The 242,236-nt window shown below is 46.7% G+C and overlaps 1 protein-coding gene across 26 annotated transcripts; it reads right to left on the bottom strand.

Annotated features, from left to right (window-relative positions):
• Positions 1 to 5,481: 5,481 nt before the first annotated feature.
• Positions 5,482 to 195,308, bottom strand: Mical2 (microtubule associated monooxygenase, calponin and LIM domain containing 2). 26 transcript variants are annotated; one of them, XM_034505078.2, is made up of 37 exons: positions 195,139 to 195,308; positions 185,693 to 185,773; positions 174,851 to 174,996; positions 150,889 to 151,228; positions 118,187 to 118,394; positions 114,769 to 114,885; positions 112,432 to 112,533; positions 110,519 to 110,674; positions 106,806 to 106,906; positions 103,263 to 103,520; positions 102,112 to 102,227; positions 101,184 to 101,310; positions 100,483 to 100,573; positions 99,266 to 99,413; positions 98,214 to 98,413; positions 97,814 to 97,920; positions 91,255 to 91,323; positions 87,948 to 88,091; positions 86,321 to 86,446; positions 85,103 to 85,321; positions 84,802 to 84,903; positions 83,249 to 83,374; positions 74,540 to 74,647; positions 73,042 to 73,231; positions 70,913 to 71,001; positions 69,697 to 69,799; positions 56,300 to 56,498; positions 52,823 to 53,007; positions 44,051 to 44,125; positions 39,590 to 39,741; positions 37,756 to 39,055; positions 29,583 to 29,674; positions 26,170 to 26,250; positions 23,554 to 23,647; positions 12,517 to 12,619; positions 8,657 to 8,730; positions 5,482 to 5,777 (listed from the first exon to the last, which is right to left on the bottom strand). In XM_034505078.2, exons 4-37 carry the CDS (start codon positions 151,150 to 151,152, stop codon positions 5,593 to 5,595), a joined length of 5,811 nt encoding a protein of 1,936 aa, XP_034360969.2. In that variant the 5' UTR covers positions 151,153 to 151,228; positions 174,851 to 174,996; positions 185,693 to 185,773; positions 195,139 to 195,308; the 3' UTR covers positions 5,482 to 5,592. The 26 variants fall into 26 exon arrangements, 25 of the variants coding, with proteins under 25 accessions (XP_034360969.2, XP_076797081.1, XP_076797079.1 ...); XM_076940966.1 differs by having other exon boundaries at positions 150,889 to 151,162; XM_076940964.1 differs by lacking the exon at positions 174,851 to 174,996.
• Between the last annotated feature and the right edge of the window lie 46,928 nt (positions 195,309 to 242,236).

Genomic DNA, 242,236 nt, shown 5'->3' with positions numbered 1-242,236 from the left:
TTCCATCTCCCAGGTATTGGGACTAGAGGTATGGGCCACCATGCCAGGTTAGGACTGGGGTATGATTCCATGACACCTGCATCCTAACCCAGGTTCATAGCTCCATCAGCATTTGAGATAAACAAGAATCATCTCCCTAGCCTAAGAGAGGGACATAGTAACGTGACATTCCCCTCTACAAAGTTCACACTAGAGAGCAGCACAGTTCAGTTACAAACAAAACAACAATAAATAATGGCATCATATTTTAAAGTGAGTTCATGATTTATGTAGTACCCCAGGGAGCATGCTGGGCTGAGGGAAGTATAAAACACTAGGTTCAAGTGTCAGCTCGCTCTGTGTTCCCAGATTTACCTTGACAGAATGTGTGCTAGAATGTTGTTTGTGAGGGCTGGTGATGGATTCCCACCCCAACCAGGGAAGGTGCAGGTAACAAGAGGTGGGAGGCAGGGTGGGTTGCAGAGTAGGACTGTGCAGACTGCAGGTCTAGGCCTCAGACTCCCAAGGCCACAGCTGGGTGTGTGTTGTTTAGACCTGAACAATGGCAATTAGTTGTGAGCCCGAGCTTCTTTGTGTCTCAGGCTCTTCCTCTGAAAAGTCACTCAATGCTTACCTTAAGCACTGCATTTTTTGGGGGGGGAATGGACAGGATGAAACCCAGGTAGAGCTTATAGCATCCAACAGGTGGAACAGCTGGATTCGCTGGCTAAATGATTGGCTGTCATGATAGTGGGGGTGGTCCAGGGGCTCCTCTGGTGAGCTCTGTTGCCATGGCTTTTGTTTCTCTCTCCCCACTTCTCCTCCTCTTCTTCCTCCTCCTCCTTCTCCTCTTCCCCCTACTTTTCCATCTTCTGCAAAAAATGAGCTGGGAGAGGAAGTGAGCCCAATTACCCAACCTGCCTCCGAAGGCTCAGGATGCTAGTTCAGGATCTGTAGTTAAAGAATATAGAAAGGCAGAGTCTGTCTGCAACCCCGGACCATTGAGAAGGCAGCTGAGTCTCTGCAGATTTCCTAACAATGCCAGCCAAACTCCTCCAAGGTGACTGTCTGCCTGTTCACCTTACAGGTCAGTGCCTACAAAGCACTGATGACAGCGTGCATTGCCACTGACAGCCAATGAGAGAAGCAAATCCTTTCAAACAGTGGAACAGACAAAGCTTTCCCATGAAGCAGGGGGCTTGAGTGGAATCAGGAGTGCCTCCCAGGACTGGATGGTGGGTTTCCTGCTGTGGCCACTCAGGTGCAGTATAACTGACATTCTATACATTTACATGTGCTGAGGTGAAGAATGGGAGCACAACAAACTTGATCCTCAAAGACTGAATGGAAAGAAGCAGCCAGCTCCGTGCAGAAGGGTGTGTCCCTGGTGAATAAGTGGAATTCAAAACCAGCCTTCCCTGGGCAAAAAGATGAGAAGACCAGGCAGGCTGGGTAAGGATTGGGCTCACCCTTCCCCTACAATGGCATTAAAAATAGCTTCCTTTGTTGTGAGAACACACCTGAGCTGAGCTCCCTCCACTTCTCCCACTGGAATCCAATGAGAGGCCCAGCGGCCCAGCAGGTAAATCCCTCCAGGTGCCTAGTGTAATGAGAGGTCCCATGCTAATTCCCAGACTCCTACACGAAATCAGGGCTTTGTCCAGGCTCTTTCACTGAGAAGAAAGAGATGAAATGAACGCTGCCCTCAGAAGGGCCAGGAAAGCCCACATGAATATGTTTTGATTCCTGAGACACAAAACCACTTATCTGAGGGTTCATTTCGGTATTTAGAGCCCTGCACATATAACACGTTTCCATCTACTTGAATAGCCACCAATTGTCGCAGCAGATTAATCATTTACGAGCGTGTCAGCTTTGAGGTGAGATGATCAAGAGCAGGTGAAACAGGAGACTGCCCCACATGAAACTCCTGAGGACAATCAGTCCCCACATCGCACCTGCCCCTCACTAGGCCGCCTGCCACTCTCTCCATCTGAGCGGTGGGGTGGAGCCAGCTGGCCCCTGCCACCTCTGCCCTGCTGAGGTGGTTTCTCTGATTAGCCACCTGGGTGGGGCATGCTGCCATTTTCAGTTTGGAAGAAGCCTATCAGTCTGATGCTTGGGAAGAGAGACATCACTGAATTGTCATTCCCCCACCACCACCCCGCCCCCAAATGCGGAAAACATCAATTGCATTGCAGCTCCTCAGAGCTGGCACCACCTGCCACTTCCTTTCTCAGTGGTAACTAACACACTGTAGCTCAACATTGATTGATTCCAAGCAGCCTGATGCTGCCAACAAGGAGGTCTAAGGAAAACGCTACAACCTGACAGGATTTGTCTCAGCTTTAATAATACGAGTTTATTTTTATTTTCAGACTATAGTAGTTAGAGAGAGAAGTCCTTATACTGAGGAGAGTAGATGAAATATTCTTTAAAAAATTATTTCTTTATGCTTTTCCTTGGGGATAACAGTGGTTTCCTGACTCGTGCATCTCTTTGGAGATGGAGAAGATGGCAAACCTCTTTTCTGCAGCCTAGCATTCGTACCCCACCAGCGTTCAGAGAATGTTGAGTAAGTGGACAGTTGGGGAGACCACACTTAAGAACAATTCAGCTTGGGTAAAATTCTAAGCTTATGACTATCAAAACCTGTCTGGCTTGATTTTGAAGCTGTGAGAGTCTGTGAAATATGACCCAAGGCTGCAGCGTGACATCAGTTCTTCTTGACTTTCTACCCTACAGTTCTTCTGTAGTACAGAATCCTTTCACAATCCTGCTTTGTTGCACACACACGTGTACACACACACACACACACACACACACACAAAACGCAACACAACAAACAAAAAAAATGTCTTCAAGATGTGCTCTGTACATTTTGAGGTCTAGAACATTCTCTATTGTAAGGAGGCAAGTTCTCTTAAGTAGCTCAGCAGCCACAGTACAACAAGACCAACAATAGGACCAACAGTCACCCACTTCTGGCCATCTTGAGAGGATCCTTTTCATAACTAGTTAAACGTGCCAATTCTTTTTTACAGGGACAACCTAGGCACCATAAACTTAAACATCCTCAGTTAAATACATACAGACATCAAGCAGTACACTTTCATCTAATTGGGTGAATGGAAACTGTATACATCTTTTCCAGAACATATATCCCTCTGCATCCAATATTCTCAACGACTAGAGGATGAAAAAATTTTTTTAAGACACTGTCTATGTAACCCTGGCTGACATGGAATTCATTATGTAAATCAGGCTATCCTTAAGACTCAAAGAGATCCACCTGTCTCTGCTACCTGAGTGCTGGGCTCAAAGGTGTGTGCCACCAGACCAAAAATATTATTTTAATGATCTCCATACATGTTTGTTACTTTGCAAATCACTGCCTCAAACATTGAGGCATAATGTTGGCTACATGGTCATATCTTTGTTTTGAAAGCTGCTCTCCAAATGATAACCTAGGAGAATCAGAATGATGGGAAATCACATGACCCATGTCCACTAAACAGGAAAATAAAAATAACCAAAAGCGTCAGGTTTTGTAGTTAAGTAAATAAGTAAGAAAATGCCACCACTGTCCTCTGATAGTTGATATGAATGCACTAGAAGACTTGATTCTAGAAAATAAAAATAAAGAGGAAAAAAAGAAAGAGAAAGAAATAAAGGCAGCCGGGCAGTGGTGGCACACACCTTTAATCCCAGCGCTTGGGAGGCAGAGGCAGGCAGATTTCTGAGGCCAGCCTGGTCTACCGAGTGAGTTCCAGGACAGCCAAGGCTATACAGAGAAACCCTGTCTTGAAAAACCAAAAAAAAAAAAAAAAAGAAAGAAAGAAAGAAAGAAAGAAAGAAAGAAAGAAAGAAAGGCAGCCATTAGGGCCTTAGTGTCCTTTAGTGTTAGTGGTTGTACCTAACTATTACTCAAAACACGGGGTAACTGGGGTCAGACAAGATCTATATGCATCTAGATCTGGCTTATCACCAGCCAGGTTGACCATACAGACAGCATTTCAAATGGAAGTGGTTAACAGGTCAACCTAGATTGAGAAAAAAAATCCACTCATCATTTACAGCCAACAGCTACAAAGCACCTTTGGCTGATGAAACATTTAAACAGTCATGGAGATGAGTGGCCAGACACACACTTAAGAATCCTCTAGGCTCATCACTAGCAGCTTAAATCTCCTAAGGATTCCCATAAAAGGAGAACAGTCAAATATTTTACAACAAGATATATCACCACTCTTAATCTTGTCATCTTTCATCCCTGCGTGCACTGTCCAAAGTCTCAAGGAAGCCCAACATGTCGGCATGCTCAAGCCATCCATAACTGTGTTTTGCACATTTTAAATCTCTGTCTCTATGTCTTTGTGTTTCTGTCTCTCTGTCTCTCTGTCTCTCTGTCTCAGCCTCTCTCTCTCTCTCTCTCTCTCTCTCTCTCTCTCTCTCTCTCTCTCACACACACAGAATTCAATTTGGAGTTAGATAAATGGGGAACCACTGTCTGCACTGGGAATCAGAAGTGGTTTGTGTTTGTCTCACAGGGATCGTGCACACTTTTAAGATGAGCACAGGTGAGCATGGTGAAGCACCTTCCCCTGGTGCCACTCTGTTTGTTTTTAGTAGACATGTCATGTTTTATCAACAAGTGAAAGCTTCCCTTCTGCCACCACCACCTCCTCACTCAAAAAGCACTTCAAGGCCATTCATTTCCTAAAAGCACTTATTATGGTCCAGGATTGGAAGCAGAGCACTGTGGGAATAACAGGCTTCTCTAAGGCAGCGGATTTGGTGAAAACCAAGAATCCTGCTGGCATGAATTTAAAGTTTTATTTCCTTTTATTCTTTTTCAAAAAAAATTAAATTAAGGCTCAAATGTTTTTTGTTCAACCTTCATTGCTTATGTATATTATATTAAGGCTTATAAATATACCTGGTAAATTAAATTCACCCTGGATTGAATTAACACCTGCTATATGAGTTATTGGCTTTATTTAATCAGTAATCTCAGGGTTTTTCTGCTTTCTCTGGAAACACAATTTAAATATTAAGCTAATCTTTAAACTGCTGCTGCTGTGCCCTGACATTTGGAAACTGGTCAGCCATGCAAAAAAAGACAAATACGGTCGTATTAATGAAAAGGCGTTTCTTAAAAGTCTTAAAACATGTAACTCAATGAACAAAGAGAATGACTTTCTAGGGAGAAGACAATGCTGTCGTCTGCCTAGAACACACATTGTCAGGGCTGTCTCTTGGGCACTGCCAAGTTCGAGGGCCTTTCTCATGGTTCCATTATAGTCTTTTGGAAAAAAAATCTTGAGAATCTTCAACAGATATAAGGCCTAAAACTGATGTTTGTTTGTTTGCTTGTTTGCTTGTTTTTTGAGACAGGGTCTCTTTGTATGACCCAGGCTATCCTAGAACTCAGGCCGCACTCCTCCTGCCTCAGTTTTTCTCAGCAGGGATTACAAATGTGAACTACCATTACAGCTCATATGAGAGACATTGTTATTTTTATTATTTTTTAAGCAGTGGGGTCTAAATTCAGTGTCTGGGTGGGAAAGTAGGATGTTCTTGGCTCTCTGGCTTCAGCAGGGAAGGGTACCCTTAAGTCCTGCTGAGCTGACAGCCTCTGGAGAGAACAAAGTTTTCAAAGTGTTGGTCTTGGGTTCTTTCTTTGATGCGCTGTTCCTCTAGGGAATCCACAAGCTTGTTTCTTTGCTCAATCACCTGCATCATCTCCTTGAATATTTCTTGCTCCTCCTTTAGATCATTCTCATCTTTCTGGCCCTCTAAAGAAAAGAAGAATAAGGAAAAAAAAAATCAATGCTTGGACAAGATTGGGGCCAAGGGAGTTCTTAGCACAGGAGTTCACAATGGTTCTGGGCTTGTTGTGTCGTATGATTACAAGGAAGTGAATTTAACACCAAGGAGCTAGCTACCCACAAAACCACAGAGATAAGTAGGTGCTTTGTGTGGGAGGTCAGCTCGGGTTTCACCTTGAAAATGTGTGTGGACACGCTTGTATATGTGTGTATAGGGAGTAAACACTTGAGAGAACAAGAACCTAATATAGCCATTCTCTGTCAAGCCTCAACCTTCCTCCATTCCAAGAAACTGAACATGAGAAGGCTGTTCTCCTAAGCACATCTGAGCCACAGCAAAGCCAACTGCCATCAGGGGCTCCTATGCCAATGAGAGCAACACTTCTGTCATTTGTATATAATGATAAACGGCGCCTTTTGTTTTAAACATTCTGTGTATGTGTGCACGATTTCCTGTATCCCAGGCTGGCCTCGAACTTGGCAAATAGCTAAGACTGGTTTTGAACTCTGGATTCTCCTGCCTCTCCCTCCAATGATCTGGGATTATAGGCATGCACCACTATGACATGCATGTGGAGGTCTAACGCTATCTTGCAGGAGTTGGCTCTCACTTTCCACCATGTTCTGGGCAAGGTCTCTCTTGCTCTTTGCTGCCGGGATTACAGGCATGCACCACGATGGCTGGCTTGAATACCATTCTTAATAGTGCTGAATGGCGTGGCCTTATAGGGTTTCTTAGAAATAGAAATGGCTCAGCAGATAAAAGTGCTTGCTACCAAGCCTAATGACCTGAATTCAATTCCTAGGACCCACATAGTGGAAGGAGAGAAATGACTCCTACAAACTGTTCTCTGAACTCCACATGTGCGTTATGGTGTGCATATTCCCTACCCCCATGCATAAATAAATAAAAATGTAATTAAAAAGAAGAAATAGTCTGAGCCAGGTATGGTGGTACATGCCTGTAATCTCAGTACCTGGGAGGCTGAGGAGGGCTGCAGTTTAAGGCCAGCCTCAGCTATAGAAAGAAAATTTGAATTTGAGGGGAGGGGCCACTATACATCACTTCCATGGGTGGGAGATGATTTAGGAGACCATCAGAGCCCAGTCTTCACCTCGAGTTCATTATTTCTGTTCATTGCGACTTGGTTTTCAAATCTTAAACTGGGAATAAAATATATAACCCAAAATGATGATATCTGATATGTAATGGGCATGCCCAGTACTGAACCCACCCAGGAAGGCTGGGGTGATGCTGGGTTTGTGAGATCTAGAACTATCCTTGCTCCTTTAGACACAAAAGAGTCAGTGTAAGGAAGTCATTATTAGCAGTGTGGTGAGAGTGCACACCTTTAATCCCAGCTTTCTGGGGACAGGCATGTGAATCTCTAAGTTTGAGGCCAGCCTGTTCTACAAATGAGTTCAGGACAGCCAGGGCTACAGAGAAATCCTGTCTCAAAAAACAAAAAAAGGGGAGAAAGAGAGAGGGAGGGAGGGAAAGAAGAAAGGAGGGAAGGAGGGAGAAAGGGAGGGAGAAAAGGAGGGAGAGAGAGAAAGAGACAGACAGAGAGACAGACAGACAGAGACAGACAGACAGACAGAGACAGACAGACTGACAGACACAGAGAGAGAGAGAGAGAGAGAGAGAGAGAGAGAGAGAGAGAGAGAGAGAGAGAGGGAGAGAGGGACAGGGACAGAGACAGAGACAGAGACAGAGACAGGGACAGGGACAGGGACAGGGACAGGGACAGAGACAGAGACAGAGACAGAGAGAGACAGAGATTATAGACCTGGCCCATAAACCCACAGATACATCACAGAGTGACTGCTCTTCTCACTAGAGTCAATGAATTCATAAAGCTCTGGTGGGACAGCTGTCTCATACACAACTCCCTGTCACAGTCTCAGCCCACCACAGCAGGGAACATTCTTATTACCATTTCTAGTGTCCAGCAAAGGCAGGCCTGCCTTCCTCTTTTGCCCTCACAACTTTTCTGTCATCCTGTACTGTGATGACTGAGGCAGCTTCCTGCTGAGATCACAAACACCCAGTGAGGAAGGGCTGGCCTTTGCCGTGTGCCAACCTGCACTACCTTCTCAGTAAATGTTTGCTAACTGAAGGGTTAACTAAGTACATACATAGATACTGTGCTTGCTGGGTATGGTGGTGAATGCCTAGAGTCCAGCAGGTGGGAGGCTGAGTGGTATGGTTTTAATATGAGAATTTCTCTCACAGGCTCACATGTTTTAACATTTGTTCTCTACCTGGTGGCATTGTTTTGGAAGGTTTTCTGATCTTCCAGGAGGCAGGGCCTTAACGAGATGCTGGGTCACTGTCAGGAGAGGTAAGGTTTACAGCTCTGCCCTGCTTTTCAGATCTCTGCTTCCTGGTGTGCTAAAAGTAGATATGTGTTGCATGTTCCTCCCACTACAGATCCAGCCACCATGCCTTCCCACCATGATGGATTGTATCCCCTCAAACTGTGAGACAGAAGACACTTCAGGCATTTGGTCCTAACCATGAGAAAGGTAATAAATATACAGAGGCAAGAAGGCCAGCTCAGGATACACAAGACTTCGCCTTAAATAAAAATAAATTCCAAAATTAAATTGCTTTATTCCTATCAACACATGGGATGAAGGAAATGTGACCCTCACAAGTGAGTGATGGCGACTGGGGGCCCTGCTGGACAAAGAACAGGCTGGCTTTTCGTCCACCTCTGGTTCTCAGGCTGGTAGTTGTGCAAGGTGGGATGGGTTCTTTGCTTCTCTCTGTAGCATGACTTGCTCAATTGTGAGGTGTGTGTGTGTCTTCAGCAGGGGCCCCAAACGTACCCCATACTCACCATCCTTGAGCATTTTCTGTCGTAGTGTCTGCTCCAGTCTGCTCTGATGATCTTCTAGTTCTAGTTCTTGGGCCCTGAGTATAAGAAAATGTTTCAGCCATTAACAGGGAAACATGAATGGTGGCACCCAGAGACAGTGGCCAGTACAGTCTTTTTTTTTTTCCTGTTAAAATTGGCATCTTTTAGTATATCTAAATAGAGGGTATTGCCACTGTTGGGACCACCAGAGGTGCCCAGAAAGATGGCTGAAATGCGCTGGATTTGAGAGATGGTCAGACAAATGGAGAGGGGTTGAAGGCCTCCAAACTGCGCTTTAGGGTTTGCCTCTATGGGGAACAGCAGAGCACAGAATGGAGCTGAGTCCTCTTGGAAGGTCAGCTGCAGACTTAACTTTGGAGCCTGGGGATGCCCCAGCCATTTTGTACTATGTCCAATGTCCAATACCAGATGCTGGCCCATGCATTGTTGGGGGAACTCCCAATGCTACTCTGAAGTTCATCAGAGAAATGAAGGTTTAGACAGATGTGCTATGTCAAGAGGTAATAGCTTGGGTCACGTGATCCTCAAGCCTAGGGAAAGTACAGGGGAAAAGCACTGAGTGTCCCCAAGGGGTCAATGGGCACAGTAGCACATGTGCTCTCACCGAAACTAGAGGGTGAGAGAGAAGAGGGGGCTAGGGCCACTGCCCCTAGGCCACAATGAGGCCAAGGATCAGGGATGGCCCCCTCCATTCCTCCTGTCGGGACTTTCTCTTCCAGACCCAACCTGTGTTTCCATGTGTCCTGTGACAGTGTTGAGGTCACTCTACTCTACCCTGTTGTTGCCATGCTTTCTTATTTCGCTTCTTTGGTTTTGAGATGGGGCTTCTTGTAGTGCAGGCTAGCCTCAGACTTGCTGTGTCACCAAGAATGACCTTGAACTTCTGTTCTTTTGTTCTTCCCCCCACATATACACACCTTTACCCCTGCATACAGTGCTGGTGGTTTGGATGTCTGCCACTACACCTGTGGTGCTGGGGGTTGAACCCAGGGCTTCGTGCGCACTAGGCAAGCACCCTGCCAGCTAAGCTGCGTTCCCAGCCCTGATATTACTTTTACTTCTGTTTGGGCTAAAGTCCTGCTTTATTACTGACACTGACCATCTCTGGGCCCTCTGTAGGAGCTCAGAGGTGGTGGCAGCTCAGACGTCAGGGAGAATTCTCTGGACAAAGCTTAGTGACATGGAGGCCGCTATAGAATCAGCTTCAGTGTCATGTTGAAGCCCTGTCGTTCCTGGGTGGCTCGCAGCCAATGGCTGGGCATCATAGAGATATGAGAGCTGCCATGGTTGCCAGCCCTCGGATGGGTTGTCTCTAATGTTCCTGTGCCTTGGCTAAGACCCAGAACCACATTACTTACGCCTGGAACTACTCCTGCCCAAGTCTCTTTCCTTCCTCTTCTGTTTTTGTTTTTTGTTTTTGTTTGTTTTTTTAAAATAAAGAATCAGAACTGGGGAAGGGGCCCAAGACTCTACCTCTACCCATATCCTGCTCTTTATCCTTCACAGGTGTCATCTTCAAGGAATCCCATGTACCACTCGTTCTGTTTTAACTTCCCATCCCAAAGAGTCTGACTGGACACATCAATCTAAGACATCTCTCCTTGTTCATACAGGTCTTTCTCCAACCAGAACCTTTCCTCCAATATGTCTCTGTCTAGCACACATACCCTGGTTGTCCTGTTTGACTTCTTATGGAGGCGTACTCTCCTTGGCCAGTGTACTCTCTAGGGAAGCTGCTGGCTCTGGCCTGTAGCCATAGCAATCCCCCCTACTCCCCAAGACGGACTCTTGTATCCATCATGGAACCCTTGATGGGCTTTCTTATTGCCATCATTTCTTGTGTTCACTTCTCTGCATATCTCCCAACCTCCAAAGTGCTTGGATTCTAGGCTTGCATCTCCATGCCCGGCTATGACCTACTTCTATAGAAATCAGATGAGTTCCTGGTATAAAGATGATGTTCTTAATACATCTGTTGGAAGGGTTTTATAATTTAGATCTAGTCCCAACGCAGATGATATGGCTGCACATAAGGACTTTGTAGTTAGGCAGATATGGACACACTACTTAGGTCCTCTGAGGCTATTACACTCGTCAGACAACAACAGTCTAGAGGCAAGTGATTGCTAGAGACGGTCCTCATTGCCCACACTTGGCATTCCCTTCCGTGTGGATGGAGAGCAGTGACTGTAACTCTGGCCTCCTCCTCTAACACTTCCATCTTAGGATCAGGCATGTTCACTTCAATTTTCCCTTCTCTCCCAGGCTCATCCTATCTTCAGCAAGCATGTGTCCTCATGTGTGGGCTTTGCCTTGGATCTTGGTAAGATTTCATAGTGCTGATACCATTAATTCTTTAGGCTGCTGGTTCCTTGTTTGGTGGGAGGCAGGGGCTGGCCTGTATATTACAGGGAGAAAGCTTAGCATCCTTGGCTAGTATTCACTAGTTTTCAATCAGAGCCCCACGTGTGACAACCAAACACATCTTCCTGGTCATTGCTAAATAGCCTCTGGGGATATCTCCCCCCCACCCCCACCCAAGGTCTAGGAAAAAGCCTTTCCCCTAAGGATCAAGTAGGTCTACTTCCTTTTTTCATTAGGTAGACAAATCCAGTTCTGAGATTTGGCTATTGTAATGGGTTGAATAGGAAAGGCTTGTCCCTGGAAATAGTAAATGTGATGTTACTTAAAAGGCCATCTTTGTGGACACCGTTAGGGACCGTGAGATGGTCACATTCAGATTATATTATTGAGCTGAAAGCCCAATGAGAGAAGACTTTCTAAGAGACAGACATGGCAGAGACACAGACACACAGAAGGCTGGGTGGAGACAGAAGATGCTGTAATGACAGAGCTATCGCCAAAGAATGGCTGGAGCCACAAGAAGTGAAAGAGGCAAGGAAAAAGTTCCTGTGAGAGCATCTGGGAGAATGAGGCTCCCTCAGCATCTTCAAGTGGACTTCTCACTTCCAGACTAAGAGAAGACATTCCTATTGTTGTGAATCATATCACTAAGAAACCAGTTAGTCAGCCTGCCTGAAGTCAAGTCTTATCCTCAGCCCTTAGTCACTATTAACAATGACTGCAATATTTGGATGGCTTGCCTACTCCTCACCTGGCTCAGAACCTGGACAGGGAAGAGTGAACCACCTCTAAAGTCCCCAGATGACCTCTCAGGGGTGGGGTAAAAATGAAAATGCCGAGCATAATTCTAGAGCTTAGTGGTTTATACCCAATGCTATTTTCTTTCTCCAGAATGATGGTGGATATGGTGCCCTATGTCTGGTGCATAACTGTGTGATGAGCCGTGATCTTTTTTCTGACCATCTGACCAGGTCACCAGCCCTTTCTCCAAGAAGACACAAAGGCAGATCGAAGACAGCCAGGGTTCAGCCTTTCTTTTGTTAAAACCATCAGGAAGTGGTCAGGCAGATTCCCCATGGTCCACACAGAGGGGCCAAGCATAACTTCCCCACTGATGGTGTGTGTGTGTGTGTATTTGTGTGTGTGTGTGTGTGTGTGTGTGTGTGTGTGTGTGTGTGTGTGTGACTGGGGCCCAGGAATAGACTGGCCGCCTTCTAGCTCCTGACCTGCTACTGAAATCTATTTTAGCCACTGAACTCTGCAGAGAGAGCAGACAACTAAAGAGTCTTTCCACTAATGCCAACATGATATGCAAGACACAAAATACCAATTTGCTTCAATCACTGTTCCGTATGCACAAAGAGGAAAAACCCTGGGACTCCAGCCAAGGACGGTGAGCCACCCGCTCCTGCCACCAGGCTCTTAGTGCTCACTGTTATCTGTGTTGCCTTACTTACATGATCAGTAGCTCCGACTCATATCGCATTAATTTATTCTTCTCCAGAACCAGCTTAAACCATTCCTGCAAAAGCTGGGCTTCGTCCTGTGTCCCTGAATCTGCTTAAGAAATCAATGGCAAATGGGTTAGATTGGCATTTCTCGCCCCATGATCAAACTGCTTCCGAGCCACTTTAGCGGCCCATGTTTACGGCAAGCAGGGCCCAGCAGGGAAGCAGTTCCTGGCACCCTGTGGGTACCTCAAGGTCATAGGCATCACAAATGAAACCCACCTGTGCCTGCTCTGGGGGAGTCCTTCTGGGCATGGAGGACATGACTGCTTCAATTCCAAGGTCGCATGCCCATGACAACTAATGTCCTTACTACAATAGACTCATCTCCTGCCTACTTGTGTGACCATGAAACTGATGTATGTTTTTGCATCAGAGAAGCCCTAGCTGCCTGCTGGTGACCTTTGCTCATCCTCTTCACCCCTCTACAAATCAAACTTATAACGAGTGCCCAGGTGGTGTGTGGTTCCTTCCTGGGCCAGGGATGCTCACACCACATTTGATCAAAGGTTGGTGATTGGCATTTTGATTTTTTTTCCCCTGAAGAAAAGCCAAATGATGAAAAAAAAAAATACAATTAGGATTGAATCTCATGAGAGATAAATTTGTATCCCTAAGTAATTACAGTATAGATACTCCCCTTTATTGAACAGAGGCATAATTGTGTACAATGTGCATGTCTGGTGCCCACAGAGGCCAGAAGAGGATAACAGATCCTCTGGAACTCGAGTTACAGACAATTGTGAGTTACTGTGTGGTACCAGGGGTCAAACTTGGGTTCTCTGGAAGAGTAGCCAGTGCTTTTAGTTACTGAGACCTCTCTCCAACCCTTGATTCAAGATTGCAAAAGTATTCTATTGAATTTAGTTTATACCAGTCAGGGGTTGAGATTGTTATATTAACTATCTCAAGACATTTGGAGAGAGTTCTGTGTATCTACTGAACGACAATACTGTCTGTTAATCTTTGTGACCAGATCAACTCAAATAACAACAAAATAACCTTCTGGAAATATAGAGGATGTAGGGAGACTGACTCACCTTTTTCTTGTGATCCAGAGTTATACACATGGTTTTAAAAAGCCCCGGTCATTGAAGTTCATATTCACTCACAAAGGAACTCTGTCTTTCCACAACAGTGATGTTGCATGGGCACTTTGTGTTTGGTTTAGATAGTGAGTCCTTTCCTTAACTCAGTTCAAGACTTCATATGCATCTCATTAAATACCACCTCACTAAACTGAGTGTGGAATGGACACCTGATGTCCCAGCACATGGAAGGCTAAGGCAGGAAGATTGCCATGAGTTCAAAGCCAACATGGTATATTCTAGGCCAGTCTGGACTATGTAGTAAAACCTTGTCTCAGAAAATTAGCAACTACCCTATTAACTAACTAAAAGAAATTAAATACCACCCTGTTTGTTTTTCTGTTATAGGGAAATCTTTTGACTACTTTACCCAACTGACAAATTTCTTCTTTAAAAAAGTCTCTGTGTGGGTGAGTACATATGAGTGTGGGTGCCCTAGGGGTCTAGAAGAGGGGCTTGAATGCCCTGTGGTTGGAGTTACAAGTAGTTATGATGTGCATTGGGAAATGAACGCCTGTCTTCTGCAATAGCAGTATATACTCTTAACCCTTCTTCTGTGGGGTACCCAAACACACACACACACACACACACACACACACACACACACACACACACACACACACAATGTAAAGATAGTAAATTCTTTTTTAAAAAAAAGAATCTAAATTTACAGGTCTTCCATTTTATTATCTATCTAGAGTCAATTTCTTCTAGATGTTTGATGTTTCTATATTAAGAACCATTTTCCACGATAGAGAAAACAGAAAAGCTGTGAGTTGGAAATGCTGTCTCTCCTTATCGGTTAACATGATACCATCTGCCACCAGCCCTGGGCTTTCCCTTCCTTGTCTCCAATCCAAAAGAAACAGCTTTAAAGCACTATTTTACTGTTTGCAGAGAATCTTTTGCTTTTGTATTTCAAATTCAGTCGCTCTGCTACACAGACCCGCCTGATCTAGTTAGATTTGTATCCTGCATGATGGGTTCCTGTGTCCCTGCTTCCATGTTATGTGTCCTTCTGAAACTCCTGTCATGGTGGAGACATTCCATAGATGTGTGGACATTCCCTCGACATGTGTGGAGCAAACACAAGATGAACTGAGCCACTTACTTTTCTTTTGTCAGCAGACTAGTTGGTGATCTTAGTGGCTTTGGTTCAATTTTTTAAAGCCCTGTGTTCTTTAGTAGACAAAGTCCCTTTGGGGCAATCTGTAGATACAGCTTCTTGTAAAGGTTTACAGGTGTTATGATTTGAACATAAAAATGTCCCTCAGAGGCTCATGTAGTTGAACATGTGATCTCTAGCTGTTTTGAGACTTTGTGAAACCTTTAGGAGGCCAAGGCTGGCTGGAAGAAATGGGTCACTTGGGGCAGGCCTTGAGGCTTTATAGCTGGCTTCACTTCCTGTTTATTCTCTGCTTCTTGAGTGCAGATTTGATGTGACCAGCCACCATGCCTTCCCCTTTCTGCCGTCATTCTTTATAAACCAGTGTGCCTTCCCCGCCATGATGCACTCAATCCCTCTGGAACTATAAACTCTTACATTTATCTTGTCAAAGTCTTTTATCACAGGAAAGTGACTAAGACACCAAAAAACCTGTTTTCTCAAAGTGTCAGATACAGGGAGATCTTGCTTTCTTAATTCCAATAGTGCACTGGAGTGTTTATCCCACAATTTCCACTTACCGATTGTCCCCCATCACATTCTGCCCTCGTGGGTCCTGTGAAGTTTAGAGAGTGTTACCTCTCACTGTGGGTAGAGTAGAGTGGAAAGGGCATGCTTCTGGGTCAATCAGGTTTGTGATGTCCTTCAAGTCACCCCTTAACTCTTTGCCTTGGTCTTCCCTATATTTTGAAATGAGGATGCTGATGGTGCTGCCTCATGGGTTGGTTAGAGATGCTAATTGAGAGAGTGTGGGGGACAGGCTCAGCACAGTGCTCTATACATAGTAGCACTTTAGTGAACTGTCCCTTCGCAATACTCCCCTGTCTGTCTCCCTGGTGTACAGCTTCATAAGGGTTAGTTTCTATTCATCTTTACAACTCAGCTAGGTGGTAAAAAAAAAAAAAAAAAAAAAAAAAAAAAAAACATAAAATGTTATCTTCTAACAACTTGAAACCACCACCAATGGCCCCTTAGTAATACTTTTATTTTTTTTTCCTGCTCACACAATAGAAATGCCTTTAGTAGCATAGACCATCTACAAAGACGTGACTGTATGGTGCCTACCCAGGTTCCTTGCTTCCCCATGTCTACCATTGTTCTAGTGGCTTCAGCTGTCACAGTCAACCCTTCCTCCACAGAGCAGTGACTCCTGACCTGGAGCCAGGCTCCAGCTAGAGGGCTGTGACCAGAAAGCAAGGTGGCTTCTGGCCATGACCATGACAGTTCAGTTATCTAACTCTTCCTCTTATCCTCCGCTTGGGTCTTCTGTCAAGGTTCTTTGCTCCTGAACTCTTATCATGGTTCATCTTAGACACAGAAGAAAGATCCCTCTTGCCATAGTGAAATCAACATAGTGTCTGGGCATGATGGCCCCGAGCACATGGGAGTTGGAAGCAAGAGAATAGTAGGTTCAAAGACTTTTGTCTGAAAAACCAACCAACCAATCAACCAAACTAAAGCTTAAGACAAACCAACTTGTTAATCGTTATTTATATTGACCTAATTTTGCCCAAGAGTGCTGCTCTCAAAACCACAAAGCAAATTATGTTAGTCTCTACTGAAATTCAGTGACCCTTCACATTAAATTCAAGTGACCAAGTCTGGTGTACCATAGTCTTTGCTTACCTGAGCAAGACTGGCATACAGTGTTCAGTTGTTTGTTTTCTGAATGTAAAAATAACCAAAAAAGTACAATCTGTTTAAAACCATGTTGGTTTTGTGCACATTTTTCTTTTGAGGCACTGCTATTCTCCTGAGTGTATACTAGTGTGTGGTTTTTCCAAGTCCAGTCTTGTTTGCTGTCAGGCTCAGAATTAATTCTTTAGATGTGATTTTTTTTTTTTTTTTTTTGCCTCCTTAGAATCTGTCCTAATTTACTGTTCATTGCAATTTTGGTAATGTGCTGGATATGCTCACTGGTGCTTGCTAATATTAGAGTGGAACCCTCTGCACTGTGTGGGTTTTGTTTATACATGGCAGGCAAGTGCTTTACCAATTGTGCTACATGTCAACCCACATCCTCTGACTTCTCATGAGCTCGCAGTTCACAGTTCACACCAGATGGCTTCACAGAAGTCTCTATCAGCCTCAGGCCCCAGAGCTTACAACACAACTGTCCCCACAGCTCCTTGTGTAGTACAATGATGATCTTCAGATGTTTGCTAAGTTTTATTGCTGAAAGACTTTTTTTTTTTTTTAAAAATCCTAAGTAGATATTGACATTTTTATTACATTTATTTATTTATTTATTTATTTATTTATTTATTTATTTATTATTGTGTGCATACACACTTGTGAGGGTCAGAGAACACCATGAGGGAGTCAGTTCCCTCCTTCCACCATGTGAGTCCTGGGGACAAAATCCAGATTGTCAGAACAAAACTTGGTGGCAAGTATCTTAAGTCCCCCGAGCCAGCTCACTTGGCCATGGGTATTAAGGTTTTTCAGATGATCTATGCTCATGTATTGAAAATATCATAAGGTTTTTCTTACTTAATTTTAGCTTGGTAGTTATAAAAAAACCACACTTGATTGTCTTATTTTTCAATCAATTGGATTCATGTTCACTGAATTATTTTATCTTTTTGTTTTGTTTTTGGTTTTGGTTTTTTTTCGAGACAGGGTTTCTCTGTGTAGTCCTGGCTGTCCCGGAACTCACTCTGTAGACCAGGCTGGCCTCAAACTCAGAAATCCGCCTGCCTCTGTCTCCCAGGTGCTGGGTTATTTTATCTTTTGAACCTCTGTCATATCTTTGTCTGCCCTGGTCATTTCTCCTGTACTTATTTATTTTATTTTAAACATTCAACTTAAGATTATCTCTAGTCTTTCAACACAGTCCTCAAAGAGGTCAGTGATCAACCTTTTGACATGGTGACAGGATGTTGCCATTTACAAAGTCTACCTCAGGTAACTACACATGGGAGAGACCCAACAAATGAACAACCTCACAGTTTAAGTTTATGATTTGTGCTGGGCTGCATTTCTAGCTGTCCTTGGGCTTGTGTGGCCCATGGGCCATAAACTGGATACCTGTGTCTTCAGGATAGGCACTGAAGCTGGGAATGGAGGGGACGTGTAACTCATGGTCACTGACATTTGTGAATGAGACTATCTTCTGTGCAGTGTGAGCATATGCATGTGCATGTCTTTGCCAAGTATGCAAAACACAAGGTTTAAGTGTCTTAAGCCTGGGCCTCTCCTGTGACTCTACAAGAAGAAAATCCTGTGCAGCCCAGAAGCCCACATGGCACTGACTGTACAACCCACTTATTTATTGCTTGGTATAAAGGCTGCTATGTTCTTCATCCTGGGTTCCATAGATATGGCACTTGCTTTGATGTGTTATTGGAACCTGTGTCACACCCTGGGACCTGGGGACAGGCCTCTTGTGCCACCATGATGCTGCTTACTGCTGTTTGCTGTATAAAGAAGCACAAGCTCTGGTTCTTAGAATCATTGGACTTCAGCAATGGCTTCTATATCTCTGGGGAAAATCAGGCCAAACTATTTGCTTGCTTCAGTAATTTTGGATTTGAGTGACTCTTGGAAAGCCTCTGTAAGGATCTGGTTCTTTTCTGACTATATTCTATTTGGATACAGGGTTAACATAACCTTTGGCTCCACCCCTATGGTCCACCTGTACTGGACAGTCATGGAGAGCTCATTCCTCCCTTGATCTGTTTCCTGGAAGCACTGAAATCGGCCACATGGGATGGCTGGCAAGGAGTGTAACATTGGACTTGCTGCTTTTTCCATTCAGAGACTTACAGAGATTATCTAAAGGGCATCTGCTCCCCAGACCCCATTCCCAAATGATGGCTGGCTGTCAAATAGGCAGCCCTCCACACCACAGGCTTTGTCTTCTTCGTTGATCTGTTTCTGTCGATTCCTGTTGTGCTGTGAGTGACAATAAGAATCTACACTGGGGGCTAGAGAGTTGGCTCTGTAAGTAAGAACACTTGATGTTTGGTGACCGGTAACTCACAACTGCCTGTGACTTTAGCGTCAGCAAATCTAATTCTCTCTTTTGGCTTCCATAGGTACCTGTACACACACACACACACACACACACACACACACACACACACACACATCTCTAAAACAACAACCACCACAACAACAAACAGGCCATTTAGTAAGATGTCACTTACCCTAAGCCTGACAATCTGATTTGATACTAAGAAGCTATATGGTAGAAGGAGAGAACCAAGTTCTGCAAGTCTCCCTCTGTGTGCTATGACATGACATGGCATGTGTGCCATGCATACACATGAATCATAAGTACATCAGTGTAATATAAAATTTCAGAATCTACATAGAAATTATTCTTCTTCTTCCCCTTCTCTCTCTCTTTCTTTCTTTCTTTCTTTCTTTCTTTCTTTCTTTCTTTTTTTTTTTTTGTGAGACAGGTTTACCATGTGGACCAGGCTGGCCTTGAACTTCTCAGCCTCCTGAGAGGATTACTTAGAGGCTTGGACCACTAAGCATGACTTCCTTCAAGGTTCATAGATAGACAAGCATGAGAAAACCATGGATTATATGTATGTGGGAATCAGCTTAACTTTGTCTGGAGGAGAGAGCTGTAAATGTATATGAGTGAATGAATGGGTAAACAAATGGACTCAGGCTGAGAGAAGACCGGCTGCCCGGCCTGACTGGGTTCTATAAGGATGGAGAGAAACTCAAAAGGAAAGAGAAGAATTCATCCTTGTGACGTTCTAAGATGTGACAGGACCATTTATCAAGTGCTTCACTCTCTCTCTGTGTGTGTGTGTGTGTGTGTGTGTGTGTGTGTGTGTGTGTGTGTGTGTATACTGGGACTTGGAGCTCACTAATATGGCTGAACTGACTGGTCAGCCAGCCCCAGGGTCCTCTTGTCTCTACTTCCTCAGCACTAGGATAGGGCTGCCACATCAAGAGTTTTACGAGAGTGTGGGGATTGAACTCTGGTCCTCATCTTCTCCCCCACCCCCACCCCCCATCCAGGCCTTATCATTTCCTCTTTCAACTACCTTTATCGTCTCTACAAGGAGGGTTTGTTTATTAGTCCCATTTTACAGATGGGAAAATTTGACAGAATAGAAACTGCAGAATGCTGGTGATGTCAAGATGCCTTCAGAGACACCTGACTTATCCTTGTGCTCATCCAGAATCCCTCACTGGCACAAAAGGCAGGAAACTGGCATCTCTTGGGTTCCTCAGCAGCAAAGATGAAAACCACAGAGTAGTAGACTAATTACTTCCCTCTTACTGGCTAGGAGGGCCATTAAATCATTCATAATGTATGTGCTGCTGCCCTCTGCTGGCAGCCTCCAGCATCTGCATTGTCTTTGCTATCCTTGTGCAGGAGAAACTCCTGGCTGAAGTGAGCAGGACTGTGGTAGATGTACCTTGCTCACCCACCTTCCCTGGGAATAAACCTTTCATCCATTGAGCCCCCCCCCCTTTTAAGTTTAATTTCGCCTGTCTCCAGACGTGGAAAGAAAGCTCAGACTCCACCAGACTACCTAGATCTGCATGGTGGTCTCTTGCAGGGGCATACTGTGATCCCAGCATTTAACACTGTTTAAATGTCTCAACCCAGACAAGTCTAAGTAGGTGACAAATTCAGGTCTGACTGTTCACAGGCGGCAGGACGCAGGGCATCCATGTCACTGAGTATGTGTGTGTGTGACTTGGGCGCAGGGGACCGTAGGAGTTCTGTGCTGCCTTTGCCAAGATACCCACCACATGCACAGACATCCTGTGTGTCTTGATTTGTCATCTGGGTGGATGGTTAGCTCTCTGCCTCACTTTGTTTCCTTTTCCTGAACAAATTGGGGTGGGGAGCAACTCATTTTTTGACTGTTGGGGAACAAAAAATTAAAAGAAAGCCAAGATTGTTGTCATGACAATGGAGAGCTCATTTCACTCAGACGTCAGAGTCCTTGGCCTGCACCCCCACCCTGCCCCCCTGCACAGTCCTCTAATTCAATGGTTCTGATGAATAACTCCTAGGCACAAAAGACCCTTTCAGGCTGTCCCCAGTCATTACAGAGGGGCCTCGCCTAACTGTCGCAGCCTACTCTCTGTTTGCAGGCCTGCCTCTAAATTTGGTTATTCACAACCTTGATCCTTCAATATTATTGCCTAACTGTGATCATTGTCTAATTATCCTAATAATACCTATTAAATAATTCTCGTTAAATCACTTGAATGGGAGCAGCAGAGGCCAGCTCAAATACAACTTAACTCAATAAAGCATTGGTCATTCACTGAGTGGCAGGGCAATCTCTTCAAGGGACTACATGACTATGGAACCACAGAGAGATATGACCATTGCACCAACAGTAAGTTAGCAAGTCTACATTTTGATGGCCTACATTTTGTCTATATTTTGAAGCTTCCTCTTGGTTTCCTCTGAGGCTGGTCTCTGTGACCTGACTTTTTTTTTTTTTTTTTTTTGTCGATAGCCCCTTGTTTGGTTTCCATCTGTCACCTTCACAAGGATATCCAGTGAGAAAAAGACCTATAAACCTAATAGAGTAATTAGTTTACTGGGGACAGAAAGGGAATGAACAGAATCCATCTTTTGGCTGGCCTGATCCACCTTTGACAACACTGAAAGCTGGCCTCGTTTCTGTAGGTATGGCTCCAGATAGCTTCCCTTTTGGAGACTGGAGGAGTTTAGAATAAGCTTTAAACATTTGCTGTTTATAATTTAAAGTTTCTTGCAGTGAAGATTGCAGAGATGGATATTTCCTTTAAAGTTTCTTGTGTGGACAAGAATGTTCTGTAGGATACTGGGTAGCATTTGCTGACTGTCTACATGTGTGAAAAACTTGGACAGATGCCACTGGCACTTGAATTCTCAAAATGACCTGGCACTGTGAGGGTTAGCTCACTTTTCTGGTGAGGGATCTAAGAGGTTGAGTGAGTGATTTTCCAAGGACCATGCCCACCCAAAGTAAGTAGCATGAAGCCCCAGTTCTCATCAAGAGCCCTAGGCAAGCACCAGCCCAACCAAGTCACATCCCTTCACTAGTCAGTCTTTATGAAGGGAAACAAATTTAAATACAGAGTTCATGTGTATGTGAGGGAGAAAAGGTGTGTGTGTGTGTGTGTGTGTGTGTGTGTGTGTGTGTGTGTGTAAGCCAGAAGTCAACACTGGACCTTGATCCTGTCTGTCTACCTTGATCATCCTGTGCTGTCTACCTTGGGTTTTGAGACTGGAGATTGACAGTTAAAGTAGGCTGGCTGGTAAGTGAGCCCCAGGGATTTGTCTCCATTTGCCTTGGTCTGAGATTGTGTGAGTCACCATGCCTGATAGTTCTGGGGACAAAACTCAGGTTCACACCTGTACCACAAGCACTTTACCAGCTGAGCGACCATCCTGGCCTAGCACAGGCTCCGTGACATCTGCAAGTCACGGTTCCCACTGTGCCCCATATCAGCAGTGTTTCAGTAACAGCACGGAAGACACACCCCCTTTGCTGCTGCTTCTTTTCATTTCCAGGCAGCTCACTACAGCACGAGGTTCCTGAAGATGAGTACTAGAGCTTCCTTGATTTAGAATATTATTATACAAAACACCAAACAAGGGCAGTTCACTCCACCAGAATTCCTAAGTGGGGCTGGAGAGACATCAGTGACTCCATCCAAGCAGTAAGGAACAGTCATCATTGTAGCAAAAGGAGTCTGCTCCAGTTGACCCATTGCAGGCTCTCTGCACAAGGAAATTTATGTGTGATCCAGTAAGAAAAGGAACACATTGTGTTCTGGCTTCTGCTATGCCATAAGCCCTGGCCTAGGGCTTTTGTTAAGAAATTGTGTGTGTGTGTGTGTGTGTGTGTGTGTGTGTGTGTGTGTGTGGTGTATGCTCCCGCACTCGTGTGCTCGTGCACATGGAAGCCAGAAGATGATGCTGTGTCTCTTTCTAGGTCACTTTCCACTTCATTTTTTGAGTCAAGGTCTCTCATTGAACCTGGAGCTTATTGTCTTAGCTACACTAGATGGCCAGCAAGTTCCTGGGAAAGTTCCTGGGATCGTCTCAGCCTCTCCAGGACGAGGATTATAGAGATGTGCTGTGGTGAACAGATTTTTACATGAATGCTGGGGACTTGAACCCAGGTCCTCATGCTTGCACAGCAAGTGCTTTACCCAATGAACCACCCCCTTAGAAACCAGGATTTGAACTCTGGGATTTACTTCATAACAAATATCGCTTGAACTTTATAACAAATATCCCTCCTGGATTTTTCTCAACCTCTGAGTTTCAAAGATGATTGATGCAGAGAGAAAGTGCCAGAGGATGCCTGGCGGGGAATCTCAGACCAAACCAGCAGTTTCATGTTTAAAGTGTGAGGCATGGGACTGGAGAACTGACTTATCAGTTAAGAGCAGTCACAGCTCTTCCAGAGGACAAGGGTTCAATTCTTAGCATCCACATGGCCCCTAGCAACCATCTGTAATTCCAGCTCCAGGGAATCTGAGGCCCTCTTCTGGCCTCTGTGATCATTGCATTCAATGGTGCACAGACATAGATGCAGGCAAAACACCCATACACATGAAATAAAAATAAATAAATCTTTTTTTTTTAAGCATAAGGTAGTAGATTTAGTGCCATCTGTTTGTGTTGGCCTATCCCCCCGCAGGTGATGCATGCCCTTGGTCTGCCCCACCATGCAAGGAAAGTGCTACTCTCAGACTCTAGACCCAGGCCTATACCCTGAGAGGTGGTGCTGCCAACTCTACCTGCTTCGCCTCTCAGCACCTTCTCCAGCTTCACGCCCTGGATCTCCGACATCCTCTGCTGCTCTTCCACCTCCTCCAGCTGTCTCTGGATGGCCTGTAAGACCAGGAACACATGTCATGAGGGAGTTGTGTAGATGCGGAAGCATGAGAAGGGGAGACTGAGCCTGCTACTGCTGTCACCTGAGTTGTTGTTGCCCTGGCAGAGACTCTGAAGCTCCCCAGCTCTGGAGCTTGTTGCTTTTGTCCTCAGGAGGATGAGCCACAGAGCACAGCATCTGTGTATGTGCAATTGACGTCCATAGAGGAGTCAAAACTGCCCACCATACTGAAGTCCTAGGTGAGAGGCTCCTGCTCTGGCTAGAGGTCCTCATGAGTCCTGAGTACAACCACGGGCTTGGTGGCCAGGGCCAGGCCATCTCCTCAGCACAGGCTAGGGGTCTCAGGTTCTATTTTGCAGGAAGAAGCAGCTGACATTCTGAAAAGGGAAACCTGTGCCCACTCGGGGACCAATGCTCCTTTTCAGATCATCCTGTATCCCACCTTAGCTACAAATGGCACCTGCCCTTGCCTTGTAACCACTGGTTGAGGCCCAGGGTGCTGCCATGATAGAAGTACCTATAGATCTGTTATCATACAGTTATGAAGGTGGGATACCAGGTGCTGGACTCAAGGTTCACAGCTCACACTCTATGGACCTTAAGCGCTTGCTAAGTTTGAGGTTAAGCTTGGGTTTGGGAAGGCACATTCACTTTCCCTCCGAGCTGTCACTCTCTTGGAGTCTCTTAGGAAGGAAAGTTGAGCAAGGTTATTATTTATTTATTTAGTAAACTTCGTTCATCTCCACCAACTTACTGTGCCTTCAAGCACTGGGCTACCAAGGCAGCACAGACCTTACACATAGCTGAAGAGGAACAGTGAAGAACCCACGAACCATCTGGGTAGGTAGAGCATCTCATGCTTCCCTTTCCTCCTAACTCCTGTCCTTCTGAATCTCCCCCTGGAATCATAGGCACCTCAGCACCAAGAGACCCATACAGGAATGTGAGCAGCCTTCCTGGGTCTTCCTGCCCCAGCTATGAGTATTTAAGCCTAAAAAAATAGATGGGAATTCTGTTGACAACAGAACTCTTCTCTGTTGTTTTTGAAAGAGGATTTTATCTTGATACAGTCATTTTTTTTTTGTAAGTCACAGAGTCACTAAGGAAGGGAGACAGATTTTATGACAGAGCACTGTGTAGTTATAACCATGAGGTTGTTCTGGAAAAAAAATTAATTGCTCCTAAATTCATAGGTTGAGAGTCTAACTCCCAGGGTGATTATTTTAGAGACAAGGTGTTTTAGGAGAGCATTGAGGTTCTAAGGGAAGAACCTCGCTCTAACTGGCCACCTATCCGTATGAGTAGGGGAAGCTCTCCCCAGTCCCCTCTCCTCACACTTCAAAAAGACCATGTGAGGGTGTAGTGGGTAGGTGCTGCTTCCCAGGCAGGAACAGAGGCCTTGGCAGACCGTCAGCCTCACCCACCTTGCTTGATTTGGGTTTTTCAACACCCAGAAAATAAACATCTGTTGTTTGAGCCACCCAGGCTGTTTCTGTGGAAGCTGGAGCAGGAAACACAGTGCTCGCTCCCCAGAAGCCCACTTATTAAAGCCTCGGTTCCCAGCTGAGGGTGCAACCCAGGGGCATGAAGCTTTTAGAAGGTGGGATCTGACAGAAGGAAGCTATGTCACTGGGCTGTGCCCTTGAAGGGATATGAGCAACTCCTCCTTTTCTCACGGTCTCTGTGTCTGGAGCCAGGAGATAAACTCTACTGCATACTGCCATGATATGGTTTCCCCACAGGCCCAAAGCTAAATCAGGCCAGCTGACCATGGACTAGTACGACTGACCCTATAAATCCAAACAAACCTCTCCCATTTTAAAGTCAACTGTCTTGTGTATTTTGTTACAGTAACAGAAAGCTGACTGGTATATAGGACTACATGGCCAGATAAAGGGCACAGTGGTGAAATAGAATGTTACATAGATTAACAGGCATGCTTGTTCTAAATCCTTATACGCTAAGGTGCAACTGTTCTTCAGACTGGACCCGGAGTCCCTAGCTGAGAAGGACAATGTTTACAGCGTCTGCTTCATTTTATTCATCTGGACAGAGTCAGACAGATCGGTGTGGGCAGAAACGCTTGGTGTAAATCATCAAGGTAGGAAGTTCTAGGTACTTAGGCTTTTAACTAATCCTGAAATAGAGTCAGACCCCAGCAGCTATCAGCTCAACAGAGACTCAGTCAAAGAGATGGCAGATGACTTCTGTCCTCACTGAGGACAAACTTAGGTCACTGCTTTGGGGAATAAGGGCTCATGAAGATGGCCAAGGCCATGCGCTAGCCTCACTTTGCAGAATACAAACCTGTGGATGAAAGGTGACGCAGATGGGCTCCTCATGACAGAGCCCTACTGAGGATTGGGCCAGGACTTTCAGAATGGTCACACGCTTGGTTCTCAGAGAAGGGAGGAGGCCTTCAGGGGTGCCAGATGACAACTGAAGGACTTTCCCACCCATACCCTGGGGCTCCTACCCACAGCCTGGGGCTCTCACCCTTCCATGTTTGCTTCCTGACCTGAGCCTTATGGAGTCTTTTCAATTCTTCTTGCTTAACTAACTGCTTCTCCAGCTTCCTCCTTGTTCTGGGTATTTTCTCCTATACAAACCAACAGAGAAGAAAAAAAATGACTAAGAAAAAAAGGGTTAAAGTTTACCACTTTCATCATAGCCTTCTGCCCTCTCCACACATGGCTCCTAGCCACTGCTGAGCTTCTAGCATTATGGCATCCAATGGGACTCTCTGTAGTGATGACAATGACCTGTGTCTATGCCATGTGAAACATGAATGCCACTATCCACATGTGGCATTGGAGTTAAGCTATGAATAAAAAATTGAAGTTAAAGCTTTATTTAACTTTTGCATCACTATTGCCAGCACCAGCACCAGCAGCAGCGCCAGCGGCAGCAGCCTTATCCTTATTGAGACACAGTTTCACAGTATAGCCCTGCCTGACCTGGAACTTGCTATATGGACCAGGGTATTTTTGAACTCAGAGATCTACTTGCCTTTGCCTCCTAAGTGCTCCATCTCAGGGATGGAATCTGTTCGTCTAGAATTTTTAGAATCCTTTAGATCTTTGGGAGGAAATCTTGGCTTTTAGGTCCCAATATGGCTCTCTCATCTTTGTTTCTGGAGACGACCCCCAGGTAGACTGCTCAGGTTCTGGACTTTAGCATGGGGGACCTGCTATTACTCATGGAGGATCTTTAGAGGCAGTCTGGACCAGGGTGAGAGGTGCTGGGTCTCATGGGTGCTTTCTGCCCTGAGCTGATCTCACTCAGACCACATGGAGATCCGGATTGTTTACTTCACAAGCATCTCAGCAGCGTCTGCCACATGACCTCACGCTGTAAATTCCAGCATTTGTGGAGTGTTGTGTGCAGACCATGAACTAATTACTTCATGGTGTCTCCTTTATTCCTCAGATGGTACATCTCTACAAATATGGACGTCAAAATTCAGAAAGACAACCTGCCCGAATTGAAACAATTAGTAATGGGCAGAGCTCTGAACTGAGCCCAGGTGAGTATTTCCCCGTAGGCAATATAGCCTTTCCTTATGCCATGTACTAGGTAATCAAGGACCCCCCACTCTGTGGTAGGACCTATACAAGTGCCATTTTCCTCTAAATGGAGACAATTGAATGTAAATCCTGAGGTTTTGATTAATTTTTGGTCAACTTGATGCATACTGGGACATCTGGGAAGAGGAACCTTCAGTTGAGGAAATGCTTCCAACAGATGCCCTGGAGGCGAGTCTGGAAGACATTTTCTTGATTGATGATTGGCATAGGATAGGGCCCAGATCACTGTGGGCAGTGCCACTCTTAGGCAGTTGGTACTGGATTACATAAGAAAACAGCTGATCAAGCCATAGAGAGCAAGTCAGTAAGCAGTGCTCCTCCATGGCCTCTGCTTCAGTTCCTGCCTCCAGGTCACTGCTTTTAGCTCTTGTCCCAACTGTCTTAAGCTATAAGTTGAAACAAACCCTTTCCTCCCCAAGTTGTTTTTGGTTATGGTGTCCATCATAGCAAACTGGGACATCTGGAGAGTGATAGACCACATCAGTGCCGTACAGACTTCCAGACGCATACCCCTCCCCACAGGGTTCGGCTCAGTGGCAGAGTGTTTGCTGAGCCTGTGTGAGGTCCTGGATTTGATCCTCAATGTACGTGTGTGTGTGTGTGTGTGTGTGTGTGTGTGTGTGTGTGTAGAACAGAACCCAAGGTTGGGGATAGAAAGTCATTATTATCCTCTATTTAAAGCATGTTCTAGCAAATACTCAGGTACCCTTATACATGGTCTCTTTAATCTATTCACTCCACAGTGATGTTGTAGAAAGTCAAGGAAAGAAGCTAAGGGCTGGGCAAGAAGAGCCAGCACAGGGGGTGGGGGGAAGAGCCAAGGATCCGCTGCCTTAAGTCTTCTATCTAAGGCATCCTGCCCCCAGCTTTCTGTGCACAGGTTCATCTGAACAGGCTCTGGTGACCCATGTCTGGGGACACATCTGAATGCAACCAAACAAACAGAGAACCCAGAGGCTATACACTTTCCTTCCCACTTGAAGGCTTTCTGGAAGAGCAGGGCCATCAGGAGGTGGCATGGGCATGCTTTACCACCTGGCACTACAAAGTGACAACTAGCCATGTGCTAGGCCAGCAAGATGGCAAGGGGCTGCTTATAAGGTTCTTTTGGGATATTATAGCCTTGCTATTTCCACAGACCAGTGGCCGCCTATTCTTTCTCCATAAAAGTAAAGAAAATGGAGGCTGGAATCTGCCTCATTTGAATATAGAATTAACCCAGTATCATTTGAGGGGATGAGGGACAGTAAGGAACCCTCAGAAATCAAGATAACATAATTCACACACAATTCATTTCTGGTGAGGATTCAATTAACTCGAGAAGCCCACATTTAAAAAAATTCTTGCCCTTCTCTCTGTGTGTGTGTGTGTGTGTGTGTGTGTGTGTGTGTGTGTATGTCTGTATGCAATCTCACTTGCTCACATGCACCTTAGGGAGTTGGAGAACCACCCTCTACCCCTTGACTTAAATTGAAGCCAAAGCTTCCCTTGCTAGCTATGGAAAAGTTGAGTATGGATGGATACATTTGGTTCTTCCCTTCCCTCACTACATCCTCTTTGCTCCAAAACTACAACAGCAGCAGAACAGTGAGCTGCTCCTCAGTCCACCAGAAGTGTGTGAGGACCAGCCATTCATCACTCCATCCTCTCTAGTCCAAGGGGACAAGCTCCAGTCCCATGCTTGATAAAACAACAGTGAGCTTCCATGGCTAACAAGTCTCTGTGTATTAGACATATAGATACATCTACAGACACATGACATTATGTTTTCTCTGCATTGGTATGCAAGATTTGGAAAGTGCTCTCCAGACATATTAACATCCACTAAGCAAGGGGGGTGGCTGCCTTCCCCGGGGCATGCACGTTGTTCTGTCCACAGTAGGTGTGTTGGTGCATCCAAGTCTCTGTGCCTCTGCATGCTTCGTTTCATAGCTCTGAATAGAACAAACATAACATTTTCCATGCAATCTGCCTCCAGTGCTTCTTAAATGAAGTTGTGCTTCCCTTGGGGAAATACACATCTGCTTGTTGAAATTTTTCAATGGTTTGCTTATTGGACCACATATTAAACCCACTTTAAGCACTGCATTTGCCAAATGGTTTCAAGTCAGTATGTCTTCTTTTTTTCCCTTCCTCCCATGTGAGAGTTTTTGTCTTTAAGACAACAAATCTTGGTTGGGGAGGGGGTGGGGGTTCCAGATATAAAGGAGGGTACTTGTCAGAGGCAATGTGGCCTGATCCTTATGAGGACTTCTGCAGCTGGAGCCCACATTGGCTTTGAAACCTGGATGAGTAAGAAGCCTCAGCCAGCTAAGGCACTGTATGATGTTGCAAATGATGTTACCTTTATCCTTGAGGAAAGCTGGGAGTCAGTGTCTTCCTCTGCAGAGGACGAGGTGGGAGAAGAGGTGGCCTCTGTCACTGGAGCTCCGAGGCCTGAAACAAGAACCAGAGAACTCACCAAACCGCTGGCTTCTTTTCCAGCGGCCTCTCTCCTCCCTCACCCCGTTTGCTTCCTGCTGCCCACCCCTCATTGCACCTGCCAGGAGCTTGGGAAAGCTGTACCTCAGGGCCACTGAAAAGTTGGCCCTCCACGTTAATTACATTTCTGGATTCCTGCCAAGAGCTCTGCAGTGCTCTTCTCACATTCAAAACAAAGCAAAGCAAAACAAAACAAAACAAAACAAGGTATTATGCAGAAATCAAGGAAGTCCTTAAACACCCTTTACTGGGGCAGGATCCTTGCTTCTATTGCTTTAGAATCTGAAATCTATTATGAAAATGCATATCTGAAGTTAGCTGAGTTACCTAACCGATTGGGGTAAGGTTTGTTCTACAGAGTAATTGAATGCAAAAAAAAAAAAAAAAAGTCAGAGCCGGCTCTTAAACAAATCGCCCTTCTGCGCGGCTCACAGCATCTGGCACCCATTTTAACTACACGACATCTGCTCAGTGTAAAAGAGCTGGCGTCAGAATGTCTGGTCATAGAAAAAAAAAATCCCAAATGTAATCAGAAGCAAAAGGACCCTAAGCCTAAGGATTTTATCACATAGCCTCATGCAACATAAATATTTCATTAATTATGGCTAAACAAATGCCACTTTTATTTTCCCAACTTGCAGATATTATCACATCATGGAAGGGATGATTCAAATGCCAGGAAAAAGCAGTTTAAGATAGGGACAGCCCAACAAAGCAGGGCCCATGGGGAAGCTAGAGCTGAGGAGACATGCCAAGCTCCAAACATGAACTGGATAGCCCAGCACTGTAACTTGCCCATGTTGACCAAACACCTTTTTGTGATCTGGCTGGGAACCAGGTGTGGTGGGGCTTCCAGGTGCCACAAGAGACTTTCGGTTTTTCCAGCAAGAACATCTGCCTCTTCATATACACCTGATGGAGTCTATGCTAATATCAGGATTAACCCGTGCCGCTCGCTGCACAGCAGAACCAGCTAGAACTTAGTCATGGGAAAGGATGCTACAGTGGCAGCTTGTGTCTGCATAGAACTGTGGAGTGGGTGGGGAGAAAGAAGGGAAGTAATTCCAAGTCAGCTAACATCGTCTCCAGCCTCCCTATAATTTTCAACTATTCACCCCAGTGGGAGCAACCAAGTGTTACAAAATAAGGGTAATTTTAACCTCCAGCAACACATTTACATACGCTGTTATTCAGAACAAAATAATACAAAACATGCATATAACAACCCAGCTCTCAGGGGAGGGAGTTTGCTGTTTTCCACTTTAATTTGCCAGATGGGAAAGCTCAGGTAAAGACAGAATCAGAGAGTGGCATCATTGCAGGAGGAGGCTGTGTTCTCTTTGGGCAGTTATGCATCTTTGCTTCCAGCCACTAAATTACTGGAAAGCGGGGGGGGGGGGGGGGGAAGCCACTGAGTACTCACTGAGTGTAGGAGCTGGAGGAACTGACTTTATACCGTACTGTCATGATCCCTACGTGCAGAATTGCTGTGGAAGAGAAAAGACAATCCAAGGCCTGGACAGTACCTGGTGTATGGGAGGCAGCTGTTGGGAATGGTTAGAATGTTTTGTTCACTAATTTTCTCATTGCTGTGACCAAAAATCTGATAAGGGGCAACTTAAAGGCTGGAGACCAGCTGACATAGCAGCTTGTTTAGCATGCAGGAGGCTCTGCATTAGATCCCCAGTACTGCCCTTGAGAGACTGGGGGGCAGGGAGTCCGGAGCAGGAGGACCACAAGTTCAAGGTCATTTTTGGCTATGTGGGGGTTTGAAGTCAGTTGAGCTGAGCCTGTAGAAAGAAAGAAAGAAAGAAAGAAAGAAAGAAAGAAAGAAAGAAAGAGAGAAAGGAGAAAGAGAGAAAGAAAGAGAGAAAGGGAAAGAAAGAGAGAGAAAGGAGAAAGAGAGAAAGAAAGAAAGGAAGGAAGGAAGGAAGAAAGAAAGAAAGAAAGGAAGGAAGGAAGGAAGGAAGGAAGAAAGAAAGAAAGAAAAAAGAGAAAAAGAAACAAAAGCAATTTGAGGGAAGAAGGGTTGTTTCGGCTCACAGCTTGAGCAAGGAAGGCATTTTGGTGGAAGGCTGCTCGCTCGCCTCTGAGTGTATTGGGGAACAGAGAGAGATGAACACTGTGCACTCTCCTCATTAGTCCTCGTCCCCTTTTTATTCAGCCGGCTAGTTCAACCCACTGATGGTCACCATTCAGGGTAGGTCTTCATTCCTCAGCTAACCCTCTCTAGAAACATTGTTGCAGGTGACCCAAAGGTGTGTCTCTTAGGTGGTTCTACGCCCAGTCAAGTTAACAATGAACATCATAATTGTCTTCGCCGCGTTTATTTTATCATCGACTCAATTTTCACAACACTTTCAGTAGGCAGTTACTAAAACTGCTGGCTTAACCTTTACTTATGGGAGACATGTAAGTGCAGAGTTGAAACTTGTTCTAATTTCAAAAAGTAAACGATGGATGCTAACCATAACGTATCTCTTCAAGCTTATAGCTTCACACCATCTAGTCTCTCCTCTGTCAGAGTGGCAACTATTCTGAAGTTCACTTTTCGTTTGTAATTTTAAAACGATTTGCAGCCTTGCTCCACTATGCTATATTAGAGTGACTGGCTTTGGAATTGCCCTCCCACCAGAAAGAAGGAGAATTCAGGACAAAATATGTAAAGCATCTTTTTCCAGATATTAACCAACAGGCAGTAGAGAAGCATGTAAAAGAGACGGGTAGAAACCCACATAGGAAGTCCAACAGCCACAGATGCTTTCTGCCCTGAGGTCCTTTCCTAACCACAGACAGAAATGAAAAACTCAAACAGCACATAGTAGGTTCACTGCGTTGAAAGGCAGTTCAGAGTTTGGTCAGGCAGAGACAGCAGCATTGTGTAGGTTGGAGCCCTGGAGAGGAGGAAATGCTGGGAAATAAAAACTTTAGAATTTATCATCATAAAAGTGCATCTACAACTTAATAGGACTCCAAAGATGCAGAAAAAGAACTGACAGCCGGGCATTGGTGGCACACGCCTTTAATCCCAGCACTTAGGAGACAGAGGCAGGCAGATTTCTGAGTTCGAGGCCAGCCTGGTCTACAGAGTGAGTTCCAGGACAGCCAGGGCTACACAGAGAAACCCTGTCTCGAAAAACCAAAACAAAAAACAAACAACAACAACAACAACAACCCGACCTGGTTGGGGATGTAACTGCAGAGACGTGGCAGGCTCAACAGTCTCTAGTGGCTCTCAACCTTCCTAACGCTGTGACCCTTCAGTACCATTCCTCATGTTGTGGTGACCTCAACTGTAAAATTATTTCATTGCTACTTCCTAACTGTAATTTTGCTACTGTTATGAATCACAATGTAAATATTTTTGGAGATAGAGGGCTGACAAGGGGGTCGTGACCCACAGGTTGAGAACCACTGCTCTAACGCTTTCACAGAGGGGCAATGTTCAGATTGTCCTTTGAGTAGCACAGACACCTGGGTGCTAGTAGACATCACAGGGAACTTTTACTTTAGTAACAGGACTAGGCTAGTGGCAGAGTAACACATATAGACACACCTAAGAAGAATAAAGATAAACCTTGGAAGGAACAGAGTGATTTTAACATTATTCCACTGCCTCTTAAACATTCTTTATTCTTCATTTAACATTAAAAATATAAAACCCAGACACTTTTCCATATAATATTCATGAAGTCTATCAGTTGGTAAACAATGACTAGGTACACACACACACACACACACACACACACACACACACACACACACACGGGGAAGGGAGGGAAGAGGGGGAGAGGGGACAGAGGGAAAGAAAGAGAGAGAGAGAGAAAGAGAGAGAGACAGGCACACAGACTACTCTGATAAACAAGAGAAAAATTCATCAATAAAAACAAACCAAGAAATGACTGATACAGTGAAATTAATAGTCAAGTATTTAAAATTATCACAAATGTGCTGAGTAACTTAGAAAGTACGCTACCAAACAACACTGGGAACTAATACATTTAATAAAGCAGTAGTATATAAACCTAACATTACTATGGTTAACTTCTTTCCTCCTTTTTCCTCCCATTTTTCTCTTCCTTCCTCTTCCCTTTCTTTACTTCCCCTTCCTTTCCCTCCCTCCTTCCTATACTGCCCTCCCTCCCTTCCTTTGGCTTGGTGCTGAGAATTAAGCCCAGGGAATTATACACATTCAGCTTGCATTCTATTGCAAGGCCACAGCCTTAGCTCCAGTCAGAAGCATTCTGTGTAGTCACACAGAACTATATAAAGGAAGTTACAGAAACACACTCATAGAAATGGAGAATCTAATCGAATGCAGGTCACCAGAACTAGCAGGTGACGATGGGGGCTGGGGAGATGTTCAAAGGATATGAAATTTCAGTTTGATAGAATCAATATTAAGAGATCTATTATATAGTACAGTGACTGTTAGTGTTTGAATGGAAAACATACCCCACAGGCCCGTGTGTTTGCACAGTTGATCCAAATGTGCTTTGGAATCTCTACGAGGTGGAGCTACTTGGATGAAGAGGGCCGTTGTGGGCATGGTTTCTGGCTCAGTTACTCTGTTTCTTGACTGTTGACATGATGAAGACGACAGCCTCTAGCCCTGCTACCTGGCTAGGCTCTGCTCTGACAACCATGTATTCCCTGCCATGAGAGCTCGGTGATGAGATAAAGCAAGTGTGAGAACCTGAGTTTGTATCTCCAGAACTCACAGAAAGCCAGGTATATACATCTGTAATCCCAGAGCTTCCACTGTGAGACGGCAGACAGAAACAGGAGAAGCCCTGGAGGTTTGAAGGCCAGCTAGCCTGGTGTACACAGTGTGAATAGCAACCACAAAACAGAGATCCGAGGGCTGGAGCAACAACTCAGCAGTTAAGGGCACTGGATGCTCTTCCAGAGGACTTGGGTTTAGTTATTAGGACCCATGTGGCAGCTCACAACTGTCTGTAATTGCAGTTCCACAGGATCTGACATCCTCTTTGAGTACTGCACTTGTATTATGTATGAGTACTCTGCTGCATGTACACCCAAATGCCAGAAGAGGGCATCAGATCCCTTTATAGATGGTCCATGAACCATCATGTGGGTGTGGAATTGAACTCAGAACCTCTGGAAGAACAGCCAGTGCTCTTAACCACTGAGCCATCTCTCCAGCCCGAGCATGACTGAACAACTGAAATGCAACACACTTCATGTTATAGACATGTCACTCAACCACAAAATCCCACAGAACAAAACCAACCTACACTCCATGGTGTATAGACACTACATTTTTTTATTCATCTGTTGTTTATTTGTTTGCTTAGTGTGTGTGTGTGTGTGTGTGTGTGTGTGTGTGTGTGTGTGTGTGTGTGTGTGGTTGCCTTGGTTTGGCTTTTGAGACAGGGTCTTAGTGTAGCCCAAGCTGGCTTTAACCTCTCAGTTCTCCAGCACAAGTGCAGACTGCAGGCATATGGCACCATGCTCGGATATCTCTGTCTGCTGATGGGCACCTAGGCTGACTCTAACCTGGCTGTTCTGAGTAACCCTGCAGTGTGCATGGGTCTGCAGGGCTACTAAGTGTTGACTTTGATTGTTTGGGGTGTGTAAGTAGGTGTGTATACCTGGATCTTATGGTAGCTCCCATTCTACTGTTTAAGGGACCTCCATATAGAGTCCCCCAGTATCTGAGTTAATTTATAATCCTGTTAATAGTACAGAAGGTGGCTCATGTTTGTCCCAACTCCATCCGCATTGGCCAGCATTTGCAGTTTCCTTGGTGGTTCTGATGACAGCCCTACTGACCAGGGAGAGAAGGAAACTTAGTTTGGATTGCATTTTCCCAATGGTTAAATAGGTGGAACATTTTAATGTATTTAGTGGACATTTATTTTTCTGTCCAGTTTATTTGCCCATTTATTGGTTAGATTATTTGTTGTTTGGGTGTTTAATGTTTTGAGTTCTTGATTCTGCTTATACATCTTCAATCAGATGAATAGTCGGCAAAGGTTTCTTTGCCTTTTTACTGTTAACAGGTTTTTTTTAGGTATGCAGAAGCTTTCTATTCAGATGGATACATTCATGTTTATGAAAATAGGTGAGTTCCCAGCTACTTTTTTTTTTTTTTTAAATAAAGTCTCACTATGTAGCCCAGGCTTGCCTCAAACTCATATTCTTTTTGCTTCAGACTTATGAATATTAGGATTACAGGCATGCATGGCCACACCCAACCACATGCCCTTTAGTTTTAAAGCAGATAAATGTATTATCTATTAAAAATCTATTATAGGGAGCTGGGGAGATGGACCAGTTAAGATCGTTTGTTGCTCTTTCAGAGGATCCAAGTTTGACTCCCAGCACCCATACAATGGCTCACAACCATTTGTAGCTCCAGTCCTAGGGGACCAGATAGCCTCTTCTGTCTTCTATTGGCATCAGGCATACACATGGTATACAGACATACATGTAGGTAAAACACGCATATGCATTAAATAAAGATAAATAAATCTAAAAATTAAATATATGTGTGTGATAAATGAAATTTTTTGGTGTGATTTTAAAAGAATCCTTATATCTCAATTTACCTAGGCTTACTCCAAACTCGGCTGCAAATAAGTTCTCTTGTTAATTTACGCAGATGTTTGATTAGGATACAAAGAAGATAAATAATTGCTCGGAAACTTATTTTCCCCTAAGAGTTAAAAAAAAATTTAAGAGGTAAAAATATAAAGAAAAACAAGAACTTTTGAAAACTAAAATTAATATTATCACAATTTGTCTAAAGCAATCAGATGAACATTCAACAACAAAAGAAGTCACTGTCTGGGAGACAGTTGGGGTAAGAAGGTTGTTTGCTGTGCAAGCATGAGCACCTGAGTTAAAATCCCCACATAAAAAGCTGCATTCACTCCTGTAGTCCTGCACTGTAGCGGGTAGAGAGGAGGATCACCGGGCTTACTGGCTTCCAGCCTAGATCTAGGTTCAGTGAGAGAGACTGTCTTACAGGAGTAAGAAGTCAGGGAGTCAGGACACCTAGCAGCCTCTTCTCGCCTAGATTGCACACGGATGCACACACTCACACACATACACACACATCACACATTCACATATCCATAATAACAAAATGAGAAATGCTATGTATGGGATTAAACTATTCTTAAAGAAATACACTAAATTTTGGCAAAGTGCAAAAGCATAACATGTTCTGCTTTTTGTTAGATATTTCCGTACTGTTTGATTACTCTGACTCTTTAACATATTAATCAAATAATTAACAACAACCAGATTTAAATATAAAACATCTCTATTTCCATTGGTAATCAAACATACAGAAAGGTGGTTAGTAATTCAAAGAAAACAAAAAGGTACATGTGTAAAAAAGTCCATCCAGCACCATCCATATGACATAAATACATTCACCTATAAATATTTACATATATAAAAATATTATATTGCATATATACTTATAAGTTAAACAGTCAATTAATAGTTCATTAAATGACAACATTTTCATAAAATAGAACATTCTTTCAAATCACATTTATATAGACTCTGGTTATTTATATAATACCTAGAATATAAAGTTGATTTTAAAAAATATATAATTGTATGTACATATCAATAAAAATGTTCACATAGTCACATGGAAGGTAACTGGTAGGATTATTAATTTAACTCTATATTTCAGTTTTTCTTTGGTTTCTCTTATAAAAATTTTCCTTAAACTTTCTTTCAATTGCATTCTTTTGTGTGTGTGTGTGTGTGTGTGTGTGTGTGTGTTTTGGGGGAGGGAGGCACATATGTCATGGTCACAGGACAACTTGCAGGAGTACGTTTTTCTCTCCATGCTGTGGGGTCCTGGGGATGGAACTCAGGTCGTCAGGCCTGGCAGCAAAAGCCTTGAGACCAGCTGAGCCATCTTCCCAGTACCAACCCTTCACACTTTTGTCAGAAAGTAAACCAAAGTGCACGGTGTCTGTTAATCCAGTGAGACCACCAACTGCTCAGCACGAACTCTTGACTAGACTACTAGGAAGGTCACTTACGTGCATCTTGCCCTGTGGAAGAAGGATGTGCCACCTGCCCCCTGGAGGTGCTGCCAGCAGGCTGTACCAGCTTCTCCAAGGATGGGACTCTCTTCCCCGGTGGCCCCTTCTCTTTGGAGCTATTAAAGAAGTCCCCAATGTCCTTTCTTTGTTTGCATTCCTGGAGAAAAGTCTCAAAGGATTTATCTTTGAGGCCAAGGGAGGAAATGTGTGAGGCTCCTTTCTTTGGACTGTGAGTGGCATCCTGCAAGCTCACTTTCTCCAGGAGGGTGGGGACATCTTCAATTTTGCTGTGGGGCAGTAGAGACGTGGTTGCAAAGAACATCTTGGATGGGCGACTGGGCAAACTCCGGCTGCGGAAGATGGGGTTGGGGGTGCTGAGGTCCGAAGCCTGGGCAGCCTTAGATGTTGGAGAAGCCAGAGAGAAGAAGGCTGAAGCCTTCTTGGCCATGTGTCTCCCTGGAGACTGCTGGTCCCCATCTTTACTGGAACCCAGTTTCCGGAGGCTAAAGGAACGAGTGAAACCATGTGGCTGGCCCCTAGGCAAAGTTTTGGACTCTGGTTTGGGGCTGGTCTTCTTTCCAGCTTCAGAATTGGGGAGCAGTGACCTAAAGATGGCATTTGCTATGAGCCTCAGGGGGGACTTGGGTGGAGGCACCTCTCGCTCCCGAGGTACCTTGACAGCTGGGGTTCGCATCTCCCCCAGGGCCCTTTTCTGAGATCGCAGCTTCTCTTCCACAGCCTGAGAGAGGGTAGAAGAGCAGATTGGCTTCAGGCTACCGCTATGCTCAGCACTTTCCCGAGAGAGCCACTCCTTAGCCTTGTGCTCCTGGGTGTGGTCACTCCAGTCTAGCAACATGGTCTTCTGCTCCTCAGTGAGGACTAATTTCTTCAAGCCCAACTTCCTTTCTTTGGACGGCTCTGGTCTGCCTGTCTGTCCAGTCCTGGATTCCTCACTCAAGTCTCCTGGATTCCCTGCAGCACCAAGAGCTAGGTTTTGATCGAGCAAGTACTGGTCCTTCCCTGCAATGGGGTGGGAGTCTTTGTGTATGCTTTCAGTGTTTCCAAGAGCCTGTGAGTCCTGGCAGCCCACTGAAGCCTCAATCTCCTCAGGGCTTCTGAGGCCTTCTCTACCGGGGTTCACCAGGCAGTGTTCTGTGCTCTCCAGCATGCGGCTGTGAGGCAGATAGAGGGGAATTTCCTTTGCAATCCCTTGAGCCCTGGCACGTCTGAGGTAGATTGGAGTGGGGCTGACATCACCTCTGGAGATCTGCAGGGAGTGGAGGTTGTAAGCTGGCACCTATGGGGGTGGGAAGAAATACTGGTTACCTAAAGCTTCTTGCATTTATTTCTATGGGGAAGGTGAGGGTCAATGCACATACCACCTGCCTTCCTTTCCCAGTCTGAGATACTCAAAGTGAGAGAAAAGCTTTAGAAAGGTCACTCTTTGGCTGAAGTGGCTAGAACTTGCTGGCATCTATCCACAGTCCCTTAATCAAATCATTCAAGGCTCTAATAAAAAATCATTCAAGGCTCCAAAACAGTGGTTCACAACCTGTGGGTCACAACCACTTGGGAGGATCAACTGACCCTTTCACAGGGGTCAGTTAAGACCATTAAAAAACACAGATGTTTATATTACAATCCATAACTAGCAAAATTACAGTTATGAAGTCGCAATGAAATAATTTTATACTTGGGGGGTCACTACAACATGAGGGACTGTATTGAAGGGTCACGGCATTAGGAAGGTTGAGAACCCCTGACATGGCCAGGGAGGCGTGTGGCCAGTTGGCTTTCCCATCTCCCATGCAGAGGCCTGGAGTGGACATACCTGAGGAGAGGAGGAATTGTCTGTAGTGTGCCCAGGTACACTGGCTGAAGAAAATGAAGATGGCAGAGAAGATGAAGAAGACAAAGATGGAGGAGGAGGAAGAAGAGGCTCCTTTGGAGGTGATGGTGCTGTTTGGTTCATGGGTGTTGAATCTATGAAGAAAACAACATACTCCATTGTTACCTTGTTTTTAGCATAAAAAGAGGAGACTGTGGATGGATCCTCAGTTTTAGGAAGAAAGATGCTGGGGATAGACTGAGGTTCCTCGTGGTCATAGCTTGGGACTCGGTGGCCCTGGAGAAGTCATGCAAGCTTTGGTTCAACCTTCTGTAAGTTTGTTCCCGGGAGATGAGAGCACAATCCACAGAGCGCTTCTTGGAGACCGACATTTACTGCTAATGCTTCCCTGAAGTCATGGTGGGCAGGAACTGGGAACGCACTAAATCTCTCTGTCAATAAACCATGTTAAGTGTCTTGCCACAAGATGTCAGACCATTAGCTGTGGTCATGGACAGGATAGATGGCTTGGTCCTAATGAAATGGACTCTTCCTCTCACATGAAGAAAGCCCCTAAAGGGCTCTCAGACAAGGTGGTTAGCCTGAGATTTTATGGGAACCCAAGGGAGGGAGGTTACACCCATATCAAAAGTTCGAATCACACAGAATTAATGGGCCCTTGCCAAACTTCTGTGGCTCAGGGAACAGGCAGGAAGTAATGTGTGTGAGAGGTGTGTGAGAAAGGATGGTGGCTGCCCTCCGGGGAGGAGCAGCGTTCTGAACTGTGGGCAGCTGAAATCATCTTGTCCTGCAAGAGCAGGATTCTGACAGAGCATCCTGGGAGGCCATTTAGGCCCACATATACTGACACTTCCTGTCCCTCTTCCCTTCCAACTTGATAACCTTAAATCTGAAATAGCAAATATTTTGTCTCCAGAATGGGGCATTTCAGATAACTTGTATTCAGCTAGATTCAGAAAAAGCACAGTCTTCATCTTCTGGTCACGACAAGCCTTTGTGACCCACAACAGCATTCCTTAGGCACATCCTGGGATTGTGTGTTTCACTGGATTATTCTCTCACCCAGTACCCAACTCCCTGCTTCGACTGGCTCAGGTGGCCCATTCAGATTTCCCTTTGGTATGTCCAACCAACAGGTTCTAGCTCACTTCTTAGTTCAATACAATTCCCAGGCCTCAGTTTTCCCCAAAGCTCTAGGTGATGGGCACCTGCTCAGGTACTCAAACTATGCTTTTGTTACTCTGAGAAAATTTGAGGGACTTAATGACACAGGGTCAGGGATCTCTGGGGACCCACATGTAAAAGGAAAGCCAAGCCTAAGATACCTCCACTCAAAAAGGGTTCTATACATCTTTCGGTGGACAGATGTTTCATACATCTTTCGGGGAGACACTGGCGGACTTCCAGTGTGCCTTTTGCTCTTTTTACACAAAGATTAGCATGTTAGGCCATGCATACCAGGCATGGGCTCTGCAAAGATGGCTGCTGTACACATATGGTCTGTGAGCTCCCATAGGGTACCCCACCCTTGCCCCAGGATGTTTCTGAGGGTAAAGATAACTGGGGAACATGGCTGCTGTGGAGGTGGGTAAGAGGGAGACCCTGGGAGAAAGGCCATCAGCTGCCAGGAACTGACTCAAGGGAGGTGCTGGCCTCCAGCCCATTACCCACACCCCACCCCAGCCCACAATGTAATGGTTCTAGCCTAAAAAGGCAAAACTTAGTGAGTGAGTCGTTGTCTCGCTTCCTGCCCCCAGTTACTAAATTCCTGCCAAATTCCTTCTCCTCCTCTTTCTCGCCCCCTCAATCTCCTCTCTCTGCCATCCGCTGAATCAGGCTCCTTAAGTAGCCTCCAAAGCCCCCTCAGCTCCACAGACTATCTCTTTGTTCCTCTGAGGAGTCACAGGGGACCTTGTGACACAGAGTCAGGGACACCTTGAGTTAGACACAAGCTAGACAGAGAAGTCTTGGGCTCTATAGATCATGATGCAGAAGCCGCTCCCCTCTCCTTCCTCTCATCCCAGGTTCCACCCTTGCTGGGAGGCCTCTGGTCACAAGGTCCTTATACATTATCTTAAACTCAGAAGTTGTGGGGGACTTGAGAAATGAGGCATGGAGACCCAGTCTCTCTCTTGATTTTGTCCTTGGGCCAATGCATTGCCCAAGGGCCAGGCACGACTCCAGAAGGGACAGAAAAGTCAGTGGCCTCTGAGAGATGGGAAATCTCTCCCATGAGATTAATCATGTCTTCAAGCTCCTCTAAAAGATGGGAAAGGGATCCCCAGGGTCCCACAAGCAAGTTACTCAATTCCAGTGTCCTTATCCAAAAGAACCCACCACCGTGCAGACACATGCTAGCTTGGCATGGTTTGCATCCACTTCCCTCCTCTTGCACATGAACTATCTGGCAAAGATGCCGATAGACCCTAGGTCTGCTTCAGAGGCAACGGGCCACCCACCCCAGCCAGGGTTTCTCTAACTCTTGGCTTAGGAGCTTGTTCTTTGTCTACCTCCACCCTCCTCCCTCCTTCATGGTTGCTGGGGAACTCTGAGATGGCCCAGCCAGGCTGCTTTGTCCTCTGTAGGGCATAGGGTCCGAGTGCTGCTGGCTCTCAGGTCCTTTTGTGCCAAAGGGGTTGAAAAGCAGGCCTGGGACGGGATTACAGTCTTTGTGCCCCCTGGGGCAATTTCTTGTACGACCTCCTCTTGTTTTTTTTTTTTTTTTGTTTGTTTGTTTGTTTGTTTGTTTGTTTTTGCAATGGTGGCCTTCCCCCCCCCCCCCCATGGTGATGTTCACTAAGCATGCTCAATTGGAAAGGGTGCATATGTTCTATATCCTAATGACTGATAAGCCTCCTTCTGGGGCATAGGGATTCTTGACTTTTAGGGTTGACATGATGACTGGGATTCTAGGTACCGCTGCTTCCTAGTACAAAGGACTCCATTTTCTCAAAGTCTTGGAGCGCCCTCTAGGGGCAGCATCCTGCAAGCCTGAACCCATATGCTGTTTCATTGGGTCCTAATTCAACCAGTTTCCACATTTCCTCCCTTTCTCTCTTCTTCCCTTTCTCCTGCTCTCTCTTTCTCCCTTTCTCCCCCTCTCTCTTCCTCCCTCTCTCCCCCCTCACATATAAACAAGAACTCCTTTGGACAGAACTTGCTAGGCCACAGAAACAGCAGGCTCAAGCCCGGTCTGCACCTAGCATTACTGTTGATTAAGACTTGTACCCTGTATTTATTAATAATGGAACGCTCAAGTCTCCAGGTCTGTCCCCAAAGCCCACCTCTGAGTAGTAGAAATCTGTCTTGTTTTTCTAGAAAACCTGTCCCTGCTGTTTGTTAACCTCCTATCTCATCCCATGCTGGGAGCATGCTGAGGATAGACTAACCCCCCCCCCCCCAACACTGGTGATTCTCAGAAACAGTGGGATAGCCTCAGCACCCAGGAGGGGTGGTCTGAGAGAAGGATCCCAGTGTTTCTGTAGTGGGGAGACTCCTGGAAACCTTAGTTCCCTCTGTCCTGTCATGTTTGCCACCTGGGGGAGCTCAGATGATTCAGTTGTCATCTTAGCTTGTTCCCAGGTATGCAGGTCTGGTCTAGCTCCAAAGGTGGCCCTTGGCCCAGGTAGACACATGAGAGGTGATGAGTTTGGGGGTCGGTAGGAAATGACTCATTGGCCAGGAATCAAGCTGACTCAGAAGGAGGGAGTCAGAGGGAGGAAGAACAGAAGCCCAAGGCCAGGCTGAGTCAGCCTGGGCAGACGGAGGCTGGAGAGGGAACATTCTGACTAGGGGAGGCAGAAGGGGGTGATGGGCTTGGAGCAGGATGGAGCCTCAGCTTCTCACTCAAGGGTCCTGGAGGAATTCTGTTTGCTGTGTGACTGTGTGCATGGCCACTATACCTCTTGTGGGAGCTTTGAAACTCACTGAGGGGCCAAGATCTGGAGAAAAAATAATCAAATTCTCTCTCTCTCTCTCTCTCTCTCTCTCTCTCTCTCTCTCTCTCTCTGTGTGTGTGTGTGTGTGTATATATACGTGTGCAGGTGTACATATATGTGTGGCTATTTACACTCATATTCTAGTGCAAGCTGCTACCTTATTGCCTTGGCCACATTGACATAGAACCAAAAGGGGGATCTAGTCCAGTTCCTGGGACAGAACCAAGCACCTGGCTCTCAGTTTCCCCTCTTTCTCATTTCACACTTGGAGCTCATGGCTGCTACTTCTCTGGTCTGGTGAAATTACAGAATCTTAAGGCACTGGGATTTCAGAGTAGAGAGAGAGAGGTTCCAAATCCCTTGGCAATGATTTGGTCAGCAGTAGAAATCAAGTCAAGCTAACAGTTTTTCTTGCCCTTGGATCCCAGGCTAGGCCAGAGAAGACACCATGTAAGGAATGAGTGCAACCGTCTCCCCCCACCCCTCTCCTCGGCCCATGACTCACTGGACTGGAATTTTCTTCTCCAGTTCTGGTGTTTGCTTGAAGTTGGAGACTGGAGGCTGTGGGCCCTCTGCAGAGCTGTGGAGGGAGAAGAGACTATTAACTGTGTAGGGGAGGAATTTGTCTTCCCTGGGTTACTCACCAAAAGTCAGCAGGCAAACGCTTAGGATGGACTGAGACACTTCTATCATAGTGTACTTCTCTGACCTTCTCATCATTCATTCATTCATTCATTCATTCTTCATCAAATAATTATACAGGAGGCTGGGGAGATGGTTCAGCAGGTAACCTAGGTTTGATCCCTGAAACCCAGATTAAATGCTAGGAGCAGGAAGGATACACGACTCTTCCACAGGGAAGAGCACACAAATCAGTTGTCCAGTGCTAACTGGTCAGGCCTGGAAACGCATACAAGTAACACTGTATAAACAAAACAGGTTGGAATATATATGTATAATACAAATACATATATGTATGCAATAACAATTAATGAAAACAGAGGCCATAGATTTGAAGGAGAGGAGAGAAGGCTGTATAGGGTTTGGAGGGTTTGGAGGGAGGAAAGGAAAAAAAGAAAGAAACATTGTAATTAGATTACAATTTCCAAAAAAATAAATAAATAAAAAAAATCTGGCTGTAGAGGCATGTGTCTGTAATGGCTGCAGTCCTAAGTGAGATACATGGAGATGGGAGGATGGTGGGGGAAGGTGGGGAGCTCACAGCCCACCCGGTCTGCAGTGCACTGCATAGAAGCATCAGGAGAGACTCTGCCTCAATAAAGTAGAAAGTGAGAACCGACTCCTGAAAGCTGGCTTCTGGCAGAAGCACTTTTGCAGGGCCCTGTGTGCTCTGCCTGGCTGGGCCACTCTGAACCTGAGAACAGATGTGGGATCCAGCTGCATCCTGTTCTCGTGCTGGGCTCTCATGCATGGGCCCTGTGTTTCCATCGTAGAGAAAGGAGGGGCATGGGTGCACATGTGAGGGGCAGAAGGTAGAACTGGGAGGTACAGAGGAGAAAAGAGACCCCAGGGAGGAGTCTGAGTGTGAGAGATGGAACAGGAAAGGTTTGAACACAGAAGTCTTTGGATCCAATGCCTCACCAGTGACTGTCTCTCACCTCACCTAGACATGCCCTTCCCCACCCCACCCCCACCCCCCGCCCCGCTCCTCCTGTGAGCTGGCCTTGAGCACTACCATGCCAGCCACTACCTGTGTTTCCTGTTTCAGGACAAGATCCTTCAGCTCCTTAGGAACTCTGCTTTAAACGCAGTGGGATAGTGGAACTGATGGCTCAGATGCCATACTGGTGGTAATAGGGTACATAGGCACAGTTTTACCATAGTGAGGTCATAATATAACTGGAATTCTATGTCAGAGGCCCGACCCCATGGGTTCTGTGATGCTTGGGTTGAGATGAGTCCCTATAGGCTCAGGTATTTGAATGTTCAGTTCCCAGTTAGTGGCCTGGCTCAAGGAAGCGTGTCACTGAGAGAGGTTGGATGCTGAGAGTGTATAGTCTCATCCTCTTTCCCGTTCATTTTCTGCTTTGTGTTTACCATTAAAGAGGTGAGCTCTCAGCTTCTTGCTCTGGCCGCCATGCCTGCCTGCTGCCTGCCCCTATGCCTTCCTGTCATCCTGGCCTCTCATCCTTCTGGAACTGTAAACAAACCCATCCTTTCCTAAGTTTGCCCTGGCCATGGTGTTTCACACAGATGTCAAGCTTGCCCCAAAGAAAGTGAACAGACGCCATGGTGAAAACACAGGGAAACATCACTAAGGAGATACAAAGCAGGCATTTGAGCACATCTTTGGAGTGCTGATGTGAGCTCTGGGTTTAATAGACAAAGATCTGGGTCAGGAGGCAAGAGGACAAAGTCCAGGTACAGTCTGGTTAATCGGTGCTCTGTTCTGGCTCTGCACAGTGACTAGAGGCATCTTAGTGCTTAAGAGGACAGGCCACACTAGGCAAGAATTGCCTCTCTCCATCTACAGACAAATTACTTTCCAGAAAAGGACACACTTGCAGAATAGTCGACTGATTATGTCTGCCTAGACAGAGTAATCAGCCCTTAATAATCCTGCATCACTAAGGTCTGTCAGATGATTCTGGGCCAGAAGGCTGAAGATTTGATGCTCCAACATTCGGTAGTATAGGGGCTTTTCAGGTGTTCAGCGGTCTCTATAAATTGGCTAAGTTTTAGAAGCTATGCTTAGTGCTTCCCATAACTTCAGTTAACTCAGTCATTCTGGATTTCTGATGGGGTTGAAGACCTATAGTCTCATAACCAATCCTGGCTATTTACTTTGAGAGGAAAGATCTGAGTAGATGGTTTTCAGCTGACATTCATTCTAAAGCCAAAAAGCCAGGATCAAAAGTAAGTGTTTTAGTTAGAAGAGATGACAGAGGTTCTGGTTAGTCAACAGAATGATGGACTGGGTATTAGGACTATCTTGTACCTCACTGGTACAATTAGGAATAAGTATGCTCTAATTGTATTTTGAGAGAAAAGTTCTACTTTAACAGGAAGAGTGATATGTAGAAGGAGCTAAGTGGGAAGGAGTACTGAGAGGAAGAGATGGAACAAGGAGAGAAGATGAAGAAGAGGAGAAGCTAGGTGATGAGAGAGAGAAAGAGAGAGGGAGCTTGGAGGCAGATGTTCACATGTCTCCACCAGTCAAAGATAGTTTTTATATCTAGGTTGGGTATTGGGTTACGCTTCTGATTGAGCATTACCAAACTTATAAATCCTTTGATTAACATTTTCAAAAAATCGTATAAAAGCAAAAAGGAAAGGGGGGACATGGGACAGGGGTGTTCTAGGGAGGGGAAATGTGGAAAGGGGATGGCATCTTAAATGTAAATAAAATATAAAATAAAAAAAAAATCATAAAAAAAGAGGACAGGCCACACCTTTCCAGTGATCATGGAAAGTGCCCACTGGGGGTGGGCAGTGTGTGATCAAGGTGACCTGTTTGCCATGCTCTGCTGCTCTGGAATCTAGGGGGTGACTGTAGGTTAGGACAGTGACTGGAAACTTGTAGACTAACTTTGGGGGCCTGGAACAGGATGTCATAAAGGCTAAAAGTAGGCCAGGGTCATTCTTTTCGTTATGCCTCCAGTCTTAGAGGGTGGGTGAGATGGGGCAGGTATCACTTAGTTTGACACAGACACTTCTGAAATGAAGGGGTCTGGCCTGAAGCTTGGACAAAGACAGAAGCAAATTCAGGCAGAAAGCCCAGGTTTACCCTGCTCTGTATCACCTGTGGGCCCAAGTGAGGAGCAGCATTTTTCTCTTAATTTTGAGATTATAATAAAATTACCCCCATTCTTCCCTTCCTTTTCCTCCCTCTGGAGCTTCCCATGTTCCATTCCTTGCTCGTTTTCAAATTCATGGACTTGGTTTTTCCCATTAATAATTGTTACATTCTCTCTCTCTCTCTCTCTCTCTCTCTCTCTCTCTCTCTCTCAAATATAACCTCTCTGTTTGAATGTTACTTGTATGTGTGTTTTCAGGGCTGACTGTTTGGTATTGGACAGTCATGTGTTCTTCCCAGGGGAACACTGTTTCTTTCCTCTTAGTATGCCTTAGTTGACTACAGTTCTTTGTGTAGGGTTGAAGCCACATGGGCTTTTCCCCATCTACTTTGGCAGGTTAGGTCATCTACTGAGCTAGGTTGATGTCCTAACTCAGCTTATGTTTAGGTAGTTGTGTTGGTGAGATTTCATGGGTGTAGCATTTGACATGACTAGGAGACATAATCTCATTGAAAACACCCTAGTCCTCTGGGTCTTACAATCTTCCTGCTCCCTCTGAATCCAGCACTTTTTAGCAAAAGAATCTGTCTGTCTGTCTGTCTGTCTGTCTGTCTGTCTATCTCTGTCTCTGCCTCTGTCTCTACCTCTCTCTTTTTTCTTTCTTTTCCTTTGTGTTCGATATGGATATGGTGTCACTATGTAGCACTGGCTGGCCCGTATCTTGCTGTGCAGACCAGGATGATCCCAGGCTAGCAGTAACCTTCCTCCCTCTGCTTCCCAAATGCTGGGATTACAGGTGTGCACGCCCATATCAGGCAAAAGAAATTTCTAAGTAGCTTTTAGAGCAGTGGTTTATTGAGCAGTGTCAAACGGCACGAAGCAGAGCTGGCTCCCTTCTCTCTCACTTGCACTTTATGTGGACTGATAAACTTTGCATGTAGGTTTTTTGTTTGTTTGTTTGTTTTTTAAACGTGTATGAGTATTTGCTTGTATGTGTGCCTGTGTACCATGTGCAAGCCTGGTGTCCTCAGAGGCCAGAAGATGTGTCATATTCCCTGGAGTTACAGGCAGTTGTGAGCCACTATGTGGAGGTTGGGTCCTCTGCAAGATTAGCAAGTGCTATTAACTTCTGAGCCATCTCTCTGGCCCCACTCTGTATTACTTTAAAGGAGCACTTTGGAGCTCACAGTGCACAGCCTGTTTTGGGGAAAGGTATAGAGGGTAGGCTTTTAGCTAGATGCCTTTGATCTGATTTCATTGTTACACGCTGCAATGTCCTTCCTTCTTTAGAGCTGCTGTCAAGTGACTGCTCAAAGATGAGGAAAACTGACTTGTTTAGACTGAAACAACCTGGGGACAGATTGCCCTCCTTAATTGTACCGATTTCTGTCCACAAACTTGAATTAGATATATCCGATTAGTTGCTTGAGCATGTGCTGGAGCAGCTTCATTCAAGCACACCAGGAAGTCGCCTTGCTGTGATGTGACAGCACAGGCATGCTGACCTGTATGGAAACACCTGGGACTCCTCTGCCAGTGCAGACACTTGATCTTGCTCTAGGCCCACAGAGCCTGGCTCGATGTAAGATTTGTATAAACCACTGAACTGGGTTCTCATGCTTTGGATTTTAAGTGTCCCCAAAGGGCTAGCATGTTAAAAGCTTGGTCCTTAGCCTGTGGTGTTGGGGGAGGTGGTGAGAGCTTTCGGAGGTGGGGTGTAGTGCAGGGAAGCTGGGTCACTGAACTTGGAGCTTTGAAGGAACGTGAGGATCCTTGCCCCTTTCTGGTTTTCTTTTCACTTCCGAGATGCCACCAGGTGAGCTGTTTTCTCTACTGTGGTATATTGCCCCACCATAGGCTCAAAGGCAACTGGGCCAAAAGACCAGAGACTGACACCCTGCCATGGCAAGCCAGAGTCTTGCCTGCTTATAAATTGTATATCTTGGCATTCTCCCCGCCCTTCCAGCTCCCCAGCAATGGAAACCTGATGAAGACACAGAAGATTTAAGGGAGTCTTTTCTAGTTTCTGTGACACAAGGGTTTAGGTTGCTTCACACCCTCATCTTGGGAAAGTTCTAGATTGAAGAACTTGGAGGAGATGGAAGGTTCCTTGGCATGCCAAGGCAGTCCTGGAAATCTGCTGTTAAGCTATGGTAAAATGTCCTAACAGGAGAAGGATCAGCAAAGCCATTATCATTTTACATTTACTCATGTGTTATAAAAGGATTGAACTTTGGACTTTTAACATTGTTGAGACTGTCATAGACTATGGGGACTTTTGAAGTTGGACTAAATGTATTTTTCATTATGGTATGGCCAGATATGGCCCCCACAGACTCATGTGTTTGAACAAGCCTATGGGGACCAGGGAGTGGAATATAGTGGTTTGAATATGTTTGGTCCATGGGAAGTGGCATTATTAGGAGGTGTGGCCTTGTTGGAGGAAGTGCATCACTGTGGGGGTGGGCTTTGAGGTCCTATACTCAAGCTTCACCCAGTGAGGAAGAGAAACCCTCCTCCTAGCTGCCTGTAGAAGAGAGTCTCCTGCTGCTGCCTGTGGAGCAAGATGTAGAATACTCGGCTCCTTCTAGAGCACCACGTCTGCCTGGACACTGCCATGTCTCCTGGCATGGTGATGACGGACTGAACCTCTGAGATTGGAAGCTAGCCCCAATTAAATGTTTTCTTTTATAAGAAAAAAAAAAGTGGAATAAAACTGGAGAGAACCAAATAAAAAAATATGCCTAGAAAGATAGAGAGAGGGGTTATCTTCCCTTGGGGTTGTTGTGAATAACACTGCTGTGATTGTAGCTATATAGATCAGGAGTCTTAAAAACAATACCTAGCTCTTACCTGGGTTCCTCTGAAAATCTGGAGGCAGTGATGCAGTAAGCATCTTAGCTGGTGGACCTCTATGAGGTGAGGTTTGCCCTGTGCTGTTTGGGAAAGCGAGGGGCTTATGTCTTCACTGTGATGCATGGCACTGCATACTGTCTAAAGGAGGAGAGTCTTACTAGCCATCAGGGTTTTAGAGAGTTCATTCTGTAGCCAGCTGGATCTATTGCTATTGGTGTGTGGTGCCACAGAGCATTATATAGTGGAGTGAAAAGTCCCACCAGGAAGTAGGGAGAGTGGGAGGAAGAATCTGGGGCTAAGATGAGCCTATGAGAGACACACTTACAGTGACCTACTTGCCCCAACCAGGCCCCACATTCTCATGGGCCATTCAGCTTCAGCTGCATTGACAAGTTAATCCACTAAAGTTAGCACCATTCATGATTTAACTAACTATCAGTAGCTAGGGACCAAGCCTGCAACACATGAGCATTTGACAGGAGTTGAGGGTAGAGGAGGGACATGTCATATTTACTCTGCAGCATCTATGTAAGAAATGTTACAGCTGCAATGGGGCTTGTGTGTCAGTCATCATCATGACTGCTAAAGACTGAATCAACAGACAGTTGGAAGTCAAACAATCTACCTATTTTTCTATCTGCTCAGTAATTCATTGCCAAATAAAGTTGACTTTATTCTATTGTCAAGACCAGACTTCTCTAGGTTCTGAGGGCCAACTCATGCTTCACAGAGCCAGATCTTGGCATGCCCTGTGCTGCCAGCACAAGATACCTAAAAAACCAGACATCGGCAGCTATTGTTAAGGACACGACATCTCTCAACATCATTTATTTGACAGAAACAGAAGCTTTCTGCAAAATTAAGCATTGTGCTGGTTAGGGTTTTGCAAACTTCACAGAAAGCTAGACATATCTAGAAAGAAGGAATCCCCTTCCTCAGATTGGCCTGTGGGGGAATTTTCTCAGTTGCTAATTGATGTAGGAGAGGCCAGCCCACTGTGGGTGGTGCCATCCTTAGGCAGGTAGGCTGATGTAGGAGAGGCCAGCCTACTGTGGGCGGTGCCATCCTTAGGCAGGTAGGCTTGGGCTGCATATGAAAGATAGCTGAGTAAACTAGGGGAAGAAGGCCAGTAAGCAGCGTTTCTGCATGGCCTCTGCTCCAGTTCCTGTCTCCAGGTTCCTGTCTTGGGTCTCTGCCTTGGCTTCTCTCAATTATAGACATAACCTGTAAGCCAAATAAACCCCTTCCTCCCCGTGCTGTTTTTGGTCAGTGTTTTATCATGGCAGTAAAGACACAAACTTAGACAATCATTGATAAAAGCTGTGTCAGCACATACCTACAAACCAATGTGTCTTTCTTCTTCGCCAGTGAGAATAACCATCTCTGGGTTTCCATTGTAACACTGGCTATTTAGAACATGGCCTGCCTCTCTGGAGTCTATCTCCTAAACTGGCTTTGTTATTCTGGATCTACAAACTTTATTTTTCATATAGACAAACTCATAATTCTGATTTACAGCTTCCTGGAAAGGTGCTTAAAGTCCCATTGAGGAGAGAGGAAAAGCAGAGAAAAGGGTGAACAGCAGGGAGACTTCTCTTCTGTCAGGGTTTGGATTGGGATTAGGATTAGTGGGGGTTTTTTGTTTTTGAGATAGGGTCTTGCTGTGAACCCCAGGTTGGTCTGGCTTCAAACACAATCCTCCTGGCTAACTCTCTGAGTTCTAGGATTACAGACATTAGCCACATACTGTGCCTGTCCACTTCCTAGTTCTTAAAAGCTCACACTGAAGGTTAAATTCAGAGTTTCCAAGTCTTGGAAATGTCTATACAAGTTTCGGTGTTTGTTTTGGCTCAGGGTTTCCCAGGCTTGGTCTTCTGGGAAACCCACACTGGTGAGAGGAAGAGCTGGAGCTTCTGCTCTTGGCCACCAGAGGGCAGTGCAGGACAAGCTGACCACCAGCTCTCACAGCCTACTTAGGGTGGCAGATTTCTATTGCCATGTTTTTCTCCGGGCCCTGCCAGGGTCCCCAGAAAGTCAGAGGACATTCTCATTTACTCACATGTTGCCAAGTCAAGATCTGGGCTACTAAAAGCAAGTTCTTAGGTGGCCTGAGCTTAGTGAGTAGGGTCACCAGCCCTGGTCACATTGCTCACTGGCTAGAGACCACATTATACCCCGCAGAATGAGCTGCGTGCTACTCACCTCTCAAGTCAGCCTAGAGATGGAAAGGAGTCATTTGTAGAGAAGGCCCAGATAGAAAAAAGTACCTTCACTACCTCACAGGTCAACTTTGGGTGCCTCTCACCTATGGCCCCCTCCCCTCTGATGCATGCTTAGGTGGTTTAGGAGACTGAGTTACTTAGGGTCACAATAGCAACCAGGCCCATGTTCCTACTCACAGAAACCATGAGATGCTGGCCAGGGCCTCTGAGATACAACATGGCTGTTCCAGGAAAAGGAAACTTGGATTTCCTTATCTACGACAGCCAATGACACCCAACAGTGGCCCAACACTACTAAATGTTTGTAAATTCAAAGCTTCTGGAGATGGAGTCCAGGTCTGGTCCTGACCACTTGCCTGTATGTACTTCTTTATTTAGCAAGGATTCCATCCCCTGAGATTTGAGGGTCCCTGAATGAAGCCTGGAGGGCCCTTCACTCACCAGGCATAGCTTGCGGCTCTTCACGGTGCCGTAGTAGAGAGACTGGTTGGGTCAGGGTCTCCCGCAGGGAGATGTGCCGGGTTAGGGGTTTTGATAGAGGTGGGGATTCTGGAAGCTGGGGTCTTTCTTCACAGGACTGTGCACAGGGGGCTGTGATGCTGCCATAGTCGGATTCTGTATCAGAGCTGGAAGAAGGGAGAGGAGGGTGGCCCAGAAGCTCTAGACATCCCCCCTGCCCCTCCACATCCCACACCCCACTCATTAACCCCTCTGACAGTCCTCAGGGCCTGGAGCAAAGATGTCAGTTCAGCTATCTCTGTGTCTGTGCCCAGACTCAGCTCTATCACGTCCTTAACCATGTTCCCTTAGGTTTCTATGTTAAAAGGGCCACCCCAATACTTCAGCATATGACTGCTTTTAGAGAAAAGACCACTAAAGAGGTGACTGAGTTAAAATGAGGTCATTATGGTGGGCTCTAATCCTATGACTGATGCCCTTCTAAGAAGAAACTGGGACATAAATGTACATAGAAGATGATTGTCATTGTAAACAGAAGGTGCCAACTATGGGCCTGGGAGAGGCTTGAGGCAGACCCTTTCCTAAGAGCTCCCAGGAGAATTCTCCTTTGCCACCCTTTAATCTCATACTTGAGTGACAGTTTTCTCCAATACTGAAATATTCCATCCTGCAAGGAAGCTCCTTAAGTAGGAAGGTTCTAACTCAAAGTAGCTACAGGAAGTCCCTGAATCTGACCAGACTAGACCCCTCCCTGCCAGAGTAAGCAATAAAAGCCCAGAGTCTCCTTCAGGTGAGACAGAGAGAGAGAGAGAGAGAGAGAGAGAGAGAGAGAGAGAGAGAGAGAGAGAGAGAGAGCCAAGACAACTCAGAAAAGCTGAGCTTCAAAAAAGGCTCTGAGACCAGTCCACTGAGAAGGGTCAGAAACCAGCCAAGCTGCCCAGGAGAGATTCAGACCAACCAGGGTACGTGGAAAGGACACTCTCCAGCCTGCTGAGCTGCCTGCAGGCTGTTTAGCATACTCCAGGCCCTAGCTTTGTGAGCTGTCACCCACACTGGGGTGAGCTGTCTTTGAGTCATTTCTGCTCCTAAAATTACCCCTCACCCATATTCCTGTAGGTAGCACCAATGAAACTCCTGCTTCACCAAGTTGGACTTTTGGGGTTTCCAACCTGGGGTGACTAGACATGTGTGTTGCATCTCCCCAGAAAAAGTCTTGTCATACAGCCTACCCCAGCCTCCAGAGTGTGAGAAGACATTTCCATGAGGCTCCCAGGCTGGGGCACTTTGCCTTGACAGTCCCAGCAGGTTATAGTGTTGGACAGAACAGAAGGAAGTTCCCAGCCCAGGCCTCCTGAGTCAACTTAATGAAGGCTATTCTGACCTTCCTTCCTCCCAAGCTACGCTCTAGGGCTGGGGATGTAGGTAAGTTGGAAGAGTGTCTTCCTAGCGTGCACAAAGCCCCGACTTCAGTCCTCAGCACTTCCTAAACTGAGTGTGGTGGCACACATCCATAATTTCAACACTTTGGAGGTAGAGCTAGGGGCATCAAGATTTGAAGACAAGCCTCAGCTATATAGTGAGTTCAAAGCCACTCTGGGCCATATGAGACTCTGCTCCAAACCAAATCAAAGCCACAACTGAAACAAAGGTCAACAAGAGCTCTGCTGCTTAGCTCTTGGGGCCAAAACAAACACATCTCTAGGGACCTAGTGCCTAAACCACAGAATGGACACGTGGCTTTCCTCAGTCAGCATGGCTGTGTTGACAGGCATGTAGGAAAGAAAAAGTGCAGGGATTCAAGTTGTAGAGAAGGGGGCTTCTCAGAAACTGCAGACTTAATGCCCATCTGTGGATTCAGTGTCAGTACAGAGACGCACCAGTCAAACTCAATGGGTTCAGCACAGAGTGAACAACTTTCACACTATTTGCATCTTCTTTGCCCTCAGATGCCTCTAGAAATGTTCATACCATCCATTCAGTAATTCAAGTCAAGACTGGGGAGGTGTTCTCTTTCTCTCATGTTTAACCTATCAGCAAATCCATCACTGTGGTTCTGACCTGTGTCCTCCCACATCCCCCCCCCCCCCCCCATCCAGGGGCCTGGGGCTCCCAGCAGGTCTGCTTGCCTTCACTCTCGCCCATCCTGTCTCCTCTGCTCTCCACACCAAAGCCTGTAGCTATCTAAAAATTGTTAATGCATCATTTAGAACTTAGCTCTCTGTCAATTATTCCCAGAATAAAATATAAATTTATCATCTTCATAACCATTCCACCAGCCTGCCCTCTTTCCCTCCCTCCTTCCCTCCCTTCCTCCTTCCCTCCTTCCCTCCTCCCTTTCCTCCCTCCCTCCTCCCCTTTCTCCCTCCCTCCTTCCCTTCCTCCCTGTCTTCCTTCTGGTGCTGGGGATTGAGCCTAGTCCTGGTATATGCTATGTAAGTGCTCTACCACTGAACTACACCACAGCTTCCCAGTATAACCCCACCTTCACCTTCTTATCTGCTTCTGGCCACCCCGACCTTCTGTTCTGTCTGTATACCATTCCCCCTGCTCTAGCTGACAGCCAGCTGGATCCAGCTAGACCCGTCTGGTGAGCCCAGCATGGCCAGCACTGTCTCACAGAGGCCCCTTAGCTCCGGCCCCCATGTGATAAAGGAGAGTAGCCCACTCGCTCTGGGGCTTCTGCCCTCCATCACTGTGGGACTCAGCAACTGACAGATACCTTTCCTGGCCATCCAGTCTAAGGTAGCCAACCCAACCCTGTTTATAACACACCTCCACTTTGTCTGTCTGACACATATGTCATATTTTTCTTGTTTATGTTTCCTTGTTTCCCTGGCTGTCTACCCAGGGATTGAAGTTGTCTGATAGCAAGGACCTCACCTGGTATATGAGTCACAGTTACACACTCAGAGTCTAGGCATTAATAAGCAGGTCATACTGTTGGTTGCTTTTCTGAATGCGCTCAGTGTAGGCGGGGGCTGAAGAGGCCCTGGGCTGCTCTTCTCATAGCCACAGTTGGTGTGGATCACATGCTGGGTGCATAAGAACTGTACTTTCTTCTCTGCCCTTCTTGGTCTCTCCATCACCATGTATCACATCTTAGCATAGGAGGGTCCCAGAGCCTGTGACAGGTGTCACTCATCTGCAGCCCTTAGTGCATGGTAGTGGACTCCAGGGAGAAGACAGTAGAGCCAGGGTCTTTCCCTGCTCTGGGAAAACAATGACTATACAGCCTTATAGGGTTAATTGTGCACCAACCAGAATTTGGCATAGGTCAATTCATTGAGTCTTAGAGCTCCTTCAGAGGCAAGCCACTATTACAGTCCCATCAACAGATGAGGAAACAGGCTCAGAGAGTCCCTTTTGCCAGGAGTTCCCAGTGGAGAGAAAAGCTGATGCCAGATGCAGCCTGCCCCATCCCCCTGTTGCTGCCTCCATCCTTCAGCAATCTGGACATACCTGCTGTCCTCACTGGTGACTAGGACACGTACAGCCAGCACGTCCTGCCCGACTGTATCCTCCCCAGGGCCGATCCTCACCGAAGTCCATTCAGATGGCCGAGGAGAGATGGGTTCAACTTCCATGACTCTGGGGTTGGGCTCAGGGACACTCTTTGGCTTCTTGGGAGAGATGGGCTCATCTGCCAAGAGAATAGGGCCTATAGAGATAGCAGAATAAATTGTCCCTTTTAGGGAACTGGCTCTTCCAGGTGTCTGGGAAGGATGCCGCTCTACTCACATGGTTCAAGGACAGACCTTCCCATCCTCTGTGCCATTGCTGAGGGCCACTTCTTGGTCCAGCAAATGGCCCAATGCTTAGGGCACTCCTGATGTGTGTAAGGGATAAATACATACACTATTCCATTTACTCTGGAGGGAGATGCTGAGCTGCTCCCAGGATCCATTGCAGGCTCACAAGCCTCTGGATTGCTTTGTTCAAACGGCCTCTGCCAAGGTGTTGTTAAACTCAGGGGTGACATCTTAGATTTCACCTTAAAAAATTGTTTCCACCAGGCATGGTAACACACACTTAATTCCAGCACTCAGGAGGCAGACACAGAGGATCTCTGTGAGTTTTGAGGCCAGCCTGATCCTTGCAGTGAGTTCCAGGTCAGCCAGAGCTACATAGTGAGACCCTGTCTCAAATCAAAACCAAAACCCAAACAAAAAAACCCTATCTCCAAATGTTTCCATCTTCGTGTGTGTGTGTGTGTGTGTATGTGTGTGTTGTATACACATGTATGTATAGATGTTTTTATATATGTATGGGTGCATATGTATGTGTGCATGTGTGCATTTGGAGGCCTGAGGTTAATCTAGCCTCATACTCGGTGTTCTTCACCGTATTCATTAAGGCAGGATCTCACCATTAAACGTAGAGCTCAGAGATATGGCTACTCTTGCTAGTCAGTGTACTCTGGAAGTAGCCTATCACCACCTTCTGAGGCTGTAATTACAGAGGGACCACCAATCTTACCTGGCATTTCTGTGGATTTCTGTGGACCTAAACTCAGGTCCTCATGCTTCTATGGCAAGCACTTTAACCATGGAGTCGTCTCTATAGCCCTTCAGCTCTCATCTTACTGACCTTGTGACCCAACCTGTCAAATCCTTCCAGAAAAGGATCATCTCAGCTCTCAGACAGCTTCTTGCTCCCTTGGGCCAGCTTCTTGCTCCCTTGGGCCAGTCCTGTCTATACTCAGCCTCTGGTTTCACCTGATCCCATGACTCCCCATGACCCTAGACAGAGAGGATTCCTTGCCGCTTGCCCTGCATCTAAATGTGTGTCTCCTGTTGTTGACTTGATGTCTCCATGTGGGTATCCAGCAGACAGCACATGCAACAAGTCCAAAGTGAACCCTTCATCTTCATTCTCCCCAACACCTGCTCCACCCATCACTGTGCCCAGTTCAGTCTGGAGCCTCCAGAAGCTAAGGTGGCTTAGGTTGACACCATAATGGCATCTTCAATACCATCCTCATCTTTCACAAAGCTTCCACAAGTATGGTTGACCCTTCCTTCAAATATGCCAGGAATGGAGTCTAGGTGGTTAGGTTGGCACTATAATGGCATCCTTGATACTACCTTTTCTTTCATCTTTCACAAAGCCCTCTACAAGTGCTGATGGCTCCTCTTTCAAATGCACCAGGAATGAAGTCTCCTCACTGCCACTTCCCTGGCTCCACCACATCTTGTTCAGATGATAAAAAAAGAAAATAGTCTCCACCTGGACCCTCAGCCCTCTGCTGAGCCCTACCTGTCAACAGAATTAACACATGAAAATCTAAGTTGGAGAATTCCATCGCTGCTCAAAATCCCTGAGAGGTCTCTCCTTTCACTCTGCAGTTAAGAGGAAGAGTCTCATCGAATTTAGCTCCATGGCCTCTGTGTCCTTATCTTCTCACGTTGTCCCTTGGCCTGATCTATTCCTGCTGTGTTACCTGTTCTGTTCCCTCGAGACTTCAGGGAGGCACCATCTCAGGCCTCTCATGTTGTCCTTGAGCCTGCTATATCTGACCTTGTGTCCAGTGCTTATCATGGTGAGTGCTGTTCCTGGACTTCACTGCCTGCAAGCTTTAGTCAGTTGTCATCTTCTCAGTGTTGAGTTGTTCTGCTAAATGTGGCTACACACTCAGCAGGCTCTGGTCCCCTTTATTATTCCTCATAGTGAATCTCACCTTCTAATAATCTGTTTAATTTCCTTTTTACTTTGTTTGGTGTCTCCTTCCAGGACTGGGATGTGGGCAGTGCTTTGGTTTGCTTGTTGTTGGAATCTTACCTTGTAAGGTGCGTGCTCGTGAGGAGCCTGTGGAGTGGATGAGCCCATGAGCCCAGCTCCAGCCCTGCTAGTGGCTGGTTGGTGAGCCTCCTCCTGTCACAGGGAGCAGCCATCCAATTCTCTCTAAAATTAAACCTCAGCTGGACTGGGCTCCCCCTCACTTATCACCCTCAATATGGCTCACCGTCATCTCTCTTTCCTGTGTTCTTGACTTTGCCTACTGGATTGGTTCCATCTGTACTTAATATACAGAAGGTTCTACCTCTAACCCATTCACTTGCCTCTCATTTCTGGCCAGTCTTGGAAGAGCTGGGCAAGCTTTCTCTGACCCTTTATGAATCTCCTACGAGTCTGATGAGACTTTTCTGCTACTATAACTGTGAAGGAAGGTGTTTGGGGGATGTCACTGGTCACTTTGCTAAAGATGATGGTGATGGTGGTTGTGGTGGTGGTAATAGTGATGGTTGTTGTGATGGTAGTGATGGTTTTGGTGATGTGGTAGTAGATGTGGTTTCAGTGATGGCAGTGATAATAGTGGTAGGTTTGGTGGTAGGGATGGTGGTTATGGTAACGGTAGTTATGGTTTGGGTGGTGGTTCTGGTGATGGTGGTAGTTCTGGTAATGATGGTGGCGGGTTTGCTGGTGCTTATAGTGATGGTTATAATAAGAGCATAATAATGGAAGCTTGCTTTTGTTGGGCCCCTAATATACACCAGGAATAGTTTGAGCACTGACTTGTACTAAGTCTGTTGTTACACTCATATAATCTTTCAAGCAAAGCATTTTGTGACCCCCACTTTCTTGCTGAGATAATGGAGACATGGAGAGGCTAAGACACCCACAGATGGCCACATGTTGGGAGGCTCTATGTCTGTGAACATGATAGAACCATTTGCTCGGTTGGACAGAGTCACACTCTGTCTTGAATTTTGTAGTCCTTCTGAGAGTTGGCAGAACACACCCCTGCCCCAGCAATGTGATGCTTGTCTGCCTCAGACCAGTGGATATTTGTGACCCAGGGCTCTGAGTGGCCTTGCCGGGTTGAGTTGTCACTCATGTTCCCATTGAAAAAGCTTGTTTCTGAAGGCTGCTGCCCTGTCAGCCTGGATCCTTGGTGGAGGCTATACAGACAGACAGACCTGGAGCCCATCCGTACACATTCAGCTTACAGAGTCATGCAGCAATCCCCAGACTCATGAAGAGAAAGCAGAAAAGACCACACACCACTGACATTTGAGAGATGCGTTCAAGGTTCTGACCACTGGAATGGCTTCTGGTTTGGGCCTTGAAGAAATTCCCCTGGGTACCACTCCCCACACCCCAATCACGGACAAAAGTTGACAATGAAGTATGTGGAGGGAACAGAAGGAATCAGGGTACAATTGAGAATATAGAATATCCAGCCAAAGAGCTCTGCAGAGGAAGGGCAGGGCAGGCAAGGGACACGATGGCACTGGGAAAAGTGAAGGGCCAGCCTCGCCAGCTCCCAGAAGCCAAGGCCACTGCTATGATACGAGGGGTTAGGGAATCAGGAACAATACCCTGGCTCCTCTCCTCATCCTATCTTACTCATCCACCACATCTCACACCTAGCGGGAAGCTAGTTCAAGGCACCCTGGGAAATGTAGTTTTCAGGGGTTATACCTCTATAGTACAGGGCAGCACAGGGGATGATAGAACACACAGGCTACCATAGATGGGCAGATGTCTATAGTGCTATGCAGAATGGCCTCCCAGTCATAGTCCCCAGGTAGACTATGATCAGTGATGGGGAGATGAGGCACAAGGCATCAGCAGGATGACAGAGAGTTTGAACAGGCAATCCTTCAGTACATTTCCAGGGGTGTTACAACTGCTTGGGGAGGAAGATTCATCCCTGGCACTGTTAGTCCTTAGCAGGACATGTGTTCAAAGACTGCAGCTACTCCAGGTGCTTTTGAGAGTGACTCATCTCAGTATTGTAATGGAAGCAGAGCATCCAGGGATGTTCACAGATAAAGGCATGGATGGGTAACCCTGAGCCTCTGGGTATACTCTCCACCATAAAGTCTAGTCTCCCTGCTTTGCTGTGTTTTTCCCAGGTGTCATAGACCCAGTGAGTATGTATGTGTGTGTACAGTTCTTCCCTCTGCTGAATGAAACCAGGACAGAGAGTGTTACTTACAGAGCCCTCTCTGTTCCCAGCCAAAGCCTAAGCAGAGAGATAGACACATTCAGCTAAATAAACAAGGAAGCATACCCTCCCAGATAGAAGGCATTCCTGTGCCCAGAGAGTAAGGGAACCAGGCCAAACTTTATCCTATGGTCCTCAGTGGAGTGTACCCATCCCCATTACAGATCCTCCATCCTAAATCTTGAGCCAAATACCAGGGAAATGCCAGCCTCATGTGCATCCCAAGATCAGACACCAGCCCGCAGAGCCCGCTCCTTCAGGACATCAGAGCTCTTTCATTGGGATGAGGGGTGGAGCCCAACGTTCTCCTTACGTCTGTGTGGGCTCCTCAGCAGCAAGCAAGCTGGGCAGTTGTGTACCGGCCACAGAGTAGGGGTCACAGTCTTGGACTATAGTTCTCTTTTTCCACTTCTGCCCTGTCACTAACAGGCACTGTGCCCAGCCAGTTCAGCCTCCAGGTTTGGGTTCAGCCAGGACCAATGTCTACATGTCTCTGAGAGTCTTCGTAATATCCTGGCAGAAATGAAGATATTCTAAAAGAGAGACATACGCTCCCTTCCCTTTGACTATGCTACTGAGACAACAGATCCCAAGAAGCTGGAATCTCCCCAGAATCTCATGCTGAGGGAAGGAAAAACTGGTGTTTTTCTCATGGAAAGAGACTCCACACAGTGCTGACACCTCGCAGATCACCATGCCAGAGAGACTGCCTCCTAGACAATCATAGGCAGGGCTGCTCCTCTGGCATTATTACTTAGTGTTCTATTTCTAGTTGCCCTCTATTGAAACCCTAATCTCCGTCAAAACCTCAAAGATGGACTTCAGTGTGTGTTGGCCATGGGGTGGGGTACAGGGTTGGGGGTGAGGTGGATGGTGATAGTTCACTAGATGTCTGTATTTTCTTCCTAATATAGTCACACTGAACATATCTTTCTCTGTTTTTCTTGAGTGTTTAATTGGCTTATTGAGGACAAGTGGCTGAGCCTGCTTTGTTAGGACTCCTAGAGTCCAGGCTTTGTCCCTATTCACTTTGGTAACAAGATGGGTAGGGGAGTCACTGGAATTTCCAGGAGGCAGTCCCCACCTCCTACAGCAATCTAGCAAGGCAGGGAGGGAGGCAGCCTTGGGGTGGTGATTTATCCTCCTTGTCAGGATAGTGCTAGGCAACAAAGAATCTCCTCCTAGCACCTGTGGGACAGAGGGTGTGGTAGGCATTGCCACAGGTCCATGATGGAGTCTTCACCTGGCTAGGCCTGATGTGAGTTGATGAGACAGATCTGACAGCTTCTGGGCTGCCACACAGTTGGGAGGCTGGCTGCTCCATCCAGGTGGGCCCTTTGTTATAGCCTCACATGGACTTAATGGATCAAAGACAGCAGTCAACTCCTTAGGTCACCCAGAGCCCAGATCATAATAGTGGGACATTCCCCACTCCACTTATTGTCTCCAAGTGCCACCTGGATTCCTATGCTAGAGACAGTGAGGAGAGGAGAAAGGATATGTGTGGCCTTGTGACACACTGCTGAACGTGACCTTGGTGTCAAAATTATCTCAGGAGCAGCTGTCAATTCAGGTGCATCCCTCTGGTGTTGGGGAGTGGGCACCCAAATTTGCCTGCTGCTATATGGACCTTGCTTTGCTACATGATTCATGTGAGTATGACAGTCCTCAGAAGGCAAGGAGGGCACAAAATGGAAGCATTGTGTAGGGATGGCAAACACTGTCTACATTCTGTTCCCTTAGGGCTCTGTCATGGACTACGGCTTGACCTTCCCAGTCTGAACAAACTCTTCCATACTCAGAACAGATTCTAGATGGACCAGGTGTGGGTCCAGGATAAAGCAGACTCAAGCATGGCTCCAAGCTTTTGAGATAAATAAGGAGTCAACTCTTTGCTGTCTTTTGCTGAGGGAGATGGTTAACAGGGGAGACTATTTGGTGAAAACATTGGTATTAGAGATTGACCTGCTGGAGATGCCTAAGGGATGTCCAGGAAGTCATGGGGGATTGCAGAGAGGCAGTTATCAACACAACCAGGGTCTGTGTTTCCTCTTAGTTGAAGCTCTGGCATTCTCCACACAATGCCTTTGACAGGACGCAGGAGGCAGGACTCTGGAGCTGAGACCTATATCTGAGGGGAAATAGCTGGAAGCCTTGAAGAGGCTGGGGATGAGAGTACAAGAGAGAAAAGAAGGTGCCTCTGGCATACTCGGGCCTCTGACCAGTGTCTACCCACCTTGTAGGGTATCCAGAGCCTCAGCTTATCTATGTCAGAAGGAAGTCTTTCCAGAAGCAATCCCTTCAGAGAGGTGCCATCTAGAGCTCAGCAGAGCACCTCTACACAGTCCCAGGATCTGACCTGGGTGGGCTAATGGATCCCACCTTTCCAAAACCTAGTGCCAGAGGTGTTGTTAGTTCCTGGTGTACAGAAGAACCTTACTGTGGGACACAGAGGGAATAAAATTACAGGGGTCAAAACTGGGATTTCAGTCAAGTCTGGGACCTTACCATACAGGGCCCCAGAATCTACTTTGGGCCCTGGTGCTCTCTGCTCCCTCACAGCGGAGGATATCACTGTAACTTGCCTGTCTAGCACCAGTGATCTTTCTTAGGATCCTCTTTCATATCTGGGCCAAAGGTCAGAGACACTTTTTGATACGAAACCTTGGTTGTTATATTGCCTTTCAAGAAATAAACTGTTCCTACGGTCAATCCTAAGCTGATATTTCCCCTTACAATTGACTAGGTAGGATAACGTGATTCGTTTACGTTCCTTTGAAAGACAAGGGAGGACATTTCCTCAAATGCTTCCTTTTTCTTTTACAGTATCTACTTCTTGAATTTGTCTAAGAGGGAACTATTTGTTCACAGCCTTTACTTATTTATCCTTGGGTCATTGCTCAGTAAAGATTAACTTCATCAGTGTTGCTGCCGGAGGTGCCCAGACACACCCACTTTAAGTGAACTCTTCAAATACCATGAATGAACTTCTGTGTTACTTCATTCAAGTCAGATTTTTTCTCTAGTCTGACTGCCTGGTTAATATTTTAATTCTTATAACTACATGATATTTACTTATTGATTTATTTATTGGTGTTTTGAGACAAGGTCTCTCTACATATCCCTGGATGTCTTGGAATTTACTGTGTAGACCAGATGGCCTAGAACTCACAGAGATCTGCCTGATTCTTCTTCCTGAGTGCTGGGATTAAAGACATGGACCACGATGCACAGCTTTCATTCTGCTTTAAAAATGTAGCTATTTGGAACTGGAGAGATGGGTCAGTCATTAAAAGTACCTATTTCTCTTCAGGAGGACCTGAGTTTGGATCCCTGTATTCACATCTGCTGTCTCACAACCACCTTTCGCTCCACCTCCAGGGGATCCAATACCCATTTCTGGAACCAGAGGGCACTGTACATATGCATATAAACCCATACTCTGACACACACACACACACACACACACACACACACACACACACACACAAATTAAAAAATATCTAAAATGCAAATGGTCAAATTTGTTTCATGAATTTGTTTTTTGTTAACAGTTCTACAACTCAGAATCACTACCTCATGATCTAACAAATATTTAATTGATATATATATATATATATATATGTATATATATATATATATATATATATATCACAAAATTTGCCATTAGGAACTTCTTTTGGGGTGGGGAGAGGTTATTTTCTTGAGACAGGGTCTCATGTAGGCAAGTTTTTCCTTGAACTTGTTGTGTAGCTGAGGCTGACTTTGAACTCCCGATCCTCCTGTCTGCACTTCCCTAGTACAGGCATCTCAGGGATAGCTGCCTTGCCTGACTAGTGTAGGAACTTCTATTTTTAATATTTAATTCTATTAGACAACCTTAGAACTGTTAAGTCTTAGGTAGCTCAGTGGTAGAGTGCTTACCTACCAAAGTCTCGGATTTGATCTCCCCATCACAAAAAGTTAGGTCTTCAGTGTTTTTGAATAAAAAAAAAATCTACCAATTATGTAGGACATAGTAGTCAAGCCAAATCAAACCAAGACACTCTCCAAGCAGATTCAGAAATCCAACCCAAACAGTTAATTACGCTTATTTACTTAGAGGACTTTACCAGAGACTTAACATGAGGATTTAAGATTTAGACTTTCAAGATTAGCTGTATCCCTAGCATCCAGTAAGTGATCAGCAAAGTGAGGTCAATGAGTGAATGAGCAAGAATGTAGATTAGATGTATCAGAATTGAAACACACTGAGGGACACACTTATTAAACATCAGGGAGGCGCAGGGGCCTTCTGGGGCTCTCTGCTATGTCTCTTGGACCTAGAATAATGCCATGGGCAGTAACTGACGACACAGGCAAAGGAATTGGTTGTTTGTCCATCCATCCACCTGATTTTTAGTCTCCAATAGGCTTCCTTGAATGGAATAGAAGGAGATAGGGACCCTGGGTCATAATCTGAGGTGGGCTCGAAGGCAGACTTGGGGCATCAGCAGCTGAGCTGGGAGCCTGGAATCCCAGAAACTCTGGGAGATGCTAGGACCCTCATAGCTCACAGCGGGTTTCTTCTGCCATTACTGGAAGCCCAATCACACCTGGTCTGGGAATGGCAGAAGCTCCTCCCTGGAGAGATCTGGCACTGTCCAGGGTAGTCAATGGGGACTCTAAATCCTTCCCCTAATCAGAGTGGAGTTGGGCAGAGCCTGCTGGGCACTACGCTCAGAGTGGCCAGGTGGGCAGAGCTTCATACCACAGGGCTCCCATGAGTACGCCTGCTGGTTCTCTGTCTTCCAGAGACTGACTCTACTCCTTTCTCCTTATTTTTCCCCCATCACTTGGGTGGACCAGGTGGGGCTTTTGGTAAAGCTCTCTGAGAGCCATGGCAACACAGCCTGTTCCTAAGGTCACACTGGCTCTCTCCTCCTCTGCCCAGAGTCTAGAACAGCAAAATACCACACATTTCAAGAAGAGACCCCAAAGCCTGGCACCGGAGTATTGGTGACATTTTTCCAAATATTACTCTTGGGTAATATTTCAGATTGCCCTGGCACAGCCCCAGAGAGTCCCGGGTCACCACAAGTGCAAGCCCCGCCAGCAGTTTAGGGGAGGATGGCTCCCCTAAACCGGTGCCTGTGTTTGAGATTTGAGAAGCTTCCACGGCAAAGAAGAGAGGAAACGATGAGCTTTATAAAGAACCATATTTATTTTCATTTACAGCATCAAATATCATAAATAAACCTAAACATCGTTTGCTGTGTGTGTAAAATACAGGGTTCCATATGGCACTGTAAATGAATTCTCTAGGGTCACAGACATGCCTTGCCATGAGATGGGGAGGAGACTGTCTAAAGAGGCTGAGAACGGGGATAGGGGGGTAGGGGGAGGCTCTCTTTGGTTGACATTTTAGAGAGGGGAATGCTGGAAGAGAAGAAAAGAGGAGAGGAGAGGACTTTGTACTGGCTGGGCTCTGCGCCAACACAGCAAGCAAGTGCGGCATGCAGGACTGGGCCGAAGCCTGAAGTGCAGGGCGGGCAGCTCTAGCTGATGGACTCTGGCTGCAGTCTCAAAGTGTGGGGTTGGACTCACATCTGCCCTCCATTGTGACGGCTTCTTGTAGTAGCACATGACTGTTCTGCCGCTCCAGGTAAATGAGCAGAGACGCTATGCCCTTTCTATAGTTTGACAGTGGCTGACCTGAGTTATTTCTGAAAGCCAGCCTTTCTTCTGTGACTGCTCCGATTAAAGCTTGTGAAACACTAGGGACTTAAGAGCCCAGAGGCACGTGAAAGGCATAGCAAGCCCCTAGGACTAACTATGCTGAACCAGGGGAAGGGCTTGCTATTATATCCACAGCACAGTCAAGCTGGCCCAGGAGTCTGGGAAAAAGTATACTTTTAAAACCTCACCAAACTGAGTCACTTATGGTCCCAATCAAAGGCATTAGTAATCTTTGTATTAGAATGGGTTGAAGAAGATATTCCTAGACGTGTTTTTTTCAGAGGTTACTAAGTAGAAATGTTTGTAAAGGTGACAAGAGCCCTCGGTGTTGTCTCACCATCATGGTGAACCCTCCCAAGAAGACAAAAGGTTTTGAAAGCACAACATGCAAAGAAGCAAGCCCATGGTCCAGAGGAGAAGGGGCATGGGGCATGCACTTGTTGTAGACCCAGGCTGCTGGCTGGGCTCCAAAAAGGGGGATGCAGAACATGGCTTTCAAGCTGACCCCGCCCCATGCTGTTTACCATTCATGCCTCTAGAGAGTCTGTTAGTAGGCAAGACACTCACAGTTAGCACAACCAGTACCACCGACGCAGAGGATGGGGTGCATAAAGCGGGTTAGGGGTTAGTACCTCTCTCTGAAAATTGCCAAGAAAATCAGTCACCTTAGAGCAGAAGTGTCAGCCAAGTAGTGGGTGTAGGACTGGAAGGCTGAACTGTACTGGCGGCCGCAAAGTGAGATTGGAAAGAGAAAGACATAAAAGGAGGACTTAGCGAGGGCCTAAAACAAATCCAAATCACAATAGGAAAGAACCTGGAGGTGGAGAACAGAGTAACCACTGCCCCTCACAAAGAACTGCTTGCTTAGGAGGGACAAACCTTCCTGGTGGTGGCCAGCAATTCATTTCCAAGAGTGGATGCCCAGGGTCTGCATAGTAACAGAACTCCACTCTTGTCTGCAAATGTTCCCAGGACCTTCTACCCCCCATGAGCCCTTCTGTCTCCAGTTTACTCTGGGGTCTCATCCTCGTCTGAGACAAATTCATCTCTAGAGTATCTGTCTCCCAGGACCTACCCCTGCTATTGCCCACCAGGAAGGTTCAAGGTCTCAGAATAAACAGATGTCTCGCCCTGCTTCAGACACACCCTGTCTACCAGAGTAATTCAAACCAGCCTCTGTATGGCTATAAATGAAATTTTTCTTTTTTTTGGAGAGTTCACTCTGGCTTCCCAGAGCATTCCACAAAGCATCCCAGCCCACCCTGGGCTAGAGAAAAATCACTATAATATGACCTCAAGAATTCATGTGACAATGAAACATAATAGGACTTAAGGGTCCTCCCACTGTGCTTGACCATTAACACCCCAGCTCTACTTGGGGCATGCACAGTGTACGTCACCACACTGGTGACAGTTCCCACAAGGTCAGAGGTGCTGGTTCCCACAGACTTGGTCACAGTCATGCCTGTCTTTCCCATGACTCTGGGCAGAGTCTAGAAAGGCACCCTTCTTTCCCCACCCTACAGAAAGCTTATGCCAAAGTTTTCAAGATGCCTTGTCTTTAACCAGACCTTCCTAATCTTGAGAGTGCAAGTTAGTGGCAGCAGCTCTAAATAGCTGTCTTGTACCCAGTGACTGGAGACATGTGAAGTACCTAGAAGGCCATTATCAGCCCTCCGGTTGCTCACCTGTTGCTGAAGCTGAGCATCACAGAGAGGGGTGGGGACAGCTGAAGGCTCTTTCCAGAGCAGAAAACACTATGGGCTTGGAGTTACCAGATTACCAGACACTATTATTTTTCTGGGGCACTGGGAAAGGGTTTCTGACTGTGTTGATGAAACACACAAGGTAGCCATGTGACTAAGCATCCAGGATGCCACCAGCACTGACCAGGGCCATGCTTCCCAGAGGCCAGCAAGTGCCTGGTTCAAAGAACATAAGGGAGAGACAGTTGAACCACGACAGACCTGAAGGGCTTTGGCTCAGCCTGCAGCCTGGGTTGGAGACTTAATAGGGGTGAAAATGATGCCATCTGAAGTAGTTTGTCCTCAGCATTGCATAAGCCTGACATAGCTACTCAGGGTCAAGTGCCAATTGGCTTTCACTGCATTACCCATTAATGGGGAGGAAAATGTCTGTTTGCAGTGTGGCAACTCTGTAGTTCTATGTCATTGGCTGTGATTTGGTGGGCAAGAGGGAAAGCCTCTAAGCTACTTTTTGATTTATGAGCAAGGTACCTCTCTCTCACCCTGAGGACAGATAGCACTGACGCCCGGCTGTGTGCTTGGATCAATTTTGGTTTATTCTATCCCTGTGCTTACTTCTGTCAATGTCATTATGTTTTTACATATCTGTGTTTTTGAAACAAACAAACCTAGCACTCACTGTGACCAGGTGGCATCTAGATGCATAAATCAAAAGGCACTGGTCACATGATGGTACCCTCTCTTTTGTGACTCTAGTCTCAGTTCATTAACTTTGCTGGCAGCCATGAATCTCAACTCACTGGCCTCCAAGGGCCTTGGAAAACTGGTGATAACAGTTGAAACAGTTAGAAATATTGATACTTGTAGAAAAATAGTGCTTTCTTTTTGGCTTATGAAAAGTTAAAAATTGAAATGTAAACCCAGAAATATGGCTCGTTTTTGTTTAAAAAAAAAAAACAATAAAAAGCTGTTAAAAAACAAACACATAAAAAAATCCTTCATGTTGTCCCTGGCCCTAGCACCATGAATAGATGCTCAACCCTGTCAAAGTCAGATGGAAGTGGCCCGTGTGGGACTCTTTGGCTTGGAGCTAATTGGTTACAGATGCTGGCCAGAGCCTGAGCAAACTACAAACATCGCAGTCTACACTTGGAAATGTTAGGGCACTGTGGGGCAGCATGCACCTCACTGCAGTTTCGCTGGAATGAACCTGAGCAGCCAGCTGCGGATACTCTCCAAGGATTCCTCGGACTCCCTGTACATGACAGCCAGGACCTCGGAGAAAGCCCAGAGCAGCAGCAGCCCCAGGCTTAGGAGCTCAAACATGAAGCAGTAGTTGTGAGTATTGTCCCTCACATGGTGGCCAGCAGCCTGCAGGAGTCCCTGCATCCACCTAAGCAGGCTCTGGGGCAGGTTGAGCAGGCCTCTTGTCAGCCTGAGAGGCCAGCTGAGTGCCTTCCTAAAGAAGGAGGTGGAGATACCTGGGGGACTGCCTTCTGGCGTGCTGATGGCCGCCACTGCACAAGAGCTTTCCGTGGGAACGTCTCTCCGAGGTGCTTCCTGCTCCTGCCATGTTTCTTCCTCCTGAGGAAGCCAGCAAAGCAAGGCCATTTAGTCAGTGAGTCAGTCTCAGGAGGCTGCCTCCAGCAAAGAACCCTGACTGAGCTCCTGTTCTTGGTGTTGAATGTGGGCACAACTTGGTTTTAAGGGGGGCAAACTCACCGTGCCATTCACTGGCCTTCAAAATATGCATGCCTATTGACTTGCATGTCTACTTGTACTGATTTATAGTATACAAATAATTATAAATCGCGATTAAGATTTGTATGCAAATATACTAATTGTAGAAATTTTTGCAAGATAAATTGTTAAGTGGCATAAAAGCTCAACAGGATGGAACTACTAAAATAGATTGCTGACTATATGTAAAATACAATCTTTTAATAGCATTAGAAATTACACTCCCAAGCAAGATGTGGTGGCACACACCTTTAATCACAGCATTCGGGAGGCAGAGGCATGTGGATCTCAGTGACTTTGAAGCCAGCCAGGGGCTAACTATTGAGTTCCAGGCCAGTCAGGGTTACATAGTTAGATCCTGTCTCAATTTAAAAAAAGTTTTACTCTTGAACTGTCAGCTCCCTATTTCTGCTCCCCAATTCCTCCCCTATTACACCCTCACCCCTTGTTTTATTTACTTTCTCATTTTCCTATATCAAGCCTAGGACTCTATCATTAGGAAAGCTCAGGTTATGAGTTTCTAATGGTGCTAGGTGATTCATCAAACTGGAGAGAAGGCATTCCCAAGAGCTGCCAGATGGGGGAGCTACCACAAACCATCTGCTTTAAAAGCCTAGGACGGGACCTGAAAACCTGTCCTTCCTCATGTAAGCAGTACCCTGTGGCTCCTGGGTACAGTTCAGCCAACAGCCTAGTCTTGACCCATGAGCAAGCATTTCTTGACTTCTCAGAGGAAGCCAGCCACCTATCAGGAAGCCGTTGTCTGAAACAGGGCTGCTGAAGAGACTAAGAAAAACCAGAACACTCTAGAAGGGAAATGGGACTATTACTTGTTTGGGAGCAGTCTCTGTCACTCTAGGGCTAGAGAAGTCTGTCTAACTCTGAGGTTGTCTTTAGAGACCTCATCAAGGGGGCGGGATCACCCCTGCCCTCCCAGCACAGTTGAGACCAATGTACCTCTCTTTGCTGATTCAGCTCTGCCCGTCTCTTCCGCTGTTTGCTGCTGGTTTTGCAGTGAACAAAGTGGGGCTTGCAGTAAAATTTGCCTGTGAGAAAAGACACATCACATGCAGATTTTCTCTGTAGACAGGCCATTGGAACAAATGTTCATCCTTGTCCAGACAGAATACAACAGCCATGGAAATAGGTCCAGCACAGTCCAGACATGAGCAGGGTCTTATCCCCCTGCCCTAAAGTGACTCCAAGATAGACAGAGCTGGCAACGGGAAAATCCCCGAGTAGGCTAAAAGTGTCAGGTAACTCACGATCCAAACAAAAGTCAGATTTCTTCACAAGGTCAGTTGTCAGGAAGATAAATAGGTAGCTCCTCAAGTATCAGACCCTCAGTATTTCTGGAATCTTGAGGGTCAGGACAACCAGCCAGGGATGAGAGAATAGACACAGGCAGAGTGCATGCTGGGTAAAAAAAAATGGCACTGCCCAGGACCACTGGGTAGCTTCTAGAAAAGCCTTGCTGTCTACTTCTACAATAGTAACAATGGTGATGGTAATAATAATAATAATAATAATAATAATAATAATAATAATAATAATAGAAAAACCTAATACATACTTCATAAAACTTAACTCATCAACCCCCGTATCCTTATGAGCTAAAATTGTTATTTCTTCGTTTTGTTCTGAGGCAGAGTTTCTATACAGGCCCCAGCCGGTCTGGAACTCAGAATCGTACTGTCTCTGCCTCTTGAGTGCTAGGATCACTAGTGCACAATGTCCATACTGGCCCTATCATTATCCTCATTTTGCACATGAGGAAGCTGAGGGACCAAGACTTCAACAGCCCCAAGGTTATGTGGTGAGTAGGTGCTACTGTCTGAATTCACCCCAGGAAGGATAGTCTTTGTTTGCTTGTTTTGTTTTGTTTTGTTTTGGTTTTTTTTTGAGACCCTCTGTGTATCCTTGGCTATCCTGGAGTTCACTCTATAGACCAGGTTCTCCTTGAACTCAGAGATCTGCCTGCCTCTGCCTCTGCCTCCTGAGTGCTGGGATGAAAGGCCTGTGCCACCATCTCCCCGTGGTAAGATAGTTTTAAGGCATGCAGTTAGAAGCACTGTGTCATATTGCCCTACATTCTATATGACAGTATAAAACCAAGAGCTGAAGGATTGAAAGTGATCTCTCAGGGCTGGAGAGATGGCTCATTATTGGCTGCTCTTCTAGAGGTCCTGAGTTCAATTCCCAGCAATCACACGGTGGCTCACAACCATCTGCAAAGGGATCTGATGCCCTCTTCTGGCATGCATGTGTACATGAAGAAAGGACACTCATATACATAAAATAAATAAATAAAATCTTTTAAAAAATGATCTCTCTGTACAGTGATTATAATTCTCTGCTGATGAGCTCTGGTAGGGAACTTACGCAAAGAGGTGCTAATATTAAGACCAATTTTATAATTCATATTTTGTATGTATGTGCAGATAAGTACATGCATGTGTGCATGTAGTTATGTGTGTGTGTAGATTAGATCATAACCTCAGCTATAGTTCTTCAGGTACCATTTACCTTGGTTTTCTGCTTTTGTTTTGAGACAAAATCTCACTATGTAACCTAGGCTGGCCTCAAACTTCAGAGACCAACCTGACTTTGCCTCTCCAGTACTGGGATTAAAGGTGTGCACCACTACACCTGGCCCCATTTAAACAAAACAAAACATGGGTTGTGGGGACTGGACTCAAGCCCTCATGGTTGCAAGACAAGCACTTAACTTACAGAGCCATCTCCCAGCCCCGCCTACTTTATTAGGAGACCATCATCTACTCAGTTCTTATTACACCATTAATGCTGAGCATGTCACATGATTTACCAGGTTTGAATAGCTTGGCCTCACAGGTGCCATGGGCAGTGGCAGGGCTGAATAAAACAGTAAGAGCCCTCAGCAGACAGCAGGTGTGTCTGGTGCACTGTAGGTGTCAAAGGCTTCTGCTCTCCACGGTAGCATCTCCCACTTTTCCTAAGCATCATTCCTGTTGGTAAGTGTTGGGTGTCCTAGAGCCTTCCCTCAGAACAAGGTCACATCTGAGACCAAGGCCAGAGGCCAGTGCTTTCCTGGCTCCCAGGATTACCTTCGTCGCAGTCAAAGGCATAGGCAGCCAGGCGCAGGGTGGCGGTGCAGACGCTGCATCGGAAGCATTCTCGGTGGAAAAAGTGGCCCTCGGCGCTTAGCCGCTCCATCATGTACACACGCTTCTTACAAAAGTAGCAGGTGTCCCTGCTGCCCAGGTTCAGGGGGAACGCCGCCTTCCGCAGGGATTCCTGCGGTCAGGAGAAAAGAGAAAAGTGCTGGGGCTGAATAAGTTTTCAAAGGACAGGCGTAGGCTTGTTAGAATTCTTAATCAAAGCACAGGGACTTCTGGGCTCTTGGCTGCAGCTTATGTCACTGCAAAGAGGAGCAGGGTGCAGTAAGACCCTCCCCACACAGCCTTCAGTCCTGCAGGGCCTCTTCCCGGGCTGATCTAAATGAGTGAACATCTTGCCCGAATACATCTACCTAGTGCTGCTTTCTTGAGTCCTAGAGGACACATGTCACTAGGCACTACAGTGGTGATGTGTGATGGTCAGTGCTTGATAGACTCTAGTATTAGCTGGGAGATGGGCCTTTCTATATGCTTGTGGTGGATTACCTGATTAGTTCCAGAGTGGGAAAAGCGGCCCACTGTGAGTAGTACCATTCTCTGGCTAGGAGCTCAGACTGTATAAACAGAACAGCAGTAAGCTTCAGTTGATCTCTCTCTACTTCCTGATTGTGGATGCAGCATGTCCAGCTGTTTCAAGTTCCTGTTTGACTGTGCCTTGAACTGTGAGCTATATAACTTCTCCCCACTCCCTGCCTCCCGAAGCTGTGTTTGTCAGGGTACTTCATCACAGCAACAGGAAAAGAAGCCAAGACATATGTGCTATATGCCTTTGCCTCCTGCAGTGATGGGGATCGAGTAAGGACTGGGTGTGACCTCAAATCTATTCAAAAGAGTGCAGAAAAGGGGTGCTTATGTCTTATAGTTCCCTCCTTTCTTGCAACAGGGAGGGAAGGGCTGGAGTAGACTGGTGCTAGGCCTCCCCAGCCTGTGCAAAGCCTCCATGACTTGACTTGCAAGCAGCAGCTGCCAGGTCAGTCCCCCCACCCCACCCCTGCCTGAAGGAGAGCAAAGCAACAGTAAGTACCCAGTGTTGCTGATGGCAGTATACCACCTAGATCAAGGAGGGAGAGAGCCAGAGGGAAGACACACTTGCCCTGCTACTCATGTCTCAGTTCCCGGGTCTGCTTAGGCTGACACTAAACACTGAAGGGAGGGACTTGTCCAACATCCCTGCAGAGCTTGGTGCTGGACGGGTTCTGAAAGCCATGGATAGCAGGGCACATGCCTCGCTTGGAAAATCAACCACAAGGACCCAAGTGAAGTTAGTTTTTGAGGAAATGTGGCTTCTCCCAACCTCTGCCAGATCCAGCCAACTTTCAAGACCCCTTTGTTGCCCTGAGAATGTTTCCCTTTCAATCTTCCCATACTCTTGCCAGGGAGGCTGGGCAAATATCTTCAGGTCGAGGCTGACAGTGCATTTCCTTACCAGGTCTGGAGAGGTGGCCTGTGTCTTAGGTCTGTGATCATTCAAGTACAGATTGACCAGAACTTCGGCTGCAGCCCCTATTCCGCTGGACACTTTCCCTACTGTCAGCTAGCCAAGAGCAGAGGTGAGAAGGCAAGGAAACAGATAAAAGGAAAGGCGGTTAGCACCGGGCAGGAACATAGGGCAAGGTGGAAAAGGGTTCCTGCCCATAGGAAAGTGGAACCCCAGAGACTCCAGAGGTAAACCAGACCACCACCGGGAGTAGATGCCAGAGTTACAGAAATGGACAGAAGGAAAGAAGCCAAAAGCTGGTGGGAGCAAAAGGAATAAAATGCCTATTTCTCCTCCTCTGAGTTATACAGGGATGTCAAATCACAGACACAGAGCCAGGTCACAGTGACACGTGTCTGGATTCCCAACACTCAGGAAGCTGAGGCAGGAGAGTTGCTGTGAATTTGAGGCCAGCCTGGGTGACACAGTACGATCTGGACTATAGAATGAGGTCCTACCACCAACTCAGAAAAACAAAACAAACAAACAAAACCACCACCAACAAAACCATAGACGATGGAATTATAGCCTGGGGTTGAAGGGTGGTGTTAACGGGTCTGTTCCCCTCCCCCCCCCCAAATGCAACAATCTACATTTTTCTAATGAATAAACCAAGTCTGGAAGATCATTGCTTTGTGTCACACCTTAGAACCAGTCTGAAGTGGAGCTGGATCTTAGCCCTGCCCCATAATCTGCTCAGCAGCCAATTGCAGCATCCAGGAAGACAGCTCTCTTGGAGGGATGGCTACAGACCAGCATCATTGAACAGCTCAAATAGGGGAAGGACTAATTCCACATCCAGGCCCAGCCAACCCCACTTCCTAAGCAGCTCTGATAGACCAGACTGGGAAGGCATTGTCTGGAGGTGAATCATGCATAGCCCAAGAGGCCAGAAGTACTGTTTGTGATCCCCAGGCTCTTGAGGGATGCCTCAAGACCTTGCTGCCTTTCAAATTCAACCTCTGAGAGGAGTGGCCAGAACTAGTAGCCACTTAGACTTCCAGGATTCTGGTAAAAGTTGTCTCAAGTAATGAGTCTTATGTGAGAAAACACTTGCCTTCCATCCAAACCCAAGCCTGCTCTTGGAAGCCATGTCTAATCTGGTTGTTACCAGACTTGAGAACAAGGCAGGAAGTCCAGGAACTACAATTAAGCATGGACCCCCCCCTCCCCAGCTCTTGGAGCAGAGCTACCGTACCCCAGCATCTGAAGCTAACTCTTCAGATCCCCGCCAAAGCAGGGATCATGGGTTGAACAGAAAGGAAGAAGAGACTACAGAGACCCTCACCCCTTTGGTCATTTTAGAAGCTATACCATTGAGAGCAGTTTGGGATAGTCACTCAATATGAGGAGGGTTTGTGTGTATGTGTGTGTGTGTGTGGGGGGACTATAAGGAACATGGCTTCTAGCTGCTGGCAGACAAGGTTTCTGATATGTCTAATGTCACTTGGAGTCTCTGAGGAGCCTGTACAAAGCCTACATGACTTGACCTGCAAGCAGCAGCTGTCAGACCAGGCACTTCCCTGTCCCACCCACCCCTGCCCACAGGTCTAGCCTGGGAAAAATAAGAATTTTGCTTTGATATAGTCTCTTCCTACTTTTAGGAACCTGCGAAAGCCAAGAAATCTGGCTTCTTCTTCTAGGAAGGTTCAGGTGTGTTGGCTCCAGACAATAAGCCATTGTTTGTCTGATGTTCCATCCCCTGTAGGACCCCCAACTCTGCCCCTTAGATAGACAAGACACAAGGTTTGCTTGAAAAATAAAGAGGGTAGGGAGGCTAGCTTTCCCCCTGAGTACTGCCCACCCAGACTCCTGTGATGTGAACTGGCTCCATATCATTTTCCCAGAAAGGAGATGAGGGGTGCTGCAACACCCACAGACTGTGCCTGCCTCCCCGATAGAGCCGAGATTCAGTCTGTCTTGTCTGAGACTAGAAATCTAAGTCTCTAATGAGACATCATTAACTACTTAGCTAATAAGCACTTTATGCCACTGAACTTCTAAGCAATCCCGTCTTAGGGAAAAATCACTGAAGCTTGCAGAGGATTTTGAGGGTGCTGGGAGTGTCCCCCAACCACACTGGAATAGTCACAGCCTGTTCAGGTGGTTCTAATCAGCTGTGCATGTCACCCGGCAGCTGGGTGGGGAGTTGGGAGACAGTAATGTCCAAAATGAAGACCACACCCAGGCTTTTCATTAGGAGCTAAGTGGGCAGTGGGTCTCCCTTCCTGTCTGCCCTTCCCACCTGCTGGGAACCATCCCAGATCACTGAGCTATAAAAGGGACTTACAGAGGTCACAAGGAACTCAAAGGATGGAGACTTGCCTCAAGGGATGAAAGGGCTCTTGAAATCTAGTCAGGACCAGCATGAAAGTGAGCATTACTCTGAAGATTGGGAGTTATCTACCTTCTAAAAAATCATTTTAGATTTATTTTATTATATGTGTATGAGGGTTTGCCTGCATATACATATGTGTACTGTGTATATGCCTGGTGCTCTCTGAGGCCAGAAGAAGGTATCAGATGCCCTGGAATTGGAGTTATAGATGGTTGTGAGCCACCAGGGTATTAAGAACTGAACCCAGGCCATCTTAACTGAGCCAGCCATCTCTCTAGTTCCTTCTCTCTGTTTCTTGACAGGAGATTATCTTGGCTCTGTGAGAGGAGACTATAACCCAGTCTCTGCCTCATTTTCACCAGCTAGGGAGTTACCAGGTAGCTTGTCTTCTGAGAAAGGATGAAATACATAGCTTGTGCAGAGACTTCGAGAGAATTCATCCTGGGAGTAAACACAGCATAAGAGCCACACATTCTTAGAAGGTTCACATACACTGAATAGCAAGCCACATGTGTTTGTGGGGGTGGAGGTTGGATGAGGGGAATGTTGGTGATCTGTCCTGGAAGAATTTATTTAAATGTAAAACTGGACAATCTGATGATTTAACAAAAAAAAAAAAAAAAAAAAAAAAAAAAAAAAAAAAACCATTAAAATTAGCAATTTTAGAATACCCTGGGGCCATTTTTGCAGTGCTTATATAACTTTCAATAGTCTTATAATTTTCAAGAATTTGAATATTTTTTACTATTTGCAGTTCCTTTTGAGTTCAAACTATTTTTCAGTGAATTCATTAGACTGAGTTAGAGAAAGTTGGGTATTTGGGGCAGGGCATCATCTCACATGACCTTTGACTAATCTCACATATATTTTATTTCTCTTCTGTGAACCTTAGTTTCCTCAACTGTGAAATGAGGAGACTCTCCCAATCTTAGAGGGTTGTGGAAGCATCCTGAAAGACCTGGGGAGGAGGTGGAGAGGTGGCTTTGAGGTTGAGAGCCTGACTCTTTCAGAGGACCCAAGTTTACTTCCCAGCACCCACATTGGGTGACTCACACCCCCTGTATTGCCAGGTTCAGGGAATCGAATGCCTTTTTCTAAGGCACCCACACCACAGCACACATTCACACACACACACACACACACACACACACACACACACACACACCCCAAACAAATGAGTTTGGGTGGAGCCTCACTGGTGCTGGCTACCTAGAAGTCCTCAGCAGGTAGTCAGTGAGACTGGAACACACGTAGTCTGGAGTTCTGGCTTTTAGACTCTCTCTCTCTCTCTCTCTCTCTCTCTCCTCTGCACAAACAAGATGTGGCTTTGTCCTCCCTGAGACACTCTTGATTCAAACATGGCGACACAGATATTGTCAGAGCATCGATGCCAGAGGCTGTAGGGGTGACTGGCCTTCCATCAAGAGACAATTTTCACACAGTTCTGTGGCCACCTCCAATTTAGATCTCTATCCAGATGTGAGAGTCTTTCTCACACCGGACCTGGCTAATTCAGCTATTCCTTAAGTCTGTATCTCTGATGTCAGTTGTCCTCTCTTGGCTATCTTAATGGAGGAGGATGCAAAACAGTGGGACTTCCCCATCTTGAGCCCAGAACTCACACAGCAGGTGCCCAGGCTGTGCTTCTCTGCAGAGGAGCCCTCTATGCCCAGCTAGCATGTTCTGAGCATCAAGCAAGTCCACACAAGGCAGCTGGGGAAGAAGAATCAAGCTTCCAGGGTTTTTGAGCTGAGGGCTTGAGAGAAGGGGGAGGTTCAATCAGCAGAACCTGAATAGCTTCTTAGGTCCTGGGTGGGGGCAAGGAATCCCCCCATGGAGGAACTCCTAGATAAGAAAACCACAGAACAAGCTATTAGACTTGGTCCCTTGTCTTTCTGCCCAAGGCAAGGAAAAGGCAAGTTGCTAACACTGCCTGTTTTGAGGATGTTGAAAATGATGAGCTCAGAGCTGAGGCAAGCCTCTAGGGCTGCGAGCTCCCAGGGGAAGTCTTCATCTGCTAACTTGTACCCCTGGTGATAGGCATGCAAAGTTGGTCTTTATGTATCTAGCACTCACAGCTCTGCAGGCGAGTCTTGAAGCCCTTTGGACTCTAAATTACCCAGGATGGCATTTGTTTAAGTGACTAGGGTAGAAAATGGAAACCCTTAAAATGATTGCTATTTTACAGATATGCATGTCTGGTAAATGAGCTTTCTTCTAGATGTCTCTTCTATGGGGAAAGGGAACATTTACTCATTTCAGGCATTTTCCTTGCAGGCTAAGAAATGAATGCTCAGAGAGGCCTGTTACATTGTCTAAGGTTATACAGTGAACCTTTAAAATCAAGTCTGATTCTTTTTTTTTTAATTTATTTATTTATTTTGTGTAAGTACACTGTAGTTGTCTTCAGACAACCATATGAGGGCATCAGATCTCATTATGGATGGTTGTGAGCCACCATGTGGTTGCTGGGATTTGAACTCATGACCTCTGGAAGAGCAGTCAGTGCTCTTAACCACTGAGCCATCTCACCAGCCCGTCAAGTCTGATTCTAAGCTCAGATTATCCTACTTAATAATACCTTATTTCCCTAATACAACCAGCACTGGTATATTTAAATCCCCCTATATTGGTATGTATCAGAAGCCCACAAGGTGCTGCCTAACCCATCCCTGGGACAAAGGGGAGATGCTAAGGATGGAGGAAGGGGCTTTGGGATCTGTCCTCGTACCAGATAACACAAGACAGATTGCCCAGCCAAAGCAGGTCCACCAACAGCATCTCTTTTTAACATGAAAATCCCTGCAAATCTGGTCTTAACACAGACACCTCAAGGGGTAGAGGGAGCTTGGTTTTGGGGGCTCATTGTTCTTCTGGCTCTGTCAGCTGGCTAAGCCATAGTGGAGCAATCCTTGGCCCAACTGTCAAGTCATTCCCCGCTATCTTGTTCTTGTAAGAACTCTGGCAAATGCCAGCAGCCAAATTATGGACCAAACTGACTGGCTTCCCCTTTCCAAAGACAAAATGAATGGCTGATAGGGACTTGATGAGACAAAGGAGAAAATGACACTGGTCATAAGACAAGGCATGGAACCCACAGTCCAAGATTTTGACACTGGGTGGTACAAAAGAAGTCCTTAAGACTGTGATTATTTAAATAAAAGCCCACAGGACCTATCCGAACTGCAAAAAGGCATCATGTGAGAAGGTGCCAGGCACAGACTGAAGGCAGAGCCTTGAGCACATCTCTTGGAGATGGTGACTCATGTTTGCATCTCTGTGGGTAATGTGTGATCCTCAGGGTAAGTTTGACCAAACCTGCTACCCTAACAAAGTGATCCAGCCTGGATGCTCAGGGTTGGAGTACAACTTCAAAGCAGGATCAAAGCATGCTGCCTGATAGAAAGCTAAGCACAATTTCCAGGTATTTTTCTTCCTCCACCTTCTGTGAATTGTAGCAGCTTCCCAATGAGAAAAGGCAGTCAAAGCACTTCCTCATCTGAGGGGACGAAGCATCCGGCTCCAGGATTTCTTCTTGGGAGAGATGCCATCAGGATGGAATGAGACTGTTTAGCAACAAGTCAGCATCTGATGGAAAGGGCGGCCAAGTCTGTCCTCAGAGGAGGCTAGGATGACAGTAGACATTGCATATGCAAAGCCTGGTTTTGAACTGAGGATGGGGAGCCTGGAAGGAGGGAAAGGTTGGGTGGGAGCAGGGCCAGCAAGATCCTATCCAAGAGGCTTGCAGCTAGATTCTCACAGCTCCATCCCCAGCTGCCTACCATGGACTCCTAGTGAGAAGAACCCCAGGAGTCTTTGAATGTGGACACTGAGGGAAACTGAAGCTCACCGTGCTAGGGTGGCTTCTTTTAAGAGCTCCCAAGTTTATCCCTAGCCACATTTGAAATGTACATTGGCCTGTAATTAACAAGCTAGAAGTTGTTAAAATGTCCCAGTTATGGGCAGTGGTGACACACACCTTTAATCTCAGTACTGGGAGGCAGAGGCAGGCAGATCTCTGAGTTCAAGGCCAGTGTGCTCTACAGAGGGAGTTCCAGGACAGCCAGGGGGTACACAGAGAAACTGTCTCAAACCAAATCAAACCACCACCACCACCACCACTACCACCACCACCACCAACAACAAAAGCCAACAAAAAACCAACCAACCAACCAAAAACAATAAAAAAAAATCCCAATTACACATCCATCTCATGATGTATGGCAGGGGGTGGTCTGGGAGATGAAAGGGCAGAGATTCAAGCCCACAGAAACAAGGGACAAAGCTCCTGAGGCAGGCCCATCTCAAAGCCAATCTTATTTAGTCTCCATCACCCAGGTATGCAGCTTCCATGGAAGTGGGCTCTAGTAGTCAGCCAGAGCCAGAGTACAGTTTGTGGGCTATCCCCTGACAGAGCTACTTCCATCTGGTTCAGAGAGATCATCAGACCATGGACTGAGAACCATGGAACCCAGGAGTTTCCTTGAACCTTTCTTTTCTTATCTGCTTCTGCTTCTTCTCAGTTCTTACAGATGTAGGATGGTCCTTCTTGCTCGTTCTACTTTATACTGTTCCTTGTCTCTAGCACCCTAGGCCCCTGCTAGTGCTGTAAATCTTCCACAGCAATTATCGCCTTACCTTCTGACATACATAACTTATTTATACATCACATTAATATCGGCTTTTCCTCCTACTATAACACAGCCTCCTTAGTATAAGGACTTAACTCTGATTCATTGATACATATGCCAAGAGTCTGAAGTATCCAACCCGAGTTTAATAAGCACTTGTTGAGTGAATGAAGGTTCACTAAGTACCTGTTGATGGTGCTGGCAAAAACGCCTGTCTCCACTCACACAGTTCACCACCATGTGAGCCAGGATCCCCCTTTACACTGGGAGTGGGGAGAATGGAGGCCCTGATAGGCCAAGGGGCTTAAAGGCAAACAGCTGATGGATGTGCTGACGCTGCTCAGATGCATCTGTGTTGATATCATGACTGTGACTGTTTTTTAGTGATACTGGAAATCAGGGGTGTCTGTGTCACCTCCTCCTGGTCTTTGGGGGAGTTTAATGCCCATGGGGGGACCTGGAAGGGGTCAGGTAATAAAGTTTCCTCTTTCTTTGGTGATTCTTTCTATGCATATCTCCATACAGATGTTCAGGGTGTCAGTGGGAGCAAAACTCCCAGTTACAAAACAATGGGCAACTTGGAGTTTTTTTTTTGTTTGTTTGTTTTTTGTTTTTTTGTTTTTTTTTGCTAAGAGAAGAGCACGAAGCTGGAAGTAACCAGCTCATCAGCACAGAAGCAAATCAGGAGTCAGGGACCTTCAGACAGGGAGCTTTCAGCCCTGCATGCTGACCTCTGCAGGAGACAGGCCAACAACAGACGGTGAGCTCAGAGGAACAGTTTGGCTCAGCCCGGAGGTTACAAATGTGCCCTAGATCCAAACTAACTCTTGTTCACAGAACAGTTCACTCTCTACTGAGTCACAGCTAGCTCGCCACCTCTCTCCCTCTGGCTAGCTTCTGTACTGCTACCCAAATCATCCTCTGAGAACATAGGGTGGATCTTTCAGGAGCTCACTGTAGCCCAGTCAGAGGATGAAACTCATAACATGCTGACAGCGCTCTGTGATATCCTCTGCACATCCTCATACACTGTCACCACAAAGCTGGTGACATTAGACATTCTGCCCTCTCATTTCATGTCAGCCATGTCTGCTCACCTTTATACACACTGACCGCGTCCTACCACACCCTAGCCCCACACCTCTGTCTAGAAAACTATTCCTGTGGAACCTTCCACACAAGTCTCCTGTCATTGCCTCTGAACTGTCTCCAGGCTTCTTTCTGTTCCTATAATCTGTCCAACATATAATCTTACAAAGCCCATAAATAGTATTGTACTAAGCTTATTGTGTCAAATTGTCATGTGTTTAGGTCGGGCATGCTACATGTCAGCAACTCCACGTATAAAATGTATGGTTATTCTTATGATAGGGGTGGCATCTCTGTTCAAATGATAACAAGGGGTCCAAAGCTTCTCTTCATTTTCTCAGTGCCCGGGCAGGGCCTGGCATCTGGGTCCCTGATGAATGTTTTATGTGAGAGTGACGCTCACAGTGCAGGCTGGAGCTGTTCTGCTATATGTATGCACTAACACAAACCCAAACCGGATCTAGGGCTTTTGGACAATATCTAACAAACTTCCATCACAGCCAAGCCTAGCTCCAGATGTTTGGCTGTGCTGGCCAGATGGAGCCTGAGAACAACTCAGAACATGCAGGGGTGGGGAAGGCGATGATCCAGGGCGACTACCTTTCTGGCAGGAGAAACAGAGTCGGCAGCGGGTGGAGAGGAAGCAGCAGCTGGATCAGGAGACAGAAGGCAAGAGGGAGGAGATGGAGGATGAGCGTGAGGCACGCGTTTAGATAGAAGTTTATCCTGAATGGGACGGAGACAGAATAAAGATAGAATTACAGCTGTGGCAGATATAGCAGTCGTGCCTTTGACATACCCATGGAGGAGCAGACCCTGGGGCCTGTGTCTCAGGATGACACAGAAATGTGTCTTTGGAGCCACGTGGGATTATGTGGCTCCTGACTGAACTGCATTCTGCTTCAGTTCCACCTCCCTGAAGAACTCTGAGGAGACCCATTCTGCTCCTGCCTAGGACTGCCCAAGACTGCAGTACTCATGAGAAGCCCTCACAGAGTTTGGTATGAGGGAGCAGCTGCAGGCTTAGGAGGGGAGAAGCCTGAGCCAGCCGGGGCAGACTGCCATAGCTGGGGCCTCTGCAGCTGTAGGCACATACTTGCTGGCCTTCAGGAGGCTGCTAGAACCCTGGCAATGAACTCAGTGCAGATCTTCCCTCTATGCATGACTCCAGTGGCAGCCGGAGACACAAGAGGAGGCTGGGTGAAGCTGGCGGAGACGTGTTCTAGAGACAGCTTGCTGAAGAAGGAGGATTTTGCAAGTATACTCCCACCCCCACCTCCAGGGCTTCACTATTACTCTTCGAGTTCCTGCTATGCAAACACCCTTTTCCACCAGTTTCTAAATCAGTACGTAGTCTGGAGGAAGCTGTACTTCCCAGCTAAGGCAAAGTTTCTTGCATTAGCTTAGCACTGCAGCTTGAGAGACAGAGCTGAGGTTGAGCGTTGTCTCATCATTCAGTGTCCCCTGATTGGGAGGGATGGGCTGTAATGGCACAAGCTCGCTGCTTTCACCTTTAAAGCACCCAGAGCCCCGTAATTCCTCCTTACAGTGACTGTCAGGAAGTTCAATGTCTACTTGGAAATTATCTAAGCACATACGTATGCACATGCCACATGCCACATGCCACATGCCACATGCACTCCAAGATAACTACAAATGTGACAAAGCACATTGTGCATGACAGCATCATATCCCAAAGTCAAAAGACTGGATACCCTTGACCAGGGTTGTTCCCTTTGATTTAATGTTACTTTGTTTTGACTCAAGATTTCACTGTGTAGCTCTGGCTAATCTGGACCTCACTGTAAAGACCAGGCTGGCCTCAAGCTCACAGGGATCCACCTGCCCCTGCCTCCTGAGTGCTGGGATTAAAGGCATGTGTCACCACAGTCAGACCTACTAGGATCTTAATGGGGCATGTTTTTTGCTGGGTAATGGTTTCTTTTGACTTGGGCTTATTTTTCTGTCTCCATTTTCCTTTGTCGTAATCAAAAACTATGCATTTGGGTCTGTTAGATACAAGCTCAGACTTATCAATGGCTTAAAAAGTGACTTTCTTCTTGTACTATAGAAAAGCTTCTGGGGCTGGCCCATGGCTACCCAGCCAGACACCCAGCCCTGGTTCCCGAAGACTCTGAAAGCCCCTGGTTTACCTGCGGTAAATCCCCGTGTCCAAACATGGAGGCCAGGTGAGCTGCCTTCTCTTTAATGTTCTTTGTGTGAAATTCCCTGTTAGCCAAGTTCTGGGCCCTCTTCTGCAGTCAAGGTGAGAAAGGAGAAGGATAGGGACAGTGGCCACGAGGGTTGCCACCAAGGGAGAGGGGAAGGAGTAAGCCAGGTTTGTCTCTTCACACACAGGAGACAGAAGACAGGCAGGGAACCAGAGGGGAAGGGATCCGGATGAGGAGCAGGTAGGATGGGACATGGACACAGATAAGCAGAAAGGATGGTCACCTGAAGAACCTTTTCTTCTACTTGTTGCAGGCGCCGCAGCACCCCGGATAGGGCCAGTGCCCCTTGGCAGGTGGGAGGCAGGGTGGCAAGATTTTCAGCCCCACCCAGTTGCAGGTCTGACTTGGCCCTGGCTCTCCAGGGTCTGCTGGGGCCCTCGCCACTAGCAGGTACTTGATTGAGTTCTCTGAGCACCTGTCCAGTTGCCACCGTGGAGGAGAACTGAGAGAGAGGGGGAAGTCAGCTTTCTTCCATTTATAGGAGGGAAACCTCCATGAGGAACCTCCACGAGGACCAGGGACAGAGAGCATAGCAGCAGGTGTTGAGAAAGGTCATAGAGTAGCCTGGGTGGAGGAGGGGCATCTGCACTTGTACTTGTATTCCTAGCACCCAATCAGAGTTCTCAGTCCTGGGCCTAAGAGTGCCCCAGACAAACCTCTATAACCCTGGTCCCATGAGTATTCATATTCCAAGACTACCTAGGATGCCTTAAGGAAGGTCTGGCTTGTTCCTTTAGAGACTATGGTTGATCTGAGTATGCACGAGCATTCCTTGCCCTCAAAGGACTGGTAAGCACACAGACACACAGTAGGTGCATTAGACTGCACTGACTGCTCTCCCCCTCTGGTATGAGAGCAACACACAATACCCAGTGCTGACCAGATGACCTGGGGTTTATGGGTACTCATCCTGACTCTGTCCAGATTCCAAAACCAGAGATGGGATAAACCACAGTCTCTGCATGCAGGCTCTGGCTGCTTAGACATCAGGAAAGGCTTTTACCATGCCTCAGCCTCACCTCTTCAGTGAGTGTACCCACGAGGCCCCCGATTCCATTATATTATTATTTTTTCAATAAATTGGAAACCAGTTTATTCACTAGCTCTCTGCACTAAAGGATGACATGATAATTCCCCAAAATGCCACATGCAGTTGCTTCCTTCCTCCCTTGCCCCCCCCGCCCTGAAGCAACAGAATCAAGAGTGAATGTGGATGGCTGGGTAACTCCTGTTATGGTCTGAGGGACCAGTGGCATGTACTTCAGGTAGACCTATGTGGTTGTTCTTATCCATAAGGATAAGATCTTATCTACAAGGATAGTACAGGGATTTTATATTCAGCCATATTTGGGAGCAAGAGGGAGCCATGAATCCCACCCCTTGGCTCAAAGTCCCCTCCCACTGGCATTAACAAAATAGTATCCACTGGAAAGAGCCCTACCTGCCTTTTCAGAGGAGGTGGAAGCCTGGGAGTGGACTCCTCCAGCTTGGGGCAGCGAGAAGTACCAGGAGGGCGAGAGGCAGAGCACAGGACAGGCTTACCCATGCCTGAGACCCGGTGGCAGTCCTGAGAGTAGAAAGGCAGGTCCACAGAGGCAGCCCCAGGAGACAGGAAAGAAAAGGCAAGTGAGACCCAGGTATGTGGAGGGAGGGCAGGAGAAACAGGGAGAAGGAGATGCAGTGTGGAGGAGCAGAGATGGGGCTGGCTAGGTGCCTGGAAGCCTGGCCCAGCTGGGAAACTGGATCCTTGGCTCTGCAAGCATGTGGATGGACAAGTCCTGTAGTCCCCTGCTCTGGGACGACGTGTGAATCCCACAGGCCTTGCTTTTGGCTCAAACACAGGGCTCTGGGCCATCATTGCCAGCCTACACCGTGCTAGAGTGTCCAGTGCAGTCCTCCCAGAAACAGAGAGCTTCTTGCCTACTCCAGGACAGCGATGTTCAGGCCAAATGGACAGAGCCCTCCCTAACAGTGGGGCTTATAGGAAGTCAGGCCTCCAGAAGGGACCATTGAAACTACGTTTAGACAAAGACAGGACTCAAGAAAATTGCCCTTTTATAATAAAGCCACTTCCTGGAGGTTAGTTATTCAGGAGAGGTGTGGCTCACCCCAAGACCAAGGAGCCATTCATGTTTGCCTCTAAAGTTAACCAGTAAGGAGACTGTCCCCCATAAAATGAGCCAATTTCTGTCATGGGACTGGTGTCCTCCATACACAAAGGGAATCTGACCTCAGAGTTTTGTAATAATAACCATATATCATAATACGACGTGTATCCAAGGCAAGTGAAGAGAGTACCAAGCTATGAGCACAGACCTCAAGTGAGTGAGTCAGAGAGGACTCAGCAGTCTGAGGCACAGCAGCAGCCTGCCCTGGTTGGGCAGAGCACCTCATCAGGGCCTGCTGGAGCACAGGGAGGGGAGAGACACCAGGGAACACTGAGGGGGTTGGTCAAGTCCTTGTTGTTATCTTAGTCAATGCCTCTGGTTGGGGTGCATCACTTCACCATGGACTGGGGCAGTGCTCTCCCACACAGTCAATTCAAGTTGCTCCATCTCACATTGGCTACAAATCATGGTTTGAGTGCAAAACCAAAATAAAAAATGGATTTAATTATTGCAAGATGAGCATCAGAAAACTGTAACTCATAGGTCTAATGCAGGGGCCTGTTTGTGTAAATTGGTTTTACTGGAATGCCACCACACTTACTTGTTGAGATATCCATTATGGAGGACTGAATGTTCTAACAGGACAGTGTAACTCCAAAGTAGAAAAGAGTTGCTACCTGTCCTCATGGAAGTCTGTTACTTCATAGCCAGAAGGCTGAAGGGCTTGTTGTTGATATATGTATATGTGTATGTGTATAAATATATATATATAGTTATATATATATATATATATATATATATATATATATATATATAGTTATATAGTTATATAGTTATATAGTTATATTGTTGTTGTTGTTGTTGTTTTTTGGTCAGACCCAGATGGTGAACTTCAGCCGATCTCTAGCCAGAAAGTTTCTGTCACCGGAGGTAGGTCCAGTGGCCATGTAATAACCTTACCTGTTTCATGACTGAAGGGTTCCGAGTGTTCTCCTCAAACTTGGCCAGCAGCTGATTGGCCATGTACTTGACTTTGTTCTGATTGCCACTTTCTTTAGCATACTCTTGATTGGAGCCCAAGCTATGGCTGGAGAAGGCCGGCAGCTGCAAAGATCAAAGCAGCACATTGGAATCTAGGCATTGTCTGAACAGAGGGCCTCTCTCTGAGTCCAGGCAACAGGGATGAGCCCTAGAACTGATGCTTACAGCACAATGTGTGTGTCTAAAGAGTGGGCATGGCCAGCTTGGGAACCCAGCAGTTAAAAGTTTGAATTCTGACTCTTTCCCTCCAAGCCCTGGGACCTTGGTGCTTTAGGTCTCTGAATTTGCACCATCTACAAAATGGGAGGAGTGTCCCACTTCAAGAGGTTATTTCAGAAAAAAAATCAGTTCTTATAGAGAGATGTTACATAAAATAGTTTCCAAATGCATCATTTGGCTAAGAAGTGTGGAGGGAGAGAGGGAGGAAGAGAGAGGGAGGGAGGGAGGGAGGGAGGGAGGGAGGGAGAGAGAGAGAGAGAGAGAGAGAGAGAGAGAGAGAGAGAGAGAGAGAGAGAGATCAGCTGGGCTATCATAAGCACAGGCTTTAAGGCAAGTTTTCTCTGCTGCTCTGTACTCCTTTTCTCAAGTTCACCCACAACTCCAACCTTTAGATAAAAAGCAATTCTGAAATAACTTTAGATTTACACAGAAGGCACAAAGCAATACGGCTTGCTCTTGAGCACCCTTCCTCCAGCTGCCTTTGACCTAGCTTCAGGAATAATGTTATCAGAGTCGGGGAGTGGACACTGGCTCAATGCTGTGATCTGGACCGGGGGCTCTGTTTGGATTGTGTCAGCTTTTCCGTTCCCACCCATCTTCAGTTCCAGGCTCCCATCCAGGCTCCCACACATTTAGTCATCTTTTCTCCTTAGTCTCCTCCGATCTCTGGCATTTCTCTATCTTCCTTGGCTCTTACACTTCTGAGGGGCACTTGGCAGCTATTTTATAAAAAGATCCTCAATCTGTGTTGGTCTGATGTGTTCTCACATTTCGCCTGCACTGGAGGTTCTGCGGACTCATGGCACAGGGGTGAAGGGCGCCTCACACCCATCCTATGAGAAATGATGGTAGCCAGACTGTGAGGAGGACCTTGTTACAATGGTTTATAAAATTGAGTTCCTTCTCATTCATCTGCTAATTAATAACATTGGAAAATTTCTAGTATTTCCTAATGTCTTTTCCCGTTCCATGGGACTCTTTTCCCACACACCTTAGAAGACAGAGAGGGGGTAATGTGCCAAGTGAGGGTGGTCGGCCATCTCAAGAAGACAATGAGTCTTCCCCACAGGAGCAGTGATCTTGAGGTGGTAAAGATGCATTCATTCAGAAGAGACACATGGGAAGATGCAAGTCAAAGTTGACTGTTTTTGAAATTAGGCCTCAAAGAGAAGTAGCCTGGGGGAAGGAGTCGTGTATGCACAGCACAGTCAAGTGTTGGACAGACACAAAATGCAGAGTCACTCCTCACTTTAGTGTATGAAATGTGGCTTGCACATGAATGTAGACTCAAGGGCAAGGAGAGAGTTTACTGAATGAACATTGTTTGCACAAAATCAAAGTCAGCCACTACAACAGGCCCACACTCACTGAGGTACCTACCAATAACCTTTTTTCAAACCAGATTTGATTCATTGAGTCCAGGACCTGCATTTCTCTTTTATTTTTATTTTAAAAAAAATCATTCATGTGTGTGTGTGTGTATGTGTATGTGTGTGTGACATGTATTTGAGTGGCTGTGGAGGCCTGGAGAGGGCATTGGATACTCTGTAGCTGCAGTGTTAGGCAGTTGAGAGCTAGCTTTTGTAGGTACTGGAAACTATACTTGAGTCCCTGAAAGAGCAGTGAGCTCTCTTAACTTCTCAGCCATTCCTCTACTCCCTGAAGCCACAGTTCTTGATGGGATCACCCCCAGAAGCTCTGGGAATGCTTCAGACGGGGATAGTGAGCATGTTCACATTGTAAGGTGTGACAAGAATTCCAGATGTCTTTTTATCATAAATGAGGTGAAGGGTGGGCAGTTGTGCTCTATCCGGATGGGCTCCTGGCTTGACTGACAGCTTGTTTTCTGGAAGGTGGAACAAGTCTGAGCCATGAAGAATAATGTTTTACAAAATACAGCAATAAAGCCTCTCTAACCACACAGAAGGGGCATGTCTCTTATGAGTCCTGTGAATCAAGCATGAGTGTGGCTTACAAATTATCCCATGTGCCTCTGAGTCAGCTCTGACATTAACCAGCAGGCTGGCTAAAACTGGCACCCACAGCTCCTTAACATATGCACGCTTCCTATTGCAGAATTAGGATGGCTTTGACGAATGTAACACAGGGCTGGGGAGATGGCTTCACTGGTAAAGTGACTGGCACACAAACATGAAGACTCAGCCCCGCCCCCCAACACCCACATAAAAAGCTGGGTGCAATGGTACATGTCCATAGCCATAGCACTGGGAAGTGGAGGCAGGATGACCCCTGGGGCTCATGGGCTGGCCAATTAAGCCTAATGGAGAAGATATTACTTCTTTGTAAGACCCTGTCTCTGAGAAATAAGGTGGAAAGCAAACAGGAAAGACACTTGACATCAATCTCCGCCTTCGCATGCACACAAGGAACATGATTAGCCTCCAAAATGTACACACACACAGGCACAAATAAGTGAAGTGCACACCTTACGTCTCTTTAAATTATTTCTTTAGAGTAGAATTCATGCCCACTTTATGCTAGTTCTAGGCAAGTTTATGCCACTTTAGGCAAGTTCTAGAGTTGGACACACAGTCTCCTACAATTTTCTCCTTTCACCAGGTGGTGGCACTCGAGAGTACCCAACATTTGTCTTAAGACTCCAAGTCCAAAAGGCAGGGGAAAAAATGCAGAGGGCCTACTGGTGTCTCTTTCCTACTTAGTGTAATTAAAAATTCAATATTAATTAGCTATATTATATAGGTCATCTTATAAATCTACAAGCCCTGCAAAGTTTCAGGCAGTTTAGATGTATCAGCACATTTGACAGACATACCCCTCCTCCCAGGGAGGTTTCATCCTACAAGGTTATACAGCTAAGTGGGGATCAGAATACTGACTGTTTTTCTATCAAACTGAGCCTGGATCCCAGTGGCTCATGAGAGAACAAAACCAGACGGGACAAAGGCTAGTGACATAGCCAAGCACACCCAAGCCACTGGTCCTCAGAACATGGACCTTTGTATCACCTGAGCCTGTGCACACAGACCTCTTCCAGGTTGTTGAAGCCTTGTCGCCTTCTCTTGTTCATGTCATTCTCTTCAGTCTGAGTGTCTACCTGTAATGGCCAAGAAAACATGGTGAGCTTAGGGCCATGGACACTGTTTGAACTAGAAGCATAGAAGGATGCATGCTTGTCTGGAAACAGCTGTCCAGTTTGCCCAGTGGTAGACATGGGCAAAGATGGCCCCACATACAACAAGTGCTGGCATGGAGTTATGGTCAGGCACAGTGGAGAGTGTTTCTACTCTATCTCAGAATCCCTACGACACAGGCAGGGTAGGCATCATCTCTATCCCAGTGGCTTTAGGCTCCGACGGGGTTTAATCATGTGTCTAAGGTCAGAGCCAGGCCTGGCATGGAGATACCTTTTGTGTGAACTGCCTTGTAGAAACCACCAGACTTTCTGTGCTCCCTGGGCCTCCCATGAAGAGGTAGCACAGGTTCACCCGTCCAGGGCTTTGGTATCATAGTTAACCTGTAGTCCATGTACCATTATAAGATTTAATTCATTTCAAATAAACATTAGATCCAACCTGAGGACTAGAGATCAAATGTCCAATTTGTCAAGGCCAATTCAGATTTCCTGACTTCCCCATTCACTGTAACTATTCACAGACACATTCCCTTTCATAGATATTACCCAGCTGTCCTGATATCACCTCATAGCTCACTCCCTGCTCCCATAATCTGAACAATCTACCCAAGGCCTATGAACTGGCCTAGACGGATGAGGAGGAGAGCTGTAAGGACTGAGCTATCACCATGGCCTCGGGTAGGGGTAGAGGACGAACACAGTAGCGTCTTCATATGTATCTTTGATCCTAGATTAAGTAGACTTCCTAAGGATAAACATCTTAACTGCCAGCTTCCAGTGACTTGGACCTCCTCTGAGTGGCTATCCCCCGGGGGAGTCTGGAGTCAGGATGCACAGAGCATGTATCAGATCTGCATGGATTCTCCTACACTCTGACTTCCTTCATGTCCACATTTCATCCCAGCCTTTCAAACACCATAAGTGTAGGAAGAGGGGCTATAAATTCACTGTAAACACAGGCATAACTTCCATCCAGGCCTTAGCATGGACTGGCCACAGAAGGGTCATTTCAGGCCTGGCTATTCTAAAATAGCAGTCTCAGAACTGAGTCTACCATGTGTCACTCAAGTGTACTAAGTGTACCCACACACAGAGACAGACACACCCACCACACACACAGACATACACAACACACACACACACACACACACACGTACGACATGGACACGCATATGCATGTGCATGCACAAATTGCCATGTTTACCAACTCCATTAAAAAAACCACAACTATAGTTCAGTCATGAAAATTTGTTCAAAAATTTGACTAAGGCACTATAAACCAAGGGATCAGAGGGCCCTGCCTCCCTTCAACATTTCCTTCAGCTTCTCATCAATCACTATTTTGTGAATGGAAATAATCTCAGTCTAAATGCTTGGGCAAACACCAAGAGAAACAGATGACCTTATTTTCCACAATGTTGGGTTTTAGAGACACAGGCTGTCTGGGCTCCCAGCTCTACCGACTGTGAATGCCACTTAGGCCTAGAGACCAGAGCCATGAAAGTACAGAATGTCCTATCAACAAGAATGCTCCGTGCATAATCTTAGAGCTCTCTTTGTATTTTTGTTTCCACTTTCAATGAGGACTTGGCTTTTCTCACAAAGAGCAATACATGCAACTTTCTCTTTTATACTTGTCAGCCTGGGGTGGGACTATTCAAACAACTGGAGCCTGGCTAGACCCCATCCAGACATGTGACCTATGGGCTCGCAAAATGCACTCCATGGTGGTGGGCCCAGTCAGAAGGTCCTAAAATGATCCCAAATCTTCTGGGAGAGTAAATGAAGCACAGGGGGGTAATCTCTGCTTCTTAGATGCCTCCACTAGGACCCTGGGAAATAAAATGCTGTCTACATGGGAAGGTTAGCAGTATGTGCATCCAAATAATGAAATTATTAATAATAATTTCTCCATTGAAAAAATGTTATTGAGATGTAGGTAAAAATAAAAGCCTATGAAAATTAAAATGTAGAGATTTTTTTTTCTCACCAGAAGGCAAAGATTGATTCAAGACCTCTAACCCAGAGCCATTTTCTTCAGTGGTGTAGCAACTGGTGCTGCCATGATCCACCAGATAACCCCCATCTATGCTCCTGCACGTGGGCCTAACTAAACTCAGTGGGACGTGAACATGAATGCAGATGTGAACACAAATGCACACAGGAGACTTGGAGGGGACTGGCTGAGAAGAAGAAGAGGGGCTTCTGTGGGAATGGGGTGTCAGGGGATGGACATGATAAAAATACATTCCATACATCTATGAAATTATCAAAGAATAAATAAAAAGTACCTTTTACTAAAAGCCTCTAATCACTATGGACTTTATTATACTTGACAAAGAACCAGAAGCATAAGGAAAAAGCAAATATTTCCCATGGCCAGGCAGAGAGAGCATGAGAATAAACAAATGACTTACTGTCTTTTCCTATTCATTTTCCAGCTCTTTCACCCCACGAACCCTTTCTTATCTTGATTTTTCAAGGGTTTGAAAAGGCTGATGTGCCAAAAGCCATTTATTAAACCAAATGGCTTCCCTCTTTAAAAACTAACCAGAGGCACATATCTGGTAGTCCAGTTATTAATGTGGTCAGCAGAGGACAGCCATGTCCCCACAAATCCTGAGTTGTTTGGCTCAACTCAGACCACCTTTACATTTAGTTAGCTGGTCTAGCCTAACCCTGGAGGAATTTAATTCTGACTCATAGGAAGAAGGGTTGGTCATTGTAGGTAATGGCCTGGTTGCATTGAATGTCAGCTTTGATATTTAAAACAAGGGCCAGTGACACTAGCAAGAAATCTCATTCTTCAAGGAATCATAGGTTCTGGTGCTGCTCTGTGTCTAGAGGCCATCAGAAAACCACCTACCTACTTTGACTTCAGTTTCCTCACCTATAAAAAAGAGTCTTACACTGTTTACTCATAAGCTGTTGTGAAGGTTGGTGAAATCACAGGATGTAAAACGCTTCTTAAACTAGAAGTTTGCTGCACAAGTGCCAGTACTATTAGTAACAAAAATTTAAATATCTGAGTTCTAGCTCTTACTTTCATAGTACTTATATAACTTACTAAAATGTAATATCTCCAAGTCCCAGTTTCCCTACCCATTACATTACAAGGGTTCCATGTTCCCAATCTTCCTCCAAAAATGTATGTATCCATGGGGTGGGTGGATTGGTGAGTGCGTGGGTGGACACATAGATAGATAAATGGATGGTGGGTGGGTGCATCGATGAATGAATAGATGGCTGGATGAATGGATACATGGCTGGCTGGGTGGGTAGGTGGACTGATTGGTGGATAGGTGGCTGGGTGAATGGACTAATGGATAGATGGGTAAGTAGATAGATAGATGGATGATGGATGGATGCATGCCTGGATGAGTAGATGGATGGGCGGGTGGGTGAGTGGATGGATGGGAGAAAGGGTGAGTAAATGGACTGATTGATAGGTAGGTGGACAGGTGGATGGATGGGTACATGGATAAGTGGATGAGTGAATGGACTGATGGACAGATGAGTTGGTAGATAGATGGGTGGTGAACAGACTAGATGGATAGAAGAAGCACCTTTTAAAACTCCCTTGGCCCCCTGAAAAAGTATCTGTGCAGAAAGATCAAGGCTTTAAAGCAGCATCTGGAGTACTCTGACCACATGCAAAAGAGTCATATTATATGAACTCCACCCCTACCAGGGACAAGTGCTGGCAGAGTGGGACCTAGGAGAACATAGAAAATCTCTGGCCCAGCTAGCTGGCCTTTGGAATGGGCATTCTATGGCATGTGACAATTTTGTTGGGTCTCACAACAAATGAGTTTAAGATGAGAGAAAGATGAGAGAAACAACAGGTGTCCTCATGTGCAAATATCAAGGACAATACTGACTGTAGCATCCATAATAACAGGCATCGCCCAGGAGTAGAGGGTCTAGGAGAGTCCAAAGGAGCACAGATGTACAGGAGTATGTACAGGTCTGTGTGAGTACTGGAAAGGCAAGAGGCTGAAAATGTGGGTTCAGATGCCACCTACTTGCACACTGACAAAAGCTTAGAAATTCCCAAGAACTTTCACTATATACTAAGAAGTGTTTAGATGCTGAGCAGGATCCAAGGCAGACTGTAGAAGTGGACCAAAGACTTGTAAAGAGGAAAACACTATCCCTGGTCTTCTTTTTCCAGGCATGGACCACCCAGTCTTTATTATTTAGCAACCCTGATCGAAGTACTATTCCTCAAAGCAAGCATGGTCCCTAATGGAGAAAATGTCTTCTAGTCTGCTTGGAGTTGCTATGTCTTACTGAGATCTGAATGTTGCCAGTAAACTAAGAGGAGAGAAGAAAAAAAGAATTGAATCCTAAAAGTGAAATCTGGAGGGAGAGAGATGGTTAAGACTGGCTCAGCAGGGCACAGTGAAGCCTCTGAGGAAGAAGATGCAACACTGTGGATGGACTGGACAGATGGACATGTTAGGATATTTCTCTGAAAGCTGGGGAGACATCAGGGAGAGATAGTGAGGAGTGCTGAATACTGATACCCTCATCAAGGTTGTAGGCATTGTGGTGCAGATGGGTTATGGGATAGAATGATCCAGGTGTGGCTTAACCCAAATTTGTATTTCATGATAAGCTCCCATGCTGGCGGGGTACATGTCTGATTGCACCAATATCTGTGTGGCATAACAGAGGTGGAGCCACCACAGATGGATAGAGATGTGTGTATGGTTCTTAGCATCTTGTACAGCAACTAGCTTCTCATTGCCTCCCAACTAACATCACTTCAGCATTGTCCATCACTGGATATACAATAAAGGCCTTTTTAATGAACAAGTGTAGTGCAGGGGACAAAGCAATAAAGTATAACTCAGTAATGTGTGACCTTGGGCCAGCCACCTGGCCTCTGTGATCCCTGGCTCATATCTGTAAATGTGAACATATTAAGCAGGGACATTCTATCTCTCATCGAGATGCAAGATAGTTGAAATTAAGAGTATCAAAATTTTGGCTTCTCTGAATCACATTGGATGATTCAAATTGTCTTATACCACACATTAAATTCAGAGGTGTCTAACCCATGGCTTGTAGGTTGTAAGAACACGCACATGTTTGTGTGATTATGACACTCTGCTGTCATTTGCAGATTTCACATTCAAGATATGAGTAATAATTGATTTGCAAAAAACTTGCCATAACAAGTCTCACCAGCTAGGCATGATAATGTATACTTTTAATACCAGTAGAGGGGGGCAGAGGCAGGCAGATCTCTGTGAGTTTGTGGTCAGTCTCATCTATATAGTGAGACCCAGTTTCAAAAAAAGTCTTATCATGTTTAAATTAATTTCATAATTTTGTGTTAGACTATATTCATAGCTATCCTGGGGTACTCCTACCTTCAGGCACAGGTGGATATTATGAATAAAATCATAATTGTTTGCTAGATGCGTGGTTCCCAAACTGTGTAGCTCACTATCCTGAAACCAGCGTGAACCCAGAGGAAAGGCAGGACACAGTGATGTCTGTCAGATTGTTTGAACTTAACTGATTAGAAAACAGAACAAGCATTTCCCCCCCCCCCCTTATCTAGGAACACTGTAAAAAAAAAATCATAGCCATGAAGGGTGCTACAAATCTGGAAATTTCTAGAACCTCATTAAACCCTGGGCTTGTACTGATTAGTGTTTGCCAATTTGGCACAAAGTAGAGTCACCCAGGAAGAGGGAATTCCACCTGAGTAAATGCCTCTGTCAGACTGGCTGAACATAGGCAAGCCTGCGGGCATTCTTTTGACTGTTTATTGGTGTAGGAGGGCCCAGCCCACTGTGGATGGTACCACCTCAGAGCAAGCAATTCTGGGTTGCATAAGAAAGCAGTAAGTGACAGAGAGTGAACATTCCTCCATGGCTTCTTCAGTTGCTGCCTCCACATTCCTTGCCCGGAGCTTCTACTCTGCCGTCTTTTGATGATGGACTGTGACATGAAAGTGTAAACCAAACAAACCCTCTCCTCCCCCAAGATGGTCTGGTCAGTGCTTAATCATGACAACAGAGAAGCCAACTAGGACTGGACTCAAGGACAAGAGCCCCACAGCATTCATGTCTGTGTAATTGTTCCCATCATCAAGACGACTAAAAACCACAGCCTTCAAGTTAGTGGGGCATGATGACCATTGAATGAACAAGTGAATTTAATGAATGGAAGTGTGAGAATATAGAATACTACTCTATACCCTTGCCACTTAACCAATGTTCATCACAGCCCTGATCTGAACTGTCTAATGACACGAGGAATGAGCTTGAACCTACTACTCAGGAGATTGAGCTAACCTGGGTTCACTCTTAAGACATGTACCCGCTGAGCTATGTGTATACCTTTTGAGTCCTGGTTTACATAGTCTGTCAACATAAACAGACCTGAATATGATAGTCTTCTTTCTGAAACAAAACACGGGCCTGAAACTTACCCGTGGGGTCCTCTTTCTGGGCAACGTGAGGTTGAGATAGTTATTCTGAATAAATGTTTTGCCCAAGCCAAAGTCAGCATTTTCTCCATAGTTTTTACGCCATGAATCTGTTGAGAAGTAAAAGCAACATTGAGATTGGGATCTAGGACCGGGTGGTGATGTTATAACCAGTGGGTGTCATTGTAGCAAGACTCTTCAAAATAATTCCCTCACCCTGACCTTTATAAAGCCTTAAATGGCTGAAGGGTCTGGAGAGATCACCACATCCCATCAGGGGTCATTTTTGTTTGGCTTCTAGTCAAATGGAAGTTGTCTGGTAGCTGTAGAGTAGACAGCAGCAGCCAGACTTGTGCTGGAGAGCAGAGATAATACCAGCAGCTAGACAAGTCTCTGTGCTTACCCATGGGTCTCAGTGGGGTGCCCCGGAATAGCTCATAGAACTTGGAGAGGTACATGACCATGCTGAACTTGTCAGGCTCCTGGGTAGACGCCATCTCTTTGCCTGTGGTCACAGGCAGGATCCCAAACTCACGCTTGGCCACATCAAATGCCAGTTGATTGTTCTCCACAGCATCGTCTTCATTCAGTGAGTCAAAATTGCTGGAGGATCAATGTCAGGTGAAGTTCATGGTGAGTTAGGATGAATTGCTCATAAGAAGCACTGTGGGCTGATGACTTTTCCAGCCCCGTTGAGCCCCAACCTCAAGCCCAGGAATATGCCTCGCTCATGAAGGACTGAATCAAACCTGGACCATGATCATGCCACTGACCTAGGCTGAAGCTACCAGAAAATGATTTAGCCTCCTTGGAAAATGTGAGAGTTACCTTAATTACTTCTCTTATTCATTTTTTTTGTCGTAATTGCTATAGTAACAAGAGATTTTCTCAAAGCAATCAAATCATATATATCATGTGGAGAAGAGATTCCTGTCTCCTCACTGCTAGATGACTTCAGTAGGTTTCCATTAGTGTTTTAGGAAGGATCTGTGGGAGTCTGTGCTGCTTTCTGTGTCAGTAAGTATTGTTCTTTGGATATCACAAAGGGTTTCTAGAATGTCATCTCACCTTCCAGTTGATCCTACCATTTTGCTAACATACAAAGAAGCTCTAGAAGATTCCATAAATGATCTGATGAAAGTGGGTGTCAGAAAAATGCTTCTTTGGTTAAGTTAGGTCTCTCTGTTCTATTTCCTTTCTTATGAATGGGGCTTTGAGGCATATGCTCAAATTTCCAAAGTGTGGCTATTAGGGTTGGCGGCCAAGTGGAGAGACACAACTACTAATCCTGTGTTTAGTGTTACATACTAGGGACACCTGGCAAGCATGTTGCTATCTAAACAAGTTTTAGAAAACAACCTGAATAGAAACTTGCAGAGAGAAATATTTAGCTGGGCCAGGGGGCTCTCCACCCCGACAAGGCTAAAGTCCCTTGTGTTCAGGGTCCACACTCACATCAGCTCTGGCCGGAAGCTGTGGATGATGGCACACAGGGCCAAGCCGCTGCGCCAGGATGTGGTCAGGTCAGTGACTCTGACATGCTGGTAACCCTTGGTCTGCTGCTGGCACCAGGTTAAGAGCTTGTTAGGCCGGATGTCTGACTCTGGGAGAAAAACACAGGTGGTGAGCTAGTTCAGCCTGAGCATCAATCACTCTCACTGCCATTACGACTGGGAACCAGGAAGAGTGGATGACATAACATAACCCTGATGGCCACTGCACAGGACCCGGGTCAACTGGAAGCACACTGTCTAACAGCACTGTCCCTGGGGACAATAGCTAGGTCTAATTTGGAGGCTAAGAACATAGACACTGCATCTACTGGGTGACACCAATGACTTGGAGTTGTCATGGGTAGAGGAGCCCATGACCAGGTTTGTTGTAAGCTATCCCAGGGAGGAGACCTCACTAAAGAAAGTGTCTGGGGATGTATATCATTCAGCCATCATTTCAGTTGGCTATTGAAGAATGTCCAGAAATTAATCAGACAGAGGCATTCCAGGAAAACAGGATGGAGTGGCAGCAAAGCCTGCCATGCTTATGTAAAAGTAACACAGTAAAAATTGTATCTGTAAAAGTTATAAAAAAACAGTTGTGTAGCAGTTGTAAAACAGTTGTATAACGGTAAAAGTTGTAAAACTGTAAACAGTATTTTACAGCAGCTGGGTATGTGGTGTGTGCAGGGAAGGGAGGGAAAGGCTGGGCAGACAGAGATAGGTGGAGTGTCCTTGGGTAGGAGAGGGGTGGGGCCTGAGAGAAGCTGGCTACTAGGGAGTTACTCATTGAACCATCCCTCCCCCACCTCTGAGCACCCACTCCATAGCCAGTGTTGTGTCAGGATTAGGAATCAAAAGAGGGATAAAAGCTCAGGAATCTGTTGTCTAGTTGGGGAGACAGGACCCTTATTCCAGAAATAAGAGGCAAAGAAAAACCAGCCCCATGGGACTGCCCACAGTGGACTTTCCTGTGCTAAGTGCTTGACAACTAACTGCACGCCTTAACTCTGATAATCCTGTCTTACCCTTGCTCTTACAGATGTGGAGGCTGAAGGACAAAGAGGAGAGGCACCTGTTAAAGGTCACAGGTGATGGGGCAGAGCCAAGCTGGCGGTGGGTCTGAGCAAGCTTCATCCCCTGTATAGCTTGTCTCAGGGCCCCAGAAGGACAACTCACCCCGCCTGGAGAGGCTGACAGATCTCCTCACTGAGCCCCATCCATCCAGAGGGAAGCGGCCCATCTCCTTAGTGATGTACAAATGCTTCACCTATGAGCAGAAAAAGAACACGCATCCGCCCATCAGTTCCCAGATCCTGTGCCCCACACCAGACTCCCTACCTGATAGTACTTTTTTCAGGTGTTGGCTGACATGGCTTTCAACACATACCACAGGCCTTAACTGTCTTCCCAAGTGTGGGAGAACGACAGTGAGTTTCTAACTAGCTAATATGAACCTGTACTAATCTCCCTCCAATTAATTGAAGAAGGTAAATTTTGGGTGAATAAAATCCCCAGAATAAAAGAAGTCCAGGCCCAGGCATGGTAAGGTAAAAAGGAGCTATCTAGGAAAGTGGATTATTTTTGACACAGATATAACCAGTGTCACATATGCACAGTAGCAAATTAACACATGAAAACATATGCAAACATGCAAATAAACACAGATGCATGCAGCATCACATGTGGTCTAGCTCCCTCCTTTAGGTTATGAAGAGTGCTGCCTTTATTGAACCCCTACATCTTCTGGGGAAAAGAATCAGCTCCACCCTGGGCTAGCAGGGTGGCTTCAGTTCCAGGAATGTACAATTTACGAGACCATTCTTCTTCCTCAGTCAGGTCACTGCAGGGGCTTGAGACTGACTTAAGAGTGGGCTTACCTGGTGAGGCCTGACGCAGTGCAAGTTGAGGTTTGGGTACCGCGTGGCTGGGTCCAAGGTGTACTGCTCAAAATTTTTGTTGATGTTCTCAGGGGTTGTCTGAGGTAACAGTCGGTAAAGACTCTCTCTGCCGGAAGTCAGAGGCCAGAGGTCAGGGGTTGCTCTTGCCACCACAGGCCCTGGCTCCTACACTCCCCTCTTCCCTGGTCTCCCTGGGTATGTTTGTATAGTCCTCCCCAGCAATGTCTGACAGAGAACTACAAAATGTGGGGAGAGACAAAAAGGGGGAGAGAGGCAAAGCATACAGGTGGTGGGGATATGGTCTCCTTTACTGGGCAGGAAGAGGCAGGAAGAGGCAGGAATGCAGGGCCAGCATCTCAGTAGCCTCTAGTTCAGCTAAAGCCTTTGCCCAGCCAAGCTGCTGCTGTGGCTTGCCCCTGTGGTCATAGTGGTCCACATCCAAGGCCATCAAAGCCTGTTTCCTGTATCAGTACTAATTCTCTCAAGTCAGCCATCTGTTCATGGTCTTGTGGCCAGAACAAGGGCCTGGGAGAAAGCCAGGACCTCAACTGTAGGAGAGGCCTGGAAGGTCACAGAACCCTTATTCAGGACAGGACACTGTGCAATGTCCTTGAAGACTTCCTTAAATAAACCTCTTGGGCCTTGTGTGGATGAGAAAAGTCGTAGAGCCACAATTTAGAACTAGCTCATGTCAAGATTTGTTTCTACTATCCAGGGCCTAAGATACTGGAGTCAGAGAAACTCACCAAAGGAAATGGATTGTGACACAGTGTCCTTGGAGACCCTCGGATCATATCAGGCCACACAAAGGAAGATGGACAAGCTCAAAGCTGCTGGACAGTCAGCCTGGCTTTACTCCTGCCCGAGGCTGCTGGGGCCAGCTATAAGCTCTACTCTTAAGACTCACCTTTCAGCTAACACCTCCAGGGGAGGGGTGCCCTGGTCCCAGCTCTTCACCATCCATGCTGTGTCAAAGGCTGCCAGGAAGCCTCGGGCGCAGCCTGTGCCCATGGGCCAAAATGGCTGTAAAATAACACATGTAAAATTCTCATAGATTCTAACGACTCCCAGTCTTCTCCCATTCTATCCACCACTGGCTGATTGCCAGCTCTGAAGCAGGGCAAGGGTACAGCTCTGCTGCCCACAGCTTATCAGAACCATGGGCAGTTGTAGCAAACATGTGAAGGGTATGATGGCTCCACATGTAGCAAAGCTACCTGGGGGCTCTGAAAGAGAGAGAGGAACCAGAAAATGCTTTGTGAAAGCGTGGCCTTTATGACCATTGTAAAGCACGGGTGGGATCCTCATCTTCCATTTAGCAAAATCAGGGGCAAAAGCTTTGTGGCTAGAAAACGCTGGAGCCTGCCAGAGCACTTAGCACTGGAGGAGTATGAGGAAGGGAAGGTTGGGAGGGAGACAGGGATAGAAACGACAGGCCACAATAAGGGTGAACGAGGACTGATCTGCCCAAGCTTGCCCATGATAGACCGAAAGCAGGGTTTGCAATCTGACTCTCAGCTCTGGACAACTTTGCAGACACTGTAAGTGTTCATATTAAGATGGGATGCTGACTCCCAAATGGTCACTTATCTAAGGATCTTCACATTTATAAGGGTGTGAGAGAAAGCTATGACTACAACACTGCACTTCAAAAATCTCCTGCCCTGCCCCCGAGCCTCCCTCACATTCTGGAAGATCTTTATACTGAAAATCCACATAGGGCCACCCTCACGGGTTAACAGGTCCCAGCCACGCTTATGGAGTCTATATGTTCTGAGGAAAAACATTCCTGGGCTCCAGATCAGGGCTGGTTGATTTTGTTTTTCAATCTAGAAGCAGCCCAGAAGAAGCTACAGATGGGAGAAAAGGCTTCCTCTACAGGTGAGCTGACAAATCTCAAAATTCAGCCAAAAGGGCTGGTTCCCAGGCCAAGATGGCCTTGGGAGAGGTCTGCCTTTTGTCTGAGAACCTACCCTTCCTTGGGATGTTAGTGGCAGAGGTTACAAGCCTGAGTACAGGACCATGGATCTGAATTGTAGCTCTAAGGGCAGGAAGTACCTCAAGCAAGCTGTCGCCCACAAGAGCCACAAGCAGCTGGTGTGCCTGGCGCTCACGCATCAGGGCTGCGTTCTCTGAGGCATACATGCAGGTGAAGTCGAACATGGCCACATCAGGCTGCCCATTGTGATTGATGGCAAAGTCTAAGGACGGCAGCTGGTAATTGGTGGCAAAGTCAGCGGCTTCTCTGGCATAGGAGAGCAGGTTGTCCTGGTTCACATTCTCTGCACACAGCAGCATTTCTGTGTCAATGTAGTCCTGAGGAAGATCAAAACAGACATCAAAACCTCCCTCCTCTCCAAAGGCCGAGCTTCAGATCCCCTTTAGGCAAAAGGCCATGGGATGGGTCTTCCAGGCTACTTGAAACAGAAGTAGAGGGCCCGGGAGATGAATCAGTCTGTAAAGCATTTGTTGTGCAAACATGGGGACTTAAGTTCAAACCCCAGAACCTACACACAAGAAGCCAGGCAGAACAGTGTGTGATTATAATCTCAGTGCTGGGAAGGCATAGATAGACTTCCTGGGAGTCCTTTGCCAGCCTGCCTAACCTAACTGGGGAGTTTCTGGCCAGTGAGAGACCTTGTCTCAGAAAACAGGAAGATGGCTCCTAAGGAATCCCTCCTGAAGCTGACATCTGATTTCAACAGAGATGCACATATGTGCATGCATGTTTGCAGGAAGTGTGTGCATAAACACACACACACACACACAAACACACACATGCACGCACACGCACACTTGCACACATGTAAACCCAAACTAGAAAACCAGAGCCAAGGAAATAAACACATGGTGCAGCCATGGCGGTTAGCACAGTTGTGATTAAACACCCAGTTTGGCTTTGGGCTTCCTGGCATCCAAGGCAAAGGGGAAATGTGATATGGGCTTTCCTTATCAGAAAATGAGACACAGCAATTCCTCAGGGGAGGTGAGTGTTTCCTGGCCCCGAGTGCTGAAAGCTCTATCTCATGGAGGAATTTAGACAGAGGACACTGGGAACTGTAGTGAACAGTGAGTGCACTTGATAATGGCCTCCCAGAAAACAAGGAACACATTGCACATGGCTGGTTCTGGCGATAACTTCAAGTACAATTAAAAGATAAAGGAACAAGCCAGTAAATGTGATTTAATAATGGCTGGGGTTAAGCTACTGGGGTCTAGACACATGGTGGTTAGTGGTCAAACAGGACTAGAATAAAAGGGTGCATGTGTGCCATGCCACTCTCTGAATTTCTATCCAGACTCAGTTGTTCACTTTTCTGTGATGCTGGGGACACTTGTGGCTTGGCTGTGGAAGTGGGCATTGTCTTGCTTCTTTGCTGGAGCAAGGGCACCTGTGCTTGGACAATGAGGGAATCCATTCCAGTGATGCAGCCAGAGAGTGTCAGAGGACAAAGAGAAAAGATTAGAAGATCTCCAAAGTCTATTCTGCAAATCTTTGGCAGAGAAACTTCAAGGCCACCCTTCCCAGGGATGATTCGAGGGGTAAAATTCCACTTATAGAGTGCTCCCAGTGTGCATGCAAAACTGGGGATCAGTCTCTAGCACTGATTAAAACTGGGAGTGGTAGTGCACACCCATAATTTTCAGTATGTGGGAGATGGAGGCAAAAGAATCAGGACTTCAATGTCATCCTCAGTTCCAAAATGAGTTCAAGGCCAGCCTGGCATACGTGAGATCCTCTCACAAGCAGAATCTGGGCATGTGGTTTAGCTTGATTCTGAGTTTCCATTTTCTCATTCACAGAAACATAATTACAAGATCTGTGCCTTAAAGCTGTGGTAAGAGTGCACACATGAAAAGTGCTGTGCCTGGCACAATGGAAGAGATATTGCTTGCCCCTACTGATTCATAATGCCATGAGTAATGGTGTACAATGAGATGCTAACTGGGCCCATGTAAGGTGCTGGTATGGGAGGTCTCAAGACATATGACCTCCTCTATAACTGGAGTGACCTTCTGTTTGCATTTACTGGGGAGCTATGACTTTAAATGCTCTATTTTGGAAAGTCAAAAAATACCGCCCTGCAAGATTATTCCCAGCATTCGCCCACTAGAAGACTAAAGAAGCCACTTCCACCTGAGAGAAAAAGAGGGCATCATATACTGGACAGACCAGCTAGATATGAGCTGGCAGACTTGGAAGCCCATTGCTCGTAACAGCTGGTATGTGTGGGGGTGGGTGAGGCTAGTTTCACCTGGCCCACCCACAGCCTCTGCCCCACAACCCATGCTCTCAGTAGAGGCCCCAGCCAAGGTGGAGGAGGTCCAGGGGAGGCCTGGGTTACTCATGCCTCCAGGCCAGATGCCAGTACAAGCTGGCAAGAAGATAGGCACACTGTACTCTAGCAAGGAACAATGAGTGGTCCCAGTCTAGGCCAGGACCTGGAGGCAGCTGACCTGGGGCTGTGGGATCCTTATCTTAAAGCAATGAGCACAGGAGCTCTAGAAGGATGATGTCTGACCAAAGCCCTCCCCAACTCCTCTTGCCTATTTTTATCCATCCATATGTATGTGTCTACGAAAGCACATGCCATATGCATGCAGTGCCTGTGGAGATCAGAAGAGGACATTGGCTCTCCTGAAATGAGCCACCTGATGATGTAGGTAATAGTAACCACATTTGGGTCCTGTAGAGGAACAGCAAGTGCTCTTAACCTCTAAGTCATCTTTCCAGTGCCACCTTGTCCTCTCTTTATACTTGACGATGTATGTTCAGCCTGGGGCTCATGCCTGCAGCTTCAGCACTTAGAAGGCTGAGGAAAGAGGGTGGAGAGTTTGACAATAGCCCGGGCTACACAGCAAGACATTAATTAGCTCAACACAAAAATTAAACAAGAAGCAAAGCCACAGAGTGAAACCAAGGAGCCAACAGGACAGAAAAGCAAGTGTCCAAACAAGGGAAGAACCTTGAAAACCACTAACGACCAGACCTTGTACATGACGTGTGTCTGTGCCTATATACATGTGTGCAATCCTCATGTACCCCCACCCACTACACAGTCATGTCTCAAGAACCCTCTTCAGACATGTTAGTCCATTTTATAGACATAACATTTGAGATTCAGAAAAAAAAAATCAACATCATGGCCACTATCCTGAGTTAGCTCATGGCAGAGCTGGTCTCTGCTCATCTCTGACAGCACAAACAGTGAGTGCCCCCCACCAGGGCAAAGAGAACAGAGCATGAGAGTCTTAAATGATAGCATCTCTATGTTCCATAAGGACAAGGCGTCCCCATCTCCAAGTTAATGTTACCTCCCAGTGAAGGCATAGAGCCAAATGAATGACATTTGAGGAAAGAAAAGACTCAGCTGATCATATTCTGGACACATCTAAGCAAAGGTCTCTCACCACATGTTTGAAACTTATCTGTGTGGCTGGGAAGTCACACAATGCCAAAGGCAAGGAAAGTGGCAGGCAGTCTCTTCGCCCCTTGCATGGGTCCTGGCAGGGCGGTATCTTCTCCCACATTTCCAGATGCTGCCAGTCCATGTTGCCCAGGGGAAGACAGGTAAGAGACTATAGCCCACAGGTACATACATTAAGGATGACGCCTTTGTCCAGCAGGCTCTGCTTCTTGGCTGTCATGACAAAGTAGTGGGTACTGTCCTTGTAGTAAACAATGTTCTCGAGATCAATCCCTGAAAGGAGAAAGAATCAGACTGTTTATCAGTCTGCACCTTGCCTTATTCCAGGTCTCATTATGCATGTGCAGAAGATGCATATAAGATAAAGAGTAAAGACATACCAGGCTGTAGAAGGTAGAAGAGAGGACCGGAAGTCACCCAGGGTAAAGCAGCTAGCTTTTATGGTTGCACAAAGACAAGTTCAAAAACGAAACAACCAAACAACCTACAACAACCTTAGATGTCGTGTCGAGTATTTCTAAATTAAATCTGAGCATAAAGTATTATGGGAAGTACCTGACAGGGCCATGGCTGCTAAACAAAACCCAACTTTGAACCCAACTGCATGGCTCAGGCCCCATCGACTGTGTGCACCACAGAGCAGCTCTACCGCATCCTAGCTTAACAAAGTAAACCCAGGCCAATGGCACAAAACTGCGTGGTTAGAGGCCTAATGGCATCATGGTGTGTGTGTGTGTGTGTGTGTGTGTGTGTGTGTGTGTGTGTGTGTGTAGGCCAGAAGACAGTGTCAAGGGGATCATTTTTCAGGTGCTTACTTTCTTGAGACAGGGTCTATCACTAACTCAAAGCTCATCAACATGACTGGCCAGCCAGTAAGCCTCAGGGATGCTCCGCTGTCTCTATATCCTAGAGCTGGGGTTACAAACATACACCACTATGCCCAACATTTTTATGTGGGTTCTGGGAATTATATTCAGATCCTCAATGGAGCCATCTCCCCAGGCCCAGACCTCATCTTTTGTTCTTTCCACAGACAGAAAATCATTCATACATTAGGTTTCTGCATTTAAAATCATGCTACCAGGTGATCACTCAGCGCTGTGTTCTCAAGGGGATGCAGGGAAGCTCAGCCAGAGATACTGGCTTCATCTAAGAACTTAATAGGTCAAATTTGTCAGGGTTGCTGAATTAGAAAGCTGGAGTAGGGCCAGTTTTAAGCTCCCTGTGTGACTCTGATGTTTACTAAAGCCCAAGACCCTCTAGCTCAGCTTATGTGAAGGGAAGTAACAGGCACACAGTGACCTCAAAGCATCCACACAAGGTGTGCTATGTAACCATAGCAACACCCCTACTATTACAGTAAAATAGGAAACAGCCATGCATGCAGAGGGCCCCCAAGAGATTCAAAGGAAATTTATTGCTGTCAGTGATGTGAGACAATGGCTTACAGTGGCAACAACAGCCAAGTTTAAAGGAAGCTGTGAAACCATTGGAGAAACACTTGCAGTGTCCTGTGTAACCCCTATTGGATGGTCTGCACATTTATTTTCTTTCTTTCTAAGGGGAAGGAAGGGCTGGAGAATTAAATATTAAATCATTCAAAGGATATTATACTCTGGAAAGGAAATATTAGAACTTGTAATAATAAATTGTGGAGGCTCAGAGGGATGTAAGATGGCAAATACCACTGTGACCAGGAAGAGGCAGAGCCTGGCTCAGCAACTCAGCTGGTTCCTAGAAGCTGAGCCTTAGAGGAAATGATTCCATGGAAAGTGTTACCCTAACAGGAAACTCCCAGAAGGTGGAGATCAGAGGCCAAGGCTTTAGGGGAACATGTGTGTCTTTCTCTGTTCCAAACACTCATGAAACCATAGACATAGACAGCAATGTGAATGCATATCCATGGCTGTGTTGTGGAATCAAAGCCCTTGCTGAAGGGCATTGAACCCTGAATGTCCTATCATCTCAATGAATCTTGAAACGTAATCGTTTTCATTTCCCCATCTCATTTGGCCCTTTGAATATAGAAAACCATTCCCATCTCAAAGGTAATACCAGAACCACATGGTCTTCCGCAGTCCTCAGGCTTGGATGCCAAGAGATGCCAAAGTCCCCCAAACCTATCATCATGACTGTATTTAAGATATGATACTGAATGAGAAAGTGAGAAATGTGAGTGATATTTAAAATGTGCTAAGAAAAGGAGGAGGAAAAGGAAGAAGAAGAAGGAGGAGGAGGAAGAAGAGGAGGAGGAAGAAGAAGAGGAGGAGGAAGAGGAGGAGGAAGAGGAGGAAGAAGATGATGAAAAAGGAGGAGGAGGAAGAAGAAGAGGAGAAGGAGGAGGGATATGTTGATTAGAACTGGAGCCACATGGAATGAGCACATAGCTGGCTCTGAAGGCAAGCATGAGCACACCAGTGCAGGCTGGGCAGAGAGTACTGATGACTTTCACTTCTTTTTTAGACAGGGTCTCCTATAGTTGAGGCTGGCCTCAAAGTGACTTTGTAGCTGGTGCTAGCCTTGAAACCTGATCTTCCTGCCTCTACCTTCCAAGTGCTGGGATTACAAGCAAGTGCCACCATGCCTGGCATAATGGAGACTTAATTTAACATTATTATTGCACTGGCTTTTCAAGGAGCAATATGCATTTTTGGTCAGGTTATAAAAAAGCCAAGTCTTCTTTGTTTCTCCTCTACTCTCAAGAGCACGTGTTGCTTATTTACTGGCTATCTGGCCACATAGAATACAAGTCTTGGTTTGCTGATCTGCCTCAGGCTGTATACCCAGTGTTTGGAATGTAGCATGTATTCAAAAGAATATCTGCAAAGCTATTGAGCCAAAACCTTCTGTTCTATGGACCTGTGGTTAGGTGACAACTGCTGTCAGAGCATAGTGGGGTGGAGGTGGGCGAGGGGTCCTTGTCTTGTCTCATAGGGAGGGGCAGCTGATGTGCTACACTCCTCCTCAGAGTGTCCCCAGCATCTCATGCTGACCTTGGGCACAGCTTTCCCAGCTATCCTGTGTCACAGTGCTTTATGTGGGTACCTTTTTTGGATAGGGGAAACTCCAGGAGGGATGGGGCTAACATTGACTTTGTCCTCAATGCTGAGCACAGACACATAACAGACAGTTCATGGTCACTATCTATCAGCAAAGTCTATTATCTATTTCCACACATAACACCCAGAACATTCTCTCTAGATTCCCTCTGTCCTTGAATGGCCTCTGGACATTTACTGTATGAAGAGAAAGCTTTGCTCCCTTCTCCAGTTCTAGCAACCATTGGAAGCCAGCAGGTCTGTGAACAGTTCAGACATCTTGGACAAGGGACAAGGGAGATGGCTTAGTCAGAAAAAAATGCATGACATGCAAGTACTGCAGAATGGAATTTGATCCCCAGAATCCATGATGTGGAGGAAGGCATGCATGCATGCATGGTATTGTAACCCCAGTGCTGGTGAGGCTGACACAGATCCCTGGGGCTCCTTAGACGTTTAAGCTAGCTTACTTGTCGAGCATTAGGCCAGTGAGAGGTCTTTTTTCAACAACAACAACATCAACAACAAAAAACAACAAAGTATATGCCTCTGAAGAATGATGCTACAGGTTGTCCTCTGGCTACCATACATATGTGCACACATGCAAGCTCACACGCATACACACACACACACACACACAAACACACACACACAGAAACACACACATACACACACTCATCTACATTCAAACACACACTTAAGTACACACACAAACACACACACAGACACACACACACAGACACACACACAGACACAGACACAGACACACACACACACACACACACACACACACACACACACACACACACACTGTGAATAGGGTCTGGTTCATAGATGAGGCTCTTACCTGTTTCTTCCTTCAGGTCCTGGAAGAACTTCTGGTTGAAGATGAAGGCCACACCACTGATCTCCTCCACTTTAGCCTCAGCTGTGCTGTTCCTGTTTATGAAGTTGGCAGTGATGGCGATGGCCAGCTTCCCTCGGAACTCTTTCCTCCTGAACCCTGCAGAAGAGAAAGGGTAGATGTGTCGGTTCTCTAGATCAGGTGGGAACTCAGACAGCATTGCTGAGAACACACTCTTCACAGACTGCAGACAGGGGCTCTGGGGCAGGCAGGTACCAGGCTTGTGCCCACAAGAGGCATTTTGAAGTCAGTGGGGCTCCATTCTTTTCTATACTGGACCACATGCCCTGTTTACATATCCACAGACCAGTGGCCAAAGTGATCTGTGCATCAGGCTACCACATCAGCCCTCTGCAGACATGATGGGAATGTCACTGAACACACTCTGAGGGCCCTTCCACACTGGGGTCCTACATGATCCAAATGATTTTGTTAGCATTTTATATGGAAAAGAAAATCTTCTTTTGAAAAATAGGGTTTATCTCCTAAGACAAGGATGGTATCACATTTTCTTTGTATCTTTGTTGTTATAGGCCGTATTGCATTGCCATCCTCCCACTGATGAAGTTTTAACCCTCGGTGCCTCCGTATGTGACCTTTTGGGAGATGGAGTCATAGATGTACTTTGTTAAGATGAGTTCTACTGGAGTAGAGCCTCTACTGTAACATGGCTGACATCTTTATTCTCAGGGAAAGGTGGACACATATACACACATCAAGGGAGAAGCTCAGTAAAGATAAAGACAGAGATAAGGATGGTACTTCCATAAGTCAAGCAATACCAAAACCTAGCAAATGAAACCAATACTCCCATGCCCAGTGGTGCTACCTAGTATGTGTGCTGGCTGGTTTTGTCTTGATACAAACCTAGGGCATCTCAACTAATGAGTAGCCCCATCAGATTGACCTGAAGGTGCATGTGTGCACGTGTGGTAGCATTTTCTTGATTACTGATTGATTTCTTGATTACTGGGAGGATCTAACTGATTGCAGGCTGAGCAAAGACCCTGGGCTTTCAATTATCCAGACTCATATTTTTCCCAAACCACCAGAAGAATCCCATAAACCATACAAATATTCATTGTGTTAGCAGCTTCAAAGTGTCTTGTCAAATATTGCTGGGGTGTGGGCATGAAGGTGGGTAAGTAGAGACAGGGCAGAGTCTTGAAGATAGGAGAGCCTGAGTTGGAGAACCACACATTCAGAATTTTCTGATATCAGTATGTGCATGCTGTCCTCAGAGAATGAGTTTTCCCAGTGGTGTGTCTGCAACCTGTGACCCTTGACAGGAGCAAACTCAGAAATCACAACTGTCCCGACTCTAAAAGATACCACTGGTTACACGTGCTTTATCACCCCTTGTCTCAGACAACAGTTTCAGTGAGAATGAGTGCACGAAGCCTGCCTGCTGGACTTACAGAAGCATGGCTTTGAATCCTGACACTTTGCCTAACTGCCTGGCAGTGGGTGTTTTGAAGAAAGGGTTCCCCTGTTGGTTGGTAGAGTCCTTGAGCATGAATGGATACCATTAAAATCTTGAGATGTTTGCCTTAGATGAAGTCAGAGTACACATTGGCTAACACAGCAGCTCAGTGAGTTTGAGTTGACTTTTCCCACAGGATTCCCCCCCCCCTTTAAAAAGCACTTTCACAGATAAGTTCTCCCCCATCCCTTGCTTTGATGCTCTGAAAGGGTTTTGTTACCCATATTCTCATATGGGGATGCTAAGGTCTAGCGAGAGGGAGAGTGGAGTGGGCTCCCCTCACGCACTCAGCTGAAGCATCTGCCATCTTCATCTTCCTTCTCCAGTTCCCCTCGTTATCTCTTAGCCCTAGCCCCAAAAGAAGAGCTCTCACCTTCTAGTGTGTTCCTGTGGCCATCAGCACCGATGATGACATCAAACTCAAAGTCAGACAGGGCATGGTCTGCAGGGAGGAATTCTGCCCGCCATCCAACTTCTACCAGGGCAGAGAAAATAGATGAGCTGACAGAGGCAGCCTGAGAGAGTAATACTACCCCACCCTGTTGGCCATGAGAAATGGATAGTGACCCAGGGGAGCCTCCTGAAGAAAGGCCCAGGCATCAGACATATCTAGCCTTTTGACACTATGACACATGATGTTGTATACAATGTTCATGGTTGAGAACTGTGCAATGGAGGTTTTTTTTTTTTAACAACAAAAACCCCCTCTTATAATATTTGTATTAAACTTACTATTTCATATTTGGCACAGTCATAACTATCCTGGGTGGCATGTGGTTCCCAGGCTGCAGGCTGGGCATACATGGACAGTCCATATCCAGATTCTCTCTGGTAACCTCAAGTTCTGTGTTAGTATACTCCAGAACAAAGCAGAGAGAGGGAGGCACTGCCAACCCTGCACCTAGTATGGCCGACCTTTGCTAGGATGCTGACCTTCAGCCATCCCCAAACCCATCTCCCATGCCTTGTGTTTGTATCTCATTGGATTCACCCATATTTGCCCCAATTCAATGGCTTCTCATCCCAGAGAGTGTGCAAGATGCCAGGGGGTACTATACGATTCTGCTTCTTGCTCCAATGGTCTGCCGTTTATACAAGCACATTCTCAGGGCAAGCCTGACTGGCTCCTCAGGGTTAGGACCAGCTATCCAGGAGAGATGTTCCAATGGTTAGGAGCACAAAGTCTCTGAATGCCCCAAATGATAATGTCTTACTAAAAAGGCAAGAAAAGCCTCCCTGAGTTGTCAATATACAGGGCAGAGGCCAGGAGAAGTCAGGGTGTACCCTCCGTGGGGAACTGCAAGGATGTCAACACACTGCCTCATAACCGAACATTTCCAAGGCAGGAAGCAATTCTGACAATAAGATAAAAAACCTCGATGGTCAAACCCCATGATTACGGTGTGTGAAAAAGATGTAATTTTCCTTTCGTCTAGTTTTTGTTTTTTTTAGATGGGTTATCAGTATGCAGCCCAGGCTGGCCTTGAAAGCATAACCATCTTGCCTTCAGTGTTGGGATTACAGGTATGCACCATAATGTTCAGCTAAAATATTATAATTTAAATATGCACAATAAAAGAAGATTACCAAGAATCTGCCTAGATGAAAGCATCTTGTGATCTATAAATTAAAACTCAATAAAATTAAAAACACTGCTGGGTATAAAAGCTCCTGTAATTCCAGCACTCAGAAGTTCATGGGTCATTCTTGGCAACAGCCAAATTTAAGGCCAGCCTGTGCAATATAAGACTATCTCAGGAATTCAGGAATAACATATATATCATAAAAATGCCCCCCCCATAGGGAGTGGCACTATTGGGAGGTATGGCCTGTTGGAGAAAATGCATCACTAGGGGGTGGGCTTTAGGGTTTCAGAAGTTCAAGCCAGGACTAGTGGCTCATTGTCTGCCTCTCCAGCACCCTTTCTGCCTGCACGCTACCATGCTTTCTGTCGTGATGATAACAGACCTTTGAACTATAAGCCAGCCTGATTAAATGTTTTCCTATATAAAAATAGCCATGGTTGCTGGGATGTGTACACTTTAATCTTGGCACTTGGGAGGCAAGGCAGGTGGATCTCTGTGAGTTTGAGGCCAGCCTGGCCTACAGAGTAAGTTTCAGGACAGCCTCTGGTTACACAGAGAAACCCTGTCTTGACAACAAAACAAAACAAGATAAGCAAACAAACAAACTCCCAACAAACAAAATGGTTATGGTGTCTCTTCACAGCAATAAAACCCTAAATAAGACATATGTATTCCAAGAAATATCTAAAAGCTTTATTTTACAACTGTTTTAGACATCTCAATTTCTTTACTGTATTTTAAGATACTTTGAGGATATAGCAGGTATAACTACCTGTGTGGGAACTGAGCATGTGTGAACTTTATTACACTACCAGATTTGTCTTCTTTCCTGCCACTGACTGGCCATCATTTGTCAGAGTTGCATCTTCCTAGGGACTGGGTAACTAAATTATAGGCTTCATGGCCTGGTAATAATTGCACCAACGCCCCCACCCTTGTTGGGAGCTAAAAAAATAAGCCCAAAGCCACAGAAATGGTCAAAAAAGGTAAAGTATTTGTCAGTGGAAGTGTGCCAAACAGCTCCCAGCAAAAATAACTTGCAGAGATAGCCTGTGAGAGCCACCGGCACAGCTTCCCATTTGGAATATCTGCTTTCAAGGCAGAGAAAGAAAATCATACTGTACTTTGATTTTCTTGGTCTTCAGGAGGCTCTAGAACCCTCACAAATTCCACATTCACATGGATTTCCACTCCCAGCATCAGGGCCACCTTGAACAGGATGAGCTGTAGTTGTCGGATACCTGTGAGGAAGAAAAGAAGAGAGGACAATCAGGAGCAGTGCGTGGGCAGCCGCTGTGTGTAAGTACTGGGTAGGTGTGGCCCAGACAGCCCAGAGCATAGCCCTACAGACTGAGCTTGTACCAGATGCTCCAAGGCTTTTCCTTTCTCTCACACAGTGGTCCTTAGGGACCCTTCTTATTCTCATTTAATAGAGAAGCTATTGGGATTCAATAAAGTCAAGTAATGGCTCAAGGGCACACAGAAGCAAACAGTTGACCATGGGAGCAGTTCTGTCTGACCTGGCAGCTCTGTTCTAGTCGCCGACATGCTGCTCTAGCTGGAGAGATCTGTCAGTCTTTCCTACATCTTTGCTGACCCCGACTCTGGATCTGATGAGATGAAGATAGAGAGAGAAGGAGATAGCGAGAGTCGGGAGCCACAGGAGAGGCTCATGGATAGGCCTATGCCTAAAGTTCCTCCCTGTCCTGTGGTAAGGAGAAAGGCAGGGAATTCTCTCCACCAACTGGACTCAATGCTTTCCACTTTTTACCATTTCAAATGCCTCCAGTAAGTGCAACCTTGTTTGTTCCCTACCACTCAGCACAAAGGGGCATGCCTCCAAGCATTTTTCTGCACAATAAGAAGCTTTCCACTTGCTGTGGGCTTCTCTGTATTGCCTGGGTATTTAATATTCATTGAGTACCTACAATGTGGCAGGTGTCCTCTTAGGCAGAGGAAGATGGGCATGTGCTCTCTAATGGAGGAAGCAGATGAACAGAGTGATGGGGTCTTGGCTGGGACTGTGAGAGAAGAGTAATTGGGAGCATTAGATTCCCTGGGGAGACAGAGGACAATAGAGGCCACAGGAGGCCAGAACACCCAGAAGCCTGGAAGCTTCTAGGTAAAAATCTCTTCGGTGTGGTGACAGAAGGAAAGTAAACAACCACTGGAGGAGTATGAGTGGATACACAGTCGACACTTCCTCCTCTAGAATCCTTTGAACTAAGGAAAATCCTTAGTTCTAAAATCCTTTGAACTAAAGAAAAATAATGGGGTCTCCATAGAGGTCAGGGTCCAGGGTGAGGATCAGGAAGACTGGTGGTGGTGGGGGGGGGGGACTGGGAAAGAAGAAAGAGAGAAATCTAAGAGGGACCAGAGTTGGAAGGGATGACTAGCTGTGCTTCTGTCCTGGGATGACAAGGAGGGACAATGAACATGTAATGAGCAGGTCAAGGACCTCTCTCCCTCAGGCATAGGACACAGGCAACTGCTAAGAGCCTAAGGCTGGAGAGTCCTAACACAGGTCCTACAAAGAACTGCTGAGCAACGCTAAACCTGAGGCAGCAGCTGAGGATGGAGACTGCCCACCTCCGAACAGATGCCCGGCAGCTGGGTTTACAGAACCTAGGTTGCAACCTGCTTTGAGGACAGTTCTTCCAGGGGAGGCTTGGACACACCTCACAGTATCAAGGTTTCTGACTTCCAGCACACAGTAGGTGCTCTGTGAGTCCCTCACTTCCATTTTCTCAGAGCTACCCTTGAGACCTACATCCTCTCAGCACCATGCTCAAAGCCTTTCCACATTCTCACTGACAGACCTCCTGGTGGGACAGAGCATCCCGCCAGCTCATGCTGTGGCTTTCTGGGCAAATACAAATTTCTCTCCATTGAACTCTTGGAATTTTCTCATCCCAAAGTGGGAATAAACTCTGGGGCTGTTGCTAGTAAATTCTTCTGTGTCTGAATAAATTACACCCTTAGTGGCTGATAACTTTCTCCATTCCCACACACACCCCACTCACTTCCCATCAATTCTGGTCTTACAGGGGCATGGCTCTTTGGGCTTCCTTCTCATCCACCCCCATGGACAAGTGTGGAGTTATTTTAGGTCTGAGGGCCACACATTGCAGCCCAATTACTATACTCCACTGAACACAAAAAGTACTTTAATATTTACTACACAATAGACATGCTGCTAGCATGTTACAAACCTGAACCTATGTAACCTTAGCCATTCAAGGGGACAGAACTAACCCTGTTTTATAACAGATAAGATTGAGGCCTGGTGAAAGTAAGGAATTTGAACCAAGTCAGGAGGAAATTAAAAAGACATACTTTGTATTTACATCATTCAAATACTTGAATCCCCACATGATCTGCCTGACTTTCTCAAGTTCGACTGTCACACGTATGAAAGCTAGAGACCTCTTCCCTGTGAAGCTGAGAGGAGGAGGGATACTGCCTCTCCTGAAGCCTCAAGATTCCACATCACAGGCATCCAGAGGCTGGCCAGCATCTTCAGATGCTATATTCCCAACTTCTGCTCCCAGCCTCCCTGAAGTCACATTACATTGCCTTCTCTATTGTCAGAGCTCTAAGGAACACTGGTGAGAGATCTGTCAGAGATTACACATCCGATTACGTCACTCCTCTGACCAACCACCTGCCCCACTCTGAAGTACTAGCAGTACAATGTGCAAATGCCTCTGCACAAGGAGGTCTCAACCATCTGGCCCTGCTAGGGGTTTTATGAATTCTCTCTTTCAAATTCCTCCTGGGAGTGTGACTCACTCTATTAAAGCATATTTTATTACTGACAAAATCTAGTGAGCTCCCCAGCGTACAGTTTCTGCTACTTGCCTCTGGGCTCTGTATTTCATTCATTCACTCAATAGATGTTTATTGTTTCATCTATTATGTGTCAAGCACTTAGGCCCTGGAGACAGGTATTTTGGCAAGCAGTGCATGTCAGGGTCCATAACCAATGGGACTTAAAACAGAGACCAGAATAAGTCACAAAGCAAACCATCATGGTCTGAATGAGAAATGTCCTCATGGGTTCATGTGTTTGACATTTGATCTCCATCCAGTGGTACCATTTTTAGGAGACTGCTGGACCTGTACGAGATGTGACATAGCTGGAAGAAGTAGATACAGGAGGAGGATGGAGAGCTTGAAGTTTATAGCCTGGCCATTCTGCTGGGCCTCTCTCCATTTCTAGATCTGCCCAGATATGAGCTAGCAGCCATGAAGCTATTTGCCTTTTTTACTTTCCTGCCATGAGGGGCTGTATCCTTTCAAATCATGAGCCCCTCACACCCCACCCCCCAAAAAAAGTTTCCTCAAGCTTATCCCTGTGAAGAATTTGGTCTCAGCCAAAGAATGTAACTAATACACAGCCCTCCAGGTAACACCTGAGAGTTGGATGTATGGATTATCCATAGTCAAAGGACCATCTGGGACTCCTAGATGTGGCAAGATGAGTCCATGAACAGTGAGACCTGGATTGTCCTGAAGCACCCCACCCTGAGCCCTACTCACTGATGTGGTCAATGGAGCCAGCACAGAATTTCCCATAGAACTTCTTGGCCCCCAGGCCCCGCAGGTCATGGATAGTGAAGGGCCAGAGGTGCAGCACATTGTTCCGGGAGAAGGTGTCCCTCTTCTCCACCACAACCACTTTGGCCCCCAGGTAGGCAAGTTCAATGGCAGTGCGCAAGCCACACGGTCCTCCTCCAACGATGAGACACTGTGGAGGGAAAGGAGAGAAACCTTGAGTGTCCAGACAGTGCTGTTACAGAGGTCCCACCTCACTAGCCACAGCACACTGAGCATCTGCCAGGTCCAGGCATTCACCTTCCCAGTACATATTCCCTGGAGGACCATCATAGACTAGACACTGTCTACACCCAGGGAGAACACACAAAGGGATTTTGGGAGAAGGCACTGCAAGATGCACAGATAGTTCTAGGCAAGGCTGGACCAAATCTGATCCCAGTCCTGGTATGCCACCTCTTATTGTCCTTTCTTGAACTAGGTCTGTGAAGTGCTGCTTTTCCTCATAGGGCTGTTGTCAACAGGATCACCCTTTGGAAAGTATATCGGGCTAGAGATTCGGTTCAGCTATAGGGAGCTAGCCTAGTGTGTGCAGGCCCTGGAGTACATAGCCTCAGCACCACTAAACAAGAACATAAGAACATGTGTTGTGAAAGTGTATGGAACATCATTCCTATGGCCATAGGCTAGCCAAGTAAAAGCCAAGCAACAAAAGAAAATATTGACAAACTGGACTTCATCAAGATTAAAAACTTTGGTGCTGGGGCTGGAGAGATGAATCAGTGGCCAAGAGCATTCTATGTCCTCCTAAAAGCCCCAAGTTTCATTCCCAGGGCCTATGTTGGGTGGTTCACAACCACTCCAGTTCAGGAATCTGACACCTTCTTCTGACCTATTTATTATGCATCTTCATACAGATACCCCCTGATACAAATAAAAATAAATCTCAAGATAAAACGTATAGGTAATTGTGGCTGGAGAACGCAGGGTTCCTCACGCCAAGCTGTGGGTAGTTGGCTGGGAACACTCTGGGTTCCTCCAGGGTGAAGTTAGGCATGGCAACGGCTCACTAAAGGCCTCTCCACAGTTCCTCACGGCGCCAAACACGAGAAAATCCATGGGTTTTTACAGGTTTTAATGTCATGGCAGATGGTGGATGGATCTGGATGCACCCCCCCCCCCAAACCCAGGGCAGACCTGAGTTAAATAGGAAGGGAGAGAGGGGGAGGGGCTAGGGAGGAATGCTTAATTGGCTCCACCCTCTGGCCTTCAGATACCTCATTAGTATGTAAATCTCTCTAGGGCCTGAGGCCTGTTAATCACACCCTCTACCAGTGCCCTACCAGTGTCTACTGACTGAAGGGTGTAGGTTGAATGGAGATTAGATCTCCTGTCAGGATCCTGGGTTCTGTGGCCAAACACCCACAACCCAAGAACCAAGATACCTTTCCATGGCCCAACACCAACGGATGTTTCAAAAGGCATTATTGTCAAGGCAGTGAAAAGAATACCATCTGTGAGCCTAGGCTAGCCTGTTTCAGCTGCCAACCCCCACCCCTTCCCCAGCCTGCTAAAGGAAAGGAAGAAAGGGAAAAGACAAGTGCTGATGAGAGAAAATATTTTCAAGCCACATAACTGATGAGTTCTGATAACATACTTGTATCTAATATGTATAGAGTCTTAACAGCTTAAAATGAAAAATAAACTAAAATAGCCAAGTAAACCCTAGAGAAAAAATTAAATAGCATTTTTTTCCAATAAAGTTATACAAGGAATCAGAAACTAGATAAAAAGGTCCTAGCTATCAGCCATCAGAAAAATGTAAAACTAAGCCATGGTGAATGGTTACTCCCTCATTATTAGTAAAGGCTTTAATCTGATGGGGATGTATGACTCAAGAGCTGGAAATATTCAAAACTCACATATTGCTAGTGCAAACGATTTCAGTCTGTTATAGCAATTCCTTTAACAGGTAAGCACAGAGGTACCGTATTAGTCAACCATCCCAATCCTAGGTACATACACTCAGGAGAATTGAAAATCTCTCCAGGAATAGCAAGGGAAGGATTTATTCACATCAGCCCCAAACTGCAAATAACTCATGAGCTTATGAATTGATGGATAAATAAGCTATAATATACGAATGATATCATGGGTGTATACACATGTTTGTATGTGTGAGTGCAGGCACACATGTGTGCAGGGACCCAACGTTGGCATCAGGAGTCTTCCTTGATTGCTCCCCACATTATTCAAATGACCCCACAGCTTGCTGACACAGGATAGTCTAGCTTGTTATCTTGCCTTTGCTCTGATATCCCTGATCTCTTCCTTCTGAACACTGAAACTACAGATGGGCTGCCACACCCAGCTGGCATTGATGTGGGTTTGGGGATCTAAACTCCAGAACAGGCAATCTGTAGAGACAGAAAGATTGGTGGTGATAAGGTTAAAGGGGTGGGAGGATTGGGAAGTTAGTGCTACTGGATGTATAGTTTCCTTTTGGAATGTTCTGGAATTAGGCAGTGGTGATAGTTATCTACTTTAGTAGGACAAATTTTATAATATGTTGGTTATATTACATACAATAAAATAGTCAGGCCTTATCTAAAAGAAAAATGGTCTGGAGATGATTCAGCAGTTAAAAGCATTAACTGTTCTTCTAGAGGACCCAAGTTTAATCTCTAACACCCACATGGTACTTTACCAGTCCAGGGGTAACACTAGTTCTTCTAGCCTCTATGGGCACTGCACATATGTGGTACACACACAGTATTAAACAAATAAAATCTTCAGGCACAGTGGTATATGATTGCAATCCCAGAACTCAGGCAGGAACATTGCAAATTCTAGGTAAGGTTCAACAAACAAAAATTGTATGAGAAAAAGGTAATTAGAAAGAACTGGTGCAAATGTTGGATTTTTTTTACAAAGTCCTAAATTTTATTATACATTTGGATGCTTTGCCTGCATGCTTGTCTGTGCCATGCTTGTCTGTGGTACTCATGGAGAACAGGAGAGGGCACCAGAGCCCCTGGAACTGGAGTTACAGATGGTTGGGGAGGTACTTTAAGGGTGCTAGGAATTGAACCTGGATCTTCCCAGAGAACATCCAGTGCTTCTACTCACTGAGCCAGCTCTCTAGCCTTGAATATTGGAGTCTTATTACTGAAAACTAGTGCCTGCTTTTAGAGATTCTCAGGCCTTTGACATAAATAAGTAGAGTGCCTTGTAGCTTATTCTGTTTCATTCACAGAAGGGGAAAAGCTAATTCTGCATGATAGACTGCAAGGGACATTAGAGGAGGGGCTTTCCATGTCATCACTGTCACCACCATCATCAACATCTTTATCACCACCACCACCACCATCATCCTCTGTAGCCCACATTTGTGGAGCACCCACTCAGATTCATGTGTGTGACTTCTCAAATTCAGGAACTGTTATTACTCATACAAGAGAACCTTTACTCTGACCGTTTCACAAATGGGGAAAGCAGGCAGCAAGGTAACTAACTCCAGGATCTAAACCTGGTGGTCTCTCTCCTGAGCCTACTGTGCAGTACTGCTTCTGGTTTTGTAGAAATGAAAAGAAAGCCAAACGTCTCAGCTGATGGAGCCCATTCAGAGAGAAAGAGGAGTGAAGGTGGGGGGAGGGGGGTGGAGAGCTGGTCTGCACCCAGATGCTGAAGGTCTTAAATGCGCTGGTCTTGTTGGCACTGGGGCCATGGGTAAAGAAGAGTCAAACAGGGATTTGTACAAGGTCCATGCCAAGTCACTGCACGTTGAAGAAGATCATGTCCTTTTCTAGGGAGGACAGTCTGTTAGGGCAGAAGAGGGGGACACGTGGTGACCTAGATAAACACATGAACATCTAATTTTGTGCATAGTCTCAGTGTTTTGTAAGACCTAAAAGCGTGGCAGTAGTCCAGCAGAGGCAGGAGTTCACAGGTGAGGGTGTGGGTGGGTAGGTATGGGTGGGTAGGTATATATGAATAGGTGAAACTGTTCAGCAAGGCAACAATTGAGAGGACCATCACCTGCTCCTCACTCACTGTCAGACATTGCTGAGACATCTGGAAACTTCCCTCTACTTGGGGTTAAATGTTATCTTAAAAACACATCCCCCTTTTTGAGCAAATACTCTATCCTCTGGCTGTCTCACTCCCCTAGGCTGCCAAGGTCCCAGAGGAAGACTCGATCAAGCATATCAGAAGCTCCCACACTCCAGTCAGTTAGTTTACTGGCTGGAACCATCTGAAGAGTTTGTAGACACCCAGTTAGAGGAAATGAAGTCATTGTTGAGATTTGACTCACCCCCAGAGACTTTGGGGAGTGCGGGGGGGGGGGGGGGGGGAGACTGGCTTCCTCTCTGGACAGAGGTGCTGGAGACAACCAGCTTCCTCAACTCAGATCCACACTTTATCTCATCCTCCACACAGCTTCTTGCTCTACATAGCCAGACAATGACGGTCATTTCAGAGCCTGCTCCAAACCCCACACTTGTGAGGTTTGCTTTGGGGCAAAGTCTGGACCCCGTTACATGTCTTTGCAGTTACTGCATGTTTCCTGTCGGTGAGCTCTGTCACTCCGCTGCCAAGGCTGGGCCAGTGGGAGCATGCAGGGTGAAGAAGGAGGGCAGGAAGGGGACAGAGGCCTTCTGCAGTTTCTGTTCACCAGGCCTGACCCACCTCTGGTCTCTAGACAAGGCAGGGAACCTTCTCTCCTCCAGCCAGCTATGTACTCTGTTGTACATAGAGTGTGCAAATATTAGCTAGGTCTCATGTTCAGTTCTCTTGGCGGCACCCGGGTTTTCATCAGTGAATGCTTGGCTTTCCCATCATCCTAAGCTCTGTTACATATTTTGGGCCTGAAATCTCAGAGACACCAATCATATTGTAATTTTAATCAAAGCAAATGCCAATGGGCTTAGTTTTATCAGGGGAGAAAATCCAGGCTGGCACAAGGGCCTGTTGGCTGGGGTTGTGGAGGCAGGACAATTCCCCCTTGGACTATGCTAGCTATGTTCAGAATGGGGACTTGGTATTCTGACAAGGGGCCAAATACAGCACAACCATGTGTTTGGGCAAAGGAGCAGCCCTGGCTTCCCGGGATGCCCATGGCCAGTGGATGCTCTGGACAGGTGTGGCTCAGCAGACTGAACACAGAGGCAAGGGACTCTCCCCTTTCACCAGACCCAGCTAGCAATTACTGCTGAGAAAAGATTTTCAATAAATGGAGCTTTTGGTTAAAACTCAGCCTCAGTCACTGCACAAGCAGGAGAACCTATGCTCACTGACAGAACCCATGTTTTTTTTTTTTTTTTTAACCCATGCTCACTGACTCCTCAGCCTAGTTAGGACATCGAGTCTCAGGCTAGGGTTAACGTTTGCAGATTCCCACCCAGATAGTAGGAGCAGGGGTCTGCCAAGGCCACCCACATCAATGGATGTCAGTATTATCTGTGCACTGGGGTGATTGAATTATTGTTCATTGAGGGGCAGGCAGATCTACCACCATCAGGAGACCATATCTCAATAGACAAGGAGAGTATCTCCTGAAAAGTGACATTCAAGTTGTCCTCTGGCCTATACACACATATGAGCAAACATGTATACATACCACGCCCCCATGAACACACACACACACACACACACACACACACACACACAGCCCAAAGGCCTTCCTAAATTAGACTGCACACTTTCTTCCTATGGTCCCACTGGCTCATTCCTTACTGCTGCCCCAGAACAAAGCTCTCATGTTATCACTGGCTGGGCCTCAAGAACTGCCCTGTCCTCTGTGTTATCTGTGTGCCTGGAACGCATCCACTGCCTGGTACGCACAGGAGGCTCAACACGTAGCTGATGGATGAATGAGCTTCCCACCCACTCAACGCCAACTCAGTTCTGGCTTTCTGACCATGAGAGGGATGTTGGGTGCATGCCAGCCAGGGTTAATGTTTGCAGCTTCCCACCCAGACAGAAGGAGCAGGGGGCTGCCAAGGCCACCTACATCATGGACAGCAGTATTATCTGTGCACTTGGGCCATGTGAATTATTGCTCACTGGGGAGTGGGTAGATCTACCACCAGCAGGAAATCCACTGTAAAGATAAGCTTAGAAGAGTTCAGACCTGCATATTCTCCACAAGAGACAAATACCACATGGAAAAACAGACTACTTATCAAGGAGCAGGGTGGGAGACAACAGCTAGTATACCTAGCCGAGACATAAATGCTAGTCAGGGTGGGAGTGGGGGCTCACATAGAACTCTTGTTGCACTTCAGAGGGGCCCTGAAAGCATGACTCTTTAAAATGTGTGTGTGTATGCACACACACACACATGAGTGTTTTGTCTGCAAGTGCCTATGGAAGACAGAAAAAGTTGTTGGCTCTTTTGGAACTGGAGTTACTGGGAACTGAGCCCAGATCCTTTGTGAGAGCAGCTAGTGCTCTTAACCATTGAGCAATCTCTCCAACTCCACCTGCTGTTTTTGCAGGTCTGTATTTGTGTGGTATGCATGGGTATGTATGTATGATCACAAGTGTAGGCATGGGTACACATGTGTGCACATGTGGGTGTGCCTGAAGTTGTAGAGTTGACAGCTAGAGTTTTCCTCAATCACTTTGTGCTTTATTCAAGTGAGCACAGAGCTCACAGACCCAGGCTAGCCAGCTTGGTCTGTAGATCCCTGCCCCTGAGCCTAGATTACAGACGAGCCGCCATACCTAACCAGCACATATGTGGCTTCTGGAGATCTGAACTCCAGTTCTTACATTGCATGGCAAGCACTTCATACACTGAGCCATCGTCCTAATCCAATTACTAATTTCTCAATGGCACAGTGCACCTTTCAACTAGCCCGCCTCCCATCCCATAAATGAGGATGCTGCGACCCAGGACAGAAAGTACAAGAGTCACTGAGTGGAGCCAGGGCTAGGCCAGGGCTCAACAGTCTGCAGCCTTTGTTTCTGTCTCTGCTTCCTGCTTCCCTTCTCCTTGGGTGCAATGTGGGCCAAGGCTATGGTGCTATGTAACAATGGAAATGGCCCGCAGACAGGGGTCTGCCATTCATAGCCTGCTGACCACAGCCTTGGCCCTGGCTGAAGTGAAGTTTAACACACTTCACAAGCACTACTTGCTAGCCACCGCCCCAACCAACCACTTCTTGTGTCTTATCTTTGTAATTACCCTTTGAAAGTGTTAGCACCACATCTACCTTGGAAGTAAAAAAAAAAAAATAGAGGCATAGAAAAGTAAAGCAAGGGCTGGAGAAATGGCTCAGCAGATAAGAGCACTTGCTGTGCACACATGAGGATCTGAGTTCAAATCCTCAGCACCCATGTTAAAAAAAACTCTTGATGTAGCTATGCACACACCTGTGACCCCAGCACAGCTGGGGAGCAGAAGCAGGAGGGGCACTGGAGCCTGATGACTGTAAGCTCTAGATGCAGGCCCAGTGAGAGGCCCAAAGGAATAAAGGACAGAGTGCTAGCACAAGACACTGTGGCCTTCAAAGCACATAGGGATGCATGCTTGCAACACTTGTACACACATACACATGTGCACACACACACACACACACACACACACACACCCAGTGCCTCCTTGTGTGAGCAGTGTGGCCAGGGGGAAAGGCAGGTCTGAGGACATTTTCATTTGTAAATGTTCTGCCCCTCAGCTTGGAAGTCATGAACACAGTCCTCAGTTTTGAAGGGGTGGAAAAAAAAATGGAGATAAAGAAAGCAAGAAATTCTCCTCAAGATCGTGTAACAAGTAAACCATCACATTTGGATTTGAATCCAGTCCTATGCTCTCAATAGCTTGCCTGGAGAGTACAAAGCCTGAGTTATCAGGAACTTCATGGTGAGAATGGAAGGAGGCCATTTCCTTCCTTCCTGAGGACTCGCGAATGCAGCCAGAGTTCAACCTGGGTTCACAGGGCCTCTACAGGGGAGGACAGGGCTATGCCCAAAGAAGCATCATGTGCTTCCCCAGGGTGAAAGTTCCCAGGCCAGATGGGACTTGAGCCTGTGCAAGTCCTGAGAAGCCACCCCAGCACCTGCCTCAGCTGCAATGCTTCCAGTCAGTTAGCACAGAAAGTATGGCGGGCTGGTGGCCTGCTAGGTCTCCCTGGTAACAATAGCCATCCAGGCACTCTGGCTCTCTTGGGCAGAGCTTTGCCACTGTACTTCCCAGAGTGGCTTCACAGCCTCTGGCTGTTAGGACAAGAGACTTATCTGAACCCAGGCAGAAAGCCCATGGCTGTTCCCACATGACTGCGAGCAAACCCAACCTGTTCTGTTCATATTGTAGGGTGAAAAGTGTTTGAAACCTAGACATCTGCTTTATGCCTACAGGGAGGTGGCTCATGGTAGAGGCTGGAAGAGTTTATAGCCTCATTTTGTACAACAACAAAGAGGGGACCTCATGGGAGATGTGCCCACCAAGAAGTCCTTGGAAGGCTTGGCCAAGGAAAGTTCTTCATAGACACTTAACACTCCATTTTTGGCAAGCTGCTAAAACTCATTTGACTGGTGGAACTCAGCCCCATCCAACTCTCTGACTACCTCTGCCCTCCCACCCCTACCCCGGCTTCATGAAGCCCAATCTGGAATTGAATTTGATATATAGTTCAAGGATGACCTTGAACTTCAGATTCTCCTGCCTCCACCTCCACCAAGTGCTGGGATCGGAGACATGTGCCACCATACTCAGTTTAGACAGTGCTAAGTATTGTGTGCGCTACACAAAGACTCTACCAACAGATTGGTATCCTCAGCCCAGCTCTCTCTTGTATCTCATTCAAACCTAGCTCCTGACTAACTCGTACACTCCACTTAGTAAACACATTCCTATCAGCATGCTTCTCCTCAAGAAATACCTCCTCCAAGAGAAACACTTCATTTCCGTCTTTCCCTCCCCACTGGCTGGAGTGTCTGGATACCCTTTCCTCCTCCTCTTATCAACAGCGTAAGTAGGGAGCACAGGTTCTAGGTTCCACGAATTTCACTTGCAAACACCCTTCCCTTAGCCTTCTGAGTATGCTCAAGCTGGCACCGTTCTGGAAGTTGTAAGCACAGTCTTCACCCCTATGGAAATATTTAGGCCTCGTGGCATCTTCCCATCTAAAGTATAAGGTCCCTGAAGCCAGGACACAAGCTCTACCTTAGCCCAGCCCATGCTAGCAGAGAAAGTCAACTGTGGCACTCATGTGTCCCTGTCAAGGAGAGCAACGTTAATAGTGGCACTAAGGCTAGAATAAGATCTGGAGAAGCCTACACTGCGTGCAGAGGAGGTGTGCCCACAGCCAGTGGGAAGAGTGAGTAACTAGATCCTGGTTGTAGAACAAGGGTAAACATGTGACCTCTAGTGTCAGAGGTGAGGCTCAAGGTCACCAAGCTGCTATTACTTTCTCCAGGTCAGAGGCAGTATTTATTAGAAGTGAGATCATCAATTCTCTCCTGATCACCTGAGACATGTGGGGACTTGTGAGACGGCTCTGAGAGTTGTGGACTCGTGTCCTTTGCCTCAGGAAACTGAGAAAGCACAGTTGGGAGTAGCGGCAGAAAGCAGATACAAAGAATGTTCAGAGAAGTTGGAGAAGGCACAGATTGGTGAGAACTGAGCTGGGGGAATTAGAGAGGCAGAAGAAATGGCAAGACTGAGGAAGAGAGAGATGGCTGTGGGCCAGTAGAGAGTCTGGACAGGGCTAGAGTTGGGGGCCGAGAGGGGCAGAGAAGTTGAAAACAAGTAGACATGGAAGGAGCAAGACCTGGAGAGTCCAGGAGCAGGTATAGTCCCCATTTCTCCTTTTGCCTGTAGTGGGTTTGGAATAGAATAGCAAGAATCCCCTGCTTTTACATCTAGAACAATGACAGATGAGAGAAACTGGGGGAGGAGAGTGTCCTTCCAGGGCATTTAAACAGAAATTTCCACCCTGCCCCACAGGTGTCACCTAGGCTGCTGCCCTCATCTTCCTGGCTCTCCATGAGCAGCGGGTTCAGGCTTACTCTTGGTAGGCTTCACCATCCACTCACATCCCTGAACTCCCCAGGATTCCAGAAGCAACCATGGCCCACCTGCATGCTGACGTTTCTGCTCTAATAAGCATCTCACAGATCTAGAGCCTGCTCCCGACCTGTTCCTCACCCCCACTCCCCACTGTCTTGGGAACACATATGGACGCCTCCAGCTGTGTACACAAAGGTGCTTGCTACATCCTTAACCTCCCTTCTGATCCCTTCTCACCTTGTTGCCCCAGCAAATCCGTGGACTCCTTTTGAGCACACCCAGATCTAACTAGTTTTTGTCTCCTCCGTGTTGTCAGCTTATTCAAGTCCCTCACAACCCTCCCTGCCCTGGCATCAGGGGTCCTGCCTGTTCTCCCTGTTCCTACCCTCACCCATTTCTAGCCTCTCCCCTATGCAGCAGCCACAGCCCTTCTGAAGAGAGGCCTGGCCTCTCCCAGATTGCTATTGTTCACCAGCCCCTGTGGCTCTCAGAACTCAAAGTCAGAAGATCTCATCGAGATCTCCAGGCCCCGTGTGACCTTGTGTACAGTTTTCTCCTGACTTCAGTGTCTACCTCTCCTTCTTCTCAGCTCTTCTGTGCATGGCTTCAGCGTGCAAACGTCCTTCTCACTTGCTTCCCCTTTGCCATCTCTCAGTTTTCTAACTTAAAAAGGGGCCCTATTATAGGAAACTTACACGTCTAGTTATGTTTTCTATAGTATTTTAAATGTTTGTAAATATTTTAAGCATCTGCCTAAAAAAATTTCTTATACTTTATTTATAGTGTGTGTGTGTGTGTGTGTGTGTGTGTGTGTGTGTGTGTGTGCATGTGCCATAGCACATATGTGGAGGTTAGAGAACAACTTCTGGGAGTCGGTTCTCTTCTTTCACTCTATGGGTCCTGGTGATTGAACTCAGGCTGTCCAGGTGGGCATCAAACACCTTTACCCCCTGAGCCATCGTACCAGGTCCGGAATCTGCTTTTTGTGTTTTTCCTACTACAGGCTCTCCCTTTTTATTCTAACATCTTTACAGTACTTTTGGTAAAATGCAAACATTTTTCAAATAGAAAAAACAATTGAGAATCTTAGGTAACATTAACATACTTGCCACATAAATTCTGCAATTAGATTTTACTCTCCAAGCACTCATCTATCCATTCATCGAGCCTTCTACACATCCACATATTCATGCATCATCTTCCCAGATACCTATTCCTTCATCCATGCACTCATCTATCCATTCATCGTGTCTTCCACCCAGCCACATATCATCCATGCATCAACTATCCAGATATATATTCTTCCAATCATGCACGCATTTGTTCATATCTATTCCTTCATTCATGAATCTTTCTATCCATTTACTTATTCCTCTATCCACATATCCATCCATGCATCTATATATCTATTCAGCAATTTGTCTTACTTCTTGGTATATCTCAACTGCAGAATCTTTACATTTCTTTTCAATTACTTCAGGGAAAGAATTCAGATGTCAATCTTTATTCATGATTTAAATGTTTAATTTTAGTTTTTGTATACGAGTGCATATATATTTACCTGCATATATATTTGTATGCACATGTGTTCCTGTGATCATGGAGCCAGAAGAGGGCATCTTATCCTTGGAACTGGAGTTATAGACAGTTGTGAGCTACCACATGGCTGCTGGGAACTGAACCCTGGTCCTCTGGAAAAACATCCAATTCTTTTAATCACAGAGCCATCTGTATGCAACCCCCCCCCTTCTAAGTTCTAAATCATTATTTCTCTTGATCAGATATTTTCAAGGTATGCTTTACACAGACAGAAATTCACATCTTTTACATGTGTGCCTGCATCCACACAGCTGTGCCTCAAACTTAATCTTGACTAGATCTATGACTTCCCCATGCAGGTCAATATCTCAGGTACTGTTCTTTAGGAGCCGTCTACTTTATTTTCTGTTTGTTTTTGTTTCTTGACAACATCTTTTCACTAGGACTTGGGGCCTTCAGGTTAGGCTAGCTGAGCTGGCCAGTAAATCCCAGGAATTCTTTTCTCCCCGCTTCTCCGATGCAGGGATTACAAATGCATGCAACCATGCCTGCTTGGTTTTTGTTTGTTTGTTTGTTTGTTTTTGTTTTTGTTTTGTTTTGTTTTTACTTTGGTGCTGAGACTGAGCCTGAGCCCATTGCTTTTTTTTTTTTTAAAGATCTATTTATTTTATATATGTGGATACACTGTCACTGTCTTCAGACACACCAGAAGGGGGCACTGGATTCCATTACAGATGGCTGTGAGCCACCATATAGTTGCTGGGAATTGAACTCAGGACCTCTGGAAGAGCAGTCGATGCTCCTAACTACTGAGCCATCTCTCTGGCCCACATCCTTTGCTTTATTTAATCATTTTCTCCCTGTCAATGGGCTTCCTTCTGTGTAACTCTGTGAAACTTTAGCCTTCTGGTTGGCAGCTCAGTGTTTAGGGTCATGAGCAAGGGACTCCTAACGAAGTGCAGGACTCTGGCTGGATGCCCTTCCTCCCTTCAGAAAAGAAGTCATCGGTTCTTCCAAGATCCAAACTGGGATGTTACAAGAATATCACATTTATTGAAGAGGAACGAGAGAAACAAGTTTCCAAGACAGTGTAAGACATGGCCAAAGCTAAGACACCCAAAGTCAGTCAGAGTCCACAAGTAGGGAAAGCAGAGCTACAAGATATACATGGTGCAGAATCCAGAAATATAGTTCATTTTATCACCATCTTCTTTTTTTTAGTAGCTTATTAAGGGGTTCCCATAGTATAACAATAACTAAATTTTAACTGCATGCTAAGACCTTCCCATGCTAAGTCCATGTCCACATCACACAGTCCAGTGTTGACAATGTTTTGCAGCTATAGGTGCTGAGAAGTAGAGCTGAAAATGAACCCAGGCATCTGGTCCTGAGACCATGCATCTAACCATGGTGCATGGACCATGTATCTAACCACTGTGCACAGACCATGCATCTAACCATGGTGCACAGACCATGTATTTAACCTAGTTATCAGATTCTACGGTCACTTATTTAGCCACAATACACAAACCATACACTTAACCCTTGCACCTGGTCCCAGAGCATGCAGTTAGCCTGTGGGTGTGCAGTACTGCCCTAGAGAGGCAGGTGGCAGACCAGGAGTCCACACAGTCTCTATGGTACTATGATGTGGTACATCTGAGTGATTTTTCAAGCCTGTCTACACCATCCTCTGCAGACTTCTCAGGAGATACATCATCCCTCATGAGCCTGGCACCAGAAGGTGTTCATAAGTTGTTAGAAAAGAGGAAGGGACACTGCCCCCAGCTAGTCTTGCATACGTCCCACTGGTTCTGTCTCTGGAGAACCATGATGAATACACCTAGCTTGTCTTGCTTCATTGGCCATGAAGAGGAGCACTTCACTTCCTCCCTCCTCCCTGAGGGGACGACTTTCTCCTGTGACTCACAGGAGTCCAGCCTAAAGTAACTTAGGAAAAACAAAGCCAACTGAAACACACAAGAGGCAAGGCAGGATCCTGGAAGGTTTTGCAACAGTCAAGTCAGGAGAGGGCTGGCACTCAGTCAGCCAGGACCAGGCTCTAGCATCCTTGGGATTCTTTATGGCTTAATCTTAGCTGTCCCCACCACAGCCCTGCAATGAGTGTGCTTGTTGACATTGACTTAAGCGTTTCTACCAGACACATTTTTGAAATTGAATTATGAAGTGATAAGGTTTACAAGCATCAAACAGTGCCAACATGCTGGGAGAGGAAGAGTACTGAAGGGGCCTTCAGGGAGACAACAGCCCCCACTAACTAACAGCCCCAACCCTGGGGCCAGCCTCGTTTGGTGGCTGGGAGAGCAGTGGACAGCCTCAAGTTCCAGCAGGAAAAATTACAGCAACAGCTGGATGCTCCTTGCCTGCCAGACTTGGTTTCTTGAAGGAGCCAACAGCATAGGTCACTAATCCAGTGTTAAAGGCTGAACACAGGCTGAGCAGTGCCACCCAGTACTTGCCCAATGGGAAGAATTCCAGCCAGGGCTTCAAACGGCAGCTGTCAATCTACCTAATGACAAGTGTTTCCACTCAACAGGTGCCACAGCCGGGGACCACTTGAGGTCAAGAGAGGCATGTCTAAGCGCCTGACATGCCTGCTGCCGAGCTGGTAGGTTTTACAGGAGCCGCTATGGAGCCAGGACAAACAAGGTCTCCCCAGTCCCACTTTACAGTAGAGAGATAAACCTGGGTCTCAGTTATATCAGACCTCGCAGCCACTGGAACTTAGGGAACCAATGCACAAGTGGCTAAGCATGTGCTAAAGGCCACACACCGCACACAGGTGTCAAGGAACTGCCATTTGAAGGCTGGCAGCTCAGCTTTGAAGCACAAACTTACCTAAGACGACATAGCTAGGCCAGGCATGGTGGCACTAGAGAGGTAGAGCCAGGCTGATCTCTTGAGTTCAAGGCCAGCCTGGTCTACAGAGTGTGTTTCAGGGCACCCATGGCTACACAGAGAAACTTTATATCTCAACAAACAAACAAAAAGACGCACAGCTACACAGCTGATGGTGGGCCCGGTCAGGGACTTAGCACCTGATCTTTCTGACATTTTATCAGACTTTTCCCTTGCTGCCACCTGTCTCAACAATGTAGAGTTGCTCTGGCATATTTTATCTCCTTTGGGGAGACATGAGTCATCTACTGGTGCCATCACAACCCATGACCCCCATGGCCTTGGATAAGACGAATTCTGTCCACAGACAGCAGTTTTGTCCCAGCCTGTCATCATGAGAAAGGCCATGAAGGTAATGGATGTGTATGAGACAAGGCCAGGTTTTCCTCTGTCACCAGCTCTGAGGTCAGCAAAAGGGAGACTACCGTACTCAGCAGCTGTCCTTGGAGCTAGTGTAGAAGTGAAGCCAAGGAACATAGGGCCAGCTCTGCCATACAACAGCTCATCTATAACCACCACCTACCTACCCAGAAGGACACAGCTAGGCCAGGCGTGGTGGCACTAGAGGGGGTAGCAGGAACCCTTTGTTAGAATGTGTCTCACTTCTTCATCCCCTCCTCTGCCCAAGATTAGGTTGCAGCACTGGGGGTTTCATGCTTCACTTCCCTCAGGCATGCATGCAGGACAGAACACTCCAGAAACAGCAGGCAGGGCAGAGAAGTGAAACAGGCAGTGAAACATTGGCCACTCTGTGGCTTTGAGCACACAGCTCATTACACAGGCTGTTGGTCTCTGGATAAGGCCGGGGGGGGGGGGGAAGGAGAGGTTCCTACCAACCAGAGTTGCTATGTGCATGAAGGGAATGTTCTACAGGACTGTTCATTAAGACACCTTGATGGCACATGGTGCCCACCTTGTAAAGATAATTGAAAGGAAGGCCCCTCTCCTCAGTTCTTTCTTCTGGAAAGGAGCTGTTTATATAAAATTGGCATTTTGATCTCCTAAGTTGGTTGGGCCATCTCATTTGGGGACATGGATATGGTGGGCCCAGCAGGCTGGAAGTGGTCTTCATTGCTTAGAACAGGCAAGTTCAGTGCATCATCAGGATGGTGATGGCTCCCGGCTGGAGCCTGAGCTCACATCGGGTGACTGGGAGAGTGAGTTACTCTTGTTCCAGCTCGTTGCCTGGTGTCCTGACCTGCGGGTGTGTCAATGTCTGAGCTGTGAGGGACCTCACATCAGGGCCAATGCATCTGTTTATTCTCTGTAAAGGGCCAGTTAGTAATATTTTATACTTCTTTTCTGAATTCCTATTGCTGTCTTCCACTCTTCAATAAGTCCCTCCTCGTAACCCCTTGCCCTTAGGAGGGTTAAGAAGGTGTTTAAGAGAGCTCAGCGGCCATCTGTAATATCTGAATTGCAAGGGCTTCCCTGCTGGTCCTCCTGCATGGGTCATTCTTCATTCTTACCTCAAGCTTCATAATCCTGCAAGATACCTTCCCACCCCATGTCCCTGAGGCTTTCTTTCCCCTTTTTGTCTTTGTTTCTCTTTTCTTTTCCTTGATTTTCTCACTCTTTCTCTTCCTTCCTTTCCTGTCCTTAGTGCTTATCACAACTCCACATCTGTTTTCTTTGTTTTTGTTGACTGTTTCTCTCCATGTCTCTTCCCAGAGAATACATGCTTTACAAATACCAGGGTCTTACCTCTCTATTCAATTCATGGGTATGTCCCCAAGGACTGACATTATCTTTGATTTATAGCACAGACCCATATATATTTGCCTATCAAGTAAATGGGTCACATCAAATCAGAGCTTTGATGGATGCCGAGGCTAACCCAAGCACAACGGACAGGACTTACAAAGATTCAGGGATCTCATCTTAGTAGATAAAGATACCCAGCTCTTATTAGGCAGGCGAAACAGAGTTAAATCAGGAGGTGGGCACTACTTCTGCTGATGAGAGCCAGAAGAGAGGGGATCACTGGGGACAGAGTTACAGACAGCTCCTTGCTTCAGTGAGGTCATTGTAGGTAAGGGAAAACCACTTCAAGATATTTATCTGAGAAACAGTAGGACTAAGTTTCAACCCAGATCTGTCCCACTCTGGGGCAAAGCTACCCACTAGTACTCTTGCATAATTTGTCAGTCTAGTCTGAACACCGATTATTGGCCACTGGGAAGGCTGAGGGGCAGAGATGTGTGGCAATGGGTTGGGAGATATTACCATCCAATAAATATAGGTTTGTTAAACAATTAGTTTCAGGGCACTGCCTTGGCTGAGGGAGTAGAAAGAATCAAAGACACATTAAAGTGTGTGTGTAGGGGTCACTTTTTATAAATGTAGTACCTAGGCTTAGCTAGGGAAAACAAATTAAGGTGTCTCAAAACCAATGAGAGGTGTCAGCAAATCCTCTGGTTTTCCAAGGGCAAAGGCATTGCCCACTCGATGACCCTGGATCTGTTGTCTGGGGGTGGGATGCACAAATCTGGTACCCAAGCCACAGAAAGCAGTTGTTTGCAAAGTCAATCATCCTTAGTTCTAGCTGGCTAGTGCCAGAGTATCTGCATATAGATACCTTTCCCAGCAAAGAAAGAGCAGGTATTGCAGGCAAGAGGGGTGTTGTGAGCTTCTCACACATCCTTTTCTAGACAGAGAACTCAGACTCCTTCAAGGAACATAACGTTGACTGACATTGTGGCTGCTACAAAAGAAGCAAAGAGATGTACTCAGAAGTTCTCAATAATTCCAAATGGGTCAACTTACATCATAAAGGGCTTTATAATTAAAAAGCGTTTGAAACTGTAACTAGATCATAGCGTCTAGACACCAGGAGGCTCCAATCACACATCATCCTTCCTTACTGCGAGTGATAATCATGTGACACTCGCCTACAGCCTGCCACAAAATGTTCTCTTTCTGAGAACACCTTGAAGGGCATGTATCTGGAAGGTGTCTAACAGTCTACTGGCAACTGTCTGGAATTCTTTCACAAATGCCATGCCTGAGTAGTCAGAGAACCTGCTCTCTGGAGCAGGCCTTCATGTCCCCTTGGATACGTGGAGAATGGAGGACTTCCGGGGAGTCCAGGTTTGTTCTGACATTACCACAAATATCTGGCACAGATAGGCAAACTTCTCCAGCTCAAAACAAGTGTAGGATTGACAAAGTAGGTAAGGGTGTAGTTCAAGTTTGGATAAGATATTTGGATGTGCCCAGCCACACACCTGATTCCACCCACTGGGAAAGAGGAAAAGCACACCCCTCATTCATTCTACAGGTGCTCAGATCAGCTTTCTTCAAGGCATCCTATCCTGTTGAGTGCCAGGGAAACAGAAATGCACAAGTCATGTTTCCTACCCATATTTCTTCACAATTCAGCAAGGGGATGCAAGTACCTAAGCAAAACAGAGCTCACCCATCTTGCACACCAATGGCTGGGGAATAGCAGTCTCCATTGGTTGGGAAAGGATGGCAGAACTGGAGATGTGACCTAAAGAGGCCAAATGCACAAATGTGGGCCAAAGGGAAAGCTGAGGAAGTCAAACCATAGATTCTCAGAGTGGGCGTGGTCGGGCTATGAGCTGAGACTGAGGATCTAGGGATGGATGCATCTAAGGGAGTTCGAGGGAAGAAAAAAGTGTGGTGTAGTGTACACTTGGTTTTACTTTGCCAAGTGCCAAAGTACTCTTGGAGACATGGTAGCACAGCACCTGTAATTCCAACACTGGGGAAAGCTGAGGCAGGAGAATCACGAGTTTCAGAATAGCCTGATCTATACATTGAGATCCTGTCTCAAGCACACCTACAACATGGGATGCAGTTAAATGTGGTCTCATGGGAGAAGTAAAGAAAGATGGAGAAATCCAATAGAGCCTAGCCAGGGGTTTTGAGAAGCTCAAACTATGTGGACAATGGGAGCCCCAGGCCTCTGGTGGGAGTGGAGGAACTACACATACTTACAGCAGCATTGTCTCAGATCCCCCCCCCGCCCCCGCCAGTGATGTAAATGATGACACAGAGGCTTATTAATATTTTAAAGCTCAGGCCTTTTGCTAGGCAACTCTGAACTCTCACTTATCTAATGTCCCAGGTCTATCTCACTGATCCATCTGGTCCATCTGCTCACCTCCATGTCCTCTGACTAAATCTCCCATCTGTCAGTTCTTCTCCCAGAATCCTTCTCTTTGCCTGGAAGAGCCGCCCTTCACTTCCTGTCTAGGCATTGGCCACCAGCTCATTATCAAAGCCAAATCAGATACAATGTTAGACTGTCTTAGGCAGGTGAGGATGAACAAATATTTACAAGATATGAGACTAGTGATGGGCTATAGAAATAACAATACCAAGGTCCTGACTGGATTTAGTTCTCTGCTGAGACAGGATTAACAGTTGAATATACAGAGATAACCTTCATACAATGTACCCCAGCATGCGCTGACAATACAATCATGACAGGGAACACCCAGGTTTCTCTACTAACAGTGGCAAAACAGGGCTGACTCCTGCCCAAGGAAGTGCAGAAAGCAAGTCTTCACAATCATGTGCCACCATGCCTCCAGGAGCACCAGGAGTGGCCGAGTCCCCCTGTCCTTCTTAGATTGGGGGAACCACTTGCCATGATCAGCACAGCTTTAAGGGAAGAATGGAGACTCCCACTGCCTGGCCTCTATTTTTCACTCAGTTACTTTGTTTCTGTACACTCTGGTCCAGTACAGATTGGACTATACCCTTAGGAAGGGCACCAGCCAGAACGTGATCACTGAAGCACATAACTCAAAAAGAATTACTGTAGAGATGTTTCCCCTTGATTATGCAGTTGTTTCATGAACTCAAGCTTTACAAACAGAACAACAAAAACAAAATCAACCAAATGAAAAACCCCAGCTCCATGGGAATAGAATGAAGTAGGAATGTGTGAATGGGAAGAGGCTGGGGGTGTAACTGAGAGGTCAGCTGTGAGGCCCCCCGGCTTTGTCCCCAGTTCTGGGAAGGAAGGGAGAGCAGAAGGGAAGAGAGGAGAGTCTCCCCACCCACAAGAAACACGGCCCTCTCTTGCTTGAGTGAGAGAGCAGAACAAGGGGAAAATTTCCTCCATCAACAGGCAGAGCAAAGGGAGGCTCTCATCTGCCCATCCGATCACTCAGACTCGCAGGGAGAACTCGCCTGCTGGTACTCCAAAAGACACAGCCTCATCATTATCAATAATTCTTGCTACACGTATATATCCAAAGCATGTGGAAGGGCTTTCAAAGTTACAATGCTTTTCACAAGTGAGTCAACTCAGGTAATCAATGAAGTGACATTTGTCACAGCCAGATTACCCTCCCATCCTGCTCCTTGAAAAAATGTTTATTATATTTATTTTATGTGTATGTGTGAGAGAGAGAGAGACATATGGTAACAGAGGAGCATGTCATGGAATACACAATGTGGTCATAGGACAACTTGCGAGAGTCAGTTCTCTTTCCAATGTGGGTCCCAGGAATTGAACTCAGGCTGTCAAAGCTTGGCAGCAAGGGTCACCAAACTGCCTCGCTGGTCCACATCCTATTTCTTACAAATGAGTGTTATTAAATTTACTCGTAATACACAGAAGTGACTGTTTTCTTTAAAAAGAAAAAAAAATGCAACAGACCTACTTTCGAACACTTAAGGAGTCTAGTCTATTTTCAACTAAGTCAAAAGAAAAACAAAAAGAGCTCCAGAGCCACATCTGACCCCCTTCTCCTGCCCTATGAAGGCTGGTGTAAGTTGTTTTGCTTGCTTTTTGAAACACACTTCTTAAAACCACTGAGAAACTCTTTGCCACTTCCGAGGTTTTCAGGAATGGTGTAGATCCCAGTTAATCTCATAAACCAAAGCCATTCCTTGGGTTCTGTGGATGGCTTCCACCACCCTGAGTCAGGGGAAAGAGAACTCTCACAGTAGCAGGGGCCAGAAAGCCCAAGAAGGACAGCTGGACCAACTAACTAGTTCCAGGACCCCACTGCTGAGCACCTACTGTGTGCCGAGGCTGGGCTTGGGGCTGCTACTCAATTGAAACTATTTATGGGAAGTACAATAGAGTAGCATGGTGCTGTCTGGGTTTCCTCCAGAACCCTGAGATTCTCCTCTTTTTTACTTTATTTGTGGGCCGGAACATCATTGCCTTGGGCAGTGGAAGAGCACAGCACAAGGCCAGGGGCCCCAAGAGCTAGAACCAAACACCCAGCTAAGGACTGCAAGCTGGAGCGTTCCCTCCACTTCAGGCACGGAGGCCTCAGCCTTCCTACCTATGAAACGCTTATCTAACATATGACAGGGATGCTGGGAGCTTCCTGTTAAGTCCCAACAACAGCAAACAACAGATGAACAGCTTAGACCAGGAAGGATACAAACCAAGATGCTCAATCATGGGAGAAGGCAACTCCAGATCAGCCAACAGGGAGGACATTTCTTTACTCTTCTCTCTAGCATTAAATGATAGGAAGGGGTTTTATCCCAACAGTTACTGCTTATTACTAGTATCTGTGACAGTGCAGTCTCCATCCATCCATCCATCTTTCCATCCATCCATCCATCCATCCATCTATCCTCCTTCCACCCATCTATCATCTATCCATCCACACATACATATTCATCCACCAGTCTGCCATAAATCCACCCATCCATCTACCCATTCTCCCTTCCATCTTCTCATTGTCTGTCTATTCATCCACCCTTTCCTGCTTACCCACCCATTTACCTATCCAACTACCCATCTGCTAACCCATCTGTCCATCCTTACATCCATCTGCCCATCCATCTATCCAGCTATTACTCATTTACCTGACCATCCATCATCCAAGGAATTATTTGTCCTTGTTGAATAAAATGTAATGGCTACTTTAAGAAAAAAAAAAAAACAAACCAAACCAAAACAAAACAAAATACCTGTAGAAATTGGGAATTTAGGCAGAGCAGGTGGGGAGACTTACCCTGGCAGTCAAATGTTTCAGAACATGAGATCTTTGCTTCTTCCTCTCCTGAGATACAAACTTCCCTAGACCTAGAGATCCAGTACTCCAGAGGTTGTGAGCACAAAACATCCACTGACACTTGACTAAGAATTCAAAACTGTAGAGCCCAGAAGAAGCAAGCTGCCTCTGCTTTTATTCACATCTAAGAAAAACTTAATCAGTGCTCCTCACCCAGCAGGCTGAGCAATGGACCCCAACTCACCATTATGTCAGCAGAAACACAGAAAGGCCCAGTGTGAGGCTTGGGTAAATACAATGTTGGGAATCTATGGAGCCTCTCAGGAAAGCCCAGACAATTCCTTCACAAATGCCAGTACTAGCTAGACATCTTCTGAGAGATGACACTATGGGACACGCCAGAGCCGGGCATCCTAAAGAAAGGGAGCCTCGTTTCTTCAGGTGACCCCTTGAACTAGAACTTTAATAGAGGCCGTGTTGCTACCTCTGTAGGGCTGTCCTGTGCAGGGCTTTACATGTACATCCTGCCCAGAGACAGTCACCTTCCCTTAGCTCCTAACAGAGAGGTAATTACAAAGCAGCCCTCAGGCGGCAAGTGGGGGCACCCACAACAGCGAACCCTGTTGCACAGCAACGAAGACAAACATCATAATTGTAGCTCCCACTGGGCACTGTTCCTAACCACTTAAATATATTAACTTATCCCGCCTTCTCAGATCCCTGAAAGGCGGGTGCTATTATCAACATTATTTTACAATAAAACAAACAAACAAAGAAACAAGCCAGGGAGAATAGCAGGATATGAACCCAGGCTGCTATGACCCCACAGATCATGCTTTCAGTCATGGTTTCACAGCCACTCTGATACCTCATTGCAGACTTGGGAGCATCACAGGTGGTCTATTCAGTGGAGCTCTGAGCATGCCTTCCTCTCTACGCCCTCTCACCTCAACAGCCCATGGCCAGCATCTTGCTCACGGGATTTAAGATATTGAACACAAATCAACATTTCTTGTCTTAGCTACATCTCAGAAACGTTGGCTTCTTCACATTGCATGATTTTACAAGCTTCAGAGAACTGCATGGGAGTGAGAGACTGTGCTGGAATAGGAAGAGGACAGATAGGCTGGCAGGCAGACACCTAGGATGCCAAGACCCCAGGCATCATTTTTAAGAAACAGTGCAGCCACCAGCCAACTGGAGCATGAGTGCTTACAGACTCCGAAAGTCAAACTGAAATAGAGCATGCTCCAAAGGCCAAGACAGTTTCAAAGTGAAAAAAAAAAAATCCTCATATGTGTCATCTGATCCCAGTGACCACAACACCTTTTTTGATTAGGGGATTAAGAAAAATAACAAAACCAGAGTCAGGATATGGTTTTCTAACAGCATGGAGCCCTGGCCCCACCCATGGACTCCTAGCATCCTGTACAAAGAAAGCATTTCATCATTTTAGCACCTTTCCTCAAGACAATAGGCTACATTTTTCCACCTCAGAATTGTTGGCTTGAACCCACAGAAGGAGAGTCAGCGAGTGTGACTGTGGCTGGACACAGTCCCTGAGGACAAAGATTAATGACTTTCCCAGGCCTGCTATCTGCTGGTCCAGATGCTAAACATAAGGGCTGGTCTCAGAATACATTGCTTTAAAGACTCTCTTCCAGGCACTGTGAGAGCAGAGGACCAGTGTCCACACTCCCGATCTGGCAGGGGAGGGCAGGGAAAGCCACAGTGGGTAGTTGGAGGAGCAGGCAGCCTTGGAGCCTATTCTCACAGGAAGGGGGAGCTGGCTGTCTATGGAGGCCTTGCCTAGTAACCAACCAGCTGAGGCGACCTTTGTGCTATAAAAGGCCATCTATAAGTAGCACACAGGTGACCGTGGCTGAGATGCTCCCTGAGAAGTGACAAACCTGCAGAGGACACAGAGTATGCACTAGAGAGAAGAAAGGGGACAGTGACTTAGAAATAAAATGAGTTGAAAAAAGGTTTAACAACTTCCTGCCTAACTTTACATGCAAAAATGGACTCAGAGTCCATCTTTACAAGAACACAGAGGGTGGTGGATGGAACTCGGTTGGGGGAGTTTGCCTGGTGATCCCGTGTACTATGCAGACTTTGTGTGTTGGTGTGTGTCTATACTCTCGCCACTTACCAGGACAGGAGAAAAGTTGTTGACATCCAGACAGACAATGCTTAGGCAGTGACCAGAGATGAGTACTAGGTGACAGGGATCAGTTTTTGCAGGAGGGGCCCAGGCCATCCTGACTTTGGTGGTAAGGCTGGCCTCCCTCGTTTCCCTGACCTACAGGCATGCTGTGAAAGCAAGCTGCTCCCCAGGACACAAGAACACGGGGCACTGTGAAGCTCTCAGGTACATCAAGGGGTAACTCGGGGTCAGGGGCTACCCTAGTCTACTCCTGTCTAGCTTTAGTACCCCTAGGATGTCACAAATTCTTCCAGGAGGAAATCAGATCAGGTGACCCTGTACCCAGAAGTCCCCTGTAGCTTTCCAACTCCTTGAGTGAGAAGGCCCAGTTCCCTGTGGTACCCACACTCTCTGGCCCATCTCTAGCAAAGATTTCTTTCTTTTTCCTTTTTCTCTTGAAAATAGTTATTTCCATTCAATATATTCTGATTACAGTTTCTCCTCTGTCATCTCCTCCCAGGTCCTCCCCACAGACAAAACAGAAGAGTCATGCTAGCATCTGCATATGAGAGGGGACATGCATTATTTGTCCCCCTGGGTCTGGGTTACATCACTCAGTACTATTTTTCCGGTTCCGTGAGAAGTGTCTTCTGAGTACAGAAACTACATGTGATGGCTACAGGCACAATCCTAAACAAAACATTTACACTTCCCTATCTAAGGCTCAGGGACCACTGCAGAAGAAGGGGCAGGAAGTACACAAGAGCCGGATGATAGACTGATCTGTGAAATACTATTCTCCAGACACAAACAGAATTATCACTATCACAATAACTAAGGCTACCTGTACTTGGACTACATAAGACACCCTGCAAAAATAAGTCAAAGCGGTGGGAGGCTCACAGGGTCCCACTCTTGTCACTGAGCTACTGGCTATTAATTCTGGGAGCCCTGCGAAATGGGAGGATCACTGCCCCTAGTTGTAGACCCACTTCTGAGCCTACTTGACTGTGGGAAATAGCTCCAAACCCACAGTCAGACAGATTGTAGTGAAACTGATGGGTGACAAAACAAATACATAAATACGAAGACGATCAAGAGATTTGCAGGGAAGAGGGGTACAGACCAAGAGTGGTAAAGCATGCTTTGTGCACATGTGGGAAATTGTATAAAATAAATTCAATTAACAATCAGTTAAGTGGATATGAGAACAGAAGGAATAGTGAACTGCCCAGAACTTTCCTTGAATTAAATAAATAGCTGTCCCCTAGAGAGGGTCCTCAAAATAACATCCTTCCTCTACAGAATTCCAGGGACAGACCTGAGGAAATATAGCTTTTCTCTGTCTCTGTCTCTGTCTCTGTCTCTGTCTCTGTCTCTGTCTCTGTCTCTGTCTCTCTCTCTCTCTCTCTCTCTCTCTCTCTCTCTGTGTGTGTGTGTGTGTGTGTAATATTTAAAGTTATTTCAACAGTTTGGCGAATACTTAGAGGTTAAGGACGTTTGCTGTTTTCCCAGAGGACTCAGGTTCAGTTTCCAGCATCTACAGGGCAGAACACAAACACCTGTAACTCCAGTTCCACGGGAATCTGAGGCTGTCCTCTGGACTCCTTGGGTATCGCACACATGTGGCACACACACATACATGCAGGCAAACACTCCTCCACATAAATAAAGTGTCTGTATCATCCCACCATTTCCTTGTACTGTTCAATGTGGCTTAGCTCCCTCAGGCAGCACTGGCCTAGAGACTGGCTACTGATCCTTCAGGGGCCACCTCTACCCTGAATTTCTGCTCTAACAAAACATGAGCCTTTTCTTTTGGTCCCCATGGCTATTTGTGGCTGCTTACAGTTACCTGCAGATGAACACCATCCTCACTGACTCAGCAATGGAGAACCTTTAAGTTTAAAGGCTGAGCCTGACATACTTCCGTGTAGCTTGTCCCACAGAATTCCTTGTCATGGACAATACCCATCCCCAAGGCCTGCCTGCTGTCCTGCCTCCCTCCCTGCCTGCCTCCCTGCCTGCCCGCCTTCCTAGACTTGTATTGATTCTTTGTGAATTTCACATCATGCAACCCAATCTTACTCATCTCCCCATCCCTCCACATCCCCCTCTGCCCCCCCCCAAGAAAACATTTTTAAAAATCTTATTGAGGAAGCTACGCTGTGTCACAGTGTATCACACAGTATACACTATTGCTCAAACAGCTTTTCTTGCAAATGTTCATTATAACGAGTCATTGGTCTGGTTCCAGACCTCTCGATTCTGCTACAGTATTAACACTGGATCCTCACAGGGATGCCTCTCAGATAAACAACTACAACGACAACAAAAGGAGTCTCAAAAAGCAGGACAGGCAGAAGCCAAGTAGTGCCTTCTATGTAGGTAGCTTTCAACCTTCCATTCTTGCCTCCTGCCCTACCCAGACATCCGTTTATTTGGACAATCTGGCCAGAGACTCCCTAGGGCTTTGTACAACCCTGGGTGGGCCAGGGCCTGCATCAAGAGTTTGTTTTCCTCCAAGAAAAAGAAAGTCTGCTCTCCAGCCTTGCAGACCTATCGACTGGCTGATTTCCCACATCCCTTGGGAGCTCCACGAGTCTCAGATGCTAGCCACGTCCCAGAAGTGGCTCAAATCACTGTCCCTGCCCCACACAGGAGAGATGCACAGAGGCAAATGTGGACAGGTCCTACAATAAACAAGCAAAGGGAGTAGTTGGGATGGCTTCTGAAAACTCCTCATATAGCCTCAGGAATACCACGGTTCACCTGGGAAAAAACTACTTACCAACTTCAACATGCTTTTCTTTATTTTTTGAGGCAGGGTTTCACTACGTAACCCTGGTTAGCCTAGAACTCTCTATGTACACTAGTTGACTTTGAACCTCTCCCTTCCAAGTGCTAGGATTAAAGGCCTATGTCAGCATGCCTCACTTACGGGATGTTGAACCCAGGGCCTCATGCATGCTAAGCAAGCACTCTACCAACTGAGGTACATCCTCAGCTCAGCTAGATTTTTCCGTTTAAAAAAAAAAACACATGTAAATGCAGTAACTATTCAGTATCTGCGGGGTTCTAGTAAACCTCTATTGTTTTCCCCACAGATAACAAAATCCGTGATGTTCAAGCCTCTTGAATAAAATGGTGTATAGTGTTCGCATATAACCTGTGCAGATCTTATGCATTTTAAGTTAACTCCAGGTAATTTATAACAATACTAAATAAAATGTAAAATGTTATGTAAATGGTTATTTTATTGTGTCATCTAGGGACAAAGAGAAAAACCCATCAGGACAAACAAACTTATTTTTAAGTATTTTTGATCCATGGTTAGATGAATCTATAGATATGCAAAACTTAGGAATACATAGGGCTGACTGGGTTGCCACAAAATAAATCACAGGTGGGCCCAGATTACCGACTTTGTATGAAGGTAGTGCAAAGAGAGAGGGTTTTCCTCTCAAAAATGCTGTCAGGAAGTGACCACTGGCAGACCTCACATGCTTTCTTGAGATAGGCACGTTGTAACAGTGAGCATGAGCTTCCATCTCCAGGCTGGTCCTGTAGCAGGCTCAGAGGTCTCTGGCCAGATGAGTGGGCAGGTCCAGAGTTTGCCTCAACCAGTCCTTGCCCAGCGTTCAGCATTTCACAGCTCTGAGCCAGAACCACCTCTGCCTTACCAGCTGCCTGTACCTGTCCATATTAGGCGAAGAGGCATTTGACAAGTGGCAACCTCCCAGCATGACTTCAGACATCTGGAATGTCTGATAGGCTTATCCAAGCAAGAGATAGCAGCTGGGTGCTCCCAATTTTACCCTTTCAGCTCCTAACTTCCTCCCCCACTCTCAGCCTCTCCGGTGGCTTCACTAAGGCAGTGCAGGGGCTACACAGGAAGCTAGGTCATGAGTGAGAACCAGGACATGGGATCTACATGGGGAGGTGGTGCAGAGGCAGTCATGGGCAAGGGTCACATGGGGGAGGACATGGTGTGGTGAGCCATCCCAGCTCCATGTTCTCCATATGCACACATATTCCTCTTACGTTTCCATCATGTCAGCTGTCCCCAGTCTCTGATAGGGTTGGAAGTCCACATGAGTCACTTTCTGCAAGTGTGTTTTTATGCAAGGCAGACAGTACCTGCTGGCCTGCAATGATAACCTGTTTTTTACAGAGCAAGTCCAGGAAGATGATAGGAGTCCAGTCCAGGGAGGTTGAAGTGAGGGTCCTTTGCCCATGGTCCTCTAGGGCCTATCTTTGAGTTCAGGACCCTTTCATTGCAGCCTGGCCCCAAAAGCAGGAGGTCCTTTCCCCCACCTCTTCCTCCCATCCATCCATCCGTCCATCCATCCATCCATCCATCCATCCATCCATCCATCCATCTTTCTCAGGTTCCCCCTGTGCCTTTCCCCCTTTCTTTTCCATTACACAAACAATGTCTCTTCCTAGATCGTCTTTCTTCTGTCCTTAGCTCTACGACAGACTCCTACTTACATGACAAACCCCCATACCATTCGCCCTCTTTCAGGAGCATTTCCAGACGACCCCAGCCCCCAGCCAGTTAGTCCTTTGTTTTCCTATATTCCTGCATACTGAGGTGCACACCCCTCTCACAGCACTTGCCTTCTTAATGACTGAGGTGGGTTGGTGCTTTGCTGATCATTAACTATGCAGCAGGTAGCACTCAAGGACTCCACAGCAAGTCTGGATTTAATCCTAACAGTTCCTCTACAAGTAGATACACTACTAATCCTATTTGACAGAGAAAAGTACAGATGGTAAAGCAGCCTAGCGAACTATGGAAAGATTTATAGGTACCTAGATAAGCCTTTAGGGCATAGTATTAGCTCAATAACACCCATCTTGTGAATTATTAAATATGTAGGTGAATAAGGAAGTAATTGCACTCCTATCTCCATTATAGAAAGCTCAGGTGAGAACTTTTTTTTAATGACAAAATCTCATGTAGTCCAGGCTCACCCTGGATTCCTGATTCTCCTGCCTCCACCTCCCTAATACTAGGATTATAGGCATGGGAAGCCATACATAACTTGAGAACTGCTTCTTTTTTATATAATTTAAATGTATTATTCTTATCGTGTGTAGGGGGATGCATGTCGTGAAATGTGTGTGGAGGTCAGAAGGTATCTATGGAAGCTTCTTTCACTTTCATGAGAGTTTTAGGGATTGAACTCAGGTCGCCAGCCTTGCATGACAAGAGCTGTTATCCACGGATCCATCTCAGCATCTCTCCTGCAGTGGTTTTTTGAATGTCAGTGTCTTGTGTAGCTCAGGCTGGCTGCAAACACTGTGTAGAAGGTAGATTAACCCTCTTTACTGTTGGACGCCTAGCTACAAACACCTGCTGCTGGGGCAAACCGAGAGAGCCCAAGCCCTAGCCTGGTACTCACTGGCTTACCCAAGACAGCTGTGGCTCCCAGCTGCCCACCTCCCGTTCCCTATGTATCACCTGCCAGCTGAAGAGAACACTATTCTCTTAAGTTGCCCCTAGCATTACATAAGTGTATGGATTTGGTAGTGTGACAACTCCATACCAAATTAAATATTGCAAGCTCATTTGGGTCTGGCATACGACCTACCCACCTGGATGTCACATCTGAGCCAGGTGTGGCCCTAGTACCAAGGTGGTATTAATCTCAATAGAGTTCATATGGTTTGATCCTTGGCTCACCCCATTCTTATCCAGAGCCGCACCCAGGAAACAAGTTATGGAGTGCCTAATGAAACCCTCATAAATATTAATAGGTCATAAACAACTATCTGAGGTTAAATTATGCAATGCACACTGTGTCCGTGCTCTGGAGACCTGCTAGGTCACTCTTCATTGCAGCTCTTCTCCTCCTAGAAGATCCCAGTGCCCCTGCCACTGCCACCAGCACATGCAGCACCTGGAATTGGGAGGGCTGATAAGCCTAGATCAACTCCAGATGGTATTGGATTATGTTCCTGTCAATACGGAGAAGGGGTCCAGACAAATGGCATTTGTTCCTACTCATGCCTGTGGCTGACTGGGAGCTTTAATTAAGCCCAGCATTCAACACACCTGCATTATCTGGACTAGCATTTATGATCAGCCATATGTTTGCTAAGGTCTAGTATTTCTTATCTGGACAATGCTGAGCATAAACTATTATGTCAAAGAAAACAAACACTCTGTGTGAACAAGTCAGTGTCTGTCACGTAGGAGGGCAGGTGGGACCCATCTCTTGTGGTTTGGCTTGACTCGTGAGAAGTACAGCAGCACAGCCTCTTAGAGCTGAGTATTCCATCCCCCATGCATGAGTCTGGTATGGGAGGGCCTAAGCAGAAATAAAGTAACCAGTAAAACTGTGTTTGTCTGCCCTCCCACAGCCCTGGGAAACTGCTCCACCTTCATGTCAACTATGTGAAGCTTGGAAGGGCCATCCATTACAGTAACCAGCTTTCCTGGATTGGATCATTAAAAATCCAGAGGCGGGCCAGTCAAAAACTCACTATTAAACTGCAGGAGAAAGATGTACCTTTTGGATCACAGATCTGCAGAGATGGGACTCAGACATCTCAAGAGGAGAGAAACCCACTCACGGTGTAGGGGAATGGAGCAAAATATCCAACATGGATGGAAGGGGAGGGGATGGAAAAGACACATGGTAGACCATGCTGTCTCCATGACTGCTTTCTTTGCTGGCTTGACTGGTTGGAGCTGGATCTCTGAGCTCACAGAGTCTTAGTTTAAACAGCCAGGGCATTCTCAGACTCTTCCACTCCTCAGCACAGGCTGCTTTTGTGAGATAGGCTCTTGCAAATTTGAAAGCCTCCATTTCTCCTCACAAACCAGGCATAACAATTCATCGAGTGCAGAGTAGGTCCTGCATAGCATCACTAACTAAAGTTGTCCTCGTTTCCTTTGTATCTCAAGTACCCACAGTGATCTGTCAGCCACAAGGTGTGAGGACTCTGCTACTTCAGGCCACTAGAGCTTACAAAATAGGACTGGCTCGATAAGCCAGGCCACTCCCTGGCTGATGCTTTCTCAGAGCCAGGCATGGTAGTGCATGCCAGTAAGCTTAGCAATCAGGATATGGATGCAGAAGATCAGCAGTTCCAGGCCAGACATAGTGGGTTTGGCTAGCCTGGGCTACATGAGACCCCATCTCAAAACAAAAGACGCCATGCTGGCCAACGTTCCTTTAATGCTATGCTGGCTAACTCCCTCAGAAGGCTCACCTTTGGATCAGCCATCCAGGCAATGCTACTTCCTAATAAAACAGTTCTGCTAGACAACTGTAATCTTAGTTCTGAAACAAGGGGATTGCCATGAGTTCAAAGCAGCCTGGGGTAACAGTTCTAAAAAATCCTCCATGAGAGAGTGTGTCAAATAGTGACTACACAACTTCCATGATACCCTCCTTATGATTTTCTTGGGGGTGCAGAGACCATACACAGAATCCCTTTAAAAAGAAAGCCACCATATGCAATGACTAAAAAAGGTAACTCTGACATTCCCCTGGCCGATTCCCAGGAAGCCATGAACCAGGAAATTACAACTCTGAAGGGAGGAATTGGTGGGAGTGGCACTCAGGGCATCTTTGTCTTCTCTCCTTTCCTTTGCTGCTCTGGTACCCTCTGCTTGAGGCTAGAGCATGGCAAGTTATTGGATTAGCATGGGGGTGGGGGAAGTGGGCAGCCTCTCTTCTTAGAGCTTAAGTGCATATGGTTTTAGTACAGTTGGAACCCTTTCTGTCCTCTGCACACTGGGCTCAGGAGCTTGGCAGCTGCCTCCCTGGGGCAATGGAAAGCAGCCATATCCCACGGTGGCCTCAGCCACTCCCCATCACCAAAACAAAAACATAACAGGCTCCATTGCCATGGAGAGTTCAATCCTCTTGTTCTGAGATTGGCACAGAATAGAATTCCGTGGGCTCTGCTGAACTACCTCCTGAGAGGTCTAAATGCGGTGCATTCAACGTTATCCTAAACACACAGCCTGGACCTGGACCAGCAATAGTTCTCTAGGGCCAGCAATGAATATCACCTTTGGCAGCTTGTCAGGTGCTGGCATGTCAGAGATGATGTCAGAGATGTGATGCTCTGGGCCCTAGGTTTACCAATGTTGCCAACTGTAGACTACAGGGGACACAACCAGTATATGGAGAATTAACTACAGGTATGCTCCTGAGCATGGATATGGATCCTGGGGAAAGGCAAAGAGATGTTAAGAAAAGACCAGAGAACGATCTCGCAGACCCAACTCTCCCTATCAGGGAGTCAGACTGGGGAGGTAGTTTGGTGAACGCCCAGCTTGCTGCATGGACAGAGGATGTGAGCTCCAATCCCAGCACCTATATAGAATCTAGGCATGGAGACAGACAGCTGTAAGCCCAGCACTGAGGGGACAGAGACAGGTGGGTCCTAGGGGATTACTGGCTATCCAGTATAGCTGAGATGGTACGCTCTGGGCGTTAGGGGAAGACCCTGCCTTAAGAGAATAATGTGGAGAGCAGTAGAAGAAGATGCCTGAAGTTGGCCCCTAGCCTCCTCATCTGCACACACAGGTTAAGTGCACCCACCTTTTCCCACTCCTCACACAACAACAACAACAAATGGACAAAAGTCTTTCCAAAATGTTTGCTCCCAGTAGAGAACCACTTAAGTGACACCGCTTACATAACGTGGTACCTGAGCTGTGGAATCACACAGAGCCAACCAGCATGCCTTCTAGAAGTATGAACCCAGGTAAAACAATTGCTTTCTACATCCAGACAGCTCTAGTCCAAAGACTGACTGCAGGTGTTCTGTGAGCTCACAGACAAAAGATACCTTGTACACAGAAGTTGCTCAATAAACAGCAGGGCCCACAGGTGGTAAGCAGGGTTGTAGAGATGGGAAGGAGGGTGACATTTGCTTCACTCCCTCCATTTTGTTTTAATTGCCTCCCTTGGGGATGGTACAAAGGGGTAGCTGTGGCCAAACAATAGGATTGGCTTCAAGGCAGTCCTTCCAGACAATGGGAACCTTCCCCTGAGAAACACAATACAACACCCACACAGACAAGAACAATAGCTCCCTGTCCCTTGAGGGTGAGGAGCATCCACAGGGTCCCCTTTACCTTAGTGTTCGAGCAGGCTTTCCCTCGCTTGTACTCCTTGTGGGAGCCTCTCTTATCCAGTTTGTGCCACAGGGCTTTGGCCTTCCAGGTGTTCACCTTGGACTTGAGCTGGGAGTAGAAGTTTCTATGGTCCAGCGGATCTAGGTCCAGGAGGCAGGTAAGGATGTTGAAGGCCTGGAGGGTCCCTTTGCATGTGGTAGCTTGCACAAAGTTCTCAAAGACCTGGCTGGCCTGCGCCTGCTTCTCATCTTCATTCTCTCCCATGGTTCAGGAGCTGTGTGGAACAGTGGTGTGGAGGGGTCAGCAGGAGTCAGCATAAAGGGCTGGATAAGTACCACAGCTGCAAGGGAAGCCATTGACAGGTGAGCCTTATATCCTTTAAGGGTCTAAAGGGCAGAACTCCATCCCTCATGCTCACCACTCCACATGGACCATATTTGGAGATGGTCCAAAGTACCTTCTAGCCTGGCATGCCGCCTTGCTGGCAACCTTTCTCCTCAGCCCCCACTCCCTTTCTTGGCTGGAGAACTGCAGATTGCACAAAGCTATATAAATATACTCCAGAGAATGTCAACAGGAGCTAGGCAATCACGCTACAAGTCAGATGGCTCTGGAAAGAGTGAGTAAGAAAAGGAAAAGGCCAGGAAGAATTTATGGCCCTGTGTACCATTCTTGGTGATGAGAATTGATTAACATGGGTTCTACATAGCTATAATTATGTCAGTGCACGGGTTAAATAGAAAACCAAAAACCCACGGCCCATCTACCTCCAGGCTCTACGATCCTCTTTACTGATTACCCTGGGATAAGACTTTCTCCTACCCAGGTGTCAAAAGGCAACCTCTCATAACCCCTGTTTCTGGAATCTGCCAGAAGCACACCATCTACCTCAGTCAGACAACCAAAAGACAGACTTGCAGGCATTCTCTCTAGCAAAGTAGCCCATTCTTTGCTACTTTGGTCAAGACCAAGCAGGGAGCTGTTTAAATGAGGGCCTGTGTTGACGTAAGGGAGACACTCAATGGGGCATTCATTCACGTTTATGGAGGGCACATCTGGATCGGAGGTTGGTTTCAAAATACCCAAAGCAGTCAGGAGGCTGTGTGTCTTTTCCCCTAATCTCTGATTCATCCGCAACAGTTTCTGGTGCCTTGGCTAGCATCAGCATCACCCTGGTTGCTGGGAACAGAGATAGTGGATACAGAGATAGACCCCATCTGAGGAAAAGAACAGAACAGTGGACAGAGGAGCACTTGTAGCATCTGGACAAAGAGTGTGGGGATGCTCAGAGAAGTAGGTGTCCCACTGGGCCTCGAGAAGTCCCCAGGAGATACCAAATTGCTTCTATTATAAGAAGGAGGAGGGTTCCAGTACAGATGGGGGAGTGGGCATTATGGACCATGGAGACACTTCAGAGACATGAGTCTGGAAAGAGGGGGTATAGTTACAGAAACAACAAAGTCAAAGCATTAGCAGTACAAGCTTTCTGCAAAAATGGTAGGTTAGGAGTTCTCAGATACATCATGGAGTGTCCCCTCCAGGCCAAGGCTCATGTGGGAGTCTGTCCTCCCTACTGCACCCCTAAGAGTTTCCACTGTGCCTGGCACCATGCTCACATGGAGATTAATCCCCATGCCTATACAAGGTCTTATCAGTTTGCATGCATTGACCAGGCCCATCCTTCAGGAGGGCCCACCTGGCTACCCTGATCCATGCCACCCATGAAGATACAGAGGCAGAGAGGACTGGCGACAATAGTTCGACACCTGGTTTAGAGGAGCCATGAATTCCTTCCCTTGTGCTCTCACAGCTCCTCTAAGATCCCCGGCACTTGCTTGGCATCTCTGACATCAACACTGCGGCCTCCCATGTCTCATCTTTCTCGGCATGTCACACTTGCCACCCAGAAAGCACCAACAGAAAGCAGGACTCATCTTGGTCTCTGAGTGCGTGCACATTCCCAGACTATCTATCTTTGGAACCAGAGCAGTGTGCCATTGACTGACGAGGGGGGTGGGGGAGCTGGAAGATAGGCAATGCTCCCAGGATTCTTTATGCAACCCCACAATCTCTCCTGAGGATGAGGTGGGGTCACCTTGGAGCTATAGGAGCAAGGATGCAAAGCCCTCTCACTGCCTCATGACCTCACATAAGCCACTCAGGCCCAGGAAGTACTGGGCATGTGTGTTAAGGTATGAAATTCGTGTAATACCTACTGCCTCCAAACCCACTTTCACTCCCAGCATCTTGTCTAGAATCTAAAATTGCATACCGTTGGCAAGTATCAAGCCAGATCTGTCTCCCAGGCGCCAATTTACAAACTGGAAGAACTCGTCTCCTCCCTCCTGAAACCACTTAAATCTTGTACTTCAGTATAGGACAAGCAAAGGCGCTGAGGGTCTGGGGGTGTGAGAGTTCCCAGAACTGGCTCTTATCTAGGGTTTGATAAGAAATGGGGAGGTAAAGAGCTCATGGAGGAGTTAAGTTTGGCCTTGGATACGAACCTTACTGTACCAGCGTGAACATGCCTCCCCAGATCTAAACAGTCTCCACTTCTTAAAAGACTGCATTGCCAAGCCACACCAGTTCAAGATGGCATTGTCGCATGGTGGGTAGCCATCTTTGTGGGAACATCAGATCATTTATTGAGTCAGGGAAACCAGGACTTGCTAACTGTGTGATATGAGACAGCTCATCTTGGTCACCTCAGTTTTCTCATCTGTAAAATGTTGACAATACTTCCCACAACATAGAGTTACAAGAGAGACGAGCAATCAGGTTTGGGAAGTTCTTAGTAGTGTTTGCTGGCCTTGTAATTAGCACTAGTCTTTCAATGGCTCAAACATCAAACTAAAAGAAGCACAAGCCATGGCTTAGACTGGCTTCCTAAAGCATTTGCCTAGCATGCCCAGATGCTGGGTTTGAGCCCCAGAACTGACCAAACAAAAACAAAAGCAAAACAAAAAAAAAAAAAAAAAAAAAAAAAAAAAAACCCGAAAAACAAAAATCCCAAACACTGCTAGACTATTTTTCTATGTCAAATTACATATACCTTAAAACTAGAGGACAAAGCACATCCAAGTAATATCAGCTCTTGGGAAGCAAAAGTATATCACATGTGTTAGGCCAGCCTGGGCTACATAGGAAGACCCTGTCTTAGACAAAAAACAAACAAAAACTCTAGAGCATCAGTTCAGAAGATTTAGGTCTGAGCTTGATTCTTAGTCATTTAGTCCTGAACAAACCACTGAACTTGTGAGTTTTAATTTCCCCATATGTCAAGGGGGACTCTCCCTCAGGGAGTTTTGATAGTAAACTGATAATAACACTGCGTACATACAAGCAGTGTTGGCCAGGGAGTCTGAACTTTAAGTTTCCATTTATTAGAGATTTGGGGGTTCATGACCTTTGGAGAATACTCTTCCCAGCTCCAAACAACAGAGGTTCAAACTGTGAAAGGAGAGCTGAGCTGAGCACGGTGGCCCAAGCCCGTAAGCCCAGTGCTTTCCTGTTAGAAGCAGAACGGTTAGGCAGGAGTTCAAGATAACCATCAGCTACCGAGTGAGGGCCAGGTCAGCCTGGGCTCCACAAGACCACAGAGTCTGAAAAACAAGAAGAATACATCAACCAGAAGCTCCTGGGTAGCTGGTTCTTGGTTGCCTGCCCTTTTTAACCACCACCCAGATGTTGCCTCTCTAGAGTTTGAGACGTAATAGAAATAGAACCGACCAGCTAGAAATATGCAGGGTTTTGCATTTTCTGGGAAGAAACAAGATGTGATGTGTCATTTCCAAGAATAGCCTGAAGTAGTTTGGGCTTTGTTGACTGAGTCCCTTATTTGTGGTTTTCCAGCTTTCCTGCCTATGTGACTTCATGAGTCACAAAGACATTCCCTTCCCTGCCTCTGACCATCAAAAATGAGCACTCAGAGCCCTGCATTGCAGGTGACAGTATAGTGATGGACTCAGCTCACAGCATATGGGAGACAAGGTCAAGGTTGCACAGAGACCCTGAGCACCTTCTCAATATAGGTGATGGCGACTCCTGAGCCCAGGTTGGCCTGTGTATTTATACCTAGAACTTCACTCCCTATATGTCCTCTGAGCCTCACCACCTAACTCATGGTCAGTATGATACTATGACAATGTCTTAGGGGAAAAGATGGGGCTCCTGAAAACTTATATAGGCCCGGGGAGGGACATGGGTAGCCATGTTCAGGAGAGACACTCAACCCTGCACTGTACCCTCAGGCCCCCCACACAAGATCTGTTTCAAGGTCACTGCAACCTAAGAGCAAAACCCTCGTGTCATTTTCATGCCAACCTGCCCTCTCCATCTCTCAGTTCTGCTACAGCAAGGAGTCTAGGGAGCGGGACAGGGGTTGTCTCAGCAATGACAAGGATGTAGTTCTGTAATCAGTGTAGACAGGAAAAGACCACCAACCTATTCATATCCTATACTGTGGAAAATCAGTCATGGCTACCTGAACCTCTAAGCTGAAACAAAAGCCAGCCAGGGAAACAGTTCCCTCTGGGCTAGGCTTCAGTGGAGCCCTGCAAGGAGAGAAAGCCCTAGTCCGAAGCTTACCTGAAACCTTAACTTCCTGTCTGGCCCTTTGTCTCTCAGGGTACTATGCTGTCAACATGAACCAGGAGCATCTCCAAACCAGACCTGGTAGCACAGGCCTATAAGTGTAGCTACTCAAGAAGCTAGGCCAGGAGGGTGACAGTTTTGGAGTCCATCTGGGCTATAGAGTCAGTTCCTGGCCAGCTTGAGCAGTTTAGTAAGACCCTGTCTTCAGGTGAAAAGAGGACTGGGGAGCTAGCTCAGTGAAAGAATTTCTAGCATGAGTGAGGACCTGTGTTCAGCTCCAGTTCTGAAGGGAAAAACAGAACAGAGATAGACAGGGATCGAAGGGCCATCTGTGTCTCCATGTCTGTGTTCTGTGTCCATCAGGTACTCCCCGTCTTAGTCACTTCCACAGGAGGATATGGAAGGCATCGCCTCCTTGGCCTCCTTCCTGCACCTGGCCTCAGAGATCTCAGTCGGCCCCTGAGAGAGGCACTGTCCAGCCAGAGCTCTCTTTGCTCCCTGATCTTCACCTAGAGCTCACTCCCAGGACACAGAAGCCCTTAACTACTTACCCTGCCAGGAACCTCTCTAGAAAGGGATCATGGGAAAGACACCCAGGGATGTGCTCTGACATTACCAACCAGACCCCAGCTGCAATGGGGCTGGGGTAACTGGTCACCCCTTGCCCTAGGTAAGCATCGGAGGATATTCTAGTCCATTGATGGAGGTCCTGCCCTTCCCTTCCCACTCCTGCCCCATGATCTCTGCCACTTATTTGTTTTGGGTCCTCCAGCCCCCTTCCTCCCTCTTCAGTGGTGCCTGTGGTCAGGTTTGAAGTAGCCTCACACTTTACTACTACCTGGCCTCCTCCCACTACTCTCTTGAGCCGCACACGATGCCAGGCACCAGGATGACCCATGGAGTCAGTTCTCGGTCCACACTCTCCAGGGTCTTACTACCCACCTATGCTCTAAATCAGGAGATAACTACACACCAGGAGGTGGCAAGGAGAGGGAACAACTAGCTGGAATTGTCTGAGGCCACTACCTGCCAGGTTCCTTCATCTAGGAGTCCTGGCAATAAACCTGTATGTTGTTTTCTCTCTCTGTCTCTCTCTCTAAAAAAAAAAAAAAAAAAAAAAAAAAAAAAAAAAAAAAAAAAAACTTCTTTCAAACGTGTCCATGTCTGTATAACGTAACTATAACTTTGTCATTTGTGGTAGCTATTTAACATGCGTTTGTGTATCTGTGGGAGTGAGTGCATCTATGGGCATTCACATGTGTGTATGTATATGTGTACACACACATATGCATATATATGGTACATGTATATATTTAATTTTTTTCTACAAAAATTTCTGAAAACAGCCCCCCTCATCTCCAGTTAGTACTGCTAAACTTCTTTTTATGGCCTCCTAAGAAAATCCCCAAGTGAGGAGGATTAAGCTTCAATCATTGCCTGCCTCTTGGCCTCAGCCTTGCTGGGATATTTAATGCTACCCAGTTCACACCCATATCCTCAGTCATCTGCCTGTGGTTGACAGGGAAAATGGAGGTTCCAGGATAAGTAGCCTCATCAGAGTCACATGGGCAGATACAAAGCAGGCTGTGAGGGGAGCCCAGCCCCATTCATATGTCACCCATGCTCTCAGCCACCATGGATGGATGCCATGTAACAGAAATAGCATGTGTACTTGCTCATGTCTTTCCAACACTCCCTAATTACACTGGTTAAATTGTGAAGCCCGTGATGTTCTTGGGCATGGCTTTCCGAGTTATAGCATCCTGAACAAGGAAGGATTAGTGAGTCTATCTAGTTCCCAAATTTTCTACATAACACATGCACAGTTTAAGTAACTCCCTCCTGTTGACATGCCCCAAATCCAGAAATATCTTTCCCTGGCTTGCCTTACTTAGCATAAGGGGTGGCCTTCTGCACCTTGTTTCCCCAGCTATGCTCAGTGCTGGATATTTTTCAGGTCTCAGCCATCAGTGCCCACCTGGGTCACAGCCTCAGCTGTTTCCTCCAGTAAAGAAACTGCAATCCTGCAAGAAGCCCTGCTTGTGAAAGGACTAGTGAGGCTCAAATATCAGTAAGTAAGCTCCCTCCCAGCATGTCTACTTCCTGGACCACAAAGCCCCTGAGACCAGTGTGGCAGAGGCCCTTCCAAAGATTCACATCCTTAGCCAGGCATGGTAGTTCATACCTGCAATGACTATACTCCAAAGGCTAAGAGAGGAGATTGCCACAAGTTCAAAGCCAGCCTCAGGTACATAGGGAGTTCTAGACCAGATGGAGCTATATATAACAAGACACTTTCTCAAATAATCTAAAAACTAACAATAACAACAAGAGCAATAAAAACCTAAAGGGTCATGTCCTTCCATGGCAGCATGGAATTCATTCCCATTCCTAAGACAGTGTGGGCTCCGCCTCATGCCAGACTTTGCCACTCTTGGTTAGGCAGCAGCCCTGAGCGCATCTTCAAGCTGTAACCCTTGTCCCCCTAGCCCCCTCTCCTCCAGACACATCTCACTCCAGGGGCTTCCCCAAATGAGTTAGGGCCCTCCCACAGAATTTCCACAGCACCCCATATCCATCTTGACTCCAGTCAGTTCCCATATTGACATGTTTTGCTCCCTGCTTCCAGTACAAGGCTCTCTCTACACTGTTTGTGGCACAGGAAAGAAAGAGTGAGTGTCCACTCTCTGAGAAGATGATTGTTGGCATTTAATGAGCATCAGTGAAGTCACAGGCAATGTGCTAGCAGCTTCAATGTGTACTGAAGTAGTTAATTATTGTAACAAACTACGGCATTGTTAGATACTCAAGCCCATTTTTCAAAGGATTAAAAGTCAGCAGCTTACCAAAGGTCACAGGCCTGAGTCGGCAAGCATTCATGGGAGGCCCCATAGCCAAGTTCAAAAGCATCTTCTTAGGTACCATTCCCATAATGCTCCTACACAGAGCACGTAGAACCACAGGTACACAGTCTACCTTGCCCACCAAGTCAAAAACTGGCTTTCCTGTAGACCTAGGATGCATGATGTTCCATAATCCCTGCCCCCATCCTTTCTTCATCAGCTCTAATATGCCAGGATCTGGGGTAAGGAGATCTCAATGAAGAATCAAAAGAGAACAGTGACTAACACATCCACAAACATTCAGTTGAGGGTGACAGTTTAGTGATGGTGGGCATGGCAGAGACAAGCTAGCTGAACTCCAGCCTGGTGGCTCCTTCCTCCTGGGCTGCTTCTTGCAGCTATGGGAATGGTGGTGACCAGGTATATCCTTAAGGAGGATGAGCAGAGGGACTTTCAGCCCTTTGAGGACTGACCCATAAGTGCCCCCACTTTATCCCAAGATCCTGTTTGCTTTTCTTTCTCTCCCAGAACACCACGGCTCTGGGAACTACATGGTAAGGTAGTTTGAAGCCAGAGAGAAAGAAGTCAGCTCCTTTTGCATGCCCACTTGGAAAAAAAAAACCTTTATGATCAGAATATGTTTTAGTCTTCACATGTATAAAAACAAACAAGCAAACAAACCAAACTTGTAATTTTGAAGCCATTGAACATAGGAGTTTGTCTGCCAGGCAGAAAGTAATACCTTAATAAATACATAGGTATCAGTGGGCATTTACATTTGACCTGTGTCATGAGCAAGCATTCCCTCCAACAAGAATGCTGATCACATGGGAACCTATACCCCTCTTATGCCACCATGTGTTGGCATGCTTTGAATCTGAAATGTTCCCACTGGCTTGTGGCTTGAGTGCTTGTTCCTTGAGTGTGCTATTTTAGGATTTTGCAGAACACTGAAGAGCTGAGGGCCTGACTGATAGAACTAAGTCACTAAGAGTGAGTCTTTGAAGGTTATTCCCAGACTGTGATCCTGCTCTTTCTGCTTCCTGGTCCCCTATGACATGAATGCCACTGTCACATGTTCTCACCACCACAGACTAAGTCTTTCATCCCCACTCTGTCTCTCCACTTCTCAAGTATAAGCTATGATAAAAACCTTTTGAGGGGCCTGGGGAGATGGCACAGCAGTTAATAACACTGACTGTTCTTCCAGAGGACCTAGGTTCAATTCCCAGCACCCACATGACAACTCCCAACTCCAAGATCTGACACATAGGCATTCACGTGTGAAAGCAGGCAAAACTAAAATAAAACAAAAACCACCAATGCATATATAAATAAAAATAAATTATTTTTTAAAAAAAACCTTTGCGATCATGAGACAAAAAATGACTCTCTCCTCTCTTGAATTGTTTTTGCTAGGTACTTTTTGCCACAGAGATATTAAAATAGATAATTTGCCTATAAACCACAATTATAATCCACATGGTAAAAGATCCCTAAAAGTGCAGTAGTGACACACTCCTATCTTGGCAGTAACCAACAGCTCTCTAATGGGATGTAAGGCCAGCTCAGTATGTGGGAAATTATGCCTGGTACTAGAAATCTAGCCAACCATCTGGGGCTAGTGAGAACATGGCTCGTAGGATGAACCAATCACCACCACTTCACTTAATCAACATAATTCCTAGCTACATTCTAAAACGTATCCTTATATCCACAGGTAAGTACAGTCCTCACTCCTCATCAAAGAAGCATCTCTTTGCAACAGACAGAGACCATCACAGGAAACCACAACAAGTCAAAATGCAGAGATCAACTGATTATGGGCTACCTAGCCATGATGGATATATCTCAACACAACTCTTACACCTAAGGTTCAAGGAGCATCTTGGAAAATGGGGGGTGGGGGCAGAGGGAGATTGTAAGGGCCAGAGGACCAAGAAGTGGGTTATGAGACTGTGTCTATTAGAAATGACAGGGAAGCTATAGTCATGACACCACAACAATATGTCTGCCTAAACAAGACCTGAACATCGACACCACCAATAGACATGCTGCTATGGAAGAAGGAAATTTTACAGGATCTCACCCCGACACATAAGAACTGCAGGCAGCTAAAGACTTCGGAGAGAGAAGGAATTAGTATTCTCCAGGGATGAGCCCCTAACTGCTTCCCTGACAACAAGTGGCCAGCTCTGAAATCATTGGCACACAAGCAATATCAAATGGACTCAGCAAGTTGTATTTCTCTATATATGTATATTTGTATGTACAATAATAATCAAGAAAAAGAGACTATCAATTTGAGAGGGAGGAGGGGCGTGGGGGGTTAGTGGGAGGAGGCATGAGAGGAGTTGGAAAGAGGAAAGAAAATATGTGTAAATTTTATATATTATATAAATATATTGTAAATATATTTAATATTAAAATTACTATTAAATATATTATAGATATAAATATATATTTAAATGAAAAGTTATATAATTAAAATATTTTTAAAAGAAAATAAATAATATATAGGTCAACTTCCAATAACAATCTATTCTGCCATTTTATAGCTAACCTTGTATCAGGACCTGATACCTTAAAAAAGTTATTTGAACCCCAGAAATAAATCCTCCTACTTTCTCTTAAAAACCCATGTCCTTTTCCCATTTGAAAATGGCATACAGCAGGGTGCTGAGATAGACAGCCTCATTCATTCCTTTAGTTTCAATGATCCCCCAACTACTGAACTCCCAAGTCCCTACAAGCCTGTGTGACAGATCAAAAGAAATGTGGGTCTCTGAGTCACTCAACTCTCCCTTGAGCAAGTCACAAACAATACTGAATTCCTGTGAAAATTAAGAGACTTCTTGCAGTGTCTGGTTACCCTGCCATGCCTGGTACATGTCATTGTAGACACCAGGCCTGGGGGTGTCTCTCCCCTCCAGAGACCAGGCATTTTTTCAAGGGCACTGGGGACAGCCTTCTGTGGCTGGTGGATACTTTCTATTTCAGCTTCTGCCCAGCCCCACTGCAAAGTTACCTCCCAGGTGAATCTTTACATTTGGCTTGCTGAAGTTAGGCCTTGGGAATGAGAATCCCATCCTCGGTTTGAAGGTGTGTGGGGATGCTGGAGGAGAGGGTCAGGTACCCACACCTGTTTACAGAGTGTGCAGCACCATGTTTAGAAGTGTCAGGGTGACCAGAGTCAGGCTCCCTCTGCCTAGTCACTGATTCTTGGCATCTGATGGTCTGTCCTACCAAGCTCCCTGAGTTTAGAAGAATGTGCCACCGCACTGAATCTCCCACTTCCTCCAAAGATTCATTGCACGTGTACTGGGTTGCCTTCTGATTTGTGAATTTATCATTATTGAGACACTCCTCCAACTATGGCCAAACTCAATCCCTGTTAGACCTAACCTTTCTTTTCCTGGAGAGACCAAGTTATATCCTCCCCTTTCCATTTCACAGCCTCTGTTCCCTTTCATGGTCACTTCCTCATGTCCTTTTATCCCTCCCCCACACGTTCTGGTTTTTGCTCCCACTCCATGAACCAGGCCCCCTGTCACCACCCACTCTCTACTTCTAAGGACACTTATCCGGCCTTATCTTGCTCGTCTGTCTGTGATTTCCATCTTTGGTAAAGTCCTCTCTCTCAACTGCCTTTAAGAGAGAAAGTTCTGACCCTTGCTCTCCAGGACCTCAACCCTGCTATCCTGCAAATGGCTGCATCCCAGTGACTCACTAGTGAGAACTGTCTCCTGCTTGCCCTATAGAAACCTCTAGTGTGGTCTGTTTGCCTCAAGTTCACCTGCACCTGTCTCCTGTCTACACTGGCCCCTGGTGCTACATCCTTTGAGCCAATGATCTTGGCTCTTTTCCCTCATCCTGCAGAGCTGGCCAGCTGAGTCCTGTTCCTCACTGGAACCCTCAAAGTCCCCTCACCAATACCTTTTCTGTGTCTAGATTCACTTTCCACCAAGCTCCCAGCCCAGATCTCAAACTGTTGCTGGGGAGATCTAGCAGAAATGCAGAAGACTTAGCCCTGCCACTGTTTGTTGCATATTGCAACCCATGATGCTTTGCTGCCTGAGAAGTTTCAGCTGTAAAGATAAACAGGGTGAACACCAATGTCTAGTAGAGCTGAACGAAGCCCGCCAGCATGGTTCAGCTCCTGCCTGTCCCTGTGGTTTCAGCCCTCATCAGTACCCAGCCCCTGTTCCCTAACATAAGGAATCCTCTTGCTTCTACCCTCAGGTCCTACTGGTGCAGCCCCCTCTGTCTGCAGTTCTCACCCCTACTCTCGGTCACTGGGTAAATCCCAGTTGTTATAGCTTAGGTGTAAAATTCCTTCAAAGGCTTACGTTTGAACACTGAGCCTCCTATGAGTGATATGGTTTCAGAAGGTTATGGAACCTCTAGGAATTGGGTCTAGCTGAAGAAAGTGAGTCATATGGGGTGGAAAGAACTTCATTCCTATAGCCTGGCTTCACTTCCTCCTCCATCCCTCTGTTTCCTGGTCCACTGATATGAATAAGCAGCTGCTGTAAGTTTCCATAGCTATAGAGACACCCAACACCATGCCTCCCACCACCACCACGATAGACTGTACTCTCCTGAACCATTAGCCAACTTGAACCTCTTTTCCCTTAACTAACTCCTTATCAGGCATTTGGTCATAGCGTTGAGAAAAGCAACTAACTCACCAGCAGAGGCAATGGAGCATCATGGGTTACAGTGTGAACTCCGGAGTCAGGCAGACTGGTGGCAAATCCTAAGTCACCATTTACTAGGTGTCTGAGCCAGGATGAGTTGCCTAATCTCTTTGAACCTCAGTTTTCTCATCTATAAAATGGGGATAATAACAGCCCTGCCATGCTGGGCTCAAGGATCAAGCACAATGATGCCTGACCAGGTAGTATTCTTAGCAGCACTGTTCTTTGAAGACTACTTTGCCCTCCGTTTTCTCCTTCCCCATACTGTGCCCTGTGGAGTTTCACAGGGTTGTTTCCCACACATGATTGCATTGATCTACTGAGGCCAAAGGCTGCCTGTTTCAGTGCCTGGCATCTGTGCCTCTGGCAGTACTAGATGCTTGATAAAAACTGTAAGGAGAATATCAAACCAGAAGCCTCCCATGACTTTCAGAGTATTCAGCAGCTTAGAGAATGACTGGAAAGGAGCTGAGAGTCCCCACACCTTTGGTGGCCCCCCACGTTCTCCCCCGTACCACTACCATTATGTAGCACCTTCTCCTTTATCAGACTTGGTTCCTGAAGTCCCTTGTCTCACTCTGCAGCAGCCTAGTCAGCATTCCCATCAGGCCTCTGCTTGCCTCTCTTTTCCTGCCCCGCAGAGTCTACCCATGGCACTGGTTACAGGTCTACTAGGTACCTTGTCCTGTGGAAGCCACATGCTTAAGAGCTGCAGCAAAAGTGGCCACCATGATGCATGGCCACAGAGCTGTGTGATGAGGGCCTGACTCCTAGCTGGCTCTGAGGAGAGGGCTGGAGCGCTCAGAGGCAAATGTTCCCTGGTCTGCTCCCCTTTCTTCCCTCTGTACTCTTCTACCTTCTCAACACTGTGCCAGAGTCACCACAGCTGGTAGTCACCACAGCACAGCAGATTCTCCATGGAATGACCCAAAATTAGCATCTGAGGCCACTCCCAAACAGAATCTCAGAGGCTGAGGGTCCTGGAGGTGAAATGCTTTTAACTCTCTAAGGAATTCTGCTGACCAACTAGGGTTGAAGACCAGCAGCCACACTGAGTTCCACCATCTCCTTTACTGAGAACCTAGACAGTGCCAGAACCACAGTGGGCTACCAGGTGAACAGGACACACCCTACTCTCTCTTCTGAAGGCCCAGCTGGGCAGGGAAGAACCATACAGGGCAGAGACCAAGCTGCTGGATCTTCCTTTACTCTGGAATTTATTGCACCTCTGAGTGTTCATCATCTTGTCTGGGTAACTCATATGGAAACACCTTAAGGGAAAGGTAGATGCTCTCGGTGTCTTTTGTCTTGCCAGAGTGACCACTTCGCTTCTGAGTGCCCTGCCGGTACTCTACCAATGTTTAGAACTCGAGTAACTGAGCTCCACGTGCTGCTCTTTTTACATTTTGTTTCCTAATTCACCCACTGGTGAGTGGTCCCATCTTTTTATTATTGAAATCTCAGTTTCAGGATCATTATTGCTCCTGTAAGTAGCTGATGTGTTCATTGAATGAATGGCTATTTCCCATTAAAATCAGGATAGATGGTACTATTTCTGTCTCTAAATTTTTTACATTTGGGTTGCACACCCTCCATATCAGCGTGATTTTCTGATGTGTGAGTCCAGGGCTTTGCTGCTGACACCACGGTTGATATAACTAATGATATAAATAGCACCTTCCTGGATCTGAGCAGTCAGGTGGCCTCTGAGAGCATGCTGAGGCCAGGGGCAAGGGGCAGTACCTCTCTGTTCCTTCCATTCAATGTCTGCCCAGGTAGTCATGCAGCTGGCCACACATTCCCTCTCATCCTTCTATGGGGCTCATGTACATCATTCAGCCTTTGTGAGCAGATGAGGCCATCTGCACAGACAAGCGGTCCCTTTCTGAGTCAGAAGGGACTTTTGGGTGGCTTAAAGCCTACTAGCATGTCAGTACATTGGAAGGGCAGAATCAGGTATCGGGTATCGGTGTGAAATCCTTTATGCAAGCCAATGGGCAGAGCGAGCACCCTATAGGGAGGTTCCTGTGACATGTGTCCAGTAGGGCACCTTGTCCTGTGGATTGCAGAAGCAGAAGCAGCTCCCAGAACAGACTTTACCCTGCTTCTGCTGTGGCCAGCTATTCCAGAGCCATGTAACTGCTATTGATGTTTGTTTTAAGCTCTGAAAACAGGTCTTGAGGTGTTGTGGCTCAAAGGTTAGCTGCCCTGCCCTGCTCTGCCTTGCACTTACTAGGAAACAGCTTTTCACACAACTCTCTTTCTTCCAAAACCAAATGGGCTTCTTCTGAAGTATATGCTGGGTCCTAGACATCAGGTAGGCAACGTGGTCTGGACTTGTTCACTTTCTTTATGCTTCTGTTGGAAGGAAGGGAACTGCACTTGCTGCTCATCCACCCATTTGTTCAATCACTCATTTATTCATCTAACCATACACATATCCATATGCTCATTCATTCACTCATTTATTCATTCATCTTTCTAGTCATACGTTCATCCATATACTCATTCATTCATACATCTAACCGTCCATTCATACACACATCCATTATTCATCCATACACTCATTCATTCATCTATCTCTCTACCCATCAATTAATTTATACATTCATTCATATGCACATCCATCCATTCTAAAAACACTAGTGATGATGTGCCGAGTAGTGTGCTAACAGTCTCCAGTCATAATCCCAGGAAAGCAACCCAATCATACACAAACAGATGAGGCAGCTCAGCTCCAAGAAAGTCTTCTTTCCCTTCACCAAGGCTGAGGAGCACCCTGCCTGTGGGAAATGTGCTTGCTGTTGTTAGCAGGCATTACAAAGGTCTGATCAGGAGAGGGGAGTGGGGAGGGAAAGAGAGAGACAGACAAAGAGAGAGGGGGGGACAGAGACAAAGTGATAGACAGACAAAGGCAACAGTGACCCACTCCTTTTCTGGACAGGAGAATAGAAGTCACTAAGAACTATTTTCTTCAAAGACTTACAAAGTCGAGGCAGAGTAAGTTGGCTTGAAACTTGATTTGTAGCCTAGGCTAGACTGCACGTTATGGTTTCAGCCCCCGGAGTGCTAGAATTTTAATCACATTGCTCTATGCCCAGGGCATTTGCTATGATATTTAGGATAGGTTACGTCCCTGCCAGGGTTTGTTACAAAAAAAAAAAAATCAAAAGAATAATTTGTTGTTTTCATCAAGAATATTAGAATGACAGGAAAATATTTAAATGATGTATGTGATTTCCATGACTATAGGTTATAAGTTTTTCTGTACAGTATTTAATGTTTTCAAATCTTTATGTTTGGCTCTATTTACTTTCAGATTTGTGTTTCATTTTTAAGTATTAAGTTATCTCTCCAAAATTTATCTCTCAAAAAAAAAAAAAAAAACCAAAGACTTACAAAGTCAATTAGGTTGTATAAACTAAAGTATAAACTAAGTAAAGGCTTTATCATCAGGCGGGATAGAATGCCTGCCTGGAACCCACTTACTGTGACCGAGTCTGGAGGAGATTGCTACCTGAACAGGCTTTTTCATCCTCCCATTCCTAAGTACTTGAGTTTGAAAGTCAAGTAGCTACAAGGCTGGTTGCTAAGTGCAACAGACTATGAAGGAGGAGCAACAACAGTCTTGGGATCCTGGCTCTTTGGGGGCATTCAGAGGCCACATCGCCTGAGCTTGGAGATGCTAGGGTAAATGAACCAGACTCAGCAAACATATTGACATTTGCTGGACTGGAGTAGCTCTCAGAGACTCCCAAACTCCACCACAGCCCCAGAAAAAGGGACCACAAAGGTGGAACCAAGGATGGATTTTCCATGGTAGGAGGAGACATAATGCATTTGTGTTGGCTCTGAGAAGGTGCTGACCTCCGTCTTTGGTATTTGGGTTCATGTTCTGAAAGACACATGCACTGAAATAAGCAACAACTGTCAGAAGCAATGCTCAGTTCCTTCATCCAGACGTGAGCCTCAGGGCTATTGAACTAGGTCTAGTTGCGCATGCCCAAGATCCCAAGCTGCAGGAGGAAGAAGGCAAGTCCCAAGACACCTTGAGCTGTCCTGTGAGACTCTGCTTTAAAACCACCGAGGGCAGGAGGTTATATAGCTCAGAGGACTTGTATGGCATCTTCAAGGCCTTGGGTTTTGGGGTTCAATCCCAAGAACTGCAAAGAAAGTAAAAAGAAACAAAAGTCCAGGAATGACAATGAATCCCTTGAAAGGAAGGCATCAAAGCCTTAGGCCCCAAATCATTCCACTAGGGTTCAAATGTCTCTAAATAGGTTTCCTGGAAGTAGACCTAGGCAAGATATTGAGGGGAGACCCACACCAGAGGGAAGAATTCATGGAGGACTCCTTGTCCTCTTTCCTCTCTCCACTTGAAGGATCTAGATTTTTTTTTTTTAATTTTTAGCTCATCCTTGTGACTAATAATCTGCTTCCTGGGTAATTTTGCTTTATAAATTATTGTATATTTTTATTGGCCTTTTTATATCACCCATGTCCCAGCTCCTGCGGAATGAAGCCCTGTCTGGAATGTGGCAGTCCTGGGAGGGATAGTCTGCCATGAACTCACAAGGATGTTTGCTCTCAATTTATTTGGCACAAGGAATCCAAGACATTTTAAATATGAACCTTCAGTGTGGGCTGACCCACCTCACTGTCCTTCCCTTACCAATAACACCCTCACTGCTGCAAGAGAACCAGAAAGAAGACAAACACAAACTGCCTGAGGCCCCACTCCAGAGTCTAAACACATGGGACTCCAGATGCATGGAGGAGTCACATCTGGAGGGCTGACACTGGTGTCTAGGGTCTCCCACTGTAGCGTTTTGACAGTCTAGTTCTAGATGGCTCAGCTGATGTTCTCCCTGTGCTTTCTGCTGAGGAGAAAACATTCTTACAGCCCTCTTCAGTTCCAAAATCCAGAATGAGCTCCTTCCCACCCTCCCCTTTCCTTGGACAACCCTCTGCCTGTTCTGCCCCACAGTCTCCTATTCATCCTTCAAACCCCTTGGGAGAGAGTGACAGGCAAGGAGCTGCATGTGAACCTGGGGCTCGCCCAACAAAAGGAACGCAGCACAGAATCTCCCACTCCCACCCTCTATCTTCAGTCAGAACTAAAGGGGCAAGCAGAGCCCTCAGACGACTGCTGCCTGGTTCACAGAGCCCATCACAGCAGTGGGGCAGGCACCTACTTCTCACCCTCCATGAGCCTGTGCAGGCTGCATTCAGTCCGGCCCCAGAACAAGGCTGCCTCATAAGCCAAGCAGTTGTTATCCGAATGACAAACCCACAAGAGGCCACCAGGGCTGAAGCTGGGCATTCCCTTCACTTCCTGTCTTCAAAATCGACCTTCCACCCCAAGACACACCATAAAACAGACTGGCTGACTCAGCATCGTTAGGTATGGGGTACAAGTCAACAGACCCGAAGCAGTTCCGCCTCTCCACACTGCTATGCCTCCTCTCCACACTGCTATGACCAGGCTTTATTAGGGCTCAATAAACAACAAGGTGGGGCCCTACTAACACCTTAGACAGCCAAGTTCAGGGTCAAAGAGACAAGTAGAAGGCATGGAGTATGAACTCGTGTGAGAAAGGAATGTGGCTTTGGGGGAAAGCCATTTGGGGAAACATGGGATGTCCCTCCCCTCTCAGTCCTGCCACTAGCTGGTTTCCTGGGATTGTTTCAGTCTTGTCCACAAAAGTGAAGGTTGGGTTAGATGATCTGTAAGTTCTTTCTAGCTTAAATACTCTATACAACTGCAAATCCTAGTGCCAGCTCCCCTCCCAAGTCTTTTCCCTTTCATTAGTTTTCTAGCTCAGTTATGTCCTGTTTTATCAGATGTCTCTATCTTTTACTGCTGCAAAATGTCCCTTCAACCCCTGGACACAAGGTCTGGTCACTCTGAATGTATTTTTCTTTTATTGTTTAGTGGTGGTCGTCATGGGGTTTGAATCTAGGACCCTTGTCAGTGCTAGGAAAGTACCATGGAGCTATATCCCAGACCTCTTCTTACTTTTTATTGAGATATGTTCTCACTAAATTGTCCAGAGTGACTGTGAATTCACTGTAGCCTCATCAGGCCTCAGGCCCCTGAGCAGCTGAGATCACAGGCCTGCCCCTATCAGGTCCAAGAGGGCCATATTTTAAGAACTTACTTATTAACCTCTGTTCAATACCAGCAGAGTCTGGGAAGCTGGGACATTGAAAACAACATCTCCTCCCAGTCCTGTGCCTGTCCTGACCAGTATCTCTCCTTAGAGCTCCCCCATCACTTCCCAGTTACAGTGCCCCATGCAGCCTGGCAGGAGGCCAGAGCAGTAACAGGCGGCTCTTATCTGAGCTTAGATATAACTCTGGGTGGAGCCAGGAGACATGGCAGAGCTACATAGGTCAGGAGGGAAGTGCTTACAGAAGTAATCAGTCCTCACAGGAGGAAGAGGAGGAAGAAGAGAAAGAAAAGGAGATAGAGCAAGAAGACAGTATAAGAGTGAACACTGAGGGACCACTGAAGCCTAGGATGCTCTTTTAAGATACCCCGCCTACCCTACATGTCTGTCATTTCCTGCCTAAGAAGTCAAGGCAGAAGAAGCAGCCTGACTTGCCCAAAGTCCTATAACTAAGCTGGGACCAGTGGATCACATGTGGATCTCTGGGTCTCAGCCCACTGTTCTTTTCATTCAACTCTGTTGACCTCAAGAGTCTAACGAGGCCAGCAGATCTGCTACAGATGCTGAGAAATGCAATCCTGGTGCACTTGGGGACTAAGTGCCCCAGGAGATGATATAACTGCTTTCCTACCTCAAGGATTCCTTCCTGACTCCCTGTGGTTCTCTTTTCTCTTGAAAAATCACATGTCAGGCTTTTGACACACACATTTAATTCCGGCACTTAGGAGGCAGATACATGTGGTTCTCTGTGAGTTTGATGTTAGCCTGGATTATATGGATTATATAGCAAGTTCCATGTCAGCCAGGGCTACATAGTAAGACCCTGTTGCCAACGTGTGTGTGTGTGTGTGTGTGTGTTTACTTAACTCTTTCAGTGTGTATATGCACATGTACATACATCATAGCATATCTGTGACAGTCAAAGGGCAATTTGTGGGAATCTGTTCTCTCCCAATACTACGTGGATCCTGGGGACAGAACACAGACCATCAGGCTTAGTAGCAGCACCTTGTCTACTGAGCTACCTCACCATGGTTTTCTTTGTTCATCCTCCAGCACAGAATCACGATGAGATCAGAAGTCAGTGAGAAAGAGTTGGGCCTCTTTGTCCCTCCACAGACCCAAATAGATAAGATACCTATACTATCTCTACTATCTCTCTTTTTTTTGTCTCAAGGTCTAGAAAAAGTGCGGGGTGGGGTGGGAGGAGGGGATAGCAATGATGGCAAATTAACCTACTACAGATCTGACCTGTTTAGATCAAGAACATCACAAGTGGGCAGTTTCAAGATCAGCTCAAGGTTTAGGACAACAAACAAAAGAGTATGCCTTTAAAGATCTGCTCAGCAACAGGAGGATGCTCCGGGGAAGAGGCAAGGTCAAGGAATCAATTATTCAGAAACATGACCCAGTTCCTGGGGGTGAGGCTGGGTGAGAAGGGAGCTCACTGGTTACTCTGCTGCAGCAAGAAACACAAACAGTTCATGGGTAAATGACTTGTTGAAGAAAATCTACTTATGGCTAGATGGCCCTTCCAGACCCTCTAGGATTTAGATATGGGCTGGAGTTCAACAGAGAAGAGAAATCATGGAGTTCTGAGCAGTGCCCCAGCTCGGCTCTCAAAGGATGCTGCCTGGGCAGGTTGCTGCCTGCCTAAAACAAGCTTCTCAACTGGACAATGGGGTTGAATTCACCTGCCTGATGGGGAAGATGGCATGGTCTTTTTAAATGGCAAAGTGCAATGTGAACTAGGAATTTAAGCCATAATCATGTAACACTGCACACTTTCCCGTCCTGAAGAAATGTGTAATCTGGGAATGTTTTGGAAAACGACTCAAGGTACCTATTTGGCCAACATCATATTCTCTGTAATTTGGGCAAATTGTATGTTTCAGCTTGGCATCGGAGACAGAGCTGGCGGGTGGGGTTCACATTAGAACTTGCCTGGCCCTGTGTCAAGCCAGGACTGAATGAATGAGCCAGGAGAGACCCACAATGCAGTGTGGGAGGAGAACACATGGTCACTCAGAAACAAAACAAGACAATTCATGGGCTCATGAGAGGAGTGAGCTGGCCAGAAAGGCATACATGTCTCGCCCCACACTTGCTTCAAACAATGCTGGAATTCACCACTTGCTGCCAACCCTCCTCCATGGACATAGTCTGGGTGCTATGTGTCTTCAGGAGAAGTGTTTGTGTGTGTAGTGGGAGTTATCTTAGGCTGGCACACACTGGTCAATCTGGTCCTCTTTGCCTGGATCTGTGCCTAATATTAGGAATTCAGAACAGAAGCTTTTCTTTGAGTCCAATCCACCTATCATACTGTCCCCTTGTGTGTCCTCAGTGCCCACCAAGCCAGCCTCTGAAAGCACCAACATGTCACCAGTGGTCACCTTAGTCTGAACTGGATGGACCCTGCTGCTCTTCCCTGACCTTACCCTCCCTCTTCTTTCAACAGAATCAAGTTCTTGCAAGTCCTGAATGTCACTGTGAGAGAGGCTAGGTCATTTCCCTTGTGTCCCTCTAGCTCAGGGCCCTGGGTGAGTGCCAACAAAGGTAGACACAGGTCTCAAAATGTTCTCAAAGTGGAGTTCACAAAAGAAAGGCAAAAGAGGGGAGAGCAGGGAATGGAACAAAGGCCTTAGTGCTTGTCTGTAGCCCATGGTCCAATTCTCCACTCTACACTGGTTAGTTTTACAACCTGCAGAAAGTCTTTTTAGGCTGGGCCTCAGTTTCCTCACTTGATAATAAGGGGTTTGTTCTAAATAACCTCTCTCATGATAAATGTTTATATTACAAAAACCAGATGAGCCCAGGACACAGAAGATCAGAAGTCTGGTCGTTATGTGTGTCTAACCTGGGGCAAGCACCCTGAAAGCCTGAGATCTGTCACATCAGGCATGGCCACAAACAAGGGAACAGAATACAACCATCTTTCATATGAAGTACTGTGTGGCAGAGCTTCAGGATTCATATGCCCTAAATGAACTCGGGGCTCAGATCCTTGAGTCAACGAGTATCTATTACCCACCTTCCCTGTGCTGGAACTGTGTTCAGCTCAGAGAGGAAGGTTAGAGGATGGCTCCTTGCACAATAGTCTTCCTCAGCCAGTAGGTGAGAGCCAAGTACAGACACCATATTGGTATGTCTAAGGAACCCTCAAAGCACCATGGGAAGACAGGAATTCTACTAGCTCCTCCTGGGAGGCAAAGAAAGCCTCTTAGGGGACATGGTAAACTGCTTCAGAACCATGGGAATGGAGCTAGGGGTGGGGGAGGGGCAGAAAATGGAGCAGGACAGTGAGAAGTGGTGTGGGTGGTGATGGTCTACAAGATGGTCAGTCAGGTATGTCTCCAAGGAAGATCACCCCAGGGCTTTACGCTCGCTTTATACTAAGTTTGCTTTAGTCTACTGAGAAAGTGCCAGAACTTCTAAGCTCAAGACAGAATGACATCAAGTCCAACTGGTATAACATTTAACAGGTTGCCAATGTATAATCTGTCCCATTGCCTAAGGGGGATAGGTCCCCAGAGGATAAATCAAAGAGAAAGCCACAGAAGCGAGCCAGCTGAGCATGGCTGTTTCCTAAGCAAATTATTATGTTGGCTTCCGGTGACCACCCACAAGATTCGGTTACATCCTAATTGTCGCTGTAGAAATGTTTCCACACCTGCTTGGAAGAAAGAGCTGAGAGTTATAAAATATCTCTAGTGATTTATTTTCACATTCAAAGAAAATCCAAATGTCTCAGAGACTTTACAAGGATGAAATAGACACAGATGTGGAATCTGAGATCTACAAGAGAGCTGTCCATGCTTTGGAGAAGCAAAGGACCCGATACCCCTCCCTCATACATAGATGTCCTTTCTAGCACATAAGAGGCATGTTTTGAATACTAGGAGTAAGAATCCCATGTCTGGTTGCTCACACCACTCATGAGAGGAAATTCATTATTTACTGAGAGCTGGCCATGCACAGAGTCAGCACTGTCAGGATCAGACATGCTTTATCTCAGCTGCTCCACACAGACTAGAGGCTGAGGCTTCAGAGTTTGGGTAGCATCTGCCTTGGCCCTACAACATGGCAGGGCTCGAGCCTAAGCTGAGATGCTCAACACTTAGGGTCCTTCCATCCAAGCTGAGGTACCCTGAACATAAAAGCCTGATGAAACTGTGGTGGCTTGCAATAGCATGTGAGGTTGGCAAGTTCTGAGAGCAGTCACCTGATTAGGAGTTAACACCCCGCCCATCATCATCCCCATTACCATGCCCATAGCCCTCAGGGCCTGTGCCAATTGATGAACAGGCTAGCCTGCCTTAGCTACATTCTATCAGCCTGAGCTGTAAGCTTGGTACTAATGCTTCACTAGAGAAGTCAGAGCAGGCAGGAGCCTCAACACATCTAGCCTGCTTCTCAAGGGAAGCTTCCAGGAACAGTAGGTAGAAGTGTTAGACATCCTGAATTTAGAAGTCTATTGTCAGCCTAAACAGAGTTTAAGAAGCCTGGTATCACATCCTGCTCCCTAGAGCTCATGAGATCTATGAAGAACAGCAGGGACATAAGGGGCTCTTTGAAGGTCTGCTTGGGATGCCTGCACAATGGTAGGGAAATGAACATGGCTGGGTCAGAGCAACATTAGTCAGATTCTCAGAGGCCTCTGCACACTGTTATCTAGCCGCTCAAAAGACCAACCAGTCTACATTCTGACCAACAGCTAAACATGTTCTACATATCACAGGTGAGCAGAAGGTCCCAGACTCCATTGCCACCAAAGACCTAGGTGTCTCTATCTATACAACAAAGAGCTTAATATAACCAGTGATTCCCTTCCCAACTGTTTATAGACCCTGGCTTTATAGACAGAGATGACTGTTAATAGACTAGTCGTGGAATTACCTGTGGAACAGGCTTTGCTCTGGCTAGTTACTCTGTTCTGCATTGACAAATCCTCCCACCTGACCTGGAAAGAGCTAGAACTGTGTCATGTGCTTGAACCAAGGTTCCAACTAGCACTAACCACAGCAGTCCTAGGATCCATGGTGGAGCAGCCTAAGTCCAGGCCCACACTTGTTCCTTGACACAAAGCCTCCCTTTGTCATCAGTCAGAATGAAGAAATGCCATCTCCGGGGAACTTGACCTCATGCCAGGCAAAATCTAAGAAGCAGGAGGCTTCTGGTCCACTGTGGACCTGATCTGGTAGAACATGTGTTCCCGTGGAACCCAAGAGCTTGAGAAGCCCAATGGGAGGGAATTCAACAGTCTTCCTTTCTGATGTTCTCCACATCTAGATGTATGGAGTCAGGGTCTTCCCTAAGAACTCTGTGAACTTAGACTAGGCCTGGAATGTTCCTGGCACTCAGGAAATACTTGTTGAATAAAGGCTGGGGGTGTGGCTCAGAAGGAGAGTTGTTTGCTTGGCATGTGCAAGGTTTGGGTTCAGTCCTCAGTACCATTAAGAAAAGAGGGTGGGGACTGTGTGACTTTAGAACCTGGATGTACCAGCACATGGCTGGCTCAGAAGCCACTTGGTATGAGTTTAGTTAGAGACACCAAGGCAGGTTCAAATCAAGCATGCAAAGAGTGAAGTTTTCACACCCCAGCCTGCTGGACAGAGGACAAAAACACAGATTTTGAGCCAACACTGGGATTTACCTCAGGCAGCCAGGAACTTCCGATTGAGCAAGAGAAATGCCTTCATTTGAAGTTTTCCCAGTCAGCATCTGTGGCAGTACAGTCTGGTTCCTTTACTTTAACAAAGTGGTCCTTGGAAAAGCAGTCTCTGAGCTTCAGTTCCTGATCTAAACGGATGGTAGGGGCTCAGAATGCATCTCAGTGGCAGTGTGCTTCCCCAACACCCCCTCCCCCCTCATCACATAAAACCAGACATAGTAGGGTATGCCTGTAATCCCAGCACTTGGGAGGTAGAAGAAGGAGCCTGAAAAGTTCAAGGTTATTTTCGGTTACATAGACAGTTTGAGGCCTGACTAGAATATATGAGTTCCTGTCTCAAATTTTTTTTTTTTAATTTATAATTAACTTAATTCTAGTACCTATTTCATGAGGACCGTTTGAAGGTTAAATGAGATAATATGGTAAAGGACTTAGCCCAGCACTAGTTCTCAGCATGTGCTTGGAGGTGGCGGCATAGCTGTTACTGTCTCATTAGAGTGTGTGGCAAGGGACACACCTGGAACCCTCTGCCTGACATAATCTTTCCAGAAGAGAGAGGAGACATCCTTGGGCAAACTACTTAAACTTTATGCTTCAGTTTCATGGCACACAAAAGACGGTCAATGCTACAGAATAAAGGAGTTACATGAGAGTTACCTTAGAATAGCAGCTGCCACTAAGCATGAGATAAGACTGACTTGGTATTCTTCTTTATCTTCTCATAACAGACTCCACCCCATTTCCCATCCCTCAGCCCAAGATGCAGGCTGAGTATATATGCAGTCTTTTCTGAAAAGCCCCAGGAAGGTCTGGACCCCAAGGTCAAGTCACCCCTTAGACTGGGTGGGATAACTTGAGAGCTGCCTGCAGCTGAAGGGGCCACTAGAAAGGGACTATGGCCCAGGAAGGCTGTCAGTCAGCTGTTCTCCTCCTGGGGTTGGCTGGATTCTTCAGAGCCTCCTCTGGCACCTTTGAGCATATTCCTGTTTTATGTAAGCTTCTGTTCCTTAAACAGAGAATCCTGACAAACAACAGCCCCGAACAGATGGCTACTTTATCACCACCGAATCTGCCCAGGAAGGAGAGCTAGCTGTCCAACCACAGCAAGACCCAGGCAGCTGGGACAATGCAAACAAAGGCAGCAAGCGTCTGTAAGCAGCAGAGAGAGGGGTGTCCACTGTGAGCCCCTGGATTAGTACTCTCAGGATACAAGAATCTGCTAGAACAAGACCAAGCAGCCTGGTCCTGCCGTCCCTGGCAACAACCTGGTCTCAGACTTTGCCGTAAGTATTTGGAAAGTAGGAGAGAAAGATAGAAGAAAGCTAGAGTTGATTTTCATTGAATTCAAAGTGGTACCCCCACCCTGCAAAATTAAAATAGCTATTTAATATAGCTCTTTGGAGGAGGAAGAAAGGGGAGAAAAGAGGAGAGGACGGGAAGAAAAGCTGCCTTGTTGGAGTAACTGCCCTGTTTGTAGGACCGTACCCAGTCTCTGCTGTTGTTCTGAGAGTCACCTGATCATTGGCCCCCTTTCTAGATGAGGGGGCTGAGGGTTATAGTGATCAATCGCCAAATTCACCAATCACATGGCTCTGCCTCTGCCTCCCCAGGTCTTGTTTCCATTCTAATCCCCCTGCCCCAGTCTCCTCTCATGGATCATTTCTGTTGACACTGATCCCTGAGTTCAGAATGGCTGAAGGACATTGTTGTCCTGCTGTGCTCTCTTTCCCTGACCAGCTGGCACAGGAAGTGGCACCCCTCCAGGGGAAGGGACTGCCTGAAGGCAGACAAGAGAGAGAGAGAGAGCTTCAGCTACCCCAAGTATGTTTCAGGGCAAGGTACCTTCTTTCCACCTGAGAATTTGTAATCTGGGGAGCTGATAGGATAGTTCAGTGGCTTCAGTGTTTGCCACCAAACCACAAGGACCCACGAGTTTGACCCCAGCACCCACATGCAAATCAGACATAGTGCCATGGATTTGTAATCCCAGTATTGTGGGTCAGAGACAGGCAGATCCTGGGGTTCACTGGCCAATGAGCCTTACTTACTTGGCAAGCCCCAGACCAGTGAGAGATCATATCTCAAAACACAAGGTGGATGGCTCCTGAGAAATGATCCCCCAAAACTTCTGGCCTCCACACATAAGCATACACAAGCACTCATACATACATGAGCACATGCGTGCACATGCACGCACACGCGCACACACACACACACACATACTCACAGAAAAAAATTTAATCTCTAAGAGCTCTATGTGAGTCTCAGGAGACCACATGATCAAGCACACCTGCCAGAATCCCATGGGGAGCTGGGGATTTGTTTTTGTTCTTTGTTGTCTGTCCCAGGAGAGTTGGACTTAGCAGGTAGAGAGACTGCAGTGCCTGGCATGAGGTGTTGAGTTCAACAAAGTTATCTTTGCTTGGTCTCACTGTCTCATTACCTTCCAGGCCAGCACCCAAAGATAATCTATTTTTCTATTTTTAGATAGACTGACCCAAGCCTTCTAGTAGTCTCTTAACTGTCCCCAGGAAAGAAAGTTCTACCTTCAGGTAAGTTTTTAAAGGTTTTTAAAGTTGCCAAAAATAATAAAATCTCTAGCTTGACAGCGAAAACAAATAACCAAAACACACTAGCCCCCACCTCTCCTGCAGTATTAGCCTCATGAACAAGCATGCTTAACTGTCTGCCTCCCAGTTCTCATAACGCCTAGCACCCTAGTATACAGGAGTAACTCAGGCAACCAGTTGGGGAAGGCCTGTCCAGACGTAAACATTGCCTGGCACAAAGGGACATAGCCAGAGGCAGAGGTGGGAGCTTCCAACATTTGCTGGAGAATGAAGTTGAAAGCTATGGTCTGGAACCATGTGAAAATTCTCCTGACATAGCAGTGGGTAAGAGGCAAGCAGTGGGCAGGGTCTACACTGTAAGCCAAGCTTGGGGGTCATCACCAGCCAACCCCTAGAGGATATGTACAGCATAGAGTCTGCCTGACAGCTAGAGGGGGTAGTAGCTATCCCCATTACAGGGATCCCTCAGGTAAGTATTCCATCCTTTTCCTTATTTCTCTCTGCCACTCAAACAGTCAAAGCAACTGGCTTATCTTTCCTCGTGGCTGGATTTGGTTCACTTCTGCTGGCAGGTGAGAACTGGTGATAGGTTTATAGCACTGGCTGGTTGGTATTGGAGGAGGAAGCACAAAACCCAACTTGGGCCTGGGGCTCAGGAAGTAGAGGGAGCAGGAGGAAAGGTACCCCATGGTGAGGCCATAAGGGACATCAGCTCTGAGTCAAGTGATGCCCTTTGCAGAGGGATGGCGTCTACTTCTAAAGCTGGAGTGAGAGCTAACCCTTGGCTGCTCTTCTCCCCACTGTGACCAGACTCCTGACAGAGGCAACAGAAGGAGGGAAGGATTTATTTTGGCTCACAGTTTGAAGAAACCAGTCCATCATGGTGGGGAAAGCGTGACAGCTGGGACTCCATCAGTGGTGGCAGGATGTCGATATATAACTTATTTTATCTTGGCAGATCAAGAAGCAGAAGTAGGTTTGGCCTAGAACCTTCAGTCACAGTCCCTACTGCCTATTAGGTCTGCCAGCTAGACCTCCTGTCCAAAAGGTTGTCCAGCCCCTCATAACAGGACCACCATCTGGGTGCTAAGAGTTCAAACATACAGCTCTGTGGGAGATATCTCATATGCAAACCATAACAACTAACATGCTAAGATAAAAGTTGCCATATGTCAACCCTTTCCAGTGAGGCTGGAACTGGGCACAGAGCACTGTTCACAAGTCCAATGTTTCTAACATGTGAGCAGGCACCATATGCTGCTCTCTTCACATGAGGACATAGAGACCCAGAAAACTAAAGCATCTATACGAAGTCATATACCTCAGAAGGAGGAGAACATGATCCCTGGTCAGGCACACTTCACTAGAGTCCCAGCCTCTGAATGGCAGCCTGGGATATGGCAGATGCTGAAAACATAACCCTAGGAAATAGTGCTCCACTCTGGAAGCTGCTAAGTTCTGAACCAGGGACTGCTGGCTCCCACCATGGAGGCAGATGGAGAATGGGGTGGAAAGAAGTGTAAAGAGCCTTTCTGAAGTAGGCAGTGCTGGAGCCAAGCCTGGGAGGAGGAGGATGGAAAGGGGAAGTGCTGCAGAGCCAGAGCAAAAAGCTGAAACAGGGGCACTGCAGGTAGCAGGGCATTGGATGCTAGGAAGACAGGCCAGCATGGAAGCTGGGGAGTAGCGGTGTCCACCTGGGGGTGAGAGGGATCTGAGCCTCTCCACTGGGAACAATTCTACTGGGACTTCTGTCACCTAGAGCCTGGAGGCTCTTCATCACCTGCTTCTTTAGTAAATTATGGAGTGCGTTCACAGGCACGTGCACTTCAAAACCCAGCGGCTTCTTCTCTCATGGCAAGATGAAAACTCAACTCCACAGCAGGTGTGTTTGAGCTTCCAGTCTGTGCTGCTCTGCTAACCTGCCAGGCATGGATTCAAACCCAAGCTGAGAATCTAAAAGGTTGCTGCATGCATGTAAGAAGCCTCTAAGCCCCAGCGTTCAAGGCTGCCAGGGAGAAGAAAGGGGTGCTGGCTCAGCAAAGCTGGAGGCTTGGAATCCTCCCAATAAGGGGTGGAGGAAGCTTTTCTTACTATAAGCACTTCTTCAGGACCCTTCCAGTGAGCTGAACTTTTCTGCTGAGGGTCCCTGAGCCATGGCACCCATTTTAAGATCTGGCTTAGCCACACTTTAGCTAACAGCATAATTACCTGTTTCTCCCCAAGAAGGAAACATCCCCATTGTCTCTGCTTCAGTCCCCAGCATCCTCTGGGCCTCACACTCACACTGTCCCTCCTCTTCGGTGAAGCCTGGGCCCCTTCCTGACCCCTCCCATCCAACTGCAAGATTCCCCAAAACTATCTCTAAGCCCCACTGTCTGTACTCCTCACTGGATGCTAAATGCTTGGTTCCAGCCCTGACTTCCGACCACAAAAGGGAAATAGGGGTGGCCAATGATCAGCTTAGGCCAATCTTTCAGTGTATACTTGGTCTGAGAATGACAGGGCCAGAGAGCAAAGGGCGGGAAGCAAAAAGCAAGACTACATTGAAGTGTGCAGGTGCTCTACCCTCCTCCCCACCTCCTCTAGGAAAGGGCTGTGAGGTGATTCATTTCCGGTGTGGCCAATCTGAGATGATGTCCCAAGGCCTCCTGGGATGAGTAGGGACATCCAGTTCACGTTTTTTTACCTCAAGTCTTTGGGCAAATTAAATTTAGATATAGCCCAGACTGGTCTTTGAGTTGCTGTAATCCTCCAGCCTCGGATACTGAGTTGAACATTCATGCATGGTTCGTGTGCTTTAGTAACAGTTGTTATTAGTTTTTTCCTTGTTTGTTTGTTTGTTTGTTTTTGAGACAGCCTGTAACCCAGGCTAACCCAGAAGTCACTGTGTACCTCATGTGGCCTTTGAACACACAACACTACCTCAGCCTCCCAGGTGCTGGTGTGACAAGTGTGCACACAACACCCAACTTCTTGGCACCCTTCCTTCGGCTCATGAGCACTCATGGGTCCACACTGCCTAGACCCGGTGTGTTAGGGGGCATCTGCTGAACTCCTCATCCTTTTATACTGATCTTTTGTTTTTTTCTCTTTCCTTTGATAAGAGCTCCAGGACTGAGAGATGGGGTCCTGCTTTGTTCTACTATTTGTTTCCCCTTGTTGTAAACCCAGAGCTTAGAGCAGTGTCTGGCTTGTTCGAGAAGAACAGGGCTGTCTTGTAAATACCCGTAGAATGACTGGACAGACCTTAGAATGTCCCGGGAGGGCTGGGCATGTAGCTCAGGTGGTAGAAGAAGTGCTAGTCTAGCTTTCACGAAGCCCTGGCTTTGATCCTTTGTATAAAGTCAAATACAGTGGTGTGTGTCTATAAACCTACAGAAGGCGGAGGCAGGAGCTCAAGGTTATCCTTGGCTACATAGCAAGGTTCAAGGCCAGCTTAAATACAAGCACTTTGTCTAAAACAACAAAATGAAAACGTCAAATCCTGGAGGTTCGATGGTAAAGTGTGGCTAGCAAGCCCTGCCGCCTGCTCCCCAGTACTCTGGAGTTGCCTAGATTGGAATAGGTGGAAAATAAACTATGTCTGGCTTGTCTTACTGGGCCCCAGGGGTCTCTGGGTATCCTGCCCTGTCTTAACTAGAAGACCCTCCACATACGACCAGTCACTTGCCCACTCAGAGTCTCTGCTTGCTCCCACCTTCCTACCAGCTCTCTCCCCATCCTCCAGCATGCGCAGAGGGACAGATGCTCTCTGCTTCCTCCCACTTGCCATCTGCACTCCGCCTACCCCTCAAGATCCACATCAAACATTGCCGCTGCCTTCTCCTCTCCTAGGAAACTCTTCAGGTCTTCCCAGCCCTTAAAAAATATTCCTCACACCAAGGCCTTCCCTGTCATCTGGACCAGTCATGAACTTCCTGGTGACTGAGCTGAGATTTCCTAAATCCCCTGCTGCCACCACACTTGTTTACACACACATGTGCCTTGTTTTCCTGGCACTGTAGACCTTCTGGGAAGAGCTGCCAAGCTGGTGGATTGCAATGTCCTCATAGCACAAGGAACAGGCACACAGTAGGTACTCCATAAATGTTTCTCAATTCACTTCCCAATGTAAACAAGCCACCTTCTCATGGCCTCTCCCTGGCCTGGCTGCTCCCACACCCTGCATCGCTCCTCCCAGCCTAGCTGCTGCATGCTTATCTGCATAGGCAGCTGTGGACCTGTGTCTTCAAAGGCTCCTGGATAGGGCCTACCAGATAGTTTGCAAAGCACCATGGGTCTAGAAAAGTTAAGTGTCTGCTTCTTTCTGGTAAACCAGGGGTTCTGAGTGCTGATTCCTTCAGACACGGAAACCTAACAGGAACCACAAGGATGGAAGTGGAGGTGACACATGTCAGAAACCAAAACTGAAGCCTCAGCTTGCTAGGCACCAGCCTACAGCCAACCACAGCACAAGGACAGGCAGAAACTCCAGTGACTTTTTCTTTTTCAGACAGGATCTCACACTATAGCCCAGGCTGGGCTGGAACTCACTCTGTAGCACAAGCTAGACTTGACCTCCCAGGGATCCTCCTGCCACAGCCTTCCCACCCTGCTCTCCCTCCCGGCTCCCCCCTCCAAGTTGGGATTACAAATGTAAGCCACTAAAAACCTGCTTTCCAGTTACTTCTGCTCTTCAGGGGAGATGAGAATCAGGTGGATGGAGGAAGCCATGTCTTGAAGATGCTGTGTGGGACCTGAGCTGGACACTGGAGGACAGAATGATCTTCCTGCCTGCCTCTGCAAGGTCAGAAGGCTGGAGCAGCTGCTGTGCACCTGATCGGCTGAGGCCCAGGTGAGCAGGAGTCAACAGAGGCCTGACTCAGATTTATAAGCCACAGTCTTTCCACATTGCCTCATAAACTAATTAGTCAATCATACTCTCAGATTACCTGACACTTTGGGAGGGGGAGGAAATACACTCACCAAATTCTCCAGTCCAAAACCCTGGAGGCCCCTCAAAGACATTTTTCCCTTCTCTTGGTCCTTGGCTCATGTACCAATCAAAGAGGGAAGCTGTTTTGAGCTGCCTCCAGCCAATGCTCTCCATGCATTTGCAAGCTGAAATTCCACCATTCCCTTAGGTAATTGACAGCTGACCCCACACACTGCTGTGGCCACTTTGGCCTTATACAAGATGGACCTGCATTAGGGCAGGAGGAGAACTTATTTTCATGTGGAAAAACTTTGAGACAGAGTTCACACGTGACAGGACTGAGGCAAGAAGCTGCCTCAGGTAGAAGCCTCAAGCCAACTGCTGCCATGAAAGCAGCTGGCCAGAGAAAGCTGGCAGCCCTGAGAGGTGGGTGGACCCCAGTGGCTATTGACCAGGGCTACCTAGCCTCTCCGAGACCTTCATCTTCCAGAAGAGGGAGGCAGCTTCCATGGTAACAGGACTGGCCTAATTCCCTAGTTCCCACAGCAACGGGAGAGCCAGCTAGTGACCAGGACACAGGATGTGTGGAGGAAGAACAACCATTTCCTGTGAAACTTGTGGACCAGAGAAGGGGAAGTTGGTGTATGAGATTTGAGGAAAACAGACCTTTCTAACAGCTCAGGAGGAAAGGCTTCAGGACCTAGACTGAGGAAGCAAGTGACTCATAAGTTTCAGAGATGTGATTCCAGCCTCCAGACTGAGAAGTGGGAGAGAGGCAAAGAAGGCAGACACATGAACCTACCCTGAGGTGACATGGGGCACTCAGACCACATAGGGCTTGGTTTAGTTTTATGTGTTTTTCTTATCGTTGGTTATTGTTTTCAGTTTTTCAGTGTTGGAGCCATGTGTGTGCTAGGGAAACATTTTAACGCTGATCTTTATCTCCAGCGCCATTTTGTTTTTAAAGAATGTCTAAACTCTTTTTAATGAGTTCAAGTCCTTCAGGCCACAAAACCTCTAGCCTAGAGCACTGCAAACATCCTCAGAGGAGGTGCCTAGTGGCCTAGTGGCCTTTGTAGCTGAGAGGCAGCCCAGACCTAAAAGTTGTCCTGGAGCCCTGTGGGGATTGGGGACATACAACATCAAAACACAGGGAGAGCTGCAAGAGTCAGATCTCATCTGGCTGCCAGTAGGTACCTTGTCATAGGTAGGAAAGGGATGGAGCCAACAGGGCATTTGGAATCCATGTTCTCAAAGCAAGCTGGCTAAAGTGTGAGGTCCCTAAAGGATGCTCTATAGTACTACAACAGAGGGCTCTCTGATAACCCTGTGTGGTGTTGACCTGGAGGATGCTGTGGCCATGGCATGCAAACCTGAAAATGATCCACAGAGCAAGACTGCCAGCATTGCCAGCATCCACAGAGCAAGACATGCCAGACTGTAGCATGCACTACCAGTGCATGCTTGCACCCCAGCACTCGAGACTGCTGGTTCAAAACATCCTGGGCTGCATATTGGGATTCTGTCCAATTTTACCAGAGTGGGTAACAGTGAGAGGACTCATGGGTAAAGGCATCTACTACTAAGCCTGACAACCTGAGTTCAATCCCTGGGACCTACATGGTAGAGAGAGGACCAACTCTTGAGGGTTGTTCTCTGACCTACACATGTGCTCTATGGTAGGCACACTGACCTCCGTACTATGTGCAGATAGATAAATAAAAATGTACTTAAAAAATTAACCAACACAATTGTCACACAAAGTCACAGTCGAGACAATCTTTTACCGACATGCCTACAGACCAACCCAAGAAAGAATTACCCAACTGAGAGCTTTTTCAGGTGATTCTAGGCTGTGTCAAATCGACAGTTAATTCTGACTACAGCAGGGCCAAATGAGATTCTGAAGAGCTAGATCGTGAGTGTGTTCAGAAACGCTGTAACCATTTTATTCTCTCTCTCTTTTTTTATGCACGCAAGAAGAATCTGAAATAATCGAAGTATGTGGTACATGCCCAGCATGCAGGAGGCTGGGGTGGGAGGACGGAGGCCAGCCTGGTGTGCATAGTGAATGAGTTGGAGGCATTTGTACTGCAGAGAGTTTGAGTTCCAGGCCAGCCTGGAACTCAGTGAGATCCTTACCCTCGAAGTGTACAGAATGAGATCCTTACTCTAAAAAAAAAAAAAACAAAAACAAAAAACAAAAAAAAAAAAACAAAAACCTAAATAAGCAAAGTTCAGGAATAATATAAAGACATTTGTCTAATGCCCAATAATATGTAAATAAGTAATAGATATGTGTCAGCAGATGGAATGAATGAAGTCCCCAGTGAAATCAAGACTCTCCTTATTTTATAGCTCTGAGTCTAGTGATGTGTTGGTGTCACCAAGAAGGCAAGCTTCTCACAGCTCTTTATGGGAGTGGCCCAGCTGAAGCACTCTTTAAAGGACCACTGCTTAAGGGCAAATGTCACTTAGGGAACAATAAATACAAATAGAAGGTTTGAAGGCAAGAGGAACTTTAATCCCATCTGTGCTTCAAGACTTCTTGGGCCAACTCAAGAAGAATGACTTGACTTGTGCATCGGGTCCTGCTGAGCCCATTGCCCTATTTAGTCCTCATGTGCATCCTGTGAGGGAAATGTCACCAAACCTAACTGAAAACCCAATTCTACTGTGATAGCCTGCCTCCAGTAGGCAGTACATCAGAGGTCTCGAATGGCAGATCAGATGTCCTGAGTGATGGATGAGCCAACCTGGGCTCCCACTGGGACAACTGATGCTAAGAAAGGAGGAGAAGAGAAGAAGGGAGAGGAGGGGAGAGAAATGGAGAGGAAGGAGAAGGGTGAGGCCGAGGAAGGAAGGAGGAAGAGAAGTGAGTATTCTGTACCATACCCCAGCCCCCTCAAAAGTGCCCATGAATACTCAATTCTTTCCACTTGCAACTTGCAGGCACAATTTATACCATGACATAAACCCAGGGTGTCCTCAAGACATATGTGAGAGACAGGTGCCAGCAGCCCTGCTCAAATGTCCAAGCTGTAAACACAGCAAGTTGCCATGCTACCAGCTCGCCAGGCTAGCACCAGCAGCATGCTGGTGGGGGGTGGGGGGTGAGCTCAGCCTTCACCTCCTTTCCAGGCCAGGACATGGCAGGAAAGGAGACTCTGGTGGCTGTGAGGTCACGAAAGCAGGAGAATAGCAGGAGAATTTCAGACAGGATGCTGGGCCCTGCGAGCTTCGGAGCCCTACAAAACGATTCTTTCTTACATCAGGATGCTCCTTTGGAAGGGTATTCCCCAGGCTCCAAACCACCCCAGCTTTGCTAGTTTGACTTACTGCAGCAGGCAAGCAGGAACCTTCTGGTCCGTCCGTTTCTGGGGGTCAGGACCCTCTATGTCCGCATTTCCTCTCCTTGACCTGGAAGAAGGGAAGGAGGGGTGAAAGGGGGCAGGTTTTTTGTTTGTTTATTTGTTTGTTTGTTTCTTCCCTACAGAATACAAGCTGCAGGAAAAGATAGATGGACCATATTCTACAACCCTAGCCAGGGAGTTTCATAATGGGTCGCTGTACTTGGAAAGATGGGATTGCATACACAGGCCCTGTAACCACAAAGAAAGTTAAGAGATAAAGCCAGGGCAGAGGAAGCCTGCCTTGGGGCCTGGCCTTAATTGCTCTACTCCATTTTTAGGGCACCCCTCAATGTAGACAAAGGGTAGTCATTTAGTTAGCATTAAGTCCTTGGTGGGAAGCTTCCTAAAGTTACCTGGCCCAAGGATTAGGTGCTCCCAGTCTCCTCTGGTGGCTTCCTCCTGCCTGTTGGGTTTGCTCACATCCTGCACATGCCACCTGTCCATGCCTCTGTGTGCTCTTGCCTCTGCTCATTTCTGTGAGGGCATCCTAATCATCCTCCAAGGTGCTTTGTGACTAACAAGCTGGCCCTACCCCTTCCTCGTCCAAGACGTCCCCTGGTAGGCCCTGCAAGCATTCCATACCCAATCCTGGTGTGCAGGCAGCAACGAGAAGCTGGTCCTGCATGCCTCACTCTGGACAGAAGAGCAACCAGATCTTGGCCCCAGCACAACAGCTGCACGCTGTGCTGGGCTCTAACAAGCCTGAGCCTCCAGCTGTTGGTAGCCACCCCAGTACCTATTTATAGTCCTCCTCCGTGACTACCAACTGGCTCATGTTGGTGTATTTTCTCAAGGGTCAGTCAATAGCCAATTGGAGACAAACAAATCTCTATGGACAGTTGCCCATCTCAGTTAAAATCTGGATTCGTGAGCTGGATCTAGTGACACACACCTTTAATCCCAGCAGTTGGGAGGCAGAGGCAGATGGATCTCTGTGAGTTTGAGACCATCCTGTTCTATATAGTGAGTTTCAAGACAGCCAAGCCTATATAGTGAGACCCTGGCTCAAACAAAACAAAACAAAACAAAACAAAACAAAAAAACAAAAACAAAAACAAAACAAACAAACAAAAAAACTACAAAATAAAATCTGGTTTTGTATCATAGACCGAGAAAACAAAGGTAGAAATTCTGTCCCCAAGGCTCTGGAGATGTGTTCTGGTATGGAAAGATCTTGAAGCCAAGGCTAGCTTTACAATATATTGTCTTTCCTTAAGGAAGGCTGGAGCTTGGTTGAATGCCTGAAATTTCAGCAGTCAGGAGGCTGAGGCAGAGGAGTTGCAAGCTAAGGCCAACCTATACTACATGATAAGGCCCTGCTTCAAAAAAGTAAAAATGAAAAAATATAAAAACACATTGTCTGAGCCTCTTATTCTAAACACATAAACTCAAGGCAGGGTGAGAACCTCATGACAAAGACATCATAGGACCCTTCCAACCTGACATCCCACGGCTCCATGACTCATGCTCTCGCTTCTTCCTCCAGCAGAGAGGTCAGATTCATCTAAAGCCACCCCAGTTGCCCTTCCCTGAGCTCCTCAAGCCTCACCGGGGTCCAAAGGGAAAGATAAAACTGCTGAGTTGCCAGCTAATCTCAGAGCAGCCTGAGACTGCCTGCTCAATCCTGCAGGTGGCAAGAGGGGGTGTGAGGGAGGGCTGCTGTTGCTATGGATACAAAAATGCTCCTCTCATTCATACCATCTGTTGGAGGCAGGATAGAAGACAAACTGTTGGTTGAACCAACTCCCCTGGCCTACCTTTCTAACTGATTACAACCGGATGCTAAATTAAAATGCTGCTCTGAAATCAGGACTTACAAGGTCTCTCCACCTGCATCTGAAGAGTTTCATAATGGGTAGAGCTGGAGAGTGATGAGGAATTAAACTTGGAGGCAATCTAAGCTGTATTGTACAATTAGAGAGCAAAAAAAAAAAAAAAAAAAAAAAAAAAAAAAAGCTGTTCCTCTCTCTGGCTGAAGATGAAGTTTCAGCAATAAACAGACATCTGCTAGGAGCTCTTGAAGAGAGGCAGCATAAACACCCCAGGGAGCAACCATAAACAGGGAACCCTCTCCAGGAAGCTACTGCTCACCAGGGAAGAAGGGACAGAAGCGAGGAGGGGGCTGAGGGGAGTGAAGGGCAGAGAAGGATGGGGTGCGGAGGGGCTGGGTGGGATGGAGGGGGTGCCACAAGAGCAGGGCTGGGTGGGGGGAGTAGGCAGACAGACAGGGGGAGCTCAGCTTGGGGAAAAATGAAGAACTGGCTGACTTTTATAGGGAACTGCAGCTTGAGACCCAGAGGGGGCTTCTGGAGGAGCCCGTTCATGATGTTCATTGTGGAAAACGACCATTGAGAAAAGGGAGGTATTGGAATACAGACCTGTGCAGGGCACTTTGTAAATATTTTAATTTTATCTCTACATCAGTCTCAAGACTCAGATGACTCTAACTACCTCTTCTTTATAGGCTTAGATGGTAGGGTTCATGAACTTTGCAAGGCCATATGGCTAGGATTCAAACCCATGTCTGTCTTAGTATGTGCTTCGTTTGTCTGCTCGCTTGTTTCTGCCTCTATCCTCTGCATGGAGAACTTGTTCCTGATGTTTGTCCTCAGTGCCTAGATGTCCCAGATCCCCAGATCTAAAGCAAGGGGATTTTGACAAGAAGAGGCACTGAAATATATGGAGGAGGCAGTCGCTGAGTTTTGGCCAATTCATTACTGAGTCTCCGAGATCCTGTGGACCCTCTGGTCCATTCTGGTCACTTCCCAGCAGACAGAAGGAAAAGCAGAGCATGTAACAGGCAGAGAACTGTGCCCACAGTATGTCCACAGAAGGCTTGGAACAGCAACCAAGTTGTGAGAAGAGAGCCCAAAGATGGAGGCTGAGGGAAGAAACACGGCTTGGGTTTTCACCAGTTCCTTTTGTATGGAGTGAGTGTTTTACCATGCATTGCATCAATGTGTGCACATGGTGTAGTTCTATGTATCTGTATGTTTGTGATAGTGAATGCCACACACACTTGTGTGTGGAGGTGAGATGTATACCTGTGTGTTAGGGCAAGTACCGTACCCCCTTCTCTGTGTCTCCATGTGTGTGTGCACACATGTGCATGTGCATGCATGCGTGTGTGTGTGTGTGTGTGTATGTGTATGCGTGCATGTGCTTGTATATGTGTGTGTGCCTGTGTGTGTGTGTGTATGCGTGCATGTGCTTGTATATGTGTGTGTGCGTGTGCATGCGTGCATGTGTGTGTGTTTGTGTGAGCATGTGTGTGTGTGTGTGTGTGTGTGTGTAGGGAGAGTACAGTGCATCTATGTGTGTGTATGGGTGAGTACCATGCATCCATGTGCATGTATTAGAGTGAATACATGCATGTGTGCCCCTCCATGCTCTTTAACCTCTCCCTAGGAGGTCAGACCCCCAGTTCTTTCAGGAAGAAACTCTTGACCGTTACCATCTTTGCATCCAAGTGTGAAAGGTCCAAATGTCCCCACCCATGGAGCTATCAACTCCATGAATACTGCACACAGAACTTCAGGATGAGTAGGCACCCAACGCAGGACTCAGCAGCCAGATCCCCCACAGACCTGGGTCTACACTGCCTCAGGAAGCAGTTCTCTTTAGTGTCTGAGAGATCTCAGTAACTCTTCTCCATGTACATCCTCCTCCTCCTCTGCTCCTCATGCTCCTGGCTCCTAGCACCCTAAGACCTGGATCCAGTGCTCACAAGAGTGTCCAAGGCCAGCATTTAGGCTGTGAGCAAAGAAGTGATCTCCACGGCTCAGCACAACGATATGAAGGTGGCCAAGTCCAGGACAGAGTGTTCTAGACACTCACTCCTGTTTCTGGCATGTGCTGAGCTTCCGGGCTGGGTGTGTCCGAAACTTGGGCCTGAGAATGTTCCACTAACCTGTGGCTTTAGCAGTGGAGGGGCCAGCAACAACTGACTGGCTCCTTGCTGTTCAGCTCCTACAGCCAGCTAAAAGGACATGAGCTCTGGTCATACCCTGTTGCCCAGGAAAGGTTCTGCTGTAACATTTCTATACCCTGAAAGAGCCACGAGGTATCCAGGCAGCCACAGAGAGGTGGAGATCTGGAAGAGGAAGGCATACAGTCCTGGGTAGAAACATTAATCCACGTAAAGAACATGCTAAGAGGCTGGAGTTGTAGCTCTGTAGGGAATGTGCTTGCCCCTACACAGAAAACTCCCTGAGTGGGAACCCCAACACTGTATAAAATGGCCATGGTGCATATCTATAATCCCAGTTCTCAGGGATTACATGAAGGCAAGGGAATCACAAACTTGAGTTCATTCACCCATACCTAATAAGTTTGAGGCTAGCCTTGGCTACTTAAGACCTGGAGTAGTAGCAAGGGACTTTAATCTTAGTACTTGGAAGGCACAGGCAGGCAGATGTCTGTGAATGAGACTAGCCTAGACTATACAGTTTTAGGCCAGACAGAGCTACATAATGAGACCCTATAAAAACAAGGCAACACAAACAAAACCCCTAAAATCTCCAACATGACAAACACAGTATTAACTATGTGGACACAGTGGCCTGTATACTCACTGAGCCAGGGAATCCTTCCCATGATGCCTATAGCAACGCTCAGATGTACACACAGGGACAGAGCAAGAGAATGGAAGAAAACAGACCACACCTGGTACCACAAAAGGCTGTGTGCTGTGTACTGGGGAGGATGATTCTTCAAGATCTGACAGAAAAGGGAGCACCCCAAAATCAGACTGCAGCAGCAGTTTACAACCAGGGGGGCCCGGTCACCATCTCTACGGACAGCTTTAATGTCGGCCACCAGTGAACGGAGGATCAATGTTTTAGAAGGGGTTCCTTGTCACCAGGGACAAGGCATGTGTTCTACATCTGGGGCAGGTGCCCAGGAGAAAGGAGAAGCTAGTGTGGGGTGGGCCAGAGTACCCTAGAATGAGCTGCACAGATGTTTGTCCTTAAAGATTTTCCCAAGAGGCAGCACAGGCCAGTAGAGGCAGGAGCTTGGGCCTGCCTGCTCTTCTGCCAACTCTGGTGGCTCAGCCTCCAGAAAAACAAAATGAACCTAATATATAGACAATATTATGGTCTGAGCAAATTTCAGAATCCCAGTAGCTCTAAGGTACTGTCAACACACATAGCTGTAGCCAATACACATGGTAAGTCCGAGCTTGTCCATGGAGCTTAAGCTTGTCCACAGGTGCCCAAGTAGTCTGGGGAGGGAGTTGGGTTTCTAAAGAGAATGAATATTATTACTATAAAAATTTGAGGGAGAAAAAAAAAGTAAAGAGTAATATCATCCCCAGCAGTATACATCTACAATCCCAGCTCTCTGGGATGCTGAGACAGGAGCAACTTAAGTTCAAAGCCTTCCCGGGCTTCAAAGCCTGCCTGGGAAACTTAGTGAGACTCTGTTAAGATTAAAAACATTAAAGAGTGCAGGGGATGTGGCTCAGAGGTTGAATACTTGAGTAGCATGCACGAGAGGGCTCAGGCTATGGTCTCCAGTATAGAAATCATCCAACCAAAGACCTAAAAAGCAATAAGAAAGGAAAAATATCAACTCAAATGCTGACACAACCTGGGCATTAAAATGTTGTTATATTTGCTGAAAAAAATTAAATAAAAGATTAGGTGTATGTAGTGGTACACATTTGAAATCCCAGCACTTGGGGAGTAGAGGCAGGAGAGTTCAGGAGTTCGAGGCCATTGTCAACTACATATTGAGTTCAAGTCCAGCCTGAGCTGTATAAGACTCTTTCTCAGAAAAGCTAAAGGGAAATAAAATAAGATGACGAAAGTAAAGTTCTAAGTCTTCACAGAGAGGTATTGCTCAAAAAAGGGACAGGATGGGGGTAAGGGCAGGGATGTGAGCCCTGTTCTCTACCTAGCCCAGTGTCAGAGTTACCACTTGGTTTTGATGGAACTAAACCCAAAGCTTGAACAGAATGACCTCAGCAGCTGTCAGCCACGTGTGATGTGCAAGGCCAGCTGCTGCTGAGGGCACACACGTGGCCATCTGGGCTCCACACCACAGACCAAAGTGGCGAGGGTGAGTGTTGTAAATAATTCTCCTATGATTCCAGGATGCTTATGGGCTGACGTTCACTGCTCTGACAGACGCACGTGCATGAGCAAGTCATCATTCCAAACACGCACTACAGTCACACGAGCCCGACAGTCCCCTCATTCAGAACACGCCCTTGGAGTGGCTGCTGTGCCACTGGGCACATGCTCGCCAAGCCTCTGCTGTGCCCACTGTGTGCAGGCTTTGTTCCTGAGGATCCAGAGAGAGACTGAAGTGGACTCCAGTCCCCGGGGGCTCACTAGGCTCCCCAGAGAGATAAGCTCTCGAAATGGAGATTAATTGTTCATGGAGAGAAGGGGACCTTCTCCAGTTCATAAGAGGCAGCAAGGCACTGGTGACCAAATACAGAATGTGCATGGATCCTCACTCCAACAGACAGCTGGAGGTGTGATTCCTGACAAGCAGGCCTGTGCGCCTATCTCAATGTGGACAGGTGACACTATATGATACTGCTGTCTCTGTCCTGTGCAGTAATACTTTTACAAGGGAATGTTCTTTTTAAGTGACGTGTGCTGCACTATGTAGAGAAAAAAATGACATAAACAATGGCATCAGAAATCAACTTTAAAATACTTCAGAAAGAAAAATCCAGGGGGGCAGCAAGATGGCTCAGCAGGGAAAGGTGCTTGCTGCCAAGTCCAATGACTTGAGTTCAATCTCAGGGACCCACGTACTTGACAGAGAGAACTGACTCCCACAAACTGTCCTCTGACCTCTCTGCACAGGAACTGTGTCACACATGCCCATACATGTACACAGACATAGTAAACAAACAAACAAACAAACAAAAATAAATGGATGTTTAAAACAAAAAAAAGAATGGAGAAAAAAGTAAAAGAAAGCCACAGAGTTAGCATAACTCAGCATCATTTTAATAGCTGGGGAAGCTGGGGAAAGCGCAGGTAGAGCTCATTACACAATCCTATTTTTCTGAAAAATTATATATATAATTATATGTATATTTATAAATATAATGTGTTAAATATGTATTATATTTATATATTTTTGGTTGGTTTTTTGTTTGTTTTGTTTTGTTTATGGAGGGTGGTTGGAGACAGAGGTTCTCTGTGTAGCCTTGGCTGTCCTGAAACTTGTTCGGTAGACCAGACTGGCCTCAAACTAACAGCGATCCTTCTGCCTCTGCCTCTCAAGTGCTGAGATTAAAGGCATGCACCACCACTGCCCCACTGGTTTTGTCTTTTGAGACAGTTGTAGCTGACCTAGAGCTCATTATATATACCAATTTGGCCCCAAACTTTCAGCAATCCTCCTGCTTCAGCCTCCTCGAGGCTGGCTTACCACATACCCACTCCTGGAAGCTGGAATTGTCTGCTGGGGCCAGTAGCAATCTCTCTGTGACTCAGTTCTCTCATCTATAAAATGGGTGTGGCCCCAACTACTACAGAGGGCTAATGTGGAGGTGCTCATAAGGCAAAGAATGGGCAATCTCAGGATGCTCTTTCAGGCTCTTTAAAGTAGAGGGACTATTAGCCATGTCCAGCCCAGGCTGGGTTAGCCCAGCCAAGCCCTTGACCAGGGAGGCAGAACCTCTACCATTCAGCAGTAGAATGAGCAGAGTCTGGACCACGCCTGGAAGGCAAACCCAGATAGAGATGTGGACTTGGTGGAGAGAATCCCCCACCCCCATCCCAGGATGGAAGGACTGGGGCTGTTCTCTGCAGCTCCTAGGAATGGAGCTGTTCAAACTGTAGGTTTCCATCACCCAGCAAACAAAAGAAGCATATACCAAACCCTGCCCTACCCCTACTGCAGAAAGAACAAGCCAGGAGTTCCTAAGGGTCAAAGTTATTTCAATGAATTCAGTTTGAGATTACTGGAAAAGCCAGGCCCGCAGAGGTAAAGCCAACGGGGAGGAGGTTTTCCTCTAAAGCAGCATCGCAGTCAGTCCCTCTCATCACAAAGAACACTGCCAGGCCCCTCCACATTGGACTACACAGAGGGGAGCAGTTTGCAGTGCATCCACTTCCTGGGGACTGTTCAAGCACCTTGTGCTTTGTGACCCCCCAGAATCTCTCAAAGGGCAGGGGCTCCAGACATATGCACAAAGAGCTCCTTCCCACAGCCACAGGGCAACTGGTGGGAAGCAGGCACAGAGCCAGGACTGCTTTCCGGGTCCCTAAAACAGAGAGGGCACAACTCAAGTTTTTTGGAAAGTAAGCACTGGGACCCAACCTGTGCCCTCTTCCCTGTACCTGAAGTAGGCATCACTGATGGCCTTTCAGATCCCTGGGACATTAACAGGGATTATCTTGGTGGCTCACTTGTTAGGTCCACTGCCCCCGCGGAGGTTGCTGGCACGCAGAGGACACAGGTGCCAGAGAACTCAGGGAGGCAAATGCAGAAGGCCAATTAGCCTCCGGCTGTTTTCTCTCCGGGTCTGTCCAGAAGGGCTACTGACTTTATCCTCCCACTAAACCACCTAAGACAGCGAAAGGCCTTGCAAATGAGAGCTCTTTCCGCTTTAGAAACCCAGACCCAGAATAAACAATGTGGAAGGAGACACGAGAGTACTCTGGTTTCAACACGCCTCTTCCCGGTCCAGTACAGGCCCTTCCCAGCTCTGCCGGTGAGGGTGAGGCTGAGACTGAGGCTGGCCTGGGATAAATTAACCCCGCCCTCTCCGGACAGCTGCAGCAGACAGAGGCTGAAAGGGAGACCCCAGCCCAGGGCCAAATAGCCAGTGACAGGGCAGGACGCGAGGGTGGGGTGCTCCTGGGCGGGGACAAGCACATGTGGCCAGGGGTCGCAGGATACACAGGGGATAGCAGCGCAGGCAGGCCCCTCGGAGCGTCGCCACCGGCCAAGCAACCAGCCCGTGTTCCAGCCCGCCGCTGGCCAGGCCACTGACATTTGGCCCAACTTCCTGTTATCAAGGCGGGAGGAGAAGAAGGGAGGCAGAAAAATATAATAATCAAATAAAAATAAGCAAGGCTCTCTGTTAGAGGATGGGAAAGGTACGGGAGCCCAGATCGCACGGAGCAAAGTTTGGGGACGTTCTCCTGAACGATGACAGGCGACCCTGCAGTCGAAGGGCGCCTACTATGCGCTTGTGTGTTAGGTTTTCTGGGGTTAGAATGACAGTTTTAATTGGTGGAGAGCCCAAGGCGCTCCCCGCTGGTGGGTCTAAGATCCTGGACGGAACTGCCGCACCTGACCCTCCGGGGCGTCCAGCAGGGCGCAGAGTCCAGCCGGGACTGGCACAATCCCCACCCGCTCCCCCGCACCCCGGAGCCTACTCTAACTCCATCTTACCGAAGGTCTCGCGGGCCTCCGGGCCTCAGGTCAGCGCCTGCCTTGCTTGGCCTCTGTCTGAGGGCGCAGAAATCCGGGACCCCGCGGGCCGCCTGCCGAGCCCGGAGCTAGCGAGGCGGCCCGGCGCAGGCTGAGCCGGCCGGGTGCCTGCGGTTCTGCGAGCCGCGGAGGACCCGATTGGGACACGCCTCCATCTGAGGCTCTGCCAATGACAGGGCCTCCGAAGGCGAGGCTCCACCCCAGTCCTGAGACGCATGACCAATGGTCGTGCAGCGCGGATCCCACCCCAGCGCCCTCCCATTTAGTACTGGGCTAGAGCCGGCTGTCACCACTGCAGCCTCGGACGCACGTGGGCTGAAGCCCTGCCCTAGCTGCTCCTTCCCTGGTCACAGGTCGAAGACCCAGCCCTGGGCTGTTGTGAGACGAACACCCGGCCTTGGTGTTCTGGTGTAAAGGGAGAGGGGAAGGCTGGGCCTAGGCAGCTGGAAAGACAGCTTCGCTGTCCGCTTTTGGACTGGAAGGAGTAACGAAGGACTTCTAGGACTGCCTGGCCTTCTTGGTCCCTCAGTTTTTGCTTTTCTTCGTGCTATCTCCCTTGCTTGGGTCCTCCCTTAAATTGGGCTAAAGCTGTGAGGAATAGGGTAGTGACACAGACCAATCGCATTACCTGGGTCCCTCGCATTTTTTCTTTCTTGGCTGCCAAATGGCTGACGTCTGTTTCTGATCCTTTTCATGAGTGACCATGCCTCTCACAGTTTCAGAGAAAATTATGAATGAATGGCTTGGGGCTGGAAGTCCTGAGAAATTCATATGGAGACTGCAACAGCAGAGTCCAGGAAAATAGGATTCAAGTGGCCTGACTCACCCCTGGGGCCCAGAGCCCATCATCCAGCTTGGCCCAATGCAGAGTCCATAAATGTTCTTGGAACTGAGCTGACCCAGGGGGAGAAAAACAGGCAGGCTTGGGCAGCGAAGGCAAACAGTACCTTGACTCCAGGCTGCTGGAATTCCCCAGGGACCACCCTCTGGAGAGCGTGCCCCTTGGCCAGGCAAGTGCAGGCAGCAATTCCTCCAACCCCAAACCTGGGGCCCATTTTTTCCTACACTCTTTGCTGTTCCGTCTTCCAGCCCTTGAAGTTTCCCCTAGTTTGTCTCTTAGCATCTTTAGAATTCACTCCAATTCTGTGGATGAGTTTTATCCCCAGCACTCGACCCCACTCAGTCTGCAAAACTCATCACTGACTCTAAGACGGGCAGTACTTGACTCTGGTGGGACTCCAACCATGACACCACCAATCAATGAACACCTTCCGTGTATCATCTCATTTAAACCTAGACCTAGAGATAGATCTTTTCAATGTCATCATCCCCTTTCACAGATGGGGGAACTGAGATCTGTAATGAAGAGTCATTTACCAAGATCATGTGCATATTAGTGTGTCTATTTTTTAACCCAGAACTGATTTCAAGTCAACAGATGTATAAAGCTCACATCTGGCTGCTGTCAGGGAAAGGAGACCTGGGTGACCTGGCCCTGCCTTTTAAGTAGTAATGTAATATAGGAAATTGCACAACTTCTGTCCACAGCTTGACTTCAGTGGACAAGGCTCATAGCTACTTGACTGAGCCCAGGCTAGGCAGTGTGGAGTTGGGAGATGGGGGTGGGGGGGAGTCATTCATTCATTTAACCAGCTGTCACTCTGTAGCAGGTGACTGATCAGACATAGGTGACTGTATGGGAAGCACATTCTGCATTGTTCTTTGTTCAGCCTCAGTCTCACACAGCACAACGTTCTGCCTTCAGATCAAAACAAGCCTGACACGTTCAGGAGCACCGTGAGCCAACTAAAGTCTAGCAATGACAGCACTGCTCAGACAGAAAGTTCTCGAGTCAAGACTTTAGTACATACTGTAGGCTGGTCTTGATCACTATGTACTCCAAGCTGATCTCAAAACTCAACAATGATCTCGCCTTGTCTTCCCAAATGTGGGGACTGTGTGCATATACTGGGCTAGGACAGAAGTTCTGGCCACTCAAAAGTAAGAGTTTACAGTGCTTCCAGCACCCTTTGTGCCTCTCTTCTGCTGTCCACCAAGCTTTTATCTCATGGGGCTCCACCAAGAAACTCTTGCTAGGTAGGTGAACTGAGTTGTAACTCCGAAATAGGGCAAGTTTGGCATTGAGGGGGCTGACTGTGTAAAGGAACTAGGCAAGGCTTGTGTTTTTTTGGAAGACTGGGGATACAGGTGTCAAAACTCAAAACTCAAAACAACTCAAAAACGTTAGTGTAGGGTGACCAGCTGTATTGGGGGTACATATAACTCTGCTTCAAAGAAAGTATTATATTGTGTTAGGGAGAAATAGTTATCTGGCTCCTTTCTTAGGAGATGAATGAATGAATGAATGAATGATGCAGCAGCCCCACACTCTGTATTTAACATTAGTCACTTCCCCATCCTGCTTTTCTAGGATGCAGCTTGAGGAGGTTGCCTGGGAGATACAGATGGCTACTTAGCATCAGAGGGAGGGAGAGAAGGAAGACCCAGATTCAGCCCTAAAAATATCCTCATCTCCAACTGAAACAGTAGCCTGCGCAGCAGCTCCAAACCAGCCCCTGCTGGTGGCCCTGCTCACTTCCAAGGGGGCTGCAGAGAGACCAGGATTGCCTTCCCTAGTGCCAGCCTCCCAGTATGCTAGAAACAAGGTTGATGTGGGGCCTGGAGAATCCCCCCAGAGACATTTTCCACAGAGCATACTTTGAGGTCTTCCCCTGGCTTTCAAGTATTCTCCCAGCAGGGATGACACCAGGAGTGTGTGGTTCCCAGGCTTTCTCTAGAGCTGACATCAAAGTGCCTTGGCTTTCAAGGGAAGAGGAAGGCTGGTCTCCACGGAGCCCAGTGACCTTGCTGAGTGATGAAAAGAGACTGATGGGCCCCAGGCTGCCTTGACAGCTAGCTATCTTTGGAGGACTTTCTAAGCCAGGAAGTGGGAGCAGTGGTGCCTCCCTCGGACATACCCGGCAGTGTATGAGAAACAAGATCATGGCAACCTGTCCAAGCCTCTTATCAGCCCGCAGGCTGAAGGCGGCACTACTGTCCCTAGATACAAGAACCAGAACTCAAGGTCATCAGGGACCCATCAGGCCCACCACACCGTCAGGGAGACTTTTCTGACAATGTGGGGAAGAAGAGGAACCTGTCTGGGGGTTTCCTGTCAGGATGATTCTTGGAGTGCCACAGCACTTTGGGGGATGTATGCACATGTGACAAAGTCAACACTGAGGTGGTCAAGATGCTCCTATAGGCAGAAAGTGGCACTCCAACTAGGGATGCCAATTGCAACAGACAAATACAGCCTGGGTGTGCAGAGGGGCTAGGAGAACAGGGCCTCACAAATAGTCCAACCTCAGCCCCAAAGACTGAAGATATCAACATCCTCCCTCCCTCACCCTCCCTTTTTCCTTCCCTCCCTGCCTCCTGCTTCCTCTCTAAGGTTCCAAATCAAGGTATCCAGACTGAATCTCAGTTCTACTGACAGTGTGCCCCACACAAGAAATCTAACTTCCCTAGGCAATAGGTACCTACCTTACAAAGGGCACTAGTACTAGGGAGACCCATGCATAGAACAGAGGGTGGCACCTGGTAAGTGATGGATATGGCTCTTTTGAGTTAATCAATTGTCCCTAAGAGGTACAGATTTGGTAAGCAGTTCTAGGTTAAAAAAATCTGGCCATTTTTCCAGCATCGCACTTGGGCGAGTATCATAGTTCTCAGCATATTTTGAGGTAGGTACCATTCACACTTGAGAGGTAAGAAAATGGCATCTTGGAGAACAAGTGGAATCCCTGCCTGATAGCTCCTTGGAGCCAGCACACAGCAGAGGGGTACCTGACTGTCTGACTGTCCAAGCCTGTGCTCCAATGTTGTTTACTTTTTAAAATCTCTGAATGTGCTTGTAAATGTGCATGTGAGTGTGCGTGTAAGTATGAGTGTGCGTGTGAGTGTGTGTGTGAGTATGAATGTGTGGGTAAGTGTGCATGTGAGTGTGCATGTGAGTGTGCGTGTAAGTATGAGTGTGCGTGTGAGTGTGTGTGTGAGTATGAATGTGTGGGTGAGTGTGCATGTGAGTGTGCATGTGTGGGTGTGCTTGTGAGTGTACATGTGAGAGTGCATGTGAGCGTGCATGCGAGTGTGCATGCGAGTGTGCATGTGGGGTGTGTGAATGTAGCTGCAGGTCCCACAGCACTGTGGAAGTCAGGATAACTTCAAGTGCCCACCCCAGCCTTCCACAGTGTTTGAGACAAGGTTTCTTGTTCGCTGCTGGGTATGCCAGGCCAGCTGGCCTGCCTGCTTCCTGTCTCACTGTAGGAATGCTGGGTCACAAAGGTGTGCTCTGTGTCCGCTGTATGCAGGTTATGGGGATCTGAATGCAGGTCTTCACATTGGTCTGATAACCCTGAGCCTCTCGAAGTACACAACTTTCTTTACATGGATGCTAAGGATCTTACTCAGGTGCCTGTGGCTTGCAAGGTAAACAGTTTGTCAACTGAGCCATTGCTGTTTGGGGGGTTACTATGTGAGTGTGTGTATGTGTTACCTTAAGGTGTGCGCTTGCATGAGCAAGTGCGCACTGGGTTTTGTTTGTTTGTTTACTTGTTTGTTTGTTTTAAGACAGGGTCTCACACCTTACCTATATTGACTAGAATGATGTATCCCAGATTGCCCCCAAACTTGTGGCAGTCTTCCTGCCTCATCCAGACAAGAGCCACCACGGCCACATTGTTTCTGATTTTCTTTGCTTCCCAGATGCCTTGAAGTGAACATGCCCCTGTGCCACATGCTGCCCCCATGACATGGGTTGCAGCCTCAGACCCAAAGCAAAGAAGCCAAGCGGCTCTGAACCAAAACTATGAGCTCAAAGAAACCTTTCTTCCTTCTCCTTGTCTCAGCTATGCTTCTCACAGCCACAGAAAGTCTATCACACAGCTCATCTGAGCTCCCCAAACCAAACCTCCTGAGAGGAGTCACAGTAGAGCACTCACCATGGTCACATCAGTGGCCAGAAGATAAGTGCCCATTGCTTAAACAGTAACCCGTGTGCAGTAGATGACTACAGGTTTGGTGGAGAACTACACTGAGGAAACAATTTCTTACTATGGCTTCTATGGTCACGTAGCCCACTCACTGCCCTAAAAAACTGGTTTTCTGAAAGGCAAATAAGATAATTTAGATAGATAGATAGATAGATAGATAGATAGATAGATAGATAGATAAGAGCTACGCCTTTGGCTCACAGATAGTGTTTCTCTGGTGTACATAATGCCCTTGGTTCAATCCCCAGAACCGGAAGTAAGTAAACCACAGAGGGAGGTGTTTGTAGCCCCCATACACAGATTCTCTAATGGCCTGGACTCTACCCACAACTCTGGCCTGTGTGGTCTCTCAGAATAACTGTGTGCTTCTGACATCGCAAGAAGTCATGTCACCCTGACATCCTCCTCAGTGATCCGTTCTACATTCCCGTTCCACCCACGCATCAGCACCCCAGAGAAGCCTTTGGTGATTTTGTAACGGTTAAATATTTTTAAACTGAAGTATGTTCCTGCCTGACTGCTTTCCCCGTAATCTTTCTCCCGGTGTAGCTTAGATAGCAAGGGACTCCCTAGGACAGTCCAGACCCTAGGGCTTCAGGAAGGGCTGCCCCCTCTGTGTCAGATCAGTGTGGCCTGCAGGAGGCGTCCGTTCTAAGCAATTCTTCACAGAGCTGGATTTTCATCTAGAAAAGTCCATGCCTCTGCTTAGGACCTAGCTCTACTGCAGAATGCTTACTGTGCATGCTCAGGGCCCAGGATTTCCTCACTGCAAGGTAAGGGAGAGATAGACATATACAGAGAGGGGGAAATTTAGTTGCTTTTGTTGTTGTTGTTGTTGCCGCTGCTGCTGCTGCTGTGACAAAACCTACAAAAGCAACTTGAAGAAGAAAGGCTTTATTTTGGGGTGATGGTTTAAGAAGGGATACAATGTGTCACACAGCATGGAAGGTGTGGCAGCAGAGCTGTGGGTGCACAGATGGTCACATTACTGCCACAATCAGGGAACAGAGAATAGGCAGGAAGTCAGGCCCCCCAGTGGCCCACTACCTCCAGCAAGACTCCAACTTCTCAAGGTTCCACAGTCCTTCAAAACAGTACCACCAGCTAGAGACCATGAGACAAACACAAGAGCCTGGGCTACAGGAGACCTTATCTCAAAGGAAAAAAGAAGTCGATGTGTTTATCACCCAGATATTTGGACCTTACTATTTTAGTTGCTGTGGTTGTTATGATTTGGGTTTATAGTTTGCTCTTCAGAGGCCTTCATGTTGAAGGTGCTGTTAGGAGTTGGCAGAGTCTTTAAGAGTAGACGGAAAGTCTGAGGTCATTAGAGGCATGCCCTTGATGAGATAGCAGCAATCTCTCTCTCTCTCTCTCTCTCTCTCTCTCTCTCTCTCTCTCTCTCTCTCTCTCTCTCTCTCTCCTGACTTCTACGAGATAGACATCTTCCTCCACCATATAGGACAGCCTCAAAATGCTACCCCAACTACATGACAAAGACCAACAAGTCAACGGGACCAACAAACCACAGATTAAAACTTCCAAAACAGTGAACCAAAAATAAATATCAGGTATTTCATTACAGTGACCAAGTTGAAAAATGTCCTCAGTGGATATGAATCAATTCATGCTATCAATACAGGCATCTATGAAGTGTAAAGACAGTGTGAAAAGGTGGCTCATAGTTTGGCTTTTGTACTTATATCAGCTTGAGTTGACATCTTAAATCCAGTTGCATGATCTAGTCACACAAAATGGGTATGACACCCTGTCTAATGGTGTGGATATCAGCTTAGACAAAAGATGTAAAATTCACAAAGTATAACGTGTATAAGATCACTATTTTTGTGAGCATGATAAAATACACATTTTAAAATAATCCACTCATTTCAAAGTACAAAACCCAGGAGCATATCATAAATCCTTGAGGTTACGAAACCTTCAGAACTCTTATCTAGTTCCTGAATGTTTTTATCACTCCAGAAGGAAGCCCCACCCCCATGGAGCAGTCACTCCTCTGCCTACTTCCTTCCAGCCTCTGACATCTGGCAATCTGCTTTCCTGACCTACGGAAAATCACTACCTTTTATCCTCATCTTTTCGATCCATCTTTGTTTTGGCTGGTAGCTTTAATCACGGTCAGATTTCTCTCATGGAGACAGCAAAATCAAGCTTTAAAAAGAAAACAAACAGAAAAATAATAACAAGACTAAAAAACAAACATGTAAAAATCATTACACATACTCCCTTTTGAGACTACCCTGCCTCTCACCAGCAAACTCCTTTTTTTTTTTCCTAACAAGTCTCATGTAGGCCAGGCTGACCTTGAAGCATCTTGAATCATCTTGAAGTATGTTTCCATGAAACATCCTCTGAGTTCCTCATCTTGTTCACTGGAAATTCTATAGCCTAGTTCTTGCTAGAGTGAGACTTCTCCCTAGTAGCTAAACCCATTTTCTAGTTCCAGCTCCTGCCCCTCCATCTTTGTTTCCTTGCTCCGTAAGACCTGCCTTTGTCCACCCCTCCCATCCACCCAGGCTCTTGGCTGTAGAGTCCCACTTCCTAACTTTCTCCTTCAGGGACCACACCCCTGGCCTCTGCTTCCTCAGTATCTGGACTCTGGTGACTTCCAACTCTTCCCCAGAGTCTCTGGACTGCATGTCACCCCTGCTAATCTTAAGACTTCTGGATGTTTTTTAAATGTCTTCCCAAATTGGTATCGTGACAAGGTTAAGCCCCAGTGCAATAGTTTGAAGGTTTGAAGAACTGTTGAAGGTGATTAAATTACAAATTGACTGATGTTCCTGTCACGGAAATGGGTTTGTTACCTCAAGGCTGGGATGTTACACAAGTAAGTTCAGCCCCTTCTGCTCTCCGTCTTGCCCTCTCACCTTCTGCCTCAGGATAAAGGCAAGAAGGCCCTCAGTAGATGCCGGCTGGCACTTGATCTTGGACTGCTCAGCCTCCAGAAATTTGAGTATAATTCTTGTCTCTATTAAGTACCCAGCTTGTCCTGTTAAAGCACTATGCATACACTGAGACAAGATTTCAAAGCTGGATTGAGTAGTATCTACTTGATTACAAACTGAAGCCTTCAGTCACCTGTGGATCCTCTCTGTTTTTCTAACTTCTTTCTATTAGGATACTAAACCTTATCAACTATATAATTCCATTCCTGCTTATTTACCTCAGTTTCCATGGTCTCAATTTCCAAAATCTCTCCCCTGAATGACCTCAGCTGTCTTTATTATTATTATTATTATTATTATTATTATTATTATTATTCACAACGTCTTTTTAAAGTTTTATTTTATGTGTCTAGTTATTCTGCCTGTGTGGATGTCTGTGCACCACAAGTATGCAGTGCCTAAAAGGGCCAGAAGAGGGCGTTGAATCCTCAAAGGCTGGAGTCACAGGACAGTTGTGAGTTGCAGCAGGGAGAGGGCACTGGAGATTGAACCTGGCTTCTCTGAAAGAGCAGAGGCTCTTGCTGCCAGACCTGATAAGTTGAGTTAGCACGCCAGAAGCCACAGGAAAGAAGGAGAGAACAGATCCTAAAAATTGTCCTTTGACCTCTACTCACATTCTGGGGCAAGCACCCCACCCTCTTAACAAAACAAACAAACAAATATATATATTAAAACACTATATATATATATATATATATATATATATATATATATATATATAGTGTTTTAATTTTAAGAAATTATATTTTAAAATGCAAAAGTAATTGGATACAGTGGCACATCCCTTTAATCTCAGCAGTAAGGGGTAAAGGGGTCAGGAGTTCAGGGCTCACCTGTGCTATAGTAAATTGGCAGCCTGACCTACATGAGACCTTGTCTTTATTTAAAAACAGAGAGAAAGAATGAATGAAAGTAGGAGCTGGAGAGATGGCTTGGCAATTAAAAGCACTAGCTGTTTTTCCAGAGGACCCAGGTTCAATTCCCAGCACCCACATGGCAGCTCACCACTGTCTGTAACTCCAGTTTCAGGGGATCTGACACCCTCACACAGATATACACGTAAGTAAAACATCAGTGTACATAAAATCAAAAGATAAAAACTGACATTATGGTTCTATTTAAATGTGTCTACCCACTGGGAAACAGTCCTGGTCCAGGGGTAAGCCGATCAGCCATTTCCAGTTCATGCAGAAATCGGCTCAGACCAAGTCAGAGCATATGAAGTTGTTCTGGCTTTGTCTGAGCTCCGAGGACTCTTGGCAGTAGTTGTAAAGAAGGAAGGTGGAGACAAGACTCTTTGTAAATATGGGGAGCCAGGACTGCAACTACCTAGAGAGAGAGAAAGCCCTTCTTCACCCTCACAGATTTTTTTTTTAAGAAATATTATTTGCTTATAGGGAAATGGGTGTTTTGCCTGAATGTGTGTATGTGTACCATATATGTAGCATGCCTATAGAGGCCAGAAAAGAACACTAACTCCTCCAAAGCTGGAGTTGCATATGATGAGAGCTGCCATGTGGGTGCTGGGAATTGAATCTAAGTCCACTGGAAGAGCAGCCGGTACTGTTAAACACTGAGCTGTCTCTCCAGAGCCTCTCAACACCCTTCCACTCAGACCTATAAACCCCTCCTTTGTTATTCAAATGTGATGCAGTATATAGGACCCCTTCCATGATTCCTTTTATACTTAAGATAATGTAAATTGGATTGTCTAATTCCTTTGAGGGGGTGAGACAGTATCTAGCTAAGTAGCCCAGGCTGCCCTCAGACTTGTACTGATCCTTCTGCCTCAGGCTTTCGGTTGCTAGGATTATAGCTACATGCAACCAGGCTTGACTGGCTTTGTGCCACTTGTAAACCAAACTTGCTACTTCTTATCAATATTGAAGCTGATGTCTCCTCAGTTTTACTGAGCGTTAAAGTCACCTGGGGAATTAATATTCCCAATGTCAATGGGGCCACAGATCTGGGAATGGGCCAAGCATCAGCAAGTAAAAAATAATAATTTTGAGGGCAGGGTCTCACATAACTCAGACTAGCTTTGAACTCCCTGTGTAGTCGAGAATGACCTTGGACTCTGGATTGTCCCTCCCAAGTGGTGGGATCACAGGAATGGCCACTATAGGAGATTCTGGTGCACAGCAGAGTTAGGGAACCCCTGCTCCCAGCCAAGTGAGCCGCTTCCTTTGGGCTCCTTCACTCTCTGCCCTTTACAGCTCCCCACTGTTGTACTGTCTGTATTGGAAAACCAGATGCATGACCTTCCCTGCCTTGCTCATGATAGAACCCCAAACATGTGAGTTGCTGAGCAAACACATAAGAGATGGGGCCACATCGTGTTCTTGAACAACTTTTCTTTCAAGGTACTTTGCCCTGGGTACCAGGTATAAAAGAGGCATTTAAAAAACAAATCCAGGAACAAGAGAAGGGCAGCCTTTGCAGCCAGAGTCCACATCCAGGACAAATACTCAACTTCCCAGTACCTCCCTTCCCTCCTCTGAGAAATCTAATGGCAGTGGGGTTAGCAGGACCTCATAAATCAAACTGTCAAATTCATCAAATGCAGTAATGTCAGTGTCTCTGTTCATTAATTCCTAGAGATGAGTCTGACTCCCTTGGGCTCACTGAATTGTCTGAGAGGTGGCCAGGAAGTGAGCTAGTATGGGGATGATGGCTCTGCTCACTCTCCCTTGATGGAAGGGGACACGGACAGAAAGAAACAGAACTGGAGGAAGGGGGTGGCTGGTATCTTAGGTTGTTGGCCACTTTCCTCAAGTGTGGTCAGATGGAGGAAAAACGAGCTGGCCCAGAAAGAGGCTGAATTGAGAAGAACAGGAGAGTTAACAGAGACTGCCCATGGAGGGGAGGGATGGAGAGGGGACAGGAGGGGCCTTGGACCACGGAGGCTGGATCTCCTAGGTGATGGAGGAGCAGGCAGTGAGGAATGGATGGCCATGTGTTCACCTCTGAGCACTCCTGGGGGCCTGTTTGCTTTGGGCCCAGTTTATTAACTGAAGTGAATTGTGGTTGGTGACTGGAGTTGACTCAGGGAAGCAGAGCAAAGACTTGTAAAGCCTCCCGCTTCTGCAGGCCCTGCCCCTCCCGCAGTGCCAACAGGGCAGGGCAGGTGCTTTCTGCCACCTGAACAGAGCCTGTCAGCTGGGGCGCAGCCAGCTGCGAGCTTATTGTTTTGTCTTATTCATCAAAGAGAGGACTTGTTTTTATTTTATGTGAGGTCTTTTCGCCCCAGGAGAAAGGAAAGCACTTCGTTATAAATAACACCACTTCTTCTTCTTCTTTTTTTTTTTTTTTTTTTAAGACAAGATCTTGCTATGTGGCCCAGGCCGGCCTGGAATACAAAGCAATCCTTCTGAGTGCTGGGGCGTGTGGCACCGTGCAACACCACCACCTTATGACAGGACTCACTCACTGCAACAGGCCTACACCTGCGAGCTCCTTTCATTAGAAGTACACCTGCACACACACACACACACACACACACACACACACACACACACACACACACACTTGTCAGCAGGCTGGGTAGACAGCCTCGGGGACTTTACCTACCTAGATGGTGAGGCGCTGAGTAGGCTAGTAGCTAGTGTTAATACTGTTCTTGAGAAATCCCTCCTCTCTCTGCCTGCCTCCTTCCTCCCTCCTTGCCTGGCCACCAACATGTATTTATTGAGTTCTTCCAGCAGTCAGGGAGGCCTGTGGGTACATCGAGGAGATAAACACAGCTTGATTAAAGCAAACCCAACAGAGCTGAAGCAAGCCTAACCGAGCCCTTGTCCCTGTCTATGAATGTGCAGCTTTGCAGAAAAATACAATCATCCCTCAGTTCTACGGCCAGGAGTCCCTCGGGTACCCAAGTCTGTGGAGGATGCTCAGGTGTCTTATGTAAAACGATGGGGGTATGTTTGCCTGTAACTTACGCACATCCTCTTGCTATGTTCATTATATTTATTGTGGCTTTTTGAGATGGAGTCTCATGTAACCAAGGCTGGTCTCAAATTCACTATGTAGCTGAAGATGGAGCTTGTGTGTGCAGTGTGTGTGTGTGTGTGTGTGTGTGTGTGTGTGTGTGTGTGTGTATACACGCTTGTGTGTGCGCATGCCTGTACCCATGCAACACCAGTTGTCAACAATGGTGTCTTCCGTGTGGCTCTCCACCTTACCTTCTGAAACAGGGGCTCTTGCTGAACCCGGAACTCACTGATTTACTGTATTCTTTAGGAAATAATGACGGGGGAGGGGGACTTTACTGTTCGGAAAATTTTTTTAAACATTTATTTTATTTTTAATTAAGTGCATGTTTATATGGACATGTACACTTGAAGTAGGTGCTGGGAACAGAAGTCTAGTCCTCTGCAAAAGAAGCAAAAAAACCCTTAACTGCTGAGCCATCACTTCAGCTCCCTCAGAACAATAGCCAGCCAAAATACAAATATTCTGTAGTATATATAATGTAGTATATGTCATAAATTCCATGCCAAATTGGTCGAATCTGTGATGTGGAAGCCACAGATGCTCTCTCAGCTGCTCTCTCAGCTGCAGGCAATGTTCTAATTGCCTCTCACTTAAATCACCAATCTTCCTGCCTTCCAGCATTTTCTACTGCCAGATGTTCACTCTGAAGCACGTGTCAAGCTGCAAGCTGCCCTCCAGCCCCACGATATACCAGCCCTGATCATAGTCTAGCCCTTTACTCATGCCACTCTCTTATCTTGTTGCAAACTCCTATTCACTCTTCAAGGCCCAACTCCATGCTTGCCTCATTCCTACATACTGGGCAGAAGAAAAGCTTCCTCCCATTGTGCAAGCCTTAAGGCTTTCAAATAAACCTCAGTCTTAGCACCTATCATAGTGTGGCCATTTTCCTGTTGCTTATGCTAGGGAAGAACAGATCTTAATTATATTTGTTTTCTCCGTGCATGACTTATCCATGGTGATAAATGGACTAACGATTATGAGTGAATTGAGTGTCATACATGAGGCGCGCAGAAGACATCTCTACCCTTTGCCCTCCAGCCCATAACCAGCTTTTCAGGGAATACCAGAGGCCAATATTGGTTTTCCCAATATTCCTAACATAAGGCAATAAAGTAGCCACAGTTCGTATGCTGACATACAGCTCCATGACTGTGACAATTTGTGACATTCACCTCACATACTTTTCTTTTCCCTTTTGAAGACAGAAGAACACCTGGCATGCTGGTGCATGCCTGTAGTCCCAGCATGCAGGAGGCTGAAGCAGGAGAATCAGGAGTTCAAGGCCAACCTGGGTCACATTGAGACCCTATTTCGAAACCCAAAATAAAATAAAATTAAACTCATAGGCATAAACATGACCCATCAGTTCATACTGTGAGCCCTAGAGGCGCTCATGCCTTTCCTTCCAACTAAATATTTGTCATACTGGCGTGGTGTTAGTATCTGCCTGGCAAAAGTAGTCATTCTAAACAATGTGTTGTAGTGTTCTTTCAGCTTTTAAGCCTCATATATTCACGTGCTGTGCATGGAACTACACGTTGCTTTGCCTCTCACTGTCCAGACAGCTGCAGGCTCACCTCTGGCCTCTTTGTTCTATCTTATTGTCCAGTGTCTATGCCTTCACTAACCCTTCAACACTGGGGCCTTGGGAGCAAGTCTTGATGACTGTCAGTGTTAGCCTGTCCTTGTTCTTCAAAGTCACACAAGCTCTCCTCCGTCCTTCTTGCCTTCCATGTGAATTTTAGTATCAGCTTGTAAAGGCTTATAGAACCCCATATTTACATTCACAGATTTGAGAGAGGGTCTCTCTGGATGGCACACGGAGTCTTGCCATCTGGGAACCTGATCCAGCTCTCCAGCTGTTTAGGATATGGTAATGAACCTGAACACCCTCCCACAGGAATCCCAGTGGCAAAGTATAGAGAGTCTAAGAACTTCCTGCAGGAAGGGAGGCAGGCCGCTCACACTCATGGCCAAAGTCAGCTAACTCAGAGATGACATAGACCGGAATGCTCCCTGCTCCAGGTCCTAAAGCCTCCTATGGTAGATTCTGCTATTCTCTGCAGTGTCTTTTTCCTACCCTGCGCATCTCAATTTCCTTGCCATCCTGGTGCTGTAGTCAGCCCCTGCATCAGTCAGAACTAACCTACCTTGGAAGACCATCCTTCTCTGCAGTCACAGTTTCACTAAGTGTAAACATGCTTGCTGTAACACTATGGTGACCCCATGGGTGGGCTTTCAGGGGCTTCCTACGCATGTGTAGCTCAGAGCCTGCCTTGCCCTACAGACATAAAATAGTCTCCTCCCATTTTAAAGGTTGCTTTCTGGAAAGAAACGGAAGCGTCTTGGCAATTGCACAACCCCTATAAGCTATGTAAAGAAAATTTCACACGGGATGTGGGGTTGGTTTCTCAAAGCCACTGTGTGTCTTTAGTTTCAATATGCAGCCTTTAAAATCTGCCCTTGAGTGCTTTGCAGAGGAGCTATTTATGTTTCCTCCTGTGCTTATGAAAAATAATTATCATATATTAGGACAGAGATGGCACCTGGAGTTTGTTTAGACTCTTCTGCTGGGCCCATTGCTGTTCCTTTTGTGCCCAGCACATAGAGCACAGCTGCTACGAATGCTGTTCATGAATGCTGCAGAGCATCCGTCCTGCCGAGCCCAGAGTGCTGTGCTGGAGAGATGCAAACCCTCTGAACCCTTCGCATAGAAGCAGGGTTCAGAGGGTTCCCAGCTGGCAGGTGAGGACATAGGCTCAGGGTGCTGAAACATCTCAACCCAACAAGCACAGCTTGTCCCTGATAGGATTGTGACCCAGGATCTACAGACCTGTGAGCGTGGGACCTAGCCGGTTGCTGCTTGTTATGGAAGAGAGGAAAGGAAGGGGAGAGAGTGAAGGAGAAAGAGGGACAAGAAAGACAGAGCAAGGAAGAAAGGGGACAGGGACATTGGCAGACTAGGAGAAGGAGATGGGAGGAGAGGAGAGGGGGAGGCTGTGAGAACTGGAAGCCCCAGGGCCTCGGCAGAGAAAGATGGATTCCCTCTTTCCCAGGGTCTACAGCCTGGTCTGTGGTCGAAGATTCCACAGTGTTGTCTATCCAGGGTAATCTGTGTCATGGGGAGAAGGGGGTGGAGAGGAAGGAAGAGGAAGAAAGGAAGAGGAAGCAGAAGAGGCAGAGGAAGAGGAGGAGGGAGAAGAGAAGGGAGAGGACAACTACAACTTTCAGCTAAGGATCCTCCCTAAAGGTAGATGGAATTCTTTGAGGCCCGAGGGGTACAGGGGAGAATCCCGAGACCAATGACCTTGGAGGTCTCCAAGCTTTGTGGTGGGAACAGAAAACACACACACACACACACACCTGTGACACCCTGTCAGCCTGGCAGAGGGACTAGGTTCAAGAAGACCAAAGGAAAAGCTACAGCTGCAGAGTGGGGGTAAACATAAATAAACATGCACTCTTTCCCAGGATTCCTGCAGGCGGCACTTGGGGTGATTTACTCTGCTCTCTTGCGCCTGTGCCAGGGTGCACACAATACCCTTCACCTTGATGAATTTGCAGCCTTGTTCAAAGGTCATGTTTGCTCAGTGGCTGGATGAGACAGGGAGGGGAGCCTGTGCCCTGGGGAAAGCTGGGTGTGGGGAGGCCCCTGCAGGGAGGGAGTGTCATTCCTGAGCTTGGAGGGTCAGGTAAGCTGCTTGCTACCAAACATACATTATGGAGGTGTTACCTCAGCCAGGAAGGAAGCCTCTGGCCCTATGACTTCACTTTCCTCCCTCCTGCCTCAGCTCCTAGACGCCTTCCTCTTCTGATAGCTGCCAGAGGAGTTCCAAGAAGCTGGCTCTCCCCCAAGCTCTGTGATATACCAGCATAATTAAAATTCACTCATTTGCCCCTCCATAGGAAACAGGGCAGACAGGATGCTGGTGCCAAAGCAAGCCAAAAACCAAGTCAGTGTGTGTGGTATCTGACAGTTTCCCATTAGAATTCCCCAGCTGAAGGCCAACCAGAAGAGGAGTATGAGGCTTCACGCTCTCAGGAAAGTTAGCTCCCTGCCTTCAGGACCTGGCAGGTTTCTTGGAAGTAGTTCTGACAGGAAGAGGCTCTGATGTTTGCCAAGCATACTTGCCCCCAGGTGGGCAGGGACATCTCACTTCTGAGAGAACTTCCTGTTTGAAACAGGAAGTGGTTTTAGATTCAGAACCAGGTCCAGCCTGAATAAGAACAAAAGATAAAAGAGAGTACCACCTTGGGATCTTAGCCAAATGAGATCCAGGGGACTCTATTCTTGCAGGAATACCCGTGTGTGGTAGTTCAAGAAAGAATGGTCCCCCATAGGCTCATATATTTGAATGCTTAGTCACTAGGGAGTGGCACTATTTGACATGACTAGAAGGATGAGGGAGTGTGGCCTTGTTGGAGGAGCTGTGTCACTGGGGGTAGGCTTTGAGGCTTCAAAAGCCCATACCAATGCTATTTCTCTCTCTCTCTCTCTCTCTCTCTCTCTCTCTCTCTCTCTCTCTCTCTCTCTCACACACACACACACACACACATACACACACACACACACACACAGAGTGACTCAAACACCATGAGTACTGAGGCAGCAGCCTGGTTGCCAGACTGAGCTGCAGGAAGGCTAGAGAGGGTATTCAGGTGCTGGCCCAAAGGGAAACTTTGTCTGGAATTGGGCAACAACCACTGACCTTTCCACAGCCTTTTGGGGTTACTGCTGCTGGGACCAACCTGGTGTCACTGGTACATGAGGCAGGGAGAAGTAAACAAGATAGTTGAAAACCTTCCAGCACTTGTAGATGGGCTTGGCTGGGGCTGGCAGATAGACAACCTTCATCCTCCTCGATAGAGGAGGATCAGAAATGAATCTCAGCTGAACCCATTCATGGTCTGATTTTTCCCACTAGGGTTTTGGCAGAGAGCTTGGCTGAAAGGATTGTATCCATTTACTTCTGAAGCCAGGCAACTGCATCTCCTTCCACCCACACCAAAGGGGCCTTAAAATTAGGGACTGCATGGGTAGGAGTGATCCAGGCAAAGAGGAATAAAAGGTCCGAGTTCACATAGACCAGGAGGCCATCTCTTCCATTCTGTCCTTGGTAGGCAATGCTTGTCATGGTCCCGGCAGAACTTCATAGCTCAATTAATGCCACCAATGTAATCTCCTATAAGCCTAACCAGAGACTAACCCAAGGTGATCCTATATTCTGGCAAGTAGACACTTAACACTATCACCCTAGGCAAGCACCCTGCCAACTGAGATGCCCCACCCCCCCAGCTGTATTTAAGTATTACCTTAGTCACTTATCTCATCACTGTGACAAAGTATCTGATGGAAGCAGCCTAAGGAAGGAGGGGCCTTATTTGGCTCTTGGTTTCAGGATATACAGTTTATCATGGTGGAGAAAGAGTGGCCTATGGTAACAGGAGCATGTGGCTGCTGCTTGGCACAGGGTTCAAACTACAGGCTACACCAAAGGCTGAAACTATATAACCCTCAAGGTTGTCTGTCCAGAGGTCTACTGCCTCCAGCTGGATCCGACCTCCCAAATCAACACTACTGGGGGAGGACCATGCATTTGAACACATGAGTTTGTAGGGGACATTTCACATTCAGACTGCAATTAGTATAAAGTACTCAGCAGTGGGCGGTTTGTATCTCAGCAATGTAGAGAGCTGGAGAAGGAATAGACTCCTCAAAACACAGAAAAGCCGTCATTAATGATCCCGAGTGACTCTAGTGACTGACGCTTCTGCGGGCAGCCTGCAGGTGACCTGGGGGTGGCTGGTCTGGGGTGGCTACTCCAGACACACCTCTGCTTTCTTTAGCAGTTTGTCCTCAGCAGGCTAACCTAGACTTGTTCTTCTGGCAGTAGCAGGAATGTGAGGTTGGGGGAAGGAGGGCAGGAAGGAGGGGGAGGAGGAGGAGGAGGAGGACACAAAGCTTCTTACGGCCTACCCCATCCCTTCCACTAAACACTGAAGCAAATCTCCATGCCTGCTCACATTCACTGGGTAGGAAATGGTACCTGTCTCTTAATAGAGGTGCTGCAAGATCACATGGCAGAGAGTGTGGCTACTGGGGACAGGGAGAACTAAGTGTAGTCTGCATGTTGTTCATCACACAGATCTGGAGGCTGTTAAGATGCTGGCAGGGGCTTAGAGACATGAATCGTCCTTCTGTGTTAACTGACATTTCTGAACGATGCCAATCCAGGAATAGTCATGGCTTTTCACTATTTTAGCAATAACTTTTGTTTGGAGAAAGTAAAAGGACCATGAGAAAGAGTTTTGGGTGACCAGCCCTAAGGGTCAGGACTCCAGATCTGTGGTCTCCAAATAGTGTTCTGTAGACCCCCAGGGCACTGTAGGGAATGGGTGCTTTGTATAATGGCCAGGAAATGTGGGTCCCCACCCGATTCAGGATAGATCTATTTTCTCTTTCTTTCTTGGGTTTTCCTTTGAAGACAAGCTGTAAGGCTTTGAAAAATAAAGATTTGAAGTCCAGCAGACCAGATCAATATCTCAAACAAAAAGACAAAACACAAAAAGACAGCAGTCTTACAAATGCCCACTCTAAGGGACCTAGGAACTGAGTGTCCTGGCAAGTACTATAACCCCAAGCTGCCCTCTATCCAAGGCTAATTCTCCTGACTTGCTTTCCCCTCCATCACTGGATTCAGGCTACTAGGATCACTGCAGCCTGGCACATAGGGGAAACTGAGGCAATCAAAATGGATATTTTTAAAGTATCATCATTTTTATTTTGCACTTCTCTAGGATATTATTTTTTTTCTTGTTATTGAGTGTCAAATGGGACATCTATATCAGCCCAGCCCTACCCCTCACCCATACCCCAAGGCTCAGGGAACATCACAGAAGAGGATGGGGAGGAGGCTCTGCTTCATGCTGCCATCTCGACATGACATGGCAACTGTACTTGTGAACTTACAGCTGCTCTCATTACCGCACAGGATCAAACCAGCCAGAGTTCTCCAGGCCCCACACCTTACTGAAGAGCTATTAGCAGTTGATAGTTGCTGGGGAAACTATCCAGCTGGAGGCAGTAGGCCTCTTGGCAGAGGGCCTTGAGGGTTAAATGAAGGTTTCTGTATGTGCTCTGCAGTGAGCACTACATGGCACAAAGCAGCTGCCACATGCTCCCGTTGCCATGGGCCATCTGCATATTTTCCCATGATAATGGACTGTATCTCCTCAAACTGTGAGCCAAAATACACCCCCTACCCCTCACTTAAGTTGGTTTTATTTATCCCCCCCCCCAAGATATTTTGTCACAGTAATGTAAATCAATCTTCCTTAAGGATGTGGCCACTGGTAGGTCTCTCCGGCTATAGTGGGTGGACCCACTATATATATATCTCCACTATGTATATATACTTAGTGGGTTATGACCAAAGACATGAAGTTGAGAGGGGAAACCTGCTGAAAAGAATATAGGAAGCCACTAAAGATCCATTTCCTCCTTCTAGGCCATGGCCCCTATGGGTTCCACAGTCTCCCAAAACAATGCCATCAGCTGGGGACCAGGTGCTCAAGCATGTGAGCCTATAAGGAAAATTTTGCATACAATCCATAATAACACCAAGCAAGAGCCTTCACACTCTTGAACTCTGAATCTCAGTCCTGCACGCATATCACTGTACATGCTCCCTATGAGGGTGTGTTATCCAGAACCACAGACAATCCAGGACATCTTATTGGCAGCAAGAAGGGCTTGGTGGTCAACTCTGGGAGCAGAGCTGGGTACATTCAGTGTGGCTGGGGTGCTGCCTGGGAGAAAAGCTCACTTCCTGGATGATGCCTGGGCTTGCTTGGGAGCTGTATCTCCTCCTCCTCCCAGTGTGTTAATTCCATTTCTTCCCAAGTGAGTGTTTTTAGGACATGAGCTAATTATAGCGTCTCCTAAGTCTTTTGCAGTCTGTTTCCTGTTCAAGTATGGCATTAGTCACCAGCAAGAGTCTCTAACAATCTCCTGTCCCTGCCTGATCTCAGCCTCTGGGAACAAGGGGATGCTGGAGAGACCAGGGGCAGATCCCAATGGGGAGATGATAGGAAGGGGGTTTGATGCTGACTTGGGGACACAAGGGGAAGTCTCCTGCACCCCATCCTCCGTGGGCCTCTTGGTCCTGGAGTTTGCTCAGCTGCAGAGGCTGCAGAGTACCTCCATTCAGCTGCATAGTTTTGCTATTACTTGATGACCTATTTGCATCTTTACTGAGGATTTCCTCTCAAGCCATATTCGGTGATTTCACTGCCTCACAAATTGAGGCTTCCTGCTGCGCGGAATCCTTCCCACATGTTCTATCCTTGCCTTTAATTTGGTTTGTGCAAAACAAACAAACAACAAAAGCCCCCATACTCAAACCTTCCCATGCATGGCTGGTTCCAGGAATAACTGGTTGCATTTGATGGACACTCTCTGCCTAGCTGACTTTTTGAGCCCACAGGTACATGAGCAACTCCTGCAGCCAGGGAAGAAGAAGAGATTCGAAGGCCAGGGTTTGACAAAGCTCCACTCCAAACCTCTTTGCTTTCCTGTTTCCTCTTTGCTCCTGCTGTCTCTGGCCCGGATCGAATACCCTGAACCATGTGTCAAGGTATTCATTGCCAAGACTCTCCATAAGGCCACTGTGTTGGTTACTTTTCTTGCTGTAGCAAAATGCTTGACAAAAACAACTTGAAAGAGGGGTCTGTTTATTTTTATTTTGGCTCCCTTCATCATGATGAGCCAGCTGGTCCGGAACGTCGCATCTGCAGTCAAGAAAGAAAGAGAGATGAATACTGGTGTTCAGCGAGCTTTTCCCTTTCTGTGCAGGAGGAATGGTGTCATCCGGTGGGGTCTTCTCACCTCAGTTAACTGAATCTAGAAAAAACCCTTACAGACGACACACCCAGGGGTTGTCTCTTCAGCTCTATATTCTGGAAAGCTGACAATAAATGTTACCCATCACAGCCACAGACATTTTCTGGCCCCTTCACTGTTTGACCCACGTTCAGCAATCCCTAGTGAAGGAGGGGAGTGCAGAGCTTCAAACCCGAGTCCTCCAGGAACAGAGGAGGGACAGGAAGCAGGGAACATTCTAGTTGAAAAGCATTTCTACAGGTGGCTAGCATTCCAGAGACTAAACTCATTCAAAATTGGTTTTACCACTCCCCAGTCAGGGGACTTGTCCCTTGAACAAAGCTTCTGGGAAACATGGAGATGACTTATTCCAAGCTGTCTCTTTTGGAACTTTGGCTTCTGATGCCAACCTCAGGTGGGCCAGGTAGTCAGAGAGTACCTGATCTATACCAGGACGCTTTCTGGAAATGCATACTAAGAAAGAGCTTCTAAGAAGATGCCCTGAGCTCACATTACCCTCTGTTTCCATTTGGAGCTGATTTGCAAATGGGTACCTTGAGGGAGACAAGATGGAAGAAAGTGGGTATGAGCCTTGTTTGCCAAGCACTAGCTTGGGCCCAGACGTCCCTGGGCTACTCCTGAGCCGTGGTGCTTGTCAGCAATCTGGCTCAACTATTTTTATATTCATTTGGTTTCCATCCTAGGAAATTTGTTACAGACTGTCTGCCCACAGAGCATACACGATTACATCCTGGGAAGGGCAAGAGCCCAGAAGACGCCATCAGGGGTGGCTGAGTCAGGCTTAGTCAAGGATAAGCTTGCTTCAGCCAGGGCTGAGGACTAAGAGATAGAATCCCAGGGAAATGGAATATTGGGGAGAAGGGGTATGAACACCTAGCACAGACTCTCCTTAGGGCTATGATGATGGGGTTTGAAAGAAAGAGCATGTGAAAAAGATCCCTTTAGCCAGGCTCCTTCTCCTCCCTTCTTCCTCCCTCCTCCCCTCCTAAAAGAAAAACACCAAACCCCCTCCCTTAGTTCCTTTCCCACAGGGATCCACCAGGCAGCAGGGCTGAGTTTCTTCTAGAAACTTCTTTTTTGGCTACTCAACATAAGAGCAAAGGAGTCTGGGAGAGATGGCTTAGCTGGCTGTTGCCCCTGAATAAGGGGGGCCCTTGAGAAGTATCCCCAAGCCTGCTAGCCCATCCCCTCAGGTGAAGCTCCAGGCAGTCCCCAGCCCCCATCAGCTCTGCAGCTGGGTAAAGGATCACAAAGGCTCCTCCTGGCAGGGAACTATTTACCAGGGAGAATGCCCCAGAGGAAAGGATTTCTTCTTGATTACATAGACTACCTCCGCTCTGTTTTTCCAACAGTGATTCACCCAGGAGTCATCAGAGCTGCTGATGGGGACCATGCCTGTGTTCCTGCCCTAGCTTTGATCAGGGTTACATAACTCAGAGCTCAGAAACTGGCTCTCACTCTTCTGTTCATCCCAAAACACAAGACAGAAAACGACAGGCCTGAGGGTGGCATTAGCATCAAAGCCTTTTGCTTAAATATACAGACCGGGCATGGAAATGTCAGTGAAAGTCCGTAATACCAGCCCTCAGGAGGCAGAGGTTGGAGGATTGCTGCAACTTCAAGGCCACATTCTTCTACCTGGTACAGTCCAAGTCAGCCAGGGCCACATAAAAGGACTGTAGTAGGGGCTGGAGAGATGGCTCAGTGGTTAAGAGGTCCTAAGTTCAGTTCCCAGCAACCACATGGTAGCTCACGACCATCTGTAATGGTATTTGATGCCCTCTTCTAGTGTGTCTGAAGACAGCTACAGCATACTACTATAGATAAAATAAATATAAATAAATAACTCTTTTTAAAAAAAGGATTGTAGTAGTTACTTTTCTGTTGTTGTGATAAAATACCAAGGCAACTTAGAGAAGGAAAAGTTTAATTGGACGTATGGCTCCAGAGAGAGAAGAGTCCATCATGGTGGGGAATTGTGGCATCAGAGCCTGCCTGAGGTAGTTCCTCCAGCAAGGCTACACCTCCAAGACCTCTCCAGATCACATCGCCAACTGGATACCAAAGTGCTTGAATACCCAAGCCTATGGGGACATTTCTCATTCAAACTTCCACAGAGACCTTGCCTCAAGTTAAAATAAAATTTAAAAAGAGAAGCAAAATAAAAGGCATTCAGCCATATCTAAACATGCCTCCGAGTGACACTGGATCTTAAAGGAAAATGCAAGGCTCTCAGAAACTCTCGCTCAACATATTGCTCTACTGGGGATTGCTCGTTTGTCCTGTATTTACCAGGTAAGTACCAGTCTGTGGATGCTGTACCAGACAGACCATTAGAATCTCTATACGAAGACTTAAAACATGGCTGTGCTTGAGGCTGAGGAAGGGAGAGAGGGACCAAGGAAGAGTGTGAGGAATGGGAATTTCTGAGAACAAAGGTGAGAGGCTCCTCAGGAGTCAGCCCTGCTGTGAGCCTTGGCCAGTGGCAAGCCTGGGGTGGAGGTGGGGGTGGACATGGAGGCCAGATGGGGCTGCACCACGAGACACCTCCTTCCCAAGATCTTCAGCATGGACTTCATTTTCAAACCCAGTGGAAACCACAGAAGGGTTTGATTAGGGGAGCTGAGTCATTGAGGGACCCTGCACAAAGCAACCGAGCTCATCTTGGATAGCTTGGGGAGCATTCGTGAAGAGCTGTTTACTGAGGGCTGACCACTGTGTGGTGTAGTACTGTCTGCATAAAGACGATGAGGCAAGAGGAGCTGAGGGAAGAAACAGTTGCTGGGAGTCAGGGGAAGGTCACCTTGAGAGGAGCTGTGGCCTGGGATTATTATTACACCACAAGGAGCCAAATTTTGGATCTCTTCTCCCTGACAGAATTGGCCAAGCCCACCCTAAGTCAGAGTGGTAAGAATGTGAAAATGTGAAGCTAGAATCTAGCTGAGGCCACAGCAGGTTTTTTTTTGTTTGTTTGTTTTTTTTTTTGTTTGTTTTTTTTTAATTGGTTCTCTCTCAGACACAAACAGGCCTCCTGCTGTGGCTGTTCTGTGGCTCTCCCAGCTAGCAGACTCCCCAGGGCTCAGATCTGTCACCTGGGAAGTGAGTTTCTATCCAAAGCAGGTATTAGTGGCCATACATCCTATTCCCTGCTCCATTCCCTGACCCCTTCCCTGCCTCCTGCCTGGAAATCAGAGAGCCATGCTGCAGGCTTACACTGTGAAATTTCCCCCACACTCAGGTCTGAGAAGACTCCCACTTCTTCTGTGTAGACTCTGGTCCCTCTCTTTAGAGACCTCATCATGTTATCACCTTCTGGTGCTAGGTGCTAGGTTATTTCTTTGCTGGTGAAATGAGCCAATTCAAGCCAGGTAGGTTATATATAGGCAAGTTTATTGGAAAGCTGCTCTCGGATGAATTCACAGGCCCCAAGGATTGAGGCCAGGGGAGTCACCATAGAGGTAGGGGAGAGAGAAAGAGAGAAAGGGCACTCTTGAGTCAGGGAAGAGGAGACCAAATGTCTGGATTATATAGAGAAGAGCCTCTGGGGGAAGGGCAGCCCGGCCCCTGGGCTAGAAAGTTCAGGGTTGGGAACAGGGTATGCCAGATAGGGACTAAGGGATGCTAGGAGAATCTGGAGGCCAGATCTGCTTTGATATGTAATATATGCACCTCTGTCCCTTATCCCAGGGTCTGAAACCAAACAGAAATAACTGACAATCTTCCAAAGATATGTGGACATTAATCTCTAACCAGATTTTCAACTCTGGACCTTTCAGAGGCGCTCTGAACCTCCCTTTCATCCTGTTTCCCCAACTCCTTAAAGAGAATTCAGGCAAGAGATTCAGTGCCTGGTTTAAACTGTGGCCACTCCTCACTAGCATCAAAAGAAAACAAAATGATATTATAAAATGGCAAGCCCACTAAGTTCTAAGTGTAGGAGTGTCCCCCACCCCAGGAACTCCCATCATCCCACCCACAGCTACCTTAAAAGGCAGTGAGGTCCCCAGAGTGCCTGGCATCAGAAGGAAGAGTAATGTGGGAGAAGAGAGGCATTGTTACTAGGTAACATGCTGCTGTCCTGTGGTTGCCCTGGTGATGGTGGTTTGTATGTGCAAGGAATGGTAGTGGGTGGTTCCTTGCTAAGCTTCTGTATTAGCTGGCTAGGTTTTGGGTTTTTGGTGTTTTTTTTTTTTTTTTTTTTTTTGTGTGTGTGTGTGTGTGTGTGTGTGTGTGTGTGTGTGTGTGTTGCATTCTCTGACATGATGTCATAGGCAGTCAAAACTTCCAGGGGATTAGAATTTTCTCCTTGAGGAGCTGACATGAGTTGAAGGCACAAGTGTTGGGTATCCTTCATGACTTCCACAGCTAAAATTGTACTTCAGCTTCACTGCAAAGCTAACACTGGGCTCGATGTTCATTCACTCACTCATCCATTTACTCACACATCTACCCATCTATCAGGTTATCCATCTATCTATCCATCCATTCATCCTTCCACCTACCCATCCATCTATCCATCCATCCATCCATCCATCCACTTACATATTGCTTCACTCACCCATCCATACCATTACTCACTTGTCTATCTCTCTTCCTATTTATCCATGCATCCTTTTGAGGATTTTAGGTGCCATTGTAACTTGCTCTAATATCTAGCTCATCTTAAAAGATCAGTATTCTAAGCTAGGGTTATGGGTAAGTTGTGTTCTCCCAAAATGGTCTATTAGCATCCTAACTCCTAGTATTTTGGAGCATGTTGTGAACGTGAAATGTAGCCCATAGTCTTACATGCTTGGGTTGTCATAGTCCCTAGCAGGGGCTGCTGGTTTGGAAAACTGTGGAACCTTTAGGAAATGGAAACTTGCTGGAGGAATTGGGACACGGGGGCACTTCCTATCTGCATCATCTTTACTTCCTAACTTAGGACACAATAGGACCCCTTGCTTCATGCTCCTGCCATTGTGGACTCTGTTCCCTTGAACTATAAGCCAACCTCCACCCCTACCACATTCAGAAGTTGCTTCTTGTCTAGTATTTCTTCACAAAGACAGGAAAGGTAGGTAGCATAGTATACAACTATAGTAATAAGTAAGGAGTTTACAAAAGGCATCTAGTCGAAATGAGGTCATCTAGTCGAAATGAGGTCATTAAGGAGAGAGTATATTTGGTATCCTTATGGAAAGGGGACACTGAGAAGCAGACAGAGGCACAGAGGGGCGATGTGAGTGTGATGTCCCAAGACAGCACTTGAAGACAGACAATTGGAATAACAGCAGGGATTTGGGGCAGCAGCCAAGATAGGCCAAGTGTAGCCAGCAAGCCACTCCAGAGGCCAGGAGAAAGTGTGTCTAGTCTTCTAAAGTGTGGAAGGTACAATTCAGTGATGTTAGACCACCCAGTGTGCCCACCTTGGTTGCAGTAGCACTAGGAAATAACTAACAATTCCATGCTCTTTGCCCAGTCTTCCATGGAGCTTTGAGAACGCCTATTCCCGGGTAGCTCTGTGAGTTGGTCAAGTCCAGCTGTGCTAATCTTAGTGTTAATTCTGATTATTAACCTGGCAGGATTCAGAATCACCTAGGAGATACACCTTTGGGAGTGTCTATAAAGGAGTTTCTACATTGGTTGAATTGGGGTGGAAGGACCTAACACCCTACATGTGGGCAGCACCATCCCTTAGGCTGTGGGCTTAGACTGAATAAAAAGGAGAACATGGGCTGAGTACCTGCATTCACCTCTCTGCCTACTGACTACGGACATAGTGTGACCTGTCATCTCACACACTCCTGTCGCCATGACTTCCCTGCCATGATGGATGTATCCCTGCAACTGTAAGGCAAAAGCTTTCTTTTGTCAGACATTTTGTCCCAGCAATAAGAAAGTAACTAATCTGCCCTGTAAGAGCCTAGGATCAAAGCTTCATCAATGAGGCAGAGAGAGAGAGAGAGAGAGAGAGAGAGAGAGAGAGAGAGAGAGAGAGAGCCAGAGCCTCAGGAACCTTGCTGAGCCATGGTTTCAGAGAACTGCCAAGGTTCCCACCCTGCTCCACTCCTGAATGGTTGGTTGGTGACTCCAGTTTCTCCATCCTTATTCCAGGCTTGACCTTGTGACTTGCCTTGACTTGAGTGTGCCCCCAAAGTTAATGGGAACTGTCCTAGTTTGCTTCTCTGTTGGCTGTGATAAAAAGGTAACTAGGAGAAGAAAGGTTTATGTCATGTACAAGTTTCAGTTCATTACCGAGGGAAACCAAGGCAGGAGCTCAAAGCTGGAGCCCAGAGGCAGCAACCGCAGCAGAGCCCACTAAGAAACCGCCTAGAGGGCTGTTTTCAAGGATTGTTCAGTTTGCTTTCATTTACAACCCAGGACAACCAGCCCATGGGTAGCGCGTTCACAACAGACCTTCTACTGCAATCATTAATAAAGAAAACTCCCCCATAGACAAATCTGGTGGAGGCGATTCCTCAACTGAGGTTCCCCTTCCCAAGTAGCTCTGGTCTGTGTCAAGTTGACAACCAAAGATTAGACAGAATAGGAAATCCCCAATGCAACCACAGGAAGGTAGCATCTTTTGGAAGTAATTAAGTTGCAAGGACTCTGCCCTCACTGAAATCACTAACATGGGCTGAATTCATTAATGTTCGAGCAAGGTCCATCTGAAGACTGAATTCCACACCCTTCCCTTTCTCCTGCCCAATGTCTTCTTCCATGTTATAATGATTATAATGCAGAAAAAGGCCCTTGTTAGATATTGAACTTCTTAGCTTCCAGAACTACTTTTCAAATAAATGTCATTGTTTTGACAAGAGAATAGCAAGAACTTGAAGAAGAGTTACCTTGGCTCTTGGTTGGAAGGGATACAGTCTATCATGCAGGAGAAGGGGTAGAGAGGTGAGCATGGGAAGCAGGTGAGGTCAGCAGCCAGGCTGGAGAGAGGGAGAGAGAGAGAGAGAGAGAGAGAGAGAGAGAGAGAGAGAGAGAGAGAGAGGAATGCTAGTGCGCAGTGCTCAGTTCTCTTTCTCTTTTCCTTCTTTTTGTTCTGTCTGGAACCCCAGCCCATGGGGTGGTAGCAGCCACATTCAGGATGGCTCTCCTCTCTTTAGTTAAGCCATTCTGGGAACTTCCTCAAGGATGTACTCAGAGATGTATCTCCTAGGTGGCTCTAAATCCAACAAAGGGATTCAGTCTCTCTGTCTCCCAATTGCTGGCTGGAACTACAGGCGTATAACTAAAGGCTATAGTGCTCGCCTTGCATGTGTAAGGCCCTGGGCTTGACCTCAGTACTGCAAAAAGGGAAGAGGAGAAAGAGGAGAGAGACTGAGGGACAGGGAAGTGGACCCAGTTAGGCAGAAAGATACTGTGATCTTAGAAACCTGTAGCCAAATTTTCTAAACTGGTCCCTACAACTAAATGACTGAACATCACTTATCTAGATTCCAGCTTCTTAAATTGTGAATTGCAACATGTGTGGGTCACAAAGATATGACAGTAGTATAAGGTTTCTGTGTGCACTATGATCAAACATTGATTGAAAATCATACACATAATAAACTCCATGTTTCTGGCAGATTTTGCAGCAGGCTTGGTTCTGGACATGCAAACACACGTTTGCTATGTTTGTGTTGTCTGATAACACAATGTCAGCAGATACTGCCTGGTGGACTTTGGCTCACTTCTGAGACGACTGCATGTTATGGACTACAGGATTTTAGTGTACAGTTTTTCACTCATAGAAATGTGTTGTTTAATTATAAAAAACAAAGACTTTAAATCTTTTCCTGCCACCATGCCTTAGCATGTGAATGTCAAACTCACTTTGACATTTGGTACTCAATCTTTGGTACTCAACTTCTATTAAGATATTTGATTTTAAAAGTTGCATCTTGAACTTGTTGTTTTTCCAGAGGACCTGAGTTCCATTCCCAGCACCCACATGGCAACTCACAACCATCTGTATCTCCAGATTTAGGATAACCAATGCCTTTTGTCTCTATGGGTATTATCCACATGTCCACGCCCACATGAAACAAATGATTTATAACAGTAATAATAAATCTTTAAAATTTCAAGTTGAGTTGCTGGCTTGAGGTTCATTACAATTAATTAATTAATAAGACATGATTCTTGAATGTTAGTTTGAGATTAGGGCAGAATTTTCAACTGTTTCCGAAATGTCTCTAAATATCCTTGTGCCATTTGGCACAATATATTTATGTGAAGCAGTATTCTCAGCCGGGCAGTGGTGGCGCACGCCTTTAATCCAGCACTAGGGAGGAAGAGGCAGGCAGATTTCTGAGTTTGAGGCCAGCCTGGTCTACAGAGTGAGTTACAGGACAGCCAGGGCTACACAGAGAAATCCTGTGTTGAAAAACAAACAAACAAACAAACAAACAAACAAACAAAAATCTCAACATTGATTAGAAAATCACCTCAAAATATTGATCAACTCTAAAAAGTGTTAAAGATGCTTGGATTCTGCAGCATCCAGTACTCAGTATTGAAGCTCTTATGAAAGAACAAGTAAGTTTATCCACCTCATCAGTATGCGAGCTTTTTAATGGTTGGAATTATATGCATACTAAAGAATTTATCGGGTTTGGGTTTTTTGTTTTGTTTTAGATTTTAAGATAGAATCTTTCATGTAGCCCAGGCTGGCCACCAACTTGCTATAGAACCAAGAATGAACTTGAACATTTGGTTCTTAAGCATCCACATCCCAAGTGCCAGATTACAGGGATGTGCGCCACTATGCACAGTTCATATGGCTCTGAGTTCAACCCCAGAGCTTTGTGCATGCCGGGCCCACCAAGTTGCCATATCCCAGCTCCCAAAGGATTGCTTTTAAATAACTTTCATCAGGATTTGTTATCAGTAAATGTTTGATTAGGCCTTCTATCTTATAACACTATACACCTGGGGTCATGTAAAAGTTTCTTAAAGGGACTTAAGAAGAACTTAGAATGAGAAAATTTCAGAAGCCCTGGCTAGATGACCATGTACCTGGTTAGGACAATAATGAGACTTCCTGTGATTGCCATTAGAGAACAGAGCCTGGTCCCTGGTCCTAGTGTGTAGAGCACTGAAGGAGATACTGGCTTGAATCTGATTCTCTAGGCACAGATGAGGGTATATACAGGAATTGGGTGGAAAGGGATTCCTACCTAGAGCACCTCACACCCCTGCCATGTTAGTAAGGAACCCCTAGAGGAAGTAGGACACTCTCATTTGCAACAACCTTGTTTTGTACCAAGCATGGAGCAGGACCCTTCAGATATAGTTCATTTAAAACAATAGCCCCATGTAGCGGCCGGTGTTAATCCCCAGTTTATAAATAAGGAGTTGAGTTTTAGTGGTGGTAGGAAAGTTAGTCCAAAGAGCACACAGCCTTTGGGCACTTGCAGCAGATAGGGTAAGATCCCAAGTTGCCATGTACTCAGACACCTGCTGAGAGCCCAACCTTTGGGATGCATGAGCCACAATGGTCAGATGCCCCCTCCTGACTCTCCTCTGACTGAAATAGACCAGATCACAGAGGTGCTATGGTCCTCATTGCCACAGTCACAGTTATAAATGTTACAGAAGGAAACCACTGACCTTGGCTGAGAATAAGTGTGACATCTCAAGAAGCTGGGAAGCCAAGGTACAAGGCGTGCACTCCAGGATGGCAGGGGACAAGGTGCTCTGTGTTCACCAGGCCTTTGGTCCTCAGATTTCACAGGCTCCATGACACATATCTTCTGGACCAGCACCAGGGTCCACGGGACAGCCTGAGCCTCTCATTGTTTATTCAACAGTGCCTGCCATGAGCCTATCAGGTTAGTCCTTGTGCAGCCACACTGGGCAAGGGAGGTAAACTGAGGCACCAAGAGGTAGGTACCCAAACTGGGACTCACAACTTGGGGAGGATTGAGAAATCTGTACTTTAGGGTCTCCAAGTGCCCACGAAGTGTCTGACTATTGAGTGTAGGGAACATGTTCCTCAGGTTGCCCTCGAATGTGAGGCCCTCCTGCCTTAGTCTCCAAGTAGTCAGATTAGAGGTGTGTGTCAACCAGGCCAAGCTGGAACTCACTCTACAGTAGAAATAAATGCCTCCAAATAAAACTTTGTCTTTGTCTCTGTAAGGATCACATGAGCAGAGTCGACGACCATAGCCAGAGTCCTGTATCCTGCTTGTGGGCAGTGATAGAAAGTACTAGAATGATCTCTAAGAAACAGCTTGTCACATCAACAGTGTGCCCTTCTCTTACCCTTAAGACAGGGTCTCAGAAAATTCATGCAAGTCTTGAACTTTCTATATGGCAGAGCATGACCTAAAACTCCTGACCCTCTGCCTCCTAAGTGTTAGGTCAGCAGGCATGTTGTGCCACCAGACATAGCTCTGATGTGTGTGTGTGTGTGTGTGTGTGTATGTGTGTTTGAGATATATATATATATATATATATATATATATATATATATATATATGCCCCAAATATCCCTCTGGCCTCCCAGCTCTCCACTATCAAGCCATGATTACTTTTAAGAGGATTGATTTGTAAGTCTTAGGCCAGCCTGGGCTATGTATTAAGTTCCAGGTCAAACTGATACGCAAAAGGAAAGCCTGGCTCAAAAGTAAATATATAAATGAGCTGTGAGTAAGAGTTTCTCCTTTATTTATTAACTGACTCTTTTTCTAGCTAAAAAGTCTAAGTGGGAAAAGTGACCTAAACATTTGCTACAATGTGTCAAAAACTGCCAGGACTCACTGAGGTCTCTAAGACGTCACTCACTTAGTAGGGGACAGTGACTCATTAGCACTCTTCTGAGGACAGTGACTAGGATGGCGATGACACACGAGAGCCAGCTCAAAGACATGGGACACTTGTCCTGAACAGCACATGGCACTGCTTTCAGATCCTTGGGAGATTATGAGGACAGGAGGGATGGGCTTGTACACAGAAAGTTCTCACAGTGGGGACACTATAGGATGGCCACCTGGAGCTCATAGCAGCTGACCTCAAAGCAGAGTCAACAGCCAGGCCACCTGGACCTAGTGTGAGCTGGCCCAGATGGCTCTTTGCCCCATCCCAGATGTGTGCAAGCATGCTCATTCACTGAGTCGATGTATAAAGTTGAACATCTGGGTACCAAGTCTGCCAGTGAACTTAGGAGACCTGAGTAGGTGCAGAGATCAAATTGTCAAAATTTGTTGAGTGAATGGATGTTTGGATATTTCCTTATAGGTCATTCTCTGCTATATGTGGATGAAAAACAGCATGCAGGTCCAGCTCCCACTGCCAGGAAGCTTGCATTCTGGTGATGATGAACAGAAGGGACAGACAGACAGACAGATATGTACATAGCACACACATGAACACACAAGAGAGACAGACATGCACACCACACACATATACATATGTGTGCATATAGACATACACACACTCATGAAAAATGAGACAAGTCATGAACAACTGTCAGGAAACCTATGGAGTATATGATTGAATGGTCCACCTCCTGAGGTGTTTGAATGGGACCAGAGCTCCCTGATCACAATGACCTAGGGGCTCCCCCTTCTTTCCACCTGTCTCCCCATCCCACATGTGCTATACCTCCCAGGCTGGTTACATAACTGCCTGGCCTGGGTTCAGAGCCCAGCTCAGCACAGTGCTTGTAAAGTCTTCCCTCGCTCCATGAAATGCCAGTGACTTCACAGCCAGGCAGTTCTGTCCTCCTAAAGTCCCCACACCAGCAGCCTTGCATCTAAAAGTGGCCTGGAGATTGAGAGATTGATGTCAGACCCGCTCTAGAGCCAAGAACCAAGCGGCTTCCAGGTTTGCACACAGTGTCAGCCTCTCTTCTGGAGGGAAGGGCCAGGTTGCTTGTCTACTACCCAGGCTCTGCTAACAAAGACACCTTTCCCCCCAACCCTGACTCCATTGCTGCCGTGGGAGCAGGGCTCAGGGTGCTCACTCCAAGGAACTGGAATATTTGTTTTTTTTCTTTCTTTTTCCATTTTAATATGTGATCTGATGTATGCTTGCATATATATATATTTGCATGCATTTGGGCACATGTGTGTGTGGAGGGTGAGTGTGCATGTGTGTGCCTATGTATATGAAGACATGAGGTTGATGTTAGGAATATTCCTGATCATTCTTCCACCTTTTTCAATGAGGCAAAGGCTCTCAGTCAACCCAGAGCTGCCCACTACAGCTAGTCCAGCTGGCCAGCTTGCCCTGGGGATTCCCTGTCCTTACATACAAGGCTAGAATTATGGGCAGGCTGCCACACCCATTTGGCATTTATGTGAGATCTGGGGATTCGAACCCCAGTCCTCAAGACTGTATTAGCAAACACTTAAACTAATGATTCCTCGCTTCAGACTCTGGACCACATTTGTGTTCAACCCTGTTTAGGGGAGGTCTTAGTTAGGGTTTCACTGCTGTGAAGAGACACCATGACCACAGCAACTCTTCTAAAGGCAAACATTTAATTGGGGTGGCTTACAGTTTCAGAGGTTTAGTTTATCATTATCGTCATGGCAGGAACCATGGCGGCATGCAGACAGACATGGTGCCATGGTGCGGGGAGAAGTCTATATCTGCATCCTCAAACAACAGAAAATGAATGCCTCACTGGGCTTAGTTTGAACTCCTGAAATCTCAAACCTCACCCCTTAGTGATGAACTTCCTCCAACAAAGGCATACATATGCCAGCAAGGCCACACCTCTTATTAGTACTAATCCCTACAGGGACATTTCTTCTCAAATCTGTTGGGATACACTGTGTGAAGGTTGTTTCTGTATATTTAATTACTGATTGCTAAACCAACAGAGAGATGAGTACCAACTGGGTGAGCACACACACACACACACACACACACACACACACACACACAGAGAGAGAGAGAGAGAGAGAGAGAGAGAGAGAGAGAGAGAGAGAGAGAGAGAGAGAGATTTATAGTTACCTGGGTTTAAAGAGTGTGTGGTTGATAAAAAAATATTCTAAAACTAGATTGTGGAAATGGTTGCACAGCCTTAAGATATTGTTGTTATTTTAAATGATGTGTGTGTCTGTAGTACTCATGAAGGACAGAAGAGGGCAGTAGATCCCCCTGGAGCTGGAGTTACAGGCAGTTGTGAGCCACCTGGTGTGGGTGCTGGGAACCAAATTCCAATTATCTGCAAGAACAATGCCTGTTCTCAACCACTGAGCCATCTCTCCAGGCCATGGACTCGTTTTAACAATCACTGAACTCTGAACTTACAAAAGGTGGATTTTATACATCATGTAAATTAACCTCAATAAACTATAAGGAAGTTATATTTCGTATCTTGAACAAGTAATTCATGTTAAGGGCATCATTAAAAATATTCACAAAAAAATCTGAAAATTCATAAGAATGCTTTTTAAGAGTTAATGGAAAAACTAGAAACACTCTAAATGATTAGAAAGAATGCATTATTAAGAAAGGGTAAGACTTCTGAATGGTCATTAAAATCAGTATTTGCAAGGAATTCTTGAAGGATCGGGGTTACTGCTTAGGATACAATACCAAGTTGTTCTTATGGCCAAATTTCACTAAGAGAAAATGAATTTATAAACAAATGTTTGTGTATGTGCACATATGTGTTCATGTGTGTGTGGGTAAATGCATACACACGTGTGTGTGTGTGTGTGTGTGTGTGTGTGTGTGTGTGTGTGTGTAAGCCAGAGGTCACCACTGAGCTGCTTTCTTCACTTGTCTCTACACTATTTTTTGAGACAGGTCTCTGAGCCTGGAGCTCACAGAGTTGCCCAGATTGTCTGTCCAGCAAGCCCCATGGTTCTTCCTGTCTCCCCCCCCCACCCCCCCCCACCCCCGCACTGGGATTACAGGCACTCAGCACCACGTCTAACTTTCCCTTGGGTGCTTGGAATCAAACTGAAGTCCTCATGGTTCCTCAGCAAGCACTTTACCAGCTAAGCTGTCTCTGTGGCAGCCATCTTTAAATAGTTGACTCTGTCCCGTGAATGCATGATCTATATATAATATAACCAGATGCCTGTGTGCATACATTGCTTTCCATCTGGATGCCTTTAAATAACATCCTGCTGCTGTGAGCTTTCCCATATAGAAGGAAAGGGGAGAGTCCATAGCCCCTCACCTGATAGTGTCCTCCCACCTTTCAGGCATTTATATGCAATCCTGCCCTAGTCGCCTGTGACCTAGGCGTTTAGGGAGATGCTAAGTGTATAGGCTGTGGAAGATTAACTGAGAGGCTCTTTATCTGCATGGTTATGGGGATGCCATCTCCCGAACAGGTGGAGAGTTTCCAGTGTGACTGTTCTGGGGCCACCCACACGCCGGTCAGCAACACCTCACCCACTTTTTGTAAGCCCAATGAACTCCTTGCTTCTCCACCATAAGCTTAAGTGAGCTGGTCTTCAGTTTGTCGTTGGAGTCTTAGGAGGAAGGGAAAAGATGTGGTTAACATATCCTTGGGGGAAAAAACTCTCACAACAGACAGCATGGCTCAGAATTTTCCATTCCTCCTGCCCCTACCTGCTTGGGATTGCAGGCATGCACATATATGCGTGTGTGTGTGTGTGTGTGTGTACATATATACACATACATATATTTATTTTCATTTGTTGATTACACTACAGTAGATCTGGAAAGACCCAACCAGTGATTTGAGGCTGCTTTTATTTCTGGAGCGTATTTTAGTTCTGGAATATAAACATCATTCGTGTTGACAAAAGATATTGTCAAGTTTTTAAAGTAAACACATCTAGTGTTCAGACACGAAGTTTTTGACTGGTTCCTTGGAACATGTTCATGAGAGAAAGGACAGCCCAGTTACATCTCAGGGTCATTGGGTGACTTCCAGCCGTCATCAAGCATAAACCCACAGCAAATACCCACCCCATGAAAAATCCAAGCATGGGTGAGTGTTTGTTTCTTGACAGAGGGTCTCATTCTGTAGCCCAGAGTGGCCTGGAATTCACTTCGCAGCCCAGGCTAGGAAGTAACTATGGGAGATGGAGGATACGGATGGGCAAGGCTGGCTGCTCCAGGTCTGCTCTCAGGATAGGGTACTCAGAGGGTAGGAGACAGTCAGCTTGTTCACAGTAAATAGCCATAGCTGTGCAGAGCTAGGTCCAGCTTCAGGGGTGGGTGAATGAGATGAGAGGGGTCAAATGCAGGCTGACCCTGGAAGCAGGCTGCCACTCCTGGAAACGGTGGGCAAAGATGGTGGCTGCCTGGCTCAAACACACATACTGTGAGTCATGCTACAGCCAATAGCACATACACCCCATCTCCCCACCCCAGCAGTCCTCTGGGTAACGCAAACGAACAGGATCACGGTCCCAGAGGCCCAAGGACCAAGCCTTCAATGGTATCTGGTCCCCTTAGTCACATGGGTGAGACCTCCTTTCTGCAGGAGCAAAGGCCCTGCTCCCAGTTCCAGCCTCTACCTGACCTCTGACCCCTCTCATGCCTATAGAACAGAGGGTACACATGTGCCCCAGCTTATACCCATTCTTGACTATCATCATGAAGTTAGGTCAAGGGGAGTTCTACCAAGCATGTCCCTATATATTAAAATGTTCATCTGGTGAGTAGTTCTCCCTAGATGCAGAGTCATTGAACTGTGCCCCACTTGAGTTCCTGAACACGAGCCACAAGCATCGTCCTTTCAAGATCCATAAACCCTATCTACTCCCAAGTAACACCTGCGGGACCAGAAAACAGGCTAATTACCCCAGCCATGCCCACGAGCCCCACCTACTCCCTGGCCCACAAGTGGGCTATGTTCCTCTGTATTTTTCTGCCCAGCTCAGGCTTTGCTCAGCTGTCTGCACCAGGGTGGGGCAGAAACCTGTGTGGTGACGTAAACAGGGCGAGGCCAGGAAGGCCGACTGGAGTCAGGCTCCTTGGGCTCAGACTGGAGGTGGCTCCCTGGGCTCAGACCCGCCAATTAAAGGCGAGAGAGATGAAAGAGGAAAGCTCCCGTAAGCAGTCTTGCAGCCTGGCAAGATGAAAGCCAAGCCAAGTCCTGTTCTACAGCCTCCAGAACGGGAGGATTCTAGGTGTTCTTTATTATAGCAGTGTGAGAGCTTGTAATCACAGAGACCTGGGAGCCACTGGGGCTGCCTGCCAGCTTTTCCCTCCTCTGCTAGCTACAATTCTACATTTACCCCACCCAGGGACCTGGGGACAGGCTAATTACCTTAGACCTCGGTCACAGGCCCCACCCACTCCTGGTCCAGAAACTACACACCTGGTCCTCTCTAGCCCAGGAGCCTCACATCCCGCTTCTCTATGTAATTCTACTTCCAGCCAGAGCCAGGGAGGAGGTGTGAGGCTGGGGGTGCTGAGTGAGAGGGACAGAGGGATGGCCTGTCATAATCTGACCCTTGCTCCCAGATGCAACTCTGTGCAGCATGCCCTGCCTTTTATTTCTTAATATGTGTCTGTCCTAAAAAGGCTAGAAGCTCCGAGCAGAAGGGTTTGTGTTGGTTTCTTTTGGTTGCTATAACTCCCCAAAGTTAGTGGCTTAAAGCCATGTGGATTTATATCATTCTGGACGGTCCAGTCTCATCAAGCTAACATGAAGGGCAGCCCAGCCGCTTTCCATCTCCTTCCCTTTCATGGTCATAGGCTCAGGCATTTATCCCCAAAGCCACAGTCACCTCACTCCTAACGTCTGCCTCCTCTGCCATCAGGTCGTCCACCTGTGCTTTGGCACCTGCACTGTCCTCAAAAGGGCCTTCGTAATGAAATGGACACACCCGGGCAATCCCAGGCTAGCATTCCTTCCATCTGTAACCAGCCACTCAGACACTTGGTGACTCAGCATGGTCACCAAGTCCAGGCACCGGAACATCAGCACAGATAGTCTGGGGACTGTTATGGTTTACGTGTGAAATGTCCCCTGTAGGCTCAAGTATTTGAATACCATTTCCCTAGCTTCTGGCACTGTCTTGGGAAGTTGGAACCAGTGACATGGGGTAGGAGTGGGAGTGGGGGCAGTCTTTGTGGGCTACAGCCTGGTCCAGCTTCAGATCCTACGTGTGGTTTCCTGACCTAGCCACCCACCACGTGTGAAATGGCTGCCCCATGTCCCTGCAGATATGGAGGAAGCCACTTCTGTTGCCCTGCCCTCTCTACCATGAAGGACTGTACTCCCTTCAAACAGTGAGCCAAAATAAACCTTTCTCTCTGAGAAAGGTTTTCTTTCTGCTCCTATCAGGCGATTCACCAGTTGGACTGTGGAGCCATCGGCCCCTGTGCTCTTTTTGCTCTCTGGGGCATCCCAGTACCCAGAACACTGCAATCTCTCCATAAAGACACTAAATGAGGAGGCAGACAAAGCATAGAGACAGATGGGCATACTATTTGATGTGCCAAACATCTGTGGCTAGCCAACGCCGGCACTATTTGGATGGTTTTGTATGTATGAGTTCATCTAATCCCCTACAGTGTTTGCTTGGCTTTTGTTTGTTTGTTTGAGTTAGGGTCTCACATAGCCCAGGGTGGCTATGAACTAACTGGCTATGTGGCAGAGGACAACCTGGAACACCTACCTCCATCTCTCCAGTTTACTTCTCTTCCAGTTTATTTCTCTAGTTTTACAAGTGTTAGCCACCACACATACCCATGGTGTATACGGTGCTAAGGATGAAGCAGGGTATCCGGCATGTTAGTCAGGTGCTCTACCATCTGGGCCACCTCTCTGGTCTTCCCCAGCAGCAGCTCTGTGAAGCACATTTGGTTATTATTTGTAGTGTACAATGAGGAAACAGGCATACCATACTGAATGGTGACACTGCTATACCCCCATCTGTTTATTGAGCCTTTACTGTGCCCAGCTCCAAGCTGGGTACTGTGCATCTCTCACCTCAGTTCATCCCATTGGCTAGGGGATTTGGGGGAGGAGTGATGAAGGAGATACAGTATACACTGTGAAAAGGAATAAGGTCCCTGGCTCGGCTGGGGGATGCTGGGAGATTTAGTGGCTCTGTGATGTTTTCTTATTGCTCTCTGGGTCTTTATGAGACCAGGACCCTGTGACCCAGATGACCCTAGATGTCTAGGTTCCTAATACATCCTGGAGCTTTTACAATGAGCTTTCCTCCCTGGTGCCACCGTCCCCTTACAGAAGTTCCCAGTCTCCTGGTAGAGTTTGACCCCCACCTAAAGGTAGATATGGCCACTCTGTCTCATGAAGCCTGTTCTTTGAGAGATAGAAATGAACTCCAGACCTCCCCTAGGGCTCAAGTTACATTGGCTGTTTTCCTGAGACCTGTACCTTGACTACTTCAGCACATCCTATGGCTTGGTCTGGGTATTGGCCCAGCCCCCAGCCCTCTTCATGAGCTTCTTCTCCAGGGTCCACCTGTATCCCATCTTCACTGGGTACCTCTCTTTGCTCCTCATGGCCATGCACACACAGGCTATGAGGAGCCCACACTGTCACCTAGCCTTCAGCTGCCCTCCTCTTAGGGGCAAGAACATGCTCCCAGCAGGGAGAAGGCCCCATCCGCTCTCTCGTATCTTAACCTTTGCAGTCGCAGCCAAGAGCAGACATTTGTGCCTGCCAGCACAGTGGGCCATCACATTTTCTGTGCCTGCCAGCACATTTTTCTAGGTCAATGTCAGATCAGGGAAATCCAATACTGCATGTCCCAACGTTTTATTTGAAAACAGAGCAGTTACTTTCCAAAATAAATAGTGTTTACAGGCAAGGCCTGGAGGAGAAGTGTCCACTAGAAGCGGACAAGAACTTCCTGGCTTGTCTGCTGTTAGCCTGGTGTCAGCCCCAGCCCTCAAGCCTTGGAGGCACTGGCTAGAGGGGAAACATAGAGGAGAGGTCACTTTTGCTACATAATCCCCCAGCCTTCCTCCTTCTGCAACCAACACAATTGGTCTCCAGGCTTTGCCTTTTCCAATACAAGCCCCCCACACACCCTGCAGCCCCCAAACCATCTGCCTTACCCAACTGCAGCAACATGGCCTAGTTTCTGATACTCCTTCCTCTGGGTTTTCCCCCTCCCTGATTGGGCCTCTCTGCACTGCATCAGCTCAGCCCTCCCCCCCCCCCCCCCCAGCCTCCCAATCTCTCCCCATCCTTATGTGGTCCTGCCCAATACCACACCATGAGGCTGCTTTCCTCCCATTATCTCTGTTGCTCCAAAGCCCATGCAGGCCCTCTCACATAACCTCCATAGGCATGGTGTCTCTCCTGTGGTCCTGTTCCACAGGGCCATGTACAACGGAGATGGGACCTAGCAAGGGTTTTGGATTGATCGTGTCACGTGTTACCTTCCACCTAGATGGCCATCTCTTTCTGGACAAGAATCAAGCCTTGTGCTACCTGTGAGCCAGACATAAGTCTCCATAGTGACAACCCAGACTGAGGGTACTATAGGCTGCAGAACTGAGCTGGGGACTCACCTGTTGTTATTCAGTAATAACTGTGGCAGCTGGCAATCCTGTCTGCACCGCATAGATGAGATTGCAGTTGGAGGGAGACAAAGTGGCTTGTCCAAAGTCAGCCATAGGGAGTAGCGGACTGGAGCATTTGGCCTGGGCACTGTCTGATCCCACCTCTCAGAACCCTGCAGGAGCCACATCCATGGAGGGGAGTCTTAGAGGGTCAAGTGCACTCTGACATGTAAACACAACCCTGTTGGTGGGAGACTACATGGGTTCTGGGTTCATGTTGCCTAATAGAACTTTCAGTGATTGTCTGTCTCATGTCTGTGCTGGCCCAACAGCAGCTATAAGCCATACATGTCTGAAATGTGGCTAGTGGAATTAAGAGACTGGATTTTTCACTTCAGTGGTATTGGTATTGAACAGGGTTTTGCTATGTATCCCAGGCTGCGTTCAAACTCACAGCAATCCTCCTGCCTTGGTTTCCTGAGTGCTGGGATTATAGGCACACCTGGCAGGAACTGAATTTTAAATTTGCTTCATCTTAGAGCTGGAGATATAGTCCAGTTGGAAAAATGCTTCCCTGGCATGCACCCTGGCATGCACCCTGGCATGTGCCCTGGCTTCCATGCCCAGTACTGCCCACACCAGCTGTGCTGACACAAATCTGTCACCCCAGCACTCAGGAGGTGGAGTCAGGAGATGAGAAGTTTAAGGTCATTCTCTGATACCTGGCAAGTTCAAGGACAGCCTGGAATAAGTGACACTCCATCTCAAAGGATTTTTTTGGGTTTTTTTTTTTTTTCTTTTTGTTGCTGTTGTTGTTTTTCAAGACAGGGTTTCTCTGTGTAGCCCTGGCTGTCCTGGAGCTCACTCTGTAGACCAGGCTTGCCTCGAACTCAGAAATCTGCACGCCTCTGCCTCTCAAGTGCTGGGATTAAAGGCATGCACCACCACTGCCCGGCCTCAAAGGATTTTTTTATTAATTAATTTAAATAGCCATATACGCCTAGCACCTGCCACCATGTTGGGCCCACCTCCCAACCATGCTTGTTTGAAGCTAATATGGGAATCACCACTACAGAATAATGAGGCTCCTTGTTGCCAGAGGCAGCTAGCTGTTCAAGGAGCTGTCTCTCCCTGCCCCCCCCCCCTTCCCTGGTGCATCAGTTTTAATGAGGGTCTGCTTTTCCACCTGCTCCAGGCCTAGAACACCTTCAGAGGTGCAGTAGGGGTGCAAAGAACTTTGTCGGCTCTTGCATGGCACCATACACACACACACACACACACACACACACACACTCAAGGGTGACGCAGAGGAGCCTGGTCTTCACTGAGCACTGGACAGCAGTAATGAGCAGAGCCTTCTTGGCCTTCATTGCGGATAACAGGACCCCTGTTATAGCAGGAGATCGGACTCTTAGCCTAGGCCAACTAGATCTGTTGGCATGGCAGCACCCCATTAGATTCCCTCCTTCTCTACACAGGGGCCACCTTCTGATTAAGAGGTTTTTAGGCAACTGTTGTGGGCATCAGTTTGGCGCCACCTCCTGGACATCTTGCAGAATGCAAGTGGCTACAAACCCAACTGCAGGAGGAAGTGGGGCATGCTGCAGCACTGTGGCTGTGTGGGCCTAGAATGGGAACATTCTAGAACCCAGGCTTTTGGGATCCTAATCACTCCTGTTACATAAACTTTCAGTCTATGTTTACATTGAGAAACAAGACATGTTTGTGAGCCTGCTGGCATTGGTGGAGAGGGTGGAGGGTGTGCTTCTCATGTGGTCCTAAGAATTAGCCATGTGACCACTTGTGGCATGCGCTGAAGTGTCCTCCTTGAGAATAAACCCTGGGTGTGAGCAGGGAGGAGTGAGGCACTAGGAGTGCCCAGAAAGTGGAGACCTTGTGGAGACCATGTGGAGAGGTGTCAGTCAGCCCTAAGATGTTCAGCCTGCCCAGAGGTTATTATTAATAAATAATTTATCATTATTATTTATTAATGAATAAATGAGAGTATGGCTGCTTTTATTCAGACCATCTAGTAGATGACTACGGCTACAGTGGCTACAGGAAGGGGAAGACCCAAGAGAAGAGATGATGATGATGGCGTGTGTGTGTGTGTGTGTGTGTGTGTGTGTGCATTTGCCATGGAGTGTATGTGCAAGTCAGAGGGCAACTTTAGGGTGTTATTTCTCTCCTTCTGTGTGTTTCAGGGATTGAACTCAGGTCCTTATGCATGTGAGACATGTTATTTTACCCTTTGAGCCATCTCATGTGCCTCAGATGAGAATCTTGCTTCATGATCTAGCAACATTCCTTCTCTCAGTGGGCATCAGTTTCCCCATTAGAGAAGTGTAGAATTGTGGGCTCCAGCAACTCTGGCTTAATTATTCTGAGCCCTACAAACCTGAAGATGGCTAGACAGATGGCTCATGGTAAAGGTATTTACTGCCAAGCCTGACATGTAGCTTCAAATGAGATAAGGAGAGAACCAACTCCCACAAGCTGTCCTTTGACTACTGCATACAAGCTGTGACCTGTGCCCCCCAACTGAGAGTAAATACATAAGATGCAATCATAAAATAAGAACTAGAAATCTGAGTGGTGTTGGCACATGCTTTTAATCCCAGCACTTGAGAGGCAGAGGTAGGTGGATCTCTGAGTTCAAGGCCAGCCTGATCTACAGAGTGAGTTCCAGGGCAGTCAGGACAAAAACAAACAAACAAAAAAAAAAATGGGAGAAAGTGTGATTGAACTGGTTGTGGTCTGGGGAATGTCTGTCACCAGGGTGTGTGGATGAGGGAATGTCCCTGGCACACACTTGCTATGTGAGCACTTTCTTTTGTGGCTCTGAGGGTCTCAGAAAAGACTGGTAGGTGAAGGGCCCCAGTGGAAGATTTACTGTGGGACTGGATCCCAGAGGCTTATGGGATGGGGTCACTGGGTCAGCCTGGAACATTTTTCTACAGCATCCAGAGAAGGTGTCCAGAGAGGTTCTGCTGTTGACTTTGTCAGTCCTTTAAAACTCCAGAGAGTTGCTCAGTCAATACAGCTCTGGCTTGATAGCAGGAGGGTCCGACTAGGGGCTCCAGAATCCCAATTAATAACGAGCATTTTTAAAAGCCAAGTATGGCGGTGTGTGCTCGGAACCACGGCACTGCGGCATAGACAGGCAGATCTCAGACTCACTGGCCAGCCAGCCTGGACTACTCAGGGAGCTCCAGGAGCAATCTGTCTCAAAAATCAGGTGAGCACTGCCTGTGGACAGACATTTGAAGCTGTCCTTCAGCCTCCAGACCTGTGCGTGCGTACACGTGTGTGTGTGTGTGTGTGTGTGTGTGTGTGTGTGTGTGTGTGTGTGTGCCTGCCTGCCTGAACTTTTGGGGGAGATTGGAGGGGAGACAGACAAGCTGTTGACACATGATCCAGCAGAACAGGGATGGATAAGCCATCTTCCTCATGCCAGTGAGTATCCCCATTGTCACTTCAGTTTCCAAATCTCACACAGCTACCATGGCCCAGTGTGGAAGCCTCCTATGTGACTTTGCCAGGTCAAGGCGGTCCCTTGTACCAACTACCAAAGAATCCTGTGTGCTAACTGCTTCTGGAGAGAGAGAGAGAGAGAGAGAGAGAGAGAGAGAGAGAGAGACAGAGAGAGAGAGAGAGACAGAGAGAGAGACAGAGAGAGAGACAGAGAGAGAGAGAGAGAGAGATCCAGTCTAGTAAAATACATACAGCATCCCAAAGCCTTAGAACCCAGAGCTAAAGATCTCATTACTCTTTTGCTTATCTTTGTTTGCCAGGTGATCTCTCTGTTTTAGCCCAGGATACCCTTCAGTTCACAATCCTTTTTGTCTCAGTCTTTCGAGTGCTGGAACCACAGTTGAGTACCACAATGCCTAGCTCTGAATTCTACTTGAATAACATGTTAGAATGCCAGACATCATATCTGTTGGATGAAACAAAATATATTATCCCCATTAATTTTATCTGCTTCTTATATTTATTTTGATGTAGCTGTTAGAAGAAAAAGCACAGATGAATACTTAAGTGTCCCCTGCCTGTGATGGCTGTCATCTTTGTATCAGACAGAGAGATGTGTTGTGCTTGTGAGTCCCCTCTGAGAAGGAGAGGAAGGGAACAGTTCTGGGTGCCTCTGGGACTTTCAATGTTCTAAGGAACTGCCAACTTATTTTACCTTCATGGTACCCTGTGTTCGGGTGGTGGGAGACAACAACGGGAGAAATGAACAGACAGCTAAAGACAGAGCTAAGGTAAGGAGTGACCACCCATCTGCCTTCCCAGTGCTTGGTTCCTGAGCTTCCCGGCTTGGGCGCTGATTCGTCTCTTGTGAAATCATCAACTCTTCTAGGCTCTCTGCCTGTTCTTCCAGATCCAAAGGGTCCCATGAGTGCCAGCCACACGACCTTCTTCTCTCCTCCTTCAACAACCATGTAGCTGTGCCCGAGTAGTCTTTAATGAAGTCGTTTGAGTCAGGCAGCTGGGCTCGCTGGCTAGGTTCTAGTCTAGATGTCTCCCAGTCTCAGAATCAAAGTCCTAAGTTCAAAATTTCCGCCCCAGAGTGATGGAAGCTTGCACTGCAGGCATAGCTGTTCTCGAAAGTAATAATGAGACCACAAGGTGGCGCTGTTCCCCAGGCCCTTCACCCTTAACTAACCCCACCCTCTTCCAGAAACATCAGGGCCATATTTGCACCCAACTTAAACATTTCAGCTTTGGGAAAAGGCTCTGGATGGGTTGTTGGTTTTTGTTTTTGTTTTTTTTTTTCTCCTTTGCGCCTTCAGCTTCTAAAAGTTGTTCAGATTTTGGAATTCTGCTATGAAAAATGCTCCTCTGAGCACACACTTAAATGTCAAACAGGTTTTAGACCCAGAGCCAAGTCCTGCTCCAAATGAATTCTGTATACAGAGACATGCTTAATACTCTGGGAAAAAGCACACACATCACACAAATAGCCTTGGGTGTTCACAGGTATAAGCATGAAGGACAGGGAAAGGATGAGGATGACCCTCACAGATTATTCAGTGTGGTGTTTTCCTTGCTGAGGGAGGTTGGTTGGTTGGTTGGTTGGTTGGTTGGTTGGTTGGTTGGTTTGAGATGAGATTTTATCACATAGTAAGTCCAGGCTGGCCTCGAACTCACAATCTTTCAGTCCCCAGCCTCCCAAATGCCTAGATCACAGGCATGTACCCCACATCTCACTTATCTATAGGTTTTCTATTTTTTAAATATTTAAAGCTTACAAAGAAATAAAATATGTAGCAGCAGGGTGAGCTTTAAAACCTAACCACTGCTTCTGGCTACAGCCATGGGCTAAACGGATCCCCGGCTGCAGTCACTTCTGGAACGTGGCTTGAGAATTACAGGCCAGGCCTGAGTTACCATGAGACCCAGGTAAGGAGCTGACTTGTTTACAGTTGTATGCTACACTGCAATGATTTCATTTTTAAGTCAAAGTCTGCAAAAGCAGGTATTTCAACTTAGAGGGTTTTGGTTTTGTTTCTTTTGTTTTTAATTTTCTCTGTCTCCAAAGTGTCCTCAGATTATTCTGCTCATGGCGGAGTAGCAGTGGCATCTGATGTTCCTAACTGCTCTGTCCACTTTGCCCCTTTCAGCATCCTTATCCTTAGGACCCTCAGGATCCCCGAGAACAGGGCAGGGAAAGAGAGCCAAAGCACAGAGACAGAAGTAGACTCACTATAGAGCACACAGTATGTCTATAAAGATAAGACTTAAGCCAAGTACAGGCCCTGGCAGCTGTGGTTGCAGCATTTGGGAGGCTGAGGACAGAGGACTGGGGGCTCAATGCCCGGGCTATATTGTTATATGATCTCTCTCTCTCTCTCTCTCTCTCTCTCTCTCTCTCTCTCTCTCTCTCTCTCTCTCTCTCTCTCTCTCTCTCTTAAAAGGTTTATTCATTTTATGTATGAGTGCTCTTTCGTCATGTACACCTGAATGCCAGAAGAGGGCGCCAGAATGCCAGAAGAGGGCGCCAGATACCATTACAGATGGTTGTGAGCAACCATGCGGTTGCTTGGGAATTGAACTCAGGACCTCTCTCTGGAAGAGCAGCCAGTGCTCTTAACCACTAAGCCATCTCTCCAGCTTTATGACTCTGTTTAAAATAAACAAAATAATATTCATTGAGCTAGGGCAATGGTTCAGTTGGTGAGGTGCTTGCTCTTCAAGTGTAGGGACCTGAGTTCAGATATAAAAAGTGGGCCCTGTGGTCTGTAACCCAACACTGGGGAGAGGAAACAGAGACATATGGGTCCCTAAAGAATGTTCACCAGCCAGTCTAGCCTAGCTAGTGAGGTCCAGATTTACCACAAAACCCTTTCTTAAAACAAGACAACCAACATCAACCCCTGATCTCTCTGTGCATGCACATAGACACCCCCCCAACACACATAATGCAGTTATACAGACAGCTATACACATTACATCACAACACACACACACACATTAAATAATAGCATTTGGTACTCCTGTAACAATTCTATGAAACAACCTAGAGTTGTGTTTAAGGTAGACTTCATGGAAAACATTAGAAATCATTAAGAAGGGGCTGGGGACACAGCTCAGTGGTGGTACACACCTGTGATCCCAGCGCTCAGGACCTGGTGACAAGATTATTAGAAGTTCAAGGTTATCCTCAGTTATATAGTGAGTTTGGAGGCAGACTGGGCTATGTAAAACTCAGTCTCAAAAAA

The sequence above is a fragment of the Arvicanthis niloticus genome, chromosome 1 (genome assembly GCF_011762505.2).
Source record: "Arvicanthis niloticus isolate mArvNil1 chromosome 1, mArvNil1.pat.X, whole genome shotgun sequence".
NCBI classification, from domain to species: domain Eukaryota; kingdom Metazoa; phylum Chordata; class Mammalia; order Rodentia; family Muridae; genus Arvicanthis; species Arvicanthis niloticus.
Note: the sequence above shows the minus strand (reverse complement) of the source record. Positions and strands in the feature narration are given on the sequence as shown.

Excerpts from the sequence above, each read along its gene's own strand:
- Mical2 (XM_034505078.2), bottom strand. The coding sequence starts at position 151,152 with ATGGGAGAGAATGAAGATGAGAAGCAGGCGCAGGCCAGCCAGGTCTTT. Across the intron at positions 74,648-83,248 it reads CTGTTTCTCCTGCCAGAAAG|CTGACAGTAGGGAAAGTGTC; the intron begins GTAGTCGCCCTG and ends GCTCTTGGCTAG. Across the intron at positions 39,742-44,050 it reads GAGAAGAAAATTCCAGTCCA|ATTCAACACCCATGAACCAA; the intron begins GTGAGTCATGGG and ends TTTTCTTCATAG.